General features: G+C 40.2%; 1 protein-coding gene and 1 long non-coding RNA gene across 24 annotated transcripts; one reads left to right on the top strand and one right to left on the bottom strand.

Moving 5' to 3' along the window:
* KIAA1456 (KIAA1456 ortholog) lies at nucleotides 32,665–92,450 on the bottom strand. 21 transcript variants are annotated; one of them, XM_021077477.1, is made up of 6 exons: nucleotides 91,852–92,450; nucleotides 90,716–90,850; nucleotides 54,501–56,209; nucleotides 49,834–49,988; nucleotides 43,471–43,644; nucleotides 32,665–37,017 (listed from the first exon to the last, which is right to left on the bottom strand). In XM_021077477.1, the coding sequence occupies exons 3-6, from the start codon at nucleotides 54,509–54,511 to the stop codon at nucleotides 35,984–35,986; spliced, it is 1,374 nt and encodes a 457-aa protein (XP_020933136.1). In that variant the 5' UTR covers nucleotides 54,512–56,209; nucleotides 90,716–90,850; nucleotides 91,852–92,450; the 3' UTR covers nucleotides 32,665–35,983. The 21 variants fall into 21 exon arrangements, with proteins under 21 accessions (XP_020933136.1, XP_020933134.1, XP_020933142.1 ...); XM_021077475.1 differs by lacking the exon at nucleotides 91,852–92,450 and adding an exon at nucleotides 91,562–91,845; XM_021077483.1 differs by lacking the exon at nucleotides 91,852–92,450 and adding an exon at nucleotides 91,562–91,674 and having other exon boundaries at nucleotides 56,013–56,209.
* LOC102168194 lies at nucleotides 91,749–187,894 on the top strand. Of its 3 annotated transcripts, none has more exons than XR_308603.3 (4): nucleotides 91,749–91,855; nucleotides 159,055–159,164; nucleotides 182,845–182,952; nucleotides 187,530–187,894. It is a non-coding gene; the product is annotated as an uncharacterized LOC102168194 (long non-coding RNA). The 3 variants fall into 3 exon arrangements; XR_002339875.1 differs by lacking the exon at nucleotides 91,749–91,855 and adding an exon at nucleotides 145,911–150,573; XR_002339876.1 differs by lacking the exon at nucleotides 91,749–91,855 and adding an exon at nucleotides 153,963–154,954.

Raw genomic sequence — 221,914 nt, 5'->3', positions numbered from 1 at the left:
CCTTACATATGTGGCACAGAGAATCACGGCAATCTATCTCCTAGGCCTGTTGTACAGGTTAAACTGCATGGAAGGGGCTCTGCAGATGCAATTCCTTTATTGCCCTCACCACGCCCACCCAGATCAGTTAGGCAGCTTGACCTCTACCCTTGGAGTTCCTTGAACATCCTTCACCCAGCCCTCACAGACAGAGAAGGTGGATGCTGGCAAATCTCATTCCTTTTGGTAGACCCTGAACCATATTCAGCGGTCAGGGAGACCACACCACACAAGCAGTAAATGAGCAGGAAGATACTTCCCTAAAAACTGTAGCCTCATTTCCATCACCTCACAACATACAGTTTAGAACACAGGGAGGTGACCCCCACATTGCTCCAACTTTGCTTAGGCCCAAGTGCTGGTGAGAAACTTATCAAACAGTGTCTACAAAAGAGGGAAGAAAACAGAAAACTGTTTATTTTCCTGACTTAAAAGATAATATCGCTTTGCCCTTCCCTTTTGTTTAAGGTTAGATTGGGAGCATTCTTTGAAAGTGGCTCCAGAAAGAGTTCCTCAGATGTACATGTATTTAACAATTTATGTTTTTCACTCAAAATACATCACTTTCACTAATAACGATACAAGGATGATTACTATTCTAAGAAACGACATTTAATTTCCTCATCTGTAAAACTGAAGGAACGATTCGGATCCCAGCCTGCCGTTTACAGTGTTCTGCAAACTACAGGAAGGTTGTCACGGTTGTTACAGCTAGGTAAACGCCGATTTAAAACTGCCATTTTCCCTGGATTTTATAAGCAATGGGTAACAAATTAAATCAGCACCTTTATCTCACGGAATTCATGCCACTTTATAGCTACCGTCTCATTAATGCTTTGCAGAGTGTTAAACTATCATTCATGAAACCACAGCCTCAGACCTTAGAGCAGCGGGAAGGGCCCTCGGGGAACCTCCCCAAGTTGCAAGTCTCAGAACGGACACCGAGACTCAGAGGGTTGATGACCTTGCGAATCTCGGATCCTGGAAGGAGAGGGAAGCGCGAGCATCTGGATGCGCATCCTCCGCAGAGCACGCTCCTTCCGCTCTGCGCGTGGAGATGTGCAGGTGGGGCTGGGGAGGGAGGAGCGGGGAGAGGGCGGCGCCAGCCTGCGGGACGCGCGTCCGGCGTAGCGGGGCACGGCGAGCGCGCAGTCACGTAGCACAAGTCCGCCCCTCGGCCCCCGCCTGGGCTGGAGCGGACTCTTCAAGGTCAGCGCTTTGAAATGTGGGTGTGGTACAGCAATGAAAGGTCCTGATTTCCTTCCCTTAGCTGCCTTTGGAGAATTTGACAGAAAATGGGAATCCCGCTCATCTTTGTATCTGTTAGACTTTTCGAAAGCAAAAAAAAAAAAGTGTCACAGAATGAGCAGGTGGCGTAGAGAGCACGAGTGTCTCTGGCTTTACAGATAAGGAACCGGGTTTGGCCCAAATGGAACTGGCTCAGCCCGCAACTCCACCCTCCTTGCCTCCCTTCCCTTCCCCCCCTCCTCCTCACACACTAATGCCCTTGCACTATTTTAATCTGCTAGCTGAGGACTTCAAACAATGCATTAAAAAGGGCAGAGTCGGGAGAGCTAACCCCACCTTTGCCACCAAGTGAGGGTGTGTCTTTAGTGAGTTGCCTTTTTTCTTGGGAAGCAGGGATTGCAACCAGGGCTAATCCTAGGCGTGCGCCTGAGGAAGCTGGATTTGTCACCTGGGTGGAAGGGCGCTCTGCCCCACGAGCCCTACCCAAAGCCCAGCCTTTTTTCCTATGTCCTTTTGCTGCCAAAGCTGATCCAGAAAACCTGCATGTTCTTACAGGGGACTCCCAGGTCTTGCCTGCCCTCCTGTGTGGTTAAAGGAAATGGTTAATTCTACTTGGACTTGGTGATTCCTTAGGTCCACAGCTCCCGTCACCAACAGAGATGGGCTTCAAAATTCTGGGGGCAGAAGGCAGCCTTTAATAGAAGGACTAATCAGAAGAACGATGTGTCAAACAACAGAAGCTAGAACACACTTTGCCATCCAGCCTCCCAGCCATCATCGACTGGCAGGTTGTGAAGTCCATGGGCTCTTCAGGGGACAGTTTGAAAATCTCTGGCTTTAGGTTAAAGATAAGGCTCTTCACTGTACCCTCCTCAAAACCTTTCACAGCGTGGCTTCAGCCACTCCCCACCCCATAGTCCAGGCACATCAGAATATGATGCCGCTTTCAATTGTGCACGGCCACTGCTCCCGTGTTCTTCTCAAATGTCACCTCCTTTGTCAGTCCTTCCTCAGAGCCTTAGTGCTTTGTGCATGCCTCAAAGATAGCAGCTGTCACACTGCGGTTGGAAGTTGTGAGTCGTGAAAACAGTATCTGTGCCTGACCTGATATTTAAAGAGCCTTTGGGTTCTAAGTTATGGGGATAGAGTTTCAAACTCCTGGAGCTGGGAGGAGGAGAGATGCAATAAGCAGGATCAAGTAAAAGATGTGGCCTGTAGAGTGATCAGTAGGGGGAGCAAGAGAGCAGAGAATGGGTAAGAGAATGTGTGTCAGTGGGAACCTGGAGGTTCCAGCCACAGGAGGCTGAGGGAAAGCCGCTTGGAAGATGAGTCAGAAAACTAGAGCAGAGTGGGTCTTGGTGGGGAAACTCTTTTGAGCACTGAGGGACAAAAAGCAAAGACACTTGAGGTGGTAGCAGGGAAAAGGCCAACGTGGCCAGTGGGAAGGGAAGAAAAGAGAAAAGTGGGAAGAGACAGAGGGGTGATGTAGAGGTGACAGTGTGTACATGGGCCACTGAAGGACGGTGGGTGTTACCGGAGTCAGAGGGTCAGACCCAATGTTTTGAAGGCTCCACTTATCCAACAGAGGGGGCTGCACAGGGACCCATCCAGTGCCCACTTCTCAGGCCTTGTCTGATTTCTTTGTTGCTTTTGACACCATTAACCACCCCCTCTTGTTCAAAACTCTAACTTTTGGAATTCCACTTTCTCCTTTTCTTTCCTATTTTAGTGGCCACTCATTCTTGGGCTGCTGTCATTTTCCGCCTCTGCTCACCCTCTGAGGCTTTTCTCCCAGCCAAGGCCTCCCCCTCAGCCCACTGTTCTTAAGACACGTCCTCCCCCATATGCCCTCATCCAGATCGTCACCAAACACATGAACAAGACTGGTTCAGTTGGTGAGGAGGGTGAGGAGGGCAGGGCATACCACATTCAGGAGTTACCTGGCCCTGCTCTCTCTCTCCAGCTCCTACTGTTCCCCCATAGGTAACCTTTTCTGGGGTTACTCCAAATAGCTCCCATTTTCAGAAAATTTCAGCTGTGCTTAAGACATAGTATATTAACATAACTGTTGCTGAGAAGCAAATCCCCCAGCACTTTGTCGTGGCTTTCAAGATCAGTAATGGCTTATATGACTCTTGGTTCTGTCTTAGGTCCCCTCAGGAGGCCACAGTTAAGACGTCAGGATGCAGTCACCCACTGGGGCGCGAAGATCCACTTCGGAGGTGGTTTATTCACCAGACTGGTAAGTTGCACTGGCTCTTAGTGGGAGGTCTCAGTTCTTCTTCACGTGGTCCTCTTCACAGGGCTGCTTGAATGGCCCAGCAGCTGACTTCTTACCGAGCAAGCAGTGTGGCAGAGTTGACACACTGTTATGCTACCGTTCTCTATTGGATATTCAGAACAGCTCTGATCCAGGGTGGGAGGAGGCTCCACAAGGGCATAAGTACCAGGAAGTGAGGTGGGCTACCACATGCAGTTATCCGCTTTTGAAGCCTGAATAACTCTGACTTCTCCCTCAAAACTCAGCTCACTGACATATACCTAGTTCCATTGAAAAGCCTCCCCTGATTGGTGAACTTCCTCTCCTGCTGCCATTAGCCCTTGGGCGTCTCTTCCCTCCTATACCAGGCTGCACTGAAATTGGTGATTTATTTGTTTCTCTCTTCCCTAGTCTCTAAGTTCCTCGAGGGATAAGAGAGTGTCTAATAAGACAATTTGATATCACAGTGTCTAGAAGAGTGATGCATAGCAGAGGCTCAGTACATTTTATATAAAGAATAAATGAATGAGTAAATTACATTTCCTTTTTTTTTTTTTTTTTGTCTTTTTGCTATTTCTTTGGGCTGCTCCCGCGGCATATGGAGCTTCCCAGGCTAGGGGTCGAATTGGAGCTGTAGCCACTGGCCTACGCCAGAGCCACAGCAACGCAGGATCTGAGCCGCTTCTGCAACCTACACCACAGCTCACGGCAACGCCGGATTATTAACCCACTGAGCAAGGGCGGGGACCGAACCCGCAACCTCATGGTTCCTAGTCGGATTCGTTAACCACTGCGCCACGACGGGAACTCCATACATTTCCTTTTTTTTTTAAACCAGAAATATATAGCACTTAATTTATATCACATGCCACTCAGACCTCTGTTGATTAGTTTTCATATTTCAGCTTTCATATTGCATTTTCCACCCCTCTCTCACCCCTGACATCGCCCCATTCTCCTTTGACCCAGCAATTCCATTCTAGGAGTTGATTCTAAGGAAGAAATTGCACATGTGTCACAGAAGTAGCTGTGTTGCCCACTGCAGTTTGTTTATGATGTTTGCTTTTGTAGAAAACCTAAATTTCCAAAAACAGTGATTTGATTAAATAAGTTATGCAGTAAAAATAAAATAGACTAATATATAACTGCTAAAATAATAGCAAAAAATGTTCAGTTGACATAAGATGTTCTGTTGGTGTTTTTAAATGAGGTAAACCAAATATGGAAGGTTTTAATTTTTAATCATGATAAAATACATGTAATATAAAATCTATCTTAACCGTTTTTTAAAAGTGCACAGTTCGGTAGGGTTAAGCGCATTCACATCGTTGTGCAGCCAGTCTCCAGAACATTTCCCATCCTGCAAAACTAAAACTCCATACCAATTCAGCAACATTTCTTCCTCCCTCTCTTTCTTCCTCCTTTCAGCCTCTGGCAACAACCATTCTACTTTCCATCTTTATGAATCTGATGACTCCAGGTACCTCATACAAGTGGAATCATATAGTATTTGTATTTTTGTGATTGCTTATTTCACTTAGCATAATGTCCTCAAGGTTCATCCATGTTTTAGCATGTGTCAGAATTGCATTCCTTTTCGAGGCTAAATAATATTCCTTCATATATGTATATCACATTTTGTTCATCCATTTGTCTGTTGGTGGATACTTGGTTTGCTTCTATGATTTAGTTATTGTGAATGATGCTGTTGTGAAAATAAATGTAAAATATCTCTTCAGGTCTTTGCTTTGAATTCTTTTAGGTATGTACCCGGAAGTATAAATTCTGGGTCATAATTCGGTTTTTACTTTTTTGGGGAACTTCCATATTGTTTCTGTAGAGGCTGCACTATTGTACATTCACATCAGTAATGCACAAAGGTTCTAGTTTCTCCACATCTTTGCCAACACTTATTATTTCTGTTTTTCTGATGGTCATCGTCCTAGTGGATGTAAGGTGGTGTCTCACTGTGGTTTTGATTCACATTTCCCTAATGTTTAGTGATGTTGAGCATATTTATAGATGCTTATTGGCCACTTGTATATCTTTGAAGAAATTTCTATTCAAGCCTTTAACCATTTTTTAATTGGTTTTTGTTGCTGTTGAGTTGTAGGAGTCTTTTATATAATCTAGATACTAACCCGTTATCAGATACAAATATTTTATCCCATCCTATTGATTGTGTATAAAACATTTTTTAAAGAGAAATTTTTATGCAAACATACACACACTCAGGAAAAAAACACTGGGAAAAAACACTAAAAAGTGAGGAGTATAGATTATCAGTGAGTTTAATTTTCTTCTTTATCTTATATTTATTAAATTTTTCTGGGATAAACATATTACCTCCATGGAAAATTTTAAATAAATAACATTTTCATTCTAATAAAGCATAGGTCACAGGTTTGTCCTCTGAAGGTCTAACCAAGAAGGTCTGACATCAGAAGAGTATTCACATTGTTAGCGTCCTGCCAGTGGGGTACCGAGGCAAGGAGTGCCAGGTTGTTTTACTTTTCTGGGTTTTATTTTTTTCTTCTTTAAAATGCAAGACTTCTCCAGCACCGGCATTTTTTATTCCAGAGAATTTACACAGAATCGATTGTTCCTTAGGAAACTTTTCCCCATACTGTCTCTGCTCTCAATAGGCAGTTTTTCCCATTTCTATCAGAGCGGTCATCCCACGATATAGTATGCGGTTCCCTGCCTAGATTGGGGTGTCCTCCAATCCAGGGCTTACTCATCTTTGCAACACCCACAAGCCCAGTGCTTGGCATTCTTATTGAATAAACTTGCCAAATCCAAGAGGCATGTTTCTGTTATTCAACTTTCCAGGAGCATTTGGCTCGAGAGAATCAGCTGCCCACTTCTTCCTGTTGAAACCATCTGCTGGTTTTGCTTCTGTGACACACACTCTCCTATTTTCTCTCCTAGGTCTTTGGCTATGCTGTTCCTTTTCAATCTTCTTTGCAAATTCCTTTTTATTCTCTAGCTAAGCTCTAACATCTGAGCTCTTTCGTGCTCAGTCCCTTCTCTTCATTCCCCTTCCTTCCATGACCTCGTCTATTTCTCAAGCTTTAATTCCCCCCCATACACCAGTCTTTTCCGCCCAGCCTGTCCATCCCTTGAGAGCTCCAGACTTGTGTAGCCAACCCCCTTGTGCTCTCTTTTCTGTGTGTCCTTCTAGATCCTCTCTCTACTCTTGTTGACCCTTCTTTCTGCCCTTGGCACTTTGACCTTTGTGGGCTACATCAACAGACTCTCATTTCCAGCTGGGCTAGGCCAATAGAAGTTTCTAGCAGAAGACTGAAAAGCAGGAGGAGAATAAGGTCAGTAAATGTAGTACCCAGCTCCCTCTTTGTGGTTCACCCCAGGCTGAAGCCTACAGCTTCCGACAAAAGGCCCTCTCCTCTAACCAGTGCTCTGTCTCTGTGTGTCTCTGTCTCTGGACCAGTTCCTACCCCTTCCACTTGCTCCTTCACACCTAAGCGTAGTTACTAGCTTCAGGTTTCTGCATCGTCTCTCTTTGCTTGTCCTAAACTCTGCTCCTACCTTTGCAAGTAATTCTTTTATTAAACCCACCTCACATTGCTCTGGTTTCCAGCCCAGATTCTGAGGCATATGTATGTGCTTGACATGTCCCCTTGGAATTCTGACAGTCATCATCAGCAGGATGTGTCCAAAACATTACTTGGCTTTCCTGCAGTCCCCTCCTTCCCCTGACTCTCTGCTGTCTCTGGGAACATTAGGGCCACCACGGCAGATGCCTGGGAGTCATACATGATTCCTCCACCTCCCTCACCCCGACTCACCTTCATCTTAGCCATCTCTAGGCCTGTAAATTCAGCTTCATACAGCTGGCTTCTTACTCTTTAGATTCCAACTTTAATGTTCTTAAAAACAAAACAAAATACCTTCCTCTAGCTAACCAAGTAACAGCCCCTCATCTCTTCATCTCCTTTCCATGTGCCAGTTCGTTTACTTCTTAGGAAGCAATATCACTTAGAAAGTGGTTCTCTATTTTATTTGAGAGTTATGTCCCTTTGGTAGAAAAAAATGACTCTGAGCTATAAAGGGTAATGGATATAACTCTTTTTTTTTTTTTGTCTTTCTGCTATTTTTTGGGCCGCTTCTGTGGCATATGGAGGTTCCCAGGCTAGGGGTCCAATCGGAGCTGTAGCCACCGGCCTACGCCAGAGCCACAGCAACTTGGGATCTGAGCCGCGTCTGCAACCTACACCACAGCTCACGGCAACGCCGGATGGTTAACCCACTGAGCAAGGGCAGGGACTGAACCCGCAACCTCATGGTTCCTAGTCGGATTCGTTAACCACTGCGCCACAACGGGAACTCCTGAATATAACTCTTAATGTCACCTGACTTGGAGGCAGGTTTTTCCTGGGCTTGCTCCAGTATAGCAGAATTAATCTTTGAAATTCCAGACCTGTATCTGTGCTAACCCCTTCAAGGTACAGTACCCCTCAAAGCCTTATGGACAAACTATTGGCTTTATCCCTGTTTTCTCCTCTATAGAAATAAATTACATGACATCAGGGGTTTTATAAGAGCCCAGTTATATTGGCTACAAGTCCAAAGGTTTATTCTTGTCTGTACATTTGTGTCAAATAAACTCCACATATAAAAACAAGTTTAAAAAGATGTAATCTCCGTGCTTAAAATGCCAGATTCATGATTTAATTATTTGGCTCAGTCAGTGAGCTGCAAGTCCAGAAAACAAAACAAACAAACAAAACCCTAAATGAAAGAAAACATTTCTAAAACAAATTGCCTTCCTTGTATCCAAAGTCCTCATATGCATGGAATCAGAGAGGAAGCAGCAATTGATCTCTGTCTTATCAGAACTGAACTAAAATATCTGCCTTTTTTCTCTCTAAAAGAGATGCCTGTTTGATGTAGGGATTCAGAGCTGAGTTTGCCGTGGTGTTTAGGGTCTCCTGTTTATTGTTTTATCTGCTTAAACCTTGGGATTGAACAATGCAGAGGGTATCAATACCTTGGGTGCTACCTTTGCCTGGGGGCTCAGGAAAATGTAGAGAGAGATGGGGAAAGTATGAAGTGAGAGGCCAGCTGGTCTGTTCCACAAACTTGTATTGAATGTGATGGCCAAGACACTGCTCTAGGGTGTTCAAAGGTAAATAGGTGAGGTTCCTTCCATCCAGGAGATTACCTGCCTTGAAAAACCTAAAGCACTAGGAGTTCTCTTGTGCTGCATTGGGTTAAGGATCCTGCGGTGTTACTGCAACATCTCAGGTTGCTGCTGTAGTGTGGGTTTGACCCCTGGCCCGGGGAACTATCACATGCCATGGAAGCAGCCAAAAAACAAACAAAACGTAAAGCACTATAGAAGTGCCAGTTTCCTTTGATATTGTTCTATTGCTTATACAGTGAAGGGAAACTAACAGTCATATGCAGAGAACAAGCATTATGGGTTGAATTGTGTCCTCTTTACAAAGGTAATCAGGATAAAATATGATCATTAGGGTGGGTCCTAATCCTATAAGACTGGAGTCCTTACAGGAAGAGGAGATTTGGAGACAGACGCCCATGGGGGAAACCATGTGAAATAGGGAGGCTGTCTGCAAGCCAGGGAGAGACCTGGAACAGATTCTTCCCTCCCAGCCATGGATCACAGCCCCCGGAAGGAATCTCCCCTGCTGACATCTTCCTTTCAGACTTCCAGCCTCTAGAGCTGGGAGACAATGCAAACTACCCAGTAAACTAAAACTGCAGACGATGGTGAGAAGAATTCAGGAGTTCCCGTTGTGGCTCAGCGGGTTAGTGATCTGACGTTGTCTCTGTGAGGATGTGGGTTCAACCCCTGGCCTTGCTCAGTGGGTTAAGGATCCTGTGTTGCGGGGGCTGTGGTGTAGACTGGTAGCTGCCATTCTAATTCAACTCCTAGCCCGTGAGCTTCTATATGCTGTAGGAGTGGCTATAAAAAGAAAACAACAACAGCAACAAAAAGAATTCAACAGCAAATTGGGGCACCAAGTTGAGGGAAAAGGTGTGACTGTGTCTTGGCTTTCATGCCCCTTCGGTGACCCCTCTTCCTGTAACCTTCCAAAGACAGTGGGCGTTATTTCCTCCCTGGCCTGGTTTAAAAAACAACGAAGAACCAGGAGTAAAGGATGAAACTAGAGCCTATTTTTCTGGAAGCCTCTCCTTGAGTTCCCAACAGTTTAAGAGGCGTTTCCTTTATTCCCAGGTTCTAAATTCCTAAGGAGCCTGTTCCCTTTTAGAGCAGGAGCCTCTGTCCCTGGAGGGAGATCTGGGGATCCAGACACCATAAGCACCTTGACTCTGGCTGCCCCTCTGTGATTAGACCAAAGAGTCAGAATAGCAGGAAGATGGCCCTTTGGACTGCAGAACTTTATGTAGTATTTGCTCTGTGGTTGCTGACACGGGGTAAACTATGATGGTGATGGTGTTCTCATCTGTTTAAAACTCGTGAGCTTGGGCGTTCCTGTCATGGCTCAGTGGTAACGAATCCGGCTAGTATCCATGAGGACACAGGTTCAATCCCTGGCCTGGATCAGTGGGTTAAGGATCCGGCGTTGGTGTTGGTCACAGACATGACTTGGATCCCGCGTTGCTGTGCCTGTGGTGCAGGCACAGCAGCTACAGTTCTGATTCGACCCCTAGCCTGAGACGCTCCATGTGCCACGGGTGCAGCCCTAAAAAACATAAATAAATAAATAATAAATAAATAAAATTTGTCAGCTCATTTGGGGAGACCAGAGCCCACAGATTATCCATACTCTCAGGACTTAAATGTTTGCTTGTGGGCTACCGAACTGGAGGGATGGAGTCTCAGCCTCCATTGTTCAGCCGAAGAAATAGCACCTTAGGGATGTTTTGTCTGGGGTTTTCTATGTGCTCAAATCAATTTGTGGAGCACTTGCTGTGTGTCATGGTTCATTTATGTGTCAATTTGGGTAGACTCTGGTGCCCAACTGTTTAGTCAAACGTTAGTCTATATGTCGCTATAAAAATATTTTTTCGATGTGGTAACATGTAAATTAATAGACTTGGAGTAAAGCAGATTGCCCTCCCTGTGTGAGTGGGCCTTGTCAAATCAATTAAAGCCGTTAAGGGGAAAGACTGCATTTCACTGAAGAGGAAGGAATTCTGCCTCCAGTGGCAACATCAGTTCTTGTTGGAATTTCCAGCCTGCTGGCCTGCCCTACAGAGTGTGAACTTGCCAGCTCCCACAGTTTTGTGAGCAGAGTCTTCAAAATAAATCCCTCTTGGAGTTCCTGTCCTGGCTCAGCGGAAACGAATCTGACTAGCATCTGTGAGGTTTGATCCCTCAGTGGCTTAATGATATAGTGTTGCCATGAGCTGTGGTGTAGGTCACAGACATGGCTCGGATCCTGTGTTGCTGTGGCTGTGGCCGGCAGCTACAGCTCCGATTCAGCCCCTAACCTGGGAACCACCATGTGCTGAGGGTGTGGCCCTAAAAAGACCAGGGAAAAAGAAAATCTGTCCTGATGCGTCTTATTGAGTCTGTTTCTCTGGAGAACCCTGCCTAATACACTGTGGGACGAGGTTGGTGGGGAGTGGGCAGGTGGTTAACACGTGGCTTCTGGGAACCTTTTTTTTTTTTGTCTTTTTTTTGCTATTTCTTTGGGCCGATATGGAGGTTCCCAGGCTAGGGGTCGAATCGGAGCTGTAGCCGCCGGCCTATGCCAGAGCCACAGCAATGCGGGATCCGAGCCACGTCTGCAACCTACACCACAGGTCACGGCAACGCCAGATCGTTAACCCACTGAGCAAGGGCAGGGACCGAACTGGCAACCTCATGGTTCCTAGTCGGATTCGTTAACCACTGCGCCACGACAGGAACTCCGCTTCTGGGAACCTTAATGCTGACTTGCTGGCCACCTACCAGGCTATACTGCAGAAGTTGTTCTCTTCACAGCCATGTAATTCATAGCCTGGTTGGGAAATGAGCGCTTTTCCGCACACATTCAGTTTTTGGCGTGATGAACCAAAACCAGAATTAAATCCAGCAGAATACCTGTGAGTGAGTCCTTCCACTGTGCCATACTGGTCCTCTTCTATGGGAAATATCTTCCCCCAGCCTAGGCAGCTAAGGCTGAAGCCATTGCTCTATCTGTTGTCCCCGCCGTGTGAATGTCAGGTGTGTGTTGAGTCCATGTGATTTCCCTCACGCTCAAGCTCTGTATTCCAGGAATTAAGCTGAGGTGTTTCCTCTTCCTTAATAGCTACTGGCGGAGTGTGCTTGCTTTAGCTTCATGCTGTGGCTGTGCAGAGCCAAAAAAAAAAAAAAAAAAAAAAAGCCAAAATGTGAATGCTCAGCATTTTAAAATTGAACATTATCAGTGCTTGCTACGTTCCATGGAGGCCTTGGGTGGAAGGTTACAAAACAGGATAAATTGTCATCTAAAAATAAATGAGCTGATATTACATAATGGAAATTCTACATGGGTTAGGATTTTAGCCCCTTTTAGTTCTCTTCTCCTTGAGCTTAATTACACTGAAAAAATTCAGTGAAAAAGTTGAAGGAGAATATTTTGACAGTTAAGATTTAGGCAAAAACCATAACTTTGATTTTCTTCACTTAATATCAATTTAGAAAGGTTTTAATTCAAGGATAGTTGATTTATAATGTTGTGTTAGTTTCAGGTGTACAGCAAAGTGATTCAATTACATATGTATATATTCTTTTTCAGATTCTTTTCCGTTATAGGTTATTACAAGCTATCGAATATAGCTAGCTACCTGTGCTATGCAGTAGGTCATTGTTATTTATTTTATATGTAATAGTATGTATCTGTTATTCCCAAATCCTACTTATCCCTCCCCCCACTGTCCTTTGGTAACCATAAGATTGTTTTCTATGTCTGTGAGTCTGTTTCTGTTTTGTAAATAAGTTCATTTGTCTCTCTTTTTTTTTAGATTTCATAAATAAAATAATATCATATTTACCTTTCTCTGTTTAACTTACTTCATTTAGTGTGATCATCTCTAGGTCCATCCATGTTGCTGCAAATGGCATTATTTCATTCTTTTTTATGGCTGAGTAGTATTCCATTGTATATATATACACCATAGCTTATTTATCCATTCCTCTGTCAGTGGACACTTAGGTTATTTCTGAGTCTTAGCTGTTGTAAATAATGCTGCTATGAACATTGGGGTGCATGTATCTTTTCTAATTAGAGTTTTTATTTTTTTCTGGATACATGCCTAGGAGTGGGGTTGCTGGATCATATGGTATCATATCTGGTTTTGGTTTTTAATATTGATTTTATGCAAGAACATGTTTTTGATCAGATCTTTGAGCATAGGTCTCTCCAGGCCTGTAACTGGCTATTGCTTCAGTCAGGGGGTAATGGAGCCAGTGATTTCATAGGGTTCTCAATGGCTATAAGGAGACACTCCAAGTAAGGGATTGAGCGGACTCAGTGAGACAGAAAGCAAGCTCCTTTGAAAGAAGCTGAGAGGTGAATCAGATGTTTGCAGAAACTGAAAAGCTGGAAGTATGGATTGAATATGGATCTGAAGCTAAGAATCTAAGATGAATAGGGATAAAGTGACCAGCTAGGATGTACCCTTCCTAGATTCACTTTGCAGAATGTGAATTTACTATAACGTGTATGGTTTTCAGAAGAAGGGACACAGAAAAAGTGGATACCTCTTCTTCTGTTTTGCTTTTTTCTCTCTCATTTCCTGCTAGCTTCCCTTGGCCACCACCCGCCCCCTCATGGCTTTCACCTACCCCCAACCTAACCCTGTCAATAGGCAGGCAAGGCTGATGACTCATGCATTATTTAGAGTGCATGCTGGTGGCACAGAACTGGGTTAGGCAGCTGTGAAAACCTACTGGCTCCCTTGTGACTCTGACTTGCCTTTTCCGTATTAAAATGTGCTGTTCCTCTGCTGCATGTTCCCCAGGGCGCCAAGTGAAAGCTCGCTGTGATTCACAGGATTTTGAAATGTGAAGACTGTCCCTGGATAGGAATGTAGGACCAACTTCTTAACATTTATGTGGTGGTCTATTTTCAGAAGACAGAATGTAGCTGAGACACAGGTCAGAGTTCAGCAAGGAAGATGGAGCAGTGATGATGAAATGCAGTGGTCAGGACACAAGGATGTGGACAAGGATGTGGAAGCCAGGAAACATAAGCTAAAGCCTCTTATGTATCTAAGTCTTAAGATGCTGGTGAGAGACCCTGAAGGCTGCTAAATGTGGTGTATAAACTTGGGCTTGAAACATCTGGGGGCCACCCCAAGAGGGGACCATGTGATAAGTGACATGATTAGGGAACGGGAAGCGGGGTGGTTACAGCAGAAGTTCTGTTGCCCCTGGAACAGAGATTAGAGAAAGACCTCCCCTCCCACTGCCTTTATCCACTGCCCCTCCCAGCCCCATCTGGGAGTAGCACAAAGAAGGCTGATTAACAGAGCAAAGCACATTTTCTAAGCTCCTCACCATAAAAGCCTCAGCACCAGTCCACAAGGGTTGCAGGGATAATCATGGTCAACCATCATCCCTGCCCTCTAGAGTCTTATGATTTCCTAGGAAGGGAGAATTGTCTATAATTTAATGGGTAGAAGGGCTCATGTGGGTGCCCTTGGATGAGCATTTCTAGAGCAGGGAAGTTTTTCACATTTCAAGTCACAGATACACCATCTGAATAAAGTGCAGTGTCCTGCAGAGAGACTGGGGCCTCTGCAGAGTGTCCCTTCTGAAAAACAGGAAGTGGCTAAAGACAAATGACCCGGGGAAGAGAAAATATACCTTTTGGGGGTTACAGTAACTCACGCTTATGGGAAAAGAATGAAACTTGTGAAACAAAATTGTGGCTCCTGGAGGAAGGAGCACTGAGTCAAAGGAGGTGGAACACGGGGGTGGGGGGCAGGTGGGGGAGAGGTGTGAAAAGCTGGGCTCAAGGCAGGAAGAGACCAATCCCAGGACTGAGAGAGGAGCTCCGATGAAGAAAACACCAGAAACTTCCTGAGAGACACAGCCCCCACTGCAGAGGACACATTCCTTCAGCATGAACCATCCTGCTGGGGTGAAGGGGAGGAGAAAGCCAGGCAAGAATTAATTCTAGAGACACTTTCTCAAGGGCGTGGCATAACTTTCCGCATGGCAAAGTGCTTTTCCCCAATGGACCCTCTAAGCCATTCTTTCAAGTTAGATGTGATTTCTTTGTTTTTTATTTTTATATGCTTATCCTTGCCCTAAATCCCTAATTTCGGTGCTGTTTTGGAGGGAAAACATTAGTGTATTCTAGAAGTGGCCCTGTAATACTCTGAAGCAGAAGCGACAGCCAGCTCTTGTGAGCGGGGTATTGCAACCAGGGTGATGTCAATGTCGTATCAGAAATAATTCCACTTTCCTCCTTGTCGCTTCTCCCACCAGCCTCCAGGCAGACCAGGTGGCATCTAGTACATCAGCAGCCCCACGTCGGCCCTCGGGGAGCAGAGTGGCTTCTTGTCCAGTTCCCAGCCTCTCCTCTTAGAAGGTCATTTCCCCTTTGCTTTTCCCCCTGCAGGACTGGGAGCTGCCACCCTCCCCAGAAGGAGTAAGGTAGCCCTTCTTTCAAGTACAAAGAACCATGGGTTCTCCCCTCCTTTTCCTCCCAGCTTTCCAGGCGATATTCCAGTTTTTCCCCAGCCAGGCTACTGGAAACCTCATCTTTCCCCACGTCTGCCCATGAATTACCAGTAGTCACACTGGGTGCACAAATGTGACCCTTCTCATTTGGAGGCCATCTCAGACTGTCCACCTGTCTCTCTCTGTCACATCAGTCTATTTTTTTTTTTTATGGTTATCACAGGACTTGGAAACTACCTTGTATATTTATTTGCAAGTTTATTGTATCTTCTTCTCCCTCTAAAACATTAGGATAATGGAGGCAAGGACTTTGCTTGTCTTATTGATGACGGGGTGTTTAGTGTTTAGAACAGTGTTTGGTGTGTAATAGGTACACAGTCATTTTAATTGTTGTTGAGGATAGAAGATAGAGTCAACTGTAAACCAGAGACTTTGGAGAAGTTAGATATCCCATTGAGCGCTGCCAGAGGGGAACTCAGAGCAGCCACAGGTCACGGGGGCTGAAGGGCCGAGGAAAGAGAAGCATCAAGGTGTGGGAGGGGGGCTAGAGCAGAGGTTCTCAAAGTGTGGTCCTCAGAGCCTGGGGGAGGGCATGTCTCTAAAACCCATTCAGGGAGTCTGTAAGGTCAAAACTATTTTCATGAGCTCATCAAGATGTGACTTTTTCCCTGTGGAGACATTTCCACTGATGGTGCAGGAGCAAGAGAGGATGTGGCATGAACCAAGGCAGAGGCACCATTGTCACCACACACTCACAGCAAAACAGATTCCAGTTTCACTTAAGAATATCCTTGATTGGAGTTCCTATCATGGCTCAGTGGTTAACGAATCTGACTAGGGACCATGAAGTTTCAGGTTCGATTCTTGGCCTTGCTCAGTGGGTTAAGGATCCAGCGTTGCTGTGAGCTCTGGTGTAGGTCGCAGATGTGGCTCGGATCCTGCATTGCTGTGGCTCTGGCGTAGGCCGGTGGCTACAGCTCTGATTCGCCCCCTAGCCTGGGAACCTCCCTATGCCATGGGAGCAGCCCTAGAAAAGGCAAAAAGACAAAAAAAAAAAAAAAAAAAAAAAAAAAAGAATATCCTTGATAAATCAGTAAAAGCTGCTCATTCTATGAAATCTCAACCTAGAGTACATGTCTATTTCATATTCTCTGTAATGAAATGGGAAATACAAATAGAGCATTTCTGCTGAATAACGAAATATGTTAGTTTTCTGGAGGAAAAACATTTGACAATTGAATCGTGAGCTAACTGGCTTTTGTGTGTGTGTGTCATGGGACACAATTTTACTTTAGAGAATGAAAGAAAGACAAACTATTGTTATTTAGAGCTGGGCATTTGTTAAAAATGACTAAAGCAACCTTGTCAAATAAAACTACTGACACGACCAGCTGCCAGTGATAAAATTTTAACTTTCAAAAAATAAGAATTATGGAAAACTTGAGTTCAGCATGGGAGGCTTAATAGTTCCTTAGAAAGACTTTTCTGATGAGATTGGTGGTGCTATATTAATAATGGAATTTTTTGATGTTGCAATAAAATATGTCAGTGTTGGGGCTGATCTGTATAACTCAGTGAATCAGTATTTTTCAAATGTTACAGAATCATTCATGGGAAAATGAACTGTTTAAAGAGTAGAATAGATCAATGGATTTCATATAAGAGAGTTTTAAAAAGTTCCTTGACAAAGGTTTCGTATTCCACACTGAAAATGAACTTTAAACAAATGAGTACTTACTGAGTTTGATTGCAGTATCAAAGAATGTATACAATTATCTTTAAAAAAAAAGAACTATTAAATACTCCTTCTATACATTTGGTCTGGTTTTGCTTCATAAAATTCAACTTAAACAAGATATTACAACAGATGCAATGTAGAAGCAGAGTAGCTATGAGAATCAAGCTGTTTTCTCTGAAACTAGATATTTAAAGAGATTTTTAAATGATGTTACTCTTCTCACTAACTTTTTTTTTTGTTTTGGAAAGTCATTATTTGTCATAATTTATGTTGATATGTAACACATTATTATTATTACCTTCAAACAGATATTTTTAAAATTTCTCAATATTAATGTCTAATATGGTAGATACTGATAACCCATGTTAAAAAAAAAAAAGGTGCTTAGGATCCTCTTTTAAGAGTATAAGTGAGGAAAAAAACAAAGCAAAAGAAGTGTGAGTGGATTCAGAGACCAAAATGTTTGGAGAACCTTTGGCCTAGATTAGGCTTAAACTCAGCAGTGGCTCCAAAGAAAATGAAGCATTTCCGCTCACTTTTCTCTTTAATTGAGGCCGAGTCCGCACCAATGAAGTGAATTAGAAAATTATGCTGAAGGAAGAGGGCTAATATTGATGGGTACTCCTTTGTGCTATGGGATGTCTGCTCTCACTTTTTCTTCAGACCTGTCCTGAGAGGGCATAGTCACTGAGTCCCATTTTGATAGAAGAGAGAGGCTCCGAGGAATCAGGTACCTTACCCAAGATCCTAATTCTAAGTGGGTGGCAGAACCACAAGTCTGCCCAGCACTTCCCACTAGACCACAACACATCTGACAATTATCAGAAATGTTTAGGTCCAGAATACTCTCAGCTGGAATGTAAGCATAATTGAGGTAAAATATGGTTTTGATGTATTTGAATGATCTCAGGGACTGCTTTGCCATGCTACTACCCTGGGCTGGTAAAGACAATGGCATCGCAGAATAGTTACCAAATTTCCTGAGAAACTATAAACTAGCTGGGCCTCTCTTTTAACTTCTTGGAATGAATAATTCTTCTTCCTAAGGAAAAAAGCTAAGTGTGTGTGTGTGTTTTTTTTTTTTTTTTTTTTTTCCCTTTCTGTTTCTGTTCTGGCATTCTTTTGAGAGCATGGAACTGATTACTAAATAGGGTCAAACAGCTTGAGTTGGGCTTCCTGTGTGAATGTGAACAGCGCGGATTTCCAGCCTTTCGTTTGATATGTTATCTGTGGCAGCTGTGCCCGCCGCTGGAGTTTCAGATGGTTTCCTTCAATTTCCTGTATTGTTGGAACAGTAGATGTGTGTGCACAGTGCCTGTGGAGACAGAAGAGGGCTCTTTCTGCATGGCTTTCCTCGGATTTTGTGAAAGGTTTTCGGTCAGACCTGCGGAGGACCATGTTTTTTCCTGGAAAGAGCCCTGATTTAGCACAAATGCAGGTCAAATGCTTATCTGCCACGAATTTTCTGCATAGTTTGGGGCAAATTACTTAGTTCTCAGGCCCAGTGCTGCTTCCTTAGGACTCCTTTCAGCTCCAAAATTTGGCAGCTCAGACCTGTAAAAGCCTCCCTTTCCAACTCATCACACTTTGTTGTTCTGAAGCGTTCATTTTTCTTCTTTCTGACTGTATTTCCCATGTGCTGTTTGTCCTCTTCCATCTCCCTTAATTATCCCAAAATTAAATACTTACAAGAAGTTCTCCCTAAATGGTTTTCCTTCATCAGCTCTTTATAATTCAGTTCTCATTGTCTCTAAAGTAACATTACAAACAGTCAGCCTTTTCTTAGAGGATTCAGAATGTGTTCACTTCCTATTCAGTTCTAGAGGGGGCAGGGGTGGTGTCTAGAGAGTGGAGATTGGATTCTTTTTTTTTTTTTTTTTTTTTGGTCTTTTATCTTTTGTCTTTTTGTTGTTGTTGTTGTTGCTATTTCTTGGGCCGCTCCCCCGGCATATGGAGGTTCCCAGGCTAGGGGGCGAATCAGAGCTGTAGCCACCGGCTTACGCCAGAGCCACAGCAACGGGGGATCCGAGCCGCGTCTGCAACCTACACCACAGCTCGCGGCAACGCCGGATCCTTAACCCACTGAGCAAGGGCAGGGACCGAACCCGCAACCTCATGGTTCCTAGTCGGATTCGTTAACCACTGCGCCACGACGGGAACTCCGAGATTGGATTCTGACTGCATCCTTCCTCAGCCATGGTACAGCCCAGAGATGCTGGGCTGGCAGCCATGTCTCCAGATGATCTATTTTTATTAAATTTAATTAGATTTAGGGAGTTCCTGTCGCGGCTCAGTGAAAATGAATCTGACTGGTATCCATGAGGACGCGGTTTCGATCCCTGGCCTTGCTCAGTGGGTTAAGGATCCGGCGTTGCCCTGAGCTGTGGTGTAGGTCACAGATGCGGCTCAGATCCCGAGTTGCTGTGGCTCTGGCGTAGGCTGGCAGCTGCAGCTCCGATTTGACCTCTAGCTTGGGAACCTCCATGTGCCCCAGGTGTGGCCCTAAAAAGACAAAAAATGCTAATACTAATAATAATTAGATTTAAATATTCAGGATGATGGCAAGTTTAATTCATCCTGCTTTCATGACCCAGTATGAACATTTAAAGTGGAAACAGGACTTCAAACTTCTCTTGCATTCTCCACAAACTTGGGCTGTCCCTCCCTCTTTCCGCCTCCCCAGATCTTCCACGAGTGAGTCTAGCGCCATCTAGTGATGAGATGGGCTGACACTTTGCTGCTTGATTCTTCCAATGCTTGCCCAAGAAAACCTGTAGACTGAAATATGGGTAAACAGGGACTTAAAATATTGAGGACACTTGAAGCAGATCGCTTAGTATAGCAAAAGTCCCAATGTGTTATTAACCATGTAAATGTGCGTAAGTTGCAGAATCCTTGGGATCATGTGAAGCGAAGAGTTATGGGCATCTTCACTTTAGGTCAGTCCTATTTGGTTTTGAACTTTTCAGTGATTTTTGTGTTTTTAGTGTGAGATCCAGCTGTTGAGGTTTGGTTACTTCTACTCCTGTGGAAAACATGGGCAAGTTGCTTGATTTTTCTTAGCCTGTTTCTTTCTTTCTTGTTTGTAGAAGGTCATTTCTAAAATCCTTTCAACCCCTTAAAAAATTTCACTCAACCACAAACACTATAATTCTGTGATTTACTCTAGTGATTGTACATACTTTGAATCCTCCAGAGGTGCAGGAAGAATACCAATGGTTTTCATTGATTGAGTACTGCTACGTCTCTGGTATTGTTTTAGGAACTTTAAGCACGTTTGCCTGTTTATTTAATCTTAAAAAATTCTCACTGATGAAACTCTGTAAAATGGATATTATTATGCTCACTTTATAGAAAAGAATGTAAGGCTACCACAGCCTGCTCTCCGTGTTCACAAACTGGTAAAGAAGGTAAAAGAGAAACAAATGAGAAATATGCTATTATAATTATCATTCATCATAATGCCATTTGCAGGGTTCCAACAATACCAAGTGGCTTCAAGCCACAGCAGAGGAGATATTTCTCTTTCACATACTCATAAAGCTGCTGTCACAAGGCAGTCATTAGAGAAATAGTCAAACAGCCATGTTTTCCAAGGATTCAGGGGGAATCACATTTTTAAGCTCTAATGTGGTACCCAGACCTCTTCGCTGTGAGCTGAGCAGTGAGGAGATGTAGAAAGTTAGGCCCTCAAGAGTAACTACTGTGTCCCAGCTGCTGAAACAGGGATGGCAGGTGGCAGCACCCTCATGGGGACAGCTCTGTGGGCCTGAGCACGACTCCATAACAGTGTCCTATTTGTTTTCCTTGATTGGTTTGCTTGGGTCTTCTTTTTGAAAGTGTGCTCTGTAGGGTGTTAATATATTTTATGAGACAGATGGAAGTGTCCAGGTCAAATAGTACGGAAACTGCTGGGTTGCATAAATTTATTTTTTTTTTGTCTTTTTGTCTTTTTTTTTTTTTGTTGTTGTTGTTATTGTTGCTATTTCTTGGGCCGCTCCCGCGGCATATGGAGATTCCCAGGCTAGGGGTTGAATCGGAGCTGTAGCCACCGGCCTACGCCAGAGCCACAGCAACGGGGGATCCGAGCCGCGTCTGCAACCTACACCACAGCTCACGGCAACGCCGGATTGTTAACCCACTGAGCAAGGGCAGGGACCGAACCCGCAACCTCATGGTTCCTACTCGGATTCGTTAACCACTGCGCCACGACGGAAACTCCTGGGTTGCATAAATTTAAATGGGTTTCTTGGCTCTGGCGTAGGACTGCTTGAAAGGTTTTGTATGTCAATGTGTACTTTTAATTTAATTTATAAACTGCATGTATTTTAATAGGTAAATTAAATAACTCTCAATAGTTGGGGATAAGACAAAAAAAAAATGTAACTCTTCTCTCTAATCTAGAAACCCTGTTACCTAACCACTGTTGGTATGTGTGTGTGTAAATTTCCAAAAACATCCTGGAAGCATCACCTTTCTTATGTAGGATAGCACATTAATTCTGATGAATGTTGAAAACGTTCTCTGGCTGTCACCTGGCAACCTGGTCTTTACTCACACAGCACGATGCTGAGCCCAGTAGCTACTGCCCCATGGAGGCAGAGTTATACTCTCCAGGTTTCATGCTCCTCCCAGCATCAAATTTCCCTCCAGGTTCCTGTTGACACTGGAGCTCGTTACCTATTAAATTTGATGAATGGGCAGCCCCACACTGACCTGATGTCCAGCGGACTGTCCTATATTATAGAAGTTAGTCATGCATTAGTTTATTATCGGGTGTAAATTATATGCTTAAGTCTATTAAGAATTTTAGGCTGCCAAGCATTTTCTGGGAAATCCTGGACCCTGATTCAAGGAGTCCTACCTTTTTAGGAATAATATCTTTTCTATATACCAGGCACTTGACATATATTAATTTGACTAACGCCTGCTCACCAGCAACCCTGTAAAAATAGGTGACTGTAACATCTGTAATTTATAGAAGGGGAATTGAACCAAGGTGGCTTAGGCACTTGCACCCCTGAACCACAACTTCCAGAATCTCTCAGCAGCTCCTCCCGTTTCTCCTTGTTGGCCTTTGATACCCTCTAGGACTTCTGCTTCTCAGAACCTCAGCTGATCATGACATGGCCTTCTTGAGCATTCACTGACCCATGAAACATCCCTCCTCCCTTCAGCTCTCACCCCCCCATCCTTAGCTTACTGCCTTAAGTATGACATATTTTGAACAGCTTCTGTGTCAAACTCTATAGTTTCTATAGTAAGATGTGATGTGAAAGAAACAGAAAGCAAACATTTATATACACACTTGGCTTGAATAAAGGGAAAGTACATAGAAAAGGAGGCTAAAAGGAAAGATGGTGATGAGATTATGTTAATATTGCAGGGTAATGGATGATTTTTTTCTTTATTAATTTTCTGAAATATGGTTGTTTGAGATATTAAATGGGAGAGATTTTTTTTAATGAATTTATAAATTTCTTTCCCCAAACCAAAGGACACCTATCAACTCAGATGGTTACTATATAATATCATAAGATACGGAGTAATTTTTTTTTTTGTCTTTCTAGGTCTGCACCCATGGTATATGGAAATTCCCAGGCTAGGGGTCGAATTGGAGCTGTAGCTGCTGGCCTACACCACAGCCACAGCAATGCCAGATCCAAACTACATCTGCAGCCTATGCTGCAGCTCAAGGCAATGCCAGATCCTTTAATCCACTGAGTGAGGTCAGGGATTGAACCTGCATCCTCATGGGTACTAGTCAGGTTCTTAACCTGCTGAGCCATGACAGGAACTCCAGAGTAATCTTTATAATGGTTACCTTTTATCAATTGATTAATAATTGCTGTTTACCTTATGTATATAATTTTGAATCCCCATGAAGAGTCACCAAAAAGGCTATTATTGTGCTCTTTTTGGAGTTAAGGAAACCAAGGAATAGAGAAATCCAGTGATTTTTTCTGAGACCACAATTGCCAGGGGACTTCAAAGTGCCCTCTCAGATAAACATGCATCTGCACTTCCTGAAAGTCTGTGGGCTGTTGTCACACAAACCCCTTGGTCAGTAGTCATCATTCATCTGGTAGAAAGAGTTATTATATAAGACCACCATTTTCATGGTACCCAGAATTTTTTTTTCTTTTTTCTTGGCCACACCCGCAGCATACGGAAGTTCCTGGGCCAGGGATCCAGTCCAAGCTGCAGCTGCAGCCTATGCCATGGCTGCTGCAACACTGCATCCTTAACCTGTTGCACCGCCGTGGGAACTCTGGTACCCAGAAAATTTGTTGCTATATCCGATCATATGAAGAGTGGCAGGAACATCACAAGACTCTATCTACAGCCTCTGGCAGCACTCCTGGGTCCGGCTTCTAACATTAATGCATCAGCAGATGTGCTGGCCTGTCTCCAACAGGGCCCCCAGTGAGGCCTGTTTCCTGGATGCATGCTCTTGTGTGACCCTTCCAACATCATATCAGAATTGTTACCAAAATAACCCAGCAGAGGTGATTATTTGTCAGCTCTGAGACCATCTTGCAGGGTAGTTTCTGATTTCGCCTTTCTTTGGATGGGTGGGCACGGTGAAGTAGGGGTCTAGGGCCACTTTTGATGCACAAGCTGTGAGTCTTGGTGGTAGGGTCACAGTACTGTCTTCTAGGGGCATGTGTTACCTGAAGCAAACAGCTAGGTTATTTTTTTTGATCCTAACATCATTCGACACAGGCACAGGGAAGTGTGTTGGTTTCCATGCTGGGGGGCTTCAGACATGCTGGCGTGAAGGAGGGAGGGTCAGGTCTTTGGAGGAGAGGGCTAGCAGGAAGAGGATAAGGGGGACAGAGGCTTCAAAGGAGATTTATTTGAATGAGGGGTGGAAATTTAGTGTGAATTCTACAAACTGGGAAAGTGTCTCTCAGACTTTAATGTTTGTACCCATCTGCTGTGATGTCAATAAAGTGCAGATGCCTATGCTGTGCTTCCAGGTTCCCAGGTGAGGTTGATGCTGCTGGTCTGGGGACAGTACTTTGTGTCATGATGTCCCAGACCCAGAGAGGGGTGTGTCCAGCCATGAAGAGGTCCAGTGTATTCAGGGAGCATCACCAGGGTTTCTTGTGGATGGTGGTGGCGGATGAGGCAAGAGAGAGGCTCTGGATGGGGGGAGGTGAGGGGACTTGTGGCCAGAAGAGGAGCGGGGCTCTGTGAGCCAGGTTCCCACCTGCGAGCGTACATCTGAGGGAATTAGAAGCAAAAGATCTCAGTTGTTGAGTTGGGAGTGGATTCTCTTCACTGGTATGGGTGCCTTTTGCCTGCAGCCAGGCTGAGAACCATGTCTGTAAGCAAAGGAGAGCCAGGAAAGGTTTATAAAGCAGGTTTACCTTTTAGGTGACTCTGACGGCCATGTGGGGCTGTGGTGAAATGGCAAAGGAGGAGGCCTGAGTTTGTAGGAGAAAATGTAGAAAAGGAGAGACCCCAGCCATGATGACTAAGCAAAACCCAGCCAACTGCCCCAACCACCCCTCCCCCACACATCTGCTTCTGTAAACTTGTTTCCGCATCTGTTACTTTGCCAGTTCTCACTCTGGTCCACCAAGCACGGACCTGGAAGAACTAGCCCATAAAAGCCTTGTGAAACTCCTCTTCGGGGCTCAGACTCCAGAGAGCAATCTCCTCTGAGCCCGCGCAGGCGTAATAAACTTGAATTCTCCAACTCTCCAAGTGCTCGCTTGGTTTCTCGCCAGGTGAAAGAGCTGCTGGAGCTGGTACACTGTGGCCACAGAGCTGCTGGAGCTGGTACACTGGCCATTGGGCTGCCACCAGAGCTGATACACTCCAGCCCTGGGCTGCTGACAGCAGCCACAACAAGTTTGGCAGAGGGGGGACCTTTGGGCGTTTCCTTTAGTTACTGAATTAACGTGGATCAGAAAGCTGGGCCTGAGGGAATGAGATTTCCCTGTTGGTAGGGAAAGTGCCGAGCTCTGGGCATTTACTACTCTGGGACTTAGATGTTTCTCAGGGATGTATGGCCGGTAGGACCCTTCCAGACCCTGGGCTCCTGGGATTAGTGTGGAACCACCAAAGCCTGCTGGGGACACAGAGGAACCAGAGTGGGCACAGTGTGGGGGCAGTGAGGACAATGAATATCAGTGAGGATGCTGCCCAGACTTGCCTAAGCCTGACCCTGACACCATCGGACAATTCCTAGTTGGATATGTCACCAGAAAAAATATAAAAATATAATCTATAATATAAATATATATTTATATCTTAGAATATAATATAATCTATAATATAAATTGTTAGAGCGCCAGGGAAAGAAAAACTGCTGACTGGAGCAGTGAGATCTCAAGCAAGATGTATTGACCAGCAGAGTGGCTGGGAGCACTGAGCAAGAGGAACTCAGAACCCCCCCGCCCTTGGGAGAGAATCAGGTTTTATAGGCAGGGGGTCATGTGCTGAGTTCTGTAGGTCCAGGATGGCAGTTGAGATCATGGTATAAAATTTAACTTTCTCCTTGGGGCTGTCTTTGTCCTTGGGAAGTCAGCCGCTTCATGGGCTTGGTTGTTCGTCCTGTGGAGGTCTGATAAAGTGGAAACTGCAGATCTGGGTCTGGATAGGTCAATGACTCATGTGGACTTAGTCTTTTTCAGGCCTTCATTTTAGATTTTAGAATTTTGTATAAATTAGAAATTTGGGATTTGACCTGTTTTTGCTACAGATGCTCGCTTCTTCTCTTTCTTTGCATTTTTTTTCCCCTAGCTGAGTAATGATACAAATGTTACAGCTTCTTTACTCACCAGTTATTCCTGTTGTCCAGTTTGCTAATTTAAACAAGATTTCTGGGCCACCTGTTGGAGGAAGATATTACTTTTGACCCTGTGTCACGTGCCTTCCTTGATGCTGTTCCCTTGCCTGACGCTTTGAAACGCAAACACAGGTTCTATCTTATTCAGGTGGCCCAGGATTGTTATCATTAACCTGAATTTATAGGTGAAAAAATTGTACAGATGAGGAAATTGATGCTCAGGATGGGTCAAGCAGTTTGGTTAAGCCCGTCAATCTTAACAGCAGTGAGTGATAGAACCTAGCAGGGGGTTAACACTTGAGAGGAAGGAAGCCATTTGCTCTCTTATCTCACCTTGGTCCAAGCTCACCACACTCTCTTTTCACTTGTGTCCTGAGGACTTCCTCCCAGGCAGCCAGCTGCATGGGGATCACCCTCAGGTGTTGAGAAAGGGTGTCCCTTCAAAACCTGAAAATCAAGACCCCCAGTTCTTGGTTTTCCAACTCGAACCTCCCATTTAGGTGAAAGGCAAAGGATGTTTTTTTCTCATCTCCACACTAGACCTTCCCCGGCCTGGGAAAGGATAAAGCAGGAGCCGTCAGATGTAAGTCATTAAAGGCTGCAGAGAACCCCATTTCATGCATTTCTCCAGCCCAGTCAGCCCCAGGCCAACCACGTGGTTCTCCATGGGGTGACCGCTGGCAACTGCAGAGCTGAGGACCGATTATAACCCATCAAATGTTTATCGAGTGATTGTCCTGTGCACTGTTTTTCTTTCTTTCTTTTTTTTTTTTTTTTTTTTTTTTTTTGTCTTTTTAGGGCCACACCAGCGGCATATAGAGGTTGCTAGGCTAGGGGTTGAATTGGAGCTGTAGCTGCTGGCCTATACCACAGCAACGCCAGATCCTTAACCCACTGAGGGAGGCCAGGGATCAAACCTGCATCCTCATGGATGCTAGTCAGGTTTGTTTCCACTGAGCCACGATGAGAACTCCTGTGCACTGTTCTTGTTGCGGAAGATAGAGCAGTGGACAAAAAGTAAAACCGCAAAACAAAATCCCTATCCTCTCGGAGCCCAACATCTTAAAGGAGTGGGGAGCAGATAACACGTACAAGTAAAATATAATGTTTCAAGATAATAAGGGCTATGGGAAAAGACGAAGCATGGAGGGGAACAGGGAATGTGTGTGTGCGTGCACATGGAATTTCAAATGGATTGATGGAAGAGACCACTCTGAGAACATGATATCTGAGCCAAGGCTAGAAGGAAGTGAGGGGAACACTGCTTATACTTCAGGGAAAAGCATTCCCAGTAGAGAGAACAGCAAGTGCTGAGTCCCTGAGTCCTGAAATGTTTGAGGAATGGCAAGGAGGCAGTAAGGGTAGAGCTGGGAACACAGAGGAGCCAAGTAAAAGGTGAGACTAGAGGGTAGTGGGGTCTGTGCAGTAGGTGCTGGAAGGTCACTGGAAATTCTCTTCTTAGCACTCTTGGGCCAGAACAGCCATGCTGTGCAGTGTCCTGAAACTGTTCGGCCACATCTGATCGGACAGGGGTGCTGTGGACAGACAGCCCCTTTCAATGGCTCAAGACATGCAGCTGTCATGGGAATGGATGTAGAAGTTAGGGGGTTGGGTGGGGAGGTGGACGCCCAGCTCGGTGGTGGGGCGTGTGTCTATCGAGGAAAGCCCCAGAGGCCTCCCCCGTCTCCCCCAAGTCACTTCCCACCCATGAAGCTCAGTTTTCCTCTCCTCCTGTTCTCTTTACCAAACCACATGTGCAATATTGCACGTTGTCGGAGCCCTCCATGTTTCAGCAGTATTCCAATGTCACTTTAGCCACTACAGTCCTTTATTGCCTCTGAACGTATTTGATATTGCCCAAAGATCTGCCTTTATTTTTCTTCCACAGAGTTTATGTTTTTCTACTTTCAGTCACCTGTAATTCCTTGTTATCACTAAACAACTTCTAAGTCTGAAGCAGTATGGGTTAGAAGAAATAGCAGTTTGCTCTGACAGCCTCTCTCTCTGCAAATCTCTCTGTGCAGATTTGTCTGAAGTACTACTTGGTTACCAGCTAGTTACCAGGTGTCTGAAGGACCAGTTAGTATTGGCTCAGCAGCAGCGGGTTCTGGCAAGACCTTTAAGTGGTGCTGGGTGTGTGCCGATGGCACAGGTTACTGCTAGCTTTTATTGTCCAGAAGAGGGCGCTCTAGTTCTACTTTCACCACGCGGTCCTCTGCAATGCAGCTCCTGCCTGGACTCCTGTTCACAGCCTCCCAGGCAGCCAGGTGGGAATGTGGTTGCCATTTCCTCCTTCTCTTCATCCTGGCTCTCTATAGATTCTAGCTCATTCTCTCTGAGCTCTGCACGTATGTTATTTTCACTTCTAAACTTCTGTCCCAGCTCCTCACTGGCCTCCTCTACCCCTCTGAAGACTCCTCCAGCTCTCAGTCCCCTCCCCACCACACCCTCACTCTCTGCTCCAGAGTAATCTTCTGAAGCATCTGCTCAAAAATCCTCCCAAGGCTTGCCAGAGTTAGAAGTTGAATTCTAAATCCCTTAGTGCAGCATTCAAGGGCCATGAGAATCAAAACTGCCACCTGCTTCTGCAGTTTTCTCCGCCTTTTTAACCCTAATAGAGTGGGTAGGACAAGGGCATTTGCACAGACGAATGCAAGTGCAAAGCTTGGACCCTCTTTCTGCTGCAGCGGACAAGGGCAGGCAGCCTGACCTCTTTTCTTTCTTTTTTTTTTTTTAAGGGCTGCACTCTCAGCATATGGAGATTCCCAGGCTGGGAGTCAAATTGGAGCTACAGCTGCCGGCCTACACTGCAGCCACAGAAACGCCAGATTCGAGCTGTGTCTGCAACCTGCACCACAGCTCACGGCAACACCGCATCCTTAATCTAGTGAGCAAGGCCAGGGATCAAACATGCAACCTCATGGTTCCTAGTCGGGATTCGTTTCCGCTGCGCCACAGTGGGAACTTAACAGCCTGACCTCTTAAGCTCGAGTTCCCACCTCTGCCAGTGGGGCTCAGTAACACGTGCCCCTCCAGCCGGTGCGACAGTTAATGAAATTGTAAACCTGAAAGTTCTTGGCCCAGAGTGCCTCCATGATAAATTGGCCATCACTGTTATCATCTTTGTCATTGTCCCTGTCCCCTGAGCTTCTCTTCCTCTTCACCATTGCCAAATTCCATTTGAAAGTAGCAGCTCCACCCACTTTATGCCAAGCCTGAAGGCTGGGCACAGGAATCTTTGCCAAGATTCCTAAACTCAGGGCTAGTGTTCAGCCTCATGGTACAAAGGAGGCTATGTCCAGGCAGGCTTCTCCCACTCCTGGGGCAGAGTTGGGAGTGCTGGTGGGGCTGCTCTGGCCTTCTTTTCAATGTGGCTTCTCCATGGATCAACCGGGGCCCCCACCTCTAGAAGCATGGATTGGGTTAATTTCATGGTCCTGTTCTCTGGAGCAAGAGACCCTGGCTGAACACCGGAGGCCTGGCTGAACTGATTTTTTAGGAGTGACTTATGGGGAGGAAGGGATTTCCTTTTGTATCTCCAGCTTTTATGCCCATCACTATATACTTAGCAAATGCTATGGCCTCTGTTTTTTCAAGAGGAGGAGAAAGCTGCTAACTGATGGTTAAATATTGGTCACTGGTGGTTTTCACATTAACCCTTGATCCATGAACACCAAGGACCAAGCCCATAGCATCAGTTTTCATCTGTGTGCTGGTGCTCGGGGAGATGCCGTAGCTTCTTCCCTGGCAGGGAAGGGGTGGAAGGTGGTCAGGTGGCACAGGCCAGGGCACCATCTGCTCTAGAACGCGGCCCTGCTGAGCAGCGTTGGAGCCATGCAGTGCCAGCCTCAATCCCCTCTGACTTCCTGCCCCCACGTCCAGCTCTGATGAGAGCTGACACCCTGTGGTTGGAGCAGGTCAGGAGAATAAAAGTGTTTGCATTCCAAGACCATAAATAATGGTGCTCTCTCAATGTTAGTACTGTATTTTTACACACACCCACTTTCAGATAGTCTAATGCATTTTTATTCATCTTAAATGATGTCTTTTTAATTAATAGTATCTCTTTACTAACTCATTAAAGACACTATTGTTATTATTTTTGGCGCATCTGAGGCATGTGGAAGTTCTCCAGGCCAGGGATCAAACCTTTGCCACAGCAGTGACAATGCCGGATCCTTAACTGCTAGGCCACCAGGGAACTCCAAAGACACTCTATTATTAAATGGTTAGCTTATTTTTCTTTAGAAAAAAAATAACAGAATCCAAATATGAATTTTCCCAGTTCTGTTGATTCTAAGGAGAGGTGGCTGTCCGAATGGAAGGACGGTTAATAGCTGTCCTGTCACACTCCACAGAGTGGAGATGAAAGGCAAGATTTTGTTCATCTAGTAACATTGTTGAAAAGTACACTAAGACATAACTTCTTATACATTTAATAAGCATACAAATTATACTATTGTTAATAATACTTACTTCAAAAGATCCTAAACATTGGTTAATGCAAATAAAGTATCTTGAAGTTAGTACAACAGTCAAGATATTTTGTACCATCTTGTGCTTTTAAAACTATTGCTAGCTGCTTCTGGGAAAAGCTAAAGAAACTAGCTCTATATTGTAGAAGAAGACGATTTTTGTTCTTTTGATAAAAAATCACATCAAAAATCTATTCCATGAAATACATTTTCAGTGTAATCACTCATTTGATGTTTCACAAGTGCAAAAGGTCACTAGTGACAGCAAACACGAAATGTCTAGGAATGTATATGCACATTTTTACATGATGTATATTTATAAGAACATCTAAAGAAAATGAGACGGCTTTTATATACATATTTGAAGCATCCCAGAAGTACTACTGGGGTCCATATTAGTGAGCCTTAAGTATTGCCAGGGTTCTGTGTAAATATATAGTAGAAAAGCAAACCTTTACTAATTGTGTGCCTCTACATACCTTAATAGAAAATCTCATGGAAGCGGTATGATAGCTCGTTAAAGAAATGCCTGTCATTCAGCCCATTTCCCTGCTGGGTGAGCATAAATATAAATGTAAATTTTTCATGGAATTCAACAGTCCGTTACACTGGCTACAGATGAACAACAGTGACCTCTCTGTCTTTTCTATGCAGAGGCAAAATCCAAAGAAAAATAAATATTTCATGTGGAGAAAATCCATTGTTCCATGTAGACTAATTATTAAGCAATTGGGTTGGGGTAAATTTTATTTTTCCCAGCTCTAGTTGAAGAAGAGATAAAATATATATTCATTTGGCAGATGAGGGATCCAGTTTGATAGTCAGCTCTTGGCCATATAGATGATATTATAGCTCTGCTCTCGCCCAGCTAGAGTGATGACAAAGTATAATCTACTGGGAGAGACTCACATCTACAGGGGGCTGGAATGTGGGTTATAACTGAAATGATTCACATTCCTACTTACGTATCGCATACTCTGGGACTTGTGATGAATAAAAATAGGACAATTCACAGTGAGTATTTTCTCTTTGATTAGCTCTCAGGTTTCCCGTTTGCATTTGCCATGCCTTGCCAAATGCCTTCTATTTGCATTATCATTTCAATCCTTGGCTGGTGAGAGTCCTTTTAAAATATTCCCACTCCCAATTTTGTGGATAATCAAGGTTGCCAATATGGAGTCTCTAATAGCAAATCAATAATCATAAACTTGAGTTAAGATTGTGATGAATGGAGTTGAGCATTCTGGTTGGAGGTCTGCTGAGGCTTCTGTACCTCTTTTCCACTCCCATGGTTTTTCCATCTGTTGGATGGGTCCGTGATAACACTTACCTCATATGCCCTTTGAATTGACAGAATGAAACCTGTTTCATCATTTTTCTTTAGAGGATTACAATTGGCATTTGAAATCCAAGTTTATATCCAGGGGATGTGATAATTACTTGTTTTGTAATTCCTAATGAAATCACTGTTTTAATTTTTTATTAAAGTAGGAAAGCCCTGTTTAAAAGAGCCGATGGCAGAACAGGAAAAGAAGTGGTTGCAATTGCAGGAGATGAGGCTGAAAAGTACTTGAGAGAATTTATGAAGGGAAGGTATGCTGCCATCCTAAGGAGCTTGCATTTTACTCTCTGGGTTCCACAGAATGCTTGTGCTAGAGGGTGTTGGTTAACACATCCAGTCCAGGGCAAGCTCAGTTAAATGAAACCCCAGTTTACGTCAGGAGAAGGCTTAAATATGCTAATACGCATTGTGATTCTCTAACAGGGGTTTTGTAAATTGCTTTTCTCAAAATGAACAGTGTAACTCGGTACTAGGTATACAATGAATACGAAAGCTGGTCCAGTTTGGCACTTTCAGCTCAGTTAATTCTAATATTCTATGTATACCCAACACCTGATATTCATTGCCTTATATAGCCTCTGTATCTGGCACATAGCAGGGTTCAGTAGACAAGCAGAAGGAATGAAGTATCTGAATAGCCCTCTATTTTCTCACCTATAAAGTAGGAAAACAGTGATACCAATTTAATAGAGGATCAGAGTTGGAGAAAAATGATCATGGAGCATTCTGCAATTATTTTTTAAAATTAAAACCTAATGGAAACAGAACAAATGAAAAAATAAATATAAAAGATGGGGGGAAATATGGAAGGGATTCCTCTCCAGTTATTCTCTAACTGTGGGATTGCTTAACCTTACTAGAGCATATTTGTGAAGGGGATCATCGGTCTACCTTGTAAGGTTCTTATAATATGCCTGGCACTGTGTCGGGGGTAATGGCGTTGCGGGTAAGAGCACAGGCTGGGAGTCAGACTGCCTGGGTTTGATCTCAGCCCTGCCCCCCTACTAGATGTGTGATTTTTTACTATGCATGTAGCACTGGGAAATTTAATTGATTTCTTTCTGCCTGGGTTTCCCTCATCTGCAAAACGAGATCAATAATTATATTTAGCTATGGTGAGGACAGCAGATTAAAAAAAAATACATGGTAGATGTTTTTAAAGTTAGCTGCCTTTATTATTATCATTTCATATTTCCTCCACCATAGGAGAGAAACGTGCAGGCTTGCCCTCCTTTGTTCTTGGACTGCAGCTGCCTGGCCAGTGGTTATGCCCCGTTTCCCCTCCCTCTCAGACTGAGAGCTCACAACTCATTTTTAAGGAGTACCCCCACCCCCGCACTCCCCACACACACCAGGATCAATGGCTTTGGGTTAGACTCTCTATCCTCCTCCAAACCTCTTTATTTTTATTTAAAAATCCACCAGTGCTTCTTTTTGCGGCCATTAATATGCAGGTACATTAACATTCCCAGCTGATTTATGGTTGGATCATTTTCTCTCTGGACTCCCACCAATTTTTGCCCGTTCAAATGGCAGTCAGTTAAAACACAGAGGAAGCCTAGACATCTAGAATTTGGAAGGACACAGAAAGGTGAACTAGAAACAGGAACCCGCACCATCCTGCACAACAGGGATGCCTGGAGAGAAAGGAGGACCAAACCCAGTTGATACTCCAGGACATTTGATAGATGGCTTGTTAGTTAAGTTACTGTGATGTGCTGGTGCCATTTCATCATTTCAGTGACAACTTTAAAAATAATTTAAATAGGCCACTTGCCTTGTTCTCACTGTTACATCCTTTGTCCACATTAATGCACTTTCCCCCAAACCATTTGACTGTTTATATGGAATTCCTCATGAAGGCCAGGAAGGCATCAATAAGCCAGCAGAGGTTTTTAAGGACCTCCCAATAACCCCCCCACATGCTCCCCTCCACTTCAGGGAGTGGGATTCTGCAGCAAGGCCAGCAAGTAAAGGAGAAGGAACAAGAAAGACACTCTTTGAGCCAGTATTAACAATGGGATCTACGTTTTCAAATTACATACTTCTGATAGATCAGCAAGATCTGTAATCGAGCAAGTTAAGGCCAAATAAATACTCACAAATAATCTCTGTATGTTTAAACTTACTTATGATTTGTATTTCTTTTTGAGGACAGTCCTAGGTGAGCAAAATTTTAAATGATCAAGATATTTACATTAGGTAGGGTCTTCAATGACATATGTATGTATCATGTATATATGAAGTATGTGGACATACCACATCCATATATATCCATGGAGATATATCTATATCTCCAAAGGCAGAAATTATATTTAAGAGTGCCTTTCACATGGATGTATCAAAGAGATTATCAACCACAAAGTCAAATATTTGCATACAAAATCATGTCTGGATGAATAGAATCCAGAATCAGTAGATGAAAAGTGGAAGATTGCTATTATTGGTGTTTTTTTTTATTTACATCTCTATCAAAATTATGTGAAAACATTCCTCCCTCAAGAACCATTCTAAGGGAGTCATTTTATTCCAAGCAGTGTGTGTGTGTGTGTGTGTGTGTGTGTGTGTGTGTGTGTAGGAGGTTGCTTGTAAAGGTTTGCTTAAAGCTTTTCTGGTTCAGTCTAATAAACTGAGTTCCACGTAAGTGGTAGGCTACCACCAGAAAACCATGACTTTAAACAGATTTCTAGCAGCAAAGCTGGGATTAACGATACATGTGACAATAGGCTTCAAGAAAAGGAAAAATCCACTCATAAAAAAAGGTCCTCATGCCTTAATTGTAAGAACATCTCTGACTCTGAGAACCTTTTCTTCCCACCAAAAAAACCCCCAAAAAACAAAAAACAAAACCCACTTACACTCATGGTTTAATGTCCTCATTTAAGAAATGGAAGACATTAAATTAAATTTTAATTTACATTCCACTTTTATGTCTGTTTTCATCATCCCTCTGATGCAGACTGTGCCCAGAACAATACAAATCATAGAGTTCCTTTCTACCCGACAACCTCATCAACCAAAAAGGTGATGTGCAATCTTATTTTGAAGCCAAGAGAGAATAATAAACATCAGTACTTTTCACATACACATTACATATAATCCTTTAAATTTCTTTGAAAGTAGCATCATTATTTTAAGTTAGAAAGCTGAGTCACCAAGGGAAAACAGAAGCCCCAAACAATGAAATCTTTTACTATTTTAGTAATTTCAGTGGAAAACAAAACAAGAATTGGGTTTCCTCCAGGATTTCAGTGGTCCATACAGTAAAAAGACTTGTCAAATGTTCATTCTCTTCTCTGTAAGGAACTATCTGAAACTGTTCCTGGGTTAGCTTGTTTCTGTTTCTCCTAATTATATCTATGTCTCAGGATCCATAACATGGATTTAAACAGACCTATGGTTAAATGTAAACAGATGTGGTGACCAGATAATGCCCAACTATTTGTCTAAAAATTGGCAGAAATTGAACCTTTAATCAGTAGGACTTGATTCTGCCTAAATCCCTACTACAACGATTAAAATGCAGTCTCTTTTAATAAGATAAATGTCCAGATGTTATTTTTTAAAATCCAGCTAAAAGTCCTCTCCCAAGGCCAAATATCTTGCATATTAACAATCCATTTGTTTTGAGAGCCAAAATAAAATAGTACTTCAACCAGATTTTCATTTCCCTAATATCCCTTCATTTCATAAGGAAGGCATCATTCCAGGTGAAAACCCACTAGTCAGTCTTGGTCTTACCATAACTGGGTATTCTTGCTTCTAATATGGTTGGAGAAACACCACCTGGGTAACTTGCCACAACTTCTAGGACTCACCTCCTCCACTTTCTACATGCTGACAGTGCCTTTAAAGGCCTTTTGAGCAACATCGAAAATCTTATTATTTACTTGTCTTGAAGCAAGTCTGCTTATTGTTTAGAAAAGTTCTCAGAACATTTCTTGTCTCTGTCCACCGTCTCTCATCTTTCTGAAGACTTAAAGTAGAAGCACGGCCTTGGCAATGAAATAATTTATCACATGGTTCAGTTTGCCTCTGTGCAATGGTATAAGTGTACTGATTATCTTGCACATAAATCTAAGTTATAACCAGAGAAGCAGGAATTACCCCCTTATTGTACAAAAATGAGGTTTTTAGAAGATAGACTTTTTAAAAGTCACTGCATAATACTGAAAAACAGTACATGTGTATTTCTATAGTAATCCAAACCATAGGGAAGTCATGTTATATTTCTTCTAGAGGTCTCTTCTAGTAACCTTTAACCACAAATTCTCTTTGTCAGATACTTTAGATGCCAAGCACTGTGTTTGTCTGTAGCCTAAAAAGAGGATGAATTCATAGTCTCTATAGACCAAAATATCAATGGATTAAAAAGTAATGAAACTGGATCCCAATTCAGGGAATCACATCACAAACCCAGTAAGAAGAACGGTGGTTCATCTTTTGGAGGAGTTGTCTAAAATGATCCAGTCAATCACAACTTCCCTTCTTCTCTGCAATGATACACCAGTTGCCATGATCATTCCCAGAGCTCAGAATATGGAGCTCCGACACATTCTCCTTCAGCAGGCCACAGAGCTCGCCTTCTCGAAACACGTGGTAATAGCGCATATAGGCTCTGGAATCCAAAATGTTGGGTTGTTTTTCTTTGACAGAAACAGTGTCACCTGGGTTGGAATCTGTGGGATCGACTGCAGAAATCCTTCTCCATACTTTACTAGCAGAAGGGTTCCCTTCCTCGAAGTTACCTGCATCCACATGGTCCTCCTTAGTAACAGTGCTACCCAGGAAGTTCTCCTCTCCATTTCTCCTAATGTCTTCTTGATGGTCTCCGTTCAGATACTTCCATGTGGCTGGTGCTCTCAGCCACTCCAGGTGTTTTTGAGACGTCTCCACAAACACGTCCTCATCTAAATTTTGCTCTCCTGTTGCAAATGGCTCATGATGATCCAAGTCTAAACTTGAGTGTCCCGAAGGCTGGATGGATATAGCGCTGTTGGCCCAAGGTTCTGTGTTCTTCAGGGATCTCACTCTTTCAGTTTGCTTCCTCAGAGTTGATTCATCCAAAGATCTCGAGGAAAACCAGGAACGAAAAGACTTTCCCAATGTGTTATAGAATCCATTTTCTTCTTCGCCTTCCTGAGAAGTATTTGCACAGCAGGTGCCAGTCAGAACAGAGTCACAGTCCACACTATGGGACCGCTTCGAATCACAGCGCTCCTTAAAACAAAAAGAACAGCGGCACCCGGAGCAGGGAGCATGGTAGGGGTGGCTTCTTTCTGGGTGCCCACACTGCTTCCTTCTCCCAGGCTGGCTGGATTCTAAGAGGGACTGGGAGCACAAGGCTTTGTTCCATGGGACAAGCACATCTTGCTTCTCAAAGTGCCGGTTCTTTTGTTCCATGGCCCAAACGTAAATCATCAGCTGGCCTCCGGGAACTAAGACCCTGGCCATTTCTTTTATTGCTCTGATTCTTCTTTGTTTGGTAGAAAAATGATGTATGACTGTAAAAGAGAAAACTAGATCTCAAACATGTATGCACACATGTAAACCTGCACATTTGTAGACAAGTAATTTCCATATGACAATAATGCACTTTGGACATGGAGTAAACCTCCTTATTTCCAGCAGGGTAGGCAAATGCAAGAAATAGCCCAAGCCTGGTTTTAGGAGAGACATGATTTTTAGCTTCGGCTCCTATACAGGCAGGCCTCAGAGATGCTGTGGGTTCAGTTCCAGACCACCTCAGTGAAGCAAATATCTCAGTAAACCGAGGCACATGAATTTTTGATTTCCCAGTGCATATAAGAGTTATATATAAGAGTTATGTTATAGTTACACTAAAGTTATATAGTTATAGTTACACTATAGTTATAGTTACACTATACTGTAGTCTATTAGGTGTGCAATAGCATGATGCCTAAAAAAATGTAATACCTTAGTTAAAAATACTTTATTGCTAAAACATGCCAAACCATCATTTGAACCTTCAGCAAGTCATAATATCAGAGGATTTTTTTTTTTTGTCTTTTTGTCTTTTGTTGTTGTTGTTGTTGTTGTTGTTGCTATTTCTTGGGCCACTCCCGCGGCATATGGAGGTTCCCAGGCTAGGGGTTGAATCAGAGCTGTAGCCACCAGCCTACACCAGAGCCCAGCAACGCGGGATCCGAGCGGCGTCTGCAACCTACACCACAGCTCACGGCAACGCCGGATCGTTAACCCACTGAGCAAGGGCAGGGACTGAACCCGCAACCTCATGGTTCCTAGTCGGATTCGTTAACCACTGCGCCACGATGGGAACTCCAAAGCAAGTCATAATATGTTTCAAATAGTAGCATCAAAGATACAATAGAATACTACTCAGCCACAAAAAAGAATGAAATAATGCCGTTTGCAGCAACATGGATGGAACTAGAGACTCTCATACTGAGTGAAGTAAGTCAGAAAGAGAAAGACAAATACCATATGATATCGCTTATATCTGGTATCTAATATACAGCAGAGAAGAACCTTTCCACAGAAAAGAAAATCATGGACTTGGAGAATAGACTTGTGATTGCCCGGGGCGAGGCGAGGGGGTGGATTGGGAGCTTGGGGTCAATGGATGAAACTCTTGCTTTTGGAATGGCTTAACAATGAGATCCTGCTGTGTAACACTGGGAACTATGTCCAGTTACTTACGATGGAGCATGACAATGGGAGAAAAAAGTATGTATACATGTATGTGTAACTGGGTCCCCATGCTGTACAGTGGGGAAAAAAATTGCATTGGGGAAATAACAATTTAAAAAAAAAATTACCAATCATAGGTCACCACAGCTAATATGATAATGAAAAAGTATAAAATATTGCTAGAATTACCAAAATGTGACACAGAGAGAAACCAAAGTGAGCAAATGCTGTCAAGCATTGAGCAAGTTCAGATAGACTTGCTCAATGCAGGGTTGCCACAACCTTCTATTTGTAAAAAAAATTTTAAAAAATGCAGTATCTGTGAGGCACAATAAAATGAGGTATGCCTATATTTATTAGACAAGTAATCTGGGCAGTTATTTAACTCGTATGGATTTTAAGTTTCTTTTTCTACCATAAGATACATAGAATAAATAATCTGTGAAGTCTCTTTCAGTTCTAAAATCCTGTGAATTTTGTTAACCAGAAGAATGACTAGTGTGAATTAATAAAATTTGAAAGGCAGCCCTAGTTTAGATATATGTTCCCTAGTAGAATCCTATGAAATAATTCATTACTTTAACGAATGGTTTGTACTTCTAAAGTGCCACAAAATCAACACCACTAATCAGTGTTAATAAAGTTAATAAAACAAACAGAAGTAGAAAAGAGTGTTATTGTTTTTCTGTTTGGATAATGCAAATATAAGCCAGTCAAGCTCTGGTCCAAATGACTGCTTATAATTTTTAAATAATGTTAATATAATATGAAATTATTGTGTATATTTAAGAAAAAACAACCTATAGGTCGTCATTTTACTTCCAATCTTTGCAAAGTTAAAGTGAGATTCAAGTGGGGCTGCCTGTATGTATCTGGTTTTAGGTGGGTTATTGGGCATATTTTTTATTAGGCATATATAGAAAGTACAAGTCTTTTAGCTTCTACAGATTAATCATGGTACTGGTCAAGAAAAAAAACATCAAAATACAAGTCTGTCAGTTATATTGGGTGGGGAATTAGTCTTAAGGGAAGTCTGGACACTACTGCTTAGATATGAGTAGTGAGGAAACAGAGAAGGTGAAACAGCTCCTGTAACTCTCCGAATAATCCAGAGGTTAGTAATGGTTTTAAGTAAATAAATCTCTTTAGCTAACCTGGCACAGCGCTACAGTAAATATCTAAAATGAGGCGATTATATAAAGCTGTCAGAAGAAGATTATACAAGAGGCACGCGTACAGATATTATTGCCAATCTGGTTTGCTTTTCTATCAGCAGGGCACAAGCCCTGGCATCGCTTAGTGTACCATGCAGAAGTAAAGAAGCTAGAGGTATGAGGTTCAAGTGCAATTAAAGAACAGGATACCTGTGTATTTTGTCCTAATAAGTGGCTAACCTTGTGATTTCTGACCAATCACTTTACTTCACTAAGTGTCAGACTGTTTCCCCAATTCCCATTCCCAAGGAAAAGCCCCTTTGTAATGGTCAGTTTGAAAGCTTACACTTCTAGAAGTAGTGTCTTGGTCAGTGAGCTGAAAGGGGTCAGAGAAGTCAGGACTGATTAGGACTCAGTATATACTAACATTCATGCCTCTGACCACTTATGGCCGTTACCTGTACCTAATTCCCTCAGAACTTCTATAGGTCTGTTTTCTAAATGCAGTAGATCCTTGTTAGCTGTGGATTCTGTATCTGTAAATTCTCCTACTCCCTAAAGTTTATTTGTAACCTCAGAACTCAGTACTCTCAAGGTTTTCTTTGTCCTTCCTTGATATGTGTTGTCAGCCAAAAAAAAGTTTTGCCTCCAAAGCCTGTATTCCCAGCTGGGGTCCAACAAGGAGATACTCTGCCTTCCTGTCTCAACTCTGGTACTGTCAACAGGTGTCCTTTACATGGTCTATTTAGTGCCATGTGTTTTTACATTTTTGTGTTTTCTGTTGGTGATTTCTCTATTTAAGATGCTCCCCACCCCCACCATAGGGTTGAAGCGCTGTCCAGGGTTCTTAAGTGTAAGGCTGTGATGTGTCTCATAGAGAAAATAAGTGTGTTACATAAGTTCCCTTTATGAGTTCAAAATTAAATAAGATGTCTTTAAACATAAACACACAACAAACAAAGTTATGTGATGATTAGCTGACAAAAATATTATCACCAGAGGCTCACAGGAACCTAATCCTGTATTTTCCCTGGGAGCAATGGTTCAGTATTTGTTAATTCAGTGACATTTCAGAACATAACTACTGTGAATAATGAGAATTGGCCATATTCTCTTGTTTTGGCCATTAAAGAAAAAAACACCATTAAAACAGGACTATTTGAATACAATGATTTCTTTTTAGCAGACTTACAGGGCTTCAACATTTCAAGATTCTGGGCTTCATAAGAAATATTGTTTTTAAGGAGGAATATCCTCATATTTTTTGTTCCTTAAACATTTGTTACTTGATAATAGCTTAATTTATTTTTATAGCTTAATTTCACCCAAGAAATATCTGGATCTTTTATATTATGTTTTATATTGGTATTTACCATATAATAAGAAACCTTTAAGCCAAATGTTTTTGAAAAAGAAAACATTTACAAATGAAGTTTCTATTATATATTAAGTGTATTATACATGCACATGCATACACTCTGTTAACAAACACTGTAAATGTACATCCGAATGGGATGTAAAGATACTTTCATATGAATTCAATGTCAGGAAGCAATGCTGAATTTTTAAAGGATAAAGAAGTTCCCTTTTGCTTAAAAATCATAATCACAATTTAAAGGCAAAAAATAGTACTCATTACACGTATGCTGTAGGAGAGGTTGCTGAATTGAACAAATGAGTAGGTTGAATTCAATTACTGGATTCCAGAATCAGATGAGGTTACACAAGATCATCTTTTAAAGTCCTGTGATATCGTGGTATTTTATGATATATTGTTTAATTTTTCAAATGTGTTCGTTTTATCTAAACAGTATGCATTCAGAATCCATGGGTTTAGCATAAAGCAGGGTTTTTTCAGCCTCAGCACTATTGGTGTTTTAAAACCAGCTGGATTATTCTTTGTTGCAAGGGCTGGGGAGCACCAACTAGATGATATATACACACACATGCACACACACACACACACACAGACACACACACGCCCCCAGCTGGGACAACCAAAAATGTCTCTAAAAGGAGGAAGGTGGGTAGGTAACCCCATGCCAGCTAAGCCTGTTTGTAGGTAGCTGTATAGAGCCTATAAACAAAACAAAAGAAAAGCAAAAAATACACTTTTCTGACCTCTCTCCAATTTTGAGTTGTTTACGTGGCATGATCAAACCAAAAACTTTCTTCCTACTAAAGACTAAGAGGGTTGTATAGTGTTGCTTGGTTCGACAAGAATCCCTTCTCTCTCTCTCTTTTCTTCATAGGGCTGTCTCTGCCACATATGTAAGTTCCCAGGCTAGGGGTCTAATCAGAGCCACAGGTGCTGGCCTACACCACAGCCACAGCCCACAGCCACAGTGATGCCAGATCTGAGCCACATCTGCAGCCTACACCACAGTGGGATCACTAACCCACTGAGCGAGGCCAGGGGTCAAACCTGCATCCTCATAAATGCTAGTCGGGTTTGCAACTCCCAAGAATCCCTTCTCAATGCTTGCAGGCAAATGGACTTAGTTTCAAATGCAAAGAAGTAGGGCTGTCAAAAAGCAGGTTTCCATGGCAACCTCTCCTGCCTGTCCTAACTAGTTCCCGGGTCATGGCATCCAGGTCTGCTCCCCTTGATATGCAAAGATACAGTCACGACTAATGTAGAATAAATCAATTGCTCATCTGTTTCAGGATAGAGCAAATAGTCTTCTTCCGTATTTTTAGTAGCAGTCAGATTTACATAGGTTTACCTTGCTTTGATAAAGCTTGCTATATTCAAATATATTAATTTTTTTTTTTTTTTTGTCTTTTCTAGAGCTGCTCCCACAGCACATGGAGATTCCCAGGCTAGGGGTCTAATTGGAGCTGTAGCTACTGGCCTACGCCAGAGCCACAGCAATGAGGGATCTGAGCCGCCTCTGCAACCTACTCCATAGCTTGCAGCAACGCCAGATCCTTAACCCGCTGAGCAAGGCCAGGGATGGAACCTGAAACCTCATGGTTCCTAGTCGGATTCGTTAACCACTGCGCCAGGATGGGAACTCCACATTAATTTTTTTAAAAGTGTGTCAAAGGAAATAATTTGCCTTGCAAAATATTTTTCGCTTTGGTAAGGAATTTGTCAGAAGCAGCACATTTCCCTAGTATGTGTACATATGACTAACATACTAGGTTTCAGGAATACGTGCATTGAGTGAAATGAGCCTTATATGTGTGTATTTTTTTTTTTTTGTCTCTTTTTTTTGCTATTTCTTTGGGCCGCTCCTGTGGCATATGGAGGTTCCCAGGCTAAGGGTCGAATCGGAGCTGTAGCTGCCAGCCTATGCCAGAGCCACAGCAACACGGGATCCGAGCCGCGTCTGCAACCTACACCACAGCTCACGGCAACGCCGGATCCTAAACCCACTGAGCAAGGGCAGGGACCGAACCCGCAACCTCATGGTTCCTAGTCGGATTCGTTAACCACTGCGCCACGACGGGAACTCCATATGTGTGTATTTTAATCATGGATTTTTGCTGTTTCTTTTCATTTGGGGCATGTGCATTTTATGGGCATACTTATTGGGAGAATATGAGGAACGTAGTCCCTAGATTTATGAACAGTCTCTGGCAGTGAGAGAGCAGAGTGGCATCATAAAAACAATGCAGTCTGGGACCCGGCAGGCCTCTCTCTCTGCCCCAGCAACTTTTGTACAGTGAGTGGCAGACTGGAAGACAAAACGTTCCAGTAACATGCACTGCATTAGTCTTACAATATTCTGCTACTAAAAGGCCCACTTGTGGCCTAAGAAAAGTAATATAACTTCTAAAGATCTACTTCACGTTGGAAAATCTGGCTTCCTTTCAACAGAACAAAGTACTATTTTCAATGAGTATAATTGCTGTGATACTTTCTTACTCATAAAAAAAAGTAATTGGAATGAGTCATCAAAAAGAAGACAGTAACAGTCTGAGGGTTGAGCTAGTGAAAACAATGCACCACCATAAGTGCATTTGAAATGAGTTAAATAATCCAGTTGAAGTATTTTTTAAAATTAGGTAAAATGAAATACATAGATCTTTCTACCAAGAATAGATGCTGAGTTGTGAGAGCGGCCTCAATCATGTAACATTATTCTCATGGCAAAGAGTGAAAGTGTGACCAGGCTGCCTTACCTCCTATGGAGATGATGGCATCGAAGCCCTGGTCCCTAAAGGGGAGATTAAGGTTGTCACATACCATGACTTCACATCCTCTATTCCGGGCAATCTCTACCAGTGGCTCACAGTAATCACAGCCCAGGGTATGGACCTGGCTGTTCACCTTAAGATACTTTCCAGTCCCGCAACCTGCAAAAGAAAAATCTGTGTTACATATTATCCTTAAGGGAAAGTGGAGCTACTTTGCCTTATAACAAGGAATGGAAAGCTGTTTATATAGTCAGACCTCAGAGATACTGTGAATTCCATTCTAAACCTGTGGCGATGCAGCGAATATTGCAATAAAGCCGTATGAATTTTTTGGCTTCCCAGTGGCATATAAAAATTATGCTGACACTATACTGTAGTCTTTTAAGTGTGCAGCAGCATTCTGTCTAGAAAAACAATGTACATACCTTAATTTAAAAATAGTGTGTTGCTAAAATATATTAAGCGTCATCTGGGCCTTCAGCAAGTAATGTTTTTGTTGGTGGAGGGTTTGAAATACTGGGAGAATTACCCAAATGTGGCACGGAGACATGAAGTCAGCAAATGCTGTTGGAAAAATAGTGCCAATAGACTTGCTCGATGCGGGGTTGCCGCAAATCTTCAATTTGTAAAAAAAAAAAAAAAAAAAAACCCAAAAACAAAAAAAACCCCACAATACCGTACCTGGGAGGCACAATAAAGGACAGTGCAATAAAATGAGGTTTGCCTGTATTAACTAACCAAGACAGAACACAATGCAATATGAAGGTATACATAAATACAAAAAGAAAAGTCTTCAGAGAGCACTTACATGTTTTTATATAGAAGAGAAGAGGAAACGGGAATGGGGGAAAGAAATATCATTCATTGACTATTTAGTGAGGTCACGACCACAGCACTTTCTTAACACAATAGCACAACTGAAAAATGTCACCTGGCCCCCAGCAGAGACTAAGAGTTCCCTAGTATCCTAGTGACAGTGTCCAGTCTTTTTACAAAAGATACCTTCTCATACATATTTCATTATGTTTAGATCTGTATGTTCTGGGCATTTATTCTTGTGTTATCTTGCCAAATCTCTTCACCACTGGCTGGCTATGTAAAACAGACTACTGTCAACAACTTTTCAATGGATTTGTATAAAATAATTTATACAATGAAACAGGACTTAAAATTTTTTTAAATTTGAATTTGAATGAAAAAAGGACCTCAGTATCTTTTTATCCAACCTATTGTCAGCACTAGGTTTTAAATGATCTCTATTAACTCAGAATACACTTCTGACAAAGAATTATTTTTTTCTTAAATAGACCATTTTTGACATTCACTCTCTGGTGGCAAAGACCCAAATAGTTCAAGTTTACACAGTCCAAAGATTTAGATCTGTCAGATCTCACTGATATTATGCTGAAGAAGGTAGCAACATGAATGAATAACCATCTTGAAACAAAGCCTTTTACCATCTAGTGCCTAGTATTTTATTCCAGCACAGACATATCATTTAATGCTTTTTTTTCTGAAATAGTTAAAGATATCATTAGAGCTGACATTCCTACCTACCAGCATTAGCTATATATTTTTTTTTGCCTAAAAAAAATATCTACCACTATTCAAAGATGATTAGTTTCCTGCTTCTGAAGTACATCACAACACCCTTCGATAACTATCCAAAATTATATGAGACACTAAAAGCATAATTAAGATCCGTGGATGCCAGCTGAGACAGTGGAGAGCTTGTGAATAAAAAATAAGGATTCCAACATTATTATTTCAATGTAAATGATTGAGGTCTTAGAAATATTTTAGATCTCATAGCTACTGTTCATAAGAATGCTTATGAGAAAAACATCCAATATTTAAGGGCAATGATAGGGAAATATAATTCACAAAGTATTTTAAAATTAAAATCCTAAACAATTCAAAGATAATCCTTGTATTTCAAGAAAAACAATCTTGTAATTTTGTTTGCTGTTTTGAACTGGCTCAGGGGATACACTTAGAAAAATGAAAGGGAAAATTACTTTGAAGATACTAATAAAAACAAGTTCATAGAACATCAGTGCTAGAGAGAAATGTTCAGAGAGCATCTGGTAAAAAGGAGGAACTGAGGTCTTTTCAGATCTCATCATCTCCTGAAATGTTTTCAGTGTACCGATGCCCTTGATTTAGCCCATATTCACTTCTAATGGCGTTTATTTTTAAGGATAGTAATGGAACGCCCGAATATGACGCAATTATCCATTTTCTAAATGCAGACATTGAGATGCTAGAGAGGGGAGCGTCTATCCTAATGAGGAAATCAAGAATATTACCAAGCCTAGTCATCCCATTATCTTAAATGTGCAAGAAGTAAATCAGAACATTTTTGATACTGCAGCAGGCTCCTGTACACAACTATCATGCCCCTTTACAAAATCTCATTAAATGATAACCTTTTGGAGTGCTGAAGAGATGCAAGTACAAGTGTCTGCATGCTTCCATTCTCCTCTGTTTTGTACTCCGCACCACACTGTAACTAAGGAAGAAAACTGATAATTGCCTCAATTCAACATGGTGTTTTGGCCCATGGTGGGCAAGTATTTGCTGGAAATAATTAATCTGAATGTTCCCTCTGAAGTTTGCAGAAAGAACTACATTTTTTTAGATTAAGACGGTTTTGTTTTTGGTTTTTTTTTTTTTTTTTTTTTTTTTTTGCTAAGGCCTAATCTAAAAGAGAATTCTTTTTTCCCATGTGAAAAAGAAGAACATAGCCCATTTATTTCTCATTTTATATACAATTTTTGAGGCCACATATGAGGGACAGTGTTTTATTCTTCTGGCACGGTGCTTACCACTTAGTAGGAGCCCTAAATTTTTATTGATTCAGTAAATGAATGGGAATATTAAATCTGACCAGAGAGTATGAGAATAGATGAGAGTTAAAAGGAAAAGGAATCTTAATTATTGAAAAATTAATTTGTTATATATACAGAAATAAACTTTTCAATACTATTAGGATAGTTGTCTTTGATGCCAGGTAAAAACGTAACCTTTCTCAAAAAATAATCTAGCTCTGGTCTTTATCCTGCTTCCTAAACTAATTCAAGCAAAGATCTCAAACCACGGAACACCTTCCATGCACCATATAATGGCCATAAGTTACTAGCCCATTTAAGGTAAAGGCATTGCTTTAATTACACAGGTCACAGCATTTCCTGAAGGCACTTTGCATTTTTGCTGGCTTTGAATAATCAATGTTCCTTACATTTAGGCTATAGTTGCTGCTGCCTTCATTCCTGCTACTTACCCTGAAGACTTAATTTCCATCAGGAGCCAATATCACGCACCTCAGCAGATAGATGAGTTTCACTAGGGAGTGGGGTGATGTGCTGAATAAGTTTTGTCAACAAAAAAATTGCACCATTGAATTAGGGAAGCAGTCCAGAGAATTCCTGTATGGGCAACTGGAACCCGATTACCTCTGCATGTTTATTACCTATGCAAAGTTTTATTACTCATAAATTATAAATTGCTCATCTAATAGCCAGTCATGTAGCCAACAAACCGTTGATGATTTTAGCTAAGGGGAAAACCTAGAAGGGGAAAACCTAGAAAGGAAAAATATTTCCTTTTAGAGATAGTCATATTGTTCTACTTCCTTTTCTTCTATAAATTCTTTGGGCTTCTTTTTTTCCTTTTTATTTATTTCTTCTTAATTTTAATTTTACTTTAAAACTTATCTTTCATTGTATTATCGAAATATTCCCTACCTACTGAATGGCAAAAAAAAAAAAAAAAAAGTTAGTACAAAATTCAAAAGATACAAATGGGAAAAATAACATTTCTAGATATAATTATTGATTTGCATGGGGGGGTACTTAAAGAATGTCATATGTACCATAATTTGTAGTAGCAAAATGTAGCAAATAACATATCTTTGATACAGGGCCATTAGCATAGGAAACTATGAAGCTTTTAATACTGGGCAGCTCTATAAGAACAAACATGGAATGATTTCCATAATATAGTTTAAAAAAAAAACCCCAAAGCTCCATGTATAGCAGTTTGTATAACATACTAATTTGTGTGACTGAAAAAGGGAAATCCATGATGGGGATAAAGTGAGAAAAAAATGTATATATTTATGTATGACTGGGTCTCTTTGCTGTACAGTAAAAAATTGACAGAACACTATAGACCAAGAATAATGGAAAAAATAAAAATCATTTTAAAAAAAGAAAAAGGAAAATCCGCCCATGCACATATCCATATGCACAGATCTGCTTATATTTATGTGAAATACCTCAAGGAGATTATACAATAAGCTAAGAGCATGGCTGGCTCTGATGTGGGTTACTTAGTGCCAGGGAACTGGGATGGGAAGATATTTTTTACTGTACATTTTTTTGTACCTATGTTACTAGGTCATTTAAGTGGATATCCTATCAAAAAATTTAAGCAATTTATAATTTTCAAACTGTTCATATGGTTTCATCATTTTTGGTTCATCTTTTTCATACTGACTTTGAAGAAGAATCTGTAGATTAAGAAAATTGTCTATTTTTCTTTCGCTTATACTTGCAGATGTTTTTACCTAGTTTGTTTTCAAGTTTTTACTTCATTTATATATTTATCTAGATTTCCACCTTGTAGAACCTTTTAAATTTTATGTAGTCAAAATATCAGTGCAATCAATCTTCATTACTCAGACTTGGTACCTACATATTCACCTACTTGAAATTCATTTGTAATGCCCAAGTCTGTACTGGCAGTGCGTGGGTGTGTTTTTAAACAGAAACACACATGCAACAAGATGGGTGTTGATCAGCTGACAAAAATATTGTGATCACAGGCTCATAGGAATCTAATCCTATATTTCTCCTAGGGGTAATACTTCAATATTCACTAATTCAGGGTTCACTGCAACTTCATAGAACATAAGTACTGTGAATAATAACAATCAACTGTATTTTCTTTTATGATTTCTGACTTTTTATGTCATCAGAGGGAGACCTTTCGCTTTTGAAAAGTTTTTAAAATTCTAGTCCTCTAACCCTTTAATGATTTCATTTTCTTATTCTTAAATCTTTGCTCCATTTAGAATTTTTTGTGTAAGGTATGAGAAAGTAGCATGTATATACTGCTGTCCCTAAACCTAATTAATTTTAAGACTCTGGGATCTTGCTTCTCTAATATGAGTGGTAAGACTTCAAAACTCACTGCATCTTCTGAAACCATAAATATTCTTTTTTAAAATTGACATCATAGAGATATTTTTAAAGACTCTTCAGTTCAACAGGACATGCACCCCTTCCCCAAATTCTACACCGCTCACACCATCTTTAAGGAGCCAAAAGCCCCGGGCACATCTGTTTCTCTTACCAAAATTTAGAGAGAATGTTAAATTAGAACTTGTAACTACAAACTTATGATTCTTACAGGCTCCATCTGCACACAGTTACTAGAACACAGTTCCAGGTGGGCATGCTTCATGCAGGAATCCTACCATGTCTTAATCTTAGATCTAATGGGCTGTGGTTTACCATTTCCAGATTCCAAAAGATACTGGGCCAAAGTCCTCCAAGCAAATAGGTGATTATGAAGATATGATCTAATTAAAGATATGCTCTAATAATAAAACACCCACAGAATAGTTGTGGGAAAGGACCGTGAAATTCACAGGAAGTTGTAGGACATCTTCTATTAATCCCACAATTCTGGCTCTTCTGTAAAAGGCAGAAGAGCCTTCTGTAAAAGCCACTCAGTGTGAGCCACCAAACCACTGTATTCACTAGTGTGAATGTCTCTAAATTTTTTCCTTTTTTGGTCTTTTTAGGGCCTCACTCATGGCTTATGGAGGTTCCCAAGCTAGGGGGTGAATCAGAGCTGCAGCTGCTGGCCTACACCCCAGCCATGGCAACACGGGATCTGAGCCATGTCTGCCCCTACACCACAGCTCACAGCAACGCCGGATCCTTGACCCACAGAGCAAGGCCAGGGGTTGAACCCCCAATACTAGTCGGGTTTGTTACCACTGCGCCACCACAGGAACTCCCTAATGTCTCCAAATTTAAAACGGTCAGTTTCACAGGCGGTCATTTCAGCCCTGACTTAACCAAGGTCAGGTTGGTTTTGTGGGAAGATGTGCACAAAGGCTCTGAGAAGACCACCCCTGTCTAAATATAGATTTGAGGAGCTCTTCTACATTCTGGCTTGACCATATGAATTTCTGCTATAAAGTGAATATTTCCAAGTGCTGCTATGCCAAGGACACGATTTCTGACTCCTGGTTAGAACAGAAATGAAAAACGAATCTGAAAAGGAAAGGCATGATAGGAGATATTTCAACCATATGTCACTGCCCCAGGTTACCTATGTCAGCAATGAGGCTGCCTGGCTTCTGCTCCTGGAGGAACTGGCGGACACGAGGCCAGGCTTTGCTCTGCAGGTCACTGAAGTAAGGCGCGGTGCTCTTATACACATCATGCACATGCTGCTTCTCCAGCTGGGCCGCTGCATAATCCATCCTGGGGAAACGGGGCCACCCCAAGCAATGCAAGTCAGAGTTTGCACTCAGACGGCTGATGGAGGATGCAGATTTCCTAAAACTGGGAACTTACAACTGCAGAGGTTGTGCTGTTTTGTTTGATCCTTTCTTATAAGCTGCAAAGAATGCAGCCTTCCCTGGAACCTCACCCACCAAAGTTGTCAAAACACTGGCAAATGCATCGTTCTTCCTTGCTCATCCTCAGAAAACAATCAATTGTTTGAGAATGAGATAATTATAGTACGTTACTATGCAAGATCAATTCTTAATTTTCGAAGCATATACAAAGGTCTTACCTATGCATAGATTTTAAAATTTTATAACACACGGCTCACCACTCCAATCCAATCACAAAGCCTTATTGATTCTGCCTTTTTAATGTCTTTGACTTCCAGCCACTTCTCTACATCCTACTGATTCTGTTTTAGAAAAGGTCCTCATTTCTTGTTTGAATTGCTTCAATAGCCAGTAAACATTTTTTCCCCCTTCAATTCTTTTTCTTCAATTATGCCACAACTATTTTCCTAAAACATAAATCTTACTGTGTTGCTTCCTGTCTTAGGTTTCTTCAAAGGCATGTTATAGCTTGTCTGATCAAGTTCAGGCATCTCAGGTGGGCATACAAGGCTCTTTCTGATCTGACCTCCACTTATCCCTTGAAGGCATTTCTCACCATCCTTCCCCAGCATCAGATAAGCCTGTACTACTCAGTGATCTGCAGTTTCTCAAATGTGACACATCCTCTCTTGTCCAGGGGCCTGAACAGATGCTGTGCTTCACCTGGCTAACTTCTTTTTATTCTTGGCATGAGCATCACCTCTTCCAGGAAGACTTCTCTGATCTTTCTAGCAAGATAAGGGCAATCAGAAAAGAGTAGGGGACAGGACGAGACCAGGTCTTAGATTCCACTGCTGTTTGCGGTTTGATCTTTTAGTTATTCTCTTGTGGCATGTGAGTGAGGAGTATCCTCTCCTCAGGCTCAGACCAGTGGCTTTTTATCAATCAATATGAAAGTATTTCAATCAGTTCAGAACCCACTTGGCCCTACGGGTGTGTATCGGCTCATTCAGTCCTGGCCCTTATACTCCTGTTGCATTCCAGGCATGCTCTACAGATTGCAAAAGGCTATAATAGTCTCTTAGATATTTTTCTCCAGCACGGGCTGGAAGATCCTAGGTAACAACGATTCTATTTAATGCTGCGTCTCCAGTAGTTAGCACACAGCAGACTTTCAATAAATGAACAAACAAGCACAATTAGAATGGACTCTAACTCAGCGTACAGAGTACCCTCTGTGCACTGGCTTTGGTAGAAGAGAGTAATCCAGGGAGAGTGGGAAGAGAAGGGGCCCTACATACAAGCTTGCAGATGGGAATGTGCTAAGAGAAAGTGTGGTGTGCTACTCCCACTCTGCGAAGTAGGAAGCACCTGGGTAAAATGGTATCTGATTAGTTACTGCCAAGTGCCTACCCCTCTCCTTGTATTTGAGAAATATCTTGATGAGAGATACTTTGAGACCATGTAATCCTGTTTCTCATAATCTCACCGCTTTTAGCATTCAATCCATTGATAACTTTTTTAAAAGTTGAAGTATTGTTGGTTTACAATATTATATTAGTTTCAGATGTACAACATAGTGATTCAATATTTTTACAGAATATACCCCATTTAAAGTTATTACAAAATAATGACTCTATTTCCCTTTGTATAAAATAGATAAGCAACAACAGATAACCTTGCTGCTTACCTATTTTATATGTAGTGTTTATAACGCTTAATTCCATAACCTATCATGCCCCTCTCCCATCCCCTCCCCTCCACTGATAACCACTAGGTTATTTTCCATATCTGTGAGTTTGTTTCTACTTTGTTGTATGTATTTGTTTATTTTTTATTTTTATTTTTGTGTCTTTTTAGGGCTGCACCCACTGCTTATGGAAGTTCACAGGCTAAGGGTCCAAGCGGAGCTGTAGCTGCTGGCCTACGCCACAGCCACAGCAATGCCGGATCTGAGCTGCGTCTGTGACCTACACCACAGCTCAGGGCAAGGCCAGATCCTTAACCCACTGAGTGAGGCTAGGGATCGAACCTGAGTCCTCATGGATTTTAGTTGGATTTGTTACTGCTGAGCCACAATGGGAACTCCCTGTTGTATTTATTAGAATCCACATGTAAGTGAAATCATATGTCTTTGTCTGTCTGACTTATTTCACTAAACATGATACTTCCTAGGTCTAGCCACATTGTTGGAACTGGCAAGATTTCATTCTTTTTTATGTCTGAGTGATACTATCACCAAATGATGATATTCTAATTCCATCATTTCTTCCACTGTGAGGAAGAACTTTTCAGGATTTAGTCCTAAAAAAATTAGCAGTAGGTTATCCTTAATTACTAGGGACCTGCCCACAGTCCCTGCAAAAAATCTGGCATACTCCTAACAGAGTACAAATCTCATTTGTAATGTCTGACAAACTTCCACCCAAATTGAAACAGCTTATATTGCACCCTCAATGAGAATTTAAAAAGTAAACATATGGCTGGCTATAGCAGCCTACACATGAGAAAAACCCAAACACTGAGTGCTTTTCTCTTTAATCAAAACCTCAGTAGACTTAAGTCTGTTTAAGATATCTCCCTTCAAGGAATCAATTAGACAATACAATCCCGAGAACCTTAGAACAAATAAATTTTACTTTATTGCACTTGCCAGTGTAACGTGGCAATCAGCATAAACTCAATTCCTTTCGAGCTAGCTCCAGCTGCAAGTTCAGAATTTGTAGTATCAGAACTGCACCCCATGAGGGCTTTCTTCACCCAAGTTGCCTGCGTTCCACCATAAACAAATAACTTCAAAGAGCTATTTTAAGCCGTTGTGAACCATATAAATCAATTTTGTTGTATTGACACTTAGGATTATATTCTGCAGAATGTATAGCTGACCACAAAAGCAGTCTATAGCGTTGGGGTCATCTAGTATGGCATTTTTGACACTCAGTGGGTTTAAATTTGCTGCAGTATACATATATGTAAATTCATTGTGAATGCAGTGACATAAGTAAGCCATGAAAGTAACAGCGTAGAGTTCAGGCTGAAGCTGGGTGGCAGTCTTTGGTTTGGCCAGGCTTTCTAATCTCTGTGCTGGCACATTCCAGGCTTTGGAGCTGATGCCTTGTTGTGAGTCATGAAAGAAGGTAAAGCAACTTGAAAGGAAAAGAGAAGTCATGGAAAGTAAGGCACTGACAATCTGAAGAACTATTTTGGATTTTAAGTGCAATGGCAAGGGGTTCCTTGGACAGTAGGAGAGGAGAGCTGACCCCTACAAAGTAAGGAAAGGAGGGAGGGAGGAAGAAAGGACATTAATCCGTGGACCTGAAAGTATGAAGGCATCCAGGTCAATGTGTGACACACACATATACACACATATATAAATATATATAAATTATATATAATTTTTTAACAGTAAGACATCAGTTTGAAAAAGAAGAGGATCTGTCAAAAGTAGTAGTGAAAAATGATTTTGGAGATCTAAGATTCTAGGGAATATTTCATCTGTCCCCAAGCCTGAGCCCATGCCTTTATGACTGTATTTTTTTTTTTTTACAATCCTAGACATTTCCAAGATTAAATATTTTTAAAACTTCTGGGGAGTTCCCATTGTGGCTCAGTGGTAATGAACCTGACTAGTGTTCATGAGGATGCAGGTTTGATCCCTGGCCTCGATCAGTGGGTTAAAGCGTTGCTGTGCGCTGTGTTGTAGGTTGTAGACACAGCTTGGATCTGACGTTGCTGTGGCTGTGGTGTAGGACAGCAGCTGTAGCTCCGATTAGACCCCCTGCCAAAAAAGAGAAAAAAAAAGAAAAAAAAACCCCAACAACTTCTGCTTATGGGCTTTTCCTTTAAGGAACCACACCTCTCTTTATACTCCAGGTGATGCTGGAGCCTGCTGGTCACATAATTTGGAACAACCATTTTCTCTCCCTCAGGAAACTGGCAAAAGGTAGTTGAAGCCAGATCACTAAAGGAAGTACCCTCAAGTTTCACCTTTCCTGAGGTTTGGTTTGCAGCTCTTTCTTCTATTCTATCAGCTATTTAATACCCTCCCAACAAGTCCCCCTTTTGTGCTTGAGGAGGTTTGTTTAGATATTTGCAGGCAAAAGACTTTAGTCTTCATAGGCATGAATGTGGCTTCACGATCATGGCATGTAGCTCAGGGGGTGCCACAGTGGAGGAGATGTGCTGTGGCCACCAGAGTTCCCAACAGGACTTGCTACACAGAGATGAAAGGGCTCTTGTTGCAGCCCCATGGCAACAGAACATACAGGGGTGCAATATCCTGCTGGAACCAGCACTAGCCCAAGACACAATCAGAGTTATAATAGTGCTGCCATCTTCACCACCTCTCCATCTTTTTTTTTTTTTTTTTTTTCCCCATAGCTTAGTATCTGAGCTGTTAGTGTAACTTTCTAACTGGTCTCTCTGTCCTCCTTACCTTTCTCCCATTCCTGATGACACCTGCCACCTCTAATATGATGCTGGAAGGTTGCAATATTCCTTTTCAATTATTGGTCAGTTTCTGGAAGGCGACTGCAGAGACCACACGGCACATGTGCTCTTTCAGGTTCAATGGCTGTAACTTGTAATTTTCCCTCCACGAATTCAAGAAAAGCAGTTTAGAATCTCTGTTTCACGCCAATGCTGGAAAATTTTCCTGTAATGTCAATTTGATAATCTTCCCTCCCTGCTGAAAACCCTTCAGGGGGCCTCCATGGGATAAAGCTTGCACTCCTTAATTTAGTGTTCAAAAGCCTCATGACCTGGTGACAGTCTAGCTTTCTAGCCATGTCCAGTAAGTGCCACAACTCAAATTCTCAGCTCCACCCAAAGAACTCTACTCACCTTTCCCTGAATGGGCCTTGTCTTTGCTGAAGCTAGCAGGCTATTTCTTTCCCACCTGAAATGTTCCCCTTCCAAAATCTTACTGGCCTTCCAAGTCCAACTCAGCTTCTTCCCCCTCCCATAATGATTTTATGGGCAGCTATACTTATTATTGCTGTCATTCTTATAGAATTTCTCTTGATACTGTCTTGAACTCTCAACTCTATATGTTCCCAACTAGATTAGAAGCTCCTGGAGGGCAGGAACTGAAACTTAACCTTTCTTTTATATATTGTGTAGTGCTTTCACTCAATAATTCACTGTAAAACCAATAAATCAGTGAACTGTTTCCTTAGCTCCCTCTTCAAGACAATACTTTACTCCAGATAAACCAGTCCTCAAATATTGGTCCTGAATCCTTAATACCCTGGTAGGGGTTCAGAGGCACTCAGAAGAAGCAAGGCCATGACTGAGCTTTCCTAGTTGTGTTTTGTGTTTCATAATTTCCTTGTCTTGCAGAAAGAAGCCTATTTTAGAGATTTATAACCAGGACATGCAGTAGTCACATTTTTGTTACTAAACAAATATAAACACTGTAAATTGTTCTCCTATTTAAAATACCACAGAAGACACAGTAATAAAAAAGATCATAAGACTGCTTGATGTTTCAAAGATATATTCAAACTATATTTCCAAAGTGAAAATATAAATTGGTCAGGACAGTTCCAAGACTTGACTTATAAAAAGACTTAATTATAAAGTGCATAGGTTTTTTTAAAAAAACTTTTTAATACACAATACTTCAAATTTAACATATACATATTAGTTTCAAGTACAAATTATACTTCAAACTTTCACATGATAAAAACTATCATTTCACAACATGCTTAAGTCTTATAAACATTTCACTCTCTCATAAAACACTATAAACACATTCTTATAATTTTAACTCTCCCTGGATAACTATTTTCAGATATTTTTTTTTGACCTACTACAAAAATAAACTCCAGCTTACTTTATATCATATTGTCATAAAGTTTAAATTATAGGAATTGGGACTAATTAGGTTTACTGAATATTTCACCTCATATTATTTGAATTGGTCTAATAGCTGAAAGCTACTAACCTGAGTCATCTTGTGATTACAGAAAATTACTTCTTGTCTTTGTGAATCATGGCAGTTTCCACCCTCAGAGAGCGATAGCTGTTGCTCATAATTTCCTCACTGTGTAATGTCAGTGAAAAGTTGTAGGAGTGAATCAAATACTGAGGTCCTTCACACAATGAACCACTTTGCATGAATCTTGGAAGGGAATACAGGCCCTATTTGGAAAAAAAAATACTAAAGTTCATTTTACATAATAAAAATTTTGAATCAGCTGCAGCTCAGTTTACCTCTGGACAAATGCATAAATTACCTAGAGAAAAAGGGATTAAAATGAACCGTTAATATGTGGAACGAGGCAGAACTGTAAGAGCAATTTCTGAATCAATTCCTCAGCTTTCTGTAAAACACACAGTACTTTCTCCCAAAATTAAATGAGGTGATTTCTTCTTGTTCCTAGAAAAATTACAAGCATTGAGAGTCAACTTTGGATCCAGTGGCTTAATTAAATGTAACTATTTAAGACAATAGTATTATGTGTTATTAAATCATTCCAGTAAAATTTTAACTGTTCAGTATTTGCTCATATTATCAGCTACTTCCATGTCACTTTGACAAGTACTCCTAGTTATTCTTCATCGTTCACATTTTTTTCTAATACAGCGGGTCAGTCATGAAATCCATCAAAATACCCTGAGTTACTTAAAAAAAAAAAAAAAAAGAATGTATGCCAAAGAGCACTTTGTTTTTTTTGTTTTTGTTTTTTTTTAAATATTTTTTTAATTTTCCCACTGTACAGCAAGGGGGTCAGGTTATCCCTACATGTATACATTACAATTACAGTTTTTCCCCCACCCTTTCTTCTGTTGCAACATGAGTATCTAGACAAAGTTCTCAATGCTATTCAGCAGGATCTCCTTGTAAATCTATTCTAAGTTGTGTCTGATAAGCCCAAGCTCCCGATCCCTCCCGCTCCCTCCGCCTCCCATCAGGCAGCCACAAGTCTCTTCTCCAAGTCCATGATTTTCTTTTCTGAGGAGATGTTCATTTGTGCTGGATATTAGATTCCAGTTATAAGTGATATCATACGGTATTTGTCTTTGTCTTTCTGGCTCATTTCACTCAGGATGAGATTCTCTAGTTGTATCCATGTTGCTGCAAATGTCATGATGTCATTCTTTTTTATGGCTGAGTAGTATTCCATTGTGTATATATACCACATCTTCCTAATCCAATCCTCTGTCGATGGACATTTAGGTTGTTTCCATGTCCTGGCTATTGTGAATAGTGCTGCAATGAACATGCGGGTGCATGTGTCCCAAAGAGCACTTTGTAAAGGAGAGGTCTTGGTGTGGAAAATGAGGTCTGGAGAGATGCATGCTATTGTAGGAAGAGCCCATCCTGTAATACCTGGGGACTGATTCCTCATCTGTAAATGAGGTAAATGGACTTCAATCTTGATCACAGTTCTTAACCATTTTTCTCGGTCTTCATATTCTTTGTGTGTTCACCCAGTGCCACAAACTATTTCCCTTTCTTGCACACAGTGATTCTCAGGATGGCGGGGTGGGATGTATGTGGCTTTCCACCCACCCCAGTATTAATCCCTATATAGGAAGCACTGATCTGGGTGTGCTTTGGAAAGCTTCCCTCTGGTCTTCAGAATGTGCATATACATTTTAACCCATCATCTCTCAACCTGATGCAGGCATAAGATCTGCACCTCTGAGAGCCACAAAGATTGGCTTTTTAGGAAGAACATTTAAGGAGAGTCTTGAAAGAGCTACTCATCAAAAGATCTCATCTTTCCCGCTGCAATTTTAAAGGCTGCCTTAATCATAAAGGAGATGATGTTATTGTCTGAGCCCCTTCAAGTGCTCCCCTGGGATTCACCCTTCCTGCCTTGACCTGCGGCTGCTCTGTCACCAGCCCACCTGGCTGTCTGAGCACCTTTCCTTCAGGCATTAGTGCCCAATGCCTTTGCCCCCTCTGATATGCCACTGAGGACAGAGTGTTCCGGGTCCTTGTCAGAAAGGTTAGCTAATGAAAAGCATTTCAGATAGTGCAGCAGGTGTGTGTGAGCTATTCATGTGAAAGCAAGGGTGGAGAATTTTCTCTATGCCCAAATAATACCCCCAAACACCCATACCTGTAATTGACTTCCCACAAGTTTACTAAACTATGATCCAGGTTTGCCTCTGTTGAAATCGTATGAATCATATTATCTTTTCCAATAAGTTGCTGTTTAGAGACAAAATAGGGTAGTATCTATCTTTAAAAAAAAGTTGAATTCAAATGAGTCCTTTTATTTTCTCAGACATACATCTCTGGAGCATTTAGTATTAAAAAATGCATTTCTTTTCCCATTCTCCCTGAATAAACGGGTAACCACCTTTGAGGGTAAAGATTTGTAATTCAAACCTTCCAAAATTTTGAGGTTAACTATGGGTGTGTGTTTTCCTGGGAAGATGGTCACTACCTTAAACTGTGGCTCAGGGCAAATGTCAGGTATTGGAAAAAAATAATTTCAATGTTAGGTTAAAAATACACATTCATTCATTCAACAAATATTACTTAAACCTCTGTTATATGTAAAGCACTAGGGACAGAGATTTTTAAGTCCCCTAATGCAGGAGTTCAAAATTTAATATGGGAAACATACAAAGAAGCAGAAAATTAAAATGTGATAGAAGCTTTGCTTTAGGTATGGAACATTCCGAGAGCTTCCGAGCTTCTGAATCCCTGGACTACTTACGCTTTGCCTTAAGTAAATAGAAATAGAGTGATCGACAGATAAATAGATAAAATTAACCCAGTATACACTACTACATCATAGTCCTTTGGGCCATCACAAGTATTTAAATCCACAAATGCCAAAAGCCCATATCAGGTGTGAGGAATGTTATAATCCAGGTTTTCACAGGTGTGCACATCACATTTTATACTATGGGCTGAGTTGCTTGTGTATATCCCTTATGTTCTGTGATTGATGGCAACATTTTTCAGATAGCGAGAATGGATCTCATGGCTGCTACATCCGTGTTTGGTACTGCAATATACTCAGCGCTCAATAAATGTCTACTGTATAAATATGTGAAGGAGGGCACAGAAGAATAAAGAAGAGGGCCCTTTAGACGGCGCTATAGTTCACTGTTGGAGGGAATACATCCAAGGAGGGTTCAGGTTTTGTTTCTGTGCTACCTACAAGACAACAAAATAAGATAGATGTGAAGCTCAGGAGAGCAGGCTGGACTAGAGATCATTTAAAAATCATCACTTACAGAATGGGAGAAGATAGTTTCAAATGATGCAACTGACAAGGGCTTCATCTCTAGAATATATAAACAACTTATACAACCCAACAGCAAAAAAGCCAATCAATCAATGGAAAAATGGGCAAAAGACCTGAATAGACATTTCTCCAAAGAAGATATACAGATGGCCAACAAACACAGGAAAAAATGCTCAACATCGCTGATTATAAGAGAAATGCAAATCAAAACTACCATGAGATACCACCTCACACCAGTCAGAATGGCCATCATTAATAAATCCACAAATGGCAAGTGCTGGAGGGGCTGTGGAGAAAAGGGAACCCTCCTGCACTGTTGGTGGGAATGTAAACTGGTACAGCCACTATGGAGAACAGTTTGGAGATACCTTAGAAATCTATACATAGAACTTCCATATGACCAATCCCACTTTGGGCATCTATCCGGACAAAGCTCTACTTAAAAGAGACACATGCACCCGCATGTTCATTGCAGCACTATTCACAATAGCCAGGACATGGAAACAACCCAAATGTCCATCGACAGAGGATTGGATTCGGAAGAGGTGGTATATATACACAATGGAATACTACTCAGCCATAAAAAAGAATGACATCATGACATTTGCAGCAACATGGATGGAACTAGAGAATCTCATACTGAGTGAAATGAGCCAGAAAGACAAAGACAAATACCATATGATATCACTTATAACTGGAATCTAATATCCAGCACAAATGAACATCTCCTCAGAAAAGAAAATCATGGACTTGGAGAAGAGACTTGTGGCTGCCTGATGGGAGGGGGAGGGAGTGGGAGGGATCGGGAGCTTGGGCTTATCAGACACAACTTAGAATAGATTTACAAGGAGATCCTGCTGAATAGCATTGAGAACTTTGTCTAGATACTCATGTTGCAACAGAAGAAAGGGTGGGGAAAAAATGTAATTGTAATGTATACATGTAAGGATAACCTGACCCCCTTGCTGTACAGTGGGAAAATTAAAAAAAATATTAAAAAAAATCATCATCCTCTGACTTGGCAGTGAATTAAATCAAGAGATTGTGCAGAGCAAGGAAAAAAATGAGGCTAGGAGACCATGGATCACCAGTAGTTGACGTCCATACGTGTCAGTATTAGAGGAGAGATTAGCTATGTGCTATTAGAATTCTACCATTCTTAAATTTAATCCAAGTCAATATTTATTGACTGAGCAACTACTGGGCAACTGGTAGCTATGAGAAGAACAGAAACTGGGTGGTGCTTACTCTCAAGAAGCTACAGGCTAACATAATGACACAGAATAGCAGTGAACAGACAATAGTAAGGAGCAAGCAATCTATTGACAGAAAAGCAAAGGTAGCAAGCAGTATCAGTTTTTATAATTTGGAGTGATCCTTTAATTCTGAGTATTACTCCCTCTAATGAGGCAAGTAAAACAGGGTGCTCTTGTAATTAATAGTGCCTACGCTACGCAGAACCTCTTAAAGATACACCAGAGAGATTACAGTAGAAATGGTAGGAACGGGGCAGCTGGCATTTCTGATTGAAATCCTTTGAGCAGAACAAACTCGGAGCTTTAAAACCACAAAATATGCAGCACTGGGAGACTCTGACCCTCTCTGTAATCCCAAGAGGGGCCCTCTCTGTTAGAGTAAATATATGTGGGAAGAAAGTGGATGAAATCAGAAGAGTTTGTTTGAGGGGAAAAATCAAATAGTCTCAAAGAATACCTGGTTTTCTTGAAAATGTTCAAAAACTATGTGTCTAAATTGACTTCATGTTGGAATAGAATATTATCTGTGGCATCTAAATAAAGGAAATGAAAGTGGTAACATCTGGGCGAGGAGCATGTGTCTGTGAGGGCTGAGGATGGAACCAGGAGGAGAATACAGGAAAGCAGGAAATAAGACAGCACAGTGTCAGTTATGAAATGTGTTATCAAAGGCTACTCCTCCACAGGCACCAACTAGGTCATATTCATTGTAACTCAATTACAATTCATTTTGATTTCGTAGATTAGAGAATGCCAGAAAAGAAAAAAAAATCAAATATGAGATTTAGAAAAAATGAAAATATAACACCCAGCTTCCCCCAGGCGTTTGCTCCTGGTGTCAGACAAGACCAGCTCTCTGTCCGTGTTAAAGTCGAGGTAAGAGGCTCCCCAGAACAGCAGTGGGAGAAGATGGTCCTGATCACCAAAGGCAAGAGCAGAAGAGAAGCAGAGCAGTACCCATCCTCTTTCGTCTTAGGAAAGAAGGTTCTGACAGGCTGGGTGGCAAGGAATGTCACGGTCATTTTACTGATCGTTCAAGGGGAAGCGTTTACATGGAGCTCATGGTGGTCAGCCATAAAACTGTAGATCTTGGGATGCTTCTTCTAAGAGTAGAATTAGGGAGAGAAATGTGAGGATGAAATTTGTATTAGTGTATTTCATAAGATGTGTTTATAATACAATTGACCTCATGGAATTATTACTGAAAAAAAAAAAAGTCTGATTGTGTTTGTGACTCAGGAAAGAGAGTCCATGTGCAAAGTGTAGTAGAATCCAGACCATCAAGTATCTTATCTACAGATTCCACCTCCATCTTACTCTTCTTATATGTCTGCCATCTCCTTTCCCACCGCCTCAGCCTGAGTTTAAGCCTTGCCCCAGTAATCCAAGAATTCCCACTCTTGTGGATTTCACAGACCTGAAAAATCTCAAAAGGACATTTGGAGAATGAGAGGGACCAGCTGATTCACTGCTTTAAGTATGCTCCCTTGTGTCTACCCTCTATTATAGAGAAACCTATCAGTACTAGCATCTTGGTAGTCATTGTCTTGTGTTTTTGGGCTGCCTCACATTCAGCTGTATTTTTTTTTTTTTTTTTAGGGCTGCACCTGTGGCATATGGAGGTTCCTAGGCTAGGGGTCGAATCAGAGTTGCACTGCCAGCCTACACCCCAGCCACAGCAATGCAAGATCGAACTGAATCTGCAACCTACACCAAAGCTTGCAGCAATGCTGGATCCTTTAACCTACTGAGTGAGGCCAGGGATTGAACCTAAATCCTCATGGAAACCAGTCAGATTCCTGACCCATTGAGCCACAGCAGGAACTCCATATTCCTGTGTTCTGTGAGCTGCTCTAACAAACTAATCTAATCTGGGGGGAGGGGTCATGGGAACCCCTGATTTATAGCCAGCCTTAGAAAGGAATGAAATTCTGACACATGCGACAACATGGATGAACCCTGAAGACATTATGTCAAGTGGAATAAGCCAGACACAAAAGGACAAATGTCAGATTATCCACTTCTGTGAGCTTCTCAGAGTAGCCAAATTCATAGAGACAGAGTGGAGTGGTGGTTGCAGGAGGGGGGAGGTTGGGGGTCAGGGGAGGGAGGGTTACTGCCTAATGGGTAGAGAGTTTTCAGCTTAGGAGGGGGAAAAGAATTCTTGAAGTTAGTTGCACAACAGTGTGAATGTCCTTAATGCCACTGAACTGTACACTTAAAAAATGGTTAGAATGGTCAATGTTAGCAGATTTCTGCCACTTCTCCTGCAAGTCCTGCTCGGGTGTTCTAACAATTAGTTTCAGCACATGAGAGTAGCTGCCCCCTAATGTCCTGGGGACTGACAGTGCCTGTTGTGAAGTTGTGGTTCCTGCACTCCCTTCTCCACCCTGCTTTATGTTGTGGGCGTGGGGGCTCTGCAGACAATATTTCTTCTTTCCAAGTGGCTCCCTACACAGTGTTCACTATACCAAAGGGCGTCTGGGAGGCGAGAGGAAAGAGGAGGATCCAGCCCCTTTCTGATTGCTTCCTGTTCCTGCCAGTGTTACCTGGCAACAGCCCTGCACTCAGTGGCAGCACCATTTGTTTCCAGGAGCAATCAGTTCCCAGTTCTCTTCCACTCTTCCAGCACCAGCCCTTCTCATACCCTATGAGATACCTCCACCAGCCAAGCAGCGCCCCTGCCAAGACATCTATATCCAGGTCCCATTGTCTGAGCTCTGGAGGTAACAGCACTAGCTGCTAGCGTTCCCTTCCCAGAGTTTGCATCCTAATTTCATATGTCCTCTCTGAAGTCCCCCTGGTCTAGTTCCCAGCTCCAGGGGCCCTCCTCTAAGCTTCCAGGTTCTGAAAAGAGTGTTCTCTTCTCTTGGTTCCCCCTACACAGGGTGGCAATCTAGGAGCTCTTGCTATCCTACCCCACTCGTTCCCTCTCTGCATTCTCAGTTTTCTAGTATCTGATTCACCAACTCTTTATATTAAGTTCTCTCTGTTAACATAACTAGTAGGGCTTCTGCTTTCCTGACAGGATGTTGACTAATACTACTGTATTTCTGCACTTCTGTGCAAAACATGAAAACGAGAAAGTCTTCCATCTCAACAACCCTCTGTCATTGTTTATTGCCTGTCTGCTTCAACTAGTGTGTAAACACCAGGAAGCCAGACGTTTTTGGTTCCCTGCCCTATACACCCAGCACTGTGAACACAGCCTGGTACAAAGCAAGCACCTAGTCATCTTTGTTGGATAAATGAATAGGAAATATTTCACTGGAACATAAGAAACCAGAATAATTCTAGTCATGAAAATGTACTTCTAATACATAAAAGTTATAACTGGGAGTTCCCTTTATGGCTCAGCAGTTAAAGATCCTGACTAGGATCCATGAAGATGCGGGTTCTATCCCTGGCCTTGCTCAGTGGGTTAAGGATTGGGTTGCTGTGAGCTGCGGTGTAGGTTGTAGATGTGGCTCGGATCCCACATTGCTGTAGCTGTGCCAGCAGCTATAGCTCCAATTTGACTTCTAGCCTGGGAACTCCCATATGCCATGGTGTAGCCCTAAAAAGCAAAAAAAGTTATAACCACATGCAGATATATTGAGGGAGAAAAGAAGTAGCTGAACTTTGCAAAACTCTTTGAAATTCATAGCAATACCCATTTTATGCCTTCTCCTCATTTTTTGTTTAATAATTTTTGTCAGGGGAGGGTTCTCCATATTTTCCTTGTACATGAGGGCATTTTTGTCATAAGTAGTCAGTGTGATATTGTAGTTTATAATAAGAAATACATATTTGGTCTTCATCCACTGCTCCTGGCACAGAGCTCCTAAAACTCTTGTGATTTCCTATATGAAAGACATAGAGGCATCTTTTGTTATAATATTTAATTTTTCCCAGTTTCTGAAACAGCTCCAGATGACAAAAGTGAAATTGGTGTCTTTTGTTATTAATAAATAACAAGCCCCTTTCAGCCAAACCGGAGTTTATGTTAATGAGGTGACCTTTGGAAAGCCCCTGAGGATGGGGCTGGTTGCCAGGGGAACCAGTCTGGGTGATTAGAAAGTTGAACCTAAAGGCCCATCCCCCAGACCTCCAGAGAGTTCAAACACTGAAGGCCAAGGTGTTAAACAATCCTTCCTCCATTAGAAACTTCAAAGGATAGAGTTTGGAGAACTTCCCATGTTGGTGATCAAAAACATCCATGTGTCAGGAGGGTGTCACACCTCAAACTCCAAGGGGGCAGACACTTGGGGCCTTGAAAGGTCCAGACCTTGCCCTATGCATCTCTTCCATCTGGCTGTTCCTGAGGTACATATTTTCAAAATGAGCCAGTAACCTAATAAATAAAATATTTTCCTGAGTTCTGTGAGTTGCTCTAATCAAATTAACCTAATTTGAGAAGGGGGTCATGGGAACCTCCAATTTACAGCCATTGAGTCAGAAGCACAGGTGACAACCTGGATTTATCAAGGCATCTGAAGTATGCGTGTGTGTTGGGGGTGTGTGTGTGTGTGTGTGTGTAAGGGGGAGGGCAGCAATCTTGTGGGACTGAGCCCTTTATGTGTGGGATCCAAGCCTGTCTCCAGGTAGGTGATGTCAGAATTGAGTTGAACTGTAGGACACGTGGCTGGTGTTTCAGAACTGTCTGTTCTGTGGGAAACCTCCACACCTGGGCATTAGAAGTTAAACAGTGACACAGGAGAGCAGAGTGAGAACAGAGATGACACACACAAGTGTGTTCTTCCTTTACATTCACTCAGTCAAAAAAACACACACTTTGAAAAAGGAAACACCAATAGAGCTTCACAAATAAAACTTCAAAAGGAGGACTTGGGGCATTTTGATGTGATGAAAAAATACTGTATGGGGAGACCGCGTGGGCCCAGGTCATCACCAGCTATGTGACCTTGGGCAAGTCACTTAGCTTCTTCTGGTATCCTGACTTCATCTTAGATATGAAGAAGTACAGATAAATTTGAAAATGCCCTTCTTCTTTTAAGGCTCTGATTCTTCAGATAGACATGTGCTTTAACGTCCCAAGAGCACAACAGAACTTTCATGCCTGACAATTTATACCAGACTTGAATTTCTTCTTCTTCTTCTTTTTTTCTTGGTTGCTTTTTAGGGCCACACCTGGGGCATATGAAGGTTCCCAAGCTAGGGTTTGAATCGGAGCTGTAGCTGCCGGCCTACACCACAGCCATAGCAATGCAAGATCTGAGCCTAGTCTGTGACCTACACCACAGCTTACAGCAACAGGAATGCCGGATACTTAACCCACTGAGCAAGGCCAGGGATCGAACCTGAGTCCTCATGGATTATAGTCAGATTCATTAACCGCTGAGCCATGATGAGAACTCCTCGAATTTCTTCTTATCACCATCCCCAAACTTATCAGTTCACCCAGAACGAGGCTGGGAAAGTGTGAAGTGACTGACAGTCAAATAAAAAGCTTTGGTACCAATTTCTGTTTCTAGGTCCAAATAAAATTATAATTTTCTGTAGCTAATACTTTTTAAAACTTGGCTGGATATTTTTAAGACCCTCGTCTTAAAAATATCCAGCAGCATTAATATTGACAGCTGTATAAAACATCTAACACATTGGAATATACTGCAGAGCTCAAAAAAGACCAGGTCAGGGCAGCCAGCACTTCTCTTGCCCTGACATCTAAACATGTAAGATGTTTAAAAGATGTCAGCCCAAGATCTGAACAGTGGGGCCCAGGCTCCCAGGAAGGAGCTATGAGAATGAACTGGAATAATGGTACAATACGAAATGGAGTCCAGCTGCTGTAACCATCTCTCTTTACTCTTCTGTGTGATGCGAAGTATAGTACAATATACAAGTCGGTCTAATGGAACTTTAGAAATAGTGAAAGCACAAGAAAAACAGGCTTATGTAAAAGACATCATGGAATCAAAAGCTGAAGGACAGTGAAAGAACAGACTAGTCTGTTTAATGCTAGCAGATGTCTATAGAAGTGAACAGAGTACATTTGTTTGTTGTTGTTGTCATACGATTTTGTTCACAGAAGTAAAACATAATGTGTGTCTGCAAAATATATATAGGAAAGGAAATAAAGTTTTTTCTTACCTAGAAGAAAACCAAGTAGTATTAGAGTTATCACCAGGAAAGGGTTAAAAAGGGATACTCATTATCAGTGAGGGAGCCTGGCATCTCAAATAATTCATATTCTCTCTCTCTCTATATATATATGTTCATATTTATATATGTGTGTATATATATGTTTATATATAAATAATAACACAAGACAGGAAGATGGACTCCAAGGCTATTTGAGCACAGACGTAGGCAGCTCTGTCTCAGAGCCCAGGTAGAAGCCTGGGTGTAACCAAGAAGGAGAGGGACCCTGGTTGTCAGATGTGTGTGAGCAGGAGATGACTCTGTGGTGACTTCTGAAGGACCACGATCCTTGCTTCCCTCTGTAACACTGCTCAGGCCAGGCCAGGGTAGTTAGCAGACAGCATGTTGTTTGTTCATCATGCCTCAGCTCACCGACAAGCTTAAACTGGGAAAAAATCTACTGGGAGAGGAGGAGGTACACTGCTGGTGCCTCCTGTGAGCATCTCAGCATCAAACCTACTGGGCTGCCTGGCATCCCTCTCCTGAGGATTGGTCCCTCCCAGGCATCATGGATTCAGCTCACACCTCAGAATATCACTAGGACTCCTCTTACCCTGATTGCATTCTGTAAACATTCAGACCTCGGATTCAGCTCACACCTCAGAATATCACTAGGACTCCTCTTACCCTGATTGCATTCTGTAAACATTCAGACCTCGGATTCAGCTCACACCTCAGAATATCACTAGGATTCCTCTTACCCTGATTGCATTCTGTAAACATTCAGACCTCGGATTCAGCTCACACCTCAGAATATCACTAGGATTCCTCTTACCCTGATTGCATTCTGTAAACATTCAGACCTCGGATTCAGCTCACACCTCAGAATATCACTAGGATTCCTCTTACCCTGATTGCATTCTGTAAACATTCAGACCTCAGATTCAGCTCACACCTCAGAATATCACTAGGATTCCTCTTACCCTGATTGCATTCTGTAAACATTCAGACCTCAGATTCAGCTCACACCTCAGAATATCACTAGGATTCCTCTTACCCTGATTGCATTCTGTAAACATTCAGACCTCGGATTCAGCTCACACCTCAGAATATCACTAGGACTCCTCTTACCCTGATTGCATTCTGTAAACATTCAGACCTCGGATTCAGCTCACACCTCAGAATATCACTAGGACTCCTCTTACCCTGATTGCATTCTGTAAACATTCAGACCTCGGATTCAGCTCACACCTCAGAATATCACTAGGATTCCTCTTACCCTGATTGCATTCTGTAAACATTCAGACCTCGGATTCAGCTCACACCTCAGAATATCACTAGGATTCCTCTTACCCTGATTGCATTCTGTAAACATTCAGACCTCGGATTCAGCTCACACCTCAGAATATCACTAGGATTCCTCTTACCCTGATTGCATTCTGTAAACATTCAGACCTCGGATTCAGCTCACACCTCAGAATATCACTAGGACTCCTCTTACCCTGATTGCATTCTGTAAACATTCAGACCTCGGATTCAGCTCACACCTCAGAATATCACTAGGATTCCTCTTACCCTGATTGCATTCTGTAAACATTCAGACCTCGGATTCAGCTCACACCTCAGAATATCACTAGGATTCCTCTTACCCTGATTGCATTCTGTAAACATTCAGACCTCGGATTCAGCTCACACCTCAGAATATCACTAGGATTCCTCTTACCCTGATTGCATTCTGTAAACATTCAGACCTCGGATTCAGCTCACACCTCAGAATATCACTAGGATTCCTCTTACCCTGATTGCATTCTGTAAACATTCAGACCTCGGATTCAGCTCACACCTCAGAATATCACTAGGATTCCTCTTACCCTGATTGCATTCTGTAAACATTCAGACCTCGGATTCAGCTCACACCTCAGAATATCACTAGGATTCCTCTTACCCTGATTGCATTCTGTAAACATTCAGACCTCGGATTCAGCTCACACCTCAGAATATCACTAGGATTCCTCTTACCCTGATTGCATTCTGTAAACATTCAGACCTCAGATTCAGCTCACACCTCAGAATATCACTAGGATTCCTCTTACCCTGATTGCATTCTGTAAACATTCAGACCTCGGATTCAGCTCACACCTCAGAATATCACTAGGATTCCTCTTACCCTGATTGCATTCTGTAAACATTCAGACCTCGGATTCAGCTCACACCTCAGAATATCACTAGGATTCCTCTTACCCTGATTGCATTCTGTAAACATTCAGACCTCGGATTCAGCTCACACCTCAGAATATCACTAGGATTCCTCTTACCCTGATTGCATTCTGTAAACATTCAGACCTCAGATTCAGCTCACACCTCAGAATATCACTAGGATTCCTCTTACCCTGATTGCATTCTGTAAACATTCAGACCTCGGATTCAGCTCACACCTCAGAATATCACTAGGATTCCTCTTACCCTGATTGCATTCTGTAAACATTCAGACCTCAGATTGGAAAACGTGAGGGGATTCTGGTAGTTAATTAGAAGCTGTGGCAGTGCTTTATAACAAATAAATTAGAAATTGCTAAAGGATCAAGGTTTATTTATGAAAGGAAAATTCTTCTTTTCCAGCATTTCCAAAGAGCAAGCCCATGACTTTCTAGATTAAAGGAACAGAAAGCAGGAAGCTCTGCCCACTTTGTTCCCCTTCTGACCTCATTCTTATCCAACGGGCTACATCCCAGGAAAGGCACATGATTCTGCCCACCTTTATAGTCCCTGCCCACAATGGATGTCTTTTGTGATTTGGGTAGCATCTCATTTAAAATAGGAACTTTTCAGAGTTCCCACTGTGGCTCAGCAGGTAAAGAACCTGACATAATGTCCGTAAGATGCAGGTATGATCCCTGGCCTCCTTCAGTGGGTTAAGGATCCGGCATTGCCATGAGTCATGGAGTAGTTCACAGAGGCGACTTGGATTCAGTGTTGCCATGGTTGTGGTATAGGCTGGCAGCTGCGGCTCTGATTAGACATCTAGCCTGGGAATGTCCATATGCCATAGTGCAGCCCCCCCGAAAATTAAAAATAAATGAATAATAAATAAACAGAAATTTGTCTGTGGGGTTGTATCTTTTTAGAAAGAGTACCATAAGATCCTTCGGCCTGTATGGTGACAATGGCAAAACTAAATTTGTAACAGTGCTTTAAAAAAAATTCATAATTTTTTAATAGCTTAGTCCCAGTTATTGCTTTCATAGGGACAATCACTATACAGTCTAAAGACAATGTTCTAAAAATGTATTTAGTACTAGTCTGGGTTTCTAGGTTGACTACTGACTGTAATTCTACTATGGGGGTAAGAGCTTCCATTCTTAACAAGGAAAATTGAAAATGCAGAAGAATTTGTCTTCCCTAGAAATTACCAGTGTTAAAGAGCTGCTTTAATTAGAATGGAAACACTGAGGAATAGTGCCTTAGTGGCACAGTTTAAAAATGATCTAAATAACAAGGGCTTGAGTTGGTCAAATGCTAACAGGGAAAAGACACTTTAATGTCAACTCTACCAGGAGAAAAACCTCTGGGGTGAGCTCATCCTTGTCATCATCCCCTGACTTCTCTGTGGTCCTCTGAGGTTTAGACTGTGTGTGGGAGCCATAGGGTGGGGCAGGAGTTAAGAACATGGCTTCGAAGCCCTAAATTCCTAAGTTTTAGCTCTGCCACTGTCTCATCCCATCATGAAACATATCGGTTCCTAAAGCGTGGATGGTTTTGTACTTGTGCTCTTGTCCAACACATTAATAATTAATTTAACCGATCAAAGATTCCAGGGCCCTGCAGGTATCTTTAGATGATCATTTTGGAGAGAAAACAAACACAGGAATTGATTTATCAAGGGCCCTAGAGTTAAGCAGTGTTTGAGCATGAAATCTGCTGGACATTTCTGCTTCTCACCCCACCCCCACCTTTTTTTTTTTTTTTTTTTTTTTTTTTTTTTTTTTTTTTTGAGTGCAGTGAAAAAATCAACTTTCATGCTGCCTGGAATTTGATACTTATACTTCAAATACCTCCAGAGCATTAACCATTGGTATTTGTACTGATGATGAACCCTGCCTGATCCTAAAATGCCTTTGGATTATAATCTCATAATGTAAAAATTGAAAGGGACACTGTAAAATGTAAGCAAGGCAATACTGTAACCTCTATTTTTCGCTCCTCTGCTCTGGAGAAATGAGGCCTTTTGCCCTCCACTATGCACCTCCCCAGTGGTTGACTCTTGGACAGACAGGCTCCTGCCACCTCCAAGGGAATGATCCTCCAATGACCTGTTTCTAGAGGCTGAAGTGCTCTCTGATCTTGCTCCTGACTCTCAAAGGGTGGGTGGTATTAGCATGTGCCATCTAGCTCCTGCATTGGTCTGGGAAGCCCTGTGCTAAACAGACAGGTATTGAACTCAAAGTTCGGACCAAATTTACTAAAACCTAGGTCACATAATCGAATATTAGAAATAGCTGAGGTTGATCCTTTTCAGTACCAAGTTTTTTGGCTGTTTGTTTGTTTTGGTTTTTGTTTTTAGGGCCACACGCAGTCGCAGCATATGGAGGTTCCCAGGCTAAGGGTGAGATCAGAGCTACAGTCATAGCAACATGGAACCAGAGCCTCATCTGCAAACTACACCAAGGCTCACTGCAACGCTGGATCCCTGACCCACTGAGTGAGGCCAGGAATCGAACCTAAATCCTCATGTCTGCTAGTCGGATTTATTTCTGCTGCACCCACAACGGGAACTTCCCAAAGTATTATTTATTTTAATCACTTTTAGGGAAATCCTTCCAATATATGCCATATACTACTTATGGCTTTCTCAAGAGCCCACATAACACATTTTTCATTGATAACATAGGGGCTAATTAGTATTATAGGCAGGCATGCTCTCCAGGGCTGGACAGAGTGTCTGCATTTACACTAAGTGGCACTGGCTTTTGAATAACCCCTTGACTGTTTCTCTACCCTACCTTGCTGTGGGCAGTCATTTTTCACTCTGTCTCCACTAATCTCTTCTCCTTTCTAATTTGCTGCTCTCTGTTGGCTTGGGGCTTGAAAGAGATCAAACAGCTGAATCAGGAAGCCTACCTAAAATATGAAAAGACATTCCGGTCATCAGAGGGGTCAACTCTGGATGAACCAGTTGTACCAATGATGAACACCTGTACTGATGGCTCTTAGGCTGTGTTCGTTTTGGGTCTGGGTCATGAATTGGAGGCTGGAAAAGAATTGCTGAAGCTGTGGCCTCCTAAGCCCTCTGATTGTCAACCTTTGGTTTTTACCCCGAGTTCCCTGACCCCATCTCCTCGATGTGTACCCTCAGAGCTAGTTCCGTTTCATTTATACCAAGCTCCTTCCGAATAGCTCAGATCTTGTAATTCCCTCCATTGTCTGCAACAACCCACCCCTTTGAAAACCAATGTGATGGCTGGGTTTGAACGTTTACATCACATACTGAGGCTTTCAATTCACAGTAAGTGCCACAATTATGAAAACTGTACAGGAGGAAATACAGCAGTTGGAAAAAAAAAAGGTCTAATTTGCGGGCAGCTTGCATTGTATTTTATAAGAATGTGTTTGACGTTTTAAGCTTTGCTGTGGCAGTAAATTGTACTTCTCCTAGCAGCAAGAGTTATTAAGTCTGTGCCCAGAATAAACCAGACTGTTTTGGAAAGTTTAATTTTTTCAGTTTTTGTACTCCATTTTATGACAGCGTTTTTTTCCTTCAGTGATAAGCCTAGAGGATACGCTATTATTTCTAATTAAAAAAATATAAATACCACTTTTTAAAAACCTCACAGAGTTTCATCATAATGTCCTTTTAAAAAATTAATACAGTTCTGATTCTAAATTAAATTTAAATAAGAACAAAAGATTTAACATAAAGCACTGATGGCAAGATGGAAATATTTCTTGGTGATGGCTATGTACCATTTAATGGAATCCAGGCTGCCGTCTTCATGGACTGAATGTTTGTGTCTTCTCCAAAATTCATATGATGAAGCTCTAACTCCCAGGGAGGCTTTATTTGGAGATAAGGCCCTCAGGAGGTAATTAAGGTTAAATAAAGTCATAAGGGTGGGACCCTGATCCAAGGAGTAATGTCCTCATACGAAGAAGCATGGGGGAGAATGCTCTTCCTCCACAGGAGGATATAGCAAGAAGGTGGCCGTCTGCAAGCCAGCAAGAAGAGGGCTCTCACCAGAAATCAGACTGGCCGAAACCTTGTGCCGGAATGTCTAGCTTCCAGAACTTGTGAAAAAACAAATTTCTCTTGTTTAAGTCACCCTATCTATGGTAGGTGGTTGTGGCAGCTCATGCTAAGATGCCATCCTATTTTGTGATGTGCCTACTTATTTTACCAAGAAAGGTGGTGATGTGTCATTGGCTGTAAGATGTACCCCAATGCTAATGATGTTGAAAGGTGAAATGTTATAAAATAAAGATGAAATGTCATGTTTTTGATAGACAGTTTTTAAACAACAACCAAAAAAGGACTTGTTTTTTTAAAGCAGCTTTTTCCTTAGAAAAGCCAATCAACAGTCTCCTTTGATCACCAGATCTTTGTGTTATGGCCTCTTAAATTGTTAGGAGATGAGACGTTGCATACTTAAGGTGTGAGAAAGCTAGAGTCAAAAATGGGGAAACAGATATAAAACCAAAGCTTAACTTTTTATTATGTCGGGAACTTAGTTTCTCCAGAGAGCCTGAGATAAAACAGTGCCTTATCAGGCTCACACTGAAAATGCTTCCCTAAGAAAATGTTAATGTCTTCCGTTTTCATCCTCCTGCCCCACAGTCTTGTGCATGCATTTTGTCTCAGAGTCATCAAACTCCTCTCAAAGACTGGTATCTCTCCATCTTTGCTGGGACAGCAGCCTGTTCTCTCATCCCATCGTTAGACCCTGTCCCCGTGGCCTTCTTCCCTCAGCCACCAAAAAAACAGAGCTCCCTCTCCTTAAACAGAAACAGAAAACCACACACAAATCAAGCCATTCCCAGACCCACTTCTGCCCTCCAGCTGTACATTTCTCTTCCAGTTTACTTTTCTAGAGGGTGCACAAGCCCTGCCTTCTTCCTTGTCCTCATTCTCCTCCCAACCCACGCAGCCTGGCTGCCATGTAACACAGTCTATGATAAAGGTCTCTAGGGTTCTCCTTCCACATGCTTCTGTCACTAGGTTTCAGAGCAACACCACCCTTGAGAAAAACTACTGTTGAATTCCACAGGGTGGTCATTTTGCTGGCACCTCTGGGACTGACCATTAGCATGTGGACCAAAATGTGGTGCTTTCTGAAGCCACTGGCCATTCAGCAAGCAAGAAGCCTCAGAGAGCTAAAGTGCTGGGCTATTTTGTTTGTTTGTTTGTTTTTGTTGGTTTGTTTGTCTTTTTTAGGGCCACACTCTCAGCATATGGAGGTTCCCAGGCTAGGAGTCAAATCAGAGCTGTAGCCGCCGGCATACACCACAGCCACAGAAATGCCAGATCCGAGTGAGCCATGTTTGCAACCTACACCACAGCTCATGGTAATGCTGGATCCTTAACCCACTGAGCAGGACCAGGGATCGAATCTGCATCCTCCTGGATACTAGTCAGATTTGTTTTGTCTGAGCAACGATGGGAACTCCAAAAGTGCTGTTCAGAGGATTCAGGATGCTGAGGAAGTCATGAAAGGAAATGGTGGCAGGGTATAAGTGTAGAAGGGTAATAACTGGAGTTCCCATTGTGGTGCAGCGGAAACGAATCTGACTAGGAACCATGAGGTTGTGGGTTTGATCCCTGGCCTCGCTCAGTAGGTTAAGGATCTGGCATTGCTGTGAGCTGTGGTGTAGGCCAGCAGCTACAGCTCCGATTAGACCCCTAGCCTGGGAACCTCCATATGCCGTGGTTGTGGCCCTGAAAAAAAGACAAAAGACAAAAAGAAAGAAAGAGAGAGAGAAAGAAAGAAAAAGACAGAATTGAAGAAAAGAAAGAAAGGAAGGAAGAAAGAAAGAAGGATAATAGCACAATGCTGCAGTGGTTGGGCCAAGGAAGATATCAGCTGTGTGTGGAAGAAGGCTTAATAAGTGAAAATCATGCCATTAGTGTCAATCGTAAATACTCGAGAGCCAACTAGTAAAGAAACGAAAACTACATAGTTTCTGAAGGACCAAGGACTGGAGGCCATACGTCCTGATTCTGCAAGCCCAGAGGCCCACCATGCTACACTGCAGTCTAGTTTAAATAAACAGCTGGCGGAAAAGAAGATTAAAGTAGTCACAATTTTAACTAAATTAGATGGTACATAACGCTTTAATGATTACTGTTACTTGTTATAAGACTTTCCATGTGAAAATATACAGTTTTTCCTTCATTTTTTTAATTTAAAAAAATTTTTTTAAAATTCTTCTTCAATTTCCTGTTTTAATGGAAAAATCATAATACACAGGGCACAGGGCATCATTTAAAACACCAAACTATGTGATTAAAAATTTGTAACTTGACAATTGAGTTAACAGGGCATCTTGCCTACAACATAGTCTTCTGACTTTAACTGCTCAAGTAGTGGGATTTCTAGTGGCTTCTGCCCTTCAGACATTCACTACCATCCTAAAAAGATATGAAATACATAAAGGCATTGATGTGTACCAAAATATATTGTCTTAAGGAGATTAAAAAAATACTGTGTGTGCATGCTGCCAAAGTACTTCAAAAGGCCCAGATTTAAACAAGTAGAATAGACAAATTGTCAGTTAAAAGATCATATGTTACTTTAAAAATATATGGCTCAAAATAAATAAATAAATAAATAAATAAATAAATAAATAAATAAATAAGTTCCCATCATGGTGCAGCGGAAACCAATCCGACTAGAACCATGAGGTTGTGGGTTCAATCCCTGGCCTCACTCAGTGGGTTAGGATCTGGCGTTGATGTGAGCAGTGGTGTAGACTGTAGATGTCACTCAGATCTGGCATTGCCATGGCTCTGGAGTAGGCCGGCAGCCGTGGCTTCGATTAGACCCCTAGCCTGGGAACCTCCATGTGCCTTGGGTTCTGCCCTAAAAAAGACATAAAGACAAAAAAAAAAAAATACACACACACACACACACACACACACACACACACATACACATATATGGCTCGACATTCCACTTGCAGGTTTCTACATCTTCTGCATACATGGATATGCAGAAAGGGACCCTTTTTAAGTGCCTGGCCCAATTTTTCATGGTCGTATAGGAACTACAACATTCTCTAGCAAAAGAAGAAGAGGTAAGTCTGCATTTCTGTCAAGATGATGGAAGGCCTGAAGAGCTTCCTGCAGAGGCAAGCCAGCCTGAGGAATTCAGTCAATGTCTTCAGCAGGAAAAATTAATGGTAGAAGGTTGGAGAGCCTTGATGATGAATGGCCTTGCACCTTGAAGACACACATTGTCTCCGGTTTCAGGCCTTTCAGTGGATTCTGTGGACTCTGACCCAAGTCTTCAACCAATATGCATTTGGATGGCAAGGAAGTAGTATGCTCAGAATTCTGATTGAGTGCATCTTCCTCACCTGCCGAGAGCTTTGGTGACATTTCTGCACCTAAGGTAAGTGCAGCTTGCTAAATATTTCAGCTGGGATTAGAATGACAGAACTGCTCTCATTTATTAGTTTCCCCAAACTGGAGCTATGTTTCCTAACACCTGACATGCCATCACCTGGACCCCTGAAGCTGACGTTACCTACATTTTTTTACCCTAGCACATGAAGTGCCTATTAATTTTTACAAAATATTTAGGTAACTTTAAAATCAACATCTTACATGGATATGGAATACTGGTTACAACTGGTGAGCTAATCTTGATATAGTATTATTAATAAATGTCCATAGTATATAATGGAGTTCACAGTTTGTATTATACAGTTGTATGGGTTTTGCCAAATTCAAAATGTCACATATCCACATGTATCCATGTATCATGCAGAATAGCTTTGTCCTAAAAATCTCATGTCCACTTATTCAACTTGCCCACCCCAAACCTATGTCAACCACTGATATATTTACTGTCTCATATATTTCTCTGTACCTGGAAGGTCCATCTGACTCCAGTTCTGACATTCTTGATGCCAGTACTTTTCACTTAGAAACATCGGTGGCCAATGCATCATTGTAGTTGTGGCAAAAAAAAAAAAAAAAAAAAAAAAAAACCAAAAAAAAAAAAACTAGCTTCCTTTCTTGTATGAGGATGGAATTTGAGACCCTAGGTGCTTTTTTTCAGCAGGAAGCTTCTTTAGATTATCTGCAATTCCATTTTTTGATGACTTCTGCAGAGGCAGAGCTGAATTCCAGCCTGAGTGTTATGCTGAGGAAGTATGACCAGAAAGATCCTGAGAGGACAGAATGTTCATTTCCCTCTCCATTTTTAACTTTTTCCTTTAAAAATCAATATGGTGGGCATATACCCAAAAGAACTGAAAGCAAGGGCTCATAGAGAGATTTTCATACCTAAGTTCATGGCGGCATTATTCACACTTGCCAAAGGTGGAAGCATCTCAAGTATCCATTTAAGAATGAATGGACAAACATAATGTATATATACATACAAAAGAGTACCATTTAGTCTTAGAAAGGATACTCTAATACATGCTACAACATGGATGCACCTTGAGGACATTTTGCTAAGTGAAGTAAGCCAGTCAAAAGGAAAATATTGTCTGTTCTACTAATATAAGGTACCTAGCATAGTCACATTTATGGAGACAGGAAGGGGAAATGGTGGTTGCCAGGAGCTGGGAGGAGAGGTGAATGGGGACTTATTGTTTAATAGGTACAGTTTTAGCTTTGCATGATGATAGATATTCTGGAGATGAATGATGATGATGGTTGCACAGTAGTATGAATATACTTAATGCCCCTGTACTATACCCTTAAAAATGGTTAATATAGTAAGTTTTGTTTTATATATTTTAACAGTTTTTAAAAAATAAATACTGCAATTAATGCAATAATGCTGCACAATGAGCACCTTAATCTTGGGTGACCATAAGTTCTAGTTTGCTGGGGCAGTTCCCACTTGTGCTTCTTTTTCCCAGGATAACCATTAATATAGTCAGACCTAGGCAATATTGTAGGTTCAGTTCCAGGCCACCTCAATAAAGGGAATATTGTTATAAAGTGAACCACATTAATTTTTTGGCTTCCCAGTACAATAAAAGTTATTTTTACAATATAATGTAGTCTATTAAGTATGCAATGGCATTATGTGAAAAGGGTGTATATACTTTACTTAAAAATCCTTTATTGCTAAAAATGCCAACCATTATCAAAATCTTCAGTCAGTTTTAATCTTTTTGCAACAGTAACATCAAAGATCACTGATCACAGATCACTGTAGCAAATACAATAATAAAGTTTGAAGTATTGTGAGAATTACCAAAAAGTGACACAAAGGCACAAAGTGAACAAATGCTGTTGAATAAATGGCACCAATAAACTTGCTCAACACAGGGCTGCCACAAATCTACAATTTGTAAAAAGCACAATGTCTGCAACATGCAATAAAATGAAGCACAATAATACAAGGTCTGACTGTAGGGCCCTTTTCACTCTCAAAAATGTCCCAGATTGTGCTCCAGAAGAAAAAGAGGAGGCCACATCAAGAGGTAGGAGGGGGAGTTCCCGTCGTGGCGCAGTGGTTAACGAACCCGACTAGGAACAATGAGGTTGTGGGTTCGGTCCCTGCCCTTGCTCATTGGGTTGATGATCTGGCATTGCCGTGAGCTGTGGTGTAGGTTGCAGACGCGGCTCGGATCCCGAGTTGCTGTGGCTCTGGCGTAGGCTGGTGGCTGCAGCTCTGATTCGACCCCTAGCCTGGGAACCTCCATATGCCGCAGGAGCGGCCCAAGAAACAGCAAAAAAAGACAAAAAAAAAAAAAAAAAAAAAAAAAAGAGGTAGAAGTGGCAATTTCGTGATATAAACAACCCCATACCTCCGGGGGTTGGGAAGCTCCACAGACTGGAAACTAACTGGTTCACAGAGACCCACCTACAGGAGTGAGAGTTCTGAGCCACACATCAAACCCTCAAGTGCGGGGACCTGGCACTGGGAGAAAGAGCCCATGGAGCAGCTGGCATTGAAGGCCAGTGGGGCTTGTGTGCAGGAGCTCCACAGGACTGGGGGAAACAGAAGCCCCATTTGTAAAAGGCACACATGGACTTTCATATGCACTGGGTCCCAAGGCAGAGCGAGGTCTCCATAGGAATCTGGGTCAAACCTGACTGCAGTTCTTGGAGGACCTCCTGGGAAAACAGGGGTGAATGTGGCTTGTTGTGAGGGAAGGAAGTTGAAAGCAAAGCTCTAGGGAATATTCAGCAGCAGTGCCTTTCTCTGGAGGTGGCCATTTTGGGAAAATCTGGCCCCACTCATCAGTTAGCACTGAGAAGCCCCAGGGCAAACAACAACCCAGATGGGATCACAGCCCCACCCCTCAGTAAAAAGGCTACATAAAGACTCCTAAGGCACACAGCTGCCTCTGATCCCATCCAGAGACTAAGCCCCACCCACCAGAGGGATTAGAATCAGCACCACCTACCAGTGGGCAGGCATCAGTCCCTCCCTTCAGTAAGCCTACAGCAAGCCCCCACACTGCAGCCACAAGGGGGGTAGACACCAGAAGTAAGAGAGGCTACAACTCTATTATCCATAAAAAGGTAACCACACCAAAAACCTATAAAAATGAAAAGACAGAGAACTATAACTCAGATGAGGGAGAAAGGGAAAACCCCAGAAAATCAGCTAAGCAATGAGGAGATTCTCAGCATCCAGGAAAAAGACTTTAGATTGTTGATGCTGAAGATGATGCAAGACATTGGAAATAAACTGGAAGCAAAGATAGATAACTTATAGGAAACACTGACCAAAGAGATACAAGATATAAAACTTCAACAAGAAGAGATGCAAAATACAATAACTGAAATAAATTCACTAGAAGCAGCTAATAGCAGAATACAGGAGGCAGAAGAACAAATAAGCGAGGTGGAGAACAGATTAGTGGAAATTACGGATGCAGAACAGAGAAGAGAAAAAAGATTGAAAACAAATGAAGCAACTCTCAGAGAACTCTGGGACAATGTTAAATGCACCAACATCTGTATTATAGGGGTGCCAGAAGGAGAAGAGAGAGAAGGGAACAGAAAACATATTCCAAGAGATCATAGCTGAAAACTTCCCTAACATGGGAAAGGAAATATTCACTCAAATCCAGGAAGCACAACAAGTACCACATAAAATAATCCCAAGGAGGAATACACCAAGACGCATATTAACCAAACTAACCAAAATTAAAGACAAAGAGAAAATCTTGAAAGCAGCTAGGGAAAAGAAACAAGTAACATACAAGGGAACCCCAATAAGGTTATCAGCAGATTTTTCAGCAGAAACTCTGAAGGCCAGAAGGGAGTGGCATGACATACTTAACGTGATGACAGGAAAAAACCTCCAACCAAGATTATTCTACCCAGCAAGGCTTCATTCAGATTTGAAGGAGACATCAAAACCTTCACAGATAAGCAAAAGTTGAGAGAATTCAGCAACACTAAACCAGCCTTACAACAAATACTAAAGGAACTTCTCTAGGCAGAAAAGACAAGACAGCAACAGGAAACAAAAATTCCACAAATGACAAGGCTCTCCAGTAAAGGTATATATACAGTAAAGATACAAAATCATCCATGCGCAATTATACCACCAAAATCAGAAATCATGAGAAGAGGTGGGTACAAATGCAGGACACTGGAGATAAACTTTCAATTAAGAAAACAACTTAAAACAATCTCATATACATATATACTCATATCAAAACTTCAGAATAACTGCAAACCAAAAATCTACAATTGATACACAAACAAGCAATCTCTGGAGAAGAAATATATCTCATAGTAAATAAGTGCATAATCCACCATAAAGGGGGTCATTTGACATCATTCTTGGAATGCTGAAGTCTTCGTACATCTGATTCTGATTTCCTCTCCATCAAAGAATTTATGATAATTATAATTAAATAATGCAACTGTACAATTAAATAATACAGTTCTACAATGTATCATTAATAACCATTTCTCTCCATGGTACAATGTAAGGTCTATAATGTCTTGTTTATCACATCAGAATGGTGTAATGCCTATATTGAAGAATCAATAAGATATAACAACTTGTGAGGACATATTTATATAGTTACATTGTTTTTTAACCAATTTATGCATTTTATATTTTACTTATTTTCAGAGGGTATATTATTTTTGTTATTCTTACCAGTTAAATTATTCTTTTTATTATGCTATATAAAATATTTAATGGCATATAAGGCTTTCTTCTTTATAAATTTTAGTTGCATAATATACACAATTTTAATATAATGCTAATTTTTAAAGAAAAATTGAAATGTAATAGATAATACTAAACAGTAAAGATGAAAGCCATACAAAATGGGATAAAGTATAGAATAAATTTCCTGTTTGTCTCAGCATATTTTCCATTCCACTTCTCCAGAGGGAGTCACTTAATCTGTTTCCTAAGATCCATGATATAATAATCTGCGTGAATGTAATTGTGTTTAAATATATGTATTTTATTCTGTAAAAAATAAAATAAAAAAATAGAAATGTCCCAGCTTGAACAGTAAGTCACATGATAACTTTGAATCTGTTTCATTATTGCATAAATCACTGCATTGCCATCTTCATTTGCAAATATTTAGAATGTGTCTGCATTTTTTCAGATTATTCTAAACTCAATGCCCTGCAGAATATTCTGGACTCTGATATTTTTATTTATTTTTTTTAACTTAAAGCAACATTCCTTTATTTGCTCACAATCCTATTGGTTAGATGTTTGGCACACATGGCTGAATTTTCTGCTCAGAATCGAGACTGAAATCAAGGTATCAGTCAGGCTGAGTGTCATCTAGAAATTCTGGGGTTAAATCTGCTTCCAAGCCCGTTCTTGGAATTGAATTTAATTTCTTGTGGTCATAGGACTGAAATCCCTGATCAGACAGAGGTCTTCCTTTCCTTGCTGCCACCATTAACATTAAAAAAATTATATATATATATTACTGATTACCTGCTGAACATTGACTGAAGTACCAAAAGCAGTCCTCTTATAAACGCCTTAGTTCCTTAAATATTAAAACTCTTTTTGTCTTTTTGAAAAATTGAGGTAGCATCAGTTTGTAACATTATTATATTTCATGTGGACACTTATATTTTGACTTATGCTACAGTGTGCTCACCATCAAAAGTTTAGTTTCTGTCACTATATAGTTGATCTTTTTACTCATTTTGCCCTCCCCCAACCCTGTAACTACTTCTCTGTTCTCTTTATCTGTGTGTGTATTTGTGTTTTTTTGGTTTGTTCATTTGTTTTGTTTTATATTCCACATAAGAGTGAAATTATATGGTACTGGTCTTTCTCCCTCTAACTTATTTCGCTAAACCATAATACCTTCAAGGTCCATGCATTTTGTAATAAATAGCAAGATTTCATCTTTTTATGACTAAGTGATATTCCACCATAACATAAACCACATCTTCTTTATCCACTCAACCATCAGTGGGCACTTTGTTTGTTTCCATAGCTTAGCTATTTTAAATAACACTGCAATGAACATGGGGGTGTATATATCTCTTTAACTAGTGTTTTCATTTCTTCAGATAAATATCCATGAGTGGAATTACTGGATCATATGGTAGTTCTATTCTTAATTTTTTAAAGGAATTTCCATATTGTTTTCTATAGTGGTCACACCAATTTACATTTCCATCAATAGTACATGAGGGTCCCCTTCTATCCACATCCTTTCCAACACTTGTTATTTCTTGCCTTTTTGATAATAGCCAAGAGGTGATATCTAATGGGCATCAGGTGATATCATTGTGGTTTTAATTTGCATTTCCCTAATAATTAGTGATGTTGGACATCTTTTCATGTGCCCCTTGCCCATGTGTATGTCTTCTCTGGGAAAATATCTAGTCAGCTCCTCTGCCCGTGTTTTAATTGGGTTGTTTATTTTTTTGTTGTTGTTGAGTTGTTTAATTTCTTTATGTATTTTAGATATTAACCCCTTATTGGATATATGATTTGAAAATATCTAGTCCCATTTGGTAGGTTGTCTTTTCATTTGTCAATGGTTTTCTTTGCTGTGAAGAGCCTTTTTAGTTTGATATAGTCCTGTTTAATTTTGATTTTTTTTTCACTTGCCTGAGGAGGCATATCCAGAAAGATATTGCTAAGACCATTGTCAAAGAGCGTACTGCCTATGTTTTCTTCTAGAAGTTTTATGGTTTCAGATATTACATTCGAGTCTTTAATTCATTTCGAGTTGATAGTTGTGCATGGTATAAAACAGTAACCTAGTTTCATTCCTGTGCATGTGACTGTCCAGTTTTACCAAGAATATTTATTGAAGAGACTACCTTTTCTCCTTGTATGTTCTTTGCGTCTTTGCCATAAATTAATTTTCCATATATGTGTGGGTTTATTTCTGGGCTCTCAATTCTGATCCATTGATCTATGTGTCTGTGTTCCTGTAAGTACCATGCTATTTTAGATCAGGGAGTGTGATACTTCCAGCTTTGTTCTTTTTTTTTTTTTTTTCCAGGATTGGCTATTTGGGGTCTTCTGTGGCTCCATATAAATTTTAGAATTTTTTTCCTGTGAAAAATGTTGTTGGAATTTTGATGAGGATTGCATGTCGTTTGTAGATTGCTTTAGTTAATATAAACATTTAAACAATGTTCATTCTTCCAATCCATGAGCATTAAATATCTTTCAATTTGTTTGTGTCTTTTTTTTTTGGTCTATTTACGAAAGGGCTGCTCCCATGGCATATGGAAGTTCCCAGGCTAGGGGTTGAATTGGAGCTGCAGCTGCCAGCCTATGCCAGAGCCACAGCAATGCAGGATTTGAGCAGCATCTGCAACCTACACCACAGCTCACGGCAACGCCCAATCCTTAACCCACTGAGCAAGGCCAGGGATCAAACCCACAACCTCATAGTTCTTAGTTGGATTTGTTAACCACTGAGCCACAGTGGGAACTCCTCTTTGTGTCTTCTTTTGATTTCTTCTCAAAATGTCTTATAGTTTTCAACGTAGAAGTACTTCACTTCTTTGGTTAAATTTATTCCTAGGTATATTATTCTTGTGTGTAAATAGGATTGTTTTTTAAATTTTTCTTTCTGCTAGTTTGTTGTATAGAACTGCAATATATTTTTGTGTACTGCCTTTGTATCTAGCAACTTTGTTTCTAATTACTTATTATTTCTGATAGTTTTTTGATGGGTCACTGAAAATAGTGACAGTTCTTCCTTTCCAATTTGGATGCTTTAATTTTTTCTTGCCTAATTGCTTTCTAATACTACACTGAATAAGAGTGGTGAATGGGAGTTCCCATCGTAGCTCAGTGGGTTAAGGACCTGATGTTGTCTCTGTGAGGATAGTTTTGATCCCTTGCCTGGCTCAGTGGGTTAATGATCTGGTGTGGCTGCAAGCTTTGGCATAGGACATAGATGTAGCTCAGATCAGGTGTTGCTGTGGCTGTGGAGTAGGCCTCAGCTACAACTCTGATTTGACCCCTAGCCTGGGAACTTCCATATGCCACAGGTACAGCCATAAGAAGAAAAAAGAAAAAAAAAAAAAAAAAGAAGGTGAGAGTGGGCATCCTTGTCTTACTCCTGATCTTAGAGGATAGTTTTCCACTATTGAGTTAGCTGTGAGTTTGTCATATAAGGCTTTTATTATGTTGAGGCATATTCCTTCTATACCCATTTTGTTGATAGTTTTTTTAAATCATAAATGGGTGTTGAATGTTGTCAAATGCTTTTTATGTATTGTAATTTATTGAAATTACACAGTTAATGTATTGTTGTATCCTTTGGTAAAACCTTCTAATTTTTTGACTTTGATTGTGTGGGCTAAAGATAAAAGATACAGTCCTAGATAGCTGTCATTTTTTGTCTGTCTTGGCTGCCTTTTTATTGTAAAAATATCAGCAGATGTTCTTTGAAGTCAGAAATATGTTTATGGTTAAATTAACTCCACTTTTCACCTCGCCATGAGAAAACAACCTCTCTGAGAACCTCTGTCCTTCCTCCCCACTCATGAGTACATATTACTGTAACCTTGATTACTTTCTATGCCAGAGCATCAGTCTTCCAAAGGTAGCACCTAATATCAACCCTGATACAAAAAGGTTCTTAATATCCACTTCTTGTCAGTGAATAAACGAATTATTCAAAGATGTTCAAATACGAGTCTTGCTTTCTTTTCCTCAAATTTTGCTTTAAAAAGTATACAGATAAATCCCACGCTCTCTCTTACCCACATCCTGCTTCAGTTTGGCATATCAGTGATGTAAACAGAGAGTGATTTCAGATTTGGATGTTCTTCCTCTTTATAATACACTTTGCAAATCAGACAGTCATTTTGATTTTCAGTTCATAAAAGGAGTTGATTCTACAACTTAATCTTTTAGCTCCATATAACCAAAGACAAGAACTCATTATGCTTATAGCCACAGGGAGGAAAACTCCAGGTTTTTCTCTTGAATGTTTACCCAAATATAAATGAAAAAGGAAAACTGGGGAGGGAGAGAAGCTGGAATTAGGTCATCTGTGTGTTACTATAACATAGAAAAATCAATATTACTTATTTTTCTTTACAGTTAATCAGATTAAAGTTAGATTCAACAAGTTCTCTCCTGAGAATACACTATAAGGGGGGCTTGGTTGGGGGCTCAGTATGGAAGAGAGTGGATTTCTCTTGAAGATGAAAATGAGTACTGTTTGAATTTTGATGTGTTTGTTTTTGGTGGCTTGGGGCCAGGTGGCTGAACTCTTGGTGTCACCACTGGACCCAAAAGATCATATGATAGTGTGGTTTACCCCAGGCAACATTTGTAATTCTGCATTTAAATGCTTTCATCACCTACCAGAGAAGATATCTGAATGAACTCTTACCTTCTGAGACATGAAAATCAATTAAAAATTATATATGTAATAGACTGACAAATTTGCTAAGTAACTCAATTTGCCTCAGCTCCTTTTCTTTCATTTTCTAGCTCCAAATATTAGAGGCAAATATAAAATGATTTCATTCAATAATCAAGACTAATTCCTAGATGTACGGATGTAATTTCCAAGTACAAATAACTGATAATGTATTACTTAGCAATTGTAAAGGTCCAATCATATTTGCTTTAATAATTCAAAAAAATCCAACAAGCACCAGAGTATGAAATAAGTGATTAGCATGAATTCAAGCACGCTCTTATTTTAATCTCCAATTAACAAGACATTTCTATCTATTTAATCCTTTTTTAAAAAAAAAAAAATGCCATTAAAGCTCCAGACCAGAAAAAGATTCAGCAGAAGCACATCTACACAGATAATTCATCTAATGAAAGAACCAGCCTGCTAGGAGCTGGTATATCTCTGATCAGACCCGGTATCTTCCTTTGCATTGCTATTCATTAAACAGATAGGCTTTCTGGGATTTTGGTGGGGAGGACCTTTTAAAAATCATTTTCCTGAGATTTAACTTTGATTATTAAAGCAAAATAAAGGAATACTATTTCACATTCAAATAGAACCACTACAGGCAGCAGTAGGTGCTTGATAATTTTTAGTGATTTATTGGCTTGCTGCTTTTTCCAGCAGTTTCATCTGTACTGACTACAACATCCATCTGTTTGAAATGCAGATTGGTTAGCAACTGGATCCTTTTTTGATTCTTACAATATATCATCTACCTACTTTGAATGAAATATTCTAGCTAAGTCTGTGATGAAATACATTTTTGATAAGTGTTAGACAGGGAGTGTCACTCAGCACTCATTCTGGTCTCCTTCAGGTGTGCTTTCCTCTGTCTCTGAGGCTGGAAAGCCATAAACCACATTTCCCAGAGTTCATTGCAGCTAGGGTTCTGGGCACAGCTTAGGTTCTGCCCTGAGAGGAGTGGCAAAAGGATGTCTAAGGAAGATGTCGGCTAGCTTGTTGTTAGTCACCATGTTCCGTTACTAGCTTCCTGAGTGGAGTGGTGCTTTGTAAGCAGCTTCTCTGATCACTGAAACACAGTTCAAAGAGCATGCTCTTGATAGGAGCAGCTCAGGCCAGGCCGTGGCTTTGATTCCCAGCCTCCACACTCTGGCAATGATGGCAGCAACCCTAGGGAGCCCGTTCCAAGGTGCTGTCTGCGAGTCATCCTTCCAGCTCAGACTGCATCCTCTCCTCTCCTTTAAGTTGCAGTCTTCTTTTCCAGCCTTCCTGTGAGCATCTAATTCCCACATGAAACCCCTCCCTCTTAAAATAGCTAGGGTAGTTTCTACTATCTGCAACATGACACTAAAAATGCACGGAAAGATAAAAGCATTCAATGCATAAGACAGCAGGTCATGCCTAGGGAGAACCATGAAAGGGAAAATGGTTGTGACTGACGTGGCTATGATTAAGGACCAGGAAGAACTCATAGGCCCTACCATGCAAAACTACCCAAATCAGGGCCAGCAGTCTTTAGGACCCACAATTGAGGCCAAGGCATAATTATAAAGGTTGAGAAATAATCATGGAGCCCTTGGAGAGAAGAAAGAAAAAAACATTAAAGAAAAAATGACAAAGAGAAGAGAGAGGAAGTTAAAAGAAGCGAAAAGAGAAGAGAACAGGAAATATCAAATGGAATAAAACCACACATATGGTGACAAGGATCCTAGGCCAGATTCTTCATGTGACCTGGTCAGGGTGGTGCCCGAGTGCCAACAGTAAATGTAGCTTCCTGTGCTGCTCTGCACAGCCTGTGTCGTAGCTTTGCAGAGCTTGGCTCAGGGTTCTCACATACAGACTCAGGAAGGCTTTGCACGTGAGAAATTCAAGTGAATCCATGCCTACCGATTCAAACTGTGTACATACATACACACAGTTTATTTCCAATTATGCCATACATAGTCTCTCTATATATATACATATATAGTTGCTGGAAATATACAAAACGTGTTTTTAACAAAAATCTATTAGATTTTTAAAAAATCAATCTAGATGGTAAAATTCAGACAGTTAACGCAGAGAGCTGACGAGCTAGTCAATTATAGTAAACACTGGTTTATGCTGAGCAGCTAAAAAAAAAAAGGTTGTCAATATCCTTTTTATAAAAAAATCCAATAGAGTTATCTGTATGAAAAAAAAGCCTAAGCTGTTTACCAAAAACAATTAAGAGTTCTGCTGAGATGTAATTGTTAACATAAGGAAAAGCAAATATGTCTCCCAGCCCAGCCTACTGTTCCAGGATCATTCACACATCACTGCTCCCCTAGTCAGAGATACTTCCAACAGGGAACCTGCAGTGTGTGCATAGAATCTCTGCAGCTGTTGTTCACAGGGCATAAATGTTCTTCCTTCCCCAAAGACCTTCCTTTACACCCCCAATATCACTTCCTAAAGCAAGCATTCCTGGCCTCCCTCTCTCCACAGAGCAGATTCCCCCATCTCTGCCCTTGACATGTTTCCTGCATAGCACTTAGCACAGTTATAATATGATACGTTTACCTACATCTTATCAGCAGACAGGCTTTCATGAGGAGGTCAGGTGTGCTTTTCTTGCATCCTGAAGGCTTAGTCTGATGCCTTAGGTGCCTTGGGGAATGCTGAACGATTAAAACATGCATGAATCTTATTGCTGCTTCAGCCCCAAAGTCCATACTCCATTTCTAAATATATAACTGTCCAGGGGAAAACTCCAAATATTATTTTGTGAGAGCTGCACTTCTGATGGCATGAAGAGAAATTAGTTGATTAAAGTTTTACATTTGATTTTAGAATTTCAATTGGCTATCTCCTTCTTCCCTCTACTAATCTGATCATTATCTCCAAAACCCACCACAGGTAACTTCTTTCACTTAGGTAAGCCAAAGGTCTGTCTATGGGGGAGAAGATGTGAGTTTGACAGTTTGAGCCTCTTGCTCCCCCACAACACTGATTACTAAGAGTCTACTGTATCCTACACTGTACTCTGTAAGAGTACATTAAGTTATAGCAGGACAGGGGAGTGACCCATTCACCCAAATATTTAACTGTACTATCAATTATGCAGTAACCCCCTCCCAGCCCCTAGGAGATGATATTTATGACAAAGTATTTCTTTTTCTTGCAAGATGGCTCACCAGATGCATTAGAAACTAATTATTCCATTTTGCTCCTGACAACCACCTTAGGAGGTATCATTATTCCCATTTCATAAACAAGGAAATAGCTCAGAGCTGGGATTCAGCCCAGGTGATGGAGCTCAAACTCCAAGTGTCAGAAGTTTCTCTGGATGGGAAGTGAGTGCCCAGAGTGAATGGTGTTTGGATACCTCTTAGCTAGAGGTCCAGGCAATGTCCTGTCTTATGACATCAAGAGAAGAGATCACACAAGCTGAAGGATGTTTAACTGGTCACTTAGCACCACTATACTTTCAGCCTTACCAGCGACCCAACTATGTCAGAATCAGCCTCTATATTTAGTTCCTTCCATCTGTCCTTAAATAAACCACCAGTATCTTCATCCTGTCCTGACATTCTCTTCAGAACCCTTCCTAATTTATCTAAGAGTAAAAATATAAGAGTGTACAGACAAGTGCTGACAGCCTAATCGCAACAATGCATCATACCAAGGGCTAAATCACAATGAGAGCTGACTCAGTTCCCATTTAAAATATAAATCAGAACATCAACATGTGGTAAACACAGGATCTATTTGCATTTTTTTTCTCAACAGTAAGATCCTGTATGTTGACAGGCTTGTCTGGCTCTTTGTGCCTTCTTCAAAGCAGTGATAGATCTCTCATGAATTCTTTACAAGTGAAATGCATATAAGTATTCACATACCCGCCTATCAGAAATACTGAAAGTAGCAATACCTTCTTTACAGTCCTCTTAATACCCAATAGATTCGGCTTTAGAAGATATACGTACACAGAGGGCTAAGATGTATTGGGAAAGGGTCCCTGCCCTTCCATTTTAAGGCAGAGTTAACTTTGAAGACATAGCATTTTCCATTTTCCATCCTTCCAGTAAGTAAAATTTTAGTAAAAACCTTTGAACTACCTCCGTGCTTTTGCTATATTAAGACAGACACACAAAAGGACAAATTTTTTTTCCAAAGAACGTCATTACATTAATTGAATCTTTCTAGAAATAGGATTTCTTTTGAATTAAGAGAAGTCTTTAGAGAGCACCTTTCTCAAATCTGACCAAATGCATTAAGAAAGCAGTTCTCTGGAGCAGTTTCCTTAGTGATCAGGTAGATAGAGCCCTTCCAACCTGTCAAGGTCCACTTTAAAAGAAGTTATGAACAATCAATGGACATCAGGGAGTTGATTTCACTCTCTTCAAATGATCTACCCCTCTGAGCTACTTTAAAGCATCCCTCACCATCCCTGGAGAGTCCTTTATACTGCATTTTCAGCCATGGATCAAGGACAAAAAAACCTACAATTCTTCCTTCCTAAACTGCAAAACAGATTAACCATTCATTAGCTAGATACATCAAGGATTCTCTATGCCAACGAGTCACATTTTGAAGCCTCTGAAACGAGAGCTTAAAAGCCATCTCTTACCTGTATTATTGTTAATCACCTAAATCTCAAAACGATATAGCTATACTCTAGCTCTTAGCCCACAGGAAATGTTCAATGCACATTTAAATGCTTGCAGACCAGCCAATATAAAGCTTTGCACGCAGGTATTGACAACCTTACCCTCTTTCTATGTAAAGCACCACATGCTTATAACATGTATCACAACCCAGATAATACAAAAGGACACAGATAGCAAATATTATACAAATTCTACCATCCTGTCTTGATATTCCTTCTTAAACTGTATTTTTGGCATTAGCTTGAACTATTTCAATAATTTCTTTCAGATCAACTAAAAAATACTCAGACAAACTTTTTGGCTTCAAGTTTTCTTAGTTAATCGCCTTCTGCTAGTTAAAAATCAATTTCCAAGTGAGGGCTTCTAAAGAGAAAGATACGCGTGTACTCCAGGAAAACACAAATTCATTTTCACCTTTAGACATGTCTCTTGTAGCTCTGGGTTCTGGTTTATGCGGTGTAATATCGGAAGCACATCGGCGAAGTCCCTTACTGCTCTGCTGTTCGGATCACGTCTAAGTTTTCAAGGTAAACAGGTCACCTTGGACGACTGGAATGACAGAGGAAGAGCAGGCACGGAATGACAGAGGAAGAGCAGGCACTCACCCCAGGCGATCAGACCCGGGACGCGGGCACGCGGGAGGCGACCTGTCGAGCCCCCTCCTCCCGGTCCCCGGAGCGAAAGCAGGCGCAGAGCCGGCGGAACTCCGGTAGAAAAGAGACTTCCCGCCGCGCCCCTCTGCGGACTATCGCCAAAGCCACGGTCGCTGGTGCTGGCGGCAAGGAATGGGGGCGGGCAGCTGTACGGAATCTAATAGTTGCAATGCACCCCTCCGAAGCCAGGGAGGAAAAGGTGGCTTTGCATCAAAGCCGGGGGCTGTACCGCGTGTAACTTCCACAGGGTGACTTACTTTAGAGTGTGAGAATGAAAGCGATGGGGAAAAAAATAGACGGAGGGCGCGCGGGGTGCCGGGGGCGCGCGTGCCTGTGTGGGAGCGCGCCCGCGCGCCCGCGGAGCTTGAGAAGAGAAGTTGCTGCGCGGCGCCGGGAGGCCTCGGGGCCCGCAGCCGGGAGGGCAGAGCCTGCGGGCGGCCTCTCCGCCAGTGCCTCCTTCCGCTGCGGCCCGGGGGCAGGATTCCCGGTGCTCGGGAGCCTCTGGGCGGCCGCCGCGACAGCAAGCCGGGCGACTGCCCGCGGTCCCGGCAGCGCGGTTCCCCGCCTCCATCGCGGTCCTCGCCTCCCGGTCCCGCCCCGCCCTCACCTCTCCGGGCGGCGCTAAGGCTCTGGCGGTCCGGGGACAGGCCCGGGCCGGGAGAGCTGCCTGCCTCGCGGGGACGGCGGGCCTCGAGCCCAGCCCAGGGAGTGCCGCCTCCCTGCCTGATCCCCTGGGAACGCCCCGCCCAAACGTGCGGGAGAAGTGAGGCTCTGCTGCGCCCTCCCGGCCTGGGGATCGAGATGACCTTCGTGCCTCCTCGGCGCGCTCCTGTCTGTGCCTCTCGGCGTGGGAGAGGACGCCGAAGCGAGCACACCTGGAGTACAGCGACGCAGTACCTGGGTAACAACAGCGTGACGCTTTAGCGCGTCTTTTCTCATTTGATCCTGGCAACCACCTTCTGCCACGGAAAGGTCCCCATTGGGTGTATGGGAAAACCAACCGAAGATCACAGGGATTTAAGTTCCAGAGTCTGCTCTGACTCTTCAGATCTTTTCGCTCAAACAGCTTGCGTAATCTGTTAGGAGTTTTGCAAAACTAGACCCATCAAAGTAGCATCTCTCAGAAGGAGGGATGGAACTTGGGTTGGAAGTTTCTGCCGAAAACTGGACACAGATTTTCTCCTTCCCCACACCCTGCCTCTGTAAAAATAGAGCTAACTACTTTCTGCCAGGTCCTTAGCCTGAGCGTCTTCAACCTCTTTATTAAACAACTCAGTAATCTTTAGATAGCTGTGACTTTAAGTGCTTGTGCCCAGTGTTGAAAAAATAACACTTTTAGTAACAGTTCTGCCCCTCTTTGTGTTTGAGTTTGACTCTCTTGACTCCATGGGGGGCGGGGTGGAGATAGGATTTCATGTTGAGCTGTATTTCTAGGCATTATTTTGTGCGGAGGGAGCCCAACTACTTGTCTCATACAGAGGCTGGTGATGTTATTTCAGGCGATACTAAGAGGGCGATGGAGATCAGCATACATGATTCGTGGTGTTTCCGGAATGGTTTTCTAGTGCCACATCAGAGTAGGGGAGGGAACTTTGCTTGGGCATCTCTATCTTAATGCCCAAGGATAATCAAGTTGACATTTCCTTTTTTAAATAAATGTCTCCTCTTTGCATTTAAAAGGGGAAGAAAACCATAAGCCTGATGATACATGTTCTTTAGCTGAATGAGCCCACTGAAGTGCCACTGCTCATTTTTGTTTCCATTCAGTGGAGTTAGACCTACACTATTTCTTTGGATGCAGGCTACATACTGTGGTGTTTCTTGTACTCGTCTAACAGGGCAATAGGAGACAAAGCACACCTAAATAAGTATAGTAACATGTCTGGCACATAGTAGGTGCCTGATAAATACTTGTCCTGTGAATGGGATTGCAACAGAATGTGGTCCTTAGAAAACATGAGGGAAATCTACATAGGTGCTGTGGTCAGGAAAGGCATTCTGGAGGTGGTGGCAGATGCAGGACTTTGATTTGGATAATTGGCTAAGGAATGGAAGTGAGAAAGTAAGTGTGCTGTGCTTGCAAGATACGGCAGAGGCAAAGTTTCTTAACCTTTTGTAGATAATAGGCCCATGTGAGACTCTAATAGAAGCTTTGGAACTTTCCTTTGTAAAAAAAGAATGTGAAAATATTTGCATACATTTTCTGGGATTTCACAGACTAGCTAAAGCAGATCTGTGGAACCCCTAGAGGTCTGTGAACTTGAATTACCATTTCCATGTTGGAAGGCAGGGAGAAAAATAGATTATTCTATTTGAGACCATTATAAGAGGCATTTCCATGGCCACCAATAGAATTTGAGTAATGAATGGTTAAGGGATTGGAAAGAAAAAATGTATACTGCTTGGCACTCCCTCTTTGAAGCTGGACCTTTGAACATGTATATTCTTCTTGTAAAAAAGAATTTCACTTTCATCTCAACAAAAGGGGAGGGGGCAACATAGATAAAATGATTGCCAAACACTGCAGTTGCTGATACTGAAGGATATTGTATTATTAGCTCCTTATTGGTAATGTCTGACATTTTTCAGATGGACATAACTGATCCTATGACGTTTCCTAACCCAGCATGTTAGAAAGGAAGTTTCTTGTGAAAAAAAGGAAGCAATAACAACATGCGAGTGATACCACATGTAAGACTGATGTTAATAAGTTGAATCTATGTAGGAATATAGTTTTTCTCTTTTAGTGAATTATGAATTTTATGTTGGTGATGTTCTCCACAGAAATTAGACCACTGTAAAATATTAAACAAGTTTTCTCCTGTTTTTTCCTAAACTTGCACATTTTATATTGCCTATTTACATAAGCGCCTTTATTATTACTATATATTACATACTATTAATAATATTATTGATATATTATATATTATACATACATTATTAATATTATATATTACATACTATTTATTACATATAATACTATATATTACATACTATTAATAATATTATTAATATATTATATATTATACATACGATGCTGCACAGTGAACTGCAAACAGTATTACAAGACTTATGTCTGTAGGTCACACTATATACTGACCTTCTCAGTGGGTAGCACAATTCAGTGTTTTATCTTCCGCAAGGAAGCCTAAAACAAAAGATATTTTTAACCCACTGACAGCAACAAGGTTAAGCTTGCTTTACCTGCTGGTGTCCCACAGAACTTTCACCAGAGATTACTGTTGGGAAAGTACAGTTTCAAAACCAGCAACAGGAGCAGTACCTATAGCCCTTTTTTTGGAGATAAATTTATATGCTTTACTGTTGGGGCAGTCCATTTCTAAACCTGACTTGGTGGCAGTATCTTGTGTATTTATAAACAAGGCTAGTCATATTTAGGACAACTGAAGAAAAGCTGGAAAAAGAAAAACAAGCAGACTTGGACACTGAAGCAACCTCAAGCATCTCTTTATTTTGATGATATATTTTTATAAGGAAAATAAGTATTCAGATGATCAGGAATGTATATAACTAAATAAAATCAAGAAAAAGAAATAACAGTATGCATTTAAACAAACAGAATTATGAAATTATATATGCTTAGAACGGGGCTAAAGGAAGTGCTGTAATGTAGCAAAAGATAGATAATGTAGACTGTCACCCACTGTAAATGTTTGCAAATGAATATTTTTTAAATAAAATTATTACAGGTGATTCTATATGAATGTCAAAGCCTTAACTTCTAGGCTTTACATCTTGTATATCGGAAGAACTATGACAACCCTAGTTAATTAGACAATAAGCCCAAAGCCCTTACATTTGATGCATTTTGTTTTAAAAATAGGCCTTGTTTTTCAGCTTCATCTGAAGTTCTATGTGAAGACTGATAAATCAGTTTTTACTTGTTTTATTAATAAAACGTAATTTGGATATCTTGAGTTGATGGTTTTGTGATTTAGCTGGGTAAACTATCTTTGTAACAGGTAAGTTATTTATAGAAATTAAAAAAAACTGGAGTTCCCGTCGTGGCGCAGTGGTTAACGAATCCAACTAGGAACCATGAGGTTGCGGGTTCAATCCCTGCCCTTGCTCAGTGGGTTGACGATCTGGCATTGCCGTGAGCTGTGGTGTGGGTTGCAGACGCGGCTTGGATCTTGCGTTGCTGTGGCTCTGGCATAGGCCGGCGGCTACAGCTCCGATTCAACCCCTAGCCTGGGAACCTCCATATGCCGCGGGAGCAGCCCAAGAAATGGCGAAAAGACAAAAAAAAAAAAAAAAAAAAAAAAAAAATTAAAAATCTTATATTCTAAAAAAACAAAAAACAAAAAGTTTTCTTGTTTTTTCCTAAACTCGCACATTTTATATTGTCTACTTACATCAGCACCTTTATTATTACTATATATTACACACTATTAATAATATTATTAATACGTATTATACATACATTATTAACATTAACTAATATGCTATATTATTATTATGTATTGTTATAACAATATATTATATGTTATATATAATACTGTGTGTATTATATAGTGCATTGTAATACAATAATCACATATCTATCTTATTTTATTAATATTATTCTACTGCTTTGTTAACTTGGTTCCTGTATTAGTTAATTCTCTGAGTCTGGTGTACACCTTTTGAGGAGAAGATGGCAGACTGTAGTTCTCTGGGTGCCTGCCCTGCACCTTTTGAGGCTGTCAGCCACAGTTGTTCCTTAGTGATTTTTTATCTGATACTTTTTTTTTTTTTTGTCTTTTTGCCATTTCTTGGGCCGCTTCTGCAGCATATGGAGGTTCCCAGGCCAGGGTCGAATTGGAGCTGTAGCCACCAGCCTACACCACAGCCAAAGCAACGCAGGGATCTGAGCCACGTCTGCAACCTACACCACAGCTCACGGCAACGCCGGATTCCTAACCCACTGGGCAAGGCCAGGGATCAAACCTGCAACCTCATGGTTCCTAGTCGGCTTCGTTAACCACTGAGCCACGACGGGAACTCCTGATATGGTTTTTTTTAAGGTTTTTATTTTTTGCATTATAGTTGATTTATGGTGTTCTGTCAATTTCTACTGTACAGCAAAGTGACATGGTCATACATACATGTATACATTCTTTTTCTCACATTATCCTCCATTAGGTTCCATCACAAGTGATTAGATATAGTTCCCTGTATTGTACAGCAGGTTCTCATTACTTACCCACTCCAAATGCAATAGTTTGTATCTGTTAACCCCAAACTCCCAGTCCATCCCACTTCCTCCCCCTTGGCAACCACAAGTCCATGAGTTTCTTTTCTGTGGAAAGGTTCATTTGTGCCGCATATTAGATTCCAGATATAAGTGATATCATATAATATTTGCCTTTCTCTTTCTGACTTACTTCACTTAGTATGAGAGTCTCCAGTTCCATACATGTTGCTGTAAATGGCATTATTTTGTTCTTTTTCATGGCTGAGTAGTATTCCATGATGGATATATACTACCTCTTCTTAATCCATTCATCTGCTGATGGACATTTAGGTTGTTTCCATGTCTTGGTTATTATGCTGCAATGAACATATGGGTGCATGTGTCTTTTTCAAGGAAAGTTTTATCTGGATATATGCCCAAAAGTGGAATTGCTGTGTCATATGGTAGTTTATAAGTTTTATATTTAGTTTCCTGAGATACCTCCATACTGTTTTCCATAGTGGTTGTACCAATTTACATTCCCAGCCGCAGTGTAGGAGTTTTCCCTTTTCTCCACATCCTCTCCAGCATTTACTATTTGTTGACTTGTTAATGATGGCCATTATGACTGGTGTGAGGTGGTACCTCATTGTAGTTTTGATTTGCCTTTCTCTAATAATCAGTGATGTTGAGCATTTTTTCATGTGCTTGTTGGCCATTTGTATATCTTCTTTGGAGAAATGTCCATTCAGGTATTCTGTGCATTTTTCCATTGGGTTATTGGCTTTTTTGCTGTTGAGTTGTGTAAGTTGTTTGTATATTTTAGAGATTAAACCTTTGTCAGTTGCATTGTTTGGAACCATTCTGTAAGTTGTCTTTTTTTTTTTTTTTTATGGTTTCCTTTGCTGTGCAAAAGCTTGTCAGTTTGATTAGGTCCCATTTGTTTATTTTTGCTTTTATTTCTGTTGATTTGGGAGACTGAGCTGAGAAAACATTTGTAAGGTTGATGTCAGAGAATGTTTTGCCTATGTTCTCTTCTAGAAGTTTGATGGTGTCTTGTCTTACATTTAAGTCTTTAAGCCATTTTGAGTTTATTTTTGTGCATGGTGTGAGGGTATGTTCCAGTTTCATTGATTTACATGTAGCTGTCAAGTTTTCCCGGCACCACTTGCTGTCTTTTTTCCATTTTATATTCTTTATTGAAGGCAAGAATATAAAAGATTAATTGACCATAGGTGTATGGGTTTATTTCTGGGTTCTCTATTCAGTTCTGTTTGTCTGTATGTTTGTTTTGGTACCAGTGCCATACTGTCTTGATTACTGTAGCTTTGTAATATTGTCTCAAGTCTGGGAGAGTTATGCCTCCTGCTTGGTTTTTGTTTCTCAGGATTGCTTTGGCAATTCTGGGTCTTTTATGGTTCTATATAAATTTTTGGATTATTTATTCTAGTTCTGTGAAAAATATCATAGGTAATTTGATAGGGATTGCATTGAATCTGTAGATTGCTTTGGGTAGTATGGCCATTTTTACAATATTAATTTTTCCAATCCAGGAGCATGGAATATCTTTCCATTTCTTTGAATCCTAAGATAAGTTCATAGTGATACAGGCCTTCCTCAGAAAAGAAGAAAAATCTCAACTCAACAACTTAACCTATCACCTAAAAGAATTAGAGAAAGAACAAACAAAACCCAAAGTCAACATAAGGAAGGAAATCATAAAGATCAGAGAGGAAATCAATAAAATAGAGATTTGAAAAACAATAGGGAAAAATCAATAAAACCAAGAGCTGGTTCTTTGAAAGGGTAAACAAAATTGGCAAACCCCTGGCCAGACTCACCAAGAAGAGGAGAGAAAGAGCACAAATAAACAAAATAAGAAATGGAAAAGAAGAAGTCCCAACAGATACTGCAGAAATGCAAAAAAAGCCCCATAAGAGAATACTATGAACAAATGCATGCCAACAAATTTGACAACCTGGAAGAAATGGACAACTTTCTAGAGACATACAGCCTGCCAAACCGAATCAAGAATAAATAAATCAATTGAACAGAACTATCACTAGAAATCAAATTTAATATGTAGTAAAAACACTCCCTACAAACAAAAGTCCAGGACCAGATGGCTCGACAGGAGCATTCTACCAAACATACAGAGAAGAACTTATACCCATCCTTCTTATACTTTTCCAAAAGGTTGAAGAAGAAGGAACACTCTCAAAGATATTCTCTGAAGCCACCATCATTCCTAATACCAAAACCAGGCAAAGATACTACCAAAAAAGAAAATTATAGGCCTAATATCTTTGATGAATATAGACAAAAAAATTAACAACAAAATTTTAGCCAACCAAATCCAACAACATGTAAAAAAGATTATACACCATGACCAAGTGGGATTCATCCCAGGTTCATAGGAAGGTTCACCATACGCAAATCAATCAATGTCATATGCCACATTAACAAAAGAAAAGTCAAAAACCACATGATCATATCAATATATGCAGAAAAAGCATTTGACAAAGTCCAACATCTATTCATGATAGAAACTCTTACCAAAGTGGGTATAGAGGGAACATACCTTAACATAATAAAAGCCATTTATGACAAACCCCCATCAAATATAATACTCAATGGAGAAAAGCTGAAAGCCTTCCTGCTAAAATCTGGAATAAGACATGGATGCCCACTCTCACCATTTTTATTCAACATAGTATTGGAAGTCCTAGCCACAGCAATCAAACAAAAGAAATAAAAGATATCCAAATTGCAAAAGAAGAGGTAAAATTGTCACTGTATGCAGATGACATGATGCTATATATAGAAAACCCTAAGGACTCCACACAAAAACTGTTCAAACTGATCAGTGAATTCAGCAAAGTAGCAGGATATAAGATTAACATTCAGAAATCAGTTGCATTTCTGTATACTAACAATGAAATTTTAGAAAAGGAATATAAAAATACAATACCTTTTAAATAGCACCCAAGTAATTAAATACCTAGGAATAAAACCTGGCTAAGGAGGTGAAAGACTTATATGCTGAGAATTATAAAACATTAATCAAAGAAATATCTGATAGGGTTTTATGGGCCTCTCTGTGTCCTCCTAAACTACATAAAAGAAAATGCCCTGCCAAAAAGCTCAACATTTCTCAAGCACCTGGCTTTTCTCTCTCCATAATCTTAACCTGCATAACCTTTATGACCACAAACAGAATCTTTGTGAAGATGTCTCAAAAGTCTGTATCTCCTAGTTGGTCTTTTCGTAAACCTCTGGGCCCACAACGCTAGCAACTCGCTTGACATCCCCTTTGGGATGTCAGTGCGTTTGAATCTGAGGTCCTATGCCCTCCATGGACCTAATTCAGCCATTCCTTTCACTTTTCTGTGAATCCCAGTTATCTGGTGTGTCCTGACTCTGCTTCTCCTGGCCCTTTGTATTCCACCAGAAGCCACGATCTGCCAGTTTGGTCTTTGTAATACTTTTCTTTATCTCCTTCTCTCCCTTCTACTTGTTTCTACCTTAGTTGTTTATGTCCTGTTACTTCTCACCTAGGGTGATTATAATAATTGTTTAATTCATTTTCCTGACTCTCAAAGCCATCTCTTCCTTAAAACCTTTTAGATTTTTTCTTTTTTATTACGCAGTGAGTTTTATTGCATTTATACTTGCACAGTGATCCTCACAACCCAGTTTTATAGCTTTCCATCCCAAACCCCCAGTGCACCCCCCATCCCCCAGCCTGTCTCCTTTGCAAAGAAGTTCGTTGTATCCTGTTTTTAGATTCCACAATAAGTGATAGCATTTCAGATTGGTGTCTCACTGTCTGACTAACTTCACTTAACATGATAATGTCTAGGTCCATCCACGTTGCTACAAATGCCATTATTTCTTTCCTTTTAATGGCTGAGCAATATTCCATTGTGTATATGTACCACATTTTCTTTATCCACTCTGCTGATGGACATTTAGGTTGTGTCCATGTCTTGGCTATTGCATATAGTGCTGCAGTGAACATTGAGTACATGTATCTTTTTGAATCATGATTTTCTCCGGATAGAGGCCCAGGAGAAAACCTTTTAGCTTTTTTTTTTTTTTTTTTTTTTTTATAGGGCTGTACCCATGGCATATGGAGGTTCCCAATTTGGAGCTGTAGCTGCTGGCCTACACCACAGCCACAGCAATGAGGGATCCAAGTCATGTCTGTGACCTACACCACAGCTTATGGCAACACCGGATCCTTAACCCACTGAGGGATGCCAGGGATCGAACCCACAACCTCATGGTTCCTAGTCAGATTAGTTTCCACTGCACCACAACAGGAACTCAGAAAACCTTTTAGCTTTTATCTGGAGTTTATCTCTCTGGTCAGAGAAGTAAGCAGTCTTTATCTGTATACCTTTTATAACACTTATCACTAACTTTTAAAAAGTTTTTATTCACTTTTTTCAACAAATATCCATTGAACGTCTATACATGCCAGGCACTGTGCTGTGAAAACAGTGGTGAGAAAACAGATAAAATGCTTACCCTCATGGAACTTTGGTATACTGGGATGACAGACATTAATCAGATGGTCACAAATAATCACAAATCAAAAAATAAAATGTGTAATTCCAAACTGAAACAATATTTGGCAGGAAGGATGCAGAAATGTCATGAGAGTTTTTGTGTCCGATCTGGAGGGAACTCTGGTGCAGGATTCAGCCTCACAGTCCAGCCTGGAGCTGTACATAGGGAGGTGTTCAAAAAGTTTTTGTTGAAGGAATATATATGCACCTACTTCTGACATGGAAGTGACATATGACATTTTTCTGTTTTGTGTAGTATTGAATAAAATACAAAACAAGTATTCCCTCAAATACTGGCCATGGCATCTGAAGCTGTTGGCTTTTGCTCCATTACTGCAAATCCATGGATCACCTATCTCCAAATGCATCCTGTTTCTTTGCCAGTATGGCAGCATGTGAATTCTTGCTATCCCAATAGCATTGTCAAGAACGTTCTTTATGGTGAAAGTTCCTTTTTTTTATCGTCTTTTTTTAGGGCCGCACCGCGGCATATGGAGGTTCCCAGGCTAGGGGTCTAATTGGAGCTGTAGCCGTTGGCCTACGCCAGAGCCACAGCAACGCAGGATCCGAGCCATGTCTGTGACCTACACCACAGCTCATGGCAACACCAGATCCTTAGCCCATTGAGCAAGGCCAGATATCAAACCCGCAACCTCATGATTCCTAGTCGGATTCGTTAACCACTGAGCCACGATGGGAACTCCTGTAAGTTCTTATACACACTAACAACTCACTCTTCTCACCAGCACCAGCCCTCTTCCATACAGTTTGTAATGTTTGCTTAAGTTGGAAAACACTGTTTCTTCTGCTCCATTGGAAACTCTGTCATCCTCCAGTGTCTGGAGGATGTCATTCTCTCTGTCATTTTCCTACTTCCTCTCCATCTCTGTAGCTGTGTGAGTATTGTCTCTGCATTGCTTTTCTTTTCATTTCTGTCATGTTGCTCATCTCATGATCCTGTCATTTTGGGGAGTCAGCTTTTTGCTGGAACAATAAATGATGCATGTCTCCTGGTTTATTTTATCTCTGTATTTTTTTTGCAGTGCTATTACAGAATTCTTTTTTCAAGAAGCACTCTCAGACACAGAATCTTAGGTCTGATTTTTTTTTTTAATGTGTTGTTTGTTTTCAGCTTCAGATGGACAGAGAATGTGGAAGTAAACTTATTTTCATGGTAGGGAAAGAAAGACTATAAAAAGGAAATTCCAACAACTGAAAATGTGTTATATAAAAAGTAGAACATCTAACATGTGGACAAATACAGAGACGTGATTTTGAAGATAATTTAATGACCTTGAAATACAATATAATGTTAAGAGCAGAAGCCCCTTGAATAGATTTTAGGTTAGGTAAATTATATATTTATATATATGTACAGTAAAATACTGGACAAGTATACCAAAACGTTCATAGTGGTTTTCTCTGGGTGATGGAATTTTCACTATTACATTTTTCTAATTTTTTTTTTTTAAGAAAGGGACTGCATGTAGTTTCAGGGCAAAGCATATCCCTATTTGTAGCCACAACTCTGTCCTCCTGGATTTTCCTGATACCCTGCTATTACCAATCAGGTGCGTAAGAAGCAGCATCAATATGTGGAAAGCTGTCTTGTTCCTTCCCTTTAATATTATTTTAAAGACTCAAGTGCAACAGTGTAAGTCAGTCCAATTGTTTAAGTATAGAAGTCCCAATTACTACAGCATTCACATATGGAAAGCTGTTCATAGCCACACCCAAGACACAGCCATATGTGCCCCACCTTGTATTGCACTTAACTTATTTGTATTTATATCCTGTTTTGTTAGGTATGGTCAAATGTCAGCTCCCTGGCCAAGAATCTTGATTACGTCTACCTATTGGTTATGGTGATCTTGAGTTTATATGAAAATCAGGTCTAGGAAAAATGGAGAAGTAGATTCATTGTGTGTGTGTGTGTGTGTGTGTGTGTGTGCATATGCGTGCACTGATGTGTGTATATGTAGTTCCTAGAAATTTGATATGGGGAAAGGGAAGTGGTTGTTTGTATTTTTTTCTGACCATATCTTTGGAACCTTGGTGAGGGGGGTGGGTATAAAACCTTTTTTCAAATTTAGAATAAATTAGTATTTAAAATTAGGTACTAACATCTGTTATTAGAAGTTAACTTACTGTAAAATAGTTTCAGAAAACTGCACAGTAAGACAACTATTTGTTAATTGTCAAAATACAGTGTTTATCTTCTGAGAATAAGCAAAACAATATTCCTCTACTACAGTGCTTCCACCAGAATTACAATAACCAGAGTTCTTTGATCCTGACTCAACCGAGATCTCTGAATCTCAGATGACTCACCTGAAAATTTAGGGAATTCTTAAAACCAAAAGCATTTTTGCTTGGATCCAGAAAGTTGTAAAATAAAGAAGGAATTTGGTGCCTTCTTTATCTTATTCATTTATGATCTAGAGTAGGAGCTTCTTATTTTCCAAGATGGATTTCAGCGGATTGGACGTGGAGTTAATGGCTGGTACTAGCTTCTATTTCAATTCATGTGAAGAATTTTGGAAGAACTTACAAGGCAGAAAATGTAGGAGATTATTTGAAGAGGTTCCAGAGAGCAGACTTTGGCCAGTGAAACCAAGTTACAGGGAAGCAGTTTAGAATCAACAAGAGCAAGAGGTTTCTCAAGTTTGAAAGCCAGGCTGCCCCTTTCCACAGATAGGATTCTTTGTCTCTGACAGGCAGACAAAGAGGTCACCTTACTTACCACTGATGTTTGCAGAGAGAATCCATACATCAGGCGAGAGGTCATGCTTCAAAGACTCTTCAAAGTCCTTTCCAGAGCTGGAATTCTTTGACAAAAGGTGTTGACAAAAGGTGCTGAGAAATGGCAGAACACAAAGCCTCTTCAGGTGTTTGGACAAAGAATGAGAATGGTGTTTCCACACCTTTGCCACTCTAGTTTCTCCTTCCTTCTCCAGATGGTTTCATCTTCTGCATAATAGGAAAGAAACTGGTTGTGTTTGGAAATAGTAGTCAAGTCAGGATATAAACTAACAGAGGAAGGTGTTGCAGAGATTGGTTTCATCCCATTATTCAAGGCATTTAGCTGAGACAAGAACAGGGAATATGCCCTAAAGACCATGAGGAAATCTGAGTGCAGAGAATCAGGGAATACAGTAGCCTCGGCTTGACGGAAGACTGTGCTCATGCCTGCTGACCTGAAATTTGTACTTCCTTTTCCCCATTTAACATGAAAGAAGAAAAAGGAACTAAAATAAACCAATAAAGATAATGAGTAGGGAGACGATTAAAAGCATTAAAAAAAAAAAAAAAAGAAAATCCAACGGAGCAATCCAAATAGGTACAGAAGGCCAGAAGAGTATTTGAGTTTTTGCAGCTTGTTTTGGTTTGGTTTTTTTATTGTCTAAATGCAAACTACATAGTCATCACCTCAAAAGAATAACATAACAGAAGAAAATACCTTCCAAAGGGGAAGATTCTAACTGAACTGGCCCAGAGGTTGCGGTCATTGCCAAGGGGCAGACTGGTGGGAAAGCCCTTACCCTGTACCCCCATACTTTTTCTGTTAGTGAAGGAGCAAACTCATCCATCATTTTGGATAGTGGCTCTTTCATTCCCCAAGGCCAAAGCATTTCAATTCCTACTATTCTGGCCACATAGAGCCAAGGGTAATATACTATAGTAGCCATCCCTCATGATCTCAATTTTACCTGATCAGAAATCAAATCAGTCCAATCCAAAGAGAACAATTTAAGAGAAATGACAAGCACGATTTTCATATATCCAAACTGAGTACATATTAAAAGAATTTTCTTTACTCAAGGGCTGACTTGAGTGAAGAAATGTTCCTACAAAAGAGAAAGCCATCTTACATGGGAATAAAGATGAACTTTTTTTTTCTCAAAAATTCAATTTACACCTAAATTCATAAACTACAGCCTATGGAAAAACTCAGTATATTTTAGCTCCAACTTTAAACAAAGTCTTAAATGGCTTTGAGTTCTAGATTTCTATATCTCTAATACTCTTAGTGAAATTTTATGTTAGAAATTACTTGGAATTAGTCCAACATTCAGGGTCCAGGTGCATGTTAGAGAAAGAAAGGGAAAACCAAGGATTTGAAAAGATATTACAGCTCCTTACTTTTGACCTAGAGAGAAAAAAAAATCTAGGAGCAAAAACTGTTTGCTTTTCGACAGATTAATTTTTAATGTTACCGGCAGATTATTCTAACACAAGAGTAAAGCAAAGAATTTCCTTTGGGAGGTTTTCTTATCTTTATGAGAAAATAGCAAAAGAATCACATCATATTAATGAAGTAGTTATGTGTGCATGTATAGTTTAAAAAATGAAAGGAATTTTTGAGATAATAGAGTGCATGTGAAAGAAACAAATGTTTACTCTAAAAACATCTGAAAATGCAGAATTGTGTGAAAAAGAACAAAAATTCATACTTACACCGTTTAAAGATAGTATTCTTAACATTTTAATGCATTTTCTTCCTGTTGCCTGTGTGAGTCCATCTGTTTAATATTTTAAAAATCAAAATTGGATGACATTTTTATTTTAAGTTGTATCTTTGTGCAACATATCATGTTAAGTACTTTCCCAAAACACTGATTTTAACATCATCATAAAAATTTATTTTAAAAGCACTTATCACGTGCCAGGTGTTGGCCAACTCATATTTGAGTGTATTAACTCATATAATCCTCAGGAGAGTCCAAGGAAGCTTCCATTATTATTATCCTTTTTTTTTTTTTAAACAAATGGGGAAACTGAACTTAAAGGAGATTAGATAACTTGCCCAAAGCCAATAAAGGATGGAGTTGTGACTTGAAATGACTTGGTTCTAACTCTAATGTCAATATGCTTTTTTTTTTTTTTTTTTTTTTGCTTTTCAGCATGGACCAGTGGCACATGGAATTCCCAGGCTAGGGGTCGAATCAGAGCTGCAGCTGCCGGCCTATACTACAGCCACAGCAACATTAGATCTGAGCCTTTTCTGTGACCTACCCCACAGCTCACGGCAATGCCAGATCCTTAACCCACTGAGCAAGGCCAGGGGTCGAACCTGTATGCTCACAGATACTAGTTGGGTTCTTAACCTGCTGAGCCACAACGGGAACTCCATAATGCCAATATTCTTAATGATTATGATAGACCACCTCTACGTGACAAATATAAACGATCCCAATAAAATAGCAAAACTTTCTTTTTTTTTTTTTTTAACTATCAGATCAGTTACCTTCCTTCAGAAGCCTTACTGAAAAAAATCACCAAGACAGCTTCCCTTAGAGAGCAAATACTGCCTGTTTAAGGTCTCCAGTTTCATTTTTTGAAACTCTGAGTTTTAAAAGGGCAATACCGTACATTTGTCTGTATGGCTTGGAGAACACGATAAGCCTACCTTTAAACTGTGTTAGAAAACCTGGAGAACGTGATAGCAGCTTCTTTTTTGTGGTAATGTTCAATGAATCATAACCTAGAGCCGTGGTTCATGTGGCTCTGTCTTTTGACATTTACCACATTCCACAGTGTTATTTCTCTCTTTATGGGTTAAGTCCCCATCTCTGCCTCGATTGTGAACCCTTCAGTATATTCTGTCATTTCTTGATGTACAGAGTCTAGCACATCATCTTGCAAAATAGTTATTCAACATTTGGTGATTACAGTCAGTATAGCAATACTTAACACTAAATACTTAAACGCTAAGCATGAGTGGTCTTAAATGAACTACCCCTCATAGGTAACCTTGTTTCTGTGGCAGAGACGATGTTAAGTGATAACAGACCTGGTCCATTTACCTCCTGGTCCATTTCCCAGAGGACGTAGGCTGGTCACCTTTCCAGATAATGGGACCATGTTCTTGTGACTTAGGTCTGGCTAACAGAATGTGGGCAGAAGGATGTATGCCCTTCTTGTCTTGGTCCTCTCTTGGTCCTACTCCCCTGTGGCATGATCTCCATCTCTCTCTCTCTCATGCCCACACACACACACACACACACACACCACACACACACACAATCATATAGAGGACAGAGCTAGTAGAAGCTAGTAAATGTATATGTCCGTGAATCTCCATGTGGAAGGTCATCCACTGTATACTGAATTTGACTGTGATTGAGCTATTGAGATTTGGGGGTTGTTTTCTTTCTTTTTTTTTTGTCTTTGTCTTTTTTAGGGCCGCACCTGCAACACGTGGAAGTTCCCAGACTAGGGGTCGAATCAGAGCTGTAGCCACTGGCCTACACCACAGCCACAGCAACTTGGGATTTGAGCCACCTTGGCAATGTACATTACACCTTACGGCAATGCTGGATCCTTAACCCACTGAGGGAGGCCAGGGATTGAACCCTCGTCCTCATGGATACTAGTCCGGTTCGCTATCCGCCAAGCCACAACGGGAACTCCTGGAGGTTGTTTTCTTTAGCACCTAATGTCCTATTGTGTTTGTCTTGGACTGAGTCACACTTATGCCTTAGGCCCTGGGCCAGTCTGTCCTCTACTATCACGTTTCTCTTCCTCTTATTCCTACTATTTCTTCAACCTGAAATTCCCTCCTCCTGTGTCATTACCTATTAAAACACTACCTATGACTCAGCTCAAATGTCCTTTGTGTGAAGCCTTATTTCCTATCATGGCAGAGTAATCTTGCTCTATTCTAAACTATTACTGAACTTTATTTTCTTATTGTATGTTCATAGTTAAGTATGGGCACCATTGTACCCCTGGTCTTAGCCTAATGGTTGGCATTTGTTAGTGCTCAGCAATTACTTATCAATAAATGACTGAGTGAAAGATTGAATGGGCAGATGAGTGCATGTCATTTCTCTTAAAGGTTTGATAAGTTCTTTGCTTATAGGATCACATCATTTATTTCTGTATTTCCCAGTGACAGGCACAGAACTTGGCACATGGGAGGCATTTTAAAAATGTTTGTAAAATAGCTACAGTGCTATCAGAGATGGTGGAGAGAAGTTCAGGTTTTCTTTTTTTTTTTCCCCCTAAATTCCTTTTGTTGCAATTTCAAGTCTTCCATGATTCTTGGTTAGCCTATAGTCACGGCACTTTCAAGCAGGAAGAGGTTCAGTTCTCATAAGCTATTTCTGTCTGATTGATGTATTTATAGAAAGGATGGTAATGATTTAACGGTTCCAAATCAAAACTGCTGCATTTTTTCAGGAAAGACAGGGCTTTGAGCGTCTTCTTTCATATATTCCTTTTCCCTTGTGGTGTCTTTAATTTGTCACAAATTCATGCTTGTATGATGGTGGAAAATAGGGATGTAATAATTTGGGGAGAAATTAAAGGATGGAAACCAGTGAGGCCTGCTCTGTTGCTGAAGGCTCAGGAGATGTGTCACACGTGAATAAGTAAGGTGGTAAACATTACATGGAATTAATTATTAAGAATATGACTGTTATTCAAAATGTAGATGCAGTCTGATTTCAGAAAATATAGCTAAACATTGAAAATGCCTACCACGGTTGTTATTGTGCTGAACAGCCTCAAATTATGACCTGAAATGTAGCAATGTATATATGTCTTGCCAGATACCATAAGGACAGCAAAATAAGCTTCTACGTTTTAATTGTAATATCCAAATTTATTTTGGTAAAAAAATTAAACAATAAGGAAGATGTACAGATAAAAAAACCAACTCTTTTCACCTCTTCTCCACCCCAGCTGCACTGTCCTTCCCAGAAGTCACCTCGGGTAAGGGTGTGTGTTACGCCTCTAACCTTCTGTGCAATCGCCAGCAAGTATTTGCCTATACAAATATGATGGAGAGCAGGTTTTACATAAATGGTATCATACTGCATGTGTCATTCTACAACTTGTTTTAGTCATTCAACCATTATGTCTTGAAAATTCTTTCACATCCATGCAGGTAGATTTGCCTCCTTTTAAACTGCTGCTGTGACATCCAACATGTGGATTTACTACATTTTATCTAACCATGTCTTTATTGATAGAGCATTGTTCCTGCATATTTATTATTATGAATTGCTATAATGAAAATCACTGTATACATCCATAGAAGGGCAGGTGTGAGTATTCCCACAATTTGGAAATTTCCCAGTGGAAATTATATTAAATATATTAAAATACATTTAAATATATTTAAATAATTTCCCAGTGGAAATTATTAAATATATTTAAATATATTAAATTATATTACATTGTAAAATTTAATGGCTGTTCTTCAATAACTTTCCACAAAAACTCCAACTGTTTATTGTCCAGCTACAGTATGAGAGTGTCAATTCTGGATGTTAGAAGTCATTGTACTGAGTATACCTAAGTTTTAAAAATCCAGATCTTAATGTAAGTGTGATCCCCCATGTGGCTTATGTGTGGAAGAATAGGGGAGGTGCAGTGGAGGCTAGAACTTGTGCCAGTAGGCAACAGAGACAAGGATGATGGTGGGGCTGGAATTAAGATGATCACAGTGGAAGACATTTAGGAGAGAGAAGGAGTAGACCTGGGACTGAGGAGACTGGGCGTGATGGGAAGGGAGGACTATGGATGACACCCAGGTTTCTGGTCTAGGTTCCTGGGTGGAGAGCAGGGTCACTGACTGGGATGGGTACCTGGGAAACAGAGCAGGTTTGGAAGCAAATGGCGAATTCAGCTTGGGACAAATCTGTGGTGTCTGGAAGACGTCTAGGTCATGTCCCTCATCTTCCAGCTGAGGCAGGCGAAATCCAGAGGAGCCTCATGACCTGGCTCACTCAGCAAGGCTCTGGCAGCACCAGGAGGACTTTCTACGCCATGTTTCCGTTTCAGAGATCTAATGAGCAGGACAAAGTGATGTGGCTTTTGTCAACAGAACCCTGCTCCCCAAACCTGCTCCCAGAGTCAGCCCCCTTCAGGATGCATGTGTGGCTCAGGGCTGCATCTGGGTGACAGTGCATGAGGTCTATGATCCAGGCTCTCTGCTTGGGACACGCTAGCAAGTTTCTGTGAGAAGTTCTGTCCAGGCATGTCTCATGCTTAGCACATATCCTATCATTACCCAGTGAAGCTTGCTGCAGTCACTGCTTTGGGTTTGGACTCTGCACGTCTTGGGCCCTTCCCCCTGCCCCTCCACCTGGCTCAGAATCCCAGCTCCCTTGGGAAACCTGTGTCAGCAGCCATCCTTGCTTCAGAGACTGTGGGCCCAGGTGGTCATACACCCTGTACTGAGTCACCAGCCTGGTGGCAGGTAGTCCTGTGCCGTCTCCAGCAGGGATCCCAGGTAGGGGGAATTCAGAAGCCATAGCTGGCTCTGGTTCTGGGAGGGAACCCTAGCCACATCAGACAAAAATCCAGGGCCACCTCACCCAAAGGCATGGCTGTGGGGGCCTTGGAGCGGCTCTGCCTGATAATGTCTACAGACCCAGCTCACTCCCTGGCCCCCTTACCATCACCCCAGTGGTCATTCAGCCTTGCTTGAAAACCTCTGTTGATGGGAAGCTTTCCGTTATGAGGGAGCTCTCTTTCCCCTGAGACAAATATATTAGAATCCACCTCTCTTCACTGTGCATTGCTGATTTCAGCTCTGCTCTTTGAGGCCCCAGAATAGACTTTCCCCCTCTGCCTGTGGCAGCCTTGTAGAGAAAGGTACCCAGGACCTCAGATAGGTTCTTATACCACTCCATCTTTTCCCATCTTTGGGTGGGTTCTCTGAATCTGTTCCAGGTGTCAGTGCCACTCTAAAATGCAAGCCTCAGCATAAAAACCTCCACCCACAGGATAGCCATGGTGCTGTCTTTCACCTCCTTCATTATGGTTACTTGGCTTCTATTAATATGACCTAGGGTCTTATTAGCCTTTCAGTAAGCCTACCATACTAATATCTCACAGGGAGTTTCCAGCCACTTAAATGCCCAGATCCTTTTCATAAAGGCTGCTTTTATACCATGCCTCCTTCATCTTCTACATTGGCAGCTTTTTTTTTTTTTCTTAAACTGAAGTCTAGAACAGCACAGTTCACTGAAATATAATGCAAGCCATATATATTATTTTAACATTCCTAATCACATAAAAAAGTAAAAAGAAAGAAATATGATTATTATTTCAATAATGTATTTTAGTTAATTCAAAATATCCCAAATATCATTTCAACTTATAAAAATAAAAGGATATTAAGATATTTTACTTTTTTTTTCTAAGCCTTATAAAGTTTTTGTTCTTGAAACATTTCCTATTTCAGATACTAAATTTTCAACAGCTAAAATAAAATGTAATCCTACTAAAACAACAAAGTTGTATTTAATGGGGGAAAATCTTTGTAATTTTTTTTTTTTTTTTTTTTGGCTTTTTGCCTTTTCTAGGGCTGCTCCCATGGCATATGGAGGTTCCCAGGCTAGGGGTTGAATTGCAGCTGTAGCCACCTGCCTACACCAGAGCCATAGGAACACAGGATCCGAGCTGCGTCTGTGACCTACGTCACAGCTCACGGCAATGCCGGATCCTTAACCCACTGAGCAAGGCCAGGGATTGAACCTGCAACCCCATGGTTCCTAGTCAGATTCGTTAACCACTGTGCCACAACAGGAACTCCAAATCTTTGTAATTTTTAAATCAATTTTCTAGATTATAAATTTATTGTTCTTTTAATTTGCATTGTTTTTCTAATTGTTAAAGAAGTTGAAAAGCTTTTGCCATTTGTAGTTCTTTTGTGAATTGCCTATTCATTTCACTTTCTTTAATTTCTTTTTTTCTCTTTTTCTTTTTTTTTTTTTTTTCCAATCAGAGCTGTAGCCGCTGGCCTATGCCAGAGCCACAGCAATGCGGGATCCCAGCCTCGTCTGTGACCTACACCACAGCTCACAGCAACGCCAGATCCTTAACCCAATGAGCAAGGCCAGGGATCAAACCCGCAACCTCATGGTTCCTAGTCAGATTCATTAACCACTGTGCCACGACGGGAGCTTCTCTCGCTGATTTCTAAGAGACTTTTATAAATTCTAGATAATGATTGGGACCCTTTAAACATGGCAAATATTTTCTAGTAGGCAATTAAAAGTCTTTTAAATTTTGTTTGTGTATCTTTTTTCATAGAACAGCTTTAAACTTTTAGGTAGTCAAACCTATCAATCTTTTGTACCTTGGCTTCCGGCGTTTGTATTTTGCTTATTAAATCTTTTCTCTTTTCATGACTATAAAAACCCTTGCCTATATTTCCTTATAACACCTTTGTAATTTGTTGTTGTTATGGTTAACACAATGGAATGCCCCACTCAGTGACCATTCTGCCTTCTTTCCAGATTTCCTCATTACTAGGATTTTTGGATGTGGGTTTGGTTTTATCAGTAGGAGGTATTTACAAGAGACTTGCATTTAAACTGAGTTATTTAGAGAGAAAAGAAGGGAATGGGGTATTCATTTGGCAGACATGAGTATTGGCAGAGGTAGCAAATTCTAGAATCAGCAAGTATTCTGGCTGGCTGGGTCTAATTAGGCAGATGGAGTCCTGTTTGGCAGCTTCCTGAGACGACAGAGGGTCTTTCTAAAGCAACAGCTATGGTAGCAGCTCCTAATTTTGCAGCTTTCTCTTGTACATGCATCAGGTGCCTTAGCTGTTTAATTCTGGGGTTTGGTTTTGGTAGTCATTACTGGAAATTCAGCAACAAATCTTTTTCTTCATTTATTTACTGCAACAATTTTGCGAGCTCCACATACACCTTAATAAATTCCTTTTATCTTAAGCTAGTTTGAGTGGATTTTATTGTCTGCGACTAAGAACCCTAAACCAAAGCAGGATCTAACATTGCTTTTCACCCAAATATGTCCATAATTACGAGTCAATTTCTGCATTTTCTGTCCCATTGATCTGTTTATCTACTTCTATACTCAATACATTAGTTATAATTCCTGTAGTTTTTATTATGTTTTAATATAAATGAGAATGTCTTTTTTCATGATCTACTTTATCAGAATTTCCTTGGTTGTTAATGTGCATTTTCTCATTCCAGATGAACTCAGAATTAATTGGTTGAATTGCATAAATATACATTATTAGTGTTATGATTTCATTTGAATTTAGTTTACATATTAATTTGATAAAATGCTTTAAAACAAGGGTTTTATTTTTATTTAAAGTATAGTTGATTTACAATGTCGTGTTAGTTTCTGGTATAGAGCATGGTCATTAAATTATATATATACATACATATATATTCTTTTTCAGATTTTTTCCATTATGGTTTATTACAGGATATTGAATATAGTTCCCTGTACTATACAGTAGGACCTTGTTGTTTATCTATTTTATATACATGAGTTGGTAGTCACTAGTTCCAAACTTCTAAGTTATCCCTTTTCCACCCTCTTTCCTCTTTGGTAACCATAAGTTTGTTTTCTATGTCTGTGAATCTGTTTCTATTTCATAAATAAATTAATTTGTGTCATATTTTAGATTTCACATGTAAGTGATATCATATAGTGTTTGTCTTTCTCTGTCTGATTTACTTCATCTGGTATCATAATCTCTAAGTCCATCCATGGTGCTGCAAATGGGATTGTTTCATTCTTTTTATGGCTGTATAGTATTTCATTATATATATATATATATATACCACATCTTCTTTATCCATTCATCTGTAGATGGACATTTAGGTTGTTTCCATGTCTTGGCTATTGTAACTAGTTAAAACAGTGATTTTCAAAATTTTGGTCTCTGGACCCCTTTATTTTCTTAAAAATTGGGGGTTTTAGAGAGTTTGCTTGTATGAAATAAATCTAGCAATATTTACCATGTTATAAATTAAAATTGATGGAGTGTGGAAATATTTATTAATTTATTAAAAATAGCTGTAAGACACATATATTTAAATACATATATCATATTCATTCTGAAAAATAACTATGTTCTCTAAAGCAAGCCAAAAAATGAGAAGAATGACATTATGTTACATTTTTGTAACTCTAATGTTTGACTTAATAGAAGAAAACTAAATTCCTATGTCTGCTTCTGTACTCAGTCAGTTGTGATATGCTGTTTTGATTGAAATATGTGATTGAAAAAGAACCTCAGTGTCACACAGACATGTAGTTGAAAGGAAAGTGTTTTTTTTATTTTTTTTTTTTTTTTTTTTTTTTTTTTTTTTTTTTTTTTTTTTGCCTGATATGATTAGTATTATGATGTAGCCCACACCCAACCACACCCTCCAGCTCGTCTGCACACACCACACCCACAGCTCCCACGCTGATCGTACCCACTGAGCAACAGGACCCCCACCTCATGGTTCTAGTCGATTCGTTACTCTGGCAGAGGAAAGGAAAGTGTTTTAATAGCCTTTCAGATAAACGTGGATTTTTGTTGTTGTTGTTGATACTACAGCACACCCTCATAAGTAGTAGCTTCATAGAGGTTATAAAAATATGTAATCTGAAATCTTATCAATGAAGTTTTTGTACTCTGACTCACTAAAACCCCTAGGATCTATCATGCACTTTAAATAGATCTTGTGCCCATTCATTTTGTAATGTGATACATTGGCCATTTGGCAAATATTAGTTTACCGAATTATACTCATCTTGCAAATATTATCACATTAGTTATATAAAATGTTAAAATTTTGTTCATTAATATCACTACTGATCTTATAAAAAATTGTCAAGTATTGGAAAGCTAACAAACTCACTATGGTAAATACAAGTTCTTCGAAATTCTCATTTTTACTTAAAAGTTTAAATTTTGTCATTAATAATAAACACTGTCAGTTCTTCTCTTTGTACTTACAGGGCCATCATTTCATTCTTCTTTCAAATGTGTTTGCCAAATACCTAAATCTGAATAACCATCATTTTCTTGTCATTTATTTCAAGTAAAAATGATGTTCCATGAAAAATGTAGATGAGTTATTAAAAAAATGATCAATTGAGTTAATAGAGTTTTGGAGTTCAGAGTTAAGGATAAGGAACTATGGACCTGAACTGCATTCACTTCTTTACTGATACCTACATTTCTTAGTTCACAATTTGGGGATTATCTTGATAGACGCAATAATCAATTTATTTGACAAATATATATTGAACACCTGCCACATGCCAGAGACTGTTGTTCTTGGTCCTAAGTATAACAAAACAAGGTTGTGAAACTTATATTTTAATGAGGTGAGACAGATCACAGTTGACCTTTCAGTTGGAGGTTGGGGATGCTGACCCTCTGCATGGTGGAACATCTGTGTCTAACTTTACAGTCTGCCCTCCATATCCACAGTTCTGTATTCATGGATTCAACCAACCTCCAATTGTGTAGGCTGCTGAGTGGTGAGATGGGGGAGTATAATGGGTCCTGGGGTTTGATGCTCAATATCCATTCCAACCTCTTTCTAGTGGGTATCCCCATCCTAGAGAGACCAGAAGGCTAAAAAACACATCCCGAAATGCTTGAGTGATGTAGGTTTCAACAAGCAGATGTACTCACATGAGATTTAGTAGGATTAAGGCCATGGGTTGGCTGGTTCCTCTATTTTCTGCTGGCAGGTATCATTACCAGAAGCAGCTTCTCCTGATTGTGCTGGCTTCCTGCTTGTAGCAAGGCTTTATAGTTTGGGATATGTCACCTTACTAGTTGAGTGATTATAGAAGTAACAGTAGCTCTCTTTGGATCATCAAAATTTTAATCGGGGCTCAAGCTGCTGTTTGTTTCTTCAGCCTTCCCATTGATTCTATAAATTATTGAAATGGCTTCTAGTAAATTCCTTTCTGTGAAACTATCAATATTAGATTCTTGTCTCTTTTGCAGTATAAGAAGCTAAAATAGAGTCTGGGAGGCTAATTAGGAGGCTTCTGCAGAACCTTGCAAGAGAGATGATGGTGGGATGTTGCAGGTAGAGGAGGTGAGAAGTGTTTGGATTCAGGATAAATATTTAAAGGTAGAGCCCATAGGACTTTGACGGGTTGGATGTTGAGTGTGAGAGATTGAGGATTGTCAAGGATTATTCCATGGCTTTTTGGACTGAGCCACTGAATTAATGGTAGTTCCACTTTCTAAGATGGCAAACTTTTGGAGCAGGGCAATTTGAGAGGAAAGTCTGGAGTGAGCAAGTATGATATGCCTATTAGATATTCCTATGAATATATAGTGTAGGCAGGTGAATACGAGAGACCAAGTTGATGGGAAAAGTCAAAGCTGGAATATATATGTATTTGGGAATTAGGACTATGTAAATGCTATGGATGAGATTGTCTGTAGAGGAAGAGGGGAGGGGAGGATATAGCAAAACTAAGCTCGAGACATTGGAAAGAGAAAGATGATTCATCAAAAGAGGCAGAGGAAAGCAGCAGTGAGGTAGGCAGTGTGGACGCTCTCCAGCCAAAACCATCAAGAAACACACCTGTAACTGAACAAAGATGGGTTCATTACTCACTGCGGCAAAGGGGAACACATACCATGGAGAGCCATGGGTGTCCCAACACAAGGGTGTTGGAATCTATGGAAAGATTTGGGCTCATGTTAGGTGATTTTGGGGTGACATTTGAGGTGATTTTGATCTGGCCTGGATGCTGTCAGAAAGAGAGGATAATTCTATGATTGGACATCCAAATAAATCTATGGAGAAGAAGGGAAGACAAGAGCAAGGGTAGAGCTATAGCTTATAAAGAAGCATCAGTTCCTTGGATTCACCAGGATGAGGGATGCTTGGTATTTTGTGGTTTAGACTATGTCATATGTAGGACTGTGTTAACAGCATTATGAAGTAGTCTTTTGTGGTCATTGTTATTGTGTTAAATTTTATTTTATTTACTTTTTATTTTTTAAAGTTTTGTTGAGGTATAGTTGATTTACAAGGTTGTGATAATTCTGCTGTACAACAAAGTGATTCAGTTATACACATACACACATTCTTTCTCTTTCAGAGTCTGTTCCCATATGGATTATCACAGAATACTGGGTAGAGTTCCCTGTGCTATACAGCAGGTCCCCATTAGCCAGTCATTTCATATACAACAGTATGTATGTGCCAGTCTGAAACCCCCAGTCTAACCCTCAGTCTTGTTTCTTGCTTTGATGCATGGTGGTCACAAAGTGGCCTTGTTTGAGGTGAATTTTCTGATTGTTTATGTTTAAGGCAAGTCCAGCAGTGAGTACAGGGCCAGCTCCTAGCAACACCAAGGTCTGACCATCAGCATCAGGCTAGCTCCTGGATGTCCAGGGCTGCCTTTCTCTTTCTCAGAGGAAACAGGAGAGTGTCATTAAAGACAGAAGATCAAAATGATTCAAGAAGGAAAAAAAGATCAATTGTTTAAATGCCAAGAAGTCTGGTGAGATGTAATTGATAAGATCCTGTGGGACTTGGCAATATTAAGGATTTTGGAAACCTTGACAAACATGTGGAAAGTTAATTGGATTAAAACTTAAAAAATGGGGTTCCAGTTTTAGCTGTTTTTTTTAAAAAACCAGCTATTTGACCTGGGGAAGGTCAATTCGCTTTTCTGAGTCTAGTGCTGTTTGTAGGATGATGAGATTGACATAACGGTTCCTGAATCTTTGGGGGAGACTACGTAGTATAGTCTTATAGTATATAACAATGGTTCTTAAACTGGAGAATGAATCACAATCATGTGAGGAGCTTGTCCAAATACAGGTTGCTGGGTCCCACCCCCAGAGTTTTGATTCAGTAGATCTGACGTGGGGCCTAAGAATTAGCATTTCTAACAGATTCCCTACTAGTATTGAAAGAAGAGAAATGGACTCTGTAATGATACAGAGCTTGTACCAAATCCTGGTTCCACTTCCTAGCTATACTACCTTGAGGCAGTTGCTAAAACTCTTGAATTCTCAATTGCCCCAACTCCATGGATTTTAAGAGTTGCTGCTCCCCACCCCTCTGGCCTTGGTAGCCTCTGTTCCCAGTCCATGTTCTCTTTGAAGTAAGACTTCATGTTTCTCCACAAAACAAATCCAATGTTGATTTATTAAAATATGGAGGGTGTTTTGGAAGAGAGAGTGGAATGGAGGAAATGGCTTATAGTGCCAATATTTAGTAAGAAAAAATTTTAATCCTAAAAACATTTCTTCCCCTCTTGACATCTCTCCTCAGTGGTCAGCCTCTTGGCTCCCCTCCCTTTATCCTTGGATTGTGTCTCACACAATCTCTTCTTTTTAGGACTACACTTGCGGCATATGGAGGTTCCCAGGCTAGGGGTTCAGTCGAAGCTACAGTTGCTGGCCTATGCCACAGCCACAACAAATGCCAGATCCAAGCCACATCTGTGACCTACACCACAGCTCATGGCAACGCCAGATCCTTAGCCTACTGAGTGAGGCCAGGGTTTGAACCCGCGACCTCATGGTTCCTAGTCAGATTCGTTTCTGCTGTGCCACGACGGGAACGCCTTCTCTGCTTTTCTTAAGCAGATCCACTTGGTACTAGCATCTCCAGTATATACTATGTTCCACCCCATCTCAAGATCAGTACATATTGGACTTTCAAGTGATCAGAATTTACACGAAGTAACACTTGAGTGATTTGAAAAAACAAAGACATTTTGTTTGTATCACATAGCAAGTTATAAGACTATCTCTACCTTTATGGGTGTTTGGAGGGATTAAATAAAATATAAAATGTGATGTCTCTAGCTTAGTGCCTGATGCATAGTATGTGATCAATAAAATCAGTTCTTAACTCTTCTCTACTTCCAGCTCTCAATTATTGCTATTTATGATTTTATCTTTTTTGTGTTTTAAGAACAATCATGGAAAAATACCTAATTCCCAATTGGAGAGCACTCCCAAATAATTAGTCCTGTTCCTCCTGGTGTTCCTTGCCCTTTCAATGCAGTTAATAAGGACTAGACTTATCAGATAAGTGGGTTCTATTGACTGATGTAGGTTGCCTTGGGAGCCAAATATCCATCCATATGCTGATGGATCCAAGTATGGTAAAAAAACAATCTGAAAGGCTCTTTTAGTATATTTTCATTTGCATCTCACTCTCATTATCAGTCAGATCCTACTCAGTAGCTGAAAGATTGAAAAGCTTAAACTTAATGTTCTAGCTTAAATTCAATGTTCCAAGAGCCTTCCCAACCTGACAGCAGTAAAATATTTAAGTCTATTAGTCTTATGGTTCCAGGAATTTCCCAGAGATGCTTTTGTCAGATGCTTTCCAGCATGAACATGTTAAAATGCATTTATATTATCTGTCTATGAAGACCTTGAAGTGGAAACAGATTGTTAGAGGGATTTTAGCCCCAGGGTCAGATCCTTCTATGTCCTCATCACCCAGACTCTTAGCTTATGACATTTGAAGCATTTACTTGCCAACAGAGATGAAAGGTTAACTATTGATTCAAGATATTGACAATATTTGATGGGACTTGGTACTTGTAACCCAGACATTGGAATGGATTTTTAAATTAACCTCACTACTCAATCTGAAGAGCCCCTGGATCTGGGAAGACACTCCATTGACAGATGCTGAGATAATATTTAAAAGCAGCATCTACCTATTAGGGTTTTAATCTGGAATTTGGGGCTTGCTAGTGACTTTTGCCATAACTCCGCACATATCTGCACACCACTAATCTCCCCAAATATTATTCCCTTCCTTGCACTTCAGATCTGTCCCCCACACATCCCTTGGAGATGAAAGTTCTGCCTTATTCATTTTTCTTGCCCCAGACTGAACAGCATAAAGCCTTATACATGGTAGAAAGAACCCAACAAATATTTAAGCATTAAGAAGAAACAAAATACTCATGAGATCCAAAATCTGGACTCCACTAAAGTTGTTTACAATTTTAGGGGAAAAAAAAAATTCTTGCGTTTAGGTCTTAACATCTCAGGAAGCAAGCTGAGCTTGAACTGCAGCTCTTTATCTTTACATAAGAATGATCAGACCACCCCTTCCCGCAACATCTTTTTTTTCTCACAGGAAAACAGAGTGTCCTCAAAAACTGCTTCATGAAATTAAAAGCATGGTCCTACCTGCAGGGCTTTGTAGCCCAGTTCCTAAACACTACCTTTCCAAATGTAAAATGCTCCTCTCTGAGGCCAAGGTCTACACATTTTGGACCAAGTGGCATGGTCTGTTGATATTTTCTTAGTAAGCAAACTCTTAGTTGAGGCAACACATTCCTTGGGTCATGGATCAAACTCTACATGTATAAACAGGCCCACCAGGATACATCGATGTGCAGGCCATAGAATAGGATGGTCAAGGGACGTGAAACATAAAGGATATTACATTGCAATCCACTTTCATTAAAGGTCTGGATTGAGGGAAGCATACTTTTAGCTACCTAATAGTTATGCTGACTAAGAAATCCTCTTAAATGAGCTGAGTTTTTTTTCCTTTATTTTTCCCTTCCTCCCCTCCTCCCTTTCATCATCCCCCTCTTTCTTCATTCCTGCTTTCCATCCATCCTTTCCTCCTTCCTTCCTTATCTGTAGAAAGGAATAAATAAGACCTTATTACTATGCTGTGTTGGAAGCTGTATACATTCAGCTGGGTCATAACCTTCTTGCTATTTTGATGCAATTTTTTCATTAACAAATGACATAGTATTCCTGGTGATTCCTCTGCTCAAGATTTCTATTCAGTCAGTACATGAGATTAAATCAAGGTAATTGAAAAGATTTGTAATCCTTTAAGTATAATCATTCATTTCTAAATCTAATTCCAGTGACAAGCCTAGCCTTGTGTCATCTTCCTTCTCTGAGAGGGAAGTGTTCTACTAGGCAGGACCCCCCGCCCCCTGCCCTGGGTACAGAGGAAATAATAGTGCTTTCAGACCTTGACTTCAAGGGAATAGACTCTGTGAAAACAGATTAGTTGTCTACAAGTGTGCACAAACCGTAAGAACTAAAGAGATGATGAAAGAGTCTTTCCTTCCCTTTCCCCATGCGCCCTGTAAATGGATAGGCAAATATATATTGATGAAGAGTCCTCAGTTGGTTAATGAAAAAACTGCACACAAATGACCAGCCCATCCAGGCTAGAAGGTACATCTCAGAAAGAGTGACCTTGTGTTTGAGGAGCATGGGGTGGGGGGGTAGGCCAAAGGAGACCCACCTCCCAGCCCTAAGATGGAAGATATAACTCCACTCTATTAACATGGTCACTTAAAAGTTTTTTTAAAATAATGAAATATTTTAGAATAGCATCTAATTGAGATAATTTGTAGAGGAAAATTCTGGTTTGCAGGTAGGGCATGTAGAGAAACGAGATAGTAAGTGGTTCTGGAACATGGAAGCTATAGATTGGAGAACAATGGCAGGTGGAGAACTGTTTTCACTCAAGAAAGAGGGAGATGATGTTATTGCTCAGATGGGGGCCCCACAGCTCAGGAATTGACTAAAAGAAGTTTAGGGCTTCATATGAAAACCATATTAAACTCTTTGACTTCTTATATATATATATATATATACACACACACACACACACATATATATACAAAATATGGTGGCATGTGGAAGTTCCCAGACCAGGGATCTAGTCCCAGCCGTAGCTGTGACCTATGCCACAGCTGCAGCAACAACACTGGCTTCTTAACTCACTTCCAGGCTGGGAATCAAAGCCGTGCCTCTACAGAGACACTATGTGGAGACAACGCCAGGTCCTTAACCCATTGCTCCACAGCAGGAACTCCTATTATATTTTTAAAGAAGTAAATTCTAAGTTCCAACAAACAATCTTTATTTAGCCAAAGTATTGGCTAATTATTTGTGGTTTTATTTCCAGATTCTTGCCAACAATTTAATATTGATTTTTGCCATCTGTCACTTAGCCGCATCTCAGATTCTTTTCAACTACAAAATTGCTTGAAATGTACATATACAAATCACAGATAAAAATGTTAAACAGGAAAAAAAATGTTAAACAGGGCAGAACAAAGATGAGAACCATGTGGTACTTTGTAAGAGGGCACTCCACCCTCTCTAGTTTACAATCCTTAGAATTTTGGAGATGAAAATATTTTTCAGAATATCTAATGCCACATTTGTATTGATGCGAAACAGAGACCTGGAAAGTGAGTTGAATGGTTTAAAGACATATAGCTAGTTTTTCATTTATTCAAGAATTGTGGGATGTGTGTGTTCGGGGCGGGGGGGCGTATTGTTGGATCTATTACATCCAGATCCTCCCCTGACTCCACGACCAGTGTTCTTTTCCACTAACTCTTTTGACAAAGACTCATGAATCATCACTTCTGAATACACATCTCTCCAGCTTTCAAAGCCCCTGTGTTACTGTCATCTGTCTGCAAAAATCTCATGAGATAATCTATAAAATACTTTGCTAATATTAAGATAAATTTGACTCCGCATTCTCTTGCCCTAATAAATTAATGATTTTATAGATTTAACTTGACATTGCTTGTGTGAAAATTTAAAGAGGGAAACGTCACAAAAGTGGAGCCTGGAGTGCAGTAGAGGGAGCTTTCACGCAAGTACTACTCACTGCCAGTGTCGATCCCAAAAGGAAAAGATATACCTTGATTTGCAGCAGGAAGTGACACTACTACCACCTTCAGGAGGAAGAAAGATTGTTCTCCTGTCTGGGCAACAGCTTAGCCCCAGTGTTAGACTGTCACAATTCAGCCAATGAAAAGCTACGATACTTCGAACTTCCAGTTACCGCCAGTGAAATTTTTGTTTATACAGCCACTCCCAACTTCCCCTTCTCCTCTATAAAAGAGTTTCCTTTCTTTTACTTTACTGACATGCATGTGGTTCACCATAGTTACATGTTGAAATTTTTTTGCTGCTTCCAAATAAACTTTTTTTGCTGGTAAAATAAATGGTTATTTCATTTTTTAGATTAACTCTGGTGTTTTAATGAACTTGTTTGTTCACTCCATCTCCAACCCTATTCCATTCTCCTTCTGTTCACCCAACTTAGAAAATCTTATCGATTGTTTCGACTCTCAAATGTATGTCATCAATTCCTATATTTCCTTAAAATTTCAAACACTTATCTTCCCATCTATACTGCAGACTACAAACTCAACATATTCAAAACCAAATTCATTATTCTTCCTTGTTAGTTCCATTTCTTGCCCTGAGTTTCTACTTCCCTTTGTACCATCACAATTGACTTAACTTTGGGGGCTAAAACCTGGAAAGTTTCCAGTTTCCTACTCCATTTCCTCATTGAGTTATCTTGATTCTGCCTCCAAATTCTTTTAGTTTAGATGCTCATTTTTATCTTGTTTTGATAACCTCAGTAGCCTCTTAACCCATTTCTGAGTTTCCACACCTCTAATTTCAATTACTCTCTCCAGAATGTTCTTTCTGCAGTATCAATCCAGTTTTTACCAAACTGGGCAGTATCCTAAAAGATTTCCATAGGAAGAAAAAAGTTGTTTATTGTGGTAGGCAGAATTATAAGATGGATCTTCAGGATTCCTGGCCCCTGGTTACTCAATCAAATACTAACCTGCTTGCTGCTGTGAAGAGATTTTGCAGATGTGATTAAAGTCCCAAATTGGTTGACTTTCAGATAGGCAGATTATCTTGGTGGGCCTAACCTAATTACACGTGTCCCCTGGTCAGATAAAGGAAGACAGAGAGATGTGCTCTGGCTGGCCGAGAAGAAGACAGACCCCCATACTGTGACCTGTCTGGTTGGGGGGCGTGGGGGCATGGTGGTGGCAGGGGCAGGTGCATGTGGAAGGAAACTGAAAGGGAGCTCTAGAAGCTGAGACCAATTCCCAGTCCACAGCCAGCAAGGAAACGGGGACATCAGTTGTGCAACAGCAAAGAAGCAAAGAACTGAATTCTGCCGACAATAAAAATGAGTTTGGTGGTGGATTTCTCTCTCCTCCCCTTGAAGCCTCCAGATGAGTACTTAGCTTGGGCAACACCTTGATTTTAACCTTGTGATTACCTGAGCAGAGAACCCAGTCATGCCATGTCAGACTCGTGACCCACAGACTGTGAGCTAATAAATGGGTTTCAAGTTCCTAACTGTGGTAGTTTGTTACACAACAATAGAAACCTAGTACACATAATTCATTATATTTTGGAAATACACAGCTAAATCAAGTTAAGTTTCTTTATTTCAAGAATTCTCAAGTGAGGGGGAGGGACCAATTAGGAGTATGGGATTAACACATACAAACTACTACACTACCAGGATTTACTGTATAGCACAGGGAATTTTACTCAGTATCTTGTAATATACTATAATGGAATAAAATCTGCAAAAAAAAAAAAAACCTGTAAGAATCACTAGTCTATATACATAAAATGAACACAATATTGTAAGTCAACTATACTTCAGTTAAAAACCACAAAATAAATAAAGTACAAGGTACATGGGTGTACAATACTCTTGCACATCCTTCTTTGAATGCTAAAAAAAGAATTCTCAAGTGTATATTAGAGTTTTTGTGCATCTCCAAGAAGGAGATACATTATGATGTGTTTCCTAAACCATGCTGACTACAGACATCAATGAGGGACATTGTTCTACAAACACTAGTTTGGGAAGCTTCTCTTATAATCATTCTGTTTCCTTTAAAATTTGTGATGGCTTACTGTCATTTGCCTCCAAAATGTTCAAATATCTTAATTTGGCTTTGGAGAACTTGCACTCTCTGATCCCAGCCTTTATTCCCAACATCATCCCCCATCATTTTCCCACATCCAGGGTGGCGCACTGTTGTGAACCAAGTCATGATAGTTCAGGCTTCTTTGACTTTGCACGTGTCTCATTTTTAAAGATAACTTTTCTTATCCCTTCTTTAACAAGTATTTGTCTCCTCAGGCAGATATACTTGCTGTACTCTTTTGTACATTATATATAAAGTCCTTAGGTCCCATGTCATATTATATGACAGTCACAGTTCACCTACTCCTACCCAGTTGTGAGCTACTTGAGGAAAGGATTATATTTTATTCACTTCAGTATTCTTCTTGACAGAAGTGGACTTCAGACTTAATCTTCTGAAGACTCTGGATATATTACTGTTTCCTTTATAAAAACTGGAGTGACATTAGCCTATCTCTAATCTTCTATTTTTTCCCTTTGGTTAAATTTTTAATTTTTGTGTGTGTGACCAATTATGAGAAATAAGGGGACTAGAGAAGAGCAAAGAGGAATGTTGAAGCAATCTTAGGGAATGAAAATGAGCAAAGTTACTTAAACTGAAAATTTATCTACTCCCATCCCTTCCAGAAATAGCTTGAATATTGAATATTCTCCTTTTCAGACTGATTTTCTTTTGGTCTCTCCCTTCCCAGGGGCCACCCTTTCACTTCATTCTAAACTGAACCCATCCTCACTGCCTGCTCCATACCACTCACACAATTATGAATGTTCCACTTGTTCCAAGTAAGAATCAGTACGCTCCATGTCTATCCTTACAAGATTCCGATATGCAGTGTTAAAGTAATTCAAAAAGGAGGAAAAGTCACACTGTTAAAACAATCCTTTTCCTGCTCCGTTTTTTCCTACTCTGTGGAGGTATTCTAAACGCTTCTGTCTGATGTAGACTTGGTAGTGTTCCTTCCTCTGTCTATCTTCCATCGCTTGCTCCTTCCTTTGGACGCACAAACATCCGTCTAGTCTTCTACCTGCCAGAGCTTCCCTTGCAATTTAGTGGGGGTTAGCGTCTGCCCATTAGAATCTGGGGGAGAGTGAAGCAAGTCACTTTAAGTCCTGGTCCACAAAAGATCCCATTTATTCTTTTTGCCCTTTCTTTCCTTGCCTTAATAACCTTGGCGGCCACTCTGCCTCCAGTACCAGATGATGTCATTTCAAAATGCGGGAGAGACAACTGGTCTACCTCGCTTTGCATGAAGCTGCTATTACATTAAACCCACTGAAGTTTCCGTGTTTAGTTGTTCACATGGCAGAGCAGAGCCTTCCTCTAGTTTAGTCTGTTAAGCATTTAAAACTTGAAAATAGCCCATAAAAATTTACTGGCTGCAAATGTGAAAATGAAAATAAAAGATGAATTTGAAAGAAATCATCCAAGAATCCTCACAGTTTTTTCCAAGAGAAGCTTTGTTGTTAAAATTAAAATGCTAAACAAATGCTATAGGCACTTAAGTTATAATTAAAGTAATCGGAAGGAAATAAATTTCCCACGCACAGATACAATTTTATCCAAGAACTAGGTTGTACCCCTTCCAGTTTTCTTTTGGAATTCTTAATTATAGAGATTACTAACTCAAGGAACAGGAGGTTAAACATCTGCTTCCTAAAATGAAGCCAAAAGCTTGAGACAAGTGGGGTGAATCATACTAAAAGGAAAGAGTGAGACACTAAAATTAAATATCTCCAACAGCAGCTCATATCTTTTCTAATGAAATAGTGATGTACCAAGGGCTTAATGAAAGGTGTGGGGTTAGGTAGTGAGGGTATCGTTGAGAGAGTCCTTTAGGAGGCTCTCTAGCTGCTCCCATTTTATATTTGCACCCCTCTCTTCTCACATATAAATAGGGGTGCACTTTGTCCTCAGATCCTTCTCTCACTGGAACCCCTCTTTCTGACACCTGAAATGTCAGCGTTTATCCCTTTGGTAATAAAAGTAATATAAGTTAAAGAGCTGTCAATTTAATTGTATGTTAAATTTTTATATTAGTTTTTTATATTAGGGTTTACTTTAAGTATGAGATAGATGTTTTTTACTATGTATCAAATAAGTAAGCTACAAAGATACCTTGTACAACACAGGGAATATAGCTATATGTTATAATAACTATACTTTAAAATTTTTTATTGAAATATAGTTGAATTAGAGTGTTATGTTAGTTTCAGCTGTATAGCAAAGTGGTTGGTATACACATACAATAACTTTAAATGGAGTATAATCTATAAAAATATGGAATCTATATGCTGTACATCTGAAACTAATATAGTGTTGTAAATCAACTATACCTCAATCAAAAATGAGTTAATTAATTATACATAAGTAAATATTAGATGTTTTTAATGGACAAAAAAATTTAAATTAAATGAAAATAGAATTTTTACATAGTTTTATTATAGGTGCATTCTGTGTTCCTTTGTGTGATGGTCAGTCACATAGGAGAGGCTCAGGGAATCAAAGTGTCTTATTCTCCCAGGTCCTAGATAGGGGAAGCACAGCACATGGAGCAGGGCCACATGAGGAAGCCTCAGGATGGTCAGGAGGGAGAAAGCAAGAGCATAGGAAAACCAAGGCCAGAGCCGGTACTGGGCATTTCTGAGAAAGCCAAGGCAGGGCAGGGGAAATGTTTATTTATTTATTTATTTATTTATTACTCAATGAATTTATCACATCTGTAGTTGTATAGTGATCATCACAATCCAATTTCACAGGATTTCCATCCCACAACCCCAGCGCATCCCCCCGCCCCCAAAACGGTCTCCTCTGGAGACCATAAGTTTTTCAATGTCTGTGAGTCAGCATCTGTTCTGCAAAGAAGTTCAGTCTGTCCTTTTTTCAGATTCCACTTGTCAGTGAAAGCATTTGATGCTGGTGTCTCATTGTCTGGCTGACTTCACTTAGCATGATAGTTTCTAGCTCCATCCATGTTGCTAAAAATGCTGGTATTTCATTCTTTTTAATGGCTGAGTAATATTCCATTGTGTATATGTACCACATCTTCTTGATCCACTCCTCTGTCGATGGACATTTAGGTTGTTTCCATGTCTTGGCTATTGCAAATAGTGCTGCAATGAACATCAGAGTACATGTGTCTTTGTGAGTCGTGGTTTTCTCTGGGTAGATGCCCAGGAGTGGGATTGCTGGATCAAATGGTAGTTCTATGTTTAGTTTTCTGAGGAATCTCCATACTGTTATCCACAGTAGTTGCACCAATTTCCAATCCCACCAACAGTGGACTAGGGTTCCTTTTTCTCCACACCCTCTCTATCACTTATTGTTTGTGGTCTTTTGGAAGATGGCCATTCTGGCTGGTGTAAGGTGGAACCTCAGAGTGGTTTTGATTTGCATTTCTCTAATAATGAGTGATTTTGAACATCTTTTGATGTGTTTTTTGGCCATCTGTATGTCTTCTTTGGAGAACTGTCTGTTTAGATCTTCTGCCAATTTTTTGACGGGGTTGTTTGGTTTTTTTGGTATTGAGCTGCAGAAGGTGTTTATAAATTTTGGGGATTAATCCCTTGTCAGTCGATTCATTTGCAAAGATTTTCTCCCATTCTGTGAGTTGTCTTTTTGTTTTGTTTAGGGTTTCCTTTGCTGTGCAGAAACTTTTAAGTTTGATTAGGTCCCATTTGTTTACTTTTGTTTTTACTGTCATTGCTCTAAGAGGGGGATATGAGAAGATGTTACTGTCGTTTATGTCAGAGAGTGTTTGGCCTATGTTTTCCTCCAAGAGTTTGATAGTGTCTGGTCTTATATTTAGGTCTTTAGTCCATTCTGAGTTTATTTTGGTGTATGGTGTTAGGGAGTGTTCTAATTTCATTCTTTTACATGGGGAAACGGTTTAGAATTGGCTAGTTGGAATAATTTCTGTAAGCTCTAAGCTACAGGGATCATGCCTGGATACCTGGTACCTAGCCTTGGGTAATTAAGGCAGAGGAGTATCGCCTCCTGGATGCAGAGGCCAGAGACAGGAAGTGTGGCTCTGGGATGGGTTCGTTCCCATATCAAAGGCAAGCTGCGCTGAGCCCTTTGCTGTTTAGACCTAAGGGCTGGCTAGCCCAGGGAGGGTCAGTCTCTCCCCAGCCAGAAAGGTTTTTTAAGATGTCAAAACACATTATACAGAACAATTTAAAATTTAAACAATATAAATGCAAACAATACAGTAGCATTAAAATAAACATCAGTAATCTCACCCATCTCTTCCCTCAACCGGTTCTGCAAATTCCATCTCTTCTGAAGTAGAGTTAGCACTTTGCTGTGTATTCTTCCAGGCCTTACTCTGTGCAGACATATGCAAGCAAACATGTTGACTCTGATGTAGGATTTTTTATAAATGTGGATTCACACTCTATACATCATCTCCTACTTGTGTTTTCACCTAACTACATTTCATGAACAGCCCTTCACATTAACACTTCTAGAGGTAACTCGTTACTATTAATAGATGCTTAGTATTTTATAGGATCATACTCTAATTTATTCAGCCATTCTCTTTATAGACATGTGGATATATTTTCAGTTGTTGGAGGTTTTTTAATTACCACACATATGCTTTAATATATATCCTGGTGCATTAATTCTCATGTTCCCATGCTTTTATTTCCCAGTGGGATTGTTGGATCGATGAATGCATTGTAATATGAATAGATGTAATCAAAAGTATTGAATTTTTTTTTTCCAAAATGCTTTAGCAGTTAAAACCAATATTAGCAGTATGTGAAGTTTTACCACATTCTGATCAGTCCTGGATGTTATAAATGTTTTAATTTTTATCAATCTGATAGGTGATAATAGCATCATTATTTTTCTAATTTACTTTTCTCTGTAATATTAGTAACACTGAACATCTCAGACAACAAACTTCTTTACTGAGTTTTATAGGAACACTAAAAACCATATTTTTCTCTTGGTCTCTTATGAAGATTTGTTCCCCCAGAGGAAGCCTGCCACACGTTAAGTGCTGATCTTGCTCTTTTTCCTACATGTCTACGTTGTACATTTTCCGTCTCTCTGGAATGAGATGAAATAAAACTTAGGCCATTTCCAAATTCATTTGATTCAGGCTGTGTGTAGGTTTTTTTTTAAAAAAAAATTCTATTTGTTATTATCTCATCTTGGAAAATAATGAGAACAGCTGTCAGCTACTTCCTTCTCAATGTTGTTGTAATTTATTTTCTTTGAGGAAATAGTATTACATTGAATACATTTAGCTATTAAACATACTTGGCTGAAAATATGCCATCATTTTGTGGTGTTATTGGGGCCTGAGGATCGGTATTCCATGGTTTTAGTATTGTTAAGCCTTGTCTTGCTAAGCAGGATGAATCAGGGAGTAGTAACAATTAAGCCCTGCTTTCTCTGAGTGAGTCTAACGTAAATAAACCTGTGAGGGCTAAGCACTTACGTCTGATAAAGTGGCCTTGGGGGGAAGATTGGCAAAGTGACAGTGGCCTTATTTTAGTTGTCAGGAGCTGTCCAAGATCAATGTAAGTGGGTGATGCTGAAGTGGTTATATTAGTCAGGGTTCTCCAGAGAAACCACCATTCTCTCCCCTCCCCTATCTATCTATCTATCTATCATCTGTCTATCATCTATCTATGGATTAGTTTTAAGGAACTGGCTCATGCAGTAGAGAAGCTGACAAGTCTCACATTTTGTATGGTAACCCAGCAGGCTGGAAATTCAGGAAACGCAGTTTTGGATTTGAAGGCTGGAAACTCAGGCAGAATTTCTGTGCTGCAGTCTGGAGGCAGAATTCCTTCTTCTCCAGGAAACCTCAGTCTTAGCTTTAAGGCCTTCAGTGAAGTGGATGAGGCATATTAAGAGGACTAACTGTAAATGCTAATCCCATCAAATAAAAAACACCTTTACAATAACATCGAGATTAGTGTTAGACTCAACAACTGGGCAACATATTCTTGTCAAGGTGACATGTAACCATCACTGTGTTGTATGTTTTATTTGCTTTGGAAGAGTTCAAATGATATAATTGCTGTTCATTTCTCTACAGAGTGAGCAATTTAAAGTGGAGCCTGGCTGTAGTCAAGCTGTGGTCCAGGAGAACTCTGTAATGTCCCATTTGTTTTCAGCATATCTGCCTCTATGAACAACAAAGGCAGAGACCATGAGCATATTCTGCTTCAAGGAGAAGGTAGGAAAATAAGTAGAGAATGCATGATTCTCCTATTCTCCTACCTTCCACTTGACCCAACACATTGACTGCTTTTTCTTTTTAAAATAGCTGGTTTGTAAGAGTGATCAATTAAAATGAAGTAAACCATTTTTTTTCTTGGAACAATTCTTCCAGCTAATGGGAAAAAACATTCTGGACCATATGGATAAATTTTAAGTCAGATTTGCACCTGTATCATTGGCCTTAGCATCTATATTGATGAAATATATTGGAGAATTTTTAAATGTCCATTTCGACTTCACTTTTGTAATGAAAAAAATAATTGACTGAGGTGAAATACACACAACATAAATTCATCATTTTAAAGTGAACAATTCATTAGTACATTCACAGTATTGTGCAAACACCACCTTGTTCTACTTCCAAAACATTGCCAGCATTCCAAAGTGAAACTCCTTTCACTTTCCAAAGTGAAAGCCATTTCTCCCCATGACCTGCTCTTCCTGGCATCTAGGACCCACTAATCTGTGCTCTGTGGCTGTGGATTTATCCATTCTAGATATTTCTTATAATGGAATTATGTAATATGTGACATTTTGTGACTGCTTCTTTAACTTGGGAAGTTCATTGACAGTATAGCATACATCAGTACTTCATTTCAATAGCTGAGTAATATCCCGTTTTATGCATACACCACAATTTGTTTATCTGTTCATCTGTTGATGGGCATTTGGGTTGTTTCCACCTTTTGGCTGTTGTGAATAGTGCTGCTATGAACAAATGTGTACATGTTCTTGTTTGAGTCCCTGTTTTAAAATTCTTTGGGGCATATATCTAGGAGTGGAATGGCAGGGTCATATGCTAATTCTCTGTTTAGCTTGTCCAACAGCAAAATGGCTGAACCATTTTACATTCTCATTAGCACTGTACGAGGGTTCCAAATTCTCCATGTCCTCGCCAATGCTTGTTGTATTTTGTTTTGTTTTCAAGTTTTATTTCATTCTAGTCATCCTCATGGGTGTGAAGTGGTAGCAAATTGTCATTTCGGTTTGCATTTCCTAAACATCTAATAGTGTTCTGAATCTTTTCATGTGCACTTGCGTAAATTTAATACTGTGCTTTCATCCTGAGTCCTGGTGTGGCATGCATAGCACAGGTCACAGATATGCCGAATTATTGACCCCCTCAGCCCTCAGGGCTACTAGGGGAGACTTTAGATGTTCAGAGTCCCTGGGGTCATTCATCTCAGGCTGAAAGCAGACTCCACTTTTCTCCATCATTCTCTATGTGTGCTGGTATATGAACAATTTGGGGAGTACTGGTTTTGAGTGTGTGTGTAGAAAACCATAGTACTCCTGATCTATCTTAGCTAATGGAATGGGAAACAGACTCTGAGCTCTTTTAGAGCATTTGGAATTTATTTAATTTTTTCAAAAATCATAACAACTTTCTGTAATGGCTTAAAAAGACTAGTCATTCTTAGACTGTATTCCTTAAATAGGGCTTTATATTAATGTAATTAGAAAAGTCTAGTGATGTATTATAACAATCATGATAAGTCATTTAACTTTGGAGAATTTTAATTTTCAAAATGGCATGCCACATATGCATACTCAAATACTAAGATGCAAAACACTGTGTATTTGTTTTATATCATGACTTATAGGAGACGGGTGTTTTGGATAAAATCCCAGTTCTAGGGAGTGTGAGGATCATCCATCTGAGGTTAACATTAAGCAATGGCTGGTGGAGAAAGCATTGAGATGGGCCCCCAATCGGGGTCTCCCGTCTAATCCACTCCTAGAGGGCAAAGAGAACGGGTTGATACGTAGTAGATTTTGTGTATCAATCATCATCATCAGAGCCTCAGTATCAAGGATCAAGTTGACCAAGTCAATCTACCATTTCAGGTTCTTCTGGGTCTTAATCCAAAGCTCCTTACCCCACCCCAGAACATTTCTGTGCTTAGAGAAAATAGAAAACCTCCTGTCCCAAGTATGGCCATTCATGCTAGTTATATAAGATTAAAATGAACATCACAGATAATCTATGGTCAGTGAAATCTGGTAGATTAGTAAAGAAGACAACAGGAAGGGTCTCAACCAACCAATTAGCAACCTGATTGATAAGCTACTGCAAACTGCATTACATATGCAGACACCCAACAATTGCTGATAGCTGCTTCTCTCAACTCTGGCTTGGAGCTCTTCAAAAGTTAAAACTCAGGAGACATTTTCTAGTTCTGGAACCACTCTAATATCAGTGTGAGCCCAGTAAACAGCCATTGGGAAAAGAGTCAGTGCCAGTCACAACCAGGCAGGAAAATCTATTGGATAAAATACTTATCCAATAGATTATACTTAAGATGAATATTTTAAGTATAAAGATACTTAACATAAATATTTCCTAATTATCTACAGAGTGACTAGCATCAGGGAGTGTTTACAGGTAGATAGAAACCCATGTGCTCTTTCTTATGATAAATTGCAACACAAAAAAATCTCCTACAGGAGCTGAACCTGTACACATGCCATACTGAATACAGCTTCTTTGCATTTATTTTGTTTTACTCTATTCTTTTTTTAAAATTTATGGGAGCTCTTACTGTGGCACAGCAGGATCAATGGCATCTTGGGGGCAGTGGAATGCAGGTTCGATCCCCAAGTTCAATCCCCGGCCCAGTGCAGTGGGTTGGGGATCTGGTGTTGCCATAGCTGTGGCTTTCATCCGGATCCCTGGAGCAGTAACTCCATATGCTGTGCAGTGGCCAAAAAAGAAAAAAGAAAAATTATATATTCTTTTGGCCATGCCCAGGGGCATGCAGAAGTTCCCAGGCCAGGGATTGAACCTGAGACACAACAGTGACAACGCTGAATTCTTAACCTAGGCCACCAAGGAACTCCCCTTGCATTTCTTACTAATGCTGTTTTACTGAAGAAATTGTTATACTATTTTGTCTTTAGCTAAGTAACAGTATGAATATGACATAAAACCTGGCTTCTGGAGAATATCTGCAAATAAATGGTAAATTCTCTTGTGAAACCAATGCTAGAATATTATTACTTGCTTTCAGGGCCTTTAGTCCTAAAATCAAATCTCTTAAGAACTAATGACTAGAGGAACAACATAGCAAATTAAAAAGAAATAAAACAGAAACAACAGCATCATCAACAAAATCCTTACTTATAGCATCATTTGGTACTATCATGAGAACATTTATTTAAAAAATAAATATCTTACCAGAATGGCAGAAACAATTTTGCAAGTCATAAAGAACATCTTGTCGTAAATACTTTCTACCCACAGTAGAGTGAAAAAAAATGAAAACATGGTAAAATCAATTTAAAGGTGAAATTATCTGTGTGATGTCTGTGAAAATCGTGTATGAAATACATAAACACATCAGTATCTGCTGATCTGGAGTTTTAGAAATAACCTATAATGAATGGCGTTGAAGAAATGAGAATATAAAGACAATGATTTAAAATAATAAAGATACTCCCCTTTTGACAAAGAGGAGAAAAAATGCTAGTGCTTTCTATGAACAGGTTGCTCTATATATATCATGATTTTAATTTTAAAAATGAAATGGCTGGAGTTCCCGTTGTGATTCAGTGGGTTAAAAACCCAACATAGTGTCTGTGAGGATGCAGGTTTGAGCCCTGGCCTCGCTCAGTGAGTTAAGTATCAGAGTTGCCACAAGCTGGGCCATAGGTCTCAGATGCAGCTTGGATCCGGTGTCGCCCTGGCTGTGGCGTGGGCTAGCAGCTGCAACTTCGATTCCACCCCAGCTCAGGAACTTCCATATGCCACTGGTGCGGCTGTAAAAAGAAAAAGAAAAGAAAGAAATATGAAATGGTTTATTAGTAACAAATTATTCTTTCCTTCATTAAATAGTTTTGAGTACCTGCAATGGGTCAGGCACTTTTAGGAAGTGAGGATACATCAGTGAACAAAATAAATAACCCTTGATCTCAAGGAGCCTACATTCTACTGGGTGGGGTGGTACAGAGACAAATAAATAATAAAAAGGAAGTTTATGTGGTATTTTTGAAGGGGAAGTGAGTTGTGGAAGAAGAAAAAAAAGAGCAGGTTGGAAGGGGTTGACAGTGGGAGGAAGTAGGCAAGGGGTGGGCATGCAGGGAGTCCAGGGTGCATTTTTGTGCTGTGGTCACCGGGAAGCACCATGGAGGTGACACAGGAGCCAAGACTTGAAGGCCAGAGTTGGTCATGGGAAAACCTGGGAAGAGAAAGAATGTTCCTGCAAAGTCAGCAGCAAGTGCAGTGGGCAGAAGGAGACAAGGTCGGGGGTGGGGGCAAGGGAGTGCAGTATATACCCTGCAGTGCCTTGGAGCCATGGTAAGAACTCTGGCTTATTCTGCAAGAGAAATTGGGAGTCATCAGGGGAGTCTGGGAGCAGAAGAGGGTGACTTGATCTGACTTTTATTTTAGGAGGCTCACCCTGGTGCCTGAATGACTTGGTCAAGGACAAAGGCCAAGTGACCAGCTAGGAGCAGAGAAAACAGGGGGTTCAGACCAAGGGAGAAGCAGCAGGGCGTGAGGAGTGCTCCCATTCTGGAAGCATCATTTAGGCACATTTCTCCAGGCCACAGATATGACATACTCCCCTATTGCTTCTAACACCAATAAATTGAGGCCGCACAGAGCACATCACTTTTGCATAACTCATCTTTAAAGGTAGGTGTAACCAAGAAAAATTTACACGATCTTAGGAAGAATTTGCCCTTCTGAGCAATAAACACTATTCTGTTAATGTGGTCTTCCTGATGGAGACCAGTTTTATTTCAGAAATTATTTCAAATATTTTTTATTTTCATACCCATGCCTCTGAATTAGTTATTGTATATCTAGTTAGGTGAAGACACAGTCTTTACCTAAAAAATTATTTGGAATAATATAGGTTCCAAAGTTTACTTTTTTGCCAGTTTGTTTACATTAATCACATTAACCATATATTTTCCAAATGTCTACTTCATTTCATACTATTTAGAAGCCACAATAGTTAGAAGGGGGTAAATCCCTTAAGAGAAAAGTGGCCGTGATAGGAATGTTTTACCTTAAAATATTAACGCATCCACACACCAGAGCCATAAGATCACTAAGATTACAATGAAAAATGATGATTGCTATTTCTATACCTTTTATCTTTTTCCTTTATAATGAATTTACTCACATGAAATCCACGAGGAGGCTTAGGGTTCAAGTTAGGGGAGAATTAGGGTTTGCTTCAAAAAGAAGGAAGGAAGATTTTGAGTTCTTTGTTGCATTTCCCAAAAAAGTCTGCTTTTACCTTACGAACATCATTTCTTTCTTCTAATTCCTATTTCATCTGAAAACCTCAGGATCAAAGAAGTTGCATAAAATGCCAGATCTCATAGACGTAATTTCTAAGTATAAGCTTCTGTTGTGTCAGCTTCCTCCCATTCTTTTAAATCATAGGGCAAAAGATTGTGCACAGATATTGTGAGTAGTCACTGACTGTGATATGAATAATGAGCACAACTCGACCTCCTCGATGCTGATCTGATGCAGGACGGGGTGCACTTGTTAAAGTGATGAAGGCTGAGTGGTTGCCAGGAGTCAGACAGAGCTGCATTTGAAGCTCAGCTCAGCTGGTTACGAGCTCTTTGTCACAGTTGTATTTCTTAGCCTCTAGTTTTAAATCTAGTAGTGGCCTTTCTGAGGTGTGAAGCAGAGAAATACCATCAGTTTCAGGACTGGCGTTTAAGGAAAGGATAAACAATGTTCTTCAACTGGGACCTGGGTACTTAATTGCTGTTGGGGTAGCATTCATCCTAGGCTTTCTCAACGGACCAAGCCAGGATGCAGATGTATAGACATTCAGACAGATACTTGTTTGTGTGCACCTGTGTCTGTGTTTGCATAGACCTGTCTTGCATATAATTTCACTGTTTTCATTTACATGAATACTGGCATTCATTTTAGCAGGATTTCTGTTTTGATTTGGGAGGCCTTTTTGCATGGTATTATACCAAATATTCAGATAGCAAAGAGTTCAGTTAGCAAGGAATTAGAAAACATCTGGTACATAGTAAGCATCAGATAACTATCTTTTATCATTTATTATAAACATGGGTGGTTTGATGACCTCTCTGTCCTTTGCTCTGAGGCAAATAATTGGAAGAAAGGGATTAAGAAAGAGTTACAAGTCACAATCATAGAGTGGAATTTCTGATATCATTCTGTATCACTGCAGCAGACATTATCAAGCATGCTAAAACGAAGTATAGGTGTGTGTCCAAGGTGCTTAAATCTCAGATGTTGTCCTTTTACCTTAAAACAAATTGACATTTCTATGTGGAAGGTGAAATGGCATCCACTTTGCCAAAGTGTCTGTCATTCCTGGAAAGAATATAAACTGGTCAATGGGCAGATTTCCTCAGGGATTTTTCCTAGATGTAGTATTGGCAAACCCTTCTCTGAATAGGAAGTTAGCCACTGCATAGCTAAATATTATTTTAACATATTATTAATTAAAGTAATACTTATTACTACCTTAAAGGGCGTGAAGGTAAAGTGAGAATTACTTTCATCCTGTCAGAAGTAATTTCTCAAGCCCATGCAATTGATGAACCTACTATTCATCAATAAGTAACCAGCTCACAGATATCAATTTATTTTTATAATCTACTCATAAATAAATTTGATGGATGTTTTTCCTTATAAGGAGCAGACTATTTGTGCATGCTCTGGACAGTAAAATTAATCATTAACCTAAGGTTCATGAAAAATTAATTTAGAATGAGTTGACAGCAGTCATGTGGGCCATTATTACTTTGTTAGAGACAAAACTTGCTGATATTTCTCTAATGCTACTGTGAGACAGTACGAAAAGAATATATATATATATATATATATATGTATGTATGTATATATATATAGGTCTTTGCCCCAGTTCCTGGCATGGTGTCCTAAAACTCCTGAAGTTTCCTAGTGACAAGAGCACTGGGAGCATCTTCTCTTCTAAGATTTGGTCTTTGAGTCCCCTTCCTGACACCGAGTTCCAAGTTCTGAAACCCCTTAGAGTTTTCTGGATGATAACAGTGTCCATTATTCTAATAAAGTAACTCTTGGTGGGTTCCTGAATGGGGGCTGGTCACCAGGAAGACCAAACAATGATCAAAAGCCTGGAATTCTCAGTTCCATTCCCACTGTTCAACAAAGGAAGAGGGGATACAAGTGGAGTTAAGAATTGATCCTGCCAATGTGGTAAAGCCCTTCATAAAAACCACAATAGTTTGGGGTTTGAAGAGCTTCCAGGTTGGTGACTATGTGGAGGTGCTTAGAGAGAGGCACACCTGGCCAAGGCGTGGAAGTTCTGCCCCTTCTCACACACCTGTCCTCTGCATCCCTTCCATCTGGTTGTTCATCTGTGTCCTTCCTCATATAGTTTTGTAATAAACTGGTACACAATAAGTAATCTGTTTCCTGAGTTTGTGAGCTGCTCTAGCAAGTTAATTAAAGGTGGGTTCCTGAATGGGGGCTGGTCATGCAATCAGCAGGATCTTGGGAGCCTCTGATATATAGCCAGTTGGTTAGAAGCGAAGGTGACAGCCTGGATTCGCTATTGGTGTCTGAGGTAGGACAAAGGCCGTCTTGTTGGACTGAGCCCTTAACCTGTGGAATCTGACACTATCTCCAGGTAGATGCTGTCACGTTCGAGTTGTTAAATTGTAGGATAACCAGCTAGTGTTGCAGAGAATGGCTTGGTGGGAGAAAAACTCCCGCGGATCTTGTGGTGGAAGTGTGAGTGTGGTGATTGTGAGAGCACAAAGGAAAAACAGACAGGAGGAGTACTGTAGGTTTTTCCTACACAACTGCTGTGTTATATGTGTTCCTGTTAATGAACAATACCCTTGCTTTAGAGCCAGGGTGATCATGATCACTTCTTGCACATAATGGAGTTTCCTCTCTATGTCTTAACAAAATCAATTTGATCACTGAGTATTGGTGTTAGAGGCTCATGTGTGTTTGGTAGTTGACACGTGGCCAGAGTTAACAGAGTCTCTGCAGTGTCTGGTTTATTTGGGAGGATCTTGACATTACCTGTTTGACATGAAATTAAGTAATCTTAATTTCACCTGGAGATGCTACAATATAATGATGTAACTTTACAGATGATTTTACAAGTGAAGGAATTTGAAGTCAGAAAGGTGATGTAACTAGTACAGAACCACGGTTAGTGGGAGAGCAAAATCCAGAATCCGGACATTGTATTCTGATCCCCAAGTGCCTCCTTGTTTAGTCTTCATTTATTATTATTTATTTTAATTTTAGTGGCTCCTGCAGTATGCAGAAGTGCTGGGGCCAGGGATCGAGTGACAATGGAAAATCTTCAACTCACTGAGCCACCAGGGAACCCCGCCCCAAGTGCCTCCTTAAAATATAAGGAAGGAGTGAATGAACTGTGTGTGATCAGATCTATGCATCAGACACTCTGAGGAAGGCTTGTCTGGAACATCATCAACTAAAGCAAGAATTCAGTATTCATAACACTGAGAGAGGCTGCAGGTAGTAATTTTTTGTTTGTTTGTTTTGTCTTTTTGCCTTTTCTAGGGCCGCTCCCGTGGCATATGGAGGTTTCCAGGCTAGGAATCTAATCAGAGCTGTAGCCACCAGCCTACACCACAGCCACAGCAACGTGGGATCCGAGCCACATCTGTGACCTACACCACAGCTCACAACAACGCCAGATCCTTAACCCACTGAGCTAGGCCAGAGATCGAACTCACAACCTCATGGTTCCTAGTCGGATTCATTAACCACTGTACCACAACGGGAACTCCCTGCAGGTAGTAATTTTAAAGAGAAAAAAAAGTATATTGACTTGCATTTGACAACTCTGACTTTACTTTCTCAAAAATTATTGCTTTTGTAGGCATTGCAACCCTAAGGAGAGCATGAGAAATACATTTTTATTGGCACAGATCTTATTTTTTAAATAGTGTCATTTTGTAACTATGTATATTACTAAGCTACAGTGCATGAACTCTACCAAATCAATTAAAATTATGATTTTTTTTTTCCTTTCTTGGTTTTTGTTTTGTTGGTCATTTGGATGCTAGGTGGTGATTTATCTCAGTGCTGCCCAGGATACGGTGAGTTTGCTAATGATACTAATTACATACACATTATTTAGTGTTTTGTTTTTTAATCCCTGACTCTCCACCTTGATGTCGAACTGCTCATTATACTGCAGAGCTCAGAAATATGCTCCTTTTTGTACATCAAGTGCATCCACTTAGCATTTAGAATTGGCATGGATTTAATTCTCCTTAGACATTTTCTGTTGGACCATACAAAAACACAACTAAAACAACCAGGGTTCAAAAGATGTATTTTTTGTTGTTGTTTTTTTGTTTTTTGAGCAGAAATAATGAGCCTGATTCTCTGACTCACAGGTCACAGATGGTTAGCTAGAGAGAAAGAAAACAACTTCCTCTTGCCTGCTGGTCAGGAGCAGGTCTAACCTCCCTGTTTCTTCTACCCCCAGAGCCTGCTGCATCCCTGAGAAGAGATGCCCTCCCACCCCCAGGCCCTGCTTCCGGCTTCCCTGCCTGACCGATACTCAGGGAAGGTCTGGGTTGTAGCCCAGAGGGTGACAAGGTTTTTGTAGCCAGTGCCTGGAACAGCTGCAGGCAAGGCTTCCTGTCATAGGCTCTTCCCCTTCCATGGAGGCAAAGGGCTCCTCCAAGATCAGGGACAACTGGTGGAGTCTTTGTAGTGATCATCTCAGGCAAAAGAGCAAGTGAATTTTTGCTCTGTTTGTTTTTAACTGCCAACTATTGTTCATGTCATTTAGGGCCAGGATTGCATTTTATTTTATTTTATTTTATTTTATGTATGTATGTATGTATGTGTGTATTTATCTTTTTGCCTTTTCTGGGGTTGCTCCCGAGGCTTATGGAGGTTCCCAGGTTAGGGGTCTAATTGGAGCTGTAGCTGCCAGCCTACACCACAGCCAGAGCAACTCGGGATCAAGCCATGTCTGCAACCTACACCACAGCTCACAGCAACGCCGGATCCTTTACCTGCTGAGTGAGGCCAGGGATCAAACCCGCAACCTCATTGTTCCTAGTTGGATTCGTTAACCACTGAGCCACGACGGGAACTCCTCAGGATTGCATTTTAATCGAAGTAGATGACTTTGAAGAGGATAAGGACCAAAAGACTTTTCTCCAAACTCTAGAAATATATGGTAGCAGTTTGCTTTTATTCCTCTTTCTATCATACCCCCTTTTATTCTCTCTACAGTATCTACATACTAGTTGCTCGATAAATTGTTACTGGTTTGATTTGACTCAGTTATCATCATATTAGTTAACCTCACCATGGCATCTGGCTCTGCTGCAAAGTTCATCATGCGCTGGGAGTAAGTCCAGCTCTGACCCAAGCTCCCTCCTCACCCCTTTGAAAGCCAGATGAAGCCATGGGGAAGCTCAGGCCCCCAGTCCTGCAGACTTGAGACCTAGGGACAGTGGAGCAGAGGAGAACCGTCCCCCATGACTGTCGGACCAACCTTTCTGGATTTTATTCACCTTCTCCATCCTTGAATGTGGAGCTGAAAGCAAATCAATCAGTCAACTCACTTGATCAGCATTTTCGAGGTGCCTTTTCCCAGGCCTAGTACAGTGCTGAGCACTGGGAATATAGAGATACAAGATATGGTTCTCTTTCCTTCAGGGAACTCAAAGGTTACAGAGATGTGTGCAGCCAGGGCCAAACTGTCTTAGGCCTGATGAGCAGAATGCAGATATGCATGGTCTGGCAGTAGGTAAAGCCCAGAGAGCCAGCCTGATATTTAAAAGGCAGGTTCATAAGCTTTACACCAAGCTCATGACTGGTGGTTTCCATTTCCCACCCAAGACTCCTGCTGGGGTCTAGTGAGGACTGAGTGAGGCAGTGGGAGGTGAGACCACTCACCTAATGGCTTGTACAGGTTTTCCCCTGCTATCTGAAAGTGGAGTCTTCCTACAAAATCTTTCCTAAGCTGAAATGGCATAAAGGAAGGAAGCAATTACCTTAGGACATATCTTATTAACAGATGCTCAAAATAAATCGAGATAAAGCACAGATGCCCACAGGCACAATTCTAAGCTATGACGACTTGATGCTGAGATACTGAGTGTGGTTCCCAGGGAAGGAGCTGGGCGTGGGTGCTGCCTCTACAAAGGCTGCTACAAAACAAACACTGAATGCCATTTTATTTATTTTTTTATTTTAAATGATTTTTTTCCCATTATAACTGGTTTACAGTGTTCTGTCAATTTTCTACTCTACAGCATGGTGACCCAGCCACACATACATGTACATATTCTTTTTTCTCACATTATCATGCTCCATCGTAAGTGACTAGATATAGTTCCTGGTGCTATGCAGCAGGATCTCATTGCTTATCCACTCCAAAGGCAATGGTTGCATCTATTAACCCCAAATTTCCAGACCATCCCACCTGAATGCCATTTTCACTTTTCACCTTTTTTTTTTTTTTGGTAAAAGAGAATGTCATCTTTGGATTTCTTTCAGTTAGCGAAAAACAGCAACTTGTGCAGGTCTTTTGTCAAAGTGAAGTGGTGTAAGGTGAATTTTCGAAAAGCTCCGGTACCTGTGTCTAGATCTATTACAAAACCTCATTACAGGTTTGAAGGAAAATAAGAGTGAAGGAACTTAAATCCTAATTGTCATTCTTACCATCTTTGATCTTGGACCAGCTGTTTATTGCCCTTTGAAGATCACTTGGAGTCAGAATGACTCCAATGGGTGGGCAAGAATAATTTGCGCTTTAGCAGGAGTAAGGAGAGTGGGGTAAAGGTCGACTCTCTCAGCCCTCAGGAGGCCTGCTTCTAACCCTCAGCATAGCCCAGAGCAGCCAGACTCTGTATCCTGAATGAATGTGGTGTGTGGGAGGGGATTGAGGCAGAGAACCTAGTGCCACAACCAAGTCCCTCTCTTGGCCAGCACCAAATGGAACCAAAAGACAGATCAACCTGGAGAAAGTTTGAGTGGAGGGGGATACTTCAGGTGGCCTAGTTGGAAACAAAAGCTGAAGTTGAACTGTGAGCAAGGGTGTGGAGTTGAGGGAATCAGTGGCAGAGTTGCAGTCTTTATTTTCAAAGTTGGTAAATACATTCCAAGACCCTCAGGACGTTTCTAAACCGAATCATCTATTAAGACATTTCATGATTCAACAGACATGTATTAAATGCCCACAGTGCACAAGCCAAAGGCATTAAAAGATTAATGAGGCTTGAGAGAGAGAGGGGGATGGGAAGATTAAGAGGTACAGACTTCTAGTTGCAAAACAAATGAGCCAGGGGTAGAAAAATGTACAGTGTGGGGAACATAGTTGAAAAAAAAAAAGTATATATTAAATGTATCCAATTTTGTTCCATGTCAATTATATACCAATAAAGCTAAAAATGTTCCCCATAATGTTAAAAATTGAAAAGAACATTTGATAAGGCTTGTTCTCTGTCCTCAAAGAACTCCCAATTTAGCAAATAGTATTTATAAAGGAACAGGTGCAACAATAGACATTAGAACAAAATGTTACAGGAACATGAAGAATGGAGTGATTACTTGTGATTAAGCAGGTCAGGAAAGCTTAATAGGGGAAGAGATTTTAAAATGATCAAATAGGATGGGAAAGGGCCATTTGCATTGCCAAGATGTTTAAATATGTCCAGACTTATTTTCGTTTGCCCTATTTGCAAGAATGCTTCAACTGTTGAGATGCTTATAAATTAGATGCTAATTAATGAAGTGAAAATGACACAGGGAAGAGATCCAGATTTATTTTAGAATGGCATAGTAGACATGAGCTCCTTTCTAAAGTCAAGTTATGCAAATAAAACTAACTGCATTTATAATTGTAAGAGACTTGGGAATGTTATTTAATATGTAAATCTATTCTAACAGGGGATATTTATAATGCCAACAAATTTTCTATTTAAGATAATGTATATTTAACAACATGCATTTCTAGTTTTTTTAAAATAATTTTCTCTTCAATATTAATGTTTTTCTTCTCTTGTGCATAAAGATAGTATGTTTGCTATAGCACAGTTTCTCAAACTTGATGGATCTTGCTCTGCTTTTATTTTCTATCCTTGCTTTAAAAAATATTTTTATTGAGTTATACCTGCACAAATCTTAAGTATACCATGCAATTAATTTTACATACATGTATATATATATTTTTTTTTTTGGTCTTTTTTTCTGCTATTTCTTGGGCCGCTCCCGCGGCATATGGAGGTTCCCAGGCTAGGTGTCGAATCGGAGCTGTAGCCGCCAGCCTACACCAGAGCCACAGCAACGCTGGATCCGAGCCGTCTCTGCAACCTACACCACACCTCACGGCAACGCCGGATCGTTAACCCACTGAGCAAGGGCAGGGACCGAACCCGCAACCTCATGGTTCCTAGTCGGATTCATTAACCACTGCGCCACGATGGGAACTCCACATACATGTATATTTATGTAACTACCATTCAGATGAAACTATAAAACATTTCCAGAACCTTCCAAAGCTCCCTCATGACATCTCTCAACTAATACTGAACCCTGCAGAGCTGACTACTGTTGTGATTTTATCACTGTAGACTAGTTTTGCTGGTTCTCGAAGTTTACATAAATGGACTCTTTTAGAACATACTTTTTTTTTTTTTTTTTGGTCTTTTTAGGGCTGCACCCACAGCATATGGAAGTTCCCAGGCTAGAGTTTGAATCCAAGCCACATCTGCAACCTACACCACAGCTCAAGGCTACGCCCGGACCCTTAACCTACTGAGTGAGGCCAGGGATGGAACCCGCGTCCTCATGGATACTAGTTGGGTTTGTTATTGCTGAGCCATATTGGGAACTCCAAGACATGCTTTTTTGAGTCTGGCTACTTTTCTCAACATTATATCTCTAAGACTGAACCATGTCCCTGGTAGTTTGTTCTTTTTCATTGATGTGTTGCTGTATTTTACTGATGACTATACCAAACTACGAATCTGTTTCTGTGGATGGCATATTTCCATTCGGGCTCTTATGTCCAAGTCTTATAGATGTCTTAGGTGAACGTATGCATTCATTTCTCTAGGGGAAATAAGAGTGGAATTTCTGGGTCATAGGATAGGATATATGCAGGTGTTCAGTAGAAACTGCTACGTTCCCCAAGTGGAAAAATTCAGACTCATCCCAGCTGGGATGAGACACGTGATATTCTCAACTTTTTAGATTTTAGCCATTCTAGAGAGTGTATACTACATCTCATTGTTTTAATTTTTATTTCACTAATGACAATGTTGAGAACCTTTTCATATGCTTATTGACCATTTGGATATCTCCTTGGGGAAGCCTGTTTTAATATTTTGCCCTCTTTTTCAGAGTTGGGTTGTCCTTTTTAAAACTGAATTGTAGGGTTTCTATCTGAAAGGAATCCTTGAACAGATATATATACTGCCCAGACTTTAGCATGCCTTTCATTCTTTTAATGGTGTTTTTGTTTTTGAAAAGACATTCTTGACTTAGTTCAGATGGACCTATGTTTTCTCTTGTGGCTAGTGCGTTCTGCATCCTTTTAAAGAAATATTTGCCCCCTCAAGAGAAAAATTCTCACAGAGTGAAAACAAAAAAATGTTAGCATTTCTCACAGAACCTTCAAATTTCCAAGAATTTATATTTAGATTCCACTAGAGAACCATGTTCTATGTGGTTATAGAACATTCCGGACAGATACATAGATAGATCTCCCCAAAACAATGCCAAAATACACACAGGGTAGGTTCCATTTTAAACCAAATAGTCAAGGGGCTTTAACTTTAGAGGAGCAGTTACTCAGAATTATTATATAGTAAATAAAGGTAAGTAAATACATATTAAGTAAATATTTTTGCTCTATTATGTTTCAAAGATTGAATAATATGAAAAAGTTTGGAAAAAAATGTGTGAGATGAAAAAAGCAATTCACTTGAAGACACTTGAGCAAAACCTTGGTCCTTCCTCCCCCTCTGTACCTAATTTGGAACTATCATGTCTCCCTTTACTTTTTATCACTACTCCAACACACACACACACACACACACACACATGCACACGCACACATGCGCACGCGCGAGCACACACACACACACACACACACGCACACTAATAGTCCCAAAGAAAGAACACAACTGAGATATTTATGGCTTCTGAAACATGCTCTAACTTGACAGTTCAGGAACATAGCAGATGGTCTATAATAACTGAAATATTATTGAACACGTCTTAACTACATGCTCATTTCTTAAAATCTAAAACATCTGGAGAGTCATTATTCCCAGCAAAGGAATATACTCAAATTTTTCATATTTTTTTAGGGCCACACCTGTGGCATATGGAAGTTCCCAGGCTAGGGGTCGAGTTAGAGCTGCATCTGCTGGCCTACGCCACAGCCACAGCACTGCCACATCGGAGCCACATCTGCGACCTGCACCACAGTTTGTGGCAATGCCAGATCCTTAACTTACTGAGCAAGGCCAGGGATCAAACCCATATCACCACAGATACTAGCTAGGTTCTTAACCCACTGAACCACAACGGGAACTCCATATTTTCATATTCTAATATATCATATTATCATACAATTTTAGATAGACAGTCAGATATAGATACATGATAGAGAAGTAGGTGGGTAGGTAGATAGATAACAGATTTCAAATAATTAGTCATATTTAAATGCAATTATTGTTTTCTGTATCGAACATAAATTTTCTAATTTTCAAATCTCTGAAAAGCTTATAAACATCAGGATCTTGGGTAGTAGCATGTCTTTATTTATGATACCCCAAAATTCTGAGTCATCTTTTTGTATGAATTCTTTGTATAAGTAGGAGTTTAATTATCTACAAAACATTTCTCTCTGAAGCAAGGTTCCAACTAGAAATAAAGAGACACACCAAGAGTTTATATGCCTTACGAGGGTCAGATCAAATCAATGAAATATTTGAAACTGTATTTTAAAATTTGGCAGAGATAACTTCCCTAATGTTCAGACTAAGATAATTCATAATACTAAGATTCTGCGGTTTGTTTTTTTTCTTTTTGAGTATGATCTTTTACCAATTAGTCATGATTATTTTGAGAAGAAAAAAAAACCCTCAGTGTAAGAATATTGTCTTTTATTTTCCTTCATTTGTTCATTCATTTTAATGCCTTGTTTATTAAAAAAAAAACTTTGTGAATGATAAATGCAACCAAGGGTTACATATGCTTTGACAGAAGGGGTGTGGGGAACAGTGGGTCTCAAAGAAGAAGGTCATTCCGCTTGGGGTGGAGAGGGATTTAGAAAGGTTTTGTAGAGCCACAGAACAAGTCTTGAAAGATGAGTAGGTCCTTTATTTGCCCGTGTCCTCTCTTCCTCAATTTTCTTTTACTCTTATCTTCACTGCTGTTCCATTTTCCAAAAGTGTTTTTGTGCATGACTTCTCACTGGTGCAGCCAGTGGAGATGGAATCTGGAAGATCCCTAGTTAGTCTTAGTTCTACAGAATTCATGTCTGCTCCTGGGCCCAGTGTCAACAGATCGCTTACCAATAACAATGTACATAAGAAACAGCTTAGGGAAGACGCTTGCAAGACTCAGATCAGGGAGATATCTTGTATTTGTAGGAAAGCTCTGAAGCTTGACTCAGGTAGCAGAGGTAGAGGAAATGTGGTCATCTTTGGTTTAGCTCTGAAAGTCGGATGACGTCTGGGCTTTCAGTCATCCGTTCTGGGTTGGACTGTTCCTTCCTGTGCTTACATACATCCCATTCTGTTCTACAAGGAGCAGGACTGAAGTTCAAATAGTAAGGAGCTTAATGACACCATATTTCAAACAATTAGATTCCCTACGGGTTTTAGTTCAACAATTAGGATGGACATGAACCAGCTGAGTAGTTCTTCCTCAGGTCCAGTTCACAAGGATCCTTTGGCTTTGGGGGGAGGAATCTACATCTCTACTATAGTTTTTTTCCTGCTGGATTTTTTTCTGAAACTTATAACTGATTGTTGAGCAACATCCTCAGCAAAGGGATGGTGATAATTAATTTATGTCTATTTACAAAAGAAAAATGAAATACAGAGATAACAATCTGAACTGAAGAAATTATGTATTATTCACCAAAAAAAAACACACATTTCTTCACTATTGCTAAGATAATGGGCTACATTTTTCCATCCTGCCAAGTTATTTTTCTTTTTAATTCTTTCCCAAAGGGTTATGCTTATTCCTTTCTCACATTGTTAATCAGACACGTTTTCTACTTCATGATTTTTTTTCTCAGCACGTTTACATTTGGAAGACATTTTTATTAAATGGGAAAGAATTTAGGATTTTTAAATGTTTGAGACTTTCAGCTGGAGGGAAGGAAAGAGGAAGGGAGTGGATACCTAATATTGTTTTTGTAATTTACATGCATTTTGCTAAGGAAGACCCCAGATTGTATGTTTTAGACCTGCAAAATCCTGGATCTGCCTGGTGATATGGTCCATAAAGGGCCTGGCAGGGTGTCCGGCTCACACAAGATCCTCAGGAAAGGGTGGTGCTCCCTCTTCATTTGTCTCTTATTCTTGAAAGCGGCATCGATCTCACTCTGGCCATTTATGCATCCCGATCTCTAGCTTGGTGACCATGCTAAGGAATATTCTCAAATAATTGTTGAATGACTGATAAAAAGCAGGACAGGAGAGAGGGAGAAACTGACTCATTGCTATTTTCCTTCTCATACCACTAAGGGTACCAAATAATTGACCTTTCATTTATTTTAACTCTAGCGAACACAGACAACTTTCTATTGATGGATAGCAGAGGCTTCTTGGTATGTAGTACTGTGGTTTTTAATGGGCAGAGTAAGAAGTGGTAGATACGAATTTCGTGGGGAAATATGTTATTTCTGACGTCATCAAAATGCTTCAAGGTAGAGACAATATATTAATAAAGGCAGTCTGTTTTGTTGATTATGAGTCTCATAGGCTGCTGACCCTTTTAGAAAACCATCATGTTTTTTTTCAAAGAAATTATTTGGAAGAGATCTGAGAAGTTCTCCTTTATTTTCTACTCTGTATAGCTTGTATGTTTTCCACTCTCTTCCAAAAAAATTTTAGACTTTTTTCAAAACATTAAGCAATATTCCTGGATCCCGATTATTACTCTAAGTAAAAATCTTAAAAATTACCCTCTCTTCCCAGGGCAAATTGTGAATCCAGAGATACTATGACCACCATCTCAGGAGAAATACAAATTTGGCTTTAACTTTTTTTTCAAAAAGCTTCCTCTTACCTTGGTTCCTTGGATCCCCACTTTTTCCTACCTTTCTGACTATTCATTTCTTAACCTCTTTATGGACTTCTGTTTTTCTCCTCCCTTAAACTCAGACATTTTCTAGGCTTATGTCCAAAGTTTCTTTCCTTCTTTTTATGTTCTCCCTGGAAAATTGCACCCAGATCTCTATCTTCATCTGCCTCAAATGCCTCCAGGGCTCTCCCTTGAGCCCCAAGCTCTTTCTTGAGCTCATGAGCCTTATAGTCAAGTGTTCTTGGGAGTCTGGGACCTAAGTCGTATAAAGATTCACGAATATGGTCCAGAGTCATCTGGTTTATGACTTTGGAGAAGGAATACTGTGCTCTAGCCCTGGGGCCCCGGATAAAGCTGATGGTAAAGAAATGAAGGTCTACAGAGCTGAAAAGGTGCACAAGCTAATTTAATGATCTAATGGTAAATCGATAGAAAGGGGATAATACTTCTTAACTAGTTTCTGCGATTGAAAATGGTAAAATTAACACAAGTTAATTATTTCTATTTTCACTCATTCAGCTGACTACTCCCCATTAATCTGTTAGAGTGCTTTTTTATTTTCAATCTTTGCCTTTCAATTTTCTTAGTTATTTTTGTAAAACTTAAAGTATTGCACTTAAAAGGCCTGTGAAAAATAACTAAGGACAATGTGTTCCATCATTAAAATAATACACAGACTTCAAATTAAAAAATGACTCTCTATTCCAAAGCTTAAATATAATGACACTCAAAAAACAATTTTATCTGATAAAATTCAGGTCATTGATGAAAGTTCAATAAATAGTATTCTCTATAGCAAATAGTACTTTTATTTGATTATTAGTTCAATTGGTTTTTATCTGTTTTAAATGTTGGATTCAGCATCCTCAGATATGTTGGATTATCCTGTTAACGCATGGAAAGGGACAATCCTGTTAACATATGGAAACAGCAAATTTCAGATAGATAGCAATTAGTTATATAGGATCCTAACCCCTGTCTCCCTATAACATTTGTCACCATCACATCCTCACATTTTGAATCTCTTATTCCTCCCACGATCAGTACCCCAGTGTTCATGAGGCAAGGAAAAAGAAACAAAGCTTAAATATAAGCCTCAACAGATCCATACTTTAACAGACATTGAGTAAAGAGACTTTGATCACAAGAGATATCAAGACCCAGAAGGACTAGTTAAGAGGGAACGTTTCTCAGACAGAAAAGGAAAAGTTAAGCAGAGAGGCGAGAACGAGCTGCCTGTTCTGTGTGTTCCCTGCCCCTCACTCCAAGATTTGATGCTCTTGTCACCACTGACCTCTCCATCTGTGAAGTGCTCTTATTACGACGGTCGTGACAAGACATTCTCTTGATTGTCTTCCCTTCTCCCCACAGGCAATGTTCCAGTCTCCCAAGAGGGTTCTTCCACTTTGGCCCAATGATGAAAACTCTTCTCTTTTATTTAATTCTCTTATGGAACTGACTAGGAAACACACAGCCTATTCTTGGGTCCATGTTATAAACTCCAGTTTTTAAAAATCAAATTCCCTGAATATTTTTATGTTCTACAGTTTTCATCTCAGTATCTATAATGTTTTAAAATATGCCTATATAATGCCCCCACATATCCTTAAGGAGTAAAAAGGAAAAACGTTGGGATTATAATTTTGATCTGGATATGCTTTGAACATGGTCATCCTAATGGGTAGTTCATCCAAGACGGCTAAAAGATTGCTCTTTTGTATTTCCTTTTAGAGTAGGCTTCAACTACTTACTCTCCAAATAAATGGTGTGAAGAAGGGATTGGCAGGTGCTGTAGACATCACCATGGTGACTCTTCATAAGGGAACTTGACAGCTGAGTAAATTAAGGTTTGTATTACAAAGTCAGTAACCCCCAGACTGCTCTTTCCAGTTCTGTAAGTTCCTCAGGCATTCAGAAGAGGGCTAATGAATCAAGTATTTCATTACTTCAGAAAGCCTGACCCACAAAATATGTATTTATCACTTCAGTTTGTCCTTTGACTGCTACACAGTTTAGCACGATCAAATTTTTTGTTCTTTCTGTGGCATTTGCTCTAAGCAAATATGACCTCAGTGCTAGATTCCAGCCAACACTGAAAGGGTCACACCCTCTCTTTAGTTTCTCCCCTCAAGACCAGCTACGTAATTCTAGCGGCTCACTGCAAAATAAAAATGTTGGAACCATTTGTTGAAAAAGTATTAAGAAGGTCAAAACAATGATATCACAGCATTAAAGCAAGCCAAGTCCCTTTGTGCAGGTTGTATGTCCACGAAGGCAGCGGGGCTCCCTCTGTCTCCTTGCCCTCCCCTTCCTTCAATGAGGCTGCTTTTTTTTTTTTTTTTTTTTACTCCCCTGCTCATTTGTAAGAAGGTGAAAGTAGCTAGAACCTTCTCCAAGCAGAAGAGTCTTATTGAGTCCTCATTATTCCAAGTGAGAGAAAAGAAAAAGCCTCACTCCACTTGCACATGGGGTGATGAAAGCAAACTCTATTTCTGAGTACTGGCTATACATTAGCCTCAAAGAGTCAGAAAACATCACAATGAAAGGAGCCCTGCCTTGCCAGGAATAAGACTGAATAGCCTTTGGGGCTTATTCCTTTTTTTTTTTTTTTAATTTCTAGAACTCTGTGAAAATGTGTACATATATCTGGGCCCCAATTGTTTTAATAATGAGAAAAATATATCTGTGGTTTAGAGCAAGCCCTTGTCTTTTTCCTTCTAGTATATTAACATTAATGAGAAAAAGTTAAAATTCTTTTAAAAAATATTTGAGAACCAGTCTCATCATAATACTGGGTACAAGAGGGGCAGTGGCTGAGAGACTTATTTCTCTGATGAAGTATAACTCAATATTGCCCTGAATGTTCCACACAGATTGCTGGAGTTCTGTGATAAAAGGACGCCATACTCAAGTAAGACTGGGAAATACTTCCCTAGAAATCCACAGAAATGTCTCCCAGATGTCCTGCAGTTTAAAAAGGAAGCAGAAACCGCAGAAAATCCGTAACCTATTTGCTCTTCGTATAACCCATTTTGCCCAAACACACTTAATCACATAAAGTTTTCTTTGTGTGATAACTATTAAAATCCTGGTATTGATCAGGCGCACTTCAGGAAATGCTGATTTAATGAATCCATGGAGATCATAGGAAGGGATTTCATGTTATTGATCACCTTCTAGATTCCAGGCACTGTTTTATGTGATTGATATAAATAGAAGAACCTTGACTCACATAGAAGAACCAGCCCCCAGAGGTGGTTGTCACGATCCTGATTTTATATATGAGGTGAACATGTTTCCATGGACACACAACTTTAGGTGGCGTAGGGTTTTGAGCCAGTGTCTGACTCTAGAGCCCAGGGCCCCTTCCTCAGCAGCACTCAAAATATACTAACAATGAAAACAAAGCAGCACAAGGTATTTCTAACACCTCTGTGAACCTGTGCTCTCAGTTCTGAAGGTTGGGTCTTTCATAAGATAAGTGGAATTTTCTTGACAGATTTTTTTACAAATGAAACAATGAATCTGCCTTCTCTTGTGGCTTGCCATCTGTTATAAAGCCCAAGAGACAAATCTTTCTCTTCACAGCAGAGCCAGGCTGAACAATTGTACCAAGTAACCAAGGTGCAGAATGCAGAATAAAGTCAGCTGCTGCACTGGTCTGCATCCTGTTTAAGTGAAACTAATACAGAGAATGTTGTGCATCTCACTAGGTTCATCCTCGAGATAAATGTGTTAGGAGCTTAGCCTTTAGAAGAAATTTCCATACGTTTATTAACCAGCTCCCGGGGGCAGCTGGATCAAAAGCAAAAGGGACTTTCAGGTTCACATTAACTTCTGCTCAGATCCTGATCAAGTGACTTTTTCACTCCATCTGAAATAATTTAGTGTTTCAGACCTGCTAGTTTCTCCAGGTTTTTCAGGAAAACCTAATCTTTAATTGGTGAATTATGGCTCATATTAAAGCAAGTATTCCATAAATAAAGGCAATGTGGAATCAAGTAGGCATCAAGTAGGCACTTGTGAAAATAGCCATAGGGAAAGAGGAGTGTATGGTAAGAAGAGTAGACTAAAGAGACTGCTCAGACCAGAGATTACAGTGAGACAAGACCCATTTAGAGAAAGCTAATTTCATGTCAGCACATGAGGGATACATCGGGATTAATGAAGGACACCAGGTGGATTGGCTGCAAGGCAATCTGCGTGAAAACACCCACAGCTAGGAGGCGGAAGACCCAGGATGGCAAGAGTAGCCACTTCTCCCAGCACCTGTGGGGCCTGTATCTGAGAGCAGCACTGTATCTCCCAGTGTAGATGTTAGGATTAGAGTAGCATCACCCAGGCAGCATTTTTCTTGAAAAAGCCCCAATACCACCACACCAGAGGCAACAGCTTGTGATTGAGATGGGGAAGCAGGAGTCAGAAAAATTCTTTCTGGAACACATAGGGGAAGAACCTTTCAAAGCTCTCAAAAAGGGCTGAGGGGATTCTTGAGGGTGGCTAATTTCTAGCAACCACTCAACTAGAGACTGTACAGGAAGTGTAACTCTATGTTATAGACCCAGGCTGGAATAGGAAGCACTATATCTAAAAACCTAGTTTGGGTTGCATTGGTTATACTGGTTATGGTTTGTGTCTTTCCAGCCCTCACTTCTCCTGTAAAAAAATCCTCTCCACCTGACCAGGGTCGAGGCATGTGACCCAAGCTTGGCCAATCACAGTGTGTCATGCATGCCCAGGGAACACTGGGTTTGGTACAGGTATGAACACATAACCAAGACCAAGCCTGTTAGAATATATCCTTGAATTTGTTAAGAGTTGGATAGTTTATATATAGGCCCAAATAAGAGAATTCAGAATGCAGAGTACCTTAGTGATTTTCTTTTTGAAAAAAACTGTTGTAACTTCAAAATTCTGAGTTCTGCGTTTGATGGTTCTACTAGATGTTTTTGTACCAAGTTCTCCTTTATTTCCAATAGCATAGGTAATGCAGATATTTTTCCACCACTTTGTATTTATTTTAATGATATTTATCTATATTTCTATTGTATGTTTGAGTTTCTGACAAATTTAACAAAGCCAGGTCCTATATTTTTCGTTTGCATCACTGCTATATTCCAAAAGAGGAGGCAGAGAGCATTTATTTGGGAATTAGGCTCCCCCTGGTGGTAGATTTAGCACCTTCTATGGCATCTTACTCTCAGACTAAAAATCCAATTCTGTTATATAGCATCTTGGGCCTAAGAGATTGAGGTATTTGCTAACTCCTTTGCTACATGGTCTGCATGAATGTTGATGTGAAATTTAGAAAGCCATAGAATTAGTTCTAAAATGTATGAACCAGGAACTAAGAAAGAGATCACTATAGTTTGAAGACAGTGGTAAATGTTGGTAAATGTTTAAAAATTAACGCTCTGAAAAGCACTGATTTGTAGTAGTATTTGCCAGTTTTTGTGGTGTAAATATCTCCATCATGGCTCATTTCAAGCCAGTGAATGTGCAGCTGGGAACAGATGCTCATAATGGGCTCTGACAAGCCAGCTCCAGTGCACTACTGGTTGAAGCTGGGGAAGGCTTGAACTGGAATTTATATTCTGCATAAGATATGTAAGAGGCAGGAGTGCACAGCAGAAAAATCTCAAGTGCTTTAAAGTTAGATCTATATTTAAACCTCACTCTGCTGCTTTCTAGCTTTGAGCAATAATATGTTTTTTGAAATTGTGTTCTTGTCTCTAAAACGAATCAATACCTCGCTTGCAAAACTGTTGTAAAAATTAAAAGGCTATGTATATAGATCACCCCAATGGAACATGTATTTCTAATAATGGCAGGTTAATTATCCACGTACACACAGAGAAGGTAGAACCATCTGGAACGGAATGAAAATGAGCAGTCACAGAGATGCTCACCAGGTCCTGAAATGAGAGCTGTTACACTGACAGGCACGTGTGACCTCTGATCTCAGAGAGTTTCTTCTAGTCAGGAAGAGTTGTCTGCTCAGTTGGCTGTGAGGAAGTCATTCTGATTATAAAGAGGATTATATATTGGAGGATTATGAAGTAGTAACAGCAGATAAATAATAATTGTATTTCGATTTTGGTTTTCTGCATAGGAGGCAAGAGGAGGCAATTAACTATCAAATAGTGGGGAATACTTTGTCTTGGATGTCTGGTCCTGGCCCCTGGCAGAATAAACACAACATACCCAACTCTTGGTCTCCTGCTTCTGGTGTGGATTTCCTTCTTTCTATTTTAAAATTTATTTATTTATTTATTTATTTATTCATTATTATTTTTTTTTTTTTTGTCTTTTTGTCTTTTTTTGTTGTTGTTGTTGCTATTTCTTGGGCCGCTCCCGCGGCATATGGAGATTCCCAGGCTAGGGGTCCAATCGGAGCTGTAGCCACCGGCCTATGCCAGAGCCACAGCAACGCGGGATCCGAGCCGCGTCTGCAATCTACACCACAGCTCACGGCAACGCCAGATCGTTAACCCACTGAGCAAGGGCAGGGACCGAACCCGCAACCTCATGGTTCCTAGTCGGATTCGTTAACCCCTGCGCCACGACGGGAACTCCTAAAATTTATTTTTAAAACATTTTTATTATAGTTGATTTACAATGTTCTGTCAATTTCTGCTGTACATCAAAGTGACCCAGTTTTATACACACATACACACACACACACACACACACATACACACATATACACATACATATACATACACATTCTTTTTCTCACATTGCCCTCTATCATGTTCCATCACAAGTGATTGGATGTAGTTTCCTGTGCTATATACAGCAGTGGATTTATTTCTAATCTTTTGAAAGTTCTCCCTTGTGTGGGCCTCTTTGTTCTGACTTCCTAGATGACAAAGACCTAAGTCTTTGAAGGAACATTTCCTGTCTTTATTTAAGTATTAAAAGTTTGGCTCTAGGGAGCAGAGAACCAGCAGATCACTAAGTTATTGGGGTGAACAGCCCCAAAGCCATTCCAAATCCCAGCCTCTTGGGAATTTCATCAGAGGCCTCCAGGGAATGACCCCAAGAAATTGAGACAGACTCATAAAATGCAGGCACGTGTCTGGTCTTCTGTAAATTTAATTTCTCCACAACATTAAACTCACAGGATGTCAAAATATCTTTTTTTTCCCTCCCTCTGGATAACAGTATTTTAGCAACCAGGACTTTTTCCCAGATCTGTTTCCATAAGAGAATTTCTAGCTGGAGAAGCCTATAGAATACTAACACTTTAAAAAAAATGGCTTTGTTTTTTTAATAAAAAATAAACTGTCTATGACAAGCCATTTTCTGAGTCCTGAAACACAGGAAAGGGGAGAGAAGTCAAGGGAGAGTCAGAGTAAAGGTGGGATCAAAGCTCAGACAACTTAAGCCAGGAGGTGGTCGGACTTCAGGTCTGACTTCCAGAAGAGAGAGGTGCACGCTTGCTAAGTGCAGCAGCTCCCTGTAGAGGGCCCTGGGAGAGAGGGTGCTGGTACCGAAGGTGGCAGCTCCTTTCAGAGTTGGAGTCCCCAGGAGTAGTTTTATCTCCTGGTTGTTAGGATGTTTAATATTTGTTACCATGGGTTTTGTGAAGATATTTTTAAACACCTGCTCCTCCACTGGAAAAAAAAAGACATTTTTAAACTATTTCAGTAAAAACTATGAAAATTTACCCAAATTTTTACCTAGTCAATTCTCAGTGAGCATGTCCTCCAGATGACATGACTGCACCATATTCACAGTTCTTTTTTTTTAATTTTTTAAAATTTTAATTTTTTCTGTTTAGGGCCACACCTGCAGCACAGGGAAATTCCCAGGCTAGGGGTCAAATAGGAGCTATAGCTGCCAACCTACACCACAGCCACAGCCATGCCAGGTCCAAGCCGCCTCTGTGACCTATACCACAGCTCATGGCAATGCCAGATCCTTAACCCACTGATCGAGGCCAGGGATTGAACCCATATCCTCACAGATACTGATCAGGTTTGTTACTGCTGAGCCACAAAGGGAACTCCCAGGGTTAACTTTAAACAGGCTTTATTTCTTATATTTATTTTGTAACCAAACACAAGATCATTCTGGAAGGTCCTGAAGAACGCAACATGATCAAGAGATTCTGAAATTCTTAGCATTTTCTTGACATCCCCCAGTTGCTGCTCCAGAATACTTTGTCCTCAAGGATGATGAATGAGGCAGGAAGAGGAGGGCTGGGTGGAGCTGCCACCTGAGAGATGCCTTTAGAAGATCTACTGAGGGAAGGTAGATCCCAGGAGTGTGTGCACAGGGTTCCATTTCTGGGCTCAGCTCTACGGAGCCCCTGGGTCCTACCGAATACTTATTTGTTCCTTTACTTCAAAGCTGCTAGAGGGGAAGGGATCATATTTACAGGTCCAATTTTAGCTCTTTGTAGTTGCAGTTCCAACCAAGTAGAAGATAGGTTTTTATTTTTTCAAAGAGGTTTTTTTTTTTAATTGAAAAAAATATTAAAAAAAAACTTTTAGAGAGGAGGTTTGAGAAAATATAGGGAAAGTCTCTTTTAGGAAAAAATTGTTTGTATGTAACTTTGTGTGTTCTTCTTATTGTTTGTTTTAATTGGAAACTGAGCTTTGTAGGGTTTTGAAAAGCATGTAGCAAAGTTTTGCTTAGGGGCTTTGAGCTGCTATTTTTGTGGCTTATTTGATTTGAAAACTTTGTTTATTTGTTTAGAAACCGAGGCTAGAGAACGTTAAACAAGATCAAGTTTCTAAAAAGGATCTCCATTTTTTTTTCCTACTTCAGGTCCAGAAATGTGGTGGAAGATTTCTGTAAAGAAACATTTTTTTTTTACTTTTGGACTTTAGTTTTCAATTAGAAACTGAGGCTGGTGGATTTCAACATGATTTTTTAAAGCCACATCTAAATTTTAAAGCGGAATCTTTCTCTGCTATTTTTACTCTTCTTCATATCAGAAAAATTTTCTTTTCCTTAGCTTTTGTCTGTTACTTTGCTTTATATTAGAAACAATGGCATGGGAACTTGAAATAGCATCACATATTAGAAAACTTTTTAAAAGCTACTTTAAAATTGTACAGCCAAACTTTGGGCTGCATATTTCTGCTATTTTTGTTTGACTTTAAAGCAGAAGCTTTGGAATGCATGTTGTGTATTTATACCATATGGTATTTCAGTGTAAGTGGTAAATGCTTTCATTCTTTGTTGTATTCAACATATATTACTGAGTTCCTCCTTGGTGCTAGGCATTCGCCTGGGCTTTAGGGCAGAGCAGTGAGTAAAGCCAAGTCCATGGCCTTATGATGTTTGGATTAAATGGGTGCTTGGTTGGATATTCCATTTGGAAGTAGGGGCAGGATTTGTGGCTAGGCAGTAGATTGAGGGATGAAGGGTGTGAAGAGATAGGTTTCAGGTTGAGCTGGAGTTGGTGGTGGGTGTTGGTTGTAGAGTTGGGGGGAAGGAGCAATGACCAGGAAGGGTGGGCTGGAAATGGGAGAATAACGGGAAGAGGGTGAAGGCTGGGCTTGGTATTGGATTGGCAACTAATAGGATCAGAGTTTCACTGGATGTCACCCAATGTGTGGTATAGTAGAATGCACCCTGGTTTCTGCAGGTATGTCTCCTTCATGCCAGCTGGGCAGTCTGAAAAGGATCCCACTATAAACATGTAGAAATTTCCTTCTACTCCTCAGCATATATGTACACACACTAGAGGGTGAGATACGATCATTCATTTTCTTCATTTCTTTTGACAAATATTTACTGAGCTCCTACTTTGTACCAGGTTCTCATCCAGGCTTTGGGGTATGGCAGTGAACAAAACAGATGAAATCTTTGGTCTCATGATAACATAGATTCAAATGGGTATACATCTAAATAAAGACTTCTGGGGAGGGGGAGCACAGATGAACTAGAGTCAGGTGTAGAAACTAAGACCAAATATTAACCTAATTGTGGTGCTTTTCTGGGATGTCAGGCTCAGTTGTGCAGAGTTGAGTTTAGTGCTTGAGTAGGGGTACGAGAAAAGATTGTGGGTCCACACAAGGAAAGAGTTGTAACCAAGGCCCCCTAGCCCCCAGAAGTTGACCAGAAAAGATTCCACACAGTGGTACAGAGGAACCACAAGGAAGCTTATCTCCTTCAGGGTAGGGATCTGTAGGGAAAAAATTCAGCCCTGACTCTCAAAAGCCACAGACCAGAACCTGACCTGAATTTGTGATCTGAAACTGCAATAGCCTAGACATTGGAAAGCGCTGGGAAAACCAAGCCTAGAAAAAAAAATGTAGAGCCATTAACCAGAGCAAATCTAACCCTGCTTAAAATGATGTTTCCGACAGCTTGTACCACAGAAGAGTCTCCCTGAAACAAGCCCTGACAAAGAGGAGCTCATTGTAAAAGATGCCATCTTATAAGAGGACACAGTGAGAGTCAACAGAAACAACACTGGGTAAGTTATACTTCTGAGAATTCAGTTAATGGAATAACCATCTGAAAGAGGATGGAAAGAAAGGCTGTTTAAAATAAAGTCATAAACAGGGAATTAAGACTCATAAGAAAGAATAAGACCCTATGATAACAGAGCAATCAGATTTGAAAAGCTATCAAATAAAGATTCCAGAAATAAAGAACACAGACATTTAAGGTTAAAAAAAATCCTATGAAAAGTGAAGCTATACCTAATCAATGAAAATACTATGATGGGGAGGGAGAGAGGGATTATTATAATGCAGCCCTGAGGAAAAAAAAATATAGAAGTATTAGAGGCTAAGTGACATGACAGTTAAGAGAATTAAAAATTATAGCTGCATATAAAATAGGAGTTTTATAAAGAAAGAGATTAAAACTATTCATTACAAATGATAAAAGGAAAAATTCACCAGGAAGTGATATTTCTAAACTTGTGTGAACCTACAATAAAGAAAATTGTATCATAATCACATAGAGAAATTCTTTAAAAATGCAATAATTTTTAGTTTTAGCACACCTCCCTTAATATGTGCTGTTAGATAGATCAGGCAGGACTGGTAAGGATGTAGAAGATATAAAAAATGCAAAATGGCTTGATTTAGTGAACCTATTCAGAGCCAAACACTAGAGAATAAACATCTTTTAAAGTACACTTGAAACATCTACAAAAATTAGCCATATGCTAGGCCAAAAGGCAAAAAATCCGAAGAATAAATAACAAAACCCCATGTTGTCTAAATGCAAGTTTTTAAAATTAAAAAGAAAATCATAAATCTCCCCCCAAAATGTTTAGACATTTTAAAAGCATGTATTTAAGTAATTCACAGATCAAAGAAGATTTTATATGTAAAATGAGAAATATTTAGACTGACAACAAAACATAAAAAATTAATATGGTGCAGCTAAAACAGTACTTAGAAGAAAATTTAACTGCATGTTTTAAGTGGGTTTTGGCCAAAGATACATACTAGCTTTCTCTTTACAGATTCAGATAATTAATAAGTTCTTTTTAAGAGTCTGTATTATAAAGTATTTCAAACATATATAAGGGTACAAAGGATACTGTAATGAACCTTCATACACCTATCAGCTGGCTTCAGTAATTATCTGCTTACCACCAGTCCTATTTCATCTGTATTTCCAGGCTGCCCTGTCCCAGACACCACTGGATTTTGCTGAAGCAAATTACTGACATCCTATCATTTCAGCCACAAATATTTCATTATGCATATCTAAAGATAAATACTCTTAAAGAGAAAATTGTAACCACAATATCATAATCACAACTATATTTTTAACAAGACTTTCTTAATGTAATCAAGTATCAAAGCAATTGACATGTAACTGATCAGAAAGTGGCTCCCTCTCCCCCACTCTCAGCTGTTAGGACTGTGTTCAGGAAAGGAAGGAATGGGAGAGAAGAGAGACTTTTTTATTCTCTTTAATGTCTGTAAGTCAGTACATCCTTGTGACTCTAGAACTATGCATTCCAATATGGAAGCCACTAGCCATACATGGTTATTTAAATTTTAATTAACTAAAATTAAATCAACTTTAAACTTCATTTCTTAGTCAACTAGCCACATTTTGAGTGCTCAATAGACAAACTAGACAATAACATTAAAGAAAGAAAAGTGGAGTTCCCATCGTGGCTCAGTGGTTCACGAACCCGACTAATATCCATGAGGACTCAGGTTCAATCCCTGGCCTTGCTCAGTGGGTTAAGGATCCAGCGTTGCCATGAGCTGTGGTGTAGGTCACAGACGTGACTTGGATCCCGTATTGCTGTGGCTGTGGCATGGATCCGATTCAACCGCTAGCCTGGGAACCTATATATGCCACAGGTGCAACCCTAAAAAGACAAAAGACAGAAAGACAGACGAAAGACAGACGAAAGAAAGGAAGAAAGAAAAGAAAGAAAAAAGTTATTGGATAATTTCACTTGCAAACAGACATCAAAAATAATATAGCACCCAAATCACACATGTTGTTTTAAAAGCCCATCAAGGCCAAGGAGAAGTTTTCTCAGGAAAGCAAGATAATACATCTTTTGAAAACGTGAAATGCACTACATTAATGAATATGGAGACAATTAATAGAGTCAGACAATTAATATGCTAAATTTCAAGACCTATTCATCATACTGCCTTTAGCAAACCAAGAATAGAGGAATCTGCCTTAACTTGCTAAAGTGTATCTATGAAAACCCCACGAGGAACATCCAGCTGGATGGAAGTGTAAATTGGTTTAAGTATAGAGAACAGTTTGGCGATAAGTGCCGTAGGCTGAAGGGGTACATGCTTGGCATGTCAGAAATTCCACTGTAACTGTAGGCTCTAGAGCAGTGGTTCTCAGACTGAGAGGTTTTGGCCCTCTGGGGACATTTGGCAAAGTTTGAAGACATTTTGAGTTGTCACACTGTAAGGGGAGGATTGTGGATGGATGGGCAGGGGCAGTTGTTACTAGCTTCTAGTGTGTGGAGTCCAAGGATGTTGCTAAACATCCTACTGTGCACAGGCAGCCCCACAGCAAAACATTATCCAGTCTAAAATGTGAAACAAAAGCTCTGCCCCAGAAGCATGCCACAGATATTCATAGCAGAACTATTTGTAATTTTTTTAAACAAGTAGAAACACAGTCCTTTAAAACTGAGTGCCATGCAACAGTTCATTTACATGGATTACAAGTGTGTATCAACATGAGAAATCTCAAACAAATATTGAGTGAAGAAAACACAAATTGCTAAAGGATGTACACAAATACAATTTATGTAAACTTATAAACCTTAGCCATCTCTACAGTAACTCGTCCCTTGGGTCACTTCCACTGTCCATGGGCACCTGCCTTCATCCTTCTCAAGTCCTCTTCTTTGCTTTACTAACCCGGTGACATCATGTTTTACAGGATTCCATTTTTTTTGGACTCTGTTTATATTGTTTTTGTTATATACATGTATGATAAAAGTAAAAAAAAAAAGAATACATGGAAATGATATACTCCAACTTCAGGAGAGTGGTTATCTTGGGAGGAAGGGAAAGGAAAGGTGGGTGGGGGGTGCTGTGATTGTATCTGGGGTGTTTTATTTCTCTGAAGAGATTCCTGACACAAATGCTGCAAAATATTAACATTTCCTTTGTTTCCATGGTCCATATTACAAAGGTCCGTTCCATCATTTTTTCTGTGTTTTAAAATAGCTCAGAATTAATAGCGAAGAACAAAAAGAAAGAAAAAGAATGAAAGATAAGCCAGCACTTTTTTTTTTAACTCAGTGAATTTTATTACATTTATAGTTGTACAGCAATCATCACAGCCAACACTGGTCTTAGAATGAGAAGTAAATAGAAATCACAGCTCTGCTGTTTTCCCAAAGAAACCCTGAGGAAATAGCCAAGCTATCTCAGGCATCTTTCCTCAGCTATAAAACAGGCTGACAATTCTTAGTCCAAGTCAGTGTTTTTCACTTTTGTCATTCTGTGATGCCTCAACAATTCTGCTGAAATTCCCTTATTGTCTGTGCTATTTTTGGGGGGGCTCAGCCCACAACTTATAACCATCTTTGAAGCATCCTGTACTCTTCCCATCGCACTTTGGAAAACATTGGTCTATTATTATAAGGCACTTTGTGAGTGGACTGAGGCTCCATATGTAAAAGCCCCCAATCATGTGAGCCCCTATTATGCATTCAGGAAATACAGTAAATGTATGTTGGAGCCTAATGTAAATAGTTTATGTCATAAATTACTTCTTATAATTTAAAAATGCATAAATTCAGAGTTAGCACCACATACTGGGTCAGCTCAATCTACAATTTTTTTTTTTTTGGTCTTTTTGTCTTTCTAGGGCCACACCCATGGCATACGGAGGTTCCCAGGCTAGGGGTCAAATCAGAGCTATAGCTGCCAGCCTACACCACAGCCACAGCAATGTCAGATCTGAGCTGCATCTGTGACCTACACCACAGCTCATGACAACACCGGATACTTAACCCGCCGAGCGAGGCCACGTCCTCATGGATAACAATCAGGTTCACTAACCACTGAGCCATGATGGGAACTCCTTGATCTACAAATATTTTAAGAGTTTACTCTATGCAAGATATCAGACTAGGAGATTTGGGGCATGGAGAGAAGACCTAGCTATGGACACTAGTCCCACAGTTTAGAGAGAGATGCATGTGAAGAAAATATACCAGTATGCACAAGAGACAATCAGAAATTCATTTCAACACTTTGAGAGAGAGAATACTATACCCACATACCTGATTCACTCCTGAATAAATGGTAGGAATAATGGCTTGATAGTGACCTAATTATTATTCTTACCTTTCACTGTTTGAGTGCTTACTTTCTCCTAGGCATCATGAGAAGTGATTTTCAAATATTACTCACTGGAGTTCCCATTGTGGCTCAGCAGTAATGAACCTGAGTAGTACCACAGGGACGAGGGTTCAATCCCTGGCCTTGCTCAGTGGGTTCAGGATCCGACATTGCTGTGAGCTGTGGTGTGGCAGACATAGCACAAATAAAGGAGGCAAATATAACTCAGATGCTCCCACATCCTTTGGCTTTTTGTGGGCCTGTTTTCTTTAATATTAAGATAAAATGCCTGGAGCCTGCATCCCACATAATGTGCAGAATCTGACACATTCCACAGTATTTGGAAGAGCTTTTTTTTTAAGTTGAAGTGCAATAGATTTACAGTGTTGTTTTAGTTTCAGGTGTACATACAGCAGGGTGATTCACTTATACATGTATATATCCATTCTTTTTCAGATTTTTACAAGATATTGAATGTAGTTCCCTGTGCTATATGATAGGTCCTTATTGTATATCTATTTTGTAGGTAGTAGTTTGTATATATTAATCCCCAAATCCTAATTTGGTTTTCCCCATCTTTCCTTTTAGTTACTATAAGATTGTTTTCTATGTCTGTGAATCTGTTTCTGTTTTATAAGTAAATTCATTCGTATCATTTTTTTAGATTCCACATACAAGTGCTGTCATGTGATATTTGTCTTCCTGTCTGACTTCCTTCACTTAGTCTGATAATCTTGAGGTCCTTTCATGTTGCTGCAAATGGCAATATTTCATTTTGGTTTTATGGCTGAGTAATATTCCATTGCGTGTGTTTACATAACACATCTTCTTTATCCATTCATCTGTCAGTAGACACTTAGGTTGCTTCTGTGTCTTAGCTATTATAAATAGTACTGCTATGAACATTTGTGTGCATGTATCTTTTCAAATTAGAGTTTTTGCCTTTCCATATATATGCCCAGGTAGGATTGCTGGATCATATGGTAACTCTATTTTTAGTGTTTTAAGGAACCTCCATACTATTCTCCATAGTGGCTGCACCAATTTACATTTCCTTCAACAGTGTGGGAGGGTTCCCTTTTCTTGGTGGGGGGGCTTTCTGAGTGTGTCTCAATGGCGTAAGCGTGAGTGATGAGTGTTAGTTTCCTGCCTCCTTCCCCCAGATCCCGGATCCTGGATTGAGTCTCAAGCACACACCTCCTAGCCATCCACTTGTATGCTGATCCTCTTTCTGTCCTCTTCATCTGACTTATGAAATTCCTCCTGTCTTCATCCCTTAAAACATCACTTCCACATATGCATTGTAGCCATGAACTTTTCTGAAAGTTAGAAAAATAAAGGGCACTAAGTGCAAAACAGAATAGAAAACAACCTAAGATTAAATATTTTACATCTAACCCTTTCTCTTCCCTCCAAAACCCTCTTCCATTTATCCCTCCTTCTCTCCAAATTTCAGGCTCCTTGACCTTATGCTGTCTGTCTTTCCTGGACTGAATGTAGATATCTGGTTTTAAATACTTTACTCAGAAGAGAAAATCAGCTTTTTTGAATTCAGTCCTTTTCCATTATCTAGACTTGCGGGGCAAAGGGTGAGAAATGTAGGTTTGCCTTTCAGATCCATAGACACATCAAGATATTTTCTAAACAAAAGAGTAAGTCTCTCTTTAAGAAATATTCTTCTGCCTTGACCAATGACTTGAATGGAAGTCATCTTTTAAAATGTCATTCCTGCTCTGCCTCACTTCACATGCATCTAAATGCATTTACAACTTCCCACTTTACAAATGAAGAAACTGAAACTTAAGGAGATTAAGGTACCTCTTCTACCTAGTTTGTAAGTGACAAAGCTGAAATCTAGCCGTGTATCTACTGATTCTAAAGCCTTATCCTCTTGAGTACCCCATTTATACACTTCTGGTTCAGAAAGCATGGGCTACACATATTCAAGAAATGTAAGATACTGGCAGAAAGCAGATGAAGGGATATTCCAGTTGGAAGGAGAGATATATTAGTGAGAATTAGTCCGGACATGATGGTATAAAGATTCAAACCAAGGAGTGGCAGTGGGTAAAGAGTTTTGACCATTTGATGGGGACAAAGAAAGAATTTTAAAAAGGCTTAACATTTTCTTGTCTGAGTAACAGACATTATTTATTTATTCAACTAATGGGTATTGATGTGTCAGTCATGGTGTATGTCAGTATTGCACCAGGTGTCGAATTACAGTAGCAGGAATAGGAAAGTCAGGGATGAGGAGATGAGGCATCTACAGTGAGACATGAGGAGGATGCTGTGCGGACACACATCCTGGTAGGATGTCCAGCAGGCAGTGGGAAATACCAAACTCCCTTTGGTCTGAAAGATCTAGGCCCTCAGAGAACACCAGGTGGCAGCACTGACGTGGAGTTCAGCTGAAGCAGGACCAACTAACATCTATGAAGTCTTGTGTTTTGCATCTGAAACAGATTTAAACAATGCATCTTTTTTCTTAGGAGAGTGCTTTTAAGATATCCACAAATAAAGTTAACTTATTCAATGCCTTTTTAAACATTGATGAACAACTTTTCCATTTGGGAAGCTGGGAGTTGTTTTAGTAGAAGGATATGTGTTTTAATATCATTTAGCTTTTACATAGTATAATTTACCAAAAAATCCAGGGGAAATGTGCACATGATTAGGGAAATATTCTTCCAGCTGGATCAATATTCTCAATGTTATTAAATTGTCCGTTACCATGTTCACAGTTTATAAGCTAACAGTCACCCTATTAGCTATTGGCAGGGATTAAAATACTGTGAGAACCTTCAGGTTACAATATTGCTAAATGAGGTGGATGTTTTGTTACATAATTAGCACATTATACTCTGTTTCTAGATTTAGCATAATTCTTCTACCCATGCTTTCTACCCACCCCACCTTCCCTGAAATGAATACCTCCTTTGGTCTCAGGTTGTTTTATCTTTTCTTACAATTAGTTGTCTTATCTTTTCACTTCATGTCTCCTTACAACACAGCAGTGCACTATTATTGGGAAACGAACCAGTATGAGAGCTCAACACAGAGCCAGCACGAGGAAGACTGGCTCAGAGCAGAAATAGTACCCTCATTCCTCCAAGTACAGGGGTTTAGAGATGCTTTAGAAAGATGCAGTTGGTAATTAACACCAGGCTCACACTGTGGCTGTGATGGTTTGTGAGTCCCTGATTTGTATCTTGCCATATAGAGTTATTCTTAGTTCTTTAGTGGGTGCTAAATAGTTCATTCCAACTGTGAATTTAGTTCTTTTCAATGAATCCATTTTTGGTCCTTCTGCAGTTCTAAATTACTGAAACTCCTCAGGGATTGATCCAGCAAATTTTTAAAAAATTAGAAGCTTCTGTTGTGAACAATCTACCTATCAAAACAAGTGTCTGCTGCTGGGATCTGGTGGAACTCAAGAAGGTAGAAAAAGAGCTATAACAACTGGGAAAACCTGGTAGAGAAAAGGGGAGGAGGTACTGAAACATAATCCAGAGAAAAACATCATACCCGTATAGAGAGATATTCTGTAGAACAACTCTCAATATCACGAGAGACAAAGAAAATCTGGGAGTTCCCGTCGTGGTGCAGTGGTTAACGAATCCAACTAAGAACCATGAGGTTGCGGGTTCGGTCCCTGCCCTTGCTCAGTGGGTTAACGATCCGGCTCCGGCGTTGCCGTGAGCTATGGTGTAGGTTGCAGACGCGGCTCGGATCCTGCGTGCTCTGGCGTAGGCCAGAGGCTACAGCTCCGATTCGACCCCTAGCCTGGGAACCTCCATATGCCACGGGAGCAGCCCAAAAAATAGCAAAAAAGACAAAAAAAAAAAAAGAAAGAAAATCTGAAAAATGGTTCCCAATTAAAGGGATATGACAAGTAGATATGATCTTTTAACCTGGACTGAATCCGTCACTAGGAAATAAAGGAAATTTTTGGAATAGATGACCAAATTAAAAAAATAAATAAAATATATGTGACCATTCTGGAAAAAAAAATATGGGCTCTATATATTGTGCCAAAGCTCTATGTCCCGAATTTGATCACTATACTGTGATAATGTAAAAGAATATCCTTGTTCTTAGGAGATAGAGGCAGAAGGCTTTAAGGGGAAAGGGGCATGATGAATGCAACTTATTATAAGAAGGTTTGGGAAAAAAATAGAAAGGAATGAAAAACCAAATATAAAATGTTAACAAATATTGAATCTGGGTGAAGTTTATTCTAAAACTTTTCCAGACATTGCAATTATTTAAAATTTTATAGTAATAATGATAACAGTAATAATAATTCAGAGAAACTGGACCTTCACACCAGCTATATATTTTTTTGCTTCAAACCCGACTAGACACCTCTGTCTCATCACCTATGGTAGCAACAGAAATAAAAATGCCAGGGTTTAAGGTAAATATAAAAAAAGTTTTAACTTGTTTACATATCTACTTATTTCCTCATATGTTATTCAAAGATTTTTTTTTTCCCCACATGAATGGTGTCAGTAGACACAAAACCCTTGTTTTCCGAATCCTTGAGAGTGAGTCCCAGCCTTACAGCCCATCATGACAGAACACTTAGGCTTGCATTTCCTGCAAACAGGGACATCCTCCTATAGAACCAAAGACAACCACCAAAATCAGGAGATTGGCCTCAGTACATAACTGCCCCTCAGACGCCCATCTCGCTAATTGTCCCAGTAGTGTCCTTTATAGCCAATGGATCCCTTTCAGAACCACACAGTGGTCTCTTCATTCTCCTTCACTCTGGAACTAATTCTCAGACTTCCTTGATGGTCTTGACCTTGGCACTTTTGAAGAGGATAAGTTACCTTGTAAAATGCCCCTCATTTGAGGACTGTATGTTGCTTCCTCATGATTAGGTTCAAGTTCTGCGTCTTTGGCGAGAACATCTCAGATGTGATGCTGTGGTCTCTATGTGACAGCACTTGGTCAGTGGTACATCGTTTCAGGTTGTCCCATTAATGGTGACACTCACTTTGGTCACTTGACTGAGGTGTTATCTGCCAGACCTCCACAATGCAAAGTGACTCTTTTTCTCTTTGTAATTAATAAGTATTTTGTGCAAAGATACTTTGAGAATAAATGTTTCATTCTTCATGAAATTTACTTATTCATTTATTTATAGCAATACAACTCAGAGTTTTTTATTTTACAGGTTAATTATTTATTTTGAAGCACAAATTGTCCAAGACGTGGACGGTGGGAGCCCTATCAAGCTGACCCTGTGACCTTTTGACATGTTGCCACCATTCTTTGAGCACTTTCTTAGTTTTGGACACACACAAAAAAAATCTGTCTCATCTTGAACTTTCCCTGCCCCGGCCTTGTCCAGTTCTCCAAGGAGTCTGGTTCCTTTTTGTGGAGAGTGATGCTGAGAAAACCACATCTGAGTACTGGGTGTTTAGCTCACTGTTATCGGGGCATCACTTCACCCCAATCCTATCAGTGAACAGCCAGGCATTATATGGCTGTCTCTGTGTCTATTTAAATCTGCTTGTATTTCTTTCTTTTCCTTTTCTTTTCTTTCTTTTTTTTTTTTTTTTTTTTTTTTTTTTTTTTTTTTTTTTGCTTTTTGGGGTTTCATATGCAGCATGCAGAAGTTCCCAGGTTAGGGGTCAAATTGGAGCTACCAGCTGCTGGCCTACACCACAGCCACAGCAGCTCAGATTCTGACTTTCGTCTGCAAACTACACCACAGCTCACAGCAACACTGGATCCTTCACCCACTGAGCAGGGCCAGGGATTGAACCCTCATCCTCATGGATATTAGTTGGGTTCACAACTGCTGAGCCACAATGGGAACGCCCTACTATATTTCTTCATCTACTTCTCCATATATTTTTTTAATTTTTTTGTTTGTTTTTTGTCTTTTCTCTGGCCACACCCACATCATATGGAGGTTCTCAGGGCTAGGGGTGCAACTGGAGCTGTAGCCGCCAGCCTACACCACAGCCACAGCAATGACAGATCCAAGCCGAGTCTGCAACCTACACCACAGCTCAGGGCAACGCCGGATCCTTAACCCACTGGAGCAAGGCCAGGGATTGAACCTGCAACCTCATGGTTCCTAGTCAGGTTTGTTAACCTCTGAACTCCTACTTCTCCATATATTGAAAATCCAGCTGTTCACACTGATACTGTCAATTCCAGTTCAACAGCACCTGGCTTGTTGAGTGTTCTCCCTTCTGTGATGGTGAGAAGTATGTCTCCCGTTACCTTGAATATATTCACTTATTTTTGGACCCATTTCCCCATGTGTAAACAATCTCTGATTGCTATCATAACCCTCTCCTCCATGTGGAAGCTTTTTTCACCACACTTGGGTGCCAACACCCCAAGGTCCATGCTGGAAGCTCCTCTCCTGATGTTCTTAGGGCTCTGACACCCCAGGCTGCCCCATCCCCCACACAGATACCCTTTTTTACCCAGTTTGTCTCTGACACCCCATGCCGGGCCATACCCCTCCAAAGATGTCCTTTGCACCATAATCACATTTTAATGCCCACTGAAGACAGAATCTCACAGGGATGCCCTGCTCTCCCTACCAGTGGGTGGGCAGTCATTCTTCTTCTAGCAGACTTGTTCATTTGTGACCTTGCTTCTTAAAATCAGTAAAAACGAGAGGGGAAAATGAAATGTACATGGAGTAAACGCCACTGCTGAAAACACAGCATTGTGTTTATGGGCTTAAATGAGGCAGGCTTGAAATGAAGTATTTCCTTATCAAGATAATAACCCATTAATCTTGAAATTCTCTGAATTCAACTCATAGGACATTCACCCAAGTAGCAGAGACTTGGCAAACAGCCTGGGATAGAGAAGTCAAAGTAGCAGGATCTACTCTACCTTCCCATGCCCTCCCCCACTAGATGATGGAATGATTTCTGGGCTCCCCAGATGACATCAAGAATTCAGAGAATGTGGAGTTCCCATCGTGGCGCAGTGGTTAATGAATCCGACTAGGAACCATGAGGTTGTGGGTTCGGTCCCTGCCCTTGCTCAGTGGGTTAACGATCCGGCGTTGCCGTGAGCTGTGGTGTAGGTTGCAGATGCGGCTCGGATCCCGTGTTGCTGTGGCTCTGGCGTGGGCCGGTGGCTACAGCTCCGATTGGACCCCTAGCCTGGGAACCTCCATATGCTGCGGGAGCGGCCCAAGAAATAGCAACAACAACAAAAGACAAAAAGACAAAAAGACAAAAAAAAAAAAAAAAAAAAAAGAATTCAGAGAATGTGCCTCAAAGCCTGCCTCATTTTAATGAAGTCATCTGTTGATTCTGTTTTTGTTATTAAATAAGTGGTCAGATCTGCTCTTCCACTGAATGGCCCAGTATTTACTTGAACTGTTAAGCTCCCAAGATCGCCTGGCACAGCGATGACGGGAGCCACATCTGTCTCTGCTCTGTCCCCACACTTTTAGTCAGCATTTATGATGCCATTTGCATGGTTGTTCTTTTCTGACCTCCACTTTGGGCTATTGATCGACATTTAAACTTCCAGCTATTTGACAAAGGCAGCACGGTTTCCAAGAGAGAAGGGTTGTCTTAAGAGCCAAGCTGATACAATTTGAAATCTGTTTAGGTGAAGCTAAGTTTCCCCATCTAGAGAATTGCATTAGAAGTTTTACCTATTCTGCTATATTTCTGGGACGATATGAGATAGCATGTCATGGGGGAAATCAGTTAACAATTGTGTATGTACTTTTTCACTTCTGACTTTCCTATTCTTCCTAGGACACTCAAGGTACTCCTCCTGCTGGGGAGGGAGGGAGATTGAGATGTTCTATAAAAGGAACGCAAAATAAAACTAAGGACAACAAAATGACAGATAATGTTCAGTTTCTTTCACTTAAACTCTGGTGTAGTCTAAACGAAGTAAAATGCTTGGTGTTAAAAATAATTAGAGGAGTTCCCATTGTGGCACAGTGGTTGATGAATCCGACTGGGAACCATGGGTTTGCAGGTTCAATCCCTGGCCTTGCTCGGTGGGTTGAGGATCTGGCATTGCTGTGAGCTGTGGTATGGGTCATGGACGCAGCTCGGATCCTGCATTGCTGTGGCTCTGGTGTAGGCCAGTGGCTGAAGCTCCGATTGGACCCCTAGCCTGGGAACCTCCATGTGCCGTGGGAGCAGCTCAAGAAAAAACGCAAAAAGACGAAAAAATAAAAAATAAAAAATAAAAAAAATTTTGAAATGTAGCAAAACAAGGGCTTTTGAGGCAAGGCTTTTGCCACAAGAAAGCATTAGCAAAATTTCTTTGTCTTTCTCTTCAGCTTAGAGTTTGATGAAGGGGCAGACAGAAGAGGAGGGGGGAAACCTTCCCCCACCCCTGCCCTGAAGATGGTTATGTAAAGGACGTGGGGAGTTGAGAAACAGGGAGGGAGAGAGAAAAGAGTGAGATGGCTAGATAGATGTCTCCTGATTCTTCCCTCTAAAATGTGTTATAAACTGAGTGCATGGACTCTTGTTGCTTGTGTGGGTCACATACCAGACAGGGAATAGTCTATCCAAATAAACGTAGAGGTGCAACATGGTCAGGTGGAGAAAAATGGCTTGAAATGTAGCTTCCCAAGCTATTCTCCCATCCCATGAGATAAGAACACTGTGTTGGGGTGCTGGCGGACCTGCTAGGATAAAGCAGGTCGACCCACACAGAGGGTAAGAGACAAGACTCAGGAATCAGCAGGCAGTGGAAGATGAGGACAAACTGAACCTGCCTGTGAGAGCAGACTGGTGCTGCCAGGAAGCGTTTCCTCAAACACAGAACCATGAGTTCCTCGGCCCAGACAGTAGGTTTGGAAGCATTTGATCAAGTGACATCACTCCAGAAGCTAGCAGATGTTGCCAGGTCACACTCCAAATTCAACACAAGACCAGAGTACCCCTCTGCCCCCAAACTCAAGAAATCGTGCAGCCTCCCCTCACTACTACCTTCTCCTAAGAAGCATCATCTTAGGAGAAGGCAGATGTTTTCTTCCAAAGGAGACACTTGTTATTATTATTACTATTTTTTTGGTCTTTTGTCTTTTTAGAGATGCACCCTTGGCATATGGAAGTTCCCAGGCTTGAGGTTGAATCGGAGCTACAGCTCCTGGCCTGCACCACAGCCACGGCAACACAGGATCCAATTTGCATCTTTGACCTAAACCATAGCTCAGGGAAGAGCCGGATCCTTAATACGATGAGCAAGGTCAGTGATTGAACCCGCATCCTCATGGATCCTAGACAGGTTCATTAACCACTGAGCCATGGTGGGAACGCCAAGAAAATACTTTTAATCCAAAAAGGATTGTGTCATTTTTTTAGGTTGGACGACTTAAATTACATTAGAGATTTGTTTTGTTTCATTCCCCCCACAAGGGTGGAGAAAGGAGAAAGTTTATGCAGGGTCTTATCACAGGTCACAGACTCAGACTGTTTCAGTGCACACATTTCTTGTTCCTATGATGCTTCTCTACTCAATCCCCATGACCTTTTTTTTTTTTTTTTTTGTCTTTTTGTTGTTGTTGTTGTTATTGTTGCTATTTCTTGGGCCGCTCCCGCGGCATATGGAGGTTCCCAGGCTAGGGGTCCAATCGGAGCTGTAGCCACCGGCCTACGCCAGAGCCACAGCAACTCGGGATCCGAGCCGCGTCTGCAACCTACACCACAGCTCACGGCAACGCCGGATCGTTAACCCACTGAGCAAGGGCAGGGACCGAACCCGCAACCTCATGGTTCTTAGTCGGATTCGTTAACCACTGCGCCACGACGGGAACTCCTTTTTTTTTTTTTTTTTTTTTTTTTTTTTTAAACCAAAATAAGCAGCTAAGAAACTGAAAACAGGGCCCAAACACTGCCAAGTTGTGTTTCAAGAGTGGTTATTAACATCCCGTCTGGGAGTTCCCGTCGTGGCGCAGTGGTTAGCGAATCCGACTAGGAACCATGAGGTTGTGGGTTCGGTCCCTGCCCTTGCTCAGTGGGTTAACGATCCGGCGTTGCCGTGAGCTGTGGTGTAGGTTGCAGACGCGGCTCGGATCCCGCGTTGCTGTGGCTCTGGTGTAGGCCGGTGGCTACAGCTCCGATTCGACCCCTAGTCTGGGAACCTCCATATGCCCAGGGGAGCATCAAAAAAAAAAAAAAAATCCTGTTTGTTTGGAGCTTCCTCTGCCAGCAGCAAGAATGTGCCACCCAAGGCCAAGGATGGGAGATGAGGGGAGAACAACGGGTTCCAGGTCCTTCTTTGTTGATGATACCCATCCATAAGCCTCCTTTCCATTTTTTAAGGGCATGAAGTTAAGAGTGTTGAATTTCATGGGAACAAGAGAAAGTACTAGGAAGTTCTGCATAAGACAATCTAAGGCAATGTTCTGCACCTCTGCCCCTGGTGTGTCCACATCAGCACCTCATCTCCACAACCTCCAGAAGATGGCAACAGGGAAGAGCCTGTAAACCACATCTGAGCGGAAACCATGTCTGAGAGGCCTATGCTCAACTGGATTCTTAGGCCTGGGACCAAAGAAAGACAAAACAAAACAAAGTAAAACATGAGAGGAAAGTGTCCAGGCCTAAATGTTTACTGTGTACCCCCTGGCACCTTATCCTACAATATCGTGATTCAGCTTGTGAAGTTACCCTGCAAAACAATGCCTTTAAACGTAATTTGAATTTAATTTTGAATGAAACTGATGAGAAGTGTATATGTTTTCTTTACCAACAAGGCCAAATTGCCCACTAGTGTGAGCTGTGTTTTTCCCCAAGCTTTGCAGGTGCTGAAGTCTGTGTAAAAAGAGCCCTAATTCTGAAGGGAAAATTGGAATTTTCCTACTGGCAGCTCCCTTTTTGGTTAATTAGATGGTATTAAGAAGAAAAAGGTTGGCCATGTTATCTAGAAGAAAGTATTATTAGAGATGGCGTTATATCCTAAAAACATTTAATACCCTGTGTTCTGGTCTCTAATGTGCCATCTGGAGCAGCTACTTGGGGAAAATTACAGCAAATTGATAGGAATATAAAAAATTGCCTCACTTAAATTATTAAGGAAGATAAAATTCTCTTGATGAAAAATAGCATTTCAAGTGTTATTTGTGAATCAGGATTTGACAGATGACAAATATAGATGACGAAGAGTCATAAGAGTTTGTCTCTTGTTAGAATCATCACATCTGTACTATTAGAAGGCAAGTAACGTCTCAAAGACCATTGCCCTTCTTGTAAAAGAGAGATAACTTTTTCATAAAACATTCAGCTAAAAAGTCTTTTGAGATAAAGAATTAAAAACGATCAACTCCACAAGTCTCATACTTCTTTTTTTGTAATCTTCTGGCTTATACAGATTAATTAATCATTGTGTTTATGGAGTCCCAGATAAATACACTTTCATTATAGTAACCTTGTTTCAAAAAACTTCATGTTCTCTACCAATTAGATTAGAATGAGAGGAAAGATAGAAATGGTGAATACACCTGCTTACTTACTTCTTGCCAGATGCTACAAAAGGCCTGGCAGATAATGAAGACAAATTACTGGTCTCACAAAGATCATTTCAGCTCCATCTTGGACCACTGGGCAGTCCACACCAGCAGAATAATTTTGAACCACAAAGGACAGCACTAGGTAACTTCATGGTTAACACTCTCCATTTCTCCTTTAATGCATCATTTCCTAGTTGAGAAAAAGCATTCACCATGCTGAAACCCAGAACTTGCTTAAAAAATAGGAACAGTTCTAACCTCAGACTCATAATTTGAATGTATAGTTTTGCAGCTGTACCTAGTTACCTTTTGAAAGTCGGTTCTCTTATGAATAAATAAATAGGGTTTGGAATGTTTGATTGTTAAGAAAACAATAATATAAGAACAAAGCATTTGTTAAACCACTTTATTTAGGTATGATTGGCATGCAAAAGTACATACATATTTAATGTATACAACTTTATGAGTTTGAAAATAAGTATACACCTGTGAAGCCATCCCCATAATCTGTGTCATAAGTATACCTATTACCTCCCAAAGTTTTCTCCCACTCTCTTTACTTATTATTTTTTTGTGTGTTATAAGAACATTTAACATGACATCTAACCTATTAGTTTATTTATATATAGTACAGTATATAGTACAGTATTTTTAACTATAGATTCTATGCTGTACAGTAGATCTCTAAGATGTATTCATCTTATGTAATTAAAACTTTGTATCTTTTTACTAATATCTACCCCTTTCCACCTTTCCCCATTCCTGGTGCCCAGCAACTACCACTCTACCCTCTGCTCCTTTGAGTTCAGCTACTTTAGATTCATGTAAGACCAAAAATCTTTTAAAGTTAATGATCATGTGATAGTAAATTGGAAAAAAAATCCAGATAAAATGAGAAATAAAGATCATTATAAATCCAATATATTTTGTTACAATATTAACAACATATTTTGGTCATTGGGTATAACTCCACAGCCTGCCCCTAACAGGGATAGAGGCTTAACTGTGCTAAAATATGTGATTGAAACAGAAAATAAGTTGTGCACATTCTGCCCAAAACAAAACTTTCTGAAGGTAAATGTGTTTCACCCACATTTAAAAAAAAAAAAAATGTGGATGAGGAGTTCCCCTCATGGCTCAGTGGTTAACGAACCCGACTAGTATCCATGAGGATGTAGGTTTGATCCCTGGCTTCACTCAGTGAGTTAAGGATCCAGTGTTGCCTTGGCCTGTGGTGTGGGTCGCAGCCACAGCTCAGATCCCGAGTTGCTGTGGTATCGGCTGGAAGCTACAGCTCCAATTTGACCCCTAACCTGGGAACCTCCATATGCTGTGGGTGTGGCCCTAAAAAGACAAAAAGACAAAAAAAAAATGTAGATGAAACTATTATCTGGACCTGTAAGGAATGCCTATGAGAATGAAGGCCATGTACTTTGACTTTTCTGCATCATGTTTAGGAACTGAACCCATCTAAGAGGGAAAAATTCATACCTTGTTAATTCCTAGTATGGGAAGGTGGTAACTAGGCAGCTCCAAGCTGGATTCAGTAAGGCCACTGACCCTGTTTCACTAACATACCTGCTGGATTACCTCAATCACATGCGTGGTCCAGCTCTCCCCACTTCCACCTCTGGGCACTCATTCACTGACCCCTATGTGACAAGTGTGACCCCACAGCCCAAAGCACTCCCTAGTTACACAAAGAGGGTCCTTTTTAGGGCATAAGATCCTACTTCAAGTAAAAATGTACTTTGATATCTTCAAAGATTAAATGCTCTTTTATCACCGTCTGACTTCAAAGTCCTAAGCCACCGAAGAATTTCCACTGACCTGGTCTTAACATTCTTTTCCAGGATGTAGACAGCACCTCTCACACTATCCCACACTTCTGCACAGCTGGAATACTATGGGGGGTTGTTTGTTTTGCTTAATACCCCCACATTTTTTGGTTTTATTTGCAAAATTTTCTTTCTCTGAAGTTTTGACTATTTATATCCCACCCACCCTTCTTCCAAGCTGCATTTAAAAGACATTTCCTCTGTGAAAGCTTCTGTGAATTTCCATCAACCCCTGGCTAGATGTAATCTCTCCTTCCCCTCTGCATTCTGATACCAGTTAGTTAGTATCTTTTATAGAGAGACTTTATCACATTCTAGTTCATGTTTGTTATTTCTCTGCAACTCTCATCTTCTCTAACAGTAATGGTAAGAATAATAGCACCTACTGTTGTTTTGAGGGTTTCCTGTGTTACAAGTCCTGTGCAGGCTAGAGCTTTATTCTTTGCAGTGGTTCTATAAAGCAAGCATGATTATTCATATCTTACAAATGAGCAAACGGAGGCTTAGAGGGCTTAAAGCAGTGTGGTCCAAGATCACAAGGCTAGCCAGTGGTGACACTGGGATTCAACAAGACCGCAGTCCAGTTCCAGTCCGTTCTTTTAGTCACTGCCTTAGTACTAGATCCAGAAGTTCCTTAAGGGGGAGATGGAGGAAACTCACATTTACCGAATATCTTAAGTATACCTGGCACTGGAGCAGAAACTTGCATGTATCATTTATCCATGAGTTACATGGTATAATCCACATTTTGCACTTGAGAAAACCAAAGTTCACTACAAATATATTTTTGAAAGGCAGTAAGTGGATAAAATATCTGTAATGTATATAGCCAATGCAAGATTGAAAGCCAAAATGTACAGACATATCCTATAAGTCAACAAGGAAAAATAAATAACTACCCCACAGGAAAATGAGCAAAAAATATTAACAGGTATTTAGCAAAGAATAAACCAGAATGACCAAAAACATACAAAGTGATGATCAGCCTTATATAAAATTTTCATTTTTATGTGTATTTTCTAGGGAAACTGTCTGCAAGATGAATGCAGGTGTGTTTATCCCAGTACAGTTTGGGGAATGGTATTGTAATACAGTGGAATATTTTATTGAGTTAAAAAGAATAATCTAGATGTCTCAAAAAGGGGTAAAGTTTGATCATGTAATATCACATAAAAATTAAGTTGCAAGAGTATACTTATGTAAAATTTAAAACACAAAAGCATCAAATATTATATATGGAAATATGTATAAAAAACTATGTGGAATATATGTAGTAAAACAGTATGAAGACATGTTAAAGTCAATTTGTTAGGTCTCATAAGCATTGTGAAATTTCTCTCTGAAATGGCTCTACCAGTTGTAATTTCCATTTCCAGTAGAAGAAACTTCCTATTACTCTAACATTTTGGATTGTAAGGCATTTTAATTTTTGTTGATTTGAAGAGTGTAAAATGGCATTTCATTGTTTAAGTTTGCATTTCCCTGCATTCTAGTAAAGCTGACCGTCATTTTACAAGGTTGCCTCTGGGAAAGAGATAGAGGAGTGAGATCAGAGCTGTATTAGATTTTGTTTCTTTGTTGTTTTTACGTCTCTGAATAGCAATAACCACTAACTTAATAGCTTAAACTAACACCCGTTTACATCTTACAGTTTCTGTAGGTTAGAAGTCCAGGCAAGGCTTCACTGGGTCCTCTGAGTAGAGTCTCACAAGGCTGAAATCAATGTGTCAACCAGGCTGTGTTCTCATTAAGAAGCTCAACTAGAAAAGAATCTGCTTCCAAGCTCCCTCTGCTTGTTGGCAGAGTTTATTTCCCTACAGCTGTAGAATTCATTGCAACCTGTTTTTTCAAAGCCAGTAATTAGGCGAGAGGCTCTCTGTCATTACAAGTCGCTGATCCCCAGACTCCCTTTTAAGGAGCCTCTTGATCAGCTTAAGCCCAAACAGAATAATCTCCCTTCTATTTAAACTTAAAATCAACTGATTAGGGCTTTTAATCACATCTACCAAAATCCCTTAACCTTTGACATATAATGTAACCTAATCCAGGGAGAGGCATCTCATCATTTTGCCTCATTCTTTTCATTAGAAACAAGTCACCAGTTCTGGGGAGGGGACTATACAGGAGTGTGGGTCATTGCGTATGTCCCCACAGCCTGTCCCTAACAGGACTAGAGGCTTAACTTTGTCTAAAATATGTTATTTTTCCAAAAAGTGATATCTAAATTTTAACATTTGTTCAATCTTGATGTTGCTCACACAGATTTCCATTGTATTGTTTCTGAACTTTTCTTTATCATTGAAATAATTCAAAATGTAAGCAGCAAATTTTTTTTTTTTTTTACTTAATAAGTAAGCTCACCAGCAAAGCACAGTTCATTAGACCAATAGAAATAGATGAGAAGGGTGAAGAAAGAGGTCAAGCTTGAAGACATTGCTGTGTCTGAACACCTGATTCTGAGAACCAAAAGCAGTGTCTTGATTGCCTTCATGGATCCTATGTCTGATATTCTCACCCAATCAATAAAATGCATCTGTGTCATGTTTTTTTTTTAATGAAGCAGGAGAAGAGCTCCTTTGGTTCTTAACTGCTAATGTTAGTAACTGGACAGCATTTGGCTTATTCTGAGTTACCATCTAGAACCACTGCAAATCCAAGAAAACCAGGACCTAAGATCATCAAACACATTTGGGGGTCACATTCCTACAGAGGAAAATTTAACCTCATCTCTAGTAACTTGTTGACAAGGTGACATAAATTTATGCTATCTGGCAAAAACTTCTAGTCAATGTGGCTTAAGTCCATGGCCCATACTCTAAAAATGCATTTACTGTACTAGGAGTTAGCAAAGCATTAACAAGTTTCAACAAGATCTCAACAGACTGGAGGTTTGAATTATACAAACATATTTGAATGCCAAGAGAAAACACTGAAGAGTGGTTTACACAACTCAAAGAATAGAGGGTCTGAATAAATTTTTAAGTGGGGGAGGAGAAACCAGTCCTTTTCTAGAAATTAAAGGAGTGGTGACGGTATTAATACCTGAGTTTACATTTTCAAGCTGCCTCTTCCTTGACCCTTAGTTATTTTTAATTGCTTTGCCATTTTATTTGCATTTAGTTTATTTATTTATTTTTATTTTATTTTAATTTTTTTAGGGCTGCACCTGTGGCATATGGAAGTTCCCAAGCTAGGGGTCTAATCAGAGCTGCAGCTGCAGCCTATGCCACAGCCACAGCAACACTGGTTCCAAGCCACATCTGTGTCCTACGCTGCAGCACATGATGTTGGCAACACCATGTCCTTAACCCACTGAGCAAGGCCAGGGATCGATCCCCCATCCTCATGGATACTAGTTTAATTTGTATCTGAGCCACAATAAGAACTGCCTATCTGCATTTACTTTAAATTGTTTCATTTTGTTTGTTTTACTTCTTTGAAAGAAAAAAAAAATCCAGTGAAAACAGATGGAAAAATTGGAAGGCCCTTCTGGAAAATACTTACTGCAGCCTTCTCTCAGCTGCATCCTTATGGAGATTGAAGGGACAAAAGTCCTCCATCTCTAGGCATAAATGGAGCCTAGAAAAAACATCACACCATGTGGGCCTCACTGTATGAGTTATGTTTCACTTGAATAAGGGACTGTCTTGATTGGGAGAAAAGGTTGCAACAGGGCACCTCCTGGCAGGGAAAGGACTGTATAAAGGAAGATGCAGTCTGACCTTCCTAAGCTTAGTGCCAGTTAGAGGGTTTGTGCCTTGACTGTGTATCTATGCATTCCAGGTCCTTTGCTCTGTGAGACACAGGTTCTTCATCTTGTCCTGCTGGCAGCTCTGCGGTATCATTATACTAACCCTGCTACAGTAGTTTTTATACACACACACACACACACACACACACACACATATTCTGTTAATAAATTACTCAGAATTTAGCCATGTAAAACCACAAACCTCTATTACCACACATAGCTTCTAAGGCTCAGGAATCCAGAAGCTGCTGACTTAGGTCGTTCTGGCTAAGAACCTCTCAGGAGGCTCTATTCAAGGTGTTGGTCAGTGCTGAGGTCAACTGAAGGCTTGATGGGGCTGGATGACCTGAATTCAGGGTGGCTGCCTCCCGTGGCTTTCGGCAGAAGGCCTCAGTTCTTGGTTAGGTGAACTGTTCTATAATCTGCATGAGCGTCTTCATTTCATGGCAGCTGTCTTTTCCCAGAGGGAGAAATCTGAGAGACAAAGCAAGGCAAAACCCCAATGTCTTTGATAACCTACCTCAGAAATTACATGGCATCACTTCTGCAGTATTTTCTTGGTCCCTCGGGCCGGTCCGGATAGGCTGGGGAGGAGATCACACAGGTATAACTGTCAGCAGGCAGGCCACCATGACACCTGGAATAGTGGACCATTGACGCTTGCTTTAATATTTCTCTCTGCCTGTTTCAAGTGACCCCTTTTCCCAAACATTAAAGATTGTATTCTCTTTTGGAATTAAGAGAAATCTGAAAATGTATAAATGTTAATGCTGGACTTTATGGGTTTCCTCTCCAGAGGTAGATTCAATTTAAAAGAGAAGTTTTTTTGGGGGGCAGTGCGATGAAAATATTCTGTAATTATATAATGGTGATGGTTATACAAAGTTGTGGATATACTAAAAGCTGTTGAATTGTATACTTTAAAAATGCTCACAATGTTATGTGAGTTTTAGCTCAAAAAAATTTTTTTAAGAGTGAGCCTGGAGTTCCTGTTGTGGCGCAGTGGTTAACGAATCCGACTAGGAACCACGGGGTTGCGGGTTTGGTCCCTGGCCTCGCTCAGTGGGTTAAGGATCCAGCATTGCCATGAGCTGTGGTGTAGGTTGCAGACGCGGCTCGGATCCCACGTTGCTGTGGCTCTGGCGTAGGCCAGTGACTACAGCTCCGATTCGACCCCTAGCCTGGGAACCTCCATATGCTGCAGGAGCAGCCCAAAGAAATGGCAAAAAGACAAAAAAAAAAAGAGTGAGCCAGAATAGCGTTGATATCAAGTTTGCTGATTCAGAAAGATTTATGATTGCTTTTAGCTCTTTGTATTCTGTTTGTTCTCTTAACTCATAACAGAGCATGATTAATCCAGAGGCTCTCAGATCCTGGGAAAATTGATTTATGGTGCTAATAATAGTCATGGTAGGTTGGGGTACTGCTGCAGTGTTACAGCAGTTTATTCAGAGTGCCATTAACATACATTCCTGTGATCCAGCTCACATGATCTTTCTGTTAGGAAATACAAATAGCCTATTTTGTATTGACCTAATAAATGTTATCAGTAGATGTGTGTGTTCTTTGAGCAGTTGTCTCAAGATCACTTTCGTTGGAGCATTTTTTGCTTGATTTGTGATTTCACTTGGCAATTGTTTTCCATTATGTTGCGCCGCGTTGTCAGTTACTTGGAGAGGTTTTTTTTTTTTTTTTTTTTTTTTTTTTTTTTTTTTTTGTGCTTGATACCATTTGTGGCTATGAGAACTGAGTCTGCCAAAGCTCTTTGCTTTATTGTCATCATGCACGCACCATCAGTAATCAGAAAGACAAAGCCAATATCACCTGGCCCTGATGGTCTGCTGCATGCCAGACATCACATATACTATTAACCAACTGTTACTATTAACCAGCTGTCCTGAATAACTATTAGTTATTGCTAGTCTTGAGCCTCAGATTGGTTACATGACTTCTCCAGAGGTCATACCACCAGTTAAAAATTTATTACTAGAAACAAGATGCTTAGACATGGATCTATCTGCTTTGGAGCAACTCAATGAATTTTAATCCAATTCAAATGAAATTACTGACATTGAATTCAGCTGACTGGGTATGTCCACAGATTTTGTGTTGGCTGGAACTCTCACTTCCCGTTTACCAAATTCTCCTGTACCTGACCCTCATCATTCTGTGATTCAGAGGAAGATGTGTGGGACAAGGGAGTGAGTGAGCATGTGAGACATGTCCTGATTATCTTTTCTCCTCTCCCTGTTTCTTCCATTGCTCTCTCTTAGCAAGTCCGGAGCAGAGTTGCCGGGACAAGATCAAAGCATGACACTGCTTATACCTGTTGGTCAAGTTATGTGGTTAGCAGACCATCTGCTTAATCCTCTTGGGGCCTGGTGAGTATTTCTGGTCTCCTGGAGGCCTCTTTCAGATTCCGTTTTTCAGGTTTGGGGTGGTGACATAAAATAAGCAGGCATTATCTCTCAAGATCAGAAGGATCAATCCTGCGATAAAATGCTTTAGTTATTCCTCTTCTGCAGTGATATCTTTTATCAACTGGAATCATAAAATATCTCGTGTATAAGCAGAAACTGAGCACCACTTGTTTCATAATCATTAAATGGTCTTGCCTTGGAAAGAGTCAGGAAAATGCATTCAAAGGGCTCAGTGATGCCCAGCTATACTGACAAAAGGAATCTGGGTGTCAAATGGAGAGAGACAAAGAGAACTTCAAAATGTCTGGCTAACTGCAGTGATACTTGCTGCTTACATTTGCATAGAGATGGCTACAAAAACATAGAGGGTCAGAGAACTCTGGTCTTTCTGGAAAGTGAAGAAGGGAACATCCAGAAGACAGAAGTCTTGTACCTAGGCACCTTCTGATATTCCCAAGAGTCCACTGAATGCTGAATCTGCTCTTTCATAACTTCTGCAGATGAAAAATCCTGGGTTCACCTGAGCCATGTCACAGAAATTTCATTGCATATTTCTGCATCAAAACCAGGACTGAAGGGTAAAGAAGAAAGATAAGAAATCATATATATTTTATGGCCATCATGATAAACAAGTTTCTTCTTTAAGAGCCTGGATATAAAGACTGAGTGTCTTCACAAAGTTCAGGGAGGATGTTTGAAATGCTCTTGTATGCCAAAAGCCCAACATTTTTATTGGTAGCATAGACTTTTGGCAAAGGATGATATTTTTATTTTTTAATTTTTTTATTGTTTTGTCTTTTTTGCCTTTTTAGGGCCGCACTTGCAGCATATGGAGGTTCCCAGGCTAGGGGTCTAATTGGAGCTGTTGCTGCTAGCCTATGCCACAGCCACAGCAATGCCAGCAGATCCGAGCCGTGTCTGCAACCTACACCACAGCTCATGGCAATGCCAGATCCTTAACCCACTGAGTGGGGTCAGGGATGGACCCACAAACTCATGCTTCCTAGTCGATTTGTTTCTGCTACGCCATGACAGGAACTCCAAGGATGATATTTTTAATAACCAGTCAAGTAAAGTACATTGATATGTAAATTTTAAAATTTAAAAACATATCTTCATATAGTCTTAGAAAAATTTAAAAATTTGGTTATTTTATAAATGGCCATACTACCCAAAGCAATCTACAGATTTAATGCAATCCCTATCAAATTACCCATGACATTTTTCACAGAACTAGAACAAACAATCCAAACATTTATATGGAACAACAAAAGACCCAGAATCGCCAAACAATCCTGAGAAACAAAAACCAAGCAGGAGGCATAACTCTCCCAGACTTCAAGAAATACTACAAAGCCACAGTCATCAAAACAGTGTGGTACTGGTATCAAAACAGACAGACAGACCAATGGAACAGAATAGAGAACCCGGAAATAAACCCTGACACCTATGGTCAATTAATCTTTGACAAAGGTAGCAAGAACATAAAATGGGAAAAAGAAAGTCTATTCAGCAAGCATTGCTGGGAATCCTGGACAGCTGCATGCAAAGCAATGAAACTAGAACACACCCGCACACCATGCACAAAAAGAAACTCAAAATGGCTGAAAGACTTAAATATATGACAGGACACCATCAAACTCCTAGAAGAAAACATAGGCAAAACACTCTTTGACATCAACATCATGAATATTTTCTCACGTCAGCCTCCCAAGCAATAGAAATTAGAGCAAAAATAAACCCATGGGACCTCATCAAACTGAAAAGCTTTTGCACAACAAAGGAAACCCAAAAGAAAACAAAAAGACAACTTACAGAATGGGAGAAAATAGTTTCAAATGATGCAACCGACAAGGGCTTAATCTCTAGAATATATAAACAATTTATACAACCCAACAGCAAAAAAGCCAATCAAGCAATGGAAAAATGGGCAAAAGACCTGAATAGACATTTCTCCAAAGAAGATATACAGATGGCCAGCAAACACATGAAAAAATGCTCAACATCGCTGATTATAAGAGAAATGAAAATCAAAACTACCATGAGATACCACCTCCACCAGTCAGAATGGCCATCATTAATACATCCACAAATAACAAATGTTGGAGGGGTTGTGGAGAAAAGGGAACCCTCTTGCACTGTTGGTGGGAATGTCAACTGGTACAGCCACTATGGAGAACAGTTTGGAGATACCTTAGAAATCTATCCATAGAACTTCCATATGACCCCACAGTCCCACTCTTGGGCATCTATCCGGACAAAGCTCTACTTAAAAGAGACACGCGCACCCGCATGTTCATTGCAGCGCTATTCACAATAGCCAGGACATGGAAACAACCCAAATGTCCATCGACAGATGATTGGATTCGGAAGAGGTGGTATATATACACAATGGAATACTACTCAGCCATAAAAAAGAACGACATAATGCCATTTGCAGCAACATGGATGGAACTAGAGAATCTCATCCTGAGTGGAATGAGCCAGAGAGACAAAGACAAATACCATATGATATCACTTATAACTGGAATCTAATACCCAGCACAAATGAACATCTCAGAAAAGAAAATCATGGACTTGGAGAAGAGACTTGTGGTTGCCTGATGGGAGGGGGAGGGAGTGGGAGGGATCGGGAGCTTGGGCTTATCAGACACAACTTAGAATAGATTTATAAGGAGATCCTGCTGAATAGCATTGAGAACTTTGTCTAGATACTCATGTTGCAACAGAACAAAGGGTGGGGAAAAAAAATGTAATTGTAATGTATACATGTAAGGATAACCTGACCCCCTTGCTGTACAGTGGGAAAATAAAAAAATAAAAAATAAATTTAAAAAATTAAAAAATAAATAAATAAAAATAAAAATTTGGTTATTTTATAAAACCACTTGCCAGGTGATTAAATTGTGGTATAATTCCTCAAATCATTCTAATAATTTCCAAACCATTTGTTGATTTTTTTAAACTTGTTTATATGGGAGTTCTTGTTGTGGCTCAGTGGGTTACAGACCCAACATTGTCTCTATGATGATGTGAGTTCAGTCCCTGGCCACACTCAGTGAGTTATGGATCCGGTGTTGCTGCAAGCTGTGACATATGTTCCAGATGTGGTTCAGATCCGGTGTGGCTGTGGCTGTGGTGTAGGCCTTAGCTGCAGATCTGATTTGACCCCTATCCTGGGAACTTCCATATGCCTTAGGTGTGGCCATGTATGAGTTCTGATTTGACGTAGGTTCATTCCACATCCATTTAATGTTTGATAAGGCTGTCACTAACCACATGATGGCCATGTGTGAGTCCTGATTTGACATAGGTTCACTCCATATCAAACTTCTTCATAACTTCCCCATTAAATTGATCATGACAAAATGATCTATGATCCCATGACCTGCCCGAGGGTTTCTGACTCTCACATCTCCCCAGTGCTTTCTGGGCTTCACTCCATTCTTGCCATGCCGCCAACCCCTTATTATCCAGGAGAAGACTGTTGGGCTGGTTGCCTGACCTGGAATAAGTAAAGTAGAAGATGAGCAGAGAGAAAGAGGAGGTGAGGTGGAGGAGGTAGGCCAGGAGCCTCTTTTGTGTGCCTCTACCTCCAGGGCAGTGGGAAATGGCAACTGCAGGGCATGTGAGAGTCCACCAATGGTCAGTGCAGCCCATGCAGGTCTGAGCTTAGCTACTGAGCAGTATACAACCAAACAGAGCGGGGAGAAAATAGGGAGGAGGGGAATTCCTGTTGTGGAACCATGAGGATGTGGGTTCAATCCCTGGTCTCACTCAGTGGGTGAAGGATCCAGTGTTGCTGTGAACTGTGGTGTAGGCTGCAGGAGCAGCTCATATCTGGCATTGCTGCGACTATGGCCTAGGCCTGCAGCTACAGCTCTGATTCAGCCCCTTAGCCTGGGAACTTCCACATGCTGCAGACGCGGCCCTGAAAGAAGGAAAGAAAGAAAGAAAGAACAAGAAGGAAGGAAAAGAAAAAAAGAAGGAGGGAAAATATTGCAAATGGAAGTTACTACCAGGCTGGGCAAGTGCTTTGGGACTAGCCAGAGACAGGAGGGCTCTGCTTAGAAAGGAGGGAGCCAGAGGACATGCAGGGGGGGGACAACGGCTCCTCTGGCTGGCAGCTCACCATTGGTGACTAGCCAGAGGGAAGCTCATATGGTTATTCATGGATGTGCTTACCCTTTGGCTGTTCAAAGAGTAGCATGTCTGTCCCTACCATCCTTTTCACAGTGCTCAGGAGTGGCCACCCCCATATATGGATAAGGAGAAGGTGCCAAACAAACGGTTCTAAGCCCTTTGAGGGGCTATGCAGTGTGGTATTGGAAACCAAACTAACACCTGCTATGCCCAGGCAGGCATTGTTTGGGAAGAGCTTCTCCAGAAAGATCTATTTCAGTTTTGTTACATGGCCATCTTCTCCCATGTGTGAAAATGAATAAAGGAAAATCTCATTCAAAGTGGAGTCAGGAAGCACTGAAGGGGAGCTCTCAAGTATGTACCACATGTTACAGCTTATTTATGTACTCCAACAGGAAGAGGAAAGATTTTCTCCATGCCAAGCAACAACCCAGCCAATGAGAAACCACCTGCAACTCAGCCAATGAGAATTCACCAAAACATGAAACTCTCTCATTTTTCTCCAGTGGACTTTTATTCAAAAAGCTCCTACCAACTCCCTCCTCTCTTCTATAAAAGAACATTTCTCCCCTTTATTCTCCAGACTTGCCTATGGTTCTCCATTGTTTGTGTGTCCCAAATTGCAATTCTGCTAAATTCCTGAATAAACTCTATTTTGATCCCTCTCTCAAGTTGAGAAATTGCTGATTCTAAAACTTTATGACATTTAGAGAACCCAGGATGGGGTTCCCATCATGGTGCAGCAAAAACGAATCCAGCTAGTATCCATGAGTTCACAGGTTTGATCCCGGGCCTTGCTCAGTGGGTTAAGAATCCAGCATTGCTGTGAGTTTTGGTGTAGGTCACAGAGGCGGCTGGGATCTGGCATTGCTGTGGCTGTGGTGTAGGCCAGCAGCTGTAGCTCTGATTCGATCCCTAGCCTAGGAACTTCCATATGCCACTGGTGTGGCCCTAAATAGACAACAGACACAAATACATAAATAAATGAAGAACCAAGGATAATCAAGACAATTTTGAGCACGAACAAAGTTAGAGGGCTTATACACCTCATATCAAGACTTATTTTAAACACTGGCATCTTTGTACATGGAAAGGTAAATAAATCTATGGAACAGACCAATGGATACCTATGTAGAAAAAAAATAATTTAAATCTTCATCTTATACCACCTGCAAAAATCAGTTCCAGGGACACTATAGATCTAAATGTGAAAGAACAATGAAGCTTTTAGAAGGTAATATAGGAGAGTGTCTTCATGACCTTGCGGTTGGCAGATATTTTTTTAATTATACACCAAAACCATAAATGGAAATATTGATAAATCAGACAACATTAAAACTAAGATCTAAAAAGCAATAGTAAGAGAAGGAGAAGTCAAACTACAAATGGTCAGATGTATATCTGACGAAGATATAGAGAAGAAGATACAAGATATCAAATATAAGAGTATATCTGACAAAGAATAGGTAAGGGGCTTCTGCCAAGCAGTGAGAAAAATGCAGCCAACCCAGTAAGAAAATGCACAAAAGACATAAAAATAGACACTTCCCAAAGGGATATTCGGATGACTAATTAACGTTGACAAGATGCTCAACATCATTAGTCATTAGGGAAATGCAAATAAAAACAACAAAGTGATATCACTACAGATGAATCAGAATGACTGCAATTAAAAGAAAAAAGTATTTGCAACAAAATATTAGTGTATATGGAGGGCAACTGAACCCCTCATATACTGCTGATGGGCATGTAAATTAGAAACTGGCCTTTTTTACTAAAACTGAACATATCTATACCTTGTGACCAGTGTTTTTCTGACAAATGTTAACACTTTCCAAGTGGATTTCCAGCATAAAAGTTGACTGATATTTTTGTTTACATTCACAAATATAAGACAAAAGTGAAACCAAGAAGATGCATTTTGGAACTTCACTCACTTGTCAATTATAGGATCAATTATTTGGTGAATTCAATAACAGCTTTCAAATATTCAAAAATATTTTCACAGGTTTTTATGCTATTTGTGTGATGGCTACTGGTGCAAATATTTTCTCCAACCTTGTTTTTTTTTTTTTTTTTTTTTTTTGCTTTTTTAGGGCAGCACCCCATGGCATATGTAAGTTCCCAGGCTAGGGGTTGAATCAGAGTTGCAGCTGCTGGCCTACTCCACAGCCTTAGCAACACCAGATCTGAGCCTCATCTGCAACCTACATGGCAACAGCAGATCCTTAACCCACTGAGCAAAACCAGTGATCAAAGATGCATCCTTATGGATACTATTCGGGTTCGTAATCCTGAGCCAAAACAGGGACTCCTGTGAATCTTGATGATCAATAAAACACTATGTTAAGTACTGATTTTTAGTAATTACCAATCTCTATGGTGTATTTACTATCAACAAAACCAGTGCAATGCTACCTACGTGATTGCTCAGGAATGCAAAATTGAGAAGCGATGCATAGTAGCACATCATTATATTTCTACCATATAGACACAATAAATGTAAAAAATGTTGGGATCTCAGATAGTAGCAAAATGTAGTAAAGGAAAAATAAGGAAATGAAAGGTTTTGAGTATTTATTACTATCATTTTAAAATAATTTAATTGTAAATTTATATAACAACTGTTAATGTCTATGTTCAACAACTGGACTGCAAATTTCCTAAAGATTTAACTGTGGGCTTTTATAAGCCATGCAAGACTGCTCCAGCACACCACTGTTTACAACCCAGCAACTTCACTTCTCTATATATATCCACAGAAGTATGTACATGTGTTCTCCAAAACACAACTATTTTAATGCAGCAGTATTCTTAAGAGTCAAATATTAGGAACAACCCAAAGGTCCATCCAAGATAGAATGGAAAAATAAATTTTTGCATTTTCATACCACAGAATATGAATCAGCAATAAAAATGAGCCAATCACTGCTTCAGCATCCTCAACAAGCAGAATGCTGAGCCAGGTACAAAAGAGTACTTACTATCTGAAATCAGACAAATTAATCTCTGGTGATAAAAGTCAGCAAAAGGGTTATTTTCTGGGGTGAAGTAGGTTGGGAGTGACTGTGAGGTGGCCTTACAGGGGCTTCTAGAGTGCTAACAAATGTTGATTTCTTTCTCTAGTCATGGCCTCACAAGTGGGTTCACTGCATAAAATGTTTCTGAGCTGTACCCTTAATGCTGGTATGTATGTATGTTGTGCCTTATGAGAAGGTATAGCTTTTTAAAAAATAACTTAGGGAGTGATTTTTCTCACTGCGTATACCCTCCAACAGAGAATGTTGTGTGATATCCCCTACCTAAAAAGAAATGAACTGATTTTAAGACAAGTTATTGGGGAAAAGAAGTAAAGACAAGGAGCTGCTTATTATTGAGTCTCTGCATGAAAGCAAGAGCATACCCTGGCCGCTTTGGAACATCTTTCTCGAGGAATGAAAAATGCTTTGTATTAAGGATCTGTTCTACTCTAAGAAAAAAAAAAAAAAGGTATGATAAACAAGATCATACTAAATTAAAGTTTAGGGAAATCGATAGAACCTTACTGGACAGATGTTACCAGAATCCAAGTTCTTGTTCACGGAGCTGAAGAATGAACTTCGTGAAAACACACAGGCAGCAAGCAAGCCAAAAGTCTTTATTACAGGAAAGCAAACAGCTCCCAGCACAGATACTGGGAGGGGGAGGAAGAGTCCCCCTTTCTATTGTTCTATGGAGGTTTTTATTTCTTTTCTTTTTTTCTTTTTTTAATCTTTTTTAGGGCCGCACCTGTGGCACATGGAGGTTCCCAGTCTAGGGTTTGAATTGGAGCTGTAGCTGCCGGCCTAGGTCGCAGCTAAAGCAACGCAGGATCCGAGCTGCGTCTGCAACCTACACCATAGCTCACGGCAATGCTGGATCCTCAACCCACTGAGCGAGGCCAGGGATTGAACCCGAGTCCTTGTAGATACTAGTTAGGTTCGTTAACTGCTGAGCCACGATGGGAACTCTGGTTTTCATTTCTTAAAGACAGGAGCCCATCGTGGGGTCCAGATATCAGCTCTTTTTTCCACTGGCCTTGCCCAGTTTACCTATATCAGTCCTTGTCCAATAGGGGTCTTAGAGGTGGATATATGCCCTGTAAGTTTTAAGGTTTCTTTGCTCTTCTTTTCCCTAGACTGGGAGTCACCATTCCACTCATCTCCTTCAGTTCAGGAGTGGGTTAGAGATTAATGTCTATCTAGACGTAAAACAGATGTACTCCCAGCAGTAAACAAGACCAGTGGGGATGTTATTCCCTGGAACCCTTAAATTACAGATGTTAATTAATGATCATATCAAAAACTATATCGAAGCCCACGTTCCTACAGTAACCACCTGACTTATTATTCTGCTTCAGAACCAGTTAAGACAGATCAGGGAAATAGTTTCTATTGATCTTCTCAGGGATTCCAGACAACGTGGGAAAACCATGGGGAATTGTCACATCATAAACAAGGGCATATTGTTTCAATAAATGTTGTAGAATATCATTGTCTCCTTGTGTAGAATATTCTGATTTGGGGTTTGAGATCTTTCAGGAATGGTGATTCTGCCCTCCTAGGCTTTGTCTTATTTAAGTATTGTATCATAAAAGCATTCTGACCTGTCTGAGGTTTTGCCTAAATATATAAATTGTTCTCTCTAGTGTTTTGGCTCTGTTTGCTTATAGTTCTGAGAACAGGCACACTCCACATAATCATTAAAATGATACAAGACTTTTCTGAAATGTGAAAGGACTCAATCAGCCAACTGCATTTTAAACAGTGGAAAATTATGCAGGGAATTCTAGAAGGTCATAGTTAAAAGGCATTTAAGTTAAGTAATGGTTTTAAGTGAAAATAGAACAAAGTATTTGGAAGACTGTCATGTTTTATCTACGGTCATTAAAAGGGGGTCATATGGTTAGTATCCACCTTTTGGACTGACCCTTTTCTCGACAGTTTAGCTAAGAATCCCTCATTAAAATCTCAGTTTCCTTCTATTCTCATGTTTTTTTAGATTCTGTATACCAAAAAAATCACACATTGTAAGTGTGGATGCAAATAATAAAAATCTATCACAAAGAAAATAAAAAGCTTTATTCAAGCCAAGCTAAGGACTGTAGCCTGTGAGACACAGCACAGTTTCAAGCAACACTTGAATTGTGTTCCACTGGACTACAAAATGGGGAGTCATACATAGGCAAAAACTGCAAAGTTATATAAGATGTTTGTCAAGAATTAGGACTGGAGCTGGCAAGAAGTATGCAGGTTTGTTAAGCAAGGATTGATGGGGGTCTGAAATGGTTGCACAGTTACAAGTTACAACCTTGAGACCATAATGCTGTAGCTGGCAGCTGCTGGCCAATACTGTTTTGAAAATGGCTGGTGATGTCCATGAATTTGATACAATTCAGATAACTCAGGTTCTCAGTGAAGCAGAAACATGTTTGAAATCAAATCCGCAATAGTCCACCCATCTCCACTTTGGATCCTAAACCTCAGTTACTCTATTTTGATTTTTAAATGATCTTAAATACTTCAACATAAATAAATTATTTTTATTTATTTTAAAAGATATATGTGGAGTTCCCACTGTGGTGCAATGGGCTAAGAATCCTGTATTGTCTCTGCGGTGGTTTGGATGATTGCTGTGGCTTGGATTTGATCCTTGGCCCAGGAACTTCCATTTGCCACTGGTGTGGCTGAAAAAAGATTGGGGGGAAAAATAAAGATATATGGTTGCCAAAGAGAACATATACCCAGCATGAGATAACCAGTATAATCAAAAATATGTAAGTTCAATCCAAAGAAAAAAGAACATTTTAGTTATGCTGTGCTAATTTAATGACAATACAATTTTAGGGACGTTTGTTAAATTAGAACTTGCATGCAAATTCCTATTACACCTCCAGTGCCTCTAGAGACCCAGGACACCAGTCTATGAACCACATCTCTATTGTTTCAGTATTATTGCATCAAAAACTTCAAGAGTAGTACTTTATATACAATAGATGCCGAGTAGTTCTGGATATACTAATTAACATCTAGTCTTAAAAATCTTTCACTGACATTTTTCAGTCCTTTACCTTGAGTTAAAACAGAAAATTGTTATTAAAGAAATACAGGCATTTTCCTGTTACTCAGTGCTTCATATTCAATTTGTGAGTTGGCTGCATTTGCAAGATATCTCATCACCTGACATTGCTTAATTGACAATGCAAAGGTAGAAAACAACAACATCTTAGCCTTGTCTAGTAAGGGACTATGTGAGGTAGAGATCAACATGATTTTATGAGACAATAAATCAAATTTCACTTGCCCATATTGGCCATGTTTCTCTTTAAAGACAGCAATAGTAGTTCTATTGTCATTGAAAGGTCTTTGGAAATTCCCATCGTGGTGCATCGGAAACGAATCCGACTAGGAACCATGAGGTTGTGGGTTCGATCCCTGGCCTCACTTGGTGGGTTAAGGATCTGGATTTGCTGTGAGCTGTGTGTAGGTTGCAGACGTGGCTCGGATCTGTTGTTGCTGTGGCTATGGCCCAGGCTGGCCGCTGTAGCTCCAACTGGACCCCTAGCCTGGGAACCTCCATATGCCTCAGGTGTAGCCCTAAAAAAGAAAAAAAAAAAGAAAGAAAGAAAGAAAGAAAGAAAGATCCTTGTCACATTTCTAAATCTTTATCACAGCTCTTAGAGGAAAATCCTCGGTTATGTATCTGGAAATGTAGGCTAGACATTTGCCCAGCACCAACTCAGAGCTCTGTCTGCTATGATGGCATGCTGCCCAATAGATAATTAAAGGTTCTTTGGTGTTGTTATGGGTTTGACGGTACTCTCTCAAAAGATATAATAAAGTTCTAACTGCTACAAAAAGAGAAAAACCACGTGAGGACAGAGGCAGAGATTGGAGTGATGCAGCTGTAAGGAAGGGAGCAGCAAGGACCAACAGCCACCTTCAGAAGCTAGAGGAAAGGAAGGATTCTACCACAAGTTTTAGAAGAAGCTTGGCCCTGTTAACACCTTGATTTCAGGCTTCTAGTCCCCAGAACTGGAAGAGAATAAAATTGTGTTGTTTTAAGCCACCCAGTGTGTAGAGCTCTGTTACAGAGACTCTAAAAGACAAATACAACTGTGAACACTTAAATTCACTTAAAGGCAAGAAGCATGGAGACTAATTATTTCCCTATACTGAAAATCTAACCCACAAATTAGCTGGGACATATCTACAAGCACTGACATAAGAAAAAAAAGCAAAGATATTTAATGCAGAACCACTTCTCAGTCGTGGTTGCCACTTTCCATACCTCACTATCAAAAAAATCTCCTCATAGGAGATAAAAATCTCAGGGTGACCCCAATTCCTTGAAGTCACACCTTTTCCTGCATGGATGATCTAGTGCTCTGTACCTAATACCCCCATCTTTTGTTGGAGACTTGGGAGATGAGCTAGTGTCAGTCTAAAAATGACAATATTATTGGAATTAATGCTTTTGGGGCAACAAACTCCAGATAAGGAGCAACTTTAAAAAAATAAAATCACCCTGTTCCACTAATGCTATAAAAATAAAACAGACTTTTTGCCCTAAGAGATAGTCTACAAACATTTCCAGCTGAGACCTGATAATTATTTCTAAAACTGTCCTCTACAGAAAACTAGTCCATAAACAACACCTTGAAAGGGCGAGGGCAGGGGAGGGGGGTTGGTTAGTAATCCAGTACGTTTAGAAAACACAGCATTCTCTTTCTCAGGGAGATTTCCTATTCGCATTTGCATATTAAATCCTCTGAGAGATATTGCAGTTAAAAACACTGACACAGGCGTTTCAACTAAGACTGCATTTCCCCAAACTATTGGATCATAAAACTCATTTTTCTTAAAACAATCATTAATATCTAGAAATATATACTTTGAGAAACAATAGGTTGTGATATTCTTAAGTCTCACCAAGTCTCTCTCTCTCATTAACTTTTTCCCCAGCTTTACTGTGGTCTAATTGATCTCCCACTAATTTTTTTTTAATGATTTTTATTTTTTTCCATTATAGCTGGTTTACAGTGTTCTGTCAATTTTCTACTGTACAGCAAGGTGACCCAGTCACACACACACATACATTCTTTTTTCTCACTTTATCATGCTCCATCATAAGCGACTAGATATAGTTCCCGGTGCCATACAGCAGGATCTCATTGCTTATCCATTCCAAAGGCAATAGTTTGCATCTATTAACCTCATTCCAGTCCATTCCACTCTCTCCCCCTCTCCCTTGATCTCCCATTAACTTTTATATGTACCAACTCAGAGCTTCATTATCTAGCACGACCATCTTGTGAACTAGCACTCTTTGTCCCTAAAACTACCAGAATAGCCTTATACTCTACGCGTTTTCAGAAAAATAAAGGTTTTTTAGAAGGTGAAATAGAAAGTTTCACGGACTGCAAGGGTTTCCACCTTCTTTGTAAGCAAATGGATACATTCCATTTCCCGTGAGGCCCCAGAAGACAAGTGAGCATGAGGTTAGAAAAGTGCCAAGTGGGGTGAGGACGGATCCAGGAGGGGGCTTCTGCCAACGCCGCCCTTCCCTGCCCCCAGCCTTGGAATCCCTGAGAACCCCGGGGGGCAGAGAAGAAGGCGAGCTGACTCCTGTTGGCATAGTGAACCTTAACAGCTTTTATTTTTTTTTCCCTGGTGGAGGGAAGCAGGGACGTAAATACTTGACTGGAGGAAGGTTTAAAAAGGAGAGTCTGTACTTGGATTGTTTGGAAGAGAGAAAATGGAGTGGAGGCTGGTCTGGGAAATCTGAGTTGGTTGATTTCTGACTCTCTGAGCTATATATTCCTATTAACAGCCCGGTCTTTCTGCGCTCCAGCTTGTCAACACTTTAGGCGGCAAGCGGAAGATTCCTGGGAACTGTCTCGAGGCGTTTGGCAGACGCGCCCAGGGCCAACTGTGCGCCCCTCCAGGCTGTTGGGATTGGAAATGCTCTTTTAGAAGTGCGTTGCTGGAACAAAGGGGCCCTGTTGGTTGCTTCCAGATTCTGGAAGAATCTCTGCCATTAATGACGGTGTGGAGTTAATGTGATGTAAACTTCCCATACTTACAGGGTTTTTTTTTTTTAATTTTTTTTTCAAGTCGAGTTAACAGGCATATGCTTGAAAGGACTACACACTTACAAAAGGGGTCTGTCTGCTCCACAGAGTTTAGATGCCTGTCCAAGCCTGGATGTGGCACGAACCTGCCCTGGTAAAGCAGAAGGGCACGGGATATGGACCAAGAACCATCATTACTCCCAATTATAATCGACATTTCAACAACCTCTATTCGTTTGTGGAGTCTATTAAAGATCTTGGTAAGAAGATTGTTCTATAATAGAAAAATCAGATTAAATCTAAAGAAAATAATTCTTAAGCAAGTGGAGGAAAAAATGTTGGCAAAGCCTGAACTGGCAGTGGCTCAGCAAAAGTTAGAATAAAAGATTAATAGGTTCTAATACTTTATTCAAACAAAGCACTGTTGTTAAAAATACACTGGATATATGCAAAAATATAAACTTAGGACATCTGATATTTTGAGTAAATTAATATATGTAGTGTTCTACAATACTGATTAATTTATTTGGTGCTCTTTTAAGGTGAGTAATGATTAATAATTCAGTATGATATGAAATGATATAGACGGCAAAGTCTATTTTGCTACATTTAAGTCCATTCTGTTAATCAGACCTGTATTGTCCGTGTGCATCATGCAAGTCTCTGAGGTGGCGATGGAAGGGATACAAAAATGGGCAGCTCTTGTTGCTGCCACAGCAAGGGAATTATCCAGTGTGAGGAGATACCTCAGTCTACAAACAAACAATTCACGATATTTGGTAATTGATATTAAACTGCTGCTACCAACTTTAATAGTAGGCTCCCTTTTGGGGGACTGACTGTGTGCCAGGCATTGCATTATATCATTTACTTGGTGCTGATGTCTATGACATGACAATTCCCTACAAAATACACTATGAGCAAACCGAGTAACAAAAAAGGTTAGCAACTTGCTCAAGGTCAAAGCTAAAATGCAGGGCAGCCAGGTTTCAGACTCAGACTACTGGATCCTTGCTCTTTGCACTGTAAGGCATACACTGGCACACCAATGTTTCTGGTGTGGCAGTTATGGACTGTCTTATAGAAATGGCATCTGAGTTGGGTCTTGAAGGATATACAATGGTCTCTTGGTGTCTCAAGGAACTGGTTACAGGACTCCTGTGGATGCTCTAGTCCCCTTATAAAATGGCATAATATTTGCATATAACCAATGTACATCATCTCATATACTTCAAGTCGTCTCTAGATTACTTTTTTCTTTTCTTTTGTGGCCTTCCTGAGGCATATGGAGTTCCCTCGCCAGGGATCAGATCCGAGCCGAAGTTGCAACCTATGCCGAAACTGCGGCAATGCCGGATCCTTAACCCACTGTGCCAGGTCAGGAATTGAACCTGCATGCCGGCACTCCCAAGACACCACCGATTCTGTTGTGCCACAGCGGGAACGCCTACTTATAATACAATGTAAGTGCTATGTAAATAGTTGCCTTCACTAGGCAAATTTAAGTTGTGCCTTTTGGAACTTTCTGGAATTTTTAAAAATCTTCCATCCACAGTTGATTGAATCTGCAGATGCAGAACTCTCAGATATGGAGGGCCCACTGTACACATTTATGACAGAGTGGAGGAGGGAATAAAATAAAGGTATGGAGACAGAAGAGTATAGAGAAACTTAAAAGAAGTCTAATTTGGTGGCAGTTTGGTGAACAGAAGGAAATAAAATGCAGAGGTTGAAGTGGGGAGTCAAGCAGAAGTTCAGTGGTGACAATTTAGGGAATAGCCAGGGATAATCCCAGCCAGATGGTTTCCTCTGAGAATAGAGGTCAGATGGGATCCTAACTCACTTTCCAGTTCTGTGCCTGTGCTTCCCTGTCAGGGAACCCTTAGTTCCCCCATCCCATTTCCTGTCTCCGTCCAGGAGGGAAGAAGTCATCTCCATTCTTCTGCCCTAATCCTCCGCTAATTCCTGTCTAAGGTAAGAGCAATGGTTTCTGGGGTGGTGAGAACATGAGCCTCCCAACTCAGCCACTTTTCACCTGTGGCCAGAATGCCAGTGTGTGAAGGGACAAGCCCATCTGAGTCGTTCTAATGTTGCCTGGGTCCACCTGGTAGGCTCTATGCTTCCAACCCAGGTCTCTGATGGGGCTGCTTATCTTTCAGTAAGACCATCTTCTATCCATTTGATGTGCTTTGGAAGCTAAGTGGACTCCTGATAATCTTAGATTCAGGGACAAAAGTAAGAAGAAGCCTTCCTTATACTTCCTCACTTAAACGTTATTCTACAAATCTGCCTTGCATTGGAATTACTGAGTCCTTGCCCAGCTGTTAGTAAATCGGCATCTTGTTTTTCCGTTGGTTTTGTTCTCCATATGAATAGATTTCTTGGTTAGAATCTCCAAGGAAGAGGGAAAAGGGAAGGAGCAAGGGAGGGAAGGGGAGAAAGAGGAGTGGGGAGCAGGAGGGGAAAGAGGAAGCAGAGGCAGGAAAGAGGTTGGGAAGGTTCCTATCACCAGCCCTGGAAAGGCAGATGCTCCAGGGGTTAATGGAGGTCAGGGTGGGGATGGCAAAACTTACTGGCTTCATATTTTTTGGCTCCATATTCAAAAGAAGTAAAATTTTCCAAAAATTCAGTTTAGTTCTGCAAATACTTATTGAGCCTGAAGCTCATTGTAAGAAACTGTTCTAGATATTGGGAGCCAGCTGGGCAAAGAGAGGAAAGAGATAAAGTAGCTTCCCTCAAGGAACTGTAGTACAAAATTGAGTGGTTTTAGTTTATCATTGATGTTTAGTAGAAGAATTCACCACTTCTCATTTACTGCAAACTCATAAAATATCAAATGACAAATTGACTCAAGAGCTCTTAGAAGTGAGAACTGGGTGCCTTCCAGGGGGTTATATAAGATAATACCATTTATAAAAATGAGCTTCTTTTATAGTTTTTCTTAATTCTAGAAACTTCGGTTACCCATCTCACCTCTGATAATTTTGAAAAATCATGCAGAGATGCTACCCAACAAGTGCCTTTTTAAGCAAAAGCAGGTCACTCCCCCAGCTCAGGATCCAGCTCTTTTCAAATTTTATAATGGATAATAGAAAACAAATGTTCAAAATAACTGTAAACAAAGAAACAAGTAAGAAATCTCCAGAAGCTAATACTTTTAAAATTGGATCTCAGAAAACACTATTCCAATTGTTACATTTACCCCCATCTTAGAACATCATCCTTAAAACAGCAAAACTGGAAAAATCTTTGCAATGTTCTTTTTCACTGTTCAATAGCATCTTTGCCTCCTCCTAGGCATATTATGCTACCAGACAGAATATAAACTTCACTCTTTATTACAGAAAATATCTATAAATGTCTACAGGCATATTCCTTATCTGTTTTGCTAGTTTTAATGCTTTTCTTATGATAATTATGAGATTAATTGGTTCTTTGTCAAGGAGCTACAGTGTTCTGTGACTCTAGCCTATTTAATAGTCTTAAAAAGAAACTCAAATCCCAGAGTTATAAGAGAGAATCAAACATATGCAAGGTTATGAAAAATTAAGGTGGAAAAAAAGCAAATTTAATTGTTGACTTTTTGACAGTGCATGCCAAGACACGCCTCACCTATTTCTTCCCCATCCTTGTCTCCTCTCAGAAGCCCAGGCTCCTATCGAATAAAAGCAAACTCAGCAATGAAGTGAAACTGCTATGCCTTTTACACATAAAATGGATGGGGAAACACAATAAATACATATGGAAAGGGACTAAATGGATGCCAGTGGAAGAGCATCAGTCATGTGAGTTTTCCAAAGTGTGCCCTTCACTGGCAGAGATAATCCAGGACATTTATCAGGCACTGTAGGAGGAATGTGGCCTTTTGTACTCACAGTCCTCCCCATCCCTGGAGCAAATAAGAAAGAACATTCTACAGTTTTCCTGGGTAAGAAATGACCCAGGAAGACACTGTAGCTTTTGCTTCTCACAGGGAAGAAAGTAGACACTGAAATGAAAAGAGGGTCATTTGCAGTTGCCATCAGAAAATAGCTATGTTGCAAAGGGTATCCCTACATGACCAGGCTGAAAATCTCTGGTTAGCTGTGGTTATGCCTTTAGGGAGAGGATGGCAGGTAGGGAGGATTAGGTTACTGTGCTCCCCCGATGCCTGCCAAGCTACCCCTCCTGCTCTCGGTGTCCATTCATGGGCAGCTAAGGGCCCTGGCACGCCAGCCTTTTTTCAGCCAGCCACAGGGAGATGTGCTTGTGTGTTTATTCCTAGGGCCGTTATCCCTTCTCTATAAGATTACACATCAGTGTCTCACCATCTTTAAAGACTGAACAGAGGCTGAGATCTCATTGTCCCTGACTGTGAGGGAGCAGCTCACTTGTTCAGCAGTGAGTTAGTTGTGCATTTAGCTCCCTTTCAGCTGTATATTTAGGACTTAAGATTGGCTTCTTTTGTTCAACCCGAGTTCTTGAGTAGCTAGATTTCTATACTGTCCTAGTCCATTTGAGCTACTGTTACAGAATACCACAGACTGGGTGGCTCATAAAGGGAAACTTATTTCTCACAGTTTTGGAGGCCAAAAGTCCAAGATCAAGGCACCAGCATGGTTGTGTTCTGGTAAGAGCCCACTTCCTGATTCACAGCCAGCACCTTCTCTTTCTGTTCTCAGATGGTGGGATGGGTGAAGAGGTTCTGAAGGGGCTCTTTTCTAAGTACACTAATCCTATTCATAAAGGCCCCACCCTCATGATCTAAGCACAACTCAAAGGCTCCACTGCATGATATCATCACTGTGGGGGTGGCTAAGATTTAACAGGTTGCAAACTTTCAGAGCATAGCATATACTGTTCTCTCAGAGATTTTGTTTCTTATCTTGTACTGTAGTCTCCTTAGTGGCTAAATGTTCCACTGTAGACTTCATTTTCTCCTTACTAATGGTAACCCTTGTCCTATCAATGCCAACTGCCCACACATCTGGGCTTTTCATGAATACCTGACCTATTCTTAGTTTGCCAGTTACCATGGACTTTTACTTTGTGTATCACCAGTTTTTTTTTTTTTTTTTTTTTTCCTGAGGACTAACTCATAGCTGTAAGAGTTCCTTTTTAGCTCACCTGTCGGGTACCATTTGTATCTAAAAAAGCTGACCCTTAACCTTACTTGCTTGTTCAAAAACCTGGCTTTCGCTTGACACTGTGGCTTTAATTGGATACTTAGTTTTTTTCCTTTTCCACTTTTGCTCTTTTTACTGCCATCTAAACTCTGATTTAAGAAAAGTAGATCTGAGAGCTGAAAACAACACTTAAAAATTCATTAACTAGGGTTCTTTTTACAACTATGTTGTCAACTGTTCTATGCTTTTCTGCCTTCTCAAAAATTGATATTGCTTCTCATGAATTTATTTGAATATGTTGCTTATGTTTGATTTTCATATGTCTTACATTGTCAAGCAGTTAATATTTTTGCATAATGATACTGATAAAACTTGAGACCTTCCCTAAATTAATAAATTAACTTGCAATTCTTCTGCGTGTAGAATTCTGATTCCTTAATTTGCTTATTTCCTGTCATAAGAATATAGGGATTTGAATTGAATCATACCAGGGTCAATCTATCCCAGTGTTCAGCTATGAGTATCTAGTTCAAGTTACATGCAGTGGTGATATGCAACTATGCTACCTAACAAGCTCTAAAAGTAACTATATCCCAGAGCACCTGTAGTAGTTTATGGCCCCTTTATTCATAAATTTGTTCATGTCTTTTATAAATCATTTGTGCTTCCTAAGAGAACCATTTCTGCTGTAGACACCAGTCATTCTCTTTGGCTGCATCACATGGAGAGACATAGGTATAGAAAGTGATGGAGTGAGAGAAAATTTTATTATTCATGCTAATAAATGTAATAAAGGTATGGTTTGAACTGAAAAAGCAGACATTGATATCATTGTAAAATATTATTATATGTTTGGTGCCTTTTGTGTGAGATAGGGGGAAGAATATAGACTTCAAAATCAGACAGATCCAGTATTCTCCTTTATTGTCTATGTGACGTCTCTGAACCTGTTTCTTTACCTGTTAGAAAAAAAATTACTATTTATTTTGAAAGTCTGTTGTTAGAATTAAAATAATAATAAATGTACTCAGTACTTGGTAGGTAGTCAAAATTTGAAAGTAGTATTAGTAGTGATACTAATTTGATGTATCTCGCTTGGAAATATTCTTTTAATTAAAAAATTTGGGGTAGGGATATACCCTATAATCTTTAAAAGCCACGATTTTTCAGTGGCCCCCTAGGTTCCTTCTGTCCACAGCTGGTTCTATTCTGACTGCACTAGTTGAATAGATTAAAACATAAAATATCTCTTAGAGGGATCAAATTTTTAGAAACAAATGTTGCAGTCATATTCAAGTGATACACTGGGAAGATTTTTTTAAATGTATTCTCCTCATACAATGGGCCATGTGATTCCAATAAGGCCCATGTAATAGTGAGTATGAAATGGTTAAATGATTAAACCTTGAAGTTCTGCTCCCAGGTAGAGCACTTGCTGTTTGAAAATGTCATGGTATTAATTGACTTAAAACAAGAGAAGGGTTATATCTGCCCAGATCTGATCAGGAAATTACTCTTCCTGCTTGCAATTGCAAAGTTTCAAATGTTTCTATTGCCCTAAAAGGCAGAATACAGAAGTTTGAGCCAGAGGGAGAAATTAGAGGTCATGTAATGAAGAGAGGAGATATTCCCATAATGTGGCAGGCATTTGACAGGGCTCCTTGGAGGAATGCAGCCCCTTTAGATATAGCTGGTGGAGACTGTATCTAAAACCAGCACTTTGAACATTTATAATACAAGACACTATTTTCTGCCTTTAGGAGTGACAACCTCAGAACAAAACACCTTGGGTCTAGAATCACACAGAAGGTATATAAAAAGATCAATAGAACCTGGAGGCTTAATGTAAGTTGAGAATTCTGACTAGACTAGAACAGAAACAGTTCTACTAGTCACATCAAAGGGAGTCAGCACTTGCTGGGAAGAAAAGATGTTTAGTGATATTAGAATTTTCACTGTAACTTAAAACATTGGTCAATTAAATTATTAATTAAACTCTAATTAAATGTATGTAGTTCAGGACTTAGAGTGAGTTAGTCCTTTTCAATTAATTATTTAGATTTTTAAAAATTCTTGTTAAAGTTTACTTCCTACTCATAGATGAATGAGTAGATCTCTTATTCATCATTTCTATTCATAGGTATTGTTGATCTGAAATAGACTGCCAGATATTTCTCTGTCAAAGACGGATTTATTCAGTAGAGATCAGTAGAGAATTACAACTTAGTGTCTGCAACCATGGTGAGCCATAGGCAAGTCCTCACTCAGCAATGGAAGAAGGTTTTTATAGAGAGGGAAAAGAAGTTGAGGGGGCTACAGTAAATGAAGGGTCCCTGGCTTTTCATTGGCTGAGCCCGGGAAGAAGAGGAGTGTTTCTTCTTCCTGTTGGGCTCTGCTGTTATCACAGGGCCTGAGAGCTCCCCCTTCTGGTCTCCAGACTCTATTTAATTGAGGTTTTCTTTTACTACTTTTTTTACAATAGTTGGATTGGCTGGACTCAGTTGACACTTGGATCTGAGATTGTGTGCTCTACTTGCAATGTGACGAAATGGGCACCACACCCAAACATATCTTAACAGGACTTGTTTCTGCTTAGCTAGCTAACGCAACAAGTCACATGTTAGAGGAAAAACAAAGTTGTGACACAACATTCTCAGAAGCTCTGGTGGACCAAACAGGATCTCTGAGACCTGGTTTATCTCTCTGGTTTCCTCTTTGTCCTTGGGCAGAACCACTCAACTTTTAGCTGCCTAACTCTTCTCACTCTTAAAATAAGAAAACTCAAATTCTGAGCCAGTTAACAGGGCTATTAGCCTTTCACGCTGGAGTTAACATCCTACCAAATGCCTGAGGAGTAGTAATAGTTTGTTTCCAAACTGGCTTCGGTTATTGCATATGTTTCTATGAAAGATTAAGGAAGTATCATTAATCATCCTAAACCTTTCCTTCTTTCCCCTTCCCTGCCCAGGCTAGGTATACTTCAACAAATACAATATGAGCTTTCACTGAGACAGCAAGAATGTTCAAAAGTGTGTGTGTGTGTGTTTACCCATGTGATTTTAAAATAACCTAAGTGAACCAAGAAAGTTTAGGACATGCTTACCAGGAATATTAGGAAGCAAAGGCCCTTCAATATCTGAATTAGCTCTGGCACTGTTTCAGGAAAAAACTGGCTCACATCTCTTGCATAAGACTTATGTAAGAGATTAGATGTGGTGCCTGAACTATTCCAGTTAGCTACAGCATGGAAAAAAGAAAACTATGCTACATTGTTGTTACTTGCTAGCTCCCTCAATTTCAAGAGATTCTTCCTTGCTTATAAAACATCTCAATTTAAAAAACAAAAACAAAAACCACAAAACTTTTAGTTTTTCTAGTCTTTGTTGCACAAACATATGTAGAAGTAAATCCCCCCCCCCAAAAAAGCTATAATATAGGCAATAAGTAATTCAGAACTTGGATAGGTATTTAAATTGGTTTGTATATAAACAATAACAAGTATAAGTCTTAGCATTAAATTTGAAACTCCAAGACCACATTCCATACATAACTATTACGTATCACTGAAGAAATAATTAGATTTTCCCACAGTTCATAAAATAGTTCCTCAAAATTTAGAGCTCACAATTCATTATCATAACCACTATATTCTGAAATGGATTTAGATCAAATCTTATTTCCAGATATTTTGACCAAAATAGAAATGAAGGTCAGATATGACTCAGATAGCCTGCTTTGTACTGTGTTTTCAAACCCAAGCACATGTGCCGGATGCATAGAGAGGCCAAACAAACTGAAACGTCAGAGTTGGAGCAGAGAAAGATTTATTGCAAGGGCCAAACAAGAAGAATGGGCAGCTTGTGTTCAAAAGACCCAAAACAACATGGTTTTCAGGGAAGAATTTTAAAGGTAACATTTGGGCTGCAGAGGGTATGACTTTCTTCTGACTGGTAACAGGGTGGTGTTCCAGGAATGTCATGCGTGGGCAGCCTGAAGTTAGCATCCTCCACCTGGGGGGGCCTTAGTTTCTATAGAACAATGCAAAGATATGTATGAGATTGTCGTGTAGACCCCTTGAGAGGAACTAGGACTCTGGTTATTGCTGCGGTATTGTTTCTTGATTGCTTTCGCTTTGTTTCTACATTCCCTCTCTTCCCTCTTTAGTAACTGCCTAAATCTGCCCTTTGGAATTCAGCAAAGGTCTGGAAGGATAAAGCTTTTTTCTTACAAACCTGCAACGGGGCACATGGAAAGGTTTTTTTTTTTCCCCTGGAGGGCCCACAGAGCCATGCTCAGTCTAATTAAGTTTTGTTTGGTTCTTATTTCTAAAATATATTTTTTACTTCTCTTGTAGCTATGTGGTAGAGAAGAAAGAACTTAAATGGCAGCCTCAAACCAACTAGCTCAGGTACAGGTACAATCATCTTCACCTTTTGCTTGACACAAGAAAGTTACTTCTTTGCTCTGAGCTTATTTTCTCAGTTGCAAAAGGAGAATAATAGTATCTACTGCTTAGGGTTGTTATGGTATTTAGATTAAAATAATCAGTATGTGTTGAGCGTTTTGGTGATATTGTGATTTTATTTATTTATTTATTTAGGGCCACACCCATGGCATATGGAAGTTCCTAGGGGTCAAATCAGAGCTGCAGCTGCCAGCCTTGTACCACAGCCTCAGCAATGCAGGATCCAAGCTGTGTCTATGACCTACATCACAGTGCATGGCAACACAGGATCCTTAACCCACTGAGGGAGGCCAGGGATTGAACTGGAATCTTCATGTGTACTAGGCAGATTCATTTCTGCTGCCCCACACTGGGAACTCCTGTGATACTGTGGTTAATAATAGGAAATATATATTTAGTCTTCTGACTCTGTCCCTGTCAGTTTCTAAAATCATTGGAATTTCCTAAGTGATAAGAATGATAAAGATATCTTTTTTATTCACAACACCCTTTGACCACCTAGAGTTTATGCTAATGAAACGTCTTTTGGAAAGCCCCTGGGATGGATGCTGGTTGCCAGAGGAACCAACCAACCAAGTACTGAAAAAGTTAGAACCTTAGCCCCATCCCCTGACCTCCAGGAAGGAGAGAGGGGCTGAAAGTTGAGTCAATGACAGCTGACCAATGATTTAATCAATCATCTTCGTAAAGAAAAGTTTGCCCTTGAAAGGACAGGATTCAGACAACTTCCAGATTGTTGAACTAGCAGAGGTGCTAAAATAGTGACATACACAGAGAGGGCATGGATGCTTCAGCCCCTTCCCACATACCTTGCCGTATGCAGCTCTTCCATCTGGCTGTTCCTGAGTTGTATCTTTTCATAATAAACTAGTAATTTAGTAAATAAGTTGTTTCCCTGAGTTCTGTGGTCCACTCTGGCAAATTAATCAGATTCAAAGAAAGGGTCATAAGTATCTCTGATTTATAGATTGTTGGTCAGTAGCGCAGATGTTTTATTTGGGGGCAAATTATGCTCAGAGACTAAGATTGCCTTTGCCAATAATTCATTTAACCTGGGTTCACTGCAGAAAATATGATTTATAGTAATAATATTTTATAAGCCAGTAACATTCAGAATAATCTCTCTCTCTCTCTTTTTCTTTTTTTTCTTTTTGGCTGCCACATGGCATATGGAGTCCTCTGGCCAGGGATCATATCCGAGCCACAGTCATGACCTAAGCTGCAGCTATAGCAACCCCGGATCCTTAACCTACTGTGCCAGGCCGGGGATCGAACCTGGAATCCAGCATTCCCAAGACACCACTGATTCCCCTGCACCACAGTGGGAACTCCCAGAATAATATCTCTTAATAAGCTAATAAAGAAATAAAACCACAAAACATTTGAAAAGCTTCAAGTAAAAGGGATTGAAAGCAGATTTAACGATCTACTAAAAGCTGGAATAATGAAAACAAGCCTGAAAAATCTGCATAAAGAAAATTTATGTTTTATAATAGCTACCAGGGAAAAGGAAGTCTATGCATGTATTTGAGTTATGTGAATTAAGACATTAAGCTATGGTTGTTTTAAGATGAGGTGTGGTCAGAGCCATAAAGCTTCTTGAGAAATATTGTGTAATGAGACAGATAATGCATATAAACTAACCGCAGTGCCATCCATAGAGCAAATACTGGGTAACTTGTCATTGTTTAATTATTACATTCTATCTTATAGTATATAAACTTTTGAGAACTTCTGGTTGGAATGAGAAATGTATCTATCCCCGAAGTACTTCCACGTGAGAAGAAGGTTTAAGGTAAACTGCACTGACTTCAGTGTCTCACCCAAAATCAATTCCAGAAAGATGCTCAGAGCACCTGAAATGTGATTGAGGGTTACCAAGGCAGTTGGCCTGGCCTTGTTTTGTTCTCAAGACATTGGCTTTCCTGCAATCTCTTCCCACGAGAACCAGAATTTCAGGGCTCTCCCTGTTTCACAAATCAGCTAGTCTGGTGGAACTGTCTCATTTGGTCCTTATAATTAGTTATTGTGATTCTGTACTTTCAATATAAGAATTTTCCCAAGTGTAGTGAACCACATACAATTCAAAAATGTTATAACCCAAACTATTATAGCTCTGCTTGCAGATTAGTGAAATAATAAATGTTACTTAACCCACTGAGAAGTAGTTCTACTATCTTTAATTTCTTCAGCTATGAATGGCTTGAAAGTGATATCTAGTTATGGTTTTGTTAGGTAGCTAGCCAGGCATGAGTGGGTCCTGCCCCATCCTAGTCAGGGTCATCTTTCCCTCCCCTGTCTTGACACCGGTGATCAGAACATGCCCAGAGATCCTCCCCTTTGTGGTTAAGGACTGTTAAGTTTCTTGCCTCATCAGGGCCAAACAGGATGTCAGAAACCCAGTGGGGCTTTCCACACTACCAGCACAGGTTGGTGAGGGCATACCAAGACCCAAGAAGTCATTATACTGTAATTATAATAAATTAGCACTGCAGTTTTGGCCTCCACTGTGGGTTTCACTTGGGTACTTATGGGTAAGTGCAGAGTCCAGGAGAAAAGTTATGTAACCTGAAACTGTCAATCAACATGCCAATTAAATGACATAAGATGCAGGGAGGGACTTTCCACCACTTTAGAAGACATAAAAAACCAACCTAATAGTAGGGCTGTTTCTGATTCCAGATAGCCCGTTCTCCCTTAAGAGTGCACTATCGCTTTACAAATAAAATCTTTGCTGCTTGAACCTACTGTGTGTCTCTCTCAGTCAAATTTTTCCCTCGGGGAGACAAAGAACCAAGGTCTTCTTACCAAGGTAACAGATTCACTGATTAGTTGGGTCTGAATATATAAATTATTTTTACATTTGTTTTAGTATTGAGTCTTTTCCAGAGTTCCCAAACCCATCGATTTGTGATGCCTGACCCAACTTCATTGGGTCATGGCAAAACACCTTTTATCCACATAGACTGAATTCTGAAGGTGCATGTTAGCAAAGTGTGTGGTGAAACCCACACTCCCTGCGGAGTCTTCAATAGCAGACTCTGTGTAGCTGGAGGGATGCATCCAGTGTCAGCCTGTATATTAAGTATTAGTAGAGCTCACTTCTCATCTTGCGCTGAGATGAAAAATAAACAGAAATAGTTCTCCAGTGAAATTTCTTGTGCACACCCAGAGGAGTGTGTAGCCCACTTTGGACATCACGGCTCCCTTGAGGCATAACTAAAGAGTTACCGAATGCTAAAAGGAGAGCTCCTCCCAAACCCGTTGTTTTGAGGATTGATGTGGATAAAGCAAGGGCACTTGAAGGTTTTTCCTGGAGTCGTTTACACTGCCTCCCCAACAAACTCTCCTTGGAGGTTACAATTTAATGCAATTCTATTCCCCCCATCACCCCCAGCTATGTTTTCCTCCTACACCATTTGGGAGTTTTGCTGCAACAAAATGGCAGAGCTAGCTTATTCCATCTGAGAGTTTGTGGCAGGCCCATGATAGATGACCCAATTCTACTCTATAATAGCAATATATTTCAGTTTACTAAATACTATCACTGAAGTGGACCTCTGGCCCCCAGGGAGCTGTAGGATGTGCGGCACATAAACAGTGCAATTACAGGTCAGATCTGTTTTATACACAAATATAGCCATCACACATTATATTTAGATGTGGTATGATTCAGAGATTTAGATATGATTCAAATAATTTTACGTATATTTTGCAATATGAATAGAAACACTAAAAATCACAGCTATGTTTATACAAAAATAATTTTATTTACTGAAAAAGTTTTTTATTGGTTGTCTTTAGAAACAGTAGACATTTTCTTTGGAGCTGAGCTATGAGTAGATTTGTTGATTTGAGGAAAGCACTAAAGTTTTGCTAGAATTGATGAGCTTTCTCTTTGCCCTGCACCACCATGGTCGTAGTTTTTAGGTGAAGAGAATGCCAGACGACTATCCATGAATACAAGACAGAATCTAATGTTCACTATTTCCTCTGACTTTTCTGGAGATGGGTGTGTATTAGTAAGAGTAGCTAATAAGGAGGGATTTGATTATCCTATTACATGAATAATGGCAATTCTTAGACTAAGTCCAAAGTGCAACTGGATATTTAATGTCTGGTTTCAAAATATAAATCAGCCTGATTTTGTGCTTTGTGCCAAGGAATACTCATCACCTAGGGAACTCGAGAACAGAACCTCTTATGTTACTTTTTTTTTTTAATTTTATGAACACCTCTGCCTATCTGCCAAGCAAATCATCATGCAGTTCTCAGGATTTAAGCTCTTTGTTTAAATTCAGCAGCCAGCAGAAAATCCCCTCCGTTATGTATATTCTGTGGTTGAGGGGATAAGCAAAGTAGTAAATATACCAGTCTTTTAAGAACTGATGAGATGGATTATCTCCTGTTTTCTAGACTCTACACTCAAACATGGCCTGACACTGGTATTGAAGAAGTTTTGGTATGTTTGTATCTTTTCAAACTTACAAAAAAGTTGAAGGAATAATACAGAGAATGTCTTCATACCCATGGATTCAATAACAGTATCATTAACATTTTGCCATCTTTAACTTTCTACTTAAATATCTACACACACATACACTTTTTTATCCAGCATCATCATTGATGATCCTTGCATCACTCATTATTTCTTCAGGGGTTGTTAAATGGTGATTTTTAGACTATCATTTCTTTGACATGTACGAGCTGACATTCTTCTGAAAAGAATATCTTCATTTTACTCAGGAACTGGTAATGATGATAATTCTCAAAAAAGACTGTGATGATATATTTAAGATTATTTGAAAATCAAAATTGAGTAACTGTGGTTCTGGCATCCAAAAAGGAGCCAGATGGCCATTGGGGATGAAGTTTCAAACATCTTCCTGCATCACTGTAGACTTGAATTTTGTGAACTGTGTCAAACTCAAGGACACCATCAGCCATTTTCAAAATACTATCTGCTAGCAGCTGCTGGCTGCAATCTTATGGTCTCAAGGTTTCCCCTTGTAACTACGCGACAAGCACCCTTACTTCTTGCCAGCTGTGATCCTAATTGTTAACAAATAGCTTACGTAACTTGTCAGGTTTTGCTCATATAAACACCCCCTCAATTTGTTGTCTGGCAGAACACAATACAAGTGCTTGTTGAATCTGTGTCTCCCAGGCTATAGTCCTCAAATGGACTTGGATAAAACTCTCTTCTGTTTCTTATTATACATTATCTATTGATTATTTGCATTAATGGCTTAAGAATAAATGCTTAATTTTTCTCTAAAAGTTTTCAGAGTGAGCTCTTGGCATGATAGTAACCTCCAGTGGTGGTACTTGTTTTTCTCCTTCCTGTACCTCTTTCCTTCCTTCCTTCCTCCCTCCCTCTCTTCTTCCCTCCTCTCTCTCCTTCCCTCCCTCCCTTCTTCCCTTTCTTGCTTTTTTTCATCCTTTGTTAAGTATCATTGTGGACTCCTAGATTCTTATTTATCCATTGGGTTAAAATTATAGTCATTTTTGAACTTCAGATAGTCCGAAAATTTGGCCTGTTGGAGGCTCTGTAACTGTGCCCTTTGAAAATCTGGGTTTTACTTTTTATTTTGAAAAAATGTCCAACTTACAGAAACGTTGCAAGAATAATACTGAAAACCTTCCTCATTTCATCACCCGGTCATTACCGTTTTACATTTGATTTATCATTCTCTCTTTGCTATTTTTCTCCAGAGCCGTTTGAGTAAATCATAGTCATGATGCCCCATTTACTATGACCACTTGAGTGTGCATTTCCCAGAAACAAGGCACTCTCTTATGTAACCAAAGGACAGCCACCAAATCCGGAAATAACAATGATATAATATTACCATGATCCCCGAAACTGCTTTAGTCACCTCCTCACTCAGAGAGAAATTTAGAACCCAGCTCTTGGTAGAAAGAAGGCAGATTAGAATGTTAAAACCTGAAACCTAAAAATGAAATATGTTTCCTACGTAGTGTTTGCAATTCTGATAACTGTCTCTAGAACTGGAACATTATTTCTCTGAATACCATTGGATTGTGGAAGAAGAAAATTGAGAAAAATTAGCCATAAATCCAATTCATTATTTTTGTCATTCTCTAAAAAAACACATTCTTTTTCCATATAAGGACATAAACAACTACACATAGTTACTCTTAAGAGCAAGAGTTAAAAAGAAGACCCTCTAAACATGTGTAAACTCTTACTGGCTTTAAAACTGCTTTTCCTGCTCTTGTTAATCTCTAGAGTTGTAAACTTAATTAGGACTTCCATTAAAGTTTTCTTATATTGTAGGAGTTCCCGTTGTAGCACAGCAGAAATGAATTGGACTAGTAACCATGAGGTTGCTGGTTCAATCCCTGCCCTCGCTCAGTGGGTTGAGGGTCCAGCATTGCCGTGAGCTATGGTGTAGGTCACAGACAAGCTCGGATCTGGCATTGCTGTGGCTGTGGTGTAGGCCTGCAGCTGCAGCTCCGATTAGACACCTAGCTTGGGAACCATCATATGCCACAGGTGCAGCCCTAAAAAAGCAAAAAAAAAAATAAAATAAAATAAAATTTTCCCGTATTATACATGTGCTCCTGGCCTTGACTTGTGCAGAGCAGAACTGAACTCTTAAAACACCAGAAGTTTTGGTATTAGAAGTCTTCAAAAAATCTTAAGCTCACAGGGGTCTATAAAAAAATGAATACTGGGCTTGCTTTTTCCCCCCATAACCTTAATGTCATTTTTATTATTTTGTTTTCTACTTCCCACATGCTGTTTTTTTTTAAAGATTTATTTTCTATTTAGTGTTTGAAAATAATATTTTTTCTTTTTTGAAGATAATATTTTTAAAGGCAAGAACAAGTTCAAACTATGAGATGGTTTAATTGCTCTTTAACATACTCTCATGAAAATCTTAAATTCTAACTGCTATATATATGTAAACTATTTATATATATGTATATTCAGTCATATATTTATACTGTGTGGGAAGTGTTGTAGCAATTGTTTTCAAACTAGAATACTTTATTCACAGATAAGATAGTGACATGCCGTAGATTCTAGGGCTATTCTTACAGCCCCTCACGTGATTTGTTGTTCACGTCGTTGGTGTGGAGTAGACACACAACACTTAGGGTTTAGAGATTTGAGGGTTTTGCGGCCCTAGCAGGATTACACCAGAATCTTGGCCTATCCTCTCTTCCTTCAGACCATCATTTTCACGTGCTTTCCCAAAGGTCATAAACTCCATGGCTTCCCCCTCAAGGCTTGATATGCCAGGGGCAACTGCTCTGCTGGCTTCATTCTGGGGATTGTCTCTTCAGCAGTATGCACTCAAGCAAGTTAAACCTTCTGTGGAGAATTAGGTCCCTAAACCTCCAGTCCCCTGTGCTCAGGACAGGAGAGATCCAGCTCTCTTTTGGTGGTTTGCTGGCCTCTATGCTTTTAGTGTGAGTTTGATCGTAGCCCAATCTTGATCTTCTGGCCCATGTGTCATTAAGTATTTTATGACCTTTCTCTATCTTAGGCCTGCCGCCTGCCAGCATTTGTATCTCTTTATATGGGGTATAAAATAAGCCAAATTATTATTCCTTTTACTAATACTTAAAAATATATTTTTAATATACACACAGAGAGCAAACAAAACATTTAATATAGAATACAGATTTTTTTCTCAATATATGTTTATGTACATAAGACTTAGCAAATAATTTATTTGCACTCCAGGATTGAAAAAGCCTGTGTAGGTCTCCATTTTAAAAGTCTTGTTCTTTTTTTTTCCTCCTGTTAAATCCTATTCTTTGTAAGAGATACAGGTGCATTTTGAAAACATTCTTTGCCATTCTTAACCAATGATCTCAGGTCATTTCTGAAGTGAACTGACAGCTCACATCTCATAAAATGGATTCCTTTTGATAGTAGACTCTTGGATCATATGCTCCTTTAAGCTCTTTTATTAGCCAGAGAAGAGGATGATATACAAGCAGTATGAACCACAGAACCACAGAAAAGAATCAGTCTTTCCCATATGCAAAATATTTCCCAGCCCTGCTGCCTTGCCTGTATTTCCCCACTTCTGGACTAACCCATGATTATTTTTACTTATTTATGACAGCCTTTTGCCAAAAAAGAATTTGAGGCAGCTTGCAAAATTGATTAATAGCTGTTGGAAAACAGACTTCAGAGCCAAACTTACGTTTTATCTGGAAGAAAGTTTTACCACACTAAGCATAACAGTTGATCAATGCCAGAAGTAAGTTTAAAAATTATCTGGGAAGACTCATTAATGCTCATTATGTACTTTGTGAACTCTGGAAATATAAATGCACTTCCAAAGCTACATGATATAGCAGGTTACACCAACATAGACCATTTACCATTAAGGAAATATTGACAGCTTCCAAAATAAAAGATATCAATGCAACAAAATGTATAAAGCTTGTCTTTTAAGAAGAGCCACTCTTTGTCCAAATAGCAATTCAATCCAGCTACAAACAAAATTTTCCTAAGAAAGAAAATGTGAGATTTGCTGATTTATTTTTTGCCAACCTGAAGAATTACCAAAGATTTCCCCCCAAATAAGACCTAGAACTTTGGGGTAATACTGTAATTCCCAGTTTGGAAACACTTATTACTGGGACCTCCAGCTGTTTTGGATTTTTCAAAATAGAATACTGTAAAAATATATCCCAAATCCGAACATCTTAGTCCAGTCTCCACCATTTCTTGCTTGGACTATTGCAGTAACCTTCCCATTGGTTTTCTCTCTTCCATGCTCACCAAACTAAGGTCTCTTCTCTACAAGGTAGCCAGTAACCTCTGAGGATGGGAATCACATAATGAACTCCTCTCTTCAAACCCTTGAAAGACCTCCTATTTACTCAGTGGTGTGATTTTCTTTCCACCCCAACCTCCTCCTTTTATCTGCTACTCTGATCCCATCTCTCATTCCTTCCCTTTGTTCATTCTCTTCCTCTTTCTTTAGCCTCTTTACTGTACTCTCAACAAGTTGAGCCCACTCCTACCCCAGGTTCTTTAAACCTCTGTTCTTTCTACCTGGACCATCCTTCCCCCATTATATCAACAGTGTCTGCCCCAAAGACTTCAGGGCTCTACTTGAATATCATTTTACCAAAGAGAACCTCTCTAATTGGTCACCTTACATGAAATCACACAGCCTTTCTCTCTGTTGAGCTTTAGCCTTGCTTTATTTTTCTTATAATACGTTATCATCTTTTGATATATTATACACTTTTAAATTCGTGTACTATCTCTCCTGATCAGAATGTAAGCTCTGTAAACACAGGGCTCTTTTATTCTTTTGGATTCCCAGCATCTAGAACACTGCCTGGCAAAGTCTCACTGTTGAATGAACAAGTATGTTTACCCACAGGCTGAGATATGACATTTATTTACTGTTGACTGAAATTCCAAGTGAGTGTGATAATACTGTTAAACTCACACGGAACAAATCTTCTGCTTGGAAGTCATCATCATCACCCATCATCCCTCCAGCAATCTTTTTAGACTTATTTTTCCTTAACCACCCTCCCATGAAATTTTCATACTACAATTACATTGCATATGTTTTTATGTAGTGTACATACCTTCTATGTGTCTATATACCTATGCTTTATATAGAAAAAGAGTAAGATATTTTCAGTCACTCCATCAGGCAGCCACAAGTCTCTTCTCCAAGTCCATGATGGGAGGGGGAGGGAGTGGGAGGGATCGGGAGCTTGGGCTTATCAGACACAACTTAGAATAGATTTACAAGGAAATCCTGCTGAGTAGCATTGAGAACTATGTCTAGATACTCATGTTGCAACAGAACAAAGGGTGGGGGAAAATGTAATTGTAATGTATACATGTAAGAATAACCTGACCCCCTTGCTGTACAGTGGGAAAATAAAAAAAAATATTAAAAAAAAAGATATTTTTTCAGTCACTCCAGAAGAACAAATTTTTACCCCATTGAGACTACATGATCAGTACTTACTTTGACAAAAATTGGGAGAAATAATTTATTACTTAGTAAGTTAGTCTGGTGGATAAAAAATCTTCCTAAATATGGTGTCCACTGGGGAAAAATAATAGCTCCATTTTATTGGGAAAAAAAGTTGAAGGCCACTTGAATAGCTGTTAAATCTCCTTGTCACCTTGCTGGGCTGTGTCTTCTCTGTGCCAGTTGCATTCCTTCTTCCATGTAGTTGACATGGAAGGATTCAGGATTCCTTCTATTTATGGAAAATAGAAAAATTCACTGCACACAAAACCCATGCCTTTAGTTTTCTGGGTAGCTCACTAGCTATATTGATTTTGATTGTATGTCTGCTCTGTGGGCTCTTTTTATACTATTTAGTGCCTCGTGATATTTTCTCCTGCCTCATTCATGAAAGGACTCGGACTATGCAAAAATTAAATGAAAAGCAATGATAAAATAACACAAAATGAAAGTATGAGAAGTGTGGTACAATAAGATCTATATATTTGGTCTTGGTCATGATTCCTGACACAGATCTTCTAAAATCCTTGGAACTATCTGAGTGACAGACATGATAGGGGTGTCTTCTGTTATTCATAAGAAACTCCTTTCCACCATACCTGAGTTTGCTACTTACTGACTCTTAAACAGCTTCAGAGTGGGGGCTGGTTGCCAGAAAAACCAACTATGTGATTAGTGATTTGGGACTTTCAGCCTGAGAGAGGCAAGAGGGGCTGGACATCTAGAGAGGAGAGGGGGGCTGGAGATTGAGTTCAATGATCCAGTCCTACAGAATGGCCCAGGAGAGCCTCCCAGTTGGTAATACATCACAAATCAGTGAGGGCAGCGTGCTCAGAAAGGGCATGGGAGCTCTACTCACTTCTCCCCTGACCCCTCATACCTTGCCCTACAAATCTCTCCCATCTGCTGTTCTTGAGTTTGTACCCTTTCGAAGAAACGGATAAATGTAATAAAGTATTCCCCTGGGAGTTCCTGTCGTGGCGCAGTGGTTAACGAATCCGACTAGGAACCATGAGGTTGCGGGTTCGGTCCCTGCCCTTGCTCAGTGGGTTAACGATCCGGCGTTGCCGTGAGCTGTGGTGTAGTTCACAGACGCGGCTCGGATCCTGCGTTGCTGTGGCTCTGGCGTAGGCTGGTGGCTGCAGCTCCGATTCAACCCCTAGCCTGGGAACCTCCATATGCCACGAGAGCGGCCCAAGAAATAGCAACAACAACAACAACAAAAGACAAAAGACAAAAGACAAAAAAAAAAAAAAAAAAAGTATTCCCCTGAGTTCTGTGACTTATGTTGGCGTTTTGCATGCCTTGTTTAAAGAAGAGTGTAATGATTTAATCTGTTCTGTGACATTCTTTTGATGTTTGAACTGATTGATTTTGGAAGAATAGTTTCCAAAAGTACGATTTTTAGTATTGGCATAGTTAATATAAAGCCACTCATTTAGAAGATACTTAATAGTCAGAATCAGCCACTGTTGTGACAATCAAAAGTGGAATACCAGCCTTCCAAGGATCCTCACTCAGCTAGTCTCTAAGGCAGTGGTTCTCTGATGAGAATATCCAGCAGAATCATTTGAGGGCTTGTTGAAACAAGACTTCTGGTTAATTTGGTCTAGGTGGAGCTTTCTGCTCTAGGGCTCCAGGCAAGGGGACTTGGCTGCAGCATAAATAAAAATGGTTTAAAATGATTACCAAAAAAAAAAAAAAAAAAAAAAAAAGAGCCAGAGAATCAGAGTTTGTTTTTTTAAAAAAACTGTTAAGTTTCTTTCTGTTCTACCTGGGGATTCCCCTTATTCCTCTCATTTTAGTCATGGTATTCAAATTGAAGTACAGATATCAGATAAGCGTCAAAATAACTAAAAGTTTGTTTTCAATTTGTAGATCTCAGATTATCACCAATTCCTGCCTGGAGTCAAAAGACACTTAAGAGTAATAGAGCTTCAAATGTTCTATCTTAGACACTCTTCTGTGAAAGAGTATCAAAAGCAAAACAAGTCAGACAAAGACAAATGTTATACGATATCACTTAACATGTGGACTCTAAAAATAATACAAATGAATTTATATACAAAATTGAAACAGACTCACAGACATAGATAACAAACTTATGGTTACCAAAGGGGAACAGGAACAAGGGGGCAGGGGGAGGGAGGGATAAATTAGGAATTTGGGACCAGCAGATACAAACTACTGTATATTACCAATTTTTTTGGTAATCATTTTAAACCATATATTGTTTTTTTATTGAGGTATAATTGATATACAGGAAACGGTATGTATTTAATGTGTACAATTTAATGAATTGGGGCATACACATACACTGGTGATACCATTACCACAATCAAGGTAATAAATATATCCATCATCTCCAAAAGTTCCTTGTGTCCTGTTGCTTTTGTTTCTTTGTCATAAAAAACAACATGAGTTCTCCTCTCTTAATACATTTCGAAGTGCCCAATACCACATTGTTAATGAGGGGCAGATCTCTAGAACTCACTCCTCTTATATGACTATAACTTCTTACCTATTGGCCAACAAACAACTCTCCATCTCCCCACTCCCTCTCTAAGAAGCCACATGTGTAAGAGGGCAGGGCCTTTGGCAGTTTGGATTCCTGAATGACTATGTGGAGCAGACCCCACCCCACCCCCGCCTCAGCACCATCCTCTGATGCCATTTGAACTATTGTGCAAGGGAAGGAAAAAACTTCTGTGACACTAGCTGAAATATTATGGTTTATCTGCTTCAGGAGTAATATCCTTAAAGCAATGCAGATGTTCCTTCATCTGCACCCTTTTTTATGAGTTATTTTCTGAGAGTTGGGGGATCTGGATAGACATATGGATAGAATGACATGGAGCAGAGGATGAGGATGGTGAGCCATAAGAAGAATGTGGGAAGTTTGTAGGTAGGATGATGGTGCTTACACTACTTCTCAAACTACTACCTGAGAGTAGGAACATAGAATCCCTGTTGTCTAGTTTGAACAGCCCATGAAGTTTGAGTTATGCAGTAGGTAGAGTTATGAAGTATTTTCTTATATTTTACAGGGCTTCTGCTTCATGAAGTAAAGACTAAAGCCTTGATGTGGCCAAGAAAGCCTTGGTACATTTTGTCATTGCCCCTTTATCTTCACTGTTGGTAATGGGAACTCTGCTCTCATTCTTTGTTTTCGGCCAGTCTTTGGTTTTTGGTGATTTAAACATTTTAATTCTTTAGTGTTGAAACAGGCTCTTCTTGCAGTGTACGGCCCACTCTGGAGATGTGCTCCAGCTCCAGCAGCCTTCTCTTTGGACACCAGGGTCCACTGGCAAGGGAAGAATGGATGGTTCAAATAAGATACCCTCAAAGGACAATATCAACCTCTGAGGATAAGATAACAATCAATAGTTTAGGAATATCTTTTCAGCCAGTGAAATGGTGTTTAGATTTTTTTTATCTGATATTTAAATAACAGCAATAGTAATATATTACATGTGAGTAGTGTTGGGCAGGTTACAAATAGTTTCATTGTAAATTATCTCATTGCTCAAAAGCATTCACTACATATTCATGAAAAATACAAAGAAAAGTGATTAAAGTGTACTGGCATAGAAAAAAAGTCAAAGAAAACCTTTAGATTCATATAACAAAACATACCAATACTGGTAGATGTATTCTGCATTTATTCTACCAAAGGGCACCCCTGAAAAATATAATTTCCATTGCTTGCTTTTTTTTTTTTTTTTTTGGACTTTTAGGGCCACACCTGTGGTATATGGAAGTTCCCAGGCTAGGGTCCAATTGGATCTATAGCTGCCGGGCTATGCCACAGCCACAGCAATGTGGGATCCCAGCCACATCTGCAACCTACACCACAGCTCAAGGCAATGCCAGATCCCCAACTGACTGAGCGAGGCCAGGGATGGAACCCGCATCCTCATGGGTACCAGTCACATTCGTTTCTACTGCACCACAATGGGAACTCCATTGAATTTTTAAGTCAAGTCATATTTTTAGAATCAGTAGGGGAAAATGTTCAAAGAGTTTCTTATTTATTCTCTGTATTTCTACTCTTCCTCCTTCAACTCACCGTCTATATTGCAGTCAAGAGTGGTCTTTTAAAAATATAAATAAGATCAGATTAGTCCCCTGCTTAAAACTTCTCAGGGGCTACCCTTTTACTTATAGTAAAATTCAAACCCTTCTTACCTTAATGATCTAGATTCTGACTTCTCTCCAACTTCTTTCCACCTTTTTCTCTACTCCCCCAAATTTCTTCAGCCACACCAGGCTTTCCCTTCAGCTGCTCAAATACACTGAACTATCTCTGACCTCATATCCTTTGCCCAGACCGATCCCTCAATGCAGAAACCCTTTCCTGCCTACTTGAAATGGCCAAACCCATCTCATGTTAATATCACCTCCTGATGTGAGGCTTCCTCTGAGCCCCTCTAGGTAAATTAGGTTCCCACTGCCAGATTTTCTGTTACAGTGACCCATCCTACATCTCTGTCACAGCACTGTGCCGCATCTGAAGCATTACTTGGTTAGGAGACTAGACTGTCTGGGCAGCCCGGGACATGTGGCAATAACAGTATCTGTCTCAATCAGGGCCGTGGCTACAGCACTGAGCACAGTGCAGGCCCACAGAAGATGCTCAATAATATACATTTTTCAGTTGTGGTAAAATACACCTAACATAGCCTTTATCATCGTAACCACTTTTCAGTGTGGAGTTCAGAATATTCAGTTCAGATTTTGGTGGAATTAAATACATTTCACATTATTAAGTACATTCACATTAAGTTCAGAGTTCAGTGGAATTAAGTGCATTCACATTATTTTATTGTCATCACCACCATCTATCCACAGAACTTTTTCATCTTGCAGTTCTGCTCACTAATATTTATGCAAAGAAGAGATGAGAGGTCCTTGGTCCCTTTTGTAAAATGAAGACTCCTTCTACATGGAAAATAACTTTTTTCCCAATTTAACCATTAGAGAAGTTCAGACTTTTAAAATGTATGATTTTCGTAAATAAGGTAACTGATGGACACAAAGGAGCTCTAGAAATACTTGTAGACATGGGCTTGGGAAAATGAAGTACTACTGATAGATCTGAGTGAAAAGACTGAGAAAAGGTGATTAAGAAAGTAGATAAATAACATAGAAATAGTAAATACATTTACACTCTCTTTAGTGTCTAGATACAGTAAAATCTTTTACAAATGAATGATTGTTCAGATGTTGAATTTTCTTCTAACATGGCCTCTCAGAGGAGTATGTGGCCATTTGATTACATAAGCAAGTAATTGGAAGACAAGAAACTACCCAGGAGATGGCTTGTATCTGGGAGTAATGATTTAGGTTTGATTCCTATGAGGTACTTGAAAAGCTAGAAGACTTGAAACTCGCTAATTATTGTCACACAAAATCCTGGTGTGAGTGTGTGTTCGTTCACAATGCTCAGAGTATTCTGCTGGGAGTTTTGAGGTTTGGGGAGAAAAACGACATTTATCTATCCTAAAAAGAAAACTTTCAATGTCAAAAAAGAAGAGTCAAAGCAAATTAGAGGCTGTAGAGAAGATATGTACAGATAATTATATACTTATGGAGTGTAGGTAAACACTAATTAAAATAAGTGCCAAAGTGGTGTGGGAGGCTGAAGTAATCTGGTCTAACCACAGCCAGGCTTAATGGAAGGCAGTGTCTCCCCAAAACACAGTGATTTAATGTCTGTATAAACACTTTTCTGAAGGAACACAATTAGCACGAATGTAATTCAAATCTACATAATTTAGATGTGAATCCTTCAGACCTAACATTAAGCTCCATAAATGCCATTATAAATCATTATGCCTAAAACACTTGGTAACAAAGAATTCTTACAAGAGATCTTTAGGAAGGTGACCAGGTATTCAGCCAGGCTGGTTTTTATGCTTTGAAGGATTTATAATATAATTTCTTAAATCAAAATCTAACCGTAAATGGAAATTAAAGACAGACTGCCATCAAAGCAGAAGAACCAGTAAAAGTAAAGGAACCAACTGTACACCTCTAGGAAGTGTGTTCTCAAGGTGAGCACTGCTCACCTTGAAACCAGAGCTGTCCTAAAGTGCTGAGGTCAGCAGAACTTCTCTGT

This window comes from Sus scrofa, chromosome 17 (genome assembly GCF_000003025.6).
Source record: "Sus scrofa isolate TJ Tabasco breed Duroc chromosome 17, Sscrofa11.1, whole genome shotgun sequence".
NCBI lineage: Eukaryota > Metazoa > Chordata > Mammalia > Artiodactyla > Suidae > Sus > Sus scrofa.
Note: the sequence above shows the minus strand (reverse complement) of the source record. Positions and strands in the feature narration are given on the sequence as shown.

Coding starts and splice junctions, on each gene's coding strand:
- KIAA1456 (XM_021077477.1), bottom strand. Junction 43,645..49,833: donor CAGCCTCATTGCTGACATAG/GTAACCTGGGGC, acceptor TTTCTTTTGCAG/GTTGCGGGACTGGAAAGTAT. Junction 37,018..43,470: donor TGCCATCATCTCCATAGGAG/GTAAGGCAGCCT, acceptor TCTCTTTTACAG/TCATACATCATTTTTCTACC.